The sequence below is a fragment of the Malus sylvestris genome, chromosome 5, assembly GCF_916048215.2.
Source record: "Malus sylvestris chromosome 5, drMalSylv7.2, whole genome shotgun sequence".
Classification (NCBI taxonomy): Eukaryota; Viridiplantae; Streptophyta; class Magnoliopsida; order Rosales; family Rosaceae; genus Malus; species Malus sylvestris.
This window is the reverse complement of record NC_062264.1, coordinates 34,123,024-34,395,080: the sequence shown is the minus strand read 5'-3', so window position 1 is coordinate 34,395,080 and position 272,057 is coordinate 34,123,024. Positions and strand designations below refer to the sequence as shown.

Genomic DNA, 272,057 nt, shown 5'->3' with positions numbered 1-272,057 from the left:
AATCTTTGCAAATAAAAATTTCTAATAATAAGAACATACGAAAAATACAAGTGGACTAGAAAATAGAGAAAATAGAGAAAAAAACCTTTTTGCGTGAGAGTCTCCTACGAGTATGATTCTCAACTCTTAATGAAAGCACCAATTTGTGGATGCAAATTTCTTACTCCTTGATCTTGAACAAAATTGCACCTACAAAACAATTAACACCTTAGGGTCAAGGTCAAGAGCCTCACGCGCCCACGAAGAAAAGGGGGGCTTTGGCCGAAGAACCTCCGATGTCAAAGTTAAAAAGTTAGAGAGAAAAGTGTTTGGAGAGTATTGGGAATTTTACAAGTGTGTTGGAATGATCTTTTGGTGAAAATGGGAGCCTATTTATAGGGATAGGGTGTAACTTAGGGTTTAATGTGTGATTTAATGGATTAATTAGGTAATTAATCCATTAATTGGTTACTCAACACATTTTTGGAATAAATATTTTGGGGGTTATGTAATTTATATGGGATGTTTTGAAAGTTATGAAATAATTACCTTGTGGAAAATATAGGATGAGGATGAATGAAATAATTTTGAATTTGTTACCTATTTTGGGCAATTTTGATTTGGTTGAAGGATGATTGCCCGCTGCTCGCGCGTAGGAATCCTGTTGTACCTCAAGGGTATTTTTGTCCTCTTTTGTCCAAAAATCTATGTGTCGCCTTGTGATTATTTTTGGCTCCACAATAACTGTATCAAACAATGAATGCATGTAAAGTGAAGAGAGGGAGATTGGTAGTATTACTTCCTACTTTTGATCTTTATGTAAGGGAAAGAATTGGCACAAATTGTTTACTCATATATATGTAGATAGAAAGATAGGGTAATCGTTACACTACGAAGGTCCCTTTATATAGGGAAACCTTACATCTGTAGGAAACAATAACACTAGTGAAAAGTCATAATTCATGTTTACAATTTCATCTCTTAAGACATTTTTTTCACCGAAAGTGTGACAACCACTCCTTAATTTTACGCTTTTATAAATTTTAAAAGTGTGAGTTGACCAAAATGCCCTTAGAACAGAGATTGTTGACTTTCTTTGACCGTCTTTTCGTGATGCATATGAGCTATTATTTCACTGTATTCTTAAAGTATTCGACGGTACGAACGCATAGGCACAAACGGAACTGAATTTAGAGTTACGACAAAGAGTTAACAAACTACAAAGCGTGATGGGCGTTTTGGTAAAATCACGTTACGGTAGATATTTTTCTGTTTCTTCATTTGTGACTTTGAGCTGTGTGCCAAGTGGGGTCCACACCACTCCTCCCCTCACTCCCATGTCTCTTCTCAGTTTCCCTCCTAACTATCTATTTTCACTTTTTCTCACTCAAACTCTTTTTTTTTTCTCTGCACACACCGAGAGACTGTGCACAACACAACACACTTGCCACCTCTTCGGTGAACTCCACCTGAACCACCAACCACCATCTCACTATTGGACGAGTTCCATGAGATCCAAAAACGAGGGAAAAACCCCCAGGCCTTTTCATCCCTTTATTTTTTACAAACCGTGACCACCATTACCATTCTCGTGATTGGAAAAACCACACGATCACCACCATTCTGCTGCGGTGGAGCACCATCTCCTCTCTACTACCGTTTTACTCAGGATACCCTCGCTTGAGGTTTTTTTCCCATTCATTGAGAACCACCACTGCTCAACGTTTTCTCTGACGACTTCCGGTGTGGATCTCATCAATCTTAGTGATGGTGAGTTTGAAAACACATTAAATGAAATCCTCTCATGTTTAGAATCACCTCTAGGCGTGATATATGATTTTTGGGCTTGTTTGTAACATAAAACACCTCGAGGAGACTCCCCAAATTGAGCTCGTTTGGAGCTCTGAAAGTTGGGCTTGCAACCTGCAAAAACTGCAAGTTTCGTGAAGAAGGCACGTGGGAAGCTAGTGCAGCCATCTTGTGGTGGCACATGCAGCATCACATGGAGAAACTCGAGGTCCTTCCTTAGGTCTCTCAACGTGCCAAATTTGAATCAGCCCTCCATTTTCCAAAATTCGACCATTTTAAAAGAGTTTTTTATTAGCCGTACTTTGTACGAAAATACTTTTATACGTTAGTACGTTATATATTTACATAAATTGTCTCATTTCTGGGTGAAATGCATCGCAAGGATCTTCGATGCCCATGAGGCGAGTTCGACTTAACGACATGATTTGTGAGTGGGTCTTTTTTTGTTATATATACATATATTTGTTTAGTTTCCATATATACATCTAATAATGAATTTTCTATGTGACTGCCGTAATTAAATTAACGTTTATAGGAAATGACGTAACGATGAAAATTAGTAAATCATTATAAATCGTATGAGATGCCTTAATTAGATTTACGACTATGAATAATATTATGTTGAATACATCTATCAAATCACTATGGTATGACTATATTTATGTTATCTACTCATCGTTTGCTGCATCAGTATTAGTACTTGCCCGAGCTAGGGCCAGTCTTTCACGTGTGTGTTCACATTGCACTATACACCCACTTTGGATCCATTGTAAGTGCCAGTCATGTCCTAGATTGCTATAGGCAATTAGGACTCGTATGTGATGCGCCTAGCGCCAGTCTTCATGTGATTGTAGTACTAGAGCGTAAATCATTATTACACCTAGTATGGTTCATGTTAGAATACCTCTACATGAACTCGTGTGTCAGCATATGTCGATGAGCACTCGATGTGATATATTTATTTTTGCGAGATATTGTGATTATTGGAAGTTATATGCCTATTTATGAATTTTGTGACATATTGAATTCTTGAGATATTGCAGGCTATGGTAAGTGTTTTCATACTATACCTGGTATGTATATTTTGAAAACTATACTTGTTTTATGGTGAGGGGTTATAATGTTTTCAAAAAAGTTTTTATATAACTTTATATTTAGGCCCACTCACCCTTGTTTTTCATCACTCCAGGTTTTAGTGCTGAGCTTTCGTGTCGACGAGGATTCTTGGAAAATTTGATATAAGTGATTACCTCGATGGTATAATTCTTATCCTACTTTACTGTACTTTACTTATGCTCTGACATCACGTGTGAAATGGGTTCATTCCCACTCACAAGCGCACTCTTATATTTAAACACTTTTAGGTTTAAATTTATTCCCACATCACTACACTTTATGGCTTAGTCACCTTCTTGGTGTTGGCCATCACAACTTGATTCGGAGTCTAAGTGGACATTCCGGGTCGGGTTGTGTCAAAAAGCTTTAATTGTTGTCACGAAAATCCATTTTGGTTTGCTTTCTTATACATCATATGTGTGGCATTCACACTATATTTCACAACACGATATTTTCAACTAGAGAACGATATTAAACAGTGATGCATGAAGTTGTACCCCTTTTTCTGATTAGTGATGAAATAAAGCTTTAGGTAAAAATATCATGAAGCTGTACCCCTTTTAAATTATATTTCACAACACGAGATTTCAATATATCATCAAGAACTGGTAAGCAGCTAAAGCAAGTCCTGCATATCGTCAATCTTCATATAAATCACGGGTTAATTAAGTTACGATATGTCGTTCTTAATACATTTCTCAACAGTTAAAGTAGCAATGGTGTCAAAGTTGATTATTTAGACACATAAAACTGATTAATTGTTTAGTGTTGACACTATTTAATGCAGGTGAAATAAAGAAAAAGGCTTTTCATTCTCATTCAACTGAATTATAATTACACTGTTGCCTCACCCCCCTCATCTGCAATTTCTAACAACGAAATGAGAAGTAGAGAAGTTGCAAAGTATTGGAAGCAACTTTGTGTCAATCAACCTTGTGTCAACTTTGTGTCAATCACAACTTTGTGTTAATCAACTTTGTGTCAACTCCTTAATTCAAGGAACTTGTCTTCCCTAAACCATTTTGTCGGTTGTCTTCCCTAAGCCACCTTTGTGGTGTAAATCAAGGAGTCAATCATCTTATATATTGTTGTACAATTGTACTGATATCATGATGAAAATACAAAACATACTTTGAAAATCAACATGGTATCAGAGCAGGAAATCTAACCTGCTTCTATTGTACTACTATCCGAGCGTGTTCAATCTTCAAAATGACTGAAGATAATTCGTTAGGATCAGAAGCTGAAAGTTCACATGTGATTTCCTCCATGAATGTGCATGAGGTGGATGTCATCCCAAATCAAAGATTAAGCTCAGTCGTGTTGAATGAGTTTAATTACTTACCTTGGTCGAAAGCAGTGTTTCTGGCTCTAGGTGGAAGGTCCAAGTTAGGGTTCATAAATGGAAGCATCAAAGACCTGATGCTTCCTCACCAACCTATGAATCCTGGCTTAGCAATGATCAACTAGTTATGTCGTGGCTCCTGAATTCCATGGAACGAAAATTAGCTGAAATATTCAGTTACTCTGAATCTTCATACCAGTTATGGGAGGCGGTCAACAAAATGTATGGCAGCCAGAACAATGGTGCACGGGTTTTCCAATTAAAGAAGGACATCTCCGATTTGCAACAAGACGGCAAGCCATTTGTGCAACTCCTAGAAAGCATGAAAAGCATGTGGAATGAGTTGGAAATTTATCGCCCTCATACAACCGACGCAACTGCTACAAAAGAGAGCACAAGAAGACAAGATATTTCAACTCTTGTCCAATCTCGATTCAACGTATGAAGATCTACGATGTCACATACTCATGAACACTAAACTTCCTTCCTTCACTAGTGTATGTGCAACAATCCAACGTGAAGAAGTAAGGAGGAAAGTCATGAACATAGGTATAATGGCCAGTGTACCTGAGGCTATGGCCTATCTAACCAACGAGAGAAAGTACAAAGGAAAGCATCCGAACTTGAAGTGTCAACACTGCAACAATATAGGTCATGTTAAAGACACATGCTGGATTTTACACCCAGAATTAAAGCCTGACTTCATGAAGGACAACAAGGGTTTACAAAGGGTGACTCGTACTACACATCGAGCAAATCATGCGTCTGCCTCCAACTCTAATAAGTCTGATCCATTCAAGAACTTCACAACAAATCTATTTGAACTCATGAATGAGTTTATGTCATACGTTCAAGGAAAGAAATGAGGGGCTGGAATTGACCGTGCAGATAACATAGGAGAAGGGAACACGACGGAATTGCTCGGCCAGTTTGCGGGTTTCTTGGCAGACACGAAACCTGTACCCCAAGAGAACATGCAAGGTATCATGAAAGCCTTTAAAACTGCTATTAAAATAAATATGTTGCATGATTTTTGGGTTGTAGATTCGGGTGCCATAGATTATATGACTAACCATGTGTCTAAGTCTCCAAAGCTTGAAAAATTCACTAATCTTTCCCAAGTTTCAATTGCAAATGGTGAGAGTGTAAAGGTTTAAGGAAAGGAAAAAATAAAAATAATGTCAAATGAAATTGAATCAATGGCTTTGTATGTACCTTCCTTCCCATTTCAACTTCTATCTTTGGGAAAGATCACAAATACCTTGAATTGCTTAGCTATATTTTCTCCTCACAATGTCATCTTTCAGGACTGTGCCACCAAGAAGATGATTGGTGAAGGGTTTTATTTAGAAGGTCTCTATTACATATCAAAAAGCAATCCCAGAGGGTTCCAAGCCAAGTTCAATCCCATTCAAGATAATTAATTGTGGCATCAACGTTTAGCTCACCCTTCTCCACCCATTTTGTCAACTTTATTTCCAAACTTAGGGAAGGATGCTATTTCATGTGAAACATGCCACTTGTCTAAGGCCACTAGATTATCTTTTAACTCTTCCTTGTCCAGGGCTAGTAAGTGTTTTGAACTAGTTCATTCAAATGTATGGGGACCAACTAGTGAATCTTTTGATGGTTATAAGTATTTTGTGATCGTTGTTGATGATTGCTCTCGAGTCACATGGTTGTATCTTCTAAAGTCTAAGAATGAAGTTATGGAAGTATTTAAGGACTTTCATAACCTTGTTAAAAACCATTTCTCCTCTCAAATTAAAACCTTAAGGTCTGACAATGGCACCGAATATATGTCCCATATCATGAAACAATATTTAAGCACTCATGGCATCATGCGTCAAACAAGTTGTGTTGGCACACCTCAACAAAATGGTGTAGCCGAACGCAAAAACCGTGATTTACTTGAAAAAACAAGAGCACTAATGCTACAAATGAATGTACCAAAGAAATTTTGGTCTCAAGGGGTTATGGTAGCTGCTTATATCATCAATAGATTACCCAACCGAGTCTTGGATTCAAGTCTCCCCTAGGGGTCATGAAAGGAAATAAAATTGATCTCTCACACCTTCAAGTTTTTTGCTGCATCCGTTTTGTGCATATTCAATCTCATCACCGAGATAAATTAGATCCTAGAGCTGTTAAATGTATATTTCTTGGTTATTCATCTACACAAAAGGGATATAAGTGTTATAATCATCAACTAAGAAGATTAATTGTGTCCAAAGATGTTCGATTTCATGAAACTAATCCTTTTTTCAGCAAGTCACATGAAATCACAAGTCAAGAGGATAACATCTTGGATGTGTTCCCACTACCAAGAATTGAACTTGAGGCTCCTTAACAACAAGATCCCAGTCATGTCAACATTGATGCATCTCTCAATGAAGTAGCAATGAAGGGTCTCACTCTAATGCTACATGGCATGAAGATGGTGATAATCAAGATGACCCTCACAATATGGTCCAAAATGTGAACGAGTGTGAGACAACTCTTCATGTTCCTCGACGCAATCCAATGTGTGTTAGGAAAACTCCTACAAGACTTTAAGACTTTGTCATCTACAAACCCACACATCCCATCTCCCTATGTGTGTCGTACAAGAGAGTGACACTAGCCCATGTTGCATTTCTAAGCACCATATCAAGTTACAAGGAGCCTCAGAATTTCCATGAGGCCAACAACTAAAAGGTTTGGAAGGAAGCAATGCAAGAAGAACTTAAAGCTCTAGATCAACACAACACCTGGAGTATCACCAAACTTCCCATAGGCAAGAAATCCGTGGGTTGCAAATGGATTTATAAACTCAAATTCAAGTCAGATGGATCAATTGAGAGGCATAAAGCAAAATTGGTAGCTCGGGGATTCACTCAAACATGCGAGGTGGATTATAAAGAAACGTTTGCACTTGTTGCCAAAATGAACACTGTGAAAGTGCTATTGTCCGTGGCAGTAAACAAGGGGTGGTCCACGTACCAAATGGATGTGAAGAATGCATTCTTGCATGAACATCTCAAAGAAGAGGTCTATATGAAATTGCCACCAGGGCATCCTCAAAGCAATGAACCGAATTTGGTGTGCAAATTGCACAAATCCATTTATGGCCTGAAAAAGTCTCCACGAGCTTGGTATGCTAAACTAAGCTCAGTTCTCACTAGTGTTGGTTTCATAAACAGCAATGCTGATTCATCACTATTTGTTCGCACATGAGCTTTGGGCAAATTGGTTGTGCTGATCTATGTTGATGATCTGATAATTACGGGTGATAATGTTGACGAGATCTTCAACCTCAAACAGTCCATCAGACAAAGGTTTGCAATTAACGACATTGGGATATTGAAGTACTTCCTTGGTATATAAGTGGCAACCTCGCACAAGGGGCTGTTTCTTAACCAAAGAAAGTATGCCTTGGATTTGCTCAAGGAAACCAACATGAGCGATACTAAACCGGCCATTACTCCTCTCGACAGCAAGCGCAAACCTAGCTTGAAGGGCACGCCACTCACGGATATCAGCCATTATCAGCGATTGGTGGGTAAGTTAATCTACCTAACAATCACTAGACCCGACATCACATATTCTGTAAGTCTTGTGAGCCAATTCATGCACGCCCCGACTCTTGAGCATTTGACCCTTGTTAAAAGGATCTTACGCTACTTAAAAGGATCAGTGGGTCGTGGAATCCTCATGCAAAAGAATGACAACACACAAATCATGGGATATTACGATACTGATTGGGCGGGGAATGCCATCGATCGCAAGTCCACAATTGGCTACTGTACCTTTGTCGGTGAAAACTTGGTCACATGGAAAAGTAAGAAGCAAACTGTTATTGACAGGTCAAGTGTCGAAGCTGAGTATCGTGCCATGGCTTCAACTGCGTGTGAGTTAATTTGGCTCAAGGGGCTTCTGTGCGATTTAGGTGTTCCTACAACTATTCCTATGTCCTTATTTTGTGACAATCAGGCAGCCATGCATATAGCATCAAACCCAGTGTTTCACGAGCAGATGAAACACATTGAAGTTGACTGTCATTATGTTCGGGAACAGATGCAGTCGCAGGTGATTCAGACACACTATACAAGAAACTTTGACCAACTGGCCGACATCTTCACAAAGCCTTTGGCTTCTCATCAGTTTCAGCGACTTCTGTCCAAGCTTGGATCCATAAACCTCCTGGATCTAGCTTGAGGGTGCGTATTGGAAGCAACTTTGTGTCAATCACAACTTTGTGTCAATCAACTTTGTGTCAACTCCTTAATTCAAGGAGCTTGTCTTCCCTAAACCATTTTGTCGGTTGTCTTCCCTAAGCCACCTTTGTGGCGTAAATCAAGGAGTCAATCTCCTTATATATTGTTGTACAATTGTAATGATATCATGATGAAAATACAAAACATACTTTGAAAATCAACACAGAGGTTGTGGGAATGTTCTGCTGCTCGTTGAGATTTGTCGGACGAGCGGGGGTTCTTAATTCTTATGACCAATTTCTTAGTGCTCTAGTGGAAATCTGGTAAAATTCAAAGTTGTGATTCTCTAGTTGAAAGATTTGAAAGGACGTATGTCATTTGATTGTGGCCAGAAGTGGGTTGAAATGTTTTAATTAATGTCTATTCAATTTTATTATTATTTTAATCATGAATTTGCTCTTCAATGTTTAAAATCTTGAATAAACGCAATACTTGATTCAATTATACATTTTGAATTTTAAAACCTTGCTAAAGAACAAAAGCAAAACTCAAATCAATGAATATATACGGACACTTAGCATGCATCGTCAATTGATACCTTCTCAATAAATAAGCAAATTCTATCCGCATTACAAGATGCAAGTATCAAAACCTACCCATGTAGATTACTTAAAATAATGTTATTGGATAGTCCGGTAAACTGAACAAATTACTTGAATTTATTTTTTTATAAAACTGATATATTTATCATGGAACTCTTAAGTTAAGATGATTCTCAAAGCTGACTAACTGTTAATTTACACTAAAGATCCTCTTGTGGATATATGTTTCTTTACTGCCCAACGGTAACATATGGATTATCGATTCACAGGATATTGGACATTGGACATTATAATAAACTAAACTAAATTACTTGAATTTTCCTTGATTGTATAGGATGTATCGACGTGGGAAAAGCTGTGTGTCTTTATATTAAACTGAGATTTGAAACTCTCAAGTGAGAAACATTATGGGTTCTGAGATAAAGGTTGAAGTCCTTCACAGGGAAACAATTAGACCATCCTCTCCAACTCCTGATCATCTTAAAACTATCCGCCTCTCGGTTTTCGATCAGCTTTCTCCAGATGTTTACGTGCCACTACTTTTGTTCTATCCCAACATTGATATTAGTATCCATGATGAGGTCAAGAGGAACGATCGGTGCCATTCTTTGGTTTCGGAAAGATCCAAGCATTTGAAAACATCTTTATCTGAAACCCTCACTCACTTCTATCCCTTTGCAGGAAAATTTCAATATAATGATTCAATCTGGTGCAATGACAATGGGGCTGCCTTTCTTGTGGCCCTAGTCAACTGTCCAATGTCAAATATTTTGGACAAACCAGATGCTGGGATGGGAAAACAGTTGCTTCCAACTGATGTAGATTCCACACAAGCAGACATGGGCTATCTTCTCCTAGTCCAGGCCAACTTCTTTCAATGTGGGGGTGTTCGCTCCCTAAATCCGTCATGGTGCCTTGCGGGCAAGCCGGGGATTTACTTCACATACGAGATTGGTGGGTGCGAGCGTGCCACTACTAGATGCCGCTAGTAGACGGGATTTGAATGATTGAGGTTGCGCCTTTTGACTTCAAATCAAGGGATTGTGCCATTTGAGTGGGAGTTGCTCAAATTAAGGTTCTTTGTTTGCCTTAAAAATAAGGACTTTACTTATATGAAGAGATAGAACAATATGTAAATGACAAGGTTGCTTGGAAATGTAACTGACAGAGGAAAGTGACTAATATTGCAGATTGCTTGTAATTTATATGACTGGAAATGAGTACATAAAAGCTACAAATGAAATCGATACTACAAGTGAGTAGCAGAGCTAATAAACTAGAGAAAATAAGGCTTTTTGGTGAAGGTTGATCCCGAAAGGGATGAAGGCTTGGTGCTGACTACAGCTTCGTTTGAAGGCAAATCTGGCTTGAGCAGAGTTTTGGCTTTTGTTTGTTTGTTTGAGTGTCCATAATCCTTGTGCTTCTGCTCCTTTTTATAGAGGTCTGGAGGAAACCCTCCTGCTGAGGTTTTGTACTTGCCCGAAAGAAGCTTGGGCAACTTGTATTGTGAAATGTTTAGAATAAGCAAGTTTGAATCTCCACCACATATCTCCACCACTTGTAATAAATTAATAATAAAAAGAAGCAAGCTGTCTTCTTCACATGCCTCCTGCAAGAATGTCTGAATGCTTTTCCAATCTACTTGAAGGCATACACATCTCCACCACCCAAACGAATTGGAGAAACAATATTATAATGTCCAACCCTTCCACTTGCATCTAAATATCCTTCCCAGTTAGCTTTCTTGCATATTAATCCTCCAAATGCCATATTTTACCCAAATTGCCCAAATAAGTAAAAATGGGTATATTTTGAGTGCAAACAGGGGGACTGGCAATTGGAGTCAGCGTTTCACATAAGGTGTCGGATGCGTCTACACTCAGCGCATTCATTAAAAGTTGGGCATCAATTGCTCTTGGCTCTGCCAGCACATATCATGTAGTGCTCCCCGCAGAATTTGGGGCTGCGGCATCTCTCTTCCCACCATTAGATTTCCTCAACGCACCACAGCCCGCTGTTGAGTTCCCTAAAGAAAAGTGTAAAACTAGGAGATTTGTGTTCAATGTCTCAAAGATTGCTGCTCTTAAGTCCAAAGCTGCCAGTGTCACCGTTCCAAATCCTACACGGGTTCAAGTAGTGTCGGCGCTCATTTGGAAGTGTGGCATGGAAGCATCAAGGTCAAACTTGGGTTGTGTGAGGCCATCTGAGTGGTTTGTACTGGTTAACATGCGAAAAATATTGGTGCAACCCTCGGCAGACAACGTATTGGGAAATTTTATTGGTGTCTTTGCGACAAAGACTGAAGCAAGTAAGTTTGTAGATAATGTTGAAAGCTTGGTTACTAAGCTTAGGGAAGAAATTGAGGGATTTAAAGTAAAATATGGTATTGGTATTAACGGGAATGATGTATGGGAATTTTCCAAGGATTATTGGAAACTCTTGATAAGGAATGATGTAGAAACATATAGCTGCAGCAGTTGGTGCAGGTTTCCTTTCTATGAAAACGATTTTGGATGGGGAAAGCCATCATGGGTGACTCAGGGCATGGAGTTCAAGAATCTACTTGTGTTGATGGATACACGAGACGGAGATGGCATAGAAGTATTCTTGACTCTCAAGGAAGAAGACATGGCCATATTTGAAAGCAATAAGAAGCTGCTTGAGTATGCATCTTTAAATCCAACTGTAATTTAGTTTAATACTGCTGAACCTTTTCTGATCTTTCATTGTTTTGATGCTTGTACTTGCACTCATTTTGTACCAAAAATAAATCCAACACTAGTTCTTTCGTTGATTACATTGTACTATAATAAGAAATGTTATATAGGATCTGTTGAATATGTGGCTCATTTCTATTGGGCTCTTCAATATTGTTAGCTAGCAGCCCATTTGTTTGGCCTTTTCGGTTTCCCATTTGTATGCCACATGAGTGGCTTTAGAGCAAGTTCACTCTTAAAAATATGTTAGCATTCAGCCCATTAAATCTATTCAAATGAATAATGGTTAATTCTAATGAATAGTAATTGGCAAAATACATCTCTACCCCTAAAAAATGCGCTGGCACAAAGTCTAGTCAATTCATATTAAAATATTATTAATTTTTTTTTATAAAATAATAAATAAAAAAACAGTTTTAATTTTGGATATGATTTTTAACCAATCTTGTCACGTCATGTGTCATTATCCAAAAGTGTTGAAAATATTGAAATGTGGTGTAAGGTGGAAGATGATGGTTAGGTGTTTATAGAAAAAAATAATAAAATTTTGTTTTATTTTTTCTGTATTTTTAAACAAATTTTAATAATTTTTTATTAAGTTAATTAATTTGGACCGTTGGATTTGAGAAAGATTGAAATCCAACAGCCCAAATTTGGACACGTGGCCAACGATCATAATTCTGACTGTTTTTTTTATAATGTTTTTTGGTCGAAAATCGTGGATCGTTGATCTAGGAATCGGATGGCCTAGAAAGCGCCATGTCACTTGCCGTTGGTTTTGAATTTCAAATTTTTTTGACCATTGGAAATCCAACGGTTCAGAAAACTAGAAATTGGAAATCCAACAGCCGAAGATGCACCATGTAACGACCTGCCCCCAAATATTACAATTTTTATAATTTTAAAATATGAAATTATGAAAATGGCCTTCGAGGTAAAGGCATTGACTTTTGTTGACCGCCTTGTTGTGTCACGTAAGATCTATTTTCTTGATGTATCATCGTAGTACTCATCACTATGAATGCGTGGGCGCAAATGGATTCGAATTCGAAGCTAAAATAAAGCTTCTTCAGAATTTTAAACGCAAGGGTATTTTGGTAATTTCACAAGTGGAGATTTTTTATCCCACCCTTGGACCACTCACAGGCTGCCACGTGGCAGATTTCTCCCCCATTTTCTGGAGGTTTCTTTGGTTGGCCCGTCACTTCCCCTCCTTCTATTATTTACCCCCATTTTCTGTCATTCAAACACAAACACACACAGACATCACATTTTCCCCCCTTTTAGCTGACAGCACCTCACCCTCTATCTCCCTCATCATCTTCTTCTCTGCCGTGACCATCCCCTCACCCCAGCTCTCATTCCTCTTTCTCTGTGTAGCCAAAACAAACACATAAAACCACCCTCTTAACTCTCATTTCTCTCTCCCTGTGCAACCTTTAACCACCACCACAACCACCTTATCACTCCGGCGAGCACACCCTCAAGCAACCATCATTCTAGGTCCTAAAATAAGCAAGGAAAACTTTTCTTCTCCTTCACATAGCATGGCGCAATTAATGTGCATCCAATTCAGACGATGTATCGCCGTCTTCGGCGAAGGTGAGCTTCAAAACTTCTTTGATCTTCTTCCCCCGTAGGCTAGATCACTTTATTGATGATTAAAAGTGACTATGGTGAAGGTTTTAACACGAAAATCAACTCGGGGAGCATAAATTTAAAACCATGACTGTTTGGCCATATTCTAGACGTTTTTTGGGCCAACCTCGTATTCCCTCGAGCCATCCAAGAGTATGAATCTCTTCTCCACATTCCTAACTACATCTAGGCTTTTGAATCACTTGATTTGGGCTTGTATCGAGCTCAAAATGAGCTCTCAAAGTTGGACGAAAAATATGGAAAAATTCCAGAAAATTCGAAGTGGTGAGTACGACCGTACTCGTGCGCATGAGTGCTCGTGGAGTGTATGCGCATTCGTCGGAGGCACTATGCTCCGTCGTCGTCCATGGCGGCGATTGGTGGCGTCGACAACCCATCCCGGTGCGTGGGGTGGCACGTGGTGACTAGGGCCGCCGCCTCGTGGCGGCTTATATGGTGGTGAGTGGGGGAAACCCGAGGTCCCTTCTTAGGTTTTTCAACGTGCCGGATCTGAATTCGCCGTCTGTTTTCCCAAATTCTATTGTTTAGGTATAGTTTTACTAAACGGTTCCTAATTGTGTTTATGCATGTTGGCGGGAAGCGACGTCATCCTCGCTAGCTCGAGTGGTTCCCGGGCAACAAAATTTCTGTGAGTGGACCCCTTCTTAACTTATATATTTTTATAAAATATTAGCCTAGCATGCATTGCATATTTTATGAACGGAGCATGATTTATAATATGTTTTACGGATTTTCTTACTTATAGTTTACGAAATAGTTTGATTTATCGAAACTATGTTTTATTAAAGGTATTGAATTATTGGATTTGCATATATGGATTTCTTTGGTTTTTGAATAAGATTTATATTACGATTTTACGAACATGAATTATTTTATGGATTTCATGAATACGATTTATCTTGGATTTATGAGATGAGACTTCAAGATTTTGAGCTCCGGGATTGATATGAGATTTCTAAGGTATGTTTTTGGTACTTACCTAGTAGGTTATCATATGGCACATCCGCACACCATGGGTATAGATGTCTATGGCCATAGGACACAGATGATGGAGGAGTGAGATATGATATATTATATACCCCCAGCTTCACTACCGAAAGCGGTGTGGACAACTTCACTAGCCATAGCTAGTGTCGGTGTGGATGTATGCTATTTTATTCAGCTTCACCTTCAGGTGATGGACAGGTAATTCAGCTTCACCTTCGGATAATGAACAGGTACTACCTTCGGGCGACTATGATACCCTTAGTTGAGTACTTCACAGATACGATTTATAGATGTTTTACAAATGTTTTACACGACATGCTAGGGTTTTTATAAAACTTATATGTAGTATTATATATGTTTTCAAAACAAGGGGTTATTATGTTCGGAAATAAAATGTTTTCTTATTATTAGTATTATTATTATAAACTTTGGTCCACTCACCTTTGGTTTTGCGCCCCCTCAAGAGTTAGGATTGAGACACATGATCTCGGCATTAGAGCACTTCGGCGTAGTTATCCTTGAGTATTCTCAGTATAGGTATCTTTTCCTGGTTCATATCTTTTTATAGTCATTCTCTCATATTATTCTTAGTTAGTTGTATGCTCTGAATACATTTCTGCTTTGGTATAATCGTTCTAATTGTATATATTTTATTTGTATGCATGTTTAAATGGCTTCGTCACCCTCGGGTGTTGGCCAACACGTGCCTACCTTGGTATGTGGGGATATCGGGGTTGGGGCGTGTCACCCACGTGGCTTCTCCCAGCTCCCGATTATTGAGCCTGCAACGGCAAGCCCCACGCCCTTTATCTGTCGGGAATGCGCCGGACGCAAAAAAAATGAGTGGGCCTCGCTAACGTCATGCTGACGCTAGTGTGACGTCAGATATGTCGGGACATTGCTCATCACGTTTTGGGTCGGCCTATAAGCTGGCTTGGGCTGTGGGTTAGTCTATTTGGATTGACTTGAGGGTTTTTTAGGGAAGTCAGCATATTTTTAAGACTTTGTGCCAGCCTACCTCATTAGGGTGGAGTTTCTCTTAGGGTTTAAGGCAGCAACTCCACTTTATAAAGGCATTCTGCCTTTTTTGGTTTTGGGGAGAAGAAGTAGCAGATGAAAGAAAAATGAGCTGTTAGTAGTGAGAAAAAGAGTTGATGCTCCCCCTTTGTTAGCAATCACTCGATCAAAGATATTGGTGTTACATTTTGTGGTTTTTTGGAGAGAAGGGATTTGGTATGTGTGTCCATCTTCTTCATTTGTTCTTTGTATGAGTGAGAGCTATTGGGTGTATGTGGGTTTTGAAATTTGAGAGTTAAACTTAATTTGTAATCTCCATTTTGTTTATTAGTGGAATTTTCTTGACGTCTCTGAACTGGACATAGGCTTATGCCGAACGAGTATAAATCCTTGTGTCTTTTGGATTATTTGTCTTGTCATATTTTGTCATATTAGTTTATTGATTTCATATTTGACGTTTCCGCACAACAGGATCAATTTTTTCTATATTGAATATGAAAACATAATTCTTAACGCAAACCAATAATTTGGAACAATTAATTGTTGGTAGCGAGAGGTATCCGGGAGACTATATCACTGTGAATCTTACTCTGTAGATCAAAATAATGAAGAACACTACAAAATTGTCAAGGTGGCTACATATAGATCCACTATAGTGAAAAATGTTTACGATTAAAGAAAAACTAATGAAAAATGCTTGAAAATTTTGAGTTTTAATGATAAAGACAAAATAAAGGGTAAGTGCATAATACTAGAATTGATTTTTTAGTATAAAAATATGGTTTTTTGTTAAAGTGAAAAGTACCGGGAGCTTTTCGTTAAAGTTCCTTAAAATTAATCCTCATATCTGGAGAATGAGAGACCTTGCAAATGTGCTTATAAGTAGTTATTCCTCATATTGTCATTTTAATTTCCTGGTTGAAATATCACATCCACGTCACCCTATTTGTGTTGTCCACGTGTTAAGATTGAAAATTTGACACACGTGTACGTGTGGATGAGGGGACGTCAATGGGTGACTCAGACTATGGAAAGGATATGTTTGTGTTGACTGATGCAAGAGATGGGGGTGGCAGAGAAGCGTCCTTGACTTTCAATGAAGAAGAAATGGCCATATTTTAAATCAATGAGGAACTGCTTGCCTATGCTTCTCTGAATCCGAGTGTCATCTAATTAGTACTGAAAAAATAAAAATTACAATGCCACTTGTGATTCCTAGGTTTTTATTCTCCTGGATGTTGATGATATTTCATTGTTTTCTTACTTGTTCATTTTAGAATTACAAATAAAATGTAAATTCGGGTTTTTTCATTACATAGTTGTTTTCTTTTGTTGGACTAATGCGGTAAATCCTACCCAGTCTAAAATAATAGTCATTCCTCGTCCGACAGTCCAAACACGGACAGGCCAAAAAGGAAAAGGCCTGCATACTATAACACAACACTTAAGACTTATACAGTAATTAGTGATGCTGGTTTAAGTAGTAATAATAAATAAATAAATAAAACTCTTAACCATAGCCTGACAGAGAGGGAATACAAGAAAAATGATTCCTTTTTTTGTTGATTAAATAGAGATCTAACAAAGAATAAAAGGAAAAAGTAAACCAATAGATTCCATTTTTTAGTGAAGATATTCCTTTGGGCATAAAACAAAGTGCTTATGCATGATCCTATTTCATATGTTTCTTTAAGGCCGTATTCTATTGTACGAATTGGACAATGACAAACAGAACAAAGTAGTCGAATTAATTCCATTGCGCTGGATCTCCCGATGTACGGCGACTCCGTGTGTCTTTATATGAAGCTGGGAGGTGTTTGCTATGAAACTCTAGTGTGGAGAGAAAAGATGGGTTCAGAGATGAAGATACAAGTCATTTACAAGGACACAATTAAACCATCATTGCCAACTCCTCACCACCTTAGAAATTTAAGCCTTTCTGTTTTCGATCAGCTTTTTCCGGATATTTATGTCCCACTACTTCTCTTTTATCCCAACGACAATAATAAGTATTTTGAGGGCAAACATTCTTTGGTTGCCGAGAGATCCAAGCTTCTAAAGAAATCATTATCTGAAGCCCTCACTCGCTTCTATCCATATGCCGGAAATTTCCAGCACAACGCTTCAATTTGTTGCAACGACCATGGAGCTGCCTATGTTGAAGCCCGAGTGAACTGTCCCATGTCGAAGATATTGAACAAGCCCGAACTTGTGATCCTAAAACAATTGCTTCCAACTGTTTTAGACTCCTCACAAGCAGACACAGGCTATCTTCTACTCGTGAAGGCCAACTTCTTTGAATGTGGTGGACTTGCGATTGGGGTTGGCAGCTCACATAAGGTAGCCGATGCTTATACGCTAAGCAAATTCACTAGTTGCTGGGCAGCAATTGCCCGTGGTTCTAATACTATTACTGATCACATAGAGCTTCCTGATAAATTTGGTGTTGCAGCTTCTCTTTTCCCACAAGTAGATTTCTTGAATTCGCTTCAACCTGCCCTGGAATTTCCCCAAGAGAAGTGTATAACTAAGAGATTTGTTTTTGATGCCTCAAAGATTGCCGCTCTTAAGTCCAAAGCTGGTAGTGCCACCGTGGAAAACCCAACTCGCGTTGAAGTGGTATCAACGTTGATTTGGAAGTGTGCCATGGAAGCATCGAGATCAAACTTAGGTATTGTAAGGCCATCCGAGTTGTCTCAATTTGTGAACATTCGGAAAATATTGGTGTCGCCTTTGGCAGAAAACTTGTTGGGGAATCTTGTGGGGCTCTGTGTAGCAAAGACCGAAGCAAGTGAAGTAGACGATGTTCAAAGCTTGGTGACTAAATTCAGGAAAGAGATGGAGGAATTTAAAGTAAGATATGGAAACGGAATTAGCGGGGAGGAAGCGTGTGAGTTCTACAAAGAGTATGGACACCTTATGAAAAGGGATGTGGACCACTACAACTGCAGCAGTTGGTGCAGATTTCCTTTTTATGAAGCTGATTTCGGATGGGGAAAGCCGTTATGGGTGCCTCACATTGGAGGACTGAAGAATCTAATTCTATTGATGGACACAAGAGATGGCGAAGGCATAGAAGCATCCTTGACTCTCAAGGAAGAAGATATGGCTAAATTTGAAAGCAATAAGGAGCTTCTTTCGTATGCATCTGTGAATCCGGCTGTCATTTAATTAGTACCAGGCAAAATACATTTTCATCTTCTTCAATGAATAAAGGGTTTGTGTTGAGATTAAGGTCTAAACTGATTTAAAATAAATTTAATTTTGCTCGGCGTGGCCTTAGTTTGTTACAGATAAATGGCTGAGATTAGATGCTTGGTTATTAGGCTCAGATGTGAGCAAGTATCCTCTCTCAATTATATACTATTTGTGGATTACCTTAGAATAGGTTTGGACAATAAACGGGATCAAGTAAACACGTGGTAAAAACTGAGACTTTTTAACATATTCAGATTCCTAACGGGCAGACTGCTCGTGATGAATTGCAATCTACCATGAGCATCGACCATGGTAGAAGGCTTTTGACGAGATGTTTTGATTCCCCAAGATTCCCCACTTCTTTGTTTTGTTTATAGCATGGGGCAAAGCGTCATGTGTTCCCTAAGGGTGCGTTTGGTACGTGGGACGGGACGGGACGGAACGGGACGAGGCGTTTCGTCCCGCGTTTGGTGCGCCAAAAATGGGTGGAACGGGCTGTTCCACGGGACAGATTTTTGGTGTTTTTGCGTTCCACCTCCCCCCTGGAACGGGTTTGTTCCACGTCTGTGGAACACAATGTTTTACCATTTTAAGACAAATATACCCCATGTCTTTTTCAAAAATTACACCTTCGTTCCGTCCCGTCCCGTCCCGTCCCGTCTGCGTACCAAACGCACCCTAAGGTACCGTTTGGTACGTAGACGGGACGAGACGGAACGGAACGGAGGTTCCGTGTATGTTTGGTACGCGCAGGACGGTTGTTCCGCGCCTGCAAAAAACTAATGAAAAATGTTTACAATTAAAGAAAAACTAATGAAATCATTATCTGAAGCCCTCACTCACTTCCTAAACGGGATCAAGTAAACACGTGGTAAAAACTAAGACTTTTTAACATATTCAGATTCCTAACGGGCAGACTGCTCGTGATGAATAGCAATCTACCACGGGCATCGACCGTGGTAGAAGGCTTTTGATGATATGTTTTGATTCCCCAATATTCCCCAAGATTCCCCACTTCTTTGTTTTGTTTGTAGCATGGGGCAAAGCGTCATGTGTTCCCTAAGAGCATCCCCGATGAGAGCTCTATCCTTCATGAAGCAACTGCATTTGAAGCCATAACGAGAAATTTCATTCCCAATGAGCCGGAAAATGGGGCTAGATCCATCACTTGGGCTAACAACTTCCTTGATTGGGTGCAAAAAATTAAGCAACATCTAGCCCCAAAAAACAGTAGGTCCCACGAAAAAGTAACCCACGTGAGCCAAATTTTGCCACTCTCACCTACTTGCGAATACATTTATACTCCCATTTTTTTCATTTTTTAATTCTTTTTCTTTACATATTTTTGTTTCAAAGGTTCTCCTCCATTTTATTTGTATGTTTAATGCTTAAGACATAAAATGATATAATATGTTATACTAAAAGTGCTTACTTTTACTAATTTCTAAATAAAAACACAATAAATATTAAATTGAGATTAGAAGTTTAGAGACCTAAACTGAAAATATAAACAGACAACATACCTAAATTGCAAGGGCATTACTATTTAGTTATGAGATGAATCTTATCTTGTCTGATTTCAGAGAAACAAACCAACACAAAAGATTGAGATAAGAGAATCTAATCCAACGGTTTATAAGTCACTACTACAAAAGTGGCTTATTGTGTCGGTGGTTGGTGTTGGTTTTATATAATATACTGGCGGATAAGACATTTCCAACAGCCTTTTTACATGTTGTTGGAATTACTGTCAGTTATAACCGACATAAACTGTCTATGTCGCTTATAATCAACATAGACTCTTAATGTCGCTTATAACCGGCATAGTTTTTAATCTTTTTAAATGGTGGTGTCATATAAAAAGAGAATCGTGTCGCTTTCAACCGACATAAAGTTAATGTCGGTTAAAAAGAGAATCGTGTCGCTTCTACCCGACAATAGTAATTATTTTTAAATATTTTAATTCTTCTTGTCAAATGAAATAAATTGATTTTTAACAGTTTATCCAAGGGCAATGGGCGGGAAATTTCATGCATGCTAAATTTTGGGCGGGCCATTCTTTGCACAGAAAATAGTGATGTCGGTTATATCCGACGATGTAACCGACACTATTATGAAATGGTGTCATTAAAACCGATACAGAGAGATTCGGTGAGGGATTTTAGTGGAAATTATAGAGAGATAAATAGAAGGGGAAGGATTGGGGGATTAGAGGGATGGTCATAGAGAGAGAAAAAGTGAGGGAGGGAGGGATGGGGGTTGATTTTTGGGTTCTTCCTTCCAGATTTGTTCCGTAAAACCTCTTGGGTGCAATTCAATAGCCTCCCCCTTTCCCCTGAACGAAAAATTTGAAGCCCACAACTCAAAACTCACTCATATGTTGCCCCTCCTTGGCTTGCCATTCTACTCATCTCCCAATTGTTCTTTCTCTCCGTTCAATTCGACTTCAATGAGTTCTTTGTTGTCCTCATGATTTCCCAGTGGGATTGAAATTTGGGACTTTGTGGTACTCTCTCTCCCTCTCTCTCTCTCTCTCTCTCCGATATGTATGAATTGAGTTCTGAAGTGCATGTGCAAGCGAGCGCATTCTCTAACCAAGCTTTCAAGGGGAACTCATCAACGAGTTGCTTGCTAAGGGATTACAGAGACTACCAAAATAAGTGAGAACTATATCTACTTGAGCAATCCTTCCTTTTAGAATAGTCTCAAAAATTCATCATATATCAATAATGTCTAAGCTTTACGAATTCACTTGTAGAAATGGAGCTGATATTATTGAACTAAACATGGTAAATACCAATATTAAACTAAACATGGTAAATACCAAAAATATATGATAATATTTGGGAATTTCTTGTATATTCATTAATCTCCAAAGTGGAGTATATATAGGAGTTACAATTGGTATTACATATGTACTTCACCAATGTGGGAAAATAAACTACTATTTACATTTTAACTAATGTATAACTCGCAACACTCCCCCTCAAGTTGGTGCAAAGATGTCACGCATGCCCAACTTGTCAAGCGAGTCGGAAAACGCACTATTAGACACAGCCTTAGTAAGAGCATCAGCCAGTTGATCTTCAGATCTCACAAACGGAAACATAATAATTCCAGCATCCAATTTTTCCTTAATGAAATGTCAATCAATCTCCACATGTTTTGTTCGATCATGTTGCACTGGATTATGAGCAATCTCAATAGCAGCCTTGTTATCACAATGAAGTTTCATAGCACCTTTGTGTTTAAACCCAAGATCTCTCAATAATTTTTCCAACCACAACAACTCACATACACCATGAGACATACCACGAAACTCAGCTTCTGCACTTGACCTAGCCACCACTTTTTGTTTCTTGCTTCTCCAAGTAACTAAATTACCACCCACAAACATAAAGTATCCAGATGTAGATCGCCGATCAGTGATAGAACCAGCCCAATCTGCATCTGTATACCCTTCGACATTCAAATGATCATTCTTGGAGAAAAACAGGCCTCTGCCAGGAGCCATCTTCAAGTACCTCAAAATACGAGTTACTGCATCCATATGAGCTTCACTAGGTGAGTGCATAAACTGACTTACCACACTAACTGCATAAGCAATGTCAGGGCGAGTGTGAGACAAATAAATTAATCTCCCCACAAGCCTCTGATACCGTTCCTTATGAGTTGGAACTTGATCTGGAAATAAGCCCAGACGATGATTCTGCTCAATCGGAGTATCAACAGGTTTGCAATCTAACATTCCTGTTTCAGCTAACAAATCAAGAACATACTTCCTTTGAGATAGAAAAATACCATGCTTGGATCGTGCAACCTCGATTCCAAGAAAATACTTCAATTCACCCAATTCTTTCATCTCAAACTCAGTAGCTAGGTACTTTTGAAGGTGTTGTATCTCCTTTTGATCATCACCAGTCACTATCATGTCATCAACATAAATAATCAATGCAGTTAGCTTACCATTTTGTCGCTTTAGAAACAAAGTATGATCTGAATGACTCTGGATATACCCAAACTTCTTCATTGAACTTGTAAACCTCCCAAACCATGCTCTAGGAGATTGTTTCAAACCATACAAGGCCTTTCGTAACCTGCATACAATACCTTTTCCAGGAGATGTTCCAATACCAGGTGGGAGATCCATATACACTTCCTCCTTAAGATCACCATGAAGGAAAGCATTCTTAACATCAAACTGCAACAGAGGCCAATCCTGGTTTGATGCCAAGGACAGAAGAACACGCACAGTATTAAGTTTGGCAACAGGAGCAAAGGTCTCCTGATAGTCCACCCCATAGGTTTGAGTATAACCCTTAGCAACTAATCTGGCTTTATACCGATCAATAGAACCATCTGCTTTGTGCTTAATAGTAAACACCCATCTACATCCAACGGCTTTCTTCCCGTTTGGTAACGGAACCAAATCCCAAGTAGAATTCTTTTCCAAAGCTTCCATCTCAACTTTCATAGCATTAACCCACTTAGGGTCAGACAAAGCATCTTGCAATTTTGTTGGAATTGATACACTAGATAGCTGACATATGTAAGATGCATATGATTGGGACAAACGATGAGAAGACACATAATTGTTGATAGGATATTTGGCTTTGGCATGCATATCAGGCTCATATTGTACTTTAGGTTTTCCACGATTAGCTCGTGGAGGCAACTGATAAGTAGAAGAATCGTCAGAATTTACCTCATGTATGCCACCATCTTGTACCAAACAGTTAGAACAATCATCACTGGACGAACCATCATCAGGCAACTCGTTAGACATATCAGCAGCAGGCAACCGATCATCAGAAGGTAATTCATCATAAGGTAATTCATCAGATATATCAGCAGCAGGCAATCGATCATCATCTGTGGTCGACTGATTAGTATCACGTAAAATAATAGGTTCTGTTCCCAACTCTGTCTGTAACACATTATCCATATCATCTCTTCGAATATGCACTTCACTCCCCCTCTCCCCCTGAAGTGGAGAGTCGGAAGAGGGCTTCACAAAATACGAAACTTCCTCATGGAAGGTGACATCCATGGTAATATAAGTTTTTTTGAGTTGGAGGATGATAACACTTATAGCCTTTTTGATTGTTAGCATACCCAATAAAGACACACCGGAGAGCACATGCATCAAGTTTACTCCGCTGATGAGAGTAGACATGCACATACGCAATACACCCAAACACTTTCGGAGGAAGCTTTGAGATAGAAACAAGAGAAACATGTTTTTGTAGCACATCAAACGGTGTCTGAAAATCAAGAACCCGACTTGGAACACGATTGATCAAATACACAGCAGCCAAAACAGCATGACCCCATAAATGATTAGGAACACATTTATCTAACATCAAGGAGCGAGCAACCTCCATTATTTGACGATTCTTCCGTTCGGACACACCATTTTGTTGGGGTGTAAACGGAGTAGTCGTCTGGTGAATAATACCATGATCACGAAAAAAACATGCCAAAGTGTGATTCACATATTCTCCTCCGTTATCAGACCTGAAGACCTTAACTGTGGTCTGAAACTGAGGAGATACCATTGTACAAAATTCTTGAAGAAGTAACGGAACATCACTCTTATTTTTCATCAAGAACACCCAAGTTACCCGAGTACAATCATCAATAAAAGTAACAAACCAACGGAATCCATTAGAAGTAACTTTTGCAGGACCCCACACATCAGAATGTATCAAATCAAATGGTAAAGTAGCTTTAGAATCACTTACAGGAAAGGAAGCACGATGACTCTTAGCCATGACACATGTTTCACACTTGAACTCTGAATCACTACAAGTGCGAAACAAAGAAGGAAATAGATGCTTCATATAACTGAATGATGGATGTCCCAATTGTCGATGCCACAACCAAATTTGATGTCTATTATCCACTTTAGCACTTAAAACTTGATGATTATTTGAACCGGAAACAACAGTATCCTCCATAGTCAAGATGTACAAACCCCCTATCCTTTTACCATAACCAATTATCTTCTGAGTTTGAATATCTTGAAAATAACAATACGTAGGATAGAAGTGAGCAGAACAATATAAAGTATCAAGAAATTTTCCTACCGACAAAAGATTGCACTTAACATCAGGAACAAGTAAAGCACGGACCAGTGATAAGGTTGGAGTCAAAGAGATAGTGCCTTCACCCTTCACAGGGGAAAGTGCTCCATTTGCACTAGTAATATACGGATCACGAACATAATCACATAACTCATCAAACACTCTAGGGTCACTCGTCACATGATCAGTGGCCCCAGTATCAATTATCCATTTATTTGTTCCACCAAGATGCATAACAACACTACGATTATATTGAGTCATTGAACAAAATCACGAACAATAAAGGCACAAAAGATACGCAGCGGAATGAAAACAATTTACCAGAGACTGGAGCAATCACTGTTCACGTCACTGTAGCAAATACTATTCACGGCGCTGTAGCAATCACTGTTCACGCAATGTTGAAGGCCACTGTTCACGGCACTGTAGCACGATACTTTTTTTTTTTTTTTTTTTTTTTTTCACACAGAGGAAATCACGAAAAATGTGGGCACAAAATTTAAAGCACACAGGGTCACCAAGAGCGAACTGCTCTGATGCCATATTGAACTAAACATGGTAAATACCAATATTAAACTAAACATGGTAAATACCAAAAATATATGATAATATTTGGGAATTTCTTGTATATTCATTAATCTCCAAAGTGGAGTATATATAGGAGTTACAATTGGTATTACATATGTACTTCACCAATGTGGGACAATAAACTACTATTTACATTTTAACTAATGTATAACTCGCAACAGATATCATGCCTTGACAATTTGGAAGATGACGCCCAAAATTTAGCACGTGGGAATGGGTAAAATATGAAGACCTCAGAAATGGGTGAAATTTGCTTTTGAACTCTTATGAATGTATATTGGCAGATAATTATTAGTTTTGTTCATTTTTATTTATTCAAAAATTGAAATTGTCGTTTATATATATATATATTTTAATTATTAACATATTTTTTGTCGGTTGTGAACGGCAAAATGTATCTTTATCCGATGGGAAGAAAGTGTTAGGTTTGTTTATTTTTATTTATTAATGGTTAGTGGTGTCGGTTAGGAGCGACACAAACCTGTTTTATCTGAAGGTCTGTTCCAGTATTTAATGTCGCCTGTAACTGACACTATTGTCCTTTTTTTATTTTAAAACGCTTTGCGTTTTCTTGGCAGTTTAAAGGGACTAACCGACAGCAAAAGCCTTTTCGTGATGCAAGCAATAATGTCGGTTCTTTTATCCTCCAATAGATGATTTTATGTTGGATTTTTGCTAATATCTGACAGTAATAGGCTTTTCGTGTCGTTTTTTCAAATGATACTAATGGGTACATTTGTAGTAGTGAGTGAAGAAATCTAACTTTGTAAGAATTTTAAATTTTTTAGGTTGAAATGTTCATAAATTTTTTGAGATAACATGTCAAAAAATCAACTTAAGAAAACTTAACACAAAAAAGGTTTATCCCGTAATCAAATCACTACATAAATAAATATGTATAGCCCCATATAGAGCCCAAAAGTAAATGGCCCCTTATTGGGAGAGATTTTTTTATGAAGCTTTAAAAATTCCTCGGAGCTCTAAAATAAGTTATATCCACCACTTTTCAAGCCTCCATTACAACGTAGCTGGCGATTTTCTAACAACTTAAGTTGTTGAGGCTATATGCTATGCAATTGGTTTTCATAATTGACTATTAGGTTTCATATGTTTCTTTGATGCCATATGGTAACAATAATATGATATATTAATTAGTATAATAAAATAAAGTGAAAAATTCAAAGGAATCTCACATTGTACTAGAGCTGTTGTCATGTGCGGAATGTGAATATTTATATTGATGGTGTTTGTTATGAAACTCAAGTGTTGAGCAAAAAATGGGTATCGAGGTGAAGGTCGAAGTCATTCACAAAGAAACAATTAAATCCTCTCCAACTCCTCCCCATCTTCAAACTACCAAGCTTTCTGTTTTCGGTCAGCTTTTTCCTGATATATATGTCCCTCTACTTCTCTTCTATTCTAAAAAAGGTAGTGCTGCTGAGGTCAATATTAATACCGATCACCATTCTTTGGCAATCGAAAGATCCAAGATCCTCAGAAGATCATTGTCTGAAACCCTCTTCTATCCCTTTGTAGGAACTTTCCACTATAATGATTCAATTGATTGCAATGACCATGGGGCATCCTTTCTTGGAGCCCAAGTCAACTGTTCCCTATCAAAGCTTTCGGAAAAAGCAGATCTTAGAATGCTAAACAAGTTGCTTCCAATTGATGGGGAATAGCAGTCACAGGCTATCTGCTTCTAGTCTGGGAATTTTTTTTTCAAATGTGGTGGAATGGCATTGGAGTCAGCGTTGCACATAAGGTAGGTGATGCGTCCACAATCAGCACATTCATCAAATCCTGGGCTGCAATTACGTTTGGCTCCGATAATCATGCAGTGCTTCCAGGAGAATTTGGTGTTGCAGCGTCTCTTTTCCCACCACAAGATTTTTTCAACACACCCCAACCTACTTTGGATTGAACCCGCTCTGATACCAAGTTGAATATCAGAGTGCTCAACGAACAATACTACAAAATAATAGGAATATTATTAAACAAACGAGAATGCCGGAACAGCTACAAAACTCTAAGAGACTACATTGTGAATGACTTCATTCTCAACTGAATAACAAGCATGCTATTTATAATAAACTAACCCTGATCCTAAAAAGTAAGAAACCGAAACCCTAATGCTAACGGGTTAAGCCAAGAAAACCAAACATTCAAATAAACCAAAATACAAATATTTTCCAACATCCCTGTCAAACTCATGCCGGTACACGTTATGAGTTTGCCAACAAGCATATGTGGATGCAAGCTTCCAAATTCCAATGTCAATGCCGATGCCGATACCAATACCAACTTCCAAACAAACAATAAAAAAAAAACAAATTTTTTCTTTGCCCGTATGGGCCCCAAACAAGCAACCAATTTTATCTTTTTTTTTTTTTTTTTCTTATTCCTTTTTTATTTTCTCCCTTTCCTTCTCCTAAATCCAATGATCTCAAACTCACAGATGTCGTCGCTGATAAATCCTTCATCTTCGTCAAGTATCCTCTTCCTGTTCCCACTCCTGACGGTACACACGCCATCTGCAATTGCTTTTCCAAAAAGAACGATCGATCCAAGTCTCCGCTCTTCTTCTCTTCTCTTCAAGAGACTTCCCCACATCAGACTCTTTCCTTGCAAACAATCAATACCAACTAACAAATCTAAAACGATAACACAAACAGTGGAAGATGACGGAAATAAAACTGATACAAACAAATTGATACCAATGAGAACGGATTGAACCCACTCTGATACCAAGTTGAATATCAGAGTGCTCAACGAACAATACTACAAATAATAGGAATATTTTCCAACAGAAGATACGTGTTTGATGCCTCAAAGATTGCTGCTCTAAAGTGCAAAGCTGCCAGTACCACAGTCCCAAAGCCTACCCGCGTTGAATTAGTATCTGCTCTCGTTGGAAGTGCACCATGGAAGCATCAAAATCAAATTTTGGTTTCATAAGGCCATCCGCGTGGTGTCAAGCGGTGAACATACGGAATAGACAATTTCTCGCAGTAAAGGCCACAGAAAGTGAAGTAGATCACGATCTTCAAAGCTTAGTTGCTAAACTAAGGAAAGGCATTGACGAATTTAAAGTGAAATACACTAACACTGTTAGTGCGGATGATGCATGTGAAATCTTCAAAGTGTATATGAATCTGTTAGCAAGGGATGATATCGAAACCTATAGTGACAGCAGTTGGTGCGGGTTTTCTTTCTATGCCACGAATTTTGGATGGGGAAAGCCATCATGGGTTTATCAGAGAGTGGAATCAAGAATATGGTTGCGCTGATGGATGTAAGCGGCGGCGATGGTATAGAAGCGTCGTTAACTTTCAATGAAGAAGACGACCATATTCAGAAGCTCTGTTGCATATGCTTCTCCGGATCGGTGTTTCAGGTAGTACAAAAAGAAAAACTTCTGTAAGAACATGATTCTTTTGGTACTAAAAGAACATGATTCTTTTGATGCTTGCAGTCATTGTACCAAAAGTGAAATAAAAAATGGGCTCTTTCCTTGCTACATTGTTTTTTGATAAACTTTTTAGGCGCACCATCCCACTGCCAACATCAATAATATTGTTCCTAACTTAACTATTTATTATTAAGCGCAAGATTTTTTCATAGATAATGTAATAATATTAAAAGTGAACCTTCCACTCATAAACTATTATTTATTTTGTTATTTCTATGTAGACATCGAATTTCGGTGAAATAAATATTTCCAACACATGAAAGTTTCGAAATGCCAAGGCATACGTGACATGCACCATGTGTCTCACAATTTGTACACATGGATGTGACTCATCAAAATCGGACGAGTCAACACTTGGCAGAAAAGAATTATTTGATTTTAATTTAATTAAATCAAAAATTAATTGATGGAGTCAAATCACGAACCGTCCCACAAATTGAGTCATGGTTCTTTCATCAATTAATCAAGCCCAATCAAGGACAAATCTTTCGTCTATATATATGAGGCTCCAAGACAAAGAAAAGGGGCCGGAAAATCATTCACACTCAGACGTTGAAGCTTTGAAACTCTGAAGCTCTCAAGCACTCAAACCCCCAAACACTCAAACACTCAAGAAGACTTGGAAAACCCGCTGCGTTCTTCGTCAAACCTGTGAAGACCACCAAACACCTATACACGTGCCGGTTCCTCCATTGCCAAGAGCCAAAACCTTGCAACATCCGTTCATTCAAGATCAAGTCATCACAACCCTTGGATCAACAACACTACACACCTTACATTACAGAGATCAAATAAGAGGATCAAGTTGTAAAGAGATTGCAACCCTACAATTACATTAATAAAATTATTACTTAGTACACGTGTTCTTATTTCATTTGTCACATGATTTTCGTGTTTAATTACACTCTCCTTCATCTGACTTTATTCTCCAACGATTTTTGTTCTCTCTCCGACATGAGACACTATACTCCAACAGTTTTCAATAATTGATACTTCGTTTTTCCAACGTATATATGTAGGATTTTCTTTCTCATATATTCGAACAAGTTACAATTATGAGCGCAACCTAGTGAAATTGTTTAGGATTCCTTACGTTCATGGAATACTCTGAGGGGGTGTTTGTTTTCCTTCACTAAAGTTCACTGGACTAGACTGGACTAAGACTTAGTCCAGTCTCGTGTTTGTTCCCCATGGGGCTTAGAGTTAATGAGACTAGCTCTCACTCGCCCCGACTAAAACAGGGCCTAGCTAGTCTTAGCAAAGCCCCCCAAAAACCATGGGATTGCTAATCCCGTCTCCAAACTTGCATAGAACGATCGCATGCAGCAAGGCTTGTGAACTGCAAATCTGCAAAAATGCTTCTGGGCGACTCTGTTTGCCAACCCATGTCCAGATCTGAAACCCAGCCTCACCCACCGCCTAAATCTCAACACCAAAATTCAAAAACATATATGCAAAATGATGATAAACAACAATCCCAATAGCAAAATTCTTCCTTATTCCCGAAAATTCCTAGAAAATTTCGGAAATAATGGATAGAGAAGGGGAGAGAGTAGCTTTGGGACAAAGAGATATGGAGAGATAGAGAGGGAGGGGAGAGTAGCATGGGGACGATTTGCAAGAAGAATCATTTGAAGGGTGTTGTGTTGTAGGAAAAAAGATGGAGAAAAGAAGTGACGGGGACGAATTAAAGAGGAAGAAAAGGAAGAACTCTCTAGAGAGAGAAATAAAAAGGAAAAAGCTTGATTTAGTAATAAAATATTATTGAATTAATAATAAAATATTATTAGATGTGTATTATATAATATAATATTATAGTTATTAGTTATTCTGTTTTTTAGTCCGACACTGCACCAAACGCATCACTAAATCAATCCAACTTAATCTAGTCTAAGCCAGTCTAACTTATTCCCTAAGGTTAGTCCAATCCGAGATAATTCGGTACAACAAACGCACCCTGAAGGTCTTCCCACAAACTATTGTCAGGTGACATGTACATACCCACTGATGTTGTGTTATGTGATCAAAGGGACATTTCTTTTTTGCAATTAAGATAGTATAAGTGGAATCATTCGTCTAATAAATGCTTGCCGAGCATTTAAAAACTGAATCATTCCTCTAATAAACACTAATCACGTGATGAATTGATTACAAGCGAGATTGTCTCTCATGTTCTTGGGGGTGTATCATTTTATTTAAATGCATACCTAATCAAAATGCATGCCTAATCAAATAAAACAAAAGAACTGCAAAAGGTGAGGGAGATCTAATCGTATATTTAAATATAATAGCTTTTAAAGGGAAGGGACTAGACAATACAAAGCGTGGTACAACTATATCCCTACACGAATGTAACACAATATATAAATGCACGGTGGGTACTTACCAGCTAGGGATCCAGCAAAAAACACATGGAAGAAAGCACATTCTTGCTTGATCGAGAGATTATTTGCTTAAATTATATTTGTTAGCCCGGTGATGTAACAGGTTGATGGTTGGATTTCTTCTATATATATTAAGCATATAATCTCTCTATCAAGCAAGAATGTGCTCTCTTCCATGTGTTTTTTCCTGAATCCCTAGCTGGTAAGTACCCACTATGTGTTTGTATATTGCAACGGTCAATATAAATATAGTACCTTTAAATTTATTAGGAATCCAACCATCAACCAAGCAAGAATGTGCTCTCTTCCATGTGTTTTTTGCTGAATCCCTAGCTGGTAAGTATCCACTATGCATTTGTATATTGCAACAGTCAATATAAATATAGTACCTTTAAATTACATCATGTAATTTACAAAATATTGTTTAAAAGCATGGTCTCCTTGCATTTCTTTTTAAGCAGACACTTAACTAATATATGATGGACCTTTGAAATGCCAAAAACTCTCTTTTTGGATGCTTTCAAATGATCTTTTCTTTCCGCGAGTCTCGTGAGTTACACATGTTTTTTTGGTATACCAATGAGACAAATATATATTATACAGGGGAACAAATTGTTGACTACAATTACAAATGTGGTACTCATTGAAGATCTCTCATCTCATTAATGTGGGACTCATTCTCAATATATAACCAATTGACAATATGAATAGTACCCCAACTAACGTATAAGTTTATGCAAAATCCCTCATATCATTAATGTGAGACTCATTCTCAACATATATATTGAAGGTCCTGCTATGATTATGAAACTCAAATTTTGTTAAGCATTGAACAAAAGATGGTTTCAGAGATGAAGGTTCAAGTCCTTAACAAGGAAACAATTAAACCATCCTCTGCAACTCCTCCCGACCTTAGAAATCTTCGATTCTCTATTTTTGACCAGTTCGAACCTGAAATTTTTATCCCTCTACTTCTCTTCTACTGCAACAAACCTTGTGCTGCTGTTGCTGATGATCAGGAAAGATCCAACTTTCTAAAAACATCATTATCTGAAGCCCTCACTCACTTCTACCCCTTTGCAGGAGAATTTCAAAGAAATGATTCAATCTGTTGCAATGATCATGGGGTTGCATTTCTTCAAGCCCAAGTCAACTGTTACATGTCGATGGTTTTTGACAAACCAGATGATGGGATCCTAGAACAATTGGTTCCAACTGATAAAGAATCCACACTTTCAAACACAGACTATCTTCTACTAATCCAGGCCAACTTCTTTGAATGTGGTGGATTGGCGATTGGGGTCAGCTTTGCCCATAAGGTTTCCGATGCCTTTACAATATGCAAATTCATTGAAAGATGGGCTGCAATTGCCCTTGGCTCGGCCAGCACTACTACTGATCATCACGCCGTGCTTCCCGGAGAATTTGGTGTTTCAGCTTCTTTGTTCCCACCCCTGGATATCTTCAACTCACCTGACTTTGCAGTGACATTGTCTACTGAAGGGTCTATAACTAGGAGATTTGTCTTCGATGCCTCAAAGATTGCTACCCTCAAATCGAAAGCTGCCAGTACCACTCCCAACCCAACACGCGTTGAAGTAGTGTCAGCGCTCATTTGGAAATGTGCAATACAAGCATCAAGATCAAAATTGGGTATTATAAAGCCATCCATGTTGTGTCCGATTGTGAACATGCGGAAGAGATCGAGGCAGGCCTTGGCAGAAAACATACTGGGGAATTGTGTGTGGTCCTTTGCAGCAATGACAGTGGAAGGTGAGATAGAACATGAAAGCTTGGTTGCTAAACTGAGGAAAGGCATTGAGGAACATACAGAAAAGTATCCTAATGGAGTTAGTGGTAACGATATAATCGAAGCAGCCAAAGAGTCTGGCGGCAGTAAACTCCTGGAGAGCGATGATATAGATATCTATACTTGCAGTAGCTGGTGCAGGTTTTCCTTCTATGAAGCAGATTTCGGATGGGGGAAGCCGTCATGGGTGAGCGTTCGTAGTCTATACAAGAATACCATTCTGTTGATGGATATGAGAGATGGCGATGGCATAGAAGCATCCTTGACTCTCAAAGAAGATGACATGGCCCTATTTGAAAATAGTGAGGAGCTGTTTGCATATGCTTCTCCGAATCCAACTGTCATTTTGTGAGATCTCGCAATCCTTTTGATGCTTGTACTTTATCTGTGATTTCATTTCATTTTTCCTTATTTGTATACATAATTATTTAACAAAATTGGTGCGATGCTTCAATTATATAAATAAGAGCAAATACGAATGTGACTGATATACGAGGAATGCTTGGCTACTAAAGGATGAGGAGGTTCCTTCTCAAAACAGTTTGTGGTTGATTCAAACATGTGAACTTTCTCTTTTCAGACAATGTTTATTTCGGAGATACGGAGTTCCAGCATTTTTTTGAATTTGCAGTATTTTTATTTCAGAAATTGGGTTTATTTTGGATGTTATAAAGGTTGAAATTAACGAATCGGAATCGGTATTTTCAATCCAAATTGCACTCAAACTTTGAGTGATAAGTTTTCTAACCAATAATCACTGTTGTAGAAAAAGAATTGCAAGAGGTCTTTGTCATGAAATTAAAGTTTGGACAGCGGAGCAAAAGATCGGTTGAAGTAAATTAGCAGCAAATTATCGGATCTGCGGCACCGTTATATATGGAGGGTCTTCGTTGAGGAACAACTGAACCTCTCTGTTGTTTTTTTTTAATTTTTTTTTATAACAGTTTCAACCTGAAGTTTTTAGAGAAATTTTATTTGAACCCATATAACCTTACTCTACACCCAACTTAAATTTAAAATGTGAATGGTCAATTTTACCCTATTGTATAATTACCAAATACAAGATGAAATCAGAAATCAAACTAAAATTTATCAATAAACCCACTAATCAATATACCCACCTCCGGTTCCAATGACAACTGAGGGCCTAAGTTAATTATTATTACTAGTGTATGTGTATGTATAAAATGATTTTGAGTCCTATAATTCATGCAGATTTGAATTACTGTGGCTAAAACCCAAGTGATGCCTAAGAATATGGATTACAACTCCACCACCCAATACACCTAATCTTAAAACCAAGGTAAAAACTTGATATTAAAGCATTTGAAAAACGCTACTGCATTTGTTTATGAAGCGGCGATGGGATAAAAACAACGGGAATGCAATTCAGATAAAGCACACAAAGATTAAAACCAACTCGATTTCTATTGTAAGAGAAATAAGCATATTGGTTTAACATTTCAATCTCAAATAAGCACAAAAACATCGTAATATATGAGTTAATTACTTCATCTAATCTTGTCTACTCACATAACTTCCCGATTCCAGATTGCTTGTTTGACCAATTCATCAAACACGACTCCATATATGTATGGACATTACACTCTCAATCAACGAGTTGTGGAAAACAAGTTGTAGAACACTGATTTTGGATTTTTATTTTAAAATGGGTGAAAAGATAAATTTGCATATTATATTAGGTTTGTGAGGGTAGTTTAGGTAGTAAAATTGGGTTTAAAGAGATATTGATAATTTAATTAAAAACTATATGGGTGTAAAGAATAAGTTGGGTGTAGAAAGATGTTATATGGGTTCAAATAAAATTTCCCAAGTTTTTATCCCACTAATCTTCAATCCCAAGAATAAAGGTCTCTAACCGGTCAGGATCATGTCGAATTTATGCAAATATATGTATATTGGTCATACAAGTGTTTATTGATAGGAAAATGAAGGGTGTGTTTAGTATTATTTTTTTATCTAATTTTTTGTTTTAAAAAAAATGATAAATGTAGCTAAATTACTTAATATTCATTATTTCTCATGTTTTATGAGGAATAAAGTTTATGTCCCCCTCTTCCGGACGAGGTATAAACTATTTTTTCTGATTAATTTCCCTCGTACCGTCAATGTTTCAAAAAAGAAAAAGGGAGATTATATTCACACACCTCAAATTACTTTTCTCACTCTTTTTATTTTTTAATATTTTTCTATCAAATGTTAGTAGCGTGTAGAAAATATTAAAAAATTAAAAGGTGTGGGAGAAATAATTTGAGGTATGTGAATATAATCTCTCTCAAAAAAAAAAAAAATACCAAACAACCCCTAAGATTTCATTTCTGAGATATAAATGATTGAGAGGCAAACAATTTACCCGGTTGCAAGAAAGCACATGGCTAGAAGAAAATGTCACGCCGCCCAAATTTAGTTACTAACTAGCCTTCATGCAAGCGCTCAAGCTTGTGCATAAGGCATTTTTTGAATCATGGCGTGCTACTCGCGACTTACACGTTTTGAACGTATTTATATGCGTGAATTGACAAAAGAAAAGTCAAATATTTGAAGTAAATAAATAATCTTAGATCATGCTAGAAAAAACCCCTCACAAACCAATCAAAGCAGCTGAATTCACATAATAAAATCAGTCTTTCAATTTCCATCTACACTCTATTAAATTTACATTAAGAATAGAGAAAATAATATTTAATAAACAACTAATTGAATCACATTATTGCTAGCCCATTGTGAGGCTAAGCCCACCCCCTCCCCTTTAGTGTAAATAATATCGTTTGGTAAAAAAAAAATCATTTGACAACTAATTTAATCACATTATTATGCGCATATGAAAGATCTTTTTTATAATCGGCATTACACGTCTCTTAAGATGTTTTGAACATGTTTAAAAATAGAGAAAATAATATTTAATGAACAATTGATTGAATCACATTATTGCTAGCTTATTGTGAGGTACTAATTAAAAAAAACTATACAAAAAGAATTAATTATTCAAAAAATACTGTTAAAATGATGAAAATACCCATGCTGTTGTAAACATTCCTAGTTTAAGTATGATTGTGTAAATCCTAGATAAGATTTGATTCTAGTTATCCTTTCCTATTACAACTTGTATTACTTGGAGAAGAAGGAATATCTTCTCTCCCTTTACTACTATAAATAAAGGCACAATGTAGGAGGGATAACAACACACACATTCCCCTACAATTCTACAAACACACATCTCTCTCCTCTCTCTCTCTGCCGCCGGCCCTAGTCCCTCTGTCAGATAAAATAGACCACAACACGTTATCAGCACGCTCCTACCGCTGCGCTTAGGAATCTGACGTTGGAGATTTTTTCTGCATCAAACCAGTTCATCCATATCATCACGCAATCAGGTTCTTTCCAAACAACGGCTTTTAACTCGATATTTTGCAAGCCCTGATAGCATGAACATTCACCATGATGCATGACCCAACTTTACGTTTAACGTATTTTAGATTTTACATAAATTGTGTATGCTTCATAATCAAAATTGCTACAATTATGTGAATTTGATATTTGTCATGAATTGAATCCTACATATGTACATGCATTGAAACTATTATTTGCATATGCATCAACGTAAATATGTGATTCATTAAAATTATACATGCATATAATATAATTGAATACAAAAAAAAAAAAAAAAAAAAAAAACGAAAAAAAAAAAAATATTTTAGGGCTGCACACAGCAGCCCATTCCCCTCTTCTCACCCCGTGGGCCTGTAATCCCACCCGAGGGTTCTTGGCCTATATTTTTAGGCCCCGAGATTTTATTATTTAATTTTTTAAAAAATAATATGGGTTTTTATATTTTCACCCACACTTTAATTTGGCCCCGAAGACCAAAAATAAATTAATTCACTTATCATTATACAATATTTCTGCATATATTCTTTGCATATTTGTTTGCATATATATTTGTGTTTGCCTGCAGGAATATATGAACCTGAAGTTCATAATTACTTTGAAACCCGAAGTTTCTTCTAAACATGCCTTGTTTGAAAACCCGAAGTTTTCACTTAAATATATCACCCATGAAAACCCGAAGTTTTTCATGCAAAATTAAACCAATACATGTCTATTAGAACCTGTATGTTCTACTCCTATGTGAATGGATTGATTTTTCTCCATTACACTAACCACATCTTGTTCATCCATTTTGTGATAGGAACATGTCGAATTTGAACAAACTCGACTTCACCGCTTTGGAGGTTTATGGAAGGAACTACCTCAAGTGGGTTCAAGATGTGAAGCTCCACCTCACTGCAAAGAACTTGCGTCCTGCTATTGAAGAAGCAACAGATAAACCTGTTGGCGAGGCTGAAAAAGCCACTGCTATGATCTTCATTCGAAGACATATCCATGACGCTCTACAAACTGAGTACCTTGCTAAGGAGGATCCACGTGCATTATGGGTCGCTTTGGCTGATCGTTTCGATCACCAAAAGGACATATTCTTGCCTGAAGTAAGACACGACTGGCAGCACTTGCGCTTCCAAGACTTTAAGTCTGTGAATGAATATAATTCTGAAGTTTGTCGAATCCGATCACTTCTCAAGTTTTGCAATGAAACTTTGACTGAAGAGGATCTCCTGGAGAAGACCTACTCGACCTTCTCTGCTTCTAATATTGTCCTGCAGCAACAATATAGAGCTCAGAAGTTCACTAAGTTCTCGGATTTGATCTCTGTTTTACTTCTTGCTGAAAAGCAGAACCAGCTGTTGATGAAGAATCATCAAGCTCGACCTACTGGGGCTACTGCTGTGCCTGAAGCACATTATAGCACTAATCAGCACCCAAAACGCCAAAAGAGGCGTGGTAAGGGCGGCCAGAAGCCATCCCACCAAGGTCAACAGAGCCAAGGCCCATCCAAGGGAGGAAACAAAGCCCAGAAGCGCCCAAACCTCGCTCCCAAGGCCCCGAACTTCAAGAATAAAGGCAAAGCACCTACCACAATGAATGACGATATGTGCTATCGTTGTGGTTCCAAGGACCATTGGTCCCGTATTTGCCGTGCTCCCAAGAAGGTTGTGGATGCATATCATTCTCGTCGTACGAAGTTTGAATCAAACTTCCTGCAAGTGGACGAACCGGAGACTACAAAGATGGAGGTTTCTGATTTTCAGGAGGATACCACTCCTATGGAAGATTAGAATCTTAGACATAGACTTATTTTTCAGTTAAAATAAGACAATTGGGGCCGAATTCCACCTTGTGGCCGAACCCCACCTTGTTTTTTGGTTGATTTTGAACAATTTTCCTTTATGTTTTGGATTATTAGTTGGCGATTTATTTTGGATATTAAGTTTTTTCCTTGAATAAATGAAATTATTTTGAATTGATACTTGTTTTTATAAACTTTTATGCATGTGACCGATTCAAATTAATTTTTCATTCTAGGTATGACTAGTGGGAAAGTTAGTTGTCTGGCAGATAGTGCAACCACGCATACTGTTTTGCGTGAACGCATCTATTTCACTAACTTCGTACCTAAGAATGCACCTCTGACAACCCTCTCAGGCCCATCCAACCTGATCGAAGGATACGGTAAGACACGTATAATGTTGTCCAATGGTACAATCTTGACCATTGCTGAGGCACTCTATTCTCCACGTTCCGGAAGAACGTTACTAAGTTTCAAGGACATTAGAGATAACAATTACCACGCTGAAACCCACGTAGAAAACGGAGTTGAATTTCTGTGCGTAACTTCCTACGAATATGGCCAGAAGCGTATTCTAGAGAAGATGGAGCGTAACCCGAGTGGTCTGTATACTACGACCATACGCCCCATAGAATGCCACTATGTGGCCGGCCCTACCATAGGGACCGCGCACGAAATTACACTTTGGCATGATCGTTTGGGACATCCTGGACGAATAGCGATGCGCCGTATCCTCAAAACTTCACACGGGCATCCACTAACCCGAAGCTTAGGTTCGATCCATGAAATTGCATGTCAAACATGTTCTATGGGAAAGCTTATTACTAAGCCTTCTTATGACAAGATTCGTTCGAATCCTCCCATTTTTCTACAACGGATTCAGGGGGACATTTGTGGACCGATTCAACCTCCCTGCGGACCATTTAGATATTTTATGGTTTTGGTTGACGCTTCTACATGTTGGTCACACGTGTGCTTGTTGTCCACAAGGAACGCTGCATTCTCCAAACTGTTGGCTCAGGTTATCAAGCTCAGGGCTCACCACCCTGATTATCCGATCAAATCTATTCGATTGGATAATGCTGGAGAATTCACATCTAAAACTTTTGATGACTATTGCATGTCGGTTGGGGTTGAAGTTGAACATCCTGTACCCCATGTTCACACTCAGAACGGCCTGGCAGAGGCTTTCATTAAGCGTTTACAAATGATTGCTCGATCGTTGGTCATACGTACCAAGCTCCCGATCGCTGCTTGGGGCCATGCAATATTGCACGCAGCAAAATTGGTCCGCCTGAGGCCTGTTGCGACACAACCATTTAGTGCCCTTCAGTTGGTCACCGGATGCGAACCCGACATATCGCATCTGCGCGTTTTTGGTTATGCGGTCTATGTGCCGATCTCGCCGCCCTTACGTACAAAAATGGGGCCTCAGCGAAGGATGGGAATCTATGTCGGATATGATTCTCCTTCGATTATTCGTTACTTAGAACCTTTGACAGGCGATCTGTTTACCGCTTGTTTCGCGGATTGTCACTTCTATGAGACAGTCTTCCCGTCGTTAGGGGGAGATAAGAACGTCAACGTTCCTAATGAACGACGCGAATTATCGTGGACGACTCCCACTTTGTCTCATTTAGATCCCCGCACCGCTCAGTCTGAAGCTGAAGTGCAGCGCATATTAGATCTCCAGAGCATAGCTCAGAGCATGCCAGATGCTTTCACCGATCTAGCGCGCGTGACAAGATCACATATTCCAGCTGCGAATACGCCTGCAAAGATGGATGTACCAAATGTACGACGGACTACCCTCCTGGAAGCCCGGGACGCCAATTCTGGTGATCCACGTACATTAGCGGCTAGCCAATCATCTGCCCCTACACAAAAGCGTGGCAGACCCTTTGGTTCAAAGGATTCACACCCCCGGAAGAGGAAAACCACGGCACAAGGTCCTGAAGAGCCTACCGTGAATCCGACTATCGCTTACTCATTTTACCCAACTCATGAGGAAATTCTAGATTATGGAAGCGTCCTTGAAGAGACGAATCCTCCTCCCGAGAATCGTGAGATTTCGGTCTATTATGCTAGCTTAGATGATGTGTGGCGTAGAAATGAGATGATTGTCGACGATGCATTAGCATTTGCAGTAGCTACTGAGATCATGTTGAGCGATGACATTGAACCGCGTTCCGTTGATGAATGTCGACGTAGAGCTGATTGGTCAAACTGGAAACAAGCAATCCAAGTCGAACTTGATTCACTTGTGAAACGTAAGGTGTTTGGACCTGTAGTTCCTACTCCTCCACATGTGAAGCCCGTTGGCTACAAGTGGGTTTTCGTTCGGAAGCGTAATGAAAAGAACGAAATTGTGCGTTACAAAGCTCGTCTTGTAGCACAAGGTTTCTCACAACGCCCCGGGATTGACTATGACGAAACTTACTCACCCGTTATGGATGTGATTACTTTTCGATACCTTATCAGTTTGGTAGTTTCCGAAAAACTGGATATGCAGCTGATGGACGTAGTAACCGCGTATCTCTATGGGGATCTTGATACGGAAATTTATATGAAAGTTCCCGAAGGACTTACATTGACTGGTTCAAATATTTCCAAACCCCGGAACACGCTCTCAATTCGGCTGAGGCGTTCACTATACGGTTTGAAACAATCCGGAAGAATGTGGTATAACCGTTTAAGTGAGTATTTGACTAGTCAGGGATATGTGAATAACGAACTATGCCCTTGTGTGTTCATTAAGAAGTCACATTCCGGATTTGCGATTGTTGCAGTATATGTCGATGACATGAATCTCATCGGAACTCCTGAAGAGCTCGCGAGAACTGCTTCGCACCTGAAGTCGGAATTTGAGATGAAAGATCTAGGTAAGACTCGATACTGTCTCGGTCTCGAGATAGAGCATTGTTCGGATGGAATCCTAGTACATCAATCGAACTACACCCAGAAGGTGTTGCGCCGTTTTAATGAGGATAAAGCGAAGCCTTCGAGTACTCCTATGGTCGTTCGTACGCTAGATGCAAAGCGAGATCCCTTCCGTCCGAAGGAGGATGATGAAGAGATTTTGGAGCCTGAAGTTCCTTATCTAAGTGCGATAGGCGCTTTATTGTACTTAGCTCAATGCACTAGACCCGACATCTCCTTCGCTGTTAATCTTTTGGCAAGATACAGCAATGCACCAACACGCAGACATTGGAATGGCGTAAAAGACATCTTCCGTTACCTTAAGGGTACTACGAATTTGGGCTTATTCTATCCCTACGAATCCTCGAGTGATGCCGCACCCTATGCTCATCGGGTTGATTCTCGCCTTGTTGGTTATGCCGACGCTGGATACTTATCTGATCCGCACAAGGCGCGTTCTCAAACGGGTTATGTCTTTACCGTTGGAGGCACCGTAATATCTTGGAGGTCAACTAAACAGACTTTAGTTGCCACTTCGTCTAACCATGCTGAAATTCTCGCCTTACATGAAGCAACTCGGGAATGCTTTTGGTTGAGAGCAGTAGTGGGCCATATTCGAAGCTCCTGTGATCTTCATCCCGCCGTTAATGCCCCGACGACGATTTTTGAAGACAACGCAGCTTGCATCGAACAGCTCAAGAAGGGTTACATCAAAGGAGACAACACCAAGCATATTGCGCCGAAGTTCTTCTTTACACATCAACAACAAGAGCATCAGAAGATTGAAGTCACGCAAATCCGATCACAAGACAATCTGGCCGACCTCTTCACCAAATCACTACCGAAGGCGACGTTTCAGAAGCTTGTTCATGGAATTGGTATGCGTAAACTTTCTGAGTTGTAACTTTACTATTTCTCTTTGGAATTATGTCAAACTCAGGGGGAGTATCTTCTAGATACTTGCTTGATCTTAATGTACTCTTTTTCCCTACGATTAGGAGCATTTTTCCCACTGGGTTTTTTTTTTGCTACCTAACTAGGTTTTAACGAGGCACCCACCTTGGGCTGGTCATATCCCTGATGACGTCCTGTAGACGTTTCTTTTGACTTTGCATTTCTCACGCATTTTTCCTTAGACTATGGATTTTGTCCCTACTTGGGTTTTTGCCATAGCCTTAGGGTTTTTTAGTGAGACTTACTACTTATGCAAGTTCCTACCTTATTGAGAATAAGCGTTGTTCCTTGGAATCAATGCCGACGAGTCGACTTCCTCAACTTCTGCATGATGCTGAATCTACCTTGAGTATTTACCCACTCAAGGGGGAGTGTTGTAAACATTCCTAGTTTAAGTATGATTGTGTAAATCCTAGATAAGATTTGATTCTAGTTATCCTTTCCTATTACAACTTGTATTACTTGGAGAAGAAGGAATATCTTCTCTCCCTTTACTACTATAAATAAAGGCACAATGTAGGAGGGATAACAACACACACATTCCCCTACAATTCTACAAACACACATCTCTCTCCTCTCTCTCTCTGCCGCCGGCCCTAGTCCCTCTGTCAGATAAAATAGACCACAACACATGCATTATTTTGGGCTGCTTTTTAAATTTTTGTTTTGGGGGCATTTTTGTCCAAATATTTTTTGGTGAAGCTTGCGACCCCAAAAGAGGTTGTTGGCTTTATATATAAAGATTACACAAATACAGTATAGGAAAGAAGAAGATTTCCATTAATCCATTGTGTTCACCCTGCCTCTTTTATATAGAGAGTGAGGTGGATCTGGAAAGCTTGGTTGCAAATTTCAGGAAAGGCATTAAGGAATATAAAGAAAAGTATCCTAACGGTGTTAGTTGTGAGGAAGTACTTCAAAGCGTCAAGGAGTCCGGGAACATCCTGATAAATGATAGTATAGTGACTTATAGTGTAGCAGTCGGTGCAAGTTTCCCTTCTATGAAGCAAATTTTGGATGGGAGCAGCTGTCATGGGTGAGAATTCGTAGTAGTCATGAATTCAAGAATGCGATTATATATATGGACACAAGTGACGGTGTTGGCGTGGAAGCGTCATTGATTTTCACAGAAAGAATAAATGGCCATAATTGAAAGACATGAAGACCGGTTTGCATATGCTTCTGTGAATCCGCCTGTCATTTTATTAACATCCCCTTGCTTTTCTTAGATGGATGCGATTGTAGATGTTTGAATTGTTGTTTCGATGCTTCTACTGTCTGTGATTTCATTACTTTTTCCTCCTTATTGGTTAAACAAAATTGATATGTTTTTAAGCCTTATATTAGAAAGTAATGAATGAAGGAGATGTGTTTCACCCTCCGTGTATTTAAATTATTATCTAACATGACCGTGACCTATATATGAAGAGGGTAATTGCATACCAGCACAGTTGACTTCAAAAAAAGAAGCCTGGCCATACTAAAAGCAATCATGCGCCGCTTGCTTGCAGATGCTTCTCTATTTAACTCTGTAATTAATTAGCATGATCTTGCCACCTTCAATTGTTGTTGTGATGTTGTTCTCTATGTGGATTGATTAACATGTGTTGCTTTTAATCATTGACTTATCTTAATAAAAAAAAACCGGATTTGTGTTTCAATTATTATGCATACCATAGTAGAGTTTGGCACTATGCATAGCATCACTATATATACATAATGTATAGCTCTGTATACACTAACTTGTTAGCAAGACATCACCTACCTAGAGTAAGGTAAGATGGCCACAGAAATCAAGGTAGAAATTATTGAGAGGCAAACAATTAAACCATCCACCTCAACTCCTCATCACTTGAGAAGTTATGAGCTCTCTTTTCTCGATCAGATGGCTATCGTAATTTACACCCCACTCCTTCTCTTCTATCCTATTACCAGTACTACTAGTAAGGTTAGTACTCGCCACCATGCTATGAGCATAGATGAAAAATGCCGGCATCTAATAGAATCATTAGCTAAAACTCTCACGTACTTCTACCCTTTAGCAGGAAGGATTGTGAAAGGTAACATAGTCGAGTGCACCGATGATGGAGCTGCATTTATAACAGCACGAATCAGCTGTTGCTTGTCGGATATTTTGGAAAACCCAGATGGCCAGATATTGAAACGATTCCTTCCAATTGAAATTGAATCCAAAGAAGCGGGCACAGGCTGGTTGCTGCTTGTACAAGTTAACTTATTTGAGTGTGGTGGAATGGCAATTGGGTTGAGCATTTCACATAGGATTGCTGATGCATCAACACTATGCACATTCATCAACTGTTGGGCCACAATAGCCCTTGGGTCAAGTGACAGTGATCAGGTACTAAACCTTCCAGAATTTGGTGCTGCATCTGTTTTTAAACCAATAGAATTTTCTAGCCCATCTCAGCCACCAGCAAGAGAAGTCGTCAAAGAAAAATGCATAACACAGAGGTATGTTTTTGATGCCCCAAAGATTTCCACTCTCCAATCTGAAGTAGCCAGTTCAGTTGTGGCCAAACCTACACGAGTAGAAGCGGTTTCAGCACTCATTTGGAAGTGTGCAACCGAAGCATCGAGATCAAACTTGAGGAAGCAAGGGCCTTCATTTTTCCGTCAAGATGTGAACTTGCGTAAAAGGGTTGTGCTTCCCTTGCCAGAAAACTTGGCTGGGAATGTTGTGGGTTCCTTTACATCAAGGGTTGATGAAGAGAGTAGTCTGATAAATCTAAAAGACTTGGTTGCTAAATTGAGGGAAGGCATTGAAGGACTGAAAGAAAAATATGCTGCAAAACTTGTCTTTGATTCTGATGAGGCATGGCAAGAAATCAAAGATAAGCAGAATAAGCCGAAAACTCATGACAACATGGAGATTTATAGCTGCACAAGTTGGTGTAGGTTTCCTTTGTACGAAGCCGATTTCGGATGGGGAAGACCATCATGGGTGAGCGTAGCTAGTATTGCAATTAAGAACATAATTGTTTTGATGGACAAAAGAGATTGCAGCGGAATTGAAGCATGGGTGACTATGAGTGAAGAAAGAAAGGCCTTATTTGAAAGCAATGTGGAACTGCTTGGGTATGCTTCTGTAAATCCAAGTGTGATTGACACCTAGCTATTAAGAGCCTACTCCTCCATTTCTTTTGGGACTTAAAAATAAATTGATTGTTGCAGTTCTAAATTAGTTGGAAATGTAATTGTATAAATTTCAGTAGATTACGGGTAGGATTCTATAATATATTTTAAATAATTTCTTAGTTGTAATGTAATATTTTACTACTATAAATAAAGGTACAATAGAATAAGAAACTACATTACAGAATAACGAAACTCTCTCTTCTCTATCTCCTTGCCGTCAGCCCCCTCTCTGTATAATCTCTGATTAAGAAGTATATAGCTTCTTCTTGGTGATACTATGTTCTCAATTACTTAGCCCGACGGCTTCGTCAAATGACATAAACTAAGATGGAGAAGTTTTCAATTTGTCAATATTTTACTTAATTTTCTTAAAAAAATAGACGCCAATTTTTACTCATCATGCCCAAGCATAAAACAAACCACTTCTTTTTCATTTATCTTCGTATTACAAGTCAAGCTGATGTTGTGGTTACATCATGATTATTTGATTTCTTTGATACTTCTTTTCTGCTTTTGACAACGACTTTATTATAAACTTTATTTGTGGGTTTTGGCATATTTCTCTTTTATCCACGTGCACTCAAATTAAATACTCTATTATCCTTTCAAAATTCACAAAAGATAACAGATGGCGGAAAAGAGGTGTGAAAAGTCTTCCCACCGACAAGGATCCTATCCGGATCCTAGAATCTAGATATCAATCAGTCGTGTCCGTTTATCGTATATTGTATTGTAAGTTTTCATTAGGTATTATTTGTATTTAATTTTAAATTTTAAATTTTAAATAATTTTAACCGTACGATATATGATTAACGAATACGATTGATTATCCCCTGAATACTCACAAAGAAGATCTGAAGAAAATCCTACTCCTATTCCCACAATCCGTTGTTGAAAAGTTGTGTTCCAACCATGGAAGAAAATGCCGATAATATCGGCGAAATATCGCCGATATTATCGGTTTTTCGGGGTATGGATATTCTAAGTGGTATCCGAGTGGTTTTCGGCCAAATATCGCGATAATATCGCTAATATCGATAATATCGCGATATTAGCGATATTATCGCGATATTAGCCATAATATCGTCGAGGATCCTCCGTCGTCGTCGTCGCAACGACAGCCGAAGAAGAAATGGGGGGGGGGAGAACCGAAGAAGAAACAAGGAGAAGTCGGCTTCCGGAGGCAGAACGTCGACGAGGGCTTTCGGAGGCAGAACGTCGGCTTCAGATTCTTGAGGCGGCTGTACAGATCGTCCTCATCGGAGGCCTGGATCTGTTCGGTGTAGCCCTGGAGGTCGGATCTGATGGAGGGGATCGATGCCGGTGGCTCCGGCGAGGGCTTCGTGTCTTCGTGTGTGTGTGTGGTCTGTGTGGTCTGCGTGTGTCGTCGGAGAGGGAGAGGGTATGGATGTTGCTCACGGGTAGAGAGGGAGAGGGTGAGGGCGACTTGAGGGAGAGAGAGCTCGGGGAGCTTCGAAGAGCAGAAGAGGGAGTGAAGGGAGAAAGGAAGAGAGATGAGAGAGGGAGTACGGGAGAAAGGGGGCGTGGGTCCTTAGGCTCAAGAATTAAGACCCAAAAACTATTTTTAATTAGGAGTGGGGTGTGACATCACGTGTAGACTTGTTTTTATTAATACATTATGAACGTTGTAACTTGTTTGTATTAATACATTACGAACGACACTTAAATTTTTTACTATATAAAAGGATTTTGTTGTCTACATATTGTATTAATTCATTATATATAAATGATTATGGTGTGTTTAAATTTCTTTTATTAATTACTACATATTTTCTACACTCACAATGTTTGCCAGCTCGCTATATAATCAACTTGATAATGTTAAATCCATCATGCAATGCATTTCCTTTCAATTTTTTGTGATAAACTAATAGATAATTGACTAAATAAACATCCTGTAAAGTTTCAATAAAAATTTCCAAGTTTTTCTTACAATTTCCGTAGTTTCCATGTAATTTTTATCGATATCGATATTATCCCGATATTTCCATCGATATTTCCGTGATTTCGGACTACCGATATTTCCGATATTACCGATATTTAATACCTTGGTTCCAACTCGTATTTGTGAAAGATTTCGATAAATTACAGTAAAAGTTTCTGAATAAATTATACCACAAGTAATTATTTTTTCCAATCTTTAAATGATGCTTTTTGTTGCAATTGTAGTCTTTTAGCTTATGCCATCAAAATTTCTATTAAGTTGAACGATAAAATAGAAATTTCATCAAAAAAATTTGTATGAAGTAAAAGCAATTCAGTTCAATTTTCCCTTTGATTGAATTTTTAATTCTACAAGGGAGCGTTTGTTTGCCCGTCTTAGCTCTCATTGGACTAGACTAGATTGAATATTAGTCTAGTCCAGTATTTGTTTCCCCGTGGGACCAGTGTTAATGAGATTAACTATGACTCACTTTCACTAGAGACGTCGCTAACCGGTCTTCACGAGTCCCCCAAAAAACCATGGGATTAGCTAAGAACTTCGCTTCGTTCTACTTGATTCACCTCCTCAACCACGATTGCGACGGCACATCACGTTGTCCTGCTCGATTCACCTCCTTGACCTTGATTTCGATGGCAAAGGACGACTTCATCTCAGACACGGAACTCGTCAACTGCTTCATCTCCGACAATTACCTCGTCGTTTGCGTCATCTGGGTCGGCCGGATTTGGGTCCTGGGAAGCCTAAAAAGGCTATGACGGGGGGGGGGTGAGCTGATGAGGATCCAAAAATTGTTTTGTTTTATTTTTAGTGGGTAATGTTTAATTTTTTATAGTTCTGATGATATGATGATTGTTTAGCTTAAATTTGAGAGTGGTTTGGTCAATTTTGGATTGCAAAATTGTTTCTTTGCTAAATTCGCCATTGATGTGTGTAGAGCTTTCGTTAATACTGAACCAGAGAGAAAAGGAAGAAGCTGAAATTCTCTCTCTGACTCTCATTTGCAATTCTTTTGTTTTTGGGGTTTATATATATGAGCGTGTGTTATTTCCAGTTCCAGATGAAAACTGTCAGAGTTGAAATATATTTTGATGAAATTGAAATGGTTTATATCTTTGGCTTTTTTCTAGATAAAAAAGAAACAGAATCTACAAATTTCAGAAAGAGAGAGGTGCAGGGCAGGGCAATGGAACTCGATTATAGAAAGATAATTTTTAGGATTTTGATTTTTGTGTTTTGGTTTTGAATATTTATAATTGGTTTTATTAGAGAGATGTTTTGATTTTGAATATTTAGAATTGGATTTTACTAGAGAGACAAGCTCACAACTATGATTTTTTCACATTCAGTGTTTTATTTGATTCTGGGTTTGAGTTGGACTTTTGGGTTCTATGCTCGACATTCTACAAAAAGAAGGTGTGATAAATGGTGAGGGAGAGAAAAGATTGGTATAAAAAATATCAAATTCCAAAAATATTTTATTCCGCTTGCTAGTCCGACACTGCATCAAACATTTCACTATTCTTATACTGTTTAGTCCATGATAAGCTAGTCCAACTTAATCTTTGAAGCTAGTCCAATCCGAGATAGTTTGGTGCAACAAACGTATCCTAAATGACTACTTAATTTGCTTTTTTTTTTTTTTGATGAAATATCTACTTTACTCCTTAATTTAATGAAAAGTTAACGCAGTTAATGAAAACACCACAAGTACAACATGGGATGTAGGGATATATTTTGAGGGCAAGAGCAACTATAGTAAAGTTCAGAAACCAAAATTAAATTCATAGTATAATTTAGAGACATTGGCTACAATTTAGTCTAAAAAATAATTTTTTTTTATCGAAAGTCTAAAAAAAATAATTACCAAAAAGAAAATTGATTTTCACAAAGAATTCAAATTGAATATTATTTCTTAATTTGCATCATGATGAATATTCTTTCCATGCCTAGAGAAAAAGGATACCTTTGTGCATGGCGGCTTTCCTTGAGGTATGCCTCAAATAAAGTCTTGGTCTTCGGTCGACCTCAAATAAGATTTTTAAAAGGGTATATATGTGATTCAGCCTTTATTGTAGTTAATGTTTTTAATGTCTATTGTTTGGAAGTGTATCCTTTGCGAGATTCTATGTCCCATATATCCACTCCACTTGACCCTTGTGTTTATATAAAAAGTCAAGCTAGGCAGCTTGTGGATACATTAACATCTTAAATCAGAATACGATGCTTAAAATAAAAATAAAAAATAAAAATAAAAAATAAAAAAAATTGTTGACAAACGATAATATTAGTAGATTAAATTGTGAGTTGTTATGGGAGAGAGAAATCAGCGGGGTTCAAATTCACATTAGAATGCATAGACATCTTTGTTTTTTACCATTGTAATAAAACTTCATCTGTCATACAATAATCTTATTTATTCACAAGGTTAATGACAAATATATATAGAACGTGGTTTGATCTATCGTTATCCAGAAGCACGAGTTCGTCTAAAATTTACACGGTCAGTTATATGAGGATTACTATTCATAACTCAAAAGATTCATACAATGCTTCAAACTCAATATGTTCTTATATGAGGCCTCGTCGTCAATTGTTTTGTTGACAACAAACGCTGATTAAATTCTCAATTTTCTTGTAGTCATTGGCACAAAGAAAATAATCTCAAAACAAGAATACAAAAAAGTAACGTGGTTTAGTATAAAGTCTAGGTAAAGTACGACGATGAATTTCACTAAAAAATGGAGATTACAAAAGAATTTTTGGTACCTCATCATCCAAATTCCACAAATTACAAACCTTAAATCAAACGAGCAGAGAACCAAAAAAACAATTAGAGGAGATTATCCTAAATTGTTCTCTAACTGTCAAACTCACAAATTGACTCTCACAAATTTTGTGACATCTCACATCGTCCAGATGAGTGGATTCTATAAACCTTATATGTATATTTTCATCTTTACCTAGCACGAGGCCTTTTGGGAACTCACTGGCTTCGGGTTCCATCGAAATCCGAAGTTAAGCGAGTTCGGGCGAGAGCATTCCCAGGATGGGTGACCCACTGGGAAGTTCTCGTCTGAGTTTTCAGAAACAAAACTGTGACGGAGTGGTCGGGGCCCGAAGCGGACAATATCGTGCTACGATGGAGTTAAGCCCAGGATGTGGAGGGGGCTCGGGCCGGAATGTGTCAATTTAGTATCAGAGCCAATCCATAGTTGGAAGTGTGCCGACGAGGACATCGGAACCCTAAGACCAATTCCAATGGTGGGCTAAAAGCCAAATTACCTACCAAAATTCTCCCCCAAACCCAATCCAACCCAAGGGAAAAATTTGGGTTAAATGCTAAATGCTAAACCAATACCAGATTTCCCCCAAAATTTAGCCCAGAAATCGGAATTTAAATTTTTCAATATTTATCGGAATTTAAATTTTTTTAGATTAAAATGTTCATAAAATTAATTTACGATAGTCTACATATTTATTTATATATTTATTTATTTAATTTATCCACAAAAATAGCCTAAGTTCATTATTTAATAATCCCAGGCTAAAATTTTAGGCTAGAACGGTTGGAGCAGAAAAGCTGTTTTTGGGTTAAAAGCTAAATTTTCTGGACTAAAATATTTGGCTTTTAGCCCAACCATTGGAGATGGTCTAAGGGGGTGGATTGTGACATCTCACATCACCCAGGAGAGTGGATCATGTAAGTCTTATATGTATATTCTCATCTCTATCTAGCATGAGGCTTTTTGGAAAATCACTGGCTTCGGGTTCCATTGAAACTCCGAAGTTAAGCGAGATCACAGCGAGAGCAATCTCAGGATGGGTGACCCACTGAGAAGTTCTTATGTGAGTTATCAGAAACAAAACCGTGAAGGCGTGGTCGAGACCCAAAACAAACAATATCGTGCTACGGTGAAGTCGAGTCCGGAATGTAATGGGGGCCCGGGCCGGGACGTGACAAATTTGCCACTAAAAAAAGTCCCAATAAACAAACCCAAGACCCTATTTGTGGAGTATTGGACTTATAAATGAGAATCCTAATGGAAAGTAAATTTAAAACGTAATAGGCAAGGAAATCAAATCCTTATCCTAATCAAATAAGTGCATTACCAAAATTTGTCCACAAAACAAAGAATTCAAACCAAAAATGCAAAACTCAACTCAAATAAGACACAAAACCAAATAGGAAACGCGAGAGGACACCAACAATTTTTTCTGCCCATCTCTGACCAGTCGGTTACCACCTCCAACCGGTCGCTCGCTGCTTCTCTGATTCTCCCAATCGTTTCACTTTCAAATTTGTAATCGACACAAAAATTTTGAACCGTAAATCACATTAGGGGCATGTTTTCATTTATAACTGTCTAAGTGAAACTAAGGACGTGAAAGGGATCCTCAAAATTGTCTAGAAACTATTTTTTTTTTTTAAATGGTTTAGTATTTGTCTGGAGGAAGGAAAATTATGATATTGGTTAATTTGTTTCGAAGAGAAATGTTCCTTGTATATAGGGGAACATATAATTTTCTGAATTAGGTACTTGTTCATTGTTCAAATAATTTTAATGAACAGGTACTTGTTCATTTTAGTCACGCCTCCAAGTTTTAATGAAGCGAACTATGTTTCTAAACCTTATGTGTGTGTATATGTCCGCAGATTAAATTTAAATGCAGGGCTGGCCATGAGAATTTAGAATTCTAAGCGAGCCTTCGAAGTGGGGTCATAGAGTTCTCTGACCCCCACCTTCCAATCATTTGTAAATTGATATGTATAAAAAACTAAATATATGAAAATGTTCATTTCTACATAAAATATCATTAAAAATTAATATCAAAAGAAGAAAAATATACAAACATCACTTAAATATTACACGTCGTGCATTTTTAGACCAAATGTACTAATTAAGTTTTCATAATTTAATTTTTCAACCAATTCTTTATCAGTTGACTAGGATTTTTTTTTTTGATAATTTTATTGAATTTGAATTGTAAAATTTATATGTACGTATATGTCTGTATCATATATATATATATATATATATATATATATATATTGGAGGCCCCTCCAAAGTGGGGTTCTAGGCGGCTGCCTACTTCGGCTACCCTCAGGGCCGGCCTTGTTTAAATGGATTGGAGCCTAATAATGACTTCGGTTTCGGTTCAAATTTAATACAAAATCGTCTGGTGCCATTTAGTACTATGATTTAGTGTTATTATTTCTTTACTTGTAAGTGAGAGGTTTTAGATTCAATTCTTGCCAAATGCGAATTTGAACTACATTATTACTAATACCTTATAAGGCCTAGCCCACTCCCTACCCCTTTAGTATAGATAATATTATTTGTTAAAAAAATTTTAAAAAAAAATTCGTCTAGTACAGAATATAGTTCTTCCAATCTTTTTGAGATTTTGATCGATTTGGGCTTGCAACCCTTCATATTTTGTAGAGAGAAATGCTAAAGAGACTTTTAAAGTGGGATTTTTTTTTTGAACAAACAATATTATCTACACTAAGGGGAAATGAGAAGGGGGTGGGCTTAACCTCACAATGAGACTTTTTATAAATTTTTTGTCACCTCACAGTTTAATGTCAATTTTTATGCCAAAATTATAAAACATTGTGTCAAACATAAGGTGACAGAGAGTTCCACTTTTGAGACTCTTCTTAGCATTTCTTATTTTCTAAATAGGTATTTTAAGAGTGCTCATTTATTTAGAGAACTGTTATTAGCATTCAAAAAATCTCATTCTACACTCCTCACTAGTGTATTTTTTTTTCTTTTAATTATAGAGAGTTTGGAGTGCAAAATAAGATTTTTGAAGTGCTAATAACAATTTCATTTATTTAAATTAAAGTTTATAAAGTTGTATGACATGTGTGTTGATAATTAGATTATTATTAAATTTGTTAAACGTGTTTATTTATTATGGAGAATGATTATCTCCCCTTCTAATCTTTCCCCTTTCCCTCCTTTCCTATTTGAACGGTTACGGTTTAGCTACGTCAACATCTTATATTAATTTTTTTATAGAGACAATAAGACAAAAAATAATATATGAGAAAAGAAGAGGAAAGGTGATAAAAATAGAAAGAGAGAGAATCTTACTCTATTTAGTATACGTGACATACCACATAGTTTTGTAAGTATAATCTGAACATGATCTAAATCATTCTTACAGATGTCAAGCCAACTGGTAATGAAAACTACATAATTTTGTCGTTTTGTCCATTTCGTGAACCATAGAAAATATATAGAAAAACGCCAAACTTCGGATTACTATAAAATAAAATAAAAAGTATTATTTCAAACTTGGTTTCGTTTTCTTCAATTAAATATTGTCCTCTGACAACTCATAAAATCCTAATTTTGTAAGATTATATGGCTGTTTATTTTTAAAATAATATTAAGAAGATTAAATTTTTAAACTAAAATTTTAAATTAAATTTATAAATCAAATGATATGCCAATAGCATCGATAGAAAATAAGCATCTTATTCAACATTTGAGTAATAATTTAATTATCAACGATCACTTAATTTAGTTTGCAAAGTTTAATTTAAAATTTTGGTTTCCTTAGTATTACTCCTATTTGTATAAGAGTTTTATTAACATCCCACATTTTATTAACCACACCCAACATGCTGAAAGCACCTCATATTTACTTTTTAAATTAAAAATTATCTTAATCCACCCACGTAATTTCCTTCTCTACCCTTACACCCCCCAAGGAAATAATAAAGGTTGTTGCTGCTTTGTTGGGAGATTTATCCAGTGTTAGAAAGAATTGCTTCTGTTTGTCGAATTCCAGGAAATAAAATGTGCCTAGCTTCTAGTGTATTGATATCTGTATAATTTAGCTGTTTTTGTTTGGTTCTTGCTCTAATCTAACTTGACCTCTTACATTTTTATCCTATTTTGCTATGAGATTTCAAACTTCAGCTAGCTTTTTTCTTCTTGAAGTCTCTCAAAAAATGAGAAATGAAACTCTCTTTTCCAGACATTCTTAACTGCTAAATGGAATCAGTTTCTGATTCCTAATTAATGATTATGCATGTATCAACATCAATATATTTCCCTTACGAAAAATCTCATGGGTTTCTTGTAGCATTTGCAATTGTGATCGCGATTACACCCCCAACTTATGAAAATTATCTTTAAAAAAGTGATATCGGAATTTGCAGAAAATGTTTTCAAATTTGAACTCTTAGACTGCAACTCGAAAATAAGAAAAATCGATCTCAACATGTTCTTGAATTATTATTAGATTTTGCTGTTAAAAGAACTTACAGAGTGTACTATTTAAGGCTTAAAAAGTCGTTTTATATCAAGATATATGAGTTATTTATTATTAAATTTTATATAAGATGTGGTCAACAAAAATATGGGGTATTAATAAAAAACCCTTTACACACCTACCTTCGTCCCTTCTAGGATGAGTTTTTGACTTTCTGCGCCACCTCTGGCCCAACGGCCGCCAGTTGAATTATTTGAACCCAGTTGCCTCACCGGAGTCTATTATAACAGCTCTTCGTGCCACCCACTTTGTAGTTTTCTTTTCATTTCGTGGTAAAATTGACGAGTAATTCTCCTATTTAACAATTATTTATGTCTGAGAAAAATGCATGTCATTTCCACCCAATTCCAAAGTCTAGTTTGTAGTGATTCTTGTGAATTCTGATCCACAAATACTCTACGGAGATCATGGAGTTTGAGATGATCAAGAGAGAAACCCTAAAACCATCCTCCCCAACCCCTCAATATCTTAGAAACTTCAAGCTTTCCCTTTTGAATCAACTTAGTCCTGCTGCTTATGAATCCTTGGTCCTCTTCTACCCCAGAAATGACAGTACAACCCCCCAAATCTCCCTCCGGATCCTCAAGAAATCGCTGTCGGAAACCCTAGTTCGCTTCTACCCGCTTGCCGGAAGAATGAAAGATAACATCTCCGTTGATTGCAATGATTATGGAGTTGACTATGTTGAAGCCAAAGTCAATGGTCTGCTCTCTACGTTCCTATCACAACCTGATGCTGGGACATTGAGACATCTCCTTCCAGTAGCGACCGAGTCCCCTGAAGCTGGCAAGGGAGCTCTGCTTCTAGTTCAGGCCAACGTTTTCGGTTGCGGTGGATTGGCAATTGGTATTTGTATGTCACATAAGTTGGCTGATGCAGCCTCATTGAGCACATTCATTATGTCCTGGTCAGCAACTGCTCTTGGATTCAGTCAAGCTCTCCTTCCAGATTTCACTGCATCATTTCGATTTCCACCAATCGATTATTCCTCATCATTCCACCAGTCCTCACCAGTAGATGCAAAGAGAGAGAATTGTGTCACAAAGAGGTTTGTGTTCAATGCATCGAAGATTTCTGCTCTTAGGACTAAAGCAGCCAGTACGATCGTGGATCAACCTACGCAGGCCGAAGCTGTCACAGCCCTCATTTGGAGATGTGCAGTTGCTGCGTCAAGATCATCAAACTCGCTGCAGCCGCCTCCTAAGCTATCTGTGTTGTCACAATCCGTGGACATTCGAAAAAGTGTCGTGCCGCCCCTGTCAGATGACTCCATAGGAAACCTCATGGGGTACTTCGCGGCACAGACAGACGAGAATGAGTTGGAGCTGCAAGGCTTGGTAGCTCAGCTAAGGAGAGGAATCAAAGAATTGAGCAACAATTACGCTAAAAGACCTGGAAAGGATCAGGCGATTCGCGAGTCTGTCAAAGAGGTACATAATAATTTTGTCAAAAGAGATGATACTACAAGTTTCTATGTGGGAACAGATTTGGGTAATTATAAGTTACTGTATGAGGTAAATTTTGGGTGGGGAAAGCCAATCTGGCTGAGTAATGTCCCTGCTGCTTCAAGCACTAATGTTGCCTATTTGGTGAGCACAAGAAAGGATGATGGCATAGAGGCTTGGGTGACTTTGAGTGAGGAAGACATGGCTGCTTTTGAAAGCAATCAGGAGCTTCTTGCTTTTGCATTACTGAATCCAAGTGTATTATTACAACATAATAACTTAGCACTCAAGTCTGCTCTTTAAAAATTTCCATCAGTAAAGTGTTGTTTGTTTTTAAGAATACTTTCCCACAACTTTCTGAGGCTATGTTCATAGTTTTGAGTTATTATCGGAAAAGAATGGAATTATGTGGATGGACTATGAATTTAAATCAAAATATATTTGGATGAAATTGTAAAACCTAATGGTGAGGTTCCACCTCTGATTTCACAATCATACTCTTATGGATCATACTGTCGAGTTTCAAAAAGACGAGCCAACACTGATATGCTGTTCAATAGTTCAATGTTGATACTGATTCCAACCTAACCATTTGCTAGCCCAATAGGAGTGAGGTTTGATCTTAAAAGGTCTTAATGTAATTAGAAACATAACCATGTAATTATAAGTTGTAAATTGTTTTGTCAAACTCTTCTTCATTTTGTCTCCAACTTAAGCACTTGCTAGCCCAGCAAGAGTGGGAGAGTGGAAGCCTCGGTATAATTAAGAATGCAACCATGTAATTCTAAATTCTAAATTGTGTTGTCAAACTCCCAATATAGGTTTTCTTACGCATGCAATTTAGCAAGTTCATCTCCTAATGGAATTTTTTTTTTCTAGTTGAAATTTAGTTAAGACAAGCTCTTCAATTAAAATGCATTTTCTGTTAATACTGAAAAATGGCGCAATGAATTTAGCGAGGAAATTAATCAAAACATACAGATTCCTTGCTTGGTGTATTCTCTCCATTGACATTTGACCACGTTTATGGAAGATTCAAAGTTATACTGTTGAACATATTTATCGAGATATGGCTGCATCCGTGTGCATTTGCGAATCTATGATATTTTTGCATAATTTCTATATGTAATTGTTAAAATAAATTTTGATATGTATGGTAGTACCGTAGCAGAATTCATAGAAGATCCTCATTTATATAATATTCCTTCCAATTTTTTTCCTGATTGAACAACATATTTACTGCACCAATTTAGACATTTTTTATGGATAAATCTCATATGGATGAAATGATGAACCTTGTATGAGCTTACAAGTGAATTGGATTACTTGACAATTGGTTTTATAGTGCAACCTCAACTTCCTTCATGGTATTAGAGCAAATTATCCCATGTATCAAGTCTAACAGTTGCATGTACTATTCATCACCTAATATAGGTTATCCACGTTCGACAGACTGCAATGACGAGGGTATACCCTACCTTCGAAGCTCAAGTAACCAACTGACGACTTTGTGATTTTCTCCAAAATCCAAAGCCTGGTGAACTTTATAAAGTCGTCCCATTTGAACTACATGGTCATGAAAGTTATGAATTCTCCCTGGGCTTCCAGCTCAATGTATATGACCGTGGAGGCTTTGCCATTGGTCTATGTTCACCAAAACCTGGGCCGCCATTTGCCGGGGAGAAAAATATGAAGCCCAAATAGACAGCCCGGATTTTGTTTCCGCCACTCTTCCCACTCGCCAACGATGTCAGTCGCTTTGATATGCGCAGTTTTTTCACAACATAGTGAGAAAAATCATTGCTCTGTTGTAAAATCGACAACGTGTGCCGTAGAATAAATAAACAAGATATAAAATTTACGAGGTTCCTCTACAGTCAGTGTGACTAGAGTACGTCCTCGGGGCAGCAGCGGTGCTTTCATTATAATCTGAAATAATAAGAGTACAAATATAACTCTCTCTATTATCTCCTTTCATCTTCCTTTCTTTTCTCTCTTCCTTCCTTCCTTCCTATCTCTCCCATGAACCTCTCAATTCCATCTTTTTTTTTTTTTGTTTTTTTTTTGTGTTTCATAAGAATTGCTTTTATAGAAGCAAATCACAAGCAGAGTGAAAGGCTTACTATATGCATGTGAGTATTTACTATACACATGTGGTACTTTACTATACACATCACTATACACATGTGGTACTTTACTATACACATTACTATACACATGTGGGTAAACATACCCACTATTTACAACACTCCCCCTTGGATGCCCACATAAGTCTTCAAATGACTTGTTAAGATCTTGATCTGTTTTGGATGCTCCCCTTGATGAGTATCTCCCTTTGATTTCAAATCATTTAGGTTGATCGTTGATCATTCTGCTTCAGTCTCTTAGTAAGAAGAGTTGTCGAAAGAGGTGTTTTACTCATTGTTAACTTTCCACAAGCTTGTTCTTGAACTGGGTTGTAAGACCTTCTGCTAGACCTACCCCAAAGGTCTGAATTTACTCCTTTTATCTGGAGCAGAATTTGATTCAAGGGTGGTGGACACTTGATCTTGAATTAGACTTGTGATATCTTCAAGGACCTTCGAGGCTTGGTCTTGAATGAAATTGGACCATGAGGAGCTTCACGTGGCAAGTGATCTTCGGTTTTGTCAGGGATGAATCAACACGTGTTTGTTGCGCTTGTCTCCACATGCTTCAATGTATCATTTTCACTTGCCTTACTTGCTCCTCTTGCTTAAGTAGTATTTTCCCTGGTTTTCCCCCATGCATGTGTGGCATATTCTCCTGCAGTATTTGCCCTCTGATGCAGAAGTGGAATGCAACCATTGCATTTGGATGGTTCATCACTTCTTGGTGATTGGAGACCCAGCTCCAACAACAGTTGAAGATGGCTACTCGAGAGCAATACTAGGTAAGCAATCAAGAAATGTTTCAGGCAGTCGGTTCCTTACCAGAAGTTTGAGTGGAGGTTCCGACATATTGCTTTCTTTATCCTTGTCTTTGCAGGTAAAAACAAGGACAAAGGAAATGATAGGGAGATTGCATGATATGAGATACTCTTGCTCTCGTCCTTAAAGATATAAGATACTCTTGCTCTGGTGTGACTTGTTTGAAGAGGTATTCTTGGAGATGAAGAAAACTGAGTATTTCGAGATGCTTTGTTGAAGATGCATTCTCGGAAATGAGGAAGAGTTGGACATTCTTGCAGGTCTGCCTTGTTATAGAGAACGGAGGTCGACATATATAGAGCTTTCCCAATAAAAGGAAGTGGTGACGTGCCTTTACTCTTGTCAGCAACTGTGGTGTAATTAGAACAGTAAGATTTATGCGTTTTCAACTTTGTCAGAGATCTTTGACAAAGTTGCACGCGATATCCAAAAAAGCTGAGATTGCGTCTGAAAAATGCCAACGAACTTTATTTAGGAAAATTTGGCTTTTGAAATTAGGAGAGCGGTGCCTCTTCGATCTCTGAACAAGTGGCTATGTTGCCTCTTCTTTTATAGAGAATCAATTGTGTTTAAGAGTATGCTCAGAAAGTTGCTGCCTGTAGAAATTTCCCCCATCTTGCACTTTTGAAATTTTATTTGACCTCATTTTTTTTCTTCATCATTTTTGAAAATGACTTGCCCATCTAACATTTGCTTAGATTTGAGTCTTAGGAGTGATACAGAAGAGCAACGTCAGGATAATATATGGTGCCCGTCCTTCTTATCTTCTAATGGTCATCTTACGGTTGGGGACTCTATGATGAAGAATAACATAACTGCTACTGTGGTAGCTAGGAATCTTCTCACTCCAAAGGATAACAGGATCCTTTCAAAACGGTCTGATGAGTTGGCCGTTCAAGACTCATTAGCTCTCAGTGTTCAATGTGCGAGCTTTGTATCCAATATGGGTCAACCCCTACTTGCTCAAACTCGTCAAGTTGAATAATTAATGGCTGAGGTGGCAAGTCTTAAACAAGAGATCATAGGGCTCAAGCACGAGAATAGAGTGTTACACGTGCTTGCGAATAATTACTCTACGAGCATAACAAGAAAGCTCGACTAGCTGCAGGAATCCGAAAGTTGGATTCAAAGTGATCACCAGAGGTTCGTTGCTAGATTCTGAAAGCAACTGATGCCTTCCCCTTCTGGTGTTTTGCTAAGTACTGGGGTGCCACATGATCAATCTCCAGTGCCTCCCCCTTCTAGGGTACTTCCGAGTACTGAGGCTTCACATGAGCAACCTTTGTGAAGGCTTCATCCTGTTTGATTGTTTTAACTCATGTGTATATACATATCTGTAATTTCTTGGAGATATTAATAGATAAGCTTTATTTCATTCAATGTATTATGCCAAATACAATAAAGCATATACTTCACTAAGATGTGGTACTTATGAACCAAATATTAATTTATCTTTACCCTCACGAAAATAAATGATTATTCTTAATGTCTACATCATTTGAGTATTCAACTCATAATCTTCAATTTATATGGTTCTTTTAATATCATAAATATCATGGATAAGATTCGTGTTGGTAGATTGTTCGATCTGCAGCTCGAGACATTAATTCTTTCAACACTTTATAATCTTTCTTGACTTTTCAGGAGTCTCAATTTAATATCATCAACTCTTCAGGAATTCTAATTTAATGTCATGGACTCTTGCAAGAGATTTTAGTATGTTGCAACAATATCATAATGATAGTACTCACTAAGGCAATTTATTCCATCCATTGGTATTAAGTACATATTTTATGCTTTACCCTTCGGGGCTTACTTCAAGCAATTTGAATCATTCAGGAATTTTCTACACTTCATGACACATTTTCCTTTGGAATTTATATAGAGCAATTTGCTCCCATGTATACTTGAGGGATTTACTTATGGAGATATGATGTGAGCGACTCACAACCCTTCGTATATAATTCTCCATTCATATGAACTTGTTTACAAGAGTATAATTTTAGGTTTCAATACCTTGTGTCATATCATGTGAGTGTATTTCACTGTATTACAAATGCCCAATGTAACCTTTTTGGTTCAACATCTTTTGGCTATTTGTATTATATTCAAGTATATAGGTCCATTTTTCCACGTTCTTACAAAATTGTAATGGAATTGTCTTTCTTCATTTTTGCCAATAATTTTGTTGACGAAAAAGAACGGATTCAATATCAACACATCTCCTCCTTTCAGATCCTACACACGATCAAATGCGATGATTAAATAGTAGAATAAACTTTAAAAAATAACCCATAAATTAATTTAATTGACGGAAATGCTTAGGGTGATAAAAGGGTCGATGATTTCTCCAGTAGCAGGAATGATGATTCTCATCCGCAAGGAATTCACCAAATTAACACCCAATAAATTAATAAGATGTCAACCAATCTTATTTGCACGACACAAAGAAATTCATCAAATTCAATAACAAAACCCTAATTTAAAACCCAATAAACAAACCATTTATTTATTTAATTTTATACCTCAACAAATTTATCCAACCTCGAAGGTGTGGTCGGAGATGTTGATGCTCGAAGATCTGGTGAAGATGAGATGAGGGAGGATGAGCAACGGAGAAAATGAGGGAGAGGAGAGAGTGAATGTATGAGAGATTATAAATAAAAAAATTATAAAAGAAAAAAAATTATTATAACATTTAATATTATACCATTTTTAGTCATTTAACATTTATCCAACAGTTCTATATAAAAGTTACCAAATATTTGAATACTATTTTTTTTTTGTTAAAGCACTTTTAAAAAAAAAAAAGTTTACCAAACACATAACTGTTTTATTTTACAGCTATTTATTCTCACAACACAGCAAAAATAGTTTTTTTTTAAAGTACATCAATACTAAACTAGCCTTATAACAAAACAAACTTATTGTAGAACAAGATGCTGTGGTGGGACTGGGACGCTTAATCATGAGCTTTGGAATTAATCATACAACTGGCCCTCTTTCATCTAAAACTAATGTTACTCTATGAAAATATTCCTTAATTTACTATCCATAATTGTAACGACGATTTCATAAAACCATATATTACTCTCCATCAATTATGGCCCATCCATTAGATTAAAACTTATACCAACGGTAAAGATGGCCTGAAAATGCATTACAATGTTTTAATATGGGGAAAAAGAGTAAAGTGATATTGTGGTAGAATAGAAAGTTTGTGCTAAGCCATAAACGGTTGCAAAGGTCGTAGCCCAACTGACATACCGCATTTATTTTTATACTGAAGTCTGAAATTCAATTATCCTCTCCCTTAATATCCTTTTTATTACTACATTCTAGTAGTAGTATTTTTCTTCACTTAAAAGTGAGTGAGAGGTTTTAGATACGAATTTCATGGATAGTGAATTTGATACTAAATTAGGCTGCTCATTATGTGGCTTTGCCGAACTCTCATCCCCTTAGTGGTATCTTACCATAGGTCTTAGATTTGATTCCCATGAATTGCAAGTTTGATATAAAAAATTATTGTTGGTTCGGTTCTCCAATGTGTGATTTGCCCGTTTGTGATTTTCATTACCTTATTACTTCTGAATCTTTTGTTTATTATTCATTTAAGTAATTGAAAAATTGTATACAGGGGTGTAATCAGTTGGACTAACGCCTAAGTAGGTCCTGAAGAAGAGCACATTGTTAATGCTCAAAATTTACAGGTTAATAAATTGAAATAATTAGCCCTTGGGTTTGGAATTGAAACTAAAATGAATGGACTCATGATTTAAGTGGTTTATCCTAAAAAATGGGCTACATTTACTGTATTTCTCGGGTTATATTAATCTCAAAGGTTACAAATAGCGCTCGACTATAAACTAGAATTTTATCTCCTTCAGTCGTCTGATCCCCTTACAACAGGTTCTCACCTCTTTAGAGCAACTCCACCCTTGGAGCCCTCTCCCCTGGAAATCCACTATTCAATCCACCTAGTGAACAGTAACTGCCCTTAATAAACAGTAATTGTCATTTGCATCTCCACCCTTGGAACCCTCCCCTGGCAATTGGTAATAAAATATTAATATTTTTTTTCACCCAATCCATAACATATTATTATTTTATTTATTTCTCTCTCTCTCTCTCTCTCTCTCTCTCTCTCTCTCTCTCTCTCTCTCTCTCTCTCTCTCTCTCTCTCTCTCTCTCTCCCTCCCTTTTCTCTTCACCGTGGCTCCTCTTCTTCTTCACCTTCTTCACCCTCACCTCATCAGCACCACCATCCCCCAAACTCTCCCTGCCTCCTCCCTCACCCCCACCTTCATACTCCCCATCCCGCCCGCCGTCCTGGACGCACCTCCGTACTCCCCATCCCGCCCGCCTCACGCCTCACCCGCCTCCTCCCTCACCCTCACCTCCGTACTCCCCATCTCGCCCGCCGTCCTGGACGCACCTTCGTACTCCTTATCCCACCCGCCTCACGCCCTCACCCGCCTCACCGCCGTCCTAGACGCACCTGCAAAACCTGACAGAAAAAAAAATTAAAAAAGGCGTCTGACGTCAGATCCACCTCAGGCGCTCGGGCTGGCACAAATCCATCAGCCTGGCACTCGGGCCTGTTCGGGCTCCCTCGCCAGCCAACGCTGGACTTCCTCCCATTGGCCCTCGGGCCCTTTCCTGGAGCCTGTCCCTCGAGCAACCACCAACGGTGGACTTGCTCTTATATAAATCCTTCATGAACCCTGAAAGCCTTGGGCTCATCTAATCTTACCTTTTTAGCATTTAATGCACCACCTGCATCAACCAACGTGCTAACAATTTTTTTAACCATCAGTCGATATTTGGCTTTGAAGTGAGGTTTGCTCAGTCAGAATTAAATGTGTTTTTAGATCAATGTTTATCAAGCAACCTGCTCGGCCTTAATTAATCATCAATGTCACTCCCGAGCAAGGGCCCGACCACCTTTATGTCTCGTCCTAAACTTCTGCTTTTAATTGGTGATTGACATGTAACCTGATTGGTGTTTGAGTAGGCATGCTCGTATAGCCTTGTGTCATAAGGTTGTCAGTCTTCCCACATGTCCTTGGTGGTCGGAAAGTAATTTGTGTTGCTCAGATCGGACATGGCTGGTGAGTGGTCCGCTTTAGCGATCGGACGTGCTTCCTTTTGATTCCATTGGGCCTTAAACTTCCTATTCTTCTTTGGAGCCTTGACTTTTAATAGGCCTTTCGTGGTCTTTTCCCTTGCTTGTACTATGTTGAGGTCGAAAAGGACCATGCGTTAACATACACAGACATTAAAATTTTTTAAAATAGTGGGAGGTAAAATGAGGTGACCATCTTTTTAGATCATATTTTGTAGACTACATGATGTGGCGATTGATGGTTTAAATCACTAAAAATAAAAAAATCAACTATCAACTGCCATATCACGTGATTTACAAATATATGGTCTGAAAAATTGTCACCTTAGCGTTTTCCCTATTTATTGGATAATTTACGTTTTACCACCTCGACTTTGAATCGCATAACAAACTCATACCTGATCTTTTAAGCATTGCAATGTCATACATCAACTTACAAATTTGTTGCAATGTAAGATTTCTATTAAAAAAAATCATCAATTTGACAATTACATAATGATGTAGCTCTAATCAAGCTGAAAATTTTAACACCCGAATCCAACCAAGTGTTATAGAGAAATCATTCCCTACTAAACAAATGAAACTCAGGTCAGGTTCGGTTTTATTTGGTTTAGTTCGAAAGCTTTTGAACAAATAGAAGGCTTTGCAATCATAAAGTTGCAAGGGCTTGTAACTCAAGTGGTCAATCAAACATTTACGCATGCACAAGAAACACCAATCCGTTGCAGCTCCCTTATTCTTCATGATCCTATCATCCTAGTGGTGTGGGATTCTTCTCTAGCTGGTGTTGGATTCTTCTTTTTGTTATGTTTGTGCTCCGGATTCTTTCTCTTGATTTTTTGTTTTCAATTGGGATTGTGAGATATTTTAATTCTTTTAATGAATCTAGGGGTACGACCTTTAATGAATCTAGGGGTATTCAATCAGGATTTTAAGTGATTCTCTAAAATTCAAGATATATTCAATTAGAATTTTAAAATTGTTTATTAAAATCCTTAGAAATCTGGGTGTATTCAATTAGGATTTTAAAGAAGTTTATAACATTCCAGGTGTATTCAATTAGAAATTGATTTTAAAGAATTTGAGAAAGTTGAGGAATTAGAGGGAATTGAAGAGATTTCGTAGTGTATTTTAAGCATCCACAAATCTCATCTCTCCCCATGAGATTTCGAGGGAATTGAATCAAAATTTTATATGGAATCTCTACAAATCAATTAAACTCTGTAAAAATCCATGAATTTATAAATCCTTTAAAGTCTCTCAAATTCTCAATTGAATACACCATCCTAAATGAAAGGAGATGAAAATATGAGTTAAAAGTCTAAGGTAGACAAATCGTATCACCTTTAAAAAAAAAAAAATAAAGCAAAAGAAGACATCACATACCTCTTTGATTCCGCACAATTCCAGCTCTTCGAACAAAATTGATTGGAACCCAGATTGAACTTTCGGCTGCAGATTTGGGAGGAAACAAAAATGTCTTTATCAGTTTGGAAAAATTAAAAAAAAAATGTCCTTATCAGTCTTTTTGCAAATAGACAAATTTGTAATTGAAAAATTCATTAAAACGTGGGTGAAAAGATAAAACATTAGGGTGGGAATAACATCACTCAAGGATAATGGTGACAACAGTAACAATAAAACTTTATCCCATTAAATGGGGTTGGCCGTATACATACTAGAGCGCCACTATACTTGATTTTGTGCCAAGTAAAAATTTATAAGCAGAAAGATAATATTGAATTCAAATAAAAAATTTATGAGTAGTATTTTTTTTGTAGGATTTCTTAGCAGTATTGATCTCTTAAAATGTATACTAGCAATCCAAAATGCACATGCATAGCATGTGCTGAAAAATATGAAAGAGGGAAGTTGGAGATGTGGAATAATTTAAATTTATTTTGCATCTTAAATTTGTATCTTCATATTGAAGATACTCTTGTTAACAATCAACTCTATTTGTGTGATGTAATCAATGTAAACGGACTTTAATGATAAAAGGCAAAATAAGACACAAGTTGAGCTTTAAAAAGTTATGTGATAGAATTTGAGTTTCAAAGAGTTAAGTGAGTTTCGAGTTGAATTTAATTTGGGAAGATGACGCCACTTAGTACTACGGTCTAATGGTATTCCTCTTCACTTGTAAGTAAGAGATCTTAGGTTTGATTTTCGCTAAAAGCGAATTTGAACTACATTATTGCTAACTTATTGTAGCCCACCTCCCTCTCTCTTTTATTTAGATAATATAGTTTGTTTAAAAAGAATAAAAAAAATTGGGAAGATGGCACATTGATTGACACATCAGAAATTTGGTGTTAAGTCCGGCGATTTCCAAAATGCAATATGTACATCGCCTTAAAAAAATTTCACACATGCTCAAGTCAAACTACCAAACACATTTTAGGATGACGGCCAGATCAGAAGCATCAATAAGCGCAAGAATGATATGATCTACCGAGGTTCTATCAAGGTAATGCTGACATCATTCTCTGAACATGGACGCTTGCTTGATGGTGATTCAGAGACACTTCGTTCAGTGTAAAAACCAGGCTGCTTTGGAGAAGGCAAGGCAACATCACTGCTCAACATCAGAACCACAGATGACATGCTTGGTCTATCCTCAGGTACTCTTTGCACACATAACAGCCCCACATGAAGACACCTTACCACTTCATATATATTGCACGAATCAGAAAGAGTCTTATCGATCAATTCCAGTTGTTTATCTTGCATCCATAGCATCCATGCCTTTAAAAAAAGTTGAACACATATGATGTGTTAGTAGAATTGCATGGGATTGGAGCATTGCTGCTTACCGTCTATACTGTTATACGGCATCTCATTAGACGAGATGTTATTTTAAAGTTAAATATGAGCACCACGTTCGTTATACTTACATGTCCAAGAAGGTTAAGGTGGTGATCCGGATGACAAAAACCCCTGTTCTTCTTCCTACACAACATCTCTAGCACTATAACTCCAAAGCTGAAGACATCCGATTTCATTGAGAAAATTCCATCTACAGCATATTCGGGAGACATATAACCACTGCCAGATCAAATTGCAGTGACCAGTGAGAAAGAATTTCAGGAGAACAACACAATGTAAAACATAAATCATATAACAAGTTTGATCATACTTACTAGGTTCCCACCACTCTATTTGTACTGGCTTGACTTTGATCACTGTCGAATATTTTAGCCAAGCCAAAGTCTGCAATCTTTGGGTTCAAATTATTATCAAGCAGAATATTGCTAGCTTTCAGATCTCGATGGATAACCCTTAATCTAGAGTCATGGTGAAGATAAACAAGTCCCCGAGCAATTCCACCAATAATGTGGAAGCACTTAGGCCAGTTGAGCAATTTTCGTCCCTCTTCATCTGAAGAAACTTTAAGCATGTTAATTAGTGTCACATTGAATCCTGGTAAAATAAGTTTAAAAGGTGAAGGATGGTATGATCTAAAAGCCACATGTTTGGTTTTGGAGGGAATCATACCAAAAACAAAGAAGTCTAAGCTTCTATTAGGCATGAATTCATATATTAGAATCTTTTCATCTTCTTGAGTGCAACAGCCCAGAAGTTTTACTAGATTCCGATGCTGAAGTCTGGCTATCATTTTTACTTCATTTTTGAACTCCCTCATTCCTTGTCCAGAATCCTTCGATAGTCTCTTAACTGCAACTTCTTTCCCTCCCATCAATGTGCCCTATGGATTACCGTTTCGAAAAGTCTTAAATTACGTATAGCAAAGTAGCTCATCTTAGTTGCTTGAATTTATGTTACCTTGTACACAGGTCCAAAACCACCTTCTCCCAACTTGTTGCTGCTTGAAAAGTTATCAGTTGCTTTGGCTATGGTGGTCAAGTCAAATAGTGGTAACTCCCTGTCTTCTCCAAGATACTCTTTTCTGAAATCATTTCTTCTGACTCCTGAAACAGTAGGAGATTTCTTCAGTACGGGTAAAAATGATGTGAGCAATTAGTTACACTTTAGAAATAAAGTACGAACACCTTATCTACTGCATTTTTCATTGTCAATGTCATGATACTCTGAATTATATTTTTGTTCCTGAATTTTATAATCATATATACAGAAATAAAATAAAAGTCGGAGTCCTTGTCTGAGATTTTTACCTTCATTTCTGAGTTTCTTCTTCCGTATGTACAATATCAATCCAACTATAATCGTTCCCAGGAGTAAAACTGCGAAGCTGATGAGAATTGGTAGTTTTTTCTTGTTGAACTTGCTCTCTTTCACAAAGTGATCTGAAATATCCCAATCAAAACAAATTTTTTGTGTGATTTGGTGAGCAATCTCTCATGTTGCAGTAATTTTGATGTTATGAGCTGCATTTAGCCATGCTGCTTCTCACTTAATTTTCAGGTGGATGAACATGTAGTTCTGCCTTTTATTATGGACCTAAATCTACGAAAACCTTGGTGATTTTCACCATGCTGATTCTAACTGCTGGCTTATCGAACCCCCTCGGGGAGGAAAAAAAAAAAAAACATAAACTGTGGACAAAACCCCATTCCATTTTAATGTCAAAATATATGGTGATTTTTCTATGCACCTTTAGAAACAAAAATAAAGTCTAGGAGCTACCTAGTTCTGAAGCTGCCATCCGTATATAGAGGTCCTGAACGTCACTTATAGCGAATTCTCTTATGTCAATGAGGTTGCCAAACCAAAGCAAGCAGCCACTTCCTCCCACCCTGATATCAAGATTTGCATACGCCGTACATGAGCAGTTTTCCAAACATAACCACTTGCATTCCTTGAGGCTCATGCTTTTATTAAACCATGAGGTAGATGTGTCTGGCAATTTAATCCCATTATACTTTAGGAAGCCGTCTCCATGGCTGCAGGCCAACGGAGTCTTTCGAACGCACCCACCAGACCAGTATCCCGAGTTCCAATCTTTTGGAGATTTTGGTGCAAATCCCTTCAAGCATGCACATATTGGAGCGTTGTTGATATTGCAAGTAGCATATGCACCACACAAGGCATAATTTTCACACTGATCTGCTTGGAATGTAAAGGAAAGTTCCCAACTCTGTGTTTGATACACCCATGTGAACCGTTGTGTGATGCCTAACGGGTTCAATACGTATCTCGAGAACTCCGACCTGTTTAGGAGCCTGTACTCATAGTAGACCTCATTCTTGTTCAACCGAAATTCAACCCCAGGTAATGGATTGGAGTTTCTTATTCCACTAGATCCATATCCTGTAAAATGAACACCATTCCATGACCCTCCTCTAGCCTGTATCTTAGCTCCTTTCATAGTAACAAGTTGTGGTAAGCCCCAACGACTTATCCGTAGTGAAAAATCTCCTGGAGCAGGATTTTCTGTGCTCTTCCAAGACGAGACATACCTCTCTAAACCGCTAGCTAAGTCCCAACCAAGCTTCATTTCCGGTAGGAATGTGTCACAAGGGTAATCAAAACTCTGCCACGAGAAGTTATCCGAGTTCGTTTCATTTCCGTCTTTCACAATAAGATTTCCAGTATCCAAGAGTTGTGATACTGGATTCCCCACGGTTCTTGATGAATTCGATGACCATACAATGTTGTCTGAGCTATTAAGGAGGACTAGTACTCCTTGCTCGCTGAGCTTCAAAAACCCGGACGAATCACCGAGTGGTGTTTCTCTGTTGGCTACCCAAACAACTGTATCAGCAGAAACTGTGTACCATATCCCCAAGTACCGGCCCTTCGAGTTACCAGGGCTGAAAAATCCCAGTTCAAAGCCTCCACCTGCTGAAACCAGAGTTTCGCCATCTCTAATATATTGACTACGAGTGATAGTGCCTAGTGTAGCTGCAGATGAGATCCTTAGGAAGGATAATAAGAACAAACACACAAAAATGCTTCTCAAGGACTGCATTGTCATATTTCTGAAACTGTACATTTCTGCAGAGGAGTTGGAAGAAGAAAAAATTAACTGTCTTTCAAGTGTCTTTTTCCTTCACCATCTTTTTTGCATTTTTGTTAAGACTTCGGGTTCCTTGGTTTGAAAAGTTGTTCTCAGTGAAAGGATAAACTAAGTTGACCGGCAGCTGATAAATCCGAACACTTCACCGATGGATAGAAACTTGTGCCACACTTTAGTGTGACATTTGTATGTGGAGGAAGACAGCCACGGGGTCCACATACCTGCCCTGAAGTTTTTCCACCAATAGTGGTATCATGAAGCAATTATTCACTTTTGTTTTGTTGGAAATTTTAGGTAGAAATTTTATTGTCTCATGTTGGTCACTTCCAAAAGATTTCTTCATTTTATAAGGTTTTGTCTCTTATAGATAATGATTGAAGTGATGGACCATAGAGAATAAAATTGAGCTCAACCTTGAGGTTAGACTTTGGTGTGTACTAATTAATTGATAATTAATTAATAATTAATATATATAATTAATTATCAAAAGATGGGTCTTGAGATGAAATCTGAAGTCAATGAAAAAACACAAGCATAATCCCACTATATATACATTCATTTGCATGACATTTAGAACATAGAAAATCAACATTCTTCTTCTACAATCACACAAAAAATCAACATTCTTCTTATACAATCACAAATAACCTTTTTGAGAGAACCACACAAAAATTCGCTAGAAGTCAAGTTTTCCGATGCTGGAATTCTGACTTGATCATTGAATCACATTCTTCTTCTACAATCATAAATAAGTTTTCCGGTGCTGGAATTCTAACTTGATCATTGAATCCTAATAAAGCAAACATCCGTAGAACTACAAGCACTAAGTAGAGATGAAATTTCTATTTCAAGGACATTACAGTACGCAAGCCTCGATCTTCAATATTTCTATTTAATATTATTTCATTGTTCATACACTGTTAATTAGTTGTTTGCATTTATTATTTGTTAGCTTATATAATTTTATCATAAATGGTTGCTATTTATCCAACATGTTTCATAAGTTACATCTTTTGGTCAAGTCTAACTACCAAACGTCCCGAACCAAACTCGAGTGTTAATTCTAACAATTTTCAAAGAGAAAATTTGAAATAGATCCAATTTTATAGACCTACTTTTGAAATAGATCCAATTTTTAGTGACTTTTGATTTTTGAAATAAGTCCAATTTTTAGTTACCTTGAACCCATATCAAAATATCCCTTTGGTTCAATCAAATACCCAAACCAGAACTAAGTGCATGGACCGTGCTAATATCAGCGCTCATGCGACATGAGTTCTTCAAGGAATCAATAAAGCTTTACGTTTTGGTGATCTTAGCCAAATATGGCATTCCTTCAGAGGAGTTTATAGTGTTGTTGGAGCAAGGCTCGTCTTGCTTCTCCAACTTCCTATGTACATATGCATGATCTACTTTCCTACTCAATGAAATTATCTAATTAAGAAATAATAAACTCAACTTTAACTATAACGTAAATTTTCTTCAACCACCTAACAACCCCAAATCCTTTCTCTATTGTGCTCTAGGAACTACTAAACTAAATCATAAATACTTTTCTCTCAAAGTTATTATCGCATGTCTCATTGTTTCCCAGCCAAGACTATAAGCTTCATGTCAAACTTCCGAATGCGTGTTGTGATGGTAGATTGAAGGACTAACAAGCACTGCAATGATGATCTATCGAGGTTCTATCAACTTAGTGCTGAAAGTATTGTTTGAACATAAAAACGTCCTTAATGGTGTATCAAGGACACTTCGTTCAGTGTAAAAACCAGGCTGCTTTGGAGGAGACAAGGCAACATCACTGCTCAACATCAAAACCACATATGACATGCTTGGTCTATCCTCAGGTACTCTTTGCACACATAACATCCCAACTTGAAGACACCTTAACACTTCAGATATGTTCCACGAATCACAAATCGTCTTATCGATCAATTATAGTGGTATATCTTGAATCCATAGTATCCATGCCTTAAAACAAATTGAAATATGTATGATATGTTAGTGGCCTAATATGTTAAAGGGTGCAGACCTTCAACACTGTTAAATGGCATGTCATTACAAGAAGTGCTTCGAAGAGCACCATCTAATTCACTATTCTTTTTACTGTAAAATATCATCACCTCATTGGTTAAACTTACATGTCCAAGAAGGTTGTGGTAGTGATCTTGATGAGAAATCCCCTGATCTTCTTCCTACTCAACATCTCGAGCAGTATGACTCCAAAGCTAAACACATAAACTTCATTGAGAAAATTCCATTTGCTGCATATCCCGAAGACATATAACCAATGCCAAATCAATATGCAATGACCAATGAGAGAATTTCAAAAGTAGAACAATGTAAATTATAAACCACAAAACAAGTCTAAGCATGCTTACAAGGTTCCAACCACTCTGTTTGTATTGGCCTGACTTTGATCACCGCCGAATGTTTTAGCCAAGCCAAAGTCTGAAATCTTCAAGTTCATATTGTCATCTAGCAGAATATTGCTAGGTTTCAGATCTCGATGTATAATCCTTAGTCTAAAGTCCTGATGAAGATAAAGAAGCCCTCGAGCAACTCAACCGATAATGTGGAAGCACTTAGGCTAGTCGAGCAATTTTTGTCCCTCCTGATTTGAAGAAACTTTAAGCCTATTATTTCGATGCCACATTGAATCATAGTATAATAAGATTGAAAATTAAGGATCGTACCAAAAATATAGAAGTCCAAGCTTTTGTTGGGCACAAATTCATATATTATAATCTTTTCGCATTTTTTGAATGCAACAACCGAGAAGCTTAACAAGATTGCGATGCTGAAGTCTGGCTATGAGTATAACTTCAGTTTTGAACTCTCTCATTGATTGTCCGGAATTCTTTGAAAGCCTCTTTACTGCAATATCTTTTCCTCCTATCAGTGTACCCTATGGACCATCATTTCAAAAAGACATAAATTTTGTATAGCAATATAGCTAATTTTCATTGCATGAATTTATGTTACCTTGTACACAGGTCCAAAGCCACCTTCTCCCTGTAGACTCTTAAATGTACCAGCGGAGAAAGAAATAGGTAACACAAAGACAAAGACAAAGAAAAGGAAAAACCAATATGTTGATTACAAATTTACAATGTAGTAAGGCATAATGCAATAAGTAACCCACGCACAGATGCCAAAGCTCCTAAACTGAATCCACAATTCAACTAGAGCTAAAACGTTTATTCTGCACACATCCTGCAATGATCAAGTTCCATGAAATGGCATCACGATTAGGTAGCAGGTTGAACACCCGCAGGGAATCTTGCACTCAAGTACAATTGGCATACATGTCAATTAAGCTACTCCCAATGAATACATCTGCATCAAGCCCACGTCTTATAGCATACCCATGAATCTCCTTTCCCTTGATAACATCTACATATTCTGCAAAAACTGGAAGGACACTAGACAAAATAAAAGCATCGGGCTTCAAGTCAGCATTCCCCATATGAAATGCTTTGGAAGGATACTAGACAAAGTTCAAAGTAATTAAAATTCAGAAAGTGGATTAATCATTCCCAAACCCAGCATGGCCACTTTGTCAGCAAAGCTAAGTAACAAATTTCAACTATAGCCAATTTGTCAGCAAAGCCACATAAATATTGCCAACATGGGTCTCATAACTTAGGCAGTTATAATAGCCTTCACGGGGAGACACAGCACAAAACATTAAGATTATCAAGAGTTCTAAGTAGATCAACCAAAAGAATATAACTTAGACAACTGCTGACCTGCACCAAAATCTAAATTAGCAAGAAAGTAGATTCCAGGTGCAGATACAAACATCACGATACATCACATAAACCTAAGATGAAGCTAAACTCAATAAAAAAACATGCCCACTGACTTGCCAGAAACCAGCCAGTCTAGTTTTAGGAAAATTCACCCTTTTAATCCAGTCCTTAACTACGTATTTTTAGGAATCTTGAGAAAATGCATATCATAGACGATTAAAGTTGGATCGACAATCACAAACGATAATGTTTCATCTTCACAGTCAATTCCTCCAATATATCATATATCCCATCACCATGCGGATGGTTTTGGTCCCTAGATGCGAAACAGTTCAAAGAACCGCTAATTGAAATTGAAATCTGATACACAAACTAAAATTGAAATCTGGACCAAATAAAACCCTAATTTTAGAACTAATATTTTCACAGAAACTTAAATTACACTTAAAATAACAACAAATTCCTAACCTGTTTTTCTAGAAGAATGAACCTAGCACCAAATAAAACCCTAATTTTGTAAGAGAGTCGTTGAAGGCCTTGTTGAAGGCCTCGAGTGAAGGTAAAGAGGCGATGATGGCCTCAAGGAAGCAACACGATCTTCCAGGGAAGAGAAACGAGGGGCAGCGGTTTGGCGGGTGTGCACAGGAGTGGGAGAGAAGAGCGAGACGGAGTGAGAGAGAGGGCAGAGACGGAAGAGACGGAGTGGGAGAGAGGAGCGAGAGGGAAGAGAGAGACCGAGTGAGATGGAGGGAAGAGAGACCTATTTTGTATAAATTTGGGAACATTTAAAAAAAAAAACCGCCTATTTTTTACAATTGCACCGCCATAATTCGGGTGTTTTTGCGCAACAAGTCTATTATGGTGTCACCCAAGTTATATTTAAAAATATATATTATAAAATTTACCGAAAATTTGACTTTATTTTTTTCAAATTCAATTTTTTTTTCTTCATAAAACCCACAATAATATATTTTTCTAACAAAAATCTGATCCGAACTACAATAATAAATTTAAAGCTACTTAATAAATATATATAACATTCAATTTATTAAGTGTTATACGTACAAAATAAATCAATTTAAAACTACTTAATTAATATATATATATCATTCAACTTGATGGGATACGCATTTTATGAAACTAGTTTTAAAGATATAACCGTAAAACTTGTTTGTACATCCTTCCAGACTGCATATGCCAAAAATTGCAAAAAAACAAACATTCAAATATCAAGTAACAGAACAAAACTTTTCGACGGTTATAAACGAAAAATCACGATTTAACGGTTATTTTAATTCTGATTTTAATAATTTTTTATAACTACACTCCTTGACCCTATATGAATACAATAAATGAACTTGATATTCAATTTAAAATATTTACACTAATAGATACCACAAATTTTATGTTATACTTAATGAAAGTACAAATAAACTCTTAAGTGTTATTGTTTTGATGAGATACACATTCTACGAAATTAGTTTCAACGATCCAACCGTCAAACATGTTTGTATATGCTTCGAGATCGCATACGTCAAAAATCGCAAAAAACAAACATTCAGAGATAAAGTAACAGGACAAAATTTTTCGACGGTTATAAACTAAAAATCACGATTTAACGGTAGTTTTAACTCCGATTTTGATGATTTTTTTACACTACACTCCTTGACCCTATATGAATACAATGAGTGAATTCTATCTTCAATGTAAAATATTTACACAAATGAATACCACAAAATCTTATGTTATATCACAAGTCGTTGACCTTGTGCGATTGCGCGATGCAGGTGTGCATTCGTTGCGCAAAATAGCTTTGTGCAACGCAGGTGTACCTTCGTCGCATAAAGCAGTTTTGTGCGACGGCAATCTTCGTCGCGCAAAGATACTTTGCGCAACAATGCACACCTACGTCTCACAAAGGACAATTGGGCGACGAGGCCTTTGCGTCACGCAAGCTTTTGGCGCCAAACCAAGACTTTTACCGCCTTTTTTCCCAACTTCACGCGACGAAGGTGCTCTTTCATCGCACGAAGCTGTTTTGTGCGATGTCAGTCTTCGTCGCGCAAAGTTCCGTTGTACAAAATACATTTGCCTGACGTTTTGTTGTCACCGTTGCGCAAACATACTTTGCGCGATGCAATTTGCTCCGTCGCGCAAGTATGTTTTTGTACTAGTGGGTCGATATGTTTGGAAAATGTAGATATGTTGATGGGGGCGGGATTGGTTTTCGATGGCATGGTGGTGAAAGATGTGGTGTCTTGGACCCCTTTGTGTTCTTGTTACGTTAACTGCGGGATGCCTAGACAAGGTTCGGAGGCATTTCGCGAGATGGGGTTGAATGGAGACAAGAGTGAGACCCAGTGTAGTAACAGTTTCTTCAATCCTACCTGCTTGCTCGGAGTTGAAAGATTTGAATTTGGGAAGAGTGATTCATGGGTTTTTGGTCAGACATGGAATGGAAGAGAATGTTTTCGTTAGCAGCGCTCTTGTAAATATGTGCGAAACATATGCAGGTTGTTTTGCTTTTAGATTTTATAACATCCTAGGGTTCTTATTTATTCATTAAATGACATGAATGCTTACGTGGATTTTACTAATATTAAAGATAAAAATAAAATTGAAAAAACATAAAATCTGGAAAATTCAAAACAAAATTAAAAAGGAAGAAACCCTAGCTGTAATCTGAAAACAAATAATCAGATTTTGAACCCAAATAACAAAAAAACATGAAATCTCTTCTTTGCCTATGAGGTCTGCAATGCTCTGGATGAAATCTATTTTTTCATGATGTAAAATACAACCCTAATAGTCACACAAAAAAAAAAAAAAAAAATTCTTCTTTGCATGATTCTCCCTAAATATTACTAATTCGCTATAGGCGGACGACTCAATAATGAGTGGCGGATTGGAGTTTGCACATGAAATTTGTAGAACTTGTTTTGCTCAAGAATTGGAACAGACTAACCAAATTCACTAGCTAACAAAAATACTAGGGCACAATATGGGGCCCAAGGGATTAGCTAACCGAGCATAATGGATTGAGATAGTTGTTTGTTTGATTTGAAAAACTAAAAGAGTAGAAAAATCATCAAAAACATTAACTGACAAAAAACTAAAAGAGTAGAAAAATCATCAAAAACATTAACTGACAAAACTAAAAGATTTTGCAAACCCTACATATATGAACAATAATATAGAATTTAGTGTTTAGCTTACTTCACGAAGATTCAACAAACTAATAACTTGACTTGTTGTAGCGTTTTGTTTTGCTTACTTCATGAAGATTCAAGAGACTAATAACTTGACTCGTTGTAGAAGGCATCATAATTTTGTATCAATCCTGGGCATAGAAGTTGCAGACCTCATCGACAAAGGGGGGAGATGGAGGTTGCGTACCTCCTTTCTTGTTTTCACGATTACAACTAGGGTTTTTTCCTTTTTCTAATTTTTCATAGTTATGTTTTTTCAATTTTATTTTTATCTTTAATATTTGTTAAAATCTAGGTTTTGTTATCAGAAATGATCAAGGGAACCCTCTTCTGGCTGGAGCTTTAAATTTGAGATCGAGTACCATCAATGTGTCTGAGGCTTCGGCGCTTCGGGAAGCTATCACTTGGGCTAGAAGGAAAAATTTTAGTTGTATTATTGTTGAGGGTGATTCCAAGCTTATCATTGATATGGTCCAAGGGAAGTGCGAGATTCCATAGAATTTAAGATCCATTTTAGAAGATATCAAGTTGTATGCCTCTTCGTTCCAGGAAGTTGGATAAAACTATGTGTTAGCAAACTTTGTGGCGGATGCCTTAACTTTGGTTGGTATTAAGATGGATAACCTTCATATTTGGGATGCTTGTATCCCTGTGGAAGCATCTAATGCTCTTGTGTTTGATGCTTCTATAACTGGTTGTACTTGAGGTTCTTCTGTTTAATTGATTTTCTTTTCTAGCAAAAAAAAAAAATGTTAAAATCCACATAAGCATCATTTCAGTTAATGAATAAATAAGAATCCTCAGATGTTATAAATAAGTGTAAAAATATTCTTGATCCTATCCCTATCATACACTTAATAATTCGAATTTGAATCTCAAAAACACCATAATCGGAAAGTTATTTTCTTTTCGAAGTAAACGTCCGAATAGGATTTGTATAAACTCCCCTAAATTTCTGAAATCTCACAACTCATTTCATAAACAATTGAGTGGTACGTGATGTAATTTGTGTGAAAATCAAGGATAGGTAAGGGCTTGTTTGATATCTTATTTGAAAATTTTTATAATTTTTTAAAACATTTCTTAAGAATTTTTCTTGAAAACAATTTTTTTTAAGACTCAAAAACTTGTTTGGTATGCGATTTAAAAATTTTAAATCTTACAACTTAAATTGGACAAAAATATCCATAAAAAGGGGGTCAAGAGAGAAAGAGGAGAGAGGAGGAAAGAAAGTAAGAGATAATTGGAGGAAAGATAAAGAAGTGAGAAGATCGGAGGAGATAGAGAGGAAGAGGAGTGAGAGAAAGAACCGAGAGAATGAAGAGAGCGGATTGGAGGAGAGACGAAAAAAGGAAAAAAAAAAGAAAAGAAGGGGGAGAGAGAAAGAAGAAAAGAGAGATAGATTTGGAGTGAGAGAGGAGGAGGGATAGAAAAAAAAAGTGAGTTTGAGTTTAAAAACTCTAAAAACTCATTTTTTGTGTTTTTAGATAATAGACTATATTTTTGAGTTAGTCTTGAGTTCAGTTTTTGAAAATAGTTCTACCAAACAAGTTTTTAAGGCCTAAAACTTGAAAATTGTTTTTGAGTTTAAAAAGTTGGATTCAAGTAGAGTACTAAACAGACTCTAAATATCTGACGTGGAGATGTGGTCTAATTACTGACCCTGTTTATAAGGCGTAATACTGGTAATTTCCATTCAAAATATGCGTAGAAATTTAGACCGGCCCATATCAAAAGACCCCATGAAAAAAAAAAGGAATTTCCCACTTACTAATTAAGTTTGGGACTACAGACAGAATAGTCAAAAGGGTAAAAAGATGGCCAATTGTCTTCCAAGCAAACCTCTGCACGATGAAGGAAAGAAAGGAATTTAAAGCTAAAAAGAAGCCTTTTTACTGAACATTTGACAATTTCTAGCAAAAAGTCTAAGTCTATAATATTTTAAACTAATCATGTTGTCAGTTCTACTTATTTTAGTTTAAGTTTATCTCACATGCTATTAATTATAAGAATATAAATCATTTTAAAGACATTACTCAAGTAAATTTGACATGCATATGTGTCACAGCCCGTCCCAAGATTTTTATCAGAATATGTGAAAATACGAGTTTGCCCTCGGACGTTAATGGATGTGTGTGAGTTATCATTGAGTTAAATTGTTTTAGATTGGTGACCTAATTAGAACTAAGATTTTCCTTAGTTTTATTGGTGATTTTTGGACCACACACATACCCATCTTCTCTCTCTCTCTCCCTTCTACGTACGGACGTCAACCAAAACCTTTGCAAACGCAACGGATCGAAGTGGAAAATGACACCATTGTATTCGTGAAACTCAGACGAACACATCCATACCATTTACAGGTAAGAACTACTTTGAAATCACGTGAAAACCCTAACCCCGAATGAGGTACTATTCATGCAAAAATTTATGGATTGTTTTTATGGAATTTGAAGCTTATAGGAAGCTTTGTGAGGTCCCTAGGAGGCTAGGGATAGTTCGTTTGAGGATTTTGGACGTCGGAAAGTGGAGATCGACAAGTTTTAAATTTGGCCGGAAATTCGAGGTAATTTCAGACGTGTTCTCATGAATTTCAAGGACCCAAATTGTTATATCGTGATTATACTTGTCTTTAGCTTCATTTTGGTTTAAATTTCTTAAGATTTGGTGAAGAAATGAGCGAGATTGAGCTATTAGAAGTTTCCCGGTTTTTCGGTGACCAGAGACTCGCCGGAGTCTAGAGGTTGAAGACGACGGAATATTCTGTCAAATCTGACGAAATATTCTAACGTCGTCAGTTAGTTTTAACAGTTACTGTTGGGTTTAACGGAATATTCCTAACGCCGTTTGTAGAATCCGTCAGGATTCCCTGCGTGTGGCGGCGCGTATTGCCGTGCCTTGGCCGGCGCGTGACGGCGCATGTGGGGTCAAAAAATTATTTTAAAATTATGGGGATGATCCTGAGATTGTGTAGGTCACTGTGGTATATTCATATACCCAATTTGAGTTTTATATGAGAAGTTATTTCCAAGGTTTCGTTTATGTGCTTAAATAACGTTATTTCAGTACTTCTCCTATAGGCGAGACCTATCCGGAGGACGAGCGTAGCCAAACTAGGCATGGAGGTTACGACCCAGTTGCATATCTGTGAGTGTGCAGTTATTTCAATATATATATATACACACACACACACACACTTAACGTTTTTCCCAAAAAACGTATTTAAAGGAAATGTGATTTAAATGCCATAAATGCCATGCATATAAGTCTTTAATTCGTATATAAATTGGTATGTGATGCTTTGTATATTTAAATGTGGTGCTGTGGACGCTCAGATAAGCTCAGGTAAGTTGTGTTTGGTTATATGAATCATCGATGTTGTGATATGTGATTGAATAATGTTGAGCTCATAAAACTGCACCTAGAGTGATTGTGATTTAGCCAGAGATATGAAGTACAAGCCTGTTTATTATGTCACCTCCCGCACTATATGCTCATATTGGATCCAATTTAAGTGCACAGTCTTGTTGTATATACCTTATTTAGGGTTCCGACTTGTAGGTGACTAGCGATTTATCACCCGGCTATTATGTGATAGTAGTATTGAGCATGCTTATATTACACTCATTATTGTCGTACATACCTTTTCATTTGGTTTCGACTCTTGTGCAGTATATTGCCGTATAGGTCATTGTAGTGACTCCGGCTAAATTGACTTTTGAGCTATCAATTCAGCCGTATAGATTACCACAGGGGTTCCGGCTATCATGTTATACTTCTATGAAATTATTCTTATCTGAATTGCTTACTCTGTTATATTTTGGCATGACATATATATGATTATGATTATGTAAAGCATGATTTGAAGTGATATATTTATATACATATTTATGTATTCTATTTTCTGCGAAAGTAACCATATACTTGTTTTACGGCGAGAGATTAGTATATTCAAAGGAAAATAAGGTTTTCTTGTAAATGTGTTTTACTGACCCACTCAACTTTGTTTTTTGCCCTTCCAGGTCTTAGGTAGCAGAGTTTGGTGGCCACGAGGACTCCAACGATGTTCTGACAGAATCCGAAAAAGTAGGATTCACCTTCGGGTGTTGTATTTAGTAATTGTCCTACTTGACTGCAACTAGACTTTCCTATTGCTCTGAAAATGTATTTATACACTTAAACTCTCACTAGCATCCTTTCTAGATTATGGATTGTTAGTTGCTTGTTTTAAATCGTTAGTATTTCTCTTACTCTTTATCGCTTCCGCTTTGCGCTCATGGCTACGTCACTCTTACGTGACGGCTAACACGTCTCGACTCCGGTCGGGGTGTGTCAATATGTATTCATATAGTAAGTCTGTGTTAAATTGACCGTATAGTTTTGGACTTTGCACGTTAATTAGGTTGATACTTTAATTAAGATTCTATTTATCTTAATTAAAATCCCATGTCTTTTTAATTAGCCGTAGACCCCTAGCCTACCGGTTGATCTGTACATTTACTGTTGTGCTTGCTTTATTAGTTTTGCACCTTTAGCATATTGATAAAATATTCCAAATGTTTTTTTTTTGGAAAAAAAAAATCCAAATGTTTTGTTTTTATTTTTATTATCTATTTAGAGGTTTAAGTCGTGTTGAAGTCTCCTACTGCAGCTTATATATAGACGAGATTACATTAGGGTTTTGCTTGATGTTGCCACAAGTTATTCATATAGGGGTCGATGTTAAAAAGGAGTTGTGGTTGCTACCATTGTGTTTTCGTGAAAGTGAAAAGGATGCTGCAGCGTGTATCAGAATGAGTTTTTTGAGTATTGGATTGCTGCTGCATTTTCATTGTTTAAGTCATATATATATAATAGCCTACAACAACTACATGCATTATATATAGATCCATTACCTTGCTACATGTTTTAAAATTCATATATATTCTTATATATTGTTGTATGCTCTGAAGGTATATATTGTATTTTGCATTTGAGGCAGCACCATGCACAAAAAGCTGAAGAAAATTGAGGTTTTATCATAAAATTAATTGGTAATATGGGGAATAGTCCAACTACTTATAAACACACGCAAGATCTCTCCTCCCATCAATGTGGGACTTATTCTAAACATGCCCGTGCAGCAAGTTTTTAAGCATAGAATATAAACCACACAAACAGGTGACGTGGAGCGCCTATAACTATTGGGCTTCACACGTGAGACAATCCGCTCTGATAAGCACATGCAAGGTCACTCCTCCCATTAATATGAGATTCATTCTCAACAAAAGCATCGTCATTCATATAACAACAGAAAGTTTGTGTTTTTCATGTCAGTCAGCTGCATGTGTTTTCTCAAGAGAAATTTTTATTTTTCGTGAGGTTTATGGTAGAAAAATCAGTTTGTATCCAGGTATTTTTTAAAGAGAAATTTAGTTTTGTTCACTGATTTTCATTGCACTTTAATTAAAATCAATTATGAAAATATGCTTTGTCGTAATTAGTTGATTTCAAAAATAATTTTAATTCATACATTGTGCATGATTGAGTTAGTATCTTGCAATGTTTGAGGAGACAGTGATTGACGGTTATGTTAGTGTCGTGCAATTTCTACTTGAAGGTTGAAGAGAGATCAAGTAGTAAAGTGCGGAGACAAAACTAACTAGTAGTATGCGTTTCTAGTTATTGAGTTTTGTAAGTCTTTATGTACTTCTTTCTCTTAGTATTTGTCCTAACGTGGGAGCTCAAGGATTTTCCCAGTAGTGGGTTTTGTCTCATTAAATTCTACATTCTATGTGCACATTTTATTTATCGTTTTAATTGCATATGTGTAGAATAATTTAGTATGTAACTGAATGCGAAAATTAAATTTGACATTGATTTTTCAAGTTAGAACCTATTCACTCCATCTAGACTAAAACTAGAGCCCATCCTAACTTTTTTTTTTGGTCGAAGTACCCATCCTAACTTTCAATTCAAGGCTAGTAAACAGGTCTTTTGCACAATAGAAACAGCCCAGGCTTTGTGTATTCAAGAGGATGACAGTGAGATGTCTAAGTCAAGGTAAAAGAAAAAGGGTAATGCTAGGTAAATTAAATTTGTAGATTAAATTCGTAAATTAAATATTGTGTCACCAATAAGAAATAATCACATTAATCAACACTTAAGTGGTGATCCAATCATCAACTTTCAAACCATTTAATTTATAAAATTCACTCTCCTTAGCATTACCCAAAGAAAAATAATTGTAGCCACAGAAGTCAATGAAAAGATTCAGAAAGGGTAATTCTAGATAGATTGAATTTAGTAACAAAATAATATATCACCAATAAGATATAAGCATATTAATCAATATTTATATAATAATCTAATCATCGACTTTCCAGCAAATCGTCATGATTTGATCAGTGTTCAGTGTACCTGTTGAAGACCTATTATTTAATTTACATATTTAATCTTCCTTGCATTACACATTTAAAAATCTAGTTAGGCCTACCTTTGGTGCGGACGAAAGAAGGCCATGGACGCACGTGGTACGACTTCGAGGCCAAATTTCACAAAAGCACACAGAAAATCAAATTAAGGAAGACCAAGAAAAATCAAAAGCGCATAAACCTAAGTCCAAGCTGCAATCAAGGTGCAAATTTCTCAAAAGTCCAAGGGGTGGTTTGGGAGTGAGGTGCTTAAAAAAAAAGCACCTATGAAAAAAAGCTATGAGGGTTTTAGGTGTTTGGTAAACTGAAAAAAAAAGGCTTATTTTGGAAGCTGCTGTGAGAATAAGCTGAAATCAAAGGAAAAAGTTAAAGCTGCTATTTGCAGCTTTGGAAAACTGGTTTTTTTTCAAAGCACACGGAGCTATAGTGCTCCTTTAATGAAAATATCCACTATTAGACTTTTTTTTTTTTTTTTCCAAAAGCACTTTTACAAAAAAGTTTACCAAACACTCTTCTGATTTATTTCATAACCGCTTATTCTCACAGCAGTTTTTTTTCAAAACACAGCAATACCAAACCAGCCCCAAATCTCCTCATTCACCGCCAGCCACGGACGCAAGGAAAAGTCCAAAGGGACCAAAATTCAAAGAGAATGGAGTCACAAACAAAAAATAGAAAAAAAACAGCATCTGTTGTCAGTTACAGAACAAGAAATTTCTTCTAGTAGGGGCAATCCGAAAAACAATTAAGAAAATCGTATATAGTATGGCTTATATACAATATGATAATGAGGATGATTTCAAATGACGATGTACCACAATTCCAATGTTACAAAAAATTTAATATAGCAGTTGAAAGTGGCAAATTGATGAGAAAAACATCAACACATTAGAAGCAGGATAGAGTTTTTTGGTTTGAATGATAGAACAAGAGCACGTTTGCTCATATAGTATTTGATATGGAGTAGTAGTATGGAGATATGCTTGATATTAGATACATATTATTTGAGTGGGGGCATCTGCCGCCAATGGGCCTTCATTGGCTCCATCCATGTCTGTTGGTCTCCAAATCATGAGGCTAATTGACAAATCCAAGTATAACAATTACCTGATAATTGGTATAAAATTCAAGCAAAGTTCAATGGACATTTTCTTCAAATTAGCTTTGTGAGGCTAAGCCCACTCTCTACCCCACAATATCGTTTGTTCAAAAAAAATAAAAAATAAAAAATTGTCCACCTAGAGTTGTATCAATTCGAAAATAATTGATACAAGAATATCGTTTTGTAGTCTTCTCTTGACACCCATAATACCCATCAAACTCCAAATTCCAAATTCGCAAATGACACAAACCACACAAATCAAATTCCAAATTCTTATGTGAACTACACCGGTTTGATTTTTACAACAATGAATAGCTTTTAAACAATTTTATTTATTTATTTTATTAATTTTTAAAGGGGGACAACTGGTGGTAAATCACAGTCATCCATCATTTTCGGGGGTCGAGAAGACTCACATAGACTTTTCAGCCTTCCTTGGTCACAGTCAAGCAGATTCACCAGCTTGAAACTTCGCACCCAGTATACAATTCTATTTATCGTCTCAGTATTTATATGTAGAATTTCAGTACATATATTAAGTGGTACAAGACTTAAACACACTTGACATAATGTAGAAACCATAAATAATAGAACGGAGCTTGGCTGCTGAAAAATCAGCAGTAGCTCATACAGCTAGCGAATCACAAGTGGACACGTGTCCAAGTAATTGATTTTTTAATCACAACTTGGACACGTATCCATCAGTGATTTGCTAGTAGCAGGAGCTACTGCTAATTTTTTTCAGCAGCCAAGCTTTCTCCTAAATAATACTAGCAATTGCTCACATCCTATACATGTGTTGAGCAGTTGAGGAGAGTTTTCAAACGAAAAAAAGGGAACTTTAACGAAAATCTTCCGGTATTGTTCACTGTAACGAAAAATCACATTTTTACACTAAAAAGTCAATCATGGTACTATTTACTTTATCCTTTATTTTGTTCTTATCGTTAACACTTAAAGTTTTCAAGCCATTTTCATTAGTTTTCCTAGGAAAAAAAAAGGTGTGGAGAAAATGGGGTTGTGATAATTTGACAAAAATAACCCTAATTATTAAATAGTTTTATTTAGTAAAATAAGGACAGAATTGGAAAATTAACATTAAATATGAAGATAATAGTCTACCGTCTAATCGACGCTGGTGTGAATTCAAGACCCTTAATTCCAAGTCTCCGTCGGCATAACGGAATTCACAACAAATGGCATTTGGTGTGACCAAACCATTACCAGTTGTGTTGACTATAATTAATTCAGAGTCATTAATTACTTATGAGGGAGATTTTGGGTGTGAACGCACTTGTTTCTTTTGTCCCCAGTTAGGATTCAGGAAGTGTTTCATTCACCACAAAAATAAAAATAAATAATGTTATAAATATATCAAAGTTGGAGGTATAACCTTTTTGATAGGTGCGAAGTAGATGTAAAATATCACACTAAAACTATAGCTCAAGTGTATGGCAAATAAAAGATGGAGAATAGATTTCTTTCTTCTGTTCTTCTGTATGTCTTTTCGTATCTTTTGATTGCATTCGAGTGCTCTATTTATAGAGCAACTCGTATTATTACAATTTGACATTTACAACACCCAATGTAGAAAAACGATCTCCTGCATCCAAAGTCAATTTCCATTTTTATGGGTATTGAAACCTAATGCCAAAGTTGAAAACCCATTATGTGTGAGAATTGGAAAGTCTTCCAAGGTACTGTGGGCATTCACTACCCAGCAGTAATTTCAACACTCCCTCTTGGATGCCCACATATCAACATCAGTTGCCTCGTTAAAATCTTGCTTGGAAAAACCCAGTGGGAAAAAACCATAGCGAAGGAAAAAGAGTACAACTTTACCTGGTTTGTTGATATAGGGTTAAGTATGCTTATGTTGCCTCGTTAAAACCTTGATAGGAAAAACCCAGTGGAAAAAATCATAATCGAAGGAAAAAGAGTACAACAAGCATGTATCATGGATGCTCCCCCTGATATGTATCTCCCCCTGATTCCGCATTTTCCAAATTTAGCTGTTTGGTAAGTCGACGTAATCTGATACGTTGCACTAACTTCTGAAACGTGCATTTTGGTAGAGACTTGGTGAACAAGTATGCCAGATTTTCATTAGAACGGATTTGTCTGACTTCAATAACTTTAGCCTTCTGAAGTTCATGTGCACTGAAAAACTTTGGAGATATGTGTTTAGTCTTATCGCCCTTGATGAATCCTTCCTTCATTTAGGCAACACAGACTGCATTATCTTCATGAATGACAGTAGGATTATCTGTCTTCGAAGTTAGATCACATGAATTCCGAATATGATGGATCATTGATCTTAACCAAGAACATTCACGACCTGCTTCATGTAAAGCAAGTATTTCTGAATGATTTGAAAATGTAGCAACTAAGGTTTGCTTTGTTAAGCGCCATGAGATTGCTGTATCTCCATTCTTGAACACATATCCATTTTGTGAGCGGGCTTTATGCGGATCAGAGAGGAAACCAGCATCTGCATATCCAACAAGGACCTGGTCATTTGTGGAGTTCTTTGAGTATAAGAGACCCATGTCTGTTGTCCCACGAAGGTATCGCAGTACATCTTTGACACCCTTCCAATGACGGATTGTTGGAGCAGAGCTATACCTGGCTAACAAGTTGACTGAAAAAACTATATCTGGTCTAGTACATTGTGCTAAATACAACAAAGCACCTACTGCACTCAGATATGGTACTTTTGGACCAAGGACCATTTCATCATCTTCTTTTGGACGGAATGGATCTTTCTTAATGTCCAGAGAACGAACGACCATTGGCGTGCTGAGTGGATAAGCCTTGTCCATACCAAATTACTTCAAGATTTTTTCCATGTAGGCTGATTGGTGGACTAAAATTCCATTAGCACAATGCTCGATCTGCAGGCCGAGACAATATTTTGTTTTTCCAAGGTCTTTCATTTCAAATTCGCTTTTCAGATATTTAGCAGTTTTATGGAGCTCTTCAGGAGTCCCAACTAGGTTCATATCATCAACATATACTGCCACTATAGCAAATCCAGAGTTGAATTTCTTAATGAACACACAAGGGCAAATGACATTGTTGATATATCCTTCTTTGATCAAATACTCACTGAGACGATTATACCACATTCGTCCAGATTGTTTTAGCCATACAATGATCGCCTTAATTTGATCGAGAGCATACCTCGTGGTTTGTTACTTGTTTCAGGCAACTTAAGTCCTTCTGGGACTTTCATGTATATGTCAGTATCTAATTCTCCATATAGATACGAAGTGATGACATCCATAAGTCGCATGTCAAGCTTTTTTGAAACCACTAAACTTATTAAGTAACGGAACGTAATTGCGTCCATTACAGAAGAGTATGTCTCCTCATAATTAATTCTAGATCTTTATGAAAAACCTTGTGCAACGAGTCGTGCTTTATATTTAGCAATCTCATTTTTCTCATTGCGTTTCCTTGTGAATACCCATTTGTAACCCACGGGGTTTACATCAGGCGGGGTTTGGACTACTGGTCCAAAAACACTACGCCTTTCCAAGGAATTTAATTCTACCTGGATTGCATCTTTCCACTTAGGCCAATCTTGTCTCTGTTTGCACTCATCAACAGAGCGGGGCTCAATATCATCACTTAATATGATTTCAGTGACTACTGCGAATGCAAACATATTGTCAATGATTATTTCATTCCGATCCCACAATTCATTTGTACATGCATAATTTATGGAGATTTCTTTGCTTTCATGTACTTCTGTCTCTTCAGGGACATATGTCTCATCAAGGACATTTTCTTTTTCTGGAAATCCAGAATCATGAATTATGGATTTGTCATTCATTATCTCTTTCTGAATGATTTCATTTGGATTTAGTTGTGCCCTCGTCTTTCTCTTTCGAGGTGCTGAATCTTTTGAACCTGGTGGTCTACCACGCTTCAGGTGTGCACCAGATGAATCATTCGTTGCCACTTTATTTTGTCTAACAGGGACATCAATTCTTGCAGGTGTATTTGCAGCTGGTATATGTGATTTTGTCACTTTCATAGCATCATTAAATGCATATGGCATTTGATTGGCAATGCTTTGAAGATGAACGATCCTTTTTACTTCATTTTCACATTGAATGCTTCGAGGATCAAAATGAGACAAGGTGGGAACAACCCATGTCAGCTCTTTCCGTTCTTCTGGAACGGTCTTTTCTCCCCTTAACGACGGGAAGACTGTCTCATTAAAGTGACAATCAGCAAAACATGCTGTAAACATATCACCTGTCAGGGGTTCCAAATATCTAATGATAGATGGTGAATCAAAACCCACATAAATTCCCAGTCTACGCTGAGGTCCCATTTTAGTGCGTTGTGGGGGTGCAATAGGCACATAAACAGCACAACCAAAAACTCGTAAATGTGAAATGTTTGGCTGATGGCCAAACACGAGTTGTATTGAAGAGTATTGATGGTTGGCTATAGGTCTCAATCGAACCAATGATGCAGCATGTAGGATGGCATGTCCCCATGCAGAAACTGGCAATTTGGTTTTCATAAGCAGAGTGCGGGCTATTATCTGAAGCTGCTTGATCAATGCTTCTGCTAAACCATTTTGAGTATGGACATGAGGAACATGGTGTTCAACATCAATGCGCAATGTCATGCAGTAATCATCAAAAGTTTGAGACGTAAATTCACCAGCGTTATCAAGTCGGATTGACTTAATGGGATAATCTAGGAACTGTGCTCGTAACTTAGTTATCTGAGCAAGAAGTCTCACAAAAGCTACATTCCGAGTAGACAAGAGACAAACATGTGACCATTGGTGGATGTATTAAACAAAACCATAAAATATCGAAATGGTCCACTAGATGGTTGAATAGGTCCACAAATATCCCCTTGAATTCTTTGCAGAAATGATGGGGATTCAGCATCAACCTTTAGTTGTGATGGTCTAATTACCAACTTCCCTTGAGAACAAGCCTTGCAAGGGTTATCATTTGAGATAGCAATGTCTCTGCTCAATAATGGATGTCCATTAGAGTTGGTAATGATCCTACGCATCATGGTGGATCTTGGATGACCTAGACGGTCATGCCAAAGCATGTAAACTTTTGAATCAATGAACTTTTGGTTCATGACAGTATGTGATTCAATTGTCCTTATGTATGTATAATATAATCCACTCGAAAAACCACGCAACTTCTCCAATATACGCTTCTGGGTATCATTGGAGGTAATGCATAGATACTCCACATTTTCTGCACTTTTCGTTTGAATGTGATATCGATTTAGACGTATGTCTTCGATCACGAAGTATTGTATGTGTGGTTGCACTGTCTGCAAGACAAATATCTCCACCATTTCTCATGTTTTGAGAATAACCACAGTTTTTATCCATGCTTTTTGAGTAAATGGAATCACAGTTAACAAACAATTTATAACTAGAAATTTACATGCCACTTTTATTGAATATGAACAACTAGTTTTAGACAACAAGTTCAGCATAATAAAAGTACATTAAACATAAACGATTTAGTCGGACCGGTATACTTCATTCCCTCTTTCCATAATGAAGTCTGAAACATCTAGGTGAGTTGTGTCCAATTGCCCTGATTAATCAAACACTGGATCAGGTATATCCATTGGTTTAGCCTGGTCGAGAAAATTGGTCTCGACACCCTTCTCCTTGAGGGAGGCTTGATACAACTCCACCAGATGTTTTGGGGTACGACAAGTGCGCGCCTAATGCCCATTACCACCACACCTATAGTAGGCTCCTTCAGAGTTCCTGAGAGGATTGCTCATGTAAGCTTTGCCTTTATGGCGATTCACATTCTTAAAGCTCTGGCCAGAATTATGCCTCGGAACCTGGTTGTGAAACTAAACACCATAGTTCTTGCCTTTCCTGTTCCATCGACCTCGTTTGTGGCCACATCCTCGTTTATGATAATCGCCACCAGAGGATGTGGCGTTCACTTCGAGGGAAGCAGCATTCACTTCTGGGAATGGTGCAGATCCAGTAGGTTGGGAATTATGGTTTCTCATCAAAAGCTCATTGTTCTGTTCAACTACCAAGAGCACAATCAAATTATGAGGAAGTGGTTAAAGCAAAATAAAAAAGATCTGTTTCAACCTCAGCAACATTGGCTTCAGAACTTTCTTTTCCTTTGGTCTTCAACTTTGGACAATCTTTCTTCCAATGGCCCTTATTATGACAAAAGGCATATTCATCCATTTCCAAGGTTTTTCTACCTTTAGAGTTTCCTCTAGGTCGAGAGTGTGATTTTTTCCTACTAGTAGAGGACCTCATCTCCGATGATCTACCTCTAACAAATAAAGCTTTAGAGGTACTATCATGATTTTTATCTCTATGCCTTATTTCATAATTCATCAAGGCATTTGACACATCTTCAAATTTCACAGTTTCTTTACCATGCATAATAGTGGTAACAAAATGCTCATAAGAGTCCGGCAAGGAATTCAACAATATTAAGGCCTTATCTTCATCCTTAATATCCTCATCTAAATTTAACAAGTCGGCAATCAACTTATTAAAAGCATCAAGGTGTCTAATCATTTTTGTACCTTCTTTGTATTGGAAGCGGTAGAGCTTTTTCTTCAAGTGTAGCCGGTTCTCTGCACTCTTCGTCATATACTTGTCTTCTAATTTTTGCCACAACACACTTGCTAATGTCTCCCGCATCACAAAATACTTCTGAGTTTTTGCAAGGCACAACCGAATTGAAGAGCAAGCCCACAAATTTAATTTCTCCCATTCCGGCTTCGACATAGCTTCCGGCTTCTCTCCTAAAGCAGCAAGTAGATCTTGTTGAGCCAACACATCTTTGACATCACATTGCCACATCCCGAAGTTGTTTGTGCCATCAAACTTTTCCACTTCGAACTTTGCATTTTGCACCGTAGTTCTTGCAAACCCGGAGCTGCTTCCAAAAGGATTTTCATCTTGCCCGTCTGACATCTTTGGCAACTAGACAGTACCCAAGAGCAACCAGTGCTCTAATACCAATTGTTGTGCTAGGATAGCACCAAACCTTTGGAACCAACTCTTGATAACCCACAGAAAATATATCAAATGAAATGCAAGAACAAAATATTAAAGACAGCAAGATTTTAACGAGGTTCCTCAACAGTCAGTGTAACTGGAGTACGTCCTCGGAGCAGTAGGAGCTCACCCAATAATCCACTATCAACCAAATGGGAGTTTACAAAGTGTTGGCAATCTCACAACCCAAATAACCCAATACACCCAATAGCTCACACACACCAAAGAAACAAATAGAGGAAGAAATATAATGAATAATTTCTTCTCTATACATATAGCTTAAAACGATTATAACAACTACTTTGGTGGATGATTACTAACTAATAAAGCAGCAGCTGCTTCTTTCTTTTTGGGCTCTTTGCAACTCTTCTTGCTCTCGGTAGCTCTCACTTCTCTCTTCAGAAAATGAGCCCTCTTATACAACTTTTTTTCTTCTGCCCGAAACAAATAATTATGGCTTTGAAAAAGCCACAAAACAAGCCACAAAACACAACCACAAAACAAGCCACAAAACAAGGAAACATAATCATGATGCCTCCTCATCATGATGTTCCCTCATCAATTTTTCTTTCATTCTTTTGTTTTGTTTCCTAGCCTAATTTGGCCACTATGCAACAATCTCCACCTTGGCCAAATTCCGAAATCACCATGATAAGCCAACCAACACAAAAACACTTCCAAACACTAGCAAGAGAACAACTCATGCCGAGCCAAATGCTCCAAAACTCCTACTGCTCAACGCCTTCTTTATATAGGCAAAATGTGAGCTAAGTTCAAGCAATGAACAAACTTGGCTACACCAACAACCTTAGTCAACATATCAGCGGGGTTGTCTTTAGTTGGAATCTTCTGGAGAATGATTTCCCCTTCACCAACAATTTCACGAACAAAGTGATAACGCACATCTATGTGCTTGGTCCTCGCATGATGAACCTGATACTTAGCCAAATAAATGGCACTCTGACTATCACAATGTACCTCCACCTACTTCTGATCAACCCCTAAATCTCTAATCAGCCCATGTATCCAAATGGCCTCATTTATAGCTTCAGCAACTGCCATATATTCAGCCTCTGTAGTAGACAAGGCAACAGACGACTGCAAAATGGACCTCCAACAAACTGGCCCTTTAGCCATAGTAAACACACAGCCTGTAGTAGACTTCCTTCCATCCAGATCACCTGCATAATCTGAATCAACATAACCAACTGCAAAATGACCAATACCAGAGTCATCTCTCTCAAAGCATAAACCAACGTCTCGAGTACCATGGAGATACCTCAATATCCACTGAGCTGCTTGCCAATGCTCTTTACCTGGATTATGCATATATCGACTCACCATGCCAACTGCATGAGCAATATCCGGTCTAGAGCATACCATTGCATACATCAAACTACCAACCAAATTTGCATATGGTATATTTTTCATTTGCAGCTTCTCTTTATCAGTTTTAGGACATTGTAGAGAACTAAATATAAAATGAGGAGCCAAAGGGGTACTAACCGGTTTGGTTGAATCATGAACTCCAAACTTCCGAATCAACTTCTCAAGGTATTGTCTTTGATTCAAACTGACCAAACCCTTCTCTCTATCTCTAGTGATCTCCATGCCAAGGATCTTCTTCGCTTCACCAAGATCCTTCATCTCAAACTCATTCTTCATTTGCTTATTCAATTTCTTAATCTCTTCAACATTCTTTGAGGTAATCAACATATCATCAACATATATCAACAAATAAATGAAAGACCCATCTTGCAACTTCTTGAAGTACACACAATGATCATATTGACTTCTAGAATAATTTTGGCCTCTCATAAATTTATCAAACCTCAAATACCATTGCCTTGGAGATTGCTTCAAGCCATAAAGTGATTTCTTCAATTTGCAAAACAAATTCTCCTTCCCTTTCACTGTATACCCATCCGGTTGACACATATAGATCTCTTCATTCAAACCACCATGTAGGAAAGCCGTCTTCACATCAAGTTGCACAAGCTCAAGATCATACTGTGCAACAAGAGTTAACATAATGCGAATTGATGAGTGCTTCACAACTGGAGAAAAGATTTCATTGTAGTCAATGCCCTCCTTTTGTGCATACCCTTTAGAAACTAATCTTGCTTTAAATCTCACATTGCTTTTTTCATCAGCATCTTCCTTCTTGGCATACACCCATTTGCAACCGATAGCTTTCTTGCCCTTAGGCAATTTAGCTAACTCCCAAGTCTTGTTCTTCAAGAGAGAATTCATCTCATCACCCATGGCATTGCACCACCTCTTCTTCTCCTCACTCTCAATGGCTTCCTCGAAATTGGATGGAATATCATCAATGATAATAGGAAGAGCAAAAGCAACATAGTCACTATACCGAGCTGGCTTGGTAATTTGTCTCTTTCCTCTGTTCTTGCAATAGACTATTGAGGTGAAACTTGCTCTTCAACTTGAATAGAATCTTCAAGTTCAACTTCTTCAACATCCTCATGGTCTCCAACTTCTTCACTTGTAGTGGCTTCGACATCAGCGGAAATAGGATTTGAAGTACCAGAGGCAACTTTCTCAAGCTCCACCTGTTGGACATCTTTCACATTCTTCTCAGAGTCTTTGTACATACTTTCTTCATCAAATGTCACATCTTTGCTGATTACAAGTTTTTTTATCTCTAGGCACCACAACCTGTAACCTTTGACACCTCTACTAAAACCAAGAAAGATAGCCTTTTTGGCTCTAGGATCAAGTTTATTTCCAGTCACATGAAAATAAGTAGGTGAACCAAAAATACGGATATAGTCATAATCAGAAGAAGGTTTTCCAGTCCATACCTCCATTGGTGTCTTACCCTGAACAGCAGCTGAGGGTAACCGGTTGATGATGTGACATGCATAATTAACTGCCTCTGCCCAAAATGACTTGTTTAAACCCGACTGAGACAACATACATCTAACCTTCTCAAGCAAGGTTCGATTCAATCTTTCTGCAACTCCATTTTGTTGTGGAGTTCCCCGGACACTAAAATGTCTCACAATCCCTTCCTCTTTGCAAACTTTAAAGAAAGGGTCGGATGTGTATTCACTACCATTATCCGATCTCAAAATCTTAATCTTTCTCCCAGTCTGGTTATCAACCATTTTCTTCCAACCCAAGAAAATGCTTAATACCTCACTCTTGTGCTTCATAGTGTAGACCCAAGACCTTCTTGAATAATCATCAACAAAGGTCACGAACCAATGTCTACCACTCAAAGAAGGAGTCTTTGTAGGACCCCAAACATCCGAATGCACATAATCAAGAATGCCATTCGTCTGATGTACAGCAGTACCAAACTTCACTCTAGTTTCTTTCCCAAGACATAATGCTCGCATAAATCAAGCTTACAAGTTATGGCACATTTTAGAAGACCTTGTTTCACAAGCCCTTGTAGAGCTTTCTCACCGGCATGGCCTAATCTCATATGCCACAGTCTAGTAGTATCAGAATCGGATGTGCCCATATTTTCTGAGACTACAGATGCTTCCCTGCAATAAATACAGATGGCCATATCAAGGAGCTTTCATCACAACAAGTGCACCATAAGTAACTTTCAATGTCTGCCCATCTAAATGAAACCCGAAGCCCTTGGATTCTAAAGTGCCCAAAGAAATAAGATTTTTCTTCAAATTCGGTACATACCGAACACCTGTCAACTCTTTAACCATGCCATTATGCAACTTCAAACGAACTATACCAATCCCTTTTGTTGTACAAGGATTGTCATCTCCCATGAACACAACACCACCATCAAACTCTTTCAAGCTTGAAAACCAATCCTTGTGAGGAGTCATATGATGAGTACAACTCGTATCCAACACCCATTTAGTAGCACAATCAAATGATGAGGAAGTGGTTAAAGCAAAATCAAAAAGATCTGTTTCAACCTCAGCAACATTGGCTTTAGAACTTTCTTTTCCTTTGGTCTTCAACTTTGGACAATCTTTCTTCCAATGGCCCTTATTATGACAAAAGGCACATTCATCCCTTTCCAAGGTTTTTCTACCTTTAGAGTTTCCTCTAGGTCGAGAGTGTGATTTTTTCCTACTAGTAGAGGACCTCATCTCCGATGATCTACCTCTAACAAATAAAGCTTTAGAGGTACTATCATGATTTTTATCTCTATGCCTCATTTCATAATTCATCAAGGCATTTGACACATCTTCAAATTTCACAGTTTCTTTACCATGCATAATAGTGGTAACAAAATGCTCCAGGAATTCAACAATATTAAGGCCTTATCTTCATCCTTAATATCCTCATCTAAATTTAACAAGTCGGCAATCAACTTATTAAAAGCATCAAGGTGTCTAATCATTTTTGTACCTTCTTTGTATTGGAAGCGGTAGAGCTTTTTCTTCAAGTGTAGTCGGTTCTCTGCACTCTTCGTCATATACTTGTCTTCTAATTTTTGTCACAACCCACTTGCTAATGTCTCCCGCATCACAAAATACTTCTGAGTTTTTGCAAGGCACAACCGAATTGAAGAGCAAGCCCACAAATTTAATTTCTCCCATTCCGGCTTCGACATAGCTTCCGGCTTCTCTCCCAAAGCGGCAAGTAGATCTTGTTGAGCCAACACATCTTTGACCTCACATTGCCACATCCCGAAGTTGTTTGTGCCATCAAACTTTTCCACTTCGAACTTTGCATTTTGCACCGTAGTTCTTGCAAACCCGGAGCTGCTTCCAAAAGGATTTTCATCTTGCCCGTCTGACATCTTTGACAACTAGACAGTACCCAAGAGCAACCAGTGCTCTGATACCAATTGTTGTGCTAGGATAGCACCAGACCTTTGGAACCAACTCTTGATAACCCACAGAAAATATATCAAATGAAATGCAAGAACAAAATATTAAAGACACCAAGATTTTAACGAGGTTCCTCAACCGTCAGTGTAACTAAAGTACGTCCTCGGAGCAGTAGGAGCTCACCCAATAATCCACTATCAACCAAATGAGAGTTTACAAAGTGTTGGCAATCTCACAACCCAAATAACCCAATACACCCAATAGCTCTCACACACCAAAGAAACAAATAAAGAAAGAAATATAATGAATAATTTCTTCTCTATACATATAACTCAAAACTATTACAACAACAACTACTTTGGTGGATGATTACTAACCAATAAAGCAGCAACTTCTTCTTTCTTTTTGGGATCTCTGCAACTCTCCTTGCTCTCGGTAGCTCTCACTTCTCTCTTCAGAAAATGAGCCCTCTTCTACTACTTTTTTTCTTCTGCCCGAAACAAATAATTATGGCTTTGAAAAAGCCACAAAACACAGCCACAAAGCAAGCCACAAAACAAGGAAACATAATCATGATGCCTCCTCATCATGATGTTCCCTCATCAATTTTTCTTTCATTCTTCTGTTTTGTTTCCTAGCCTATTTTGGCCACTATGCAACAGTTATGACACGTGGCTTGAATACCAGATATTTTGGCAAAATTTCTCCAATACATTATACATTGTTCTCATACCTGATTTATCCAATGGATACCTTGCATGCAGAAAGCTTTTTATTCAAGCCTATTTACCTCAATGTTTCCCTCTGTTTTCACCTTTTGTTTATGGCATCCTTTTATCTACCCGCTGCTATACTCTGCTCCGGTGATATCGGAACTCCGACCCCTGGTGTTGTGAAATCATTATGCATTGAGGAAGAACGCAGAGCGCTTGTGAGCTTTAAAAACGAGCGTGTTGATCATTCGGGTAGGCTTTCTTCTTGGGTGGGTCGTGATTGCTGTCGATGGGAAGGAATTTCATGCAACAACAGCACTGGTCGTGTCGTCAAGATGAACCTCCGCAATCCATATCCGTATCCATTTTCATATTCTGATGAACGGTGGGACGAGTCGGCTCATGAACAGTCTTGCTTGGGAGGTAAGATAAATGCTTCTTTGTTAACCTTGAAATATTTGAATTACCTTGACCTGAGCATGAATAATTTCCACGGCATTATTCCCATTCCAAACTTCTTTGGGCAGCTTAACAGTTTGCAATATCTCAATCTTTCCTCTTCATTGTTCGGGGGAGAGATTCCCTATTCTCTTGGTAACCCGTCAAGCCTGAATTTTCTTGATCTCGGGTTTAATTACAATTTATCTTCCAGCAACTTGAGTTGGGTTTCTCACCTCTCTTCCCTAAAATACCTTAATCTCGAAGGCATTGACCTTAGCAGCACAAGAGTCAGTTGGGCGTATGATATTAACACGCTTCCTTCATTGTTAGAGTTACACTTGTCGTCGTGCCAAATCAAAAGCATTCCACTCTCACTGCAAAAGATTAATTTCACATCCCTTTTGATCCTTGATTTGTCAGATAATAAGATTAATTCTGCATTTCCTAGTTGGCTTTTTAATTTTACTAGCCTCAAAGAGCTTAATCTAGCCAGAAACAATTTAACCAGTCCTTTTCCGAGTGAATTTGCAAACTTGAAATCTCTGGAAAGCCTTGATTTATCTGCAACAGGCCTAAAAGGTCAAATTCCTAAAGTCATTGGAAATTTGTGCAAGCTAAAGTTCTTAAGTCTTCGCGCCAACAATTTTGATGGAGGGGGGATTGAAGAGTTTTGGAGGAGTTTCTCTAATTGTTCAAATAATTCACTAGAGTCACTAGACTTGTCATTTTGCGGGCTGCAAAGCCAACTCCCGGCCTCCTTAGGAATGTTAAAAAGTTTGCAAAATCTCGACTTTTGTGGAAACCATTTGTGGGGGTCGATTCCAGATTCCATTGGAAACTTGTCCTCCTTGAAAACATTGGACCTCTCTTATAATTATATGAATGGCTCCATTCCAGAAAGCATCGGACAACTCACTGAGCTGGTTTCCCTACATCTGTACCTCAATATATGGGAAGGCATTCTAACTGAATCCCACTTCATAAATCTTACCAGTTTACAAGATTTTCAAGTAGGAGATACACAAAGACCAATGTCCCTCAGTTTTAAAGTAGCTTATGATTGGGTCCCTCCTTTCAAGCTCCACACAATTAAGATCATAAACTGTCGGGTAGGTCCTGATTTTGGGGTATGGCTTCGATCTCAAACTGAACTAGTGAACGTTAATCTTCACGGTAATGAAATCTCAAAAAATTCCATACCAGAGGAATGGTTGTCAAAGATATCTACCCAAGTCGTCTATCTAATTTTAGCTCACAACCAATTCTCCGGAAACCTTCCAACCCATTTAAAATTTCCAAATTCAATGGTTATTGATTTGAGTCGTAATAATTTGGTGGGCCCACTTCCACTTTGGTCCACTAATGTCTCTCTCCTATATCTTCAAAGCAATTCATTTTCCGGACCAATTCCCTTGAATATTGATCAGCTAATGCCCAATTTGGAAGGTCTGTATCTCTTTGAGAATCATTTGAATGGCATTATTCCTAACTCTATTTGCAACATCCAAAGCTTGGAAGTTCTGGCCCTAAAAAACAATCAGTTTTCTGTGCATGGCTTGCGGGGAGCAATCTATTGTTTTTAGACGCGAGTCACAACAATCTCTTTGGTAATATTCCCACTTCATTGGGAGTATTAAGTTTATTGGAGATTTTAAAGCTCAACAACAACAGTTTTGACGGTAAAATTCCTGATTCCTTGCAAAATTGTTCTAGTTTAAGGAGCATTGATCTTGGAGACAACATATTATTGGGGACAATACCATTATGGATAGGTGGATCAAACGTAGCCATGTTGTATATGCTACAGTTGTGATCCAACCTATTTACTGGACATATTCCTCATAACTTGTGCAATCTTAGCCATCTTCACATCCTCGACCTCAGTCATAACAACTTTTCGGGAATGATCCCCAACTGTGTGAATAATTTGGCTTCTCTGGTTCGTGAGGATAATTTAGAAGGTCTCCATTATGTTTTTAGTGAGCAAGCCACATTATACGTATACTAAAACCCAAACTCGGGTGGCACTGTTTTTCACTGTTCGTGAACAGTGCAAGGACAATTATGCCCTCCGCTTTTCTTGGCTTTTGCCGTGCTTCTTCATATGTGCGCAGTGAATTTCCGATTCTACCCATCCAGCCCACGCGTCCTGCATCCTTTCTTTCTCTCATTCGATTCATCCGTTTCACTTTACCTTTTGGCTCTTCATTTTCTGGTTTCCTCATCTGGGTTTTCCTCCGCCTTCATCGTTGTGCGCCCTGTTTTCTATCAATTTCTTCCTTTTGGTTTCACAAAATTACCTCCGGGCAGACACGATCTTTGATTTTTGGAATAGTTGTTGGCTGTTCTTCTCTGTTTTTGGGTGCGAACCGTATCGATTTCGTCTTTTTCGTCGTTTTGTTAACTGGTACGTATTAAGGTGACTGATTTCTAAATTTTTTAGTTTTGCTTTGCAGTTTAATTTCATTTTTGGTTGTCTTGCTCATAGATTTGTTTTTTGGTTGTCTAACTGTTATTACAATTGGATTGATTTTGTTCCCAGATTTTCGCTAAATTTTGGGTGATCTTTGTATTCAAGTGATCGTCAGACAAATCGTATTCAGTTTGGGTATGTTTTGGCTGAGCTATATATTAGTTTTTATTTTTAATTTCTGTAGGTTGTAATGAACTGGCTATTCTGTTGAGCCAATTGATTTCAATCAATTCCGCCAAAAAGAAAAAGGGGGAGTAGTAATATTGTACCAGAAGAAAACATTTCTAAGATAGAATTAGCCTCGGAGTTCAAGAAATAGATCACTGAGATTAAAAGAATCTTAGAATAGGATAGGATGAGCATTAAAAGATGGATCCTAGCTATAAGAAACCATTATGCTTCAGAATTAGGAGACATAAGATAAGAACTTTATAGGATCATTGAAAGACTTGATGAGTCTAACCCAAATGCCCAGATCAATAAGAAACTAGATACCCTTTAGGATCAAATAAAAACAATCCTAGACTCCGTGATCCATATTACTATGAGTCAATGAGTTTGACCATTTTATCTACTTTCGTAGATAATTGTTTAAGCAGTTCGCCTTGATCTGCTTGATTTGTTGACGAGGATGCTTCATCAGTGTTCTTAGTTGTAACTGGGCTCGGTGAACATATTTAGAATGTGTAAAGAATTAATTTTTTCATAGTTGAATGTGTTTATCAGCTTATGATTAGTTTTTTTGTGGATTGGCTGATGTGTGTGCAAAGAAGTAGATTATTATGGTTACTTTGCTTTTTAGATTTATCACCTTAATGGTTTTGTATTTTTACAATGAATTACCCACTTTTGGTGTGGTTTTGATGGATGAATGTTTATATTCTAATGTGAAATGAAACAAGAAGGAAAAACTGTATAACTCTAATCAGATATCCATTAAAAAGATAACAAATCGCATTACAGATTAACGCATGTTAAAATTGTGGTCAAACAAAAATATGAATACAATGTTTCTGATAGAGATGACCCATGATAACAAGATGGTCTAGCAAAGTCATTTAATGGTTGTCAAGGTTGACAGTTTGTCTTAGTGTATAAGAGTACATCCTATATGAGGGAAGAACACAAACATGCCATGTGCTATCAATGTCATATGACAGCAAAAATAAGAACTTTAGAAGGCACTTCTATTTTTATTTTTTCCATGTTTCAGTTTGAAAACATATGGATTGCTTCGCATCGATACAGAGTGACACACCCCGACCGAGATCAAGGCATGTTGGCCATCACGTGAGAGTGACGTAGTCAAGTGCACAGTGTAGAAGCGATGAAGATAACAATTATACGAATAATTAAAAAAACTGAATTACTCAAGTGCACTACTAAACAGGGAGTGATAGGAGTTAGTTACAACAGTAAACACTCCTAGTCAGAGCATAAGAAGTCTAGGTGCAGTCCAGTAGGACAAGTACTAGTTATACAGTACCAGGTATGTCCTACTATTATTTGGATATGTCAGAACTGCCGACGACCTCGAGCCACCAACAGTGAGCTTACTTAAAACCTGGAGGGGCGCAAAACAGAAAACGTGAGTGGGCAAAAACAAATGTTTTACAAAATCATTTCATTTATCAACATAACTAACCTCTCGCTGTAAAACATGTAAAGTTTCCCCAGAATCAAGATATAAGCATATATATATATATATATATATATATATATTTCTGAATCATAACAATTCAATTCATGCTTCACATAATCATATTCATATGTATGCAATGCTAAAATATAACAAAGTAAACAATCCAGGTAAGAATGATTTTATGGAAATATGATATGTTAGCCGGAACCCCTGTGATAGTCTGTATGGCTGAATTTATAGCTCATAAAATCAATCTAGCCGGAGTCACTACTATGACCTATACGACAATATACTGCACATAAGTCAGAACCACTAAAAAGGTCTGTTCGACTAGATTGGGTGAAATATAATTATGCTCAATTCTATCCTCTCATAATAGCCGAGCGATAAATCGCTGGTCACCTACGAGTTGGAACCCTAAATAAGGTCTGTACGACAAGACTGTGCACTTAAGCTGGATCCCATGTGAGCATATAGTGTGGGGGTGACATAATAAACAGGTCTGTATCATATTTCTGGCTAAATTAATCACCCTAGGTGCAGTTTTATGAGCTCAACGTTATTCAATTACATATCACATCATTGATGATTCACATAACCAAACGTAACTTACCTGAACCTACCTGTGCCTCCACAACACCACATTTATACATATATGCAACTATGAAATGCATATTCAGAATATAAAAGCATTTGGCATATTATTTCAAAGCATACTTTCTTAAAAATGCATTTCTGGGAAATATATCAAGTATATACATATATACTGAAAACAAAAGCCCACTCACTGATAAGTCGACGGGTCATAACCCCCGAGTCGCCCGTGGATACACTCGTCCTCGGGATACGTCTCACTTATATGTGAATTAACTATAAAAACGTTATTTTAAGGCGCATAGAAAAAATTAGCTAATAACTTCTCATACATTGCTCAATTTTGGTATTTGAATGTACCAACGTGATCTACATAACTCCACGAACATCCCCATATTTTTAGAATTATTTTTGGACCTCCCACTCGCCGGCCAAGGCACGGCAAAACGCGCCGGCCACGTGCCTAGCACGTGCAACGGCATCAGGAATATTCCGTTAAATCCTAACGGTAACCGTTAATCTTAACTGACAACGTGAGAATATTCCGTCATATTTGACGGAATATTCCTTCACCTTTAACCTCCAGCTTCGGCGACCGTCGCCGACGTCGGAAACTGGGCAAAACTTCAAACTCACTATTCTCATTCGTTTCTTCACCATTTTTCATGCAATTGGTACCAAAATGAAGCTAATGACATGTAGATTCATGTTATACTACTTTTAAGCCTTGAATTCCACTAGAATCTACCTGAGGAAGCTCGATAATCCGGTCACTTTGAAAACCTTCGATCTCGGCCCTCCGACGTCCAAAACCTTTAAACGAAGCACTCCTAGCTTCCTTGGGACCTCACTAAGCTTCCTATGAGCTTAGATTTCCTTAAAAATCAACATTTTACGTGAGTATGAACAGTGCATGAAAATGGGGTTACGGGTTCACGAGTTTTTCGAAGGATTCCTTACCTGAAATGGGTACCAATCAACTCGTAGCACCACGAGGAACACAATGGTGCATTCAAAACCTTCGATCTGTGAAGTTTGGGGGTGGTCTTGAAGCTTGTCCGTACGAAGGAGGGAAGAGAGAGGGTGAAACTGAGAGAGTGAGGGCACATGAGTGAGAAAGAGAAAGGAGGAGTGATGTGTGGTGTGTGTGTGTGGTCCACGTGGTCACAATTCTCCAACCACACAATAAGCTCAAAATCTCAATATGTCACACATACCCACTACAATCTCCCGTCCAAGGGTAAACCTGTCATTTTACATCGTCAAAGAATATATATTTGGGACGGGCTGTGACACAGAGTTATTACCCCATATCCATTCTATATTCTCTCCCTGATTCCCATACCCATTCTATGTTCTCTCCCTGATTCCCATACCCATTCTATATTCTTTCCCTGATTGATTATAGTTCGCACAATTGAAATAATCTATGCAGTTATCAATGTATTTTCTTTGTACTAACGTGTGTTTTTTTATTTTTATTAGTATACGAACATAAAAAAAAATCCAAACTTTCAAAGAAAGCAGCAAGATCTTTAAAAAAAAAAAATACAAGAGAGAAACTCTGCACATGTCATTGGTGTATTTTCTTTAAATTAAAATAATTTTTGAATTTATCCTTTTACCTACTTGATGTACTTTTCCTTATTTAGTGGAGATATTAGTGATTAAACAGCCTAAATAAGTCAGGTGGGGCAAATTATCCATTATTTAAAAGAAAAACAAACAAAAGAGAAAAATATGAAATGAGAGAGAAGACTCACTCTCAGTTTGAAAATCACTGTGAGTGGAGTCATTCACCTGCTTGGGCTCCTTTCCTCCTTTGACAAAACATCCAGGTATTATTCCACGTTTTACCCATCTCAGATTTATTCTTTGAGATTTTTTTAATTTTTAAGCTTTGAATTTTATGTGGGGTTGAGCATTTGGAATCAATTTAAGTTTTTTGGTTAGTCTGGAATTTGATGTAAAATTTCTAAGCTTTAAAATTATTTTTATCAGGCCTCATACAATTCTGTGAACTCATGGTATGCAGTTTTTTTTTTTTTTCTTTTTTTCTACAGAAGTTAAGGGAATTCTCATTTATAACCCTTTTGTGTTGTTTTTGGCCTTGAGGACGTTCTGTGTTACAGGTAAGTAATTTAAACTTCTTATGTATTTCGATTCAAAGTTTCATTATATAGTTTTGTTTACTTTTTTCTCATCCAAGTCAACCTTTGTATTGTGTTTATGTTTATTGAGATGAAACTTTTGTTTTAAGGTTTTGTTTAGATTTTTGTATTGTAATAGGACAAGAACTTATCAATGTGATTAGTGCGTACGCACCTCAAGTAGGGTTGGATACGAGTTCGAAGGAGAAATTTTGGGAAGACCTTGGAGACTTGGTGCAAGGAATTGCTCAGACAGAGAAGTTATTTATAGGAGGAGATTTAAATGGACACGTGGGCAGGGAGACAGGCAACTATGGAGGTTTTCATGGTGGCCATGGTTTTGGGGAGAGAAACGAGGATGGGGAAGCTATCTTGGATTTTGCAATGGCATATGATCTCTTCTTAGCCAACACCTTCTTTAAGAAGAGAGAAGAACATGTGATCACCTACAAGAGTGGGTCGTCAAAAACACAAATAGATTTTCTTCTAATGAGGAAAGGGGATCGTATAACTTGTAAGGATTGCAAAGTTATACCAGGAGAGAGCGTGGCTAATCAACATCGCTTGTTGGTGATGGATGTACATATCAAAAGAGTGAGAAAAAAGAACAAGACTTGGAAGTGCCCAAGGACTAGATGGTGGAATCTAAAAGAAGAAAAACAAGCCATTTTCAAAGAGAAAGTAATCACCCAGTGTGTGTGGGATAGAGAGGGGGAAGCTAACCAAATGTGGGATTCCATGGCTAGTTGTATCCGAAAAGTAGCAAAAGAGGTATTAGGAGAGTCCAAGGGCTTTGCCCCACACCAAAAGGAATCTTGGTGGTGGAATGAGGAGGTACAAGCAAAGGTGAAGGCTAAGAAGGAATGTTGTAAAGCCTTATACAAGGATATGACCGATGAAAATGGTGAAAGGTATAGAAAAGCGAAGCAAGAGGCGAAGAAAGCTGTGAGAGAAGCTAAGTTAGCGGCTTATGACGATATGTATAAGCGACTAGATACCAAAGAAGGAGAGTTGGATATCTATAAACTAGCTAGAGCAAGGGAAAATAAGACAAGGGACCTAAACCAAGTGAGGTGCATCAAGGATGAGGATGGAAAGGTTCTTGCTACAGAGAACGCGGTTAAAGACAGATGGAAAGGTTATTTTCATAATCTTTTCAATGAAGGACATGAAAGGAGTGCTTCTTTAGGGGAGTTGAATAACTCAGAAGAGTGTAGAAACTACTCTTTTTATCGTAGAATCCAGAAGGAAGAAGTGGTTGTAGCTTTGAAGAAGATGAAGCATAGAAAAGCAGTAGGCCCAGACGATATACCAATCGAAGTGTGGAAAGTTTTGGGAGAGACAGGTATAACATGGCTCACTGACCTTTTCAATAGGATTTTGAAAACGAAGAAGATGCCGAATGAGTGGCGAATGAGCACTTTGGTGCCTATCTACAAGAATAAGGGCGATGTACAAAATTGCATGAACTATAGGGGTATTAAGCTAATGAGTCATACAATGAAGCTTTGAGAGAGAGTCATTGAGCATAGATTGAGGCAAGAGACACGGGTTTCGGACAACCAATTCGGGTTCATGCCAGGGCGCTCAACCATGGAGGCAATCTATCTCTTACGAAGATTGATGGAAAGATATAGAGATGGGAAAAAGGATTTACACATGGTCTTTATAGATTTGGAAAAAGCGTATGATAGGGTTCCAAGAGACATTCTTTGGAGGATTTTAGAGAAGAAAGGAGTACGAGTAGCATATATCCAAGCTATACAGGATATGTATGAAGGAGCAAAGACTGCCGTAAGAACTCATGAAGGACAAACCGAAAGCTTTCCCATAACTGTAGGATTACATCAAGGCTCATCCTTAAGTCCTTACCTTTTTGCGTTGGTAATGGATGAGTTAACAGGACATATTCAAGGTGATATTCCTTGGTGTATGCTTTTCGCAGACGATATAATGTTGATAGATGAAACTCAGGAAGGGGTAAATGCAAAGCTTAACCTTTGGAGAGAAGTGTTGGAATCTAAAGGTCTTCGCCTAAGCCGATCAAAGACAGAATATATGGAGTGCAAGTTCAGTGCAAATGGAGGCCAAAACGAGTTAGGGGTGAGGATTGGAGATCAAGAAATACCAAAGAGCGACCGTTTTCGTTACCTAGGATCTATCTTGCAAAAGAACGGAGAATTAGATGGAGATCTCAACCATAGAATACAAGCTGGATGGATGAAGTGGAAGAGTGCATCCGGCGTGTTGTGTGACCGCCGTATGCCACTGAAGCTCAAGGGAAAATTTTATAGGATGGCAATAAGGCCGGCGATGCTGTATGGCATAGAATGTTGGGCGGTGAAGCATCAACACGTACACAAAATGGGTGTAGCGGAGATGAGGATGCTTCGTTGGATGTGTGGGCACACGAGAAAGGATAAGATTAGGAATGAGGATATCCGGGGTAAAGTAGGAGTAGCCGAAATTGAAGGAAAGATGAGAGAAAATCGGTTACGGTGGTTTGGACATGTGCAAAGAAGGCCTACTGACGCTCCGATTAGAAGATGCGACTATGGGACAGAGGTTCAGGGCCGAAGGGGTAGAGGAAGACCTAGGAAAACTTTGGAGGAGACCCTAAGAAAAGACTTAGAGTACTTGGATCTAACGGAGGACATGACACAGGATAGAACACAATGGCGTTCTAAGATTCATATAGCCGATCCCACTTAGTGACTTGGATTTTCCAAGTCTCCAACCGAGAAGTTTTCCTCACTCGGGAAATTAAGGGAACACTACCTCAACCTATATGCTCCACTCACAAAGCTTCAACATACAAGCTTCAACAAAAGAAAATTCAAAGAACTTAGCGAAGAAGGCTTTGGTGTATTTAACACAATACGTTGAAATGAAGGAAAGCTTATTTATTGATATCCCCGATAAGTTACAAATATGTACATATACTTGAGTCAAAATAAACAAACAAGAGGGAGCCTTCACAAAGGTTGCTTAGGAGAAGTCTCAGCAGTCGGTAGAGCCCCAGAAAGAGAAGGCACCGGAGGGGGATCATTCGGAGCCTCAGTACTGGACAAAACCCTAGAAGAAGGAGGCATCAGAGGTTGATCATTTGGAGCTTCATTACGCGGTACAGCCCCAGAAGACGAAGGCAATAAATGCCTTTGGAACAAACCCACAAATCTCTGATGATCAAGTAAAACCTAACCATCAGATTCCTTCATCTGGTCAAGCTTCCTCTTCATGTTTGTAGCATAGTCATGTGCGAGCCGATGCAACTGTTTATTCTCATGCTTGAGCCCTCTAATCTCCTGTTTGAGATTCATCACTTCAGCCGCCAATGATTCAACTTGGCGGGTTCGAGCAAATAGGCGTTGGGCCATATTAGACACAGAACCTGCACACTGAACACTGAGAGCCAGAGAATCCTTAACAGCCAACTCATCAGACCGTTTGGAAAGTAGTCTGTTATCTTTGGGAGTGAGAAGGTTCATGGCCACTACCGCAGCGGTCATATCATTCTTCATCACGGAATCCCCAACGGTAAGATGACCAGTAGGGGAGACGAAGGATGGGCGCCATATGTTGTCTGGAGAAGGCGGGGCTGCCTCTTCAACAAGGTTCAAGTCAAAACGACGGTCGGAGGGGCCATACATTTTCAAAGGTGTTGAAGAGAGAAGAGGTCGGACAAATCAAGATCTTAGAAGTGCAAGAATGGAGCTTCTACTAGTGGATATTCAAGTGTGCTTTGGAACTTAATGTCAGCCCCTATAAAAATCTGCACTCGACGAAGCTTCAGAAATCGAAGAGGCGCCTGCTCAGAAATCGAAGAGGCGTTTGCTTTCTCAAAAGCTGGGTTGCTCAGAGACCACGAGGGTCGATCTCAGAAATCGAAGAAGCGTTTGCTTTCTCAAAAGCTGGGCTGCTCAAAGACCACGAAGGCCGATCTCAGAAATCGAAGAGGCTTGCTTTCTCAAAAGCTGGGCTGCTCAGAGACCACGAGGGCCGATCTCAGAAATCGAAGAGGCACCTACTTTTCCAGCCTTGTCAGCACCTGTCACACGCACACTCAGCTTTGCGGAAATTATGGGCATTCTGTCGAAGATTTCTGGCGAAGTAGAAAGCACATGAATCGTACTGTTCAATCACCCACTTCCCACACGCAACAGTAGCTCATGGGTACCACAGATAACTTTGCCAAAGTTCTCTGACAAAGTTGAGACACGTGAAGCTTGCAGCTCCCACTACATCGCTCTGACCAAGAAGGGTAAAAGAATTGCAAAGAAACAACACTAACAAAGTTTAGACATATAAATTTTGAAGGTCTAGCTACCATATTATTACCCACAAGGGTAAATGAATAGTACCACTGCTGGATAATTGGAAAGTCCCGTGTGTCAACCTCTGTGCTTCGTGGCAAGGTAGACTAGCAAACATGCCCAACCTTTACTCACATTCGAGAAAACACTCCCAACAAGATTGCTTGCTCCAAAATCGAAGAGGCACCGCCCTCCGAATCTCGAGAGCCAGACTCCCAACATGATTACTTTCTCAAAAATCGAAGAGAGGGTAAAGGAACAGTACCACTGTTGGATAATTGGAAAGTTCCTGTGTGTCAACCTTTGTGCTTCGTGGCAAGGTAGACTAGCAAACATGCCCAACCTTTACTCACATTCGAGAAAACACTCCCAACAAGATTGCTTGCTCCAAAATTGAAGAGGCACCGCCCTCCGAATCTCGAGAGCCAGACTCCCAACATGATTACTTTCTCAAAAATCGAAGAGAGGGTAAAAGAACAGTACCACTGCTGGATAATTGGAAAGTCCCTGTGTGTCAACCTCTGTGCTTCGTGGCAAGGTAGACTAGCAAACATGCCCAACCTTTACTCACATTCGAGAAAACACTCCCAACAAGATTGCTTGCTCCAAAATCGAAGAGGCACCGCCCTCCGAATCTCGAGAGCCAGACTCCAAACATGATTACTTTCTCAAAAATCGAAGAGACACCGCTCTCCGAATCTCGAGAGCCAGACCCCCAGCAGGATTGCTTTCTCAAAAATCGAAGAGGCATCGTTCTCCGAATCTCGAGAGCCAGATCCCCGACAGGATTGCTTGTTCGAAAACCGAAGAGGCACCACTTTCCCAACTTACAGAGCTGGATCTCCTTGGATAAAGCTTGTCTGTAATCTTCACACGCAACATCAACTTTCTAGATACCACAGACCACTTTTTCAAAGTGCTCTGACAGAGTTAAAACATGTGAAGCTGGCAGCTCCTACTACCGTGCTATGACCAAACAGGGTAAAGGAATAGCATTATTACTTGATGTTAGGGAGACTCCTATATATGTCGACATCCATCCCTAACAGACAGGCATACCTGCAAAAATGCTCAACCCTTTCTCTTATCTGAGAGGGCACTCCCAACGAAGCATTTCGAAATATTCAGCTTTCTTTCCCCCCGATAATACCTCTGTAAACAAGCTATACTAGAGCAAGAATATCTCATATCATCAGGGTTAAAAGCAAGAGTATCCCATATCATGCTTTTTCCCTGTCTTTTCCTTTGGCCTTGTTCTTACCTGCAAGACAAGGAGAAAGAGAGCAATCAGTCAGCACTTGGAATCAAGCTTCCAGCCAGGAACTGACTGCCTGGAACCCCTTACCTGATTACTTACCTGGCATTGCTCTCGAGTACTCATCTTCAACATCTTATGCTTCCAGGGAAGATACCGCATCTGCCTGAGGAACAGATAGGGCAAGTGAGAAGGATACAAGGAAGCATGCGGAGACAAGTGTAACAGCACACGTGCCGATACATCCACTACTCTGTCAAAAGCAAAAGTATCCCATATCAGCAGGGTCGAACGTACTCTAGATTTGATGGACTTGTTTTGACCCTCAAATTCTTCAGTCGGCCTTATACTCTGGAGGAAACCAGAAAACCCTCCAGCCTAGTTCAAGAATAAGCCTGTGGAAAGTTACTTCTTCAAAAGCAAAAGTATCCCATATCATCTCTTCTCATTTTTCTTCTCTTTATCCTTCATGCTGCCTGTAAGATAGGGAGAATGTGAACAATCAGCCGGAGCTCTGATTGCTTACCTTGTCTGTCACCTTTTTCAGCAGATCCCCTAGCTCGGCGACTTGGGGGACTCTTACTACATGGTTTGTATCGCGTTTGACCAAGCATGAAACTACAAGTAAGCTTCAAGTGAAATTGATACATTACCTTGTGCATCTCCACCAGTTACAGATACCACCCCTGGATGGAGAAAGAGTACTTCCAGAGAAGATGCCACATCTACCTATGAGACAGATAAGGCAAGTCAAGACGATACCACACTCCGGTACTTAGAAGTTTCGTGGCTACGAGATCATTCTCCCACAATATTTCCTAATGTCATTTGTACTAAATCATTCACTTGTACTCACTAAAGGAGAGCTTGAACCTATGTACTTGTGTAAACCCTTCACAATTAATGAGAACTCCTCTATTCCATGGACGTAGCCAATCTGGGTGAACCACGTACATCTTGTGTTTGCTTTCCTATCTCTATCCATTTATATACTTATCCAACTAATGACCGGAGCAATCTAGCGAAGATCACAAAAAGTGACCGTTTTCGCTACCTAGGATCTATCTTGCAAGAGAACGGAGAATTAGATGGAGATCTCAACCATAGAATACAAGCTGGATGGATAAAGTGTAAGAGTGCATCCGGCGTGTTGTGTGACCGTCGTAGGCCACTGAAGCTCAAGGGAAAATTTTATAGGACGGCAAGAAGGCCAGCGATGTTGTATGGCACAAAATGTTGGGCGGTGAAGCATCAACACGTACATAAAATGGGTGTAGCGGAGATGAGGATGCTTCGTGGGATGTATGGACACACGAGAAAGGATAAGATTGGGAATGAGGATATCCGAGGTAAAGTAGGAGTAGCCAAAATTGAAGGAAATATGAGAGAAAATCGGTTTCGGTGGTTTGGACATGTGCAAAGAAGGCCTACTGACGCTCCGATTCGAAAATGTGACTACGGGACAGAGGTTCAGGGCCGAAGGGGTAGAGGAAGGCCTAGGAAAACTTTGGAAGAGACCTTAAGAAAAGACTTGAGTACTTGGATCTAACGGAGGACATGACACAAAACCGAGCGCAATGGCGTTCTAGGATTTATATAGCCGACCCCACTTAGTGGGAAAAGGCTTTGTTGTTGTTGTTGTTGTTTAGTATATGTGTTATATCCTTATTAGTTTTTTTTTTTTTTTGAATTGTGTTTTGCAGCAATTTGTTTTTGAATTGGCTGTAAAAATTTATATGCATCATGTCTAAAAGATCTTTAAATATTGGAATAAATGATGGTCTACAACAAGAAGAAAACATTGTGAATAGTGGATGTAATCTTTTCCTTGAGCATAACCAGCAACCAAAAAAATTGTGTAGAACCACTTACATGCAAAATTCTGAACACACCTCTTTTTGTGAAACTGATGCGCTAGTTTCTCAATATTCACGGGGCGAATATCAGTGTAGTACAAGCAGATCTTTTGCTAATGATTCTGTTGTTGAGCATTCTGATAATGAATTGTGTGGAACCACTTATATGCAAAATACTGAAAACACCTCTTTTTATGAAACTGATACATTTCTTTGTCAATATTCACGAGGTGAATATCAATGTGTTACAAGCAGTTCTTTTACTGATGATTTTGTTGTTCAACATTCTGATAATAGTGACATATTAGATATGACTACGCTTGAAACAAACTTAGGTAGTTGTGATAAAAAAGGGAAAAAAATTGTTACAGTCTCCAACGATGTTGGAAGCATAGTTGAAAAAACTTTTGGTAATCGTAATCACAATCTTATGAATAAAGGACAAGCTTTTTTTCAAAACAAAAGAAGAGGTATGTTGTTAATTTCTTATAATAATTTTTTATTTTTCTTTTTAATTTTACTGTTTACTCAATGGCGTATAACGCTACTATCCTATTCTTTGCTTTTGGATGTATTTTTTGTAGGTGTTGTCAAGGATTATATAGATTTGGGTGATAAGAGTTATATGTGTGTTTATTGCGGTGCTTATTTTTGGTTAAATGAGTCCTTAAACAAAGCTTAAAAAAAAAGAACCCATTTTTACTCTATGCTGTCAAGAAGGAAAAATTAAGCTTCCAACTCCAAAGCCAACACCACCTTATTTAGATTCGTTGGTTGATCCAAATGGAGGTCAAAAAAGTTTATCATTTCGAGAAAATATTAGAGCTTACAATTCTATGTCTTCATTTACTTCAATGGGAGCCAAAGTTGATCACTCGATTAACAATGGAACAAGTCCTTACATTTTCAAAATCAGTGGTCAAGTTTGTCATTTGATGGGATCTTTTTTACCTCCTGATAATGAATCTCCAAAATTTGCCCAATTATATGTTTATGATACATATAATGAAGTACACAATCGTCTTAGAGCTTTTAACAATGATGGAACAAATGAAAGACTCGATTCAAAAATTGTAGAAGGTTTGATTAAAATGTTTGATTCATGCAATGCCTTGGTTAAACTTTTTCGAACAATAAGAGATAAATTTGAAACTAATGGTGTCATTTCTTTAAAAATGACATTGTTGGGGTGGCAACCAAATGATAGTAAACAATATGATCAACCAACAAGTGATGAAGTAGGTGGATTAATAGTTGGTGATATAGGTTTGTCAGATTCTAATAGAGATATTATTATAGACTGCAAGAGTGAAAGGTTAAAACGTGTTACAAAATTGAATCCAAAATTTATGGTTCTTCATTACCCTATTCTTTTTCCATATGGTGAAGATGGTTACATGCCGGATTTAAAATGGAATGAAAATTATAACGGTCCAAAAACAAAAAGACAAAGAATACCTATGAGAGCTTATATAGCTTATCAAATTCAAGGAAGAAATCCATACTTCACTACGTTGTTAAAAGGAGGTAAACTTTTTCAACAATATTTAGTAGATTCTTATGCAACACTTGAAGAAGATAGGTTGGACTACATAAGACAAAATAAAAAAAATTTAAGAAGTGAGATTTACAAAGGAATTTATGATGATGTGTTAAGAGGTGACAACGATACAAATAGTTTGGGACAAAAAATTGTTTTACCAGCATCATACACCGGAAGTCCTAGATATATAATTAATAATTATCAAGATGCTATGACTATTTGTAGAGAATATGAACATCCTGATTTGTTTATAACATTTACCTGTAATGTGAAATGGCTAGAAATTATAAGAGAATTTGAAAAAAAACCAAGCTACAAACTTGAGGACAGACCTGATATAATTTCTAGAATATTTAAAATGAAACTTGATGATATGCTTGATTTCATCAAATCTGGAGAGCCATTCGGTCAAATTGAAGCAAGTGAGTTCTAAAATATTTTTACTTTGCTTATCTTGGTTTGGTTTTTTTTTCTTTCCTTCAACAAGCTAACTTTTTTTTTTTGGGTTTTGTTTGTCTCAATTGATTTTCCAAACAGATGTTTGTACAATTGAATATCAAAAAAGAGGTTTGCCTCATTCTCATATGTTAATATGGTTGAAATCAAATTTCAAATGCTATATGCCATCAGATATAGATTCCGTTATTTGTGCAGAATTGCCAGACAAATTTGTTGAGCCTCGACTTTATGAGATTGTTAATCAATTTATGATTCATGGTCCATGTGGGCATGTTAATAAAAATTCTCCTTGCATGCGGGAAAATAAGTGCTCCAAAAACTTTCCTAAGCCTTATAAAAATGAAACAATTTTTGAACAAAATGGTTTTCCAATTTATAGGCGTCGGGATGATGATAAAAAGTTTGTTATAAAAAATGGAATCAAAATTGATAACAGTTTTGTTGTTCCTTATAATCCTGAACTACTTTTGAGATATAATGCTCATATAAATGTTGAATCATGTTGTCAATCCATGCTTATAAAATATTTGTTCAAATATGTAAACAAAGGTTCAGATAGAGCACGATTGGCTCTCCAACAGGATCCAAATGATGAAATATTAACATATTTAAATTGTAGATACATATCGCCTTATGAAGCTGTTTGGAGATTGTTTCAATATTCTATACACCATAGGGAACCTTCTGTAGAGCGATTACCAGTGCATTTACCGTTTGAATAGAATATTGTTTTCAGTGGTGATTAATCACTCCATTCAATTATCAAACAAAAAGCCTCTAACCATAGAATGTTAACAAGTTGGTTTGAAACTAACAAAATTTATAGTGAAGCGCGCTCACTCACTTATGCACAATTTCCTTCAAAATTGTTATATGACACACGGGAAAAAATGTGGAAACCTAGAAAACAAAAAGGTTCAATAGGTAGAATAGCGTATGTGCATCCTGCATCTGGTGAATTATATTATTTATGAATGCTTTTGAACTTGAAAAAAGGTGCATTAAACTTTGATGATCTCAAAACTGTTAATGGTATTGTACATCCTTCATATCATGCTGCATGTCAATCATTGGGATTGTTAGGAGATGATAAATAATGGATTAAGGCTTTGTCAAGTGCTGTAAATGTAGCGTCATCTCCTCAGTTGAGACAATTATTTGTTACAATCATTTTATATTGTGATGTGGTAGAACCTGAAACTCCTTTTGATACTCACTGGCAAAACATGTATGTTGACATTTTGTACAACTTGCGAAAAACTTTTGCAATTCCTGATATGATCATACCACAAGATGAATTAAAGAATTATGTGTTGTTTGAATTAGAATTGCTTTTTAACAATGCATCGAGTTCTTTAGCCAAGTATCATTTACCAATACATGATGCAAGAAAAATGTAAAAAATTAAAAATAAGCTTCTAAGAGAAGAATTAAACTATGATTCTGAACAATTGTAAAAAAAACACGCAAATTTAAAATTGCAACTTAATCAAGATCAAAAACTTATCTACGATTGTGTTATAGATGCCGTGGAAAGAAAAAAAGGTGGTTTGTTTTTTGTTTATGGTCATGGAGGCACTGGAAAAACTTTCTTATGGGATGTTATCATAAGTAAGCTTAGATCTGATAAAAAATTTGTTTTAGCTGTGGCATCATCAGGGATAGCTTCGTTGTTATTACCAGCTGGTAGAACAACACATTCCAGATTTAAATTTCCCTTGGTTGTTACTGATTCTTCAATTTGTGCAATAAAAAAGAAAACTCATCTTGCAACATTAATTGAAAAAACAGATTTGATTATATGGGATGAAGCACCGATGAATCACAAACATTGTTTTGAAGCATTAGATAAATCGCTTTATGATATTATGTCCCATTTAAATGATTCACAAGGCAATACTCCATTTGGTGGTAAAACTCTTTTATTAGGTGGTGATTTTCGATAAATATTACCTGTTATACCTGGAGGAAGCAAAGAGGACATAATAAATGCTTCTTTAAATAGTTCTTATTTATGGTCACATTTTAAAATATTTTATTTAAAAGAAAACATGAGATTATCAAAAAATGGGTTAGACATTGATGAAAAGAGAACAATCAGTGATTTTGCAAATTGGATTTTACAAATAGGTGATGGAAAAATCGGTGAAAACAATTCAAATGATAAAGATACATCTCTGATTGAAATACCTAAAGATTTAATAGTTAATTCTTCTTGCAACCCAATTTTATCAATTTTTCTTGCAACTTATCCCAATTTTGAACATTCTTATCAAGATTTTGCCTACTTGAGAGAACGTGCTATTATAACACCTCGAAACACAACTGTTACAGATATAAACAATTATATAACCCATTTGTTACCTGGAGATTAACATGTGTTTCTAAGCTATGATTCTTTGTGTTCTTCAAATGGAAATAATGAAAATTTAGAAATATTGTATCCTATTAAATTTTTGAATAAGCTCGATTTCAATGGTTTACCTACACATAACCTAATTTTGAAAATAGGAATGCCAATTATGCTGTAACGAAATTTAAATCAGTCTTTGGGTTTGTGTAATGGAACTAGATTAGTAGTTACTCAATTATTCAACCAAATTATTGAAGCTAAAATACTTGCTGGAAACAATATTGGTCACAAAGTATTCATTCTGAGAATCACTTTGACAGCAACGGAAAATAAGTGACCTTTTATTTTTAAAAGACGCCAATTTCCTGCTAGACCATGTTATGCAATGACCATCAACAAAAGTCAAGGTCAATCTTTGAAACAAGTTGGTTTATATCTTCCTGAACCTGTTTTTACCCATGGTCAATTATATGTAGCATTATCTAGAGTTACATCAAAAGAAGGTTTGAAGATTTTGATTCCAGATGGAGACAATAATGTAAACAACTATACTGCAAACATAGTGTTTAAAGATGTATTGCAAAATTTATGAGCAGACTGTTTATTTTACTAACCTATGTCTAAACGTTTACATTTTTTATTCAATGTGATTAAAATAGTAGTATAATAATGTTGGTACCATACTCAACTGCTTGGGCCAAATTTTTCTTACATCTAATTACAAATGTTGTTTCAGTTTGGGATTTTGATTAGGATAAAATGCTTTGACAAAAAAACTTAGTATTTTTTACTACATTCTACCTTATTTTCCCACTTTTGTCCATTCACATTTTACATTTTTTTCACTTATCATTAACTTTCTTCCATTGCTTTCTTTCTTTTGCAGATGCCGTATGAACACTTAAGAAGACATATCATCTTCGCACTCTCCAAAACAATTGAGGTTGCGATCAAACAGGTGAAATATTGGTTTAAAAAGTTATGCTGCAATGTTGCTTTCCTTTTTTCTAAAACCAATCTCAAACTATATTTACTTATTCTTTCCTTCTTCTTTTTTCTTTCTTTTGCATGTTTTGTCTACATTTGGTTTATAGCATGTTACACGCATGCTTTAGATGTTTACATAAATTTAACACCTTTAATTTACAGCTTAATAAATACTTATACAACACGTTTTATATATACTTTTTCTGCTATGGATTACAATTTGCACTACATTCTTTCTGCTCTGTACACACTAAACAATATCTTCTTCTCTCTACCTATCCTGTTTTTTAATATATTACAAAAAAAATTAGACATTTATCCATTTCAAATTTTTGGCAAAAAATTAAAATTTAAGCATTTTCAAAAAGATTAAAGATGTTCTAATAAACAAAATTTTTATAATTGCTTTTTAGATATGGAGTGAGATGTTAACATCCTACCCTAACGATATCTAAATCCTCAACCACAATGGAACAATTTAATGGTATGTTTTCTTAACTCTCTTTTCTTGGTTGTCTTGCGTTTAAATTCAATGTTTACTAACCCTTCTCTTCAAGGGAATTGGCTGCTACCAATATATATACAAACTATCTTCTTTTTACCTGCTCTGAATACATGCTTAATTCCTTATTTGTCCACTGATGAGTTAAATTGAACATGTGTAAGAGTATCTTCAATGGGAACATCTAGATTTATACTTTTGCATGTCCAACTCAAACCCCTCATTGAACAACCAGAAAATTAGCCATGTGTTTACAACAGGTCAAAATGAGAAAGCCTCTGTATATAAATTGGTAGCAACTCATTCCTCTGAAGAGAAAAGATGGAAATGATGATTATTTCTCCAAATAATGGAGGCTGAAATAACTCAGCAAACTATATCTCTGTACTACACAAAGACACCAAACTAACTATGTCTGATCCATCTTTTTACACCATTTTAATCAATCTGTTTAATTGAATTCTATCCTTTACACTAAAATATGTAAACAATGATCTCAAAATTTGAAACCAAATAATGACATTACTATGCTTCCAATTTGATTCAGTCATGCAATCTATTAACTTCTTTTGCAATTACCTTTATTTCAACATATTCCACTTTTTTACAATCCTCCAATACTGTTCCTTGCATCACCAACCAGTCATAGATCAATATATCCAATATGTTTTCTCAATCACACTCTTCCACAATAAATCAGTTATACATAACTATTTACATAATTTCTAATTATAGAACATCACACTCCAAAAAAATGTTGGTTCAAATATCATTTTGACATATATTCTCAGCTTTTTAACACCTTTTCAATGGTGGCCTTCCATTTGTTACAATTGAAGTCATCGAATTTGATTACTCTCCTCCCTCAATCATCTTCATTTTGTCGTAAGTCGCTCACAATTACTCAATCATTTTAATCTATATCAAATACAATTTCTACTTTTTAACATATTTTTCTAATCTTTGGACACTGCTTGATTTGGTTTGTCAAATGGTGCATAAAATTTCATACCAACGGACTTCTTTGGTTCGAAACCCTTGGGTGGCTACAGGTTTTTTCTGTTTTCGATTTCATTGAAATTCATTTTTTTCCTCGCGTGATCTAGCATTTTTTGGCAAGTTTTAGGTCTTTTTCAATGTTGCCTAATTTACTTTCTTTTTTGTCGTTTTCGATTTGCGGGTAGATTTTGTGTTTGAATTTTTTCCTGTGATTTTGAGGGTTTTAGAGCCTTGAATTATGCATCCTAAACTGATACTACATATTCATTGGAAGGTAGGGTTCAATGTTGGAAGAATAATGCAAGTGGAAATAATGCAGATGGAAGTAGGGTTCAATGTTGGAAGAATAATGCAACCCTTTGTTTAAGTTTTTGATGGATAACAGCTCAGCTTAGTGCTAGTGTTAGCTGGTTGTTATTCATCATCATTGTAAAGCTAATTAGTAGTTTAAGTTAGTGAGAGTGGAGGTCACAATGATGCTTGCTTAGCTGCCATTATTCTCCACCTTTCTATCTCCACTCTCCTTCCCGTTTCTTATCCTATATATGTTGGATCTTGTAGCTGTTTGAACCATGAAATATACATAAAAAATTCAATATGGTATCAGAGCAGGAAAAATAACCTGCTGCTGCATTCCTACAATCTCCGATATGGCGGAAGAAAATTCTTCTTCATCTGAAGCTGAAAATTCCCAGATATTTTCCTCCTCAACCTTGTCTGAGGTGGATGTCAACCCAAATCAAAGATTAAGCTCGGCCTTGTTAAATGAGTTTAATTACTTGCCGTGGTCGAGAGCAGTGAGTCTTGCCCTAGGTGGAAGGTCCAAGCTAGGGTTCATAAATGGAAGCATCGAAGTTCCTGATGCGCCCTCACCAACATATGAATCCTGGCTTTGCAAAGATCAGTTAGTTATGTCGTGGCTCCTAAATTCCATGGAACGTAAACTAGTTGAAATATTCAGTTATTCTGAATCATCATTCAAGCTATGGAAACAGTCAAGGAGATGTATGGTAGTCAGAACAATGCTGCACGTGTGTTTCAATTGAAGAAGGACATTTCCAACCTACAACAAGAAGGAAAGCCCTTTGTTCAACTTCTAGGCAGCATGAAGAGCATTTTGCAACTATTGCAACTATACTGGTCACGTTAAGGAGACATGCTGGATCTTACATCCATAATTAAAGCTGGAGTTCATGAAGGATAACAAGGGCTCACAAAGCCTAAATCGTGCACCACACAAAGCCTACAAAGCATCTGCCTCAACATCACATGGGTTTGATGCACTCAAGAGCTTCACAGCAAATCTGGCTGCACTCATAAATGATTTTGCAGCATATCTTCAAAGCAAAAAAAAAGGGATTAAGAGTGATCAAACGGTTGGTTTCGAAGATGGAAACTCAACAGCTTTGCTAGGCAAGTTCACTGGTTTCTTAACAGACACACAACACATGCCCCGAGATGGCATGTTAGGTATCATGGCTGCTTTCAAAACTGCTCTTAATATAAATATGATGCATGATTTTTGGATTGTTGATTCGGGTGCCACAGATCATATGACCAACCATGTTTCTAAGTTTCACAAGTTTGAAAAATTTTCACAACCTTCTCAAGTCTCAACTGCCAATGGTGAGAGTTCTAAGGTTTTAGGCAAGGGAAATATCAACTTAATGTCGGACAAAATTGAGTCAGTAGCCTTATATGTTCCTTCTTTTCCATTTCAACTTCTATCTGTGGGAAAAATCACCAACACCTTAAATTGTTTAACCATCTTCTCTCCTCACAATATCATTTTTCAGGATTGTCTCACCAAGAAGACGATTGGTGAAGGGTTTTACCTAGATGATCTCTATTACATATCAAAGAGCAATCCCAGAGGATTTCAAGCCAAGTCCAATTCATCCCAGGATAGTCAATTGTGGCATCAACGTTTAGCTCATCCTTCCCAACCTGTTCTGTCATCTTTGTTTCCAAACTTAGGGAATGATTTAATTCAATGTGAAACATGTCATCTGTCTAAGGCCACTAGATTGCCTTTTAACTCATCCTTATCTAGGACTAGTAAAGTTTTCGAACTAGTTCACTCAGATGTATGGGGACCAACGTTTGAATCTTTTGATGGTTATAAGTATTATGTAATCATTGTTGATGATTTCTCTAGAGCCACATGGTTGTACCTTTTAAAGTCTAAGAGTGAAGTGATAGAAGTTTTTAAGGATTTTCACAACCTTGTTAAGAACCATTTTCCTCTCAAATTCAAACCTTAAGATCTGACAATGGCACCGAATATATGCCCCATATCATGTCACAATATTTGAGCAAGCATGGTATCATGCATCAAACAAGTTGTGTTGGCACACCTCAACAAAATGGTGTAGTCGAAAGAAAAAATCGTGACATACTGGAAAAAACAAGAGCATTAATGTTACAAATGAATGTACCAAAGAGATTTTGGTCCCAAGGAGTCATGGCGGCTGTGTACATCATCAATAGACTTCCTAGCTGAGTCTTGGAGTTTAAATCTCCCCTTGAAGTTATGAAAGGAAGAAAAATCGACCTTTCACATCTTAGAGTCTTTGGTTGTGTCTGTTTTGTTCATGTTCAGCCACACCATCGAGCATCTAAATTGGACCCTAGAGCTCTCAAATGTGTTTTTCTTGGTTATTCATCAACACAAAAAAGATATAAGTGCTATGATCCTCAACTGAGGAAAATAATTGTATCCAAAGATGTTCGATTCCATGAAGCTAACCCTTTTTTCAGCAAATCACATGAAGCCACAAGTCAGGGGGAGTGTATCCTAGGCCTGCTTCCTCTACCAAGAATCAGCACTCCAGATGTTATAAATGACATAGTTTATAACCATGACAACACCAATGAATCTCCTACACCTCTCACTGAAGTCAACAATGAAGGCACTCATCCTGATGGTTCTGTGCATGATGATGACAACGGCAATCAAGGAAATCTTCAAAGTGTGGCTGATAACTTGAACGAGGATGAGACAACTCCCCCAGTACCTCGACGCAATCCTCGGCGTTATAGACAACCTCCCACAAGGTTTCAAGATTTTGTCACATATAAACCTAGGCATCCAATCTCCAATTGCGTGTCGTATCAAAAGGTAACTCCATCTTATGCTGCCTTTCTTAACACCATTTCAAGTCACAGTGAGCCTCAAAACTTTCATGAGGCTAATAACCAAGCTGTGTGGAAAGAAGCAATGCGAGATGAACTCAAAGCACTAGACCAACACAACACCTGGAGCATCACCAAACTTCCAAAAGGAAAAAGGGCAGTGGGCTGCAAATGGATCTATAAGATCAAGTTTAATTCTGATGGTTCAATTGAGAGGCATAAAGCTAGGCTGGTGGCTCGAGGATTCACTCAAACATTTGAGGTGGATTACAAAGAAACATTTGCTTCTATTGCAAAAATGAACTCAGTTAGGGTTCTATTGTCTGTTGCTGTCAATAAGGGTTGGTCCATGTACCAAATGGATGTGAAGAACGCCTTTCTACATGGTGATCTTGAAGAAGAGGTCTATATGAGATTGCCACCAGGACACTCTCAAAGCCAGGAACCTGATTTGGTGTGTAAATTGCATAAGTCGATTTATGGATTGAAGCAATCGCCTCGTGCTTGGTATGAAAAACTAAGTTCCGTTCTTCATAGTGTTGGTTTTAAAAGGAGTAATGCAGATTCATCATTATTTGTTCGCACGGGAGCTTTGAGCAAATTAGTTGTGTTGATATACGTGGATGACTTAATAATCACAGGTGATAATGTTGCAGAAATCTCCACACTCAAACAGTCACTTCAACAAAGATTTGTTGTTAAAGATCTTAGGGTGTTGAAGTATTTTCTTGGAATCGAAATGGCATCTTCACACAAGGGACTATTTCTTAATCAACGAAAATACATCATGGACCTACTCAAGGAAGCTAATATGAGTGAGGCTAAGCCTGCACTTACCCCTCTCGATAGCAAGCTCAAACTTGACTTGGGAGGCACGCCACTCTCGGATATCAGCTTCTATCAGAGGCTTGTCAGCAAGCTGATCTACCTAACAATCACCAGACCGGACATCTCATATTCAGTAAGTATCGCCAGTCAGTTCATGCACTCCCCCGCCATTGAGCATCTAAACCTTGTAAAAAGGATCTTACGTTACTTAAAAGGGTCCGTTGGTCGTGGCATCCTCATGGCGAAGAATGACAACACTCAAATAATGGGGTACTGCGATGCAGATTGGGCAGGAAACGCCATCGATCGCAAGTCCACCACTGGTTATTGTACCTTTGTTGGTGGAAATTTGGTCAAGTGGAAGAGCAAAAAACAAACTGTCATCGCAAGATCAAGTGCCGAAGCTGAATATCGTGCAATGGCCTCAACCGCGTGTGAGCTGATATGGCTAAAAGAACTTTTATGTGACTTAGGTGTGTTCACGGCTCAATCAATGACCTTATTATGTGACAACCAGGCTGCCATGCACATAACATCAAACCCTGTCTTTCACGAGAGGACGAAGCATATTGAAGTCGACTGCCACTATGTCCGTGAACAAGTACAGTCGCAGGTGATCCAGACGCATTATGTAAAAAGCTCCGATCAACTGGTTGATATATTCACCAAACCTATGGCTTCTCATCAGTTTCAAAGGCTCATCTCCAAGCTTGGATCCATCAACCTTCTGGATCCAGCTTGAGGGGGAGTATTGGAAGGTAGGGTTCATTGTTGGAAGAATAATGCAAGTGGAAATAATGCAGGTGGAAGTAGGGTTCAATGTTGGAAGAATAATGCAACCCTTTGTTTAAGTTTTTGATGGATAACAGCTCAGCTTAGTGCTAGTGTTAGCTGGTTGTTATTCATCATCATTGTAAAGCTAATTAGTAGTTTAAGTTAGTGAGAGTGGAGGTCACAATGATGCTTGCTTAGCTGCCATTATTCTCCACCTTTCTATCTCCACTCTCCTTCCCGTTTCTTATCCTATATATGTTGGATCTTGAACCATGAAATATACATAAAACATTCAATAATATTGAATTGTTTACATTGTACTGAATATTTTGTTTTTTAAATATCAGGTTTGGGTGCCCCTCTCAATTTAGCAACACGAAAAATTATCTTCAATCGCTATTTATTGGCATCACTGTAAGTTTATTGATACCAAATTCTTTAGTCTAATAAATTGCATTTATCTTTTTTTTTTTTTGTATTTGTACTGATACATGCATGATCAAGGCTACTAAAGTTACAAGAATTTCTGGGGCACCACGTAGTATGGGGGTGAAGTCAATGGACTTGAATCCCAAGAGATTTGACAAAGGTATTTATAATTTATTTTTTTTCTGTTTTGTTATTGTGTTATTCGGTTGCTCTTAATCTTAACGATGAATTTTGTTTTGTAATGATATGTGAATTCTTGAGATATTTTTCAAATTGATTAGATCACGCCTTTTAGTTTTATTTCGGTACGCCAAAAAACGAAAAATTTCGGAATTCCCAGAGGTTTTGGGATCCTTTGTGGGTTTTGTCCATTGCCTTGCTTGCTTATGAAGTTTCTAATTTTTTTTTATTATACTTGAACTGGTAAATTCAATTTACGTTGATGGGTTTGCAATTGCATAATGTTATGATCTTCAATAATTTATTATTGTTTTCAAGATAATTTTGTTCTGCTTCAATTGTTTTTTTTTCCTTTGAATGTAATCGAAAAGTTGCTTTTTAGTTTGTCTTCTCCTCATCATAAAAGTTAATTTAATTGCAGCCCGTTCTGGGATTTCTTCTTTATCCGAATCGTTGTTTTCGCATTGGAATTGATTCTTAGGAATTGTTTGATAATTCGGATGTTAATTCAGATGCTAACTGATTTTAGTTACTGATTTATTCCATAATCTGTTTTTTATTTTGTTTCCTATACGATTAATATCTTGCCAATGCGTTTAACTGTACTTCATAATGTGATAGCAAAGTAATTACATTGTTGTATTTTGTATTTAATAAGTGGATTAAGATCACATAAAGTTTTAAATTCAACAAATATCTGATGCTCCAGTCTTTAAACCTTCAGAAATTGCGAAATCAACTTCAATAACTATTTTTATATTTATTGTTGTATAGATTACTGTTTATTTCACTGATTATAATCAACAAATGTAGAATTTGACTCTGTAAATCCGTAATATTTTATACTTTCACCTGGTTAACACTTTGGTAATAAATGCAGTGTGTTCTTTAATGAGATTTGTTATGATCCCTTCATTGTTAATATCGTTTTGGTATCTTGCAGATAGAAGCAAAGTGAAAAGTTTTGATTGTGGATTCCATGAGCATTTTGAAAGTTGTGTGCTTTTCCATATGTGGTTTTTCTCTGATCATGTTCAATTGATCATTGCAGTTGAAAGATTTGACGGCAAAGTTACTAACAAGGCAAAGACTGAGCCATGGTGAGACACAAGCTTTCGGCACACCCTGCAGACTGGTGGTAAGATTTGAAAATTAATATAGTATTCCTATATTTTTGTTTCTTTTTCATTTCAGTTATTATCCTAGCTGATTTCAGTAGAGTTTGATTACTGGTTGGAGCTATAAGTTCTTTGTGCTGTTTTACCAACTAAAATTTGGGACTTTAAGGACATGTTCCAAGTCATGGTTTAACCAAGGATTAGAGATAGTCTCGACATATGCTTAATTGAAGTGATGTACTTTTAAGCTTTAAGAAGATGTTCCAAGTCATCGTCTAATTTAACCATGCATGCTTAGCATCATCCAATATAACTGATTGAAGGATTAAAATGTTCTGATTTGGTGTAGGTAGTCTTGGTTTAGCAATTGGCAGCAAGATTACACTCCTCACTATGTTGTAAATTCGACTGACTTATTCTATAAGAATTGTTTCAGTTAGTGTTTACGGTTTCCATTCAATGTAATCCCTCTTCTCAGTTTCTTTTCAGAATTGATTTCTATTCCAATTTCGCAATGTTTATATTTTTCACCATGTTGGAAGTTTTAGGGTCTATGATTTTCATTTTTATGAATCTTCTTCCTTATAGGTAATAGATCATCTATTATATATAATATGAACTGAATTTGTTTCCTTCATAAACAATTTATGAAATTCTTTTTCTATTTCTCTCCTAATTTCAGTCAACTATCCTAAGCAAAATGAAAACAAGCCCATCAGATTAACAAAGTCCAATCCTACTCATTGTTCCTTATTGTATATAGTGTTGTAAGTACATTTTCCACATGTATGTAAATAGTATGGCATATCATATATACATTTAAAACTTTCTACATGTTTTGTACAGTTTGAAAACCCGCAGCACCGTGCGGGCACTCTTGCTAGTGGACACTAAAAGGGGGTCAATATTTGTATAACAAGACTCTCATATTGGTAAAGAGCATTGATCTTTCATCGAATGTGTTAGAAGGTGAGATTCCTGAAGAGATATGTAGCCTTGTTTTATTGGGTACGTTGAACTTGTTCATGAATCAATTGATCAGAAAGATACCCTCCAAGATCGGAAAAATGCATTTGATCGAAACTCTTGATCTCTCCCACAATCACCTTTCGGGACAGATGCCTCAAAGCTTGTCATCTTTAAACTTTTTAAGCCACTTGAACTTGTCTTACAACAACTTGTCCGGAAGAATTCTTTCAGGAAACCAACTTCAAACGTTGAATGATTTATCCATTTACATGAATAATCCATTGCTATGTGGCGTTCCTCTTTCAACTCAGTGCCCTGGAGATGGCTTGAAGGTTGCAAAAGACAAGAATGAAGATGGAAATGATAAGTTGTGGTTCTATGTCAGCGTGGTACTTGGCTTTATCGTAGGCTTTTGGGGTGTTTACGGTACATTGGTCTTAAAAACACCGTGGAGGTATGCCTATTTTCGATTCTTTGATGACATCAAAGATAAGGTGATGGGGTAGCAATTTCTTGTATCTTTGTTGATTTTGTTTCTAGAAGGGTAAGGTATATGTCCCCCCTTGTTTTCATGTATTTTTTATCCTTTTTTCTTGTATTATGAGGGGTTAAGTTTATATCCTCCATGACTAGGTGTACCTTATATATATATATTAATAAAAATTCCCCTCATACTTTCGAGATTTTCTTAATTTTTTTTTTTAAAAGAACAGGTGATGGTGTAGCAATTGCATTGAAAGTGGCATGTTTTCAAAAGGATATTTTATGATGTTCGATGGTACTATATTTATGTGATGTTTTTACCTTTCTATTTTGTATTATGGTGCTTGCACTCTATGACATAAAGAAATAAAAATAATTGGGTAAATTACAAAAAACTACATCAACTATTGGGGTCACGACAGTTTCATACCTCATCTTTTAAAATTGATAATATCATACCGCATCTTACGAATTTGTGACAATGTCATACCTCCGTCAATTTTTTTGTTAGTTTTTCTGTTAAGTGCTGACGTGGCTTGATTCAGAGCCCACTTTCTATTAAAAAATTAATAAAATATTATTAAAAACTAAAAAAAGTATTTAATATTTTTTAAATATTAAAATAATAAATAAAAGTTATAAAAAAAAAAGTCGTCCCTTCCCCCCTCTCTCTCTTCCCATCTTCATCTTCTTCCCTGCTTAATCTTTAACACACAAAAAAAAATAAAAAATTTGAAAACCCAACCCCCCAACCCCACCGCCCCTCCGCCCCCCCCTCCCAGGAGAAGGAGAAAGAACCGAAGAAGAAGAAGGAAGAATGAGGAGGAAGAATGAGGAGGAAGAAGAAGAGGAGGAAAAAAAAATGGAAACTGCAACCCAGAAAAAAAAAAACCCAGAAGAAGGAAGAAGAAGGAGGAAGAGGAAGAAGAAAACCCATCAACTCAACCCCCCCTCCCGGCCCGCCCGTGAAAGAAGAAGAAGGAAGCGAAGAGGAAGAAGAGGAGGAGGAGGAGAAAAAAAAAGCCAAACTACAACCCAGAAAAAGAAGGAAGAAGGAAGAAGGAAGAGGAAGAAGAAAAAATTAAAACACCCCTTCCTACGGAGGAAGAAGAAGGAGAAAAGAAAAAAAAAAAAAAAACCCAACCCAACCCAGTTCTTCCCCCCCCCCCAACCCAACACACACTCATCTCTCCTCCCTTATCTTCATCTTCTTCCCCTTTTCCCTCTACCTGCAACCCAGAAACAAAAAAATAAAAAAATAAAATTTCGAACCCAGTTTCGGCCCAAGAAGAAGAAGAACCCTCTCTGTCTCCTCCCCATCTTCATCTTTGTCCCCTTTTCCCTCTACTTGCAACCCAGAAACAAAAACAAAAAAAAAACCAAAAAAAAAAACAAAAAAAAAATTCATACCCAGTTTCGGCCCAAGAAGAACGAAAAAAAAAAGTGACAAATCCAGTTTCGGCCCAGGAGAAGAAGAAGATGAAGATAAAGAAGAAGAAGGAGGAGAGAGAAGAACATAAAAAATTGAAATTGGTGCGGGTAAAGGGAAGGGGATGTCGTGCCGCACCCCTAGGAATTTTTGTTTTTGTTTTTTTATTCTTAATTTTTTAATATTTAATTATTAAAAATATATTTAATTATTTTTTAATCCAGCTGGATTAGTGAGTGGTCCCCGTCTCTTGTCACGTCAGCACTTAACAGAAAAACTAACAGAAAAATTGACAGAGGTATGACATTTTCAATTTTAAAAGATGAGGTATGAAACTGTCGTGACCCTAATAGTTGAGGTAGTTTTGTGTAATTTTTCCATCTTTCAACAGATGTTCTTACGGGCAAATCATGTATTCTGTTTTTCTCGATGTAAACTTGAAATATACGTGACGGTAATCCATTCAATGTTGCACTTTATCAAAATAACAATTTAGGGGTGGGTTCAAAAAATCGAAAATCGAAAAAAACAGAGAACCAAACCAGACCTAGGCCGAAAAAAACCAAACCGAAAATTGTCAAACCGAATCGAACCGAATATGGCTGGTTCAGTTTCGGTTTTTGAGGTTCAGAAATTGAACCAAACCGATATATATATATTTAATTATTTTTTTTGTAATATTTTAATTATAAAAATTAAAAAAATCACTAAAATCTTGGAAAGAGAGTTCGAACCCATGTGCTCCAGGTTGAAAAGTTTCACTGAAACCAACTTGGCAATAGGTTTTACTTTGTTTTGATTGTATGAATAAACTATTTATAAACATTTAAATTTATAGTCTTTTGTGGAATTAGAAATTAACAAAACCCTAGCCACTAGTAGTAGCAGCCATACCTTTTCTATTTGTCTTCTCTCTCTTGTCCCCTGCGCCTCCAGACTCCCTCCTTGTCCATACCTCAAATTTCTCCATTCTTCTCCATTTTCTCCCTCCGTTTCTCGATCTTCTCACTCCAGGGTAAGATCTCCAATCTCTCTTATTTATTTTGTCGATTTATGGGTTTTTTTAGAGTAAATTCCATGGAGGGAATCTGAAATTTTGGTGTAAATTTATGGGTTTTTGTTTTGTTTCGTATTGCCGATTTGTTTGATTTTTGTGTTGTGAGAGTCTCACCCATTTCTTTCCCTTTTTTTTTCTCCCCTGATATCATTATTTGCTTCTCCTCTTTTAGGGCAGCGGCAGCACCACCACCACAATCAGTTGCAACAACTGCAACAACACCACTTCCACTAGCTGTGGTGGTCTTACCGCCCAACACAGCCAACAAGTATGCAGCGACCACCTTCATCTCTGCTTAAGATGGCTCTGGATCTGCGGAGTGTGGAGAGAAAGGGTAAATTTGCAGCCGAATGCGGAAAAAAGAAATGTGCTTCAAGCTCCAGGTATTAAAAAAAAAATTCATGAAAAAATCGAAACCGAACTGAAAATTTTGATTTGGTTTCGATTTTGACAAAAAACCGAACCGTTTTGAATCGAACCCAGCCCTATAACACTTGTTCATAATGTAGATAAGTGCACCTTTACATTCTTCTCTTTTAAACTTGTACTAGAGAAACCAAATACAACCACTTGTACTTGCATCAAACAACGGTTCTCTATGCATCTTCGAGCAATTATTTGACCGACATTCATTCACCGGTGGTACGATAGGAGCGCGTGCCTGTTACTATCTGGTTATACTATCTGGTTACCACGCCTTGTGTTAGCTTGAATTGGTCCTCACTTCCGTAAGTCTCTACATCCGATACATTTAGAAAAATAAGACTTCCAGCAAGAGCAAGAATATGCTTAGTCCATTACGGTTTCCAAAAAACGTCACTAACTTCTGAAAGTGCTTTTTCCATGAAACATCCCAACACTACTTTTATTTAAAAGTTTTTTTAAGACCTTAATTGGTGAGCTCGTGGGGCCCACCTTGTTTTATTTTTGTGTTTTTCGGTCTCTCATCTCTCAATTCTCTCTTTTCCCTCACCTCTCCCGTAACTCTCTTTCTCTACACTTTCCAGTCTCTCAAAACCCTATCCTTCACTCTCTGCATCGTGACCTGCCAAGCATCCTGCATGCAACTCTATTTAGACCATCTTCATCATCATGTCCCTTGCACCGTGTCTCTCCCTCTCCGTCGCAGTGATGTCGAGGAACTCAGAGAAGGGACCTCCGACGGATTTCTCCATTTCTTCCGACTAGGTAAGTTCAATTACCTTTTTAATTTACCATGTTGGTTTCTAGACGTTGTATGATGAAAACCATGTTGTTCTTCCAAGGTTTGAGGACGGGAACAGCACGGGGGAAACTCACCCATATTGTTCGACGAACCCGTGACTTTCGAGGATTCTTTCCGAGCTCTCATGGCCGTACACGGTGAAGCTAGGGTAAGAAATATACGCTACTCTCTTCCCTCTTCATTTTAGTACTTGGTTTGCGTAGTGGTGTAATCGTTTGCCGTCGACCGGAGCTACACAGCTCCGGTGTTCTTCCCCGATCTGAACCCAAAGCCACCAAGCCACCCGGCCTTCTCAATCAACCTCGGGCCTTAGCCCTTACTGGAACTAGCCCATCTCCCTTTTTGATTAATTGGCCTGCGGGCCGTGTTTGTGTGGAGTGTGTGTGTGATTGGGTCGTGTCCTGCATGGCCCATGTATGTGTGTGTGTGGGTTGTGTGGTGTGTGTGTTATGTAGTGCGTGTGTGTGTGTGTGTGTACCATGAGTGTGTGCGCATGTCGTGCATGCATATGCATGTTGTGCATGTGTGTATGTTTGTGTGGTGTGTGTGCGTGTGTTGTGTACGTGTGGGTGTGTATGTATGTGTTGTGCAGGTGTGTGTATGTGGGTTGGCGTGTGTGTGAGTGTGGGTTTGGGTTTAAGCCCAAACCACTCTTCTTTTCCCTAAACCCTTTTAACCTTACAACCTTAGGATTCTAAAAACCCATTAGACCTTAACCCATTCAACCTAAATCCTTTATTTATTTTAATTCAAGCCCAAATCCTTTGGAAACCCTTTTATTCATTTATTACATTTTTGTGTTTAGGTGAAGTTGCTAGTGAAGAAATTCTTAATCCTTATCCGCACAACTCTACTGCTAAGGAGTACTTGTGAGTGGATCCCTTCTAAAATTACATGATTTTATAGTTTAATTGCATAAATGATTAGCATGCTTACGAGTTTATGATTTGATTTATGTGAAGCCTGTTTATTAAATATATTGATTTTCGTCTCGTGTTTTTGGTGAGGAATCAATTGTTGGCCTATATTGAGCTATATTTTGATATATCGTATTTTCTATAAAAACCATAAACTGGTAGACTGTTTGATAGATGACGATAGGATGCTAGAACATGTTTTTGAAACCCCTCTTTATAGTATAGACGATGGACGACATTTATACTATGAAGTGGTTATTTATGAGAGGTGTAACTATTTGTGCGTACCTAGTGGACACTATGCCGCCTGGGGTGAGAATCTGGTGTTGGCATTGAGGCCGAGAGAAATAATCCCTAGCTATGGGTTGAGGGACATGAAGAGGCATTGGGCCGGGAGTTGGTAATCTCTGGCTACGAGCGCAGAGACCACAGAGCAGGCATTGGGCCGGGAGTGATATTTATTCAGTGATCTTACTAGCAGCACACCGCGCTTACGAGACGATCTACGAGATGATTTACGCGATGATTTATATGATGTTTTTCTGCGTTATACCTCTTGAGATGTTTTATGGCATGCTAGAGTTTCAGAAAAACCTATCACTTTTTATGCTAGTAGTTTTCATTATATTTAAACTGTGGGGATTAGTATCTTGATAACTGTTTTATTATTATTGTATATATGAACTTGGTCCACTCACCTTTGTTTTACACTCCCATTCAGGACTTAGGATCAAGACACCTAATCCAGGCGACAAGGCACTTCCGCAGCAGCATCTTTGAATCCTCTCGATGTAGGACCCACTTCTTTATTCATTCAATTTCATCTTAATTCTTCTTAGTGATTAGGTTTAGTTGTATGTTCTGAGCATGTTCCTAAAATTTTTAATTCATTGTATTTTAAATTTCTAACCCTTATTTATTTCTTATTCTTAGCTTTTGTATCAATTAATGGTTTTCGTCACCCTCGGGTGTCGGCCAACATGTGTCCATCCTGGTATTCAAGGAATATCAGGGTCGGGGCGTGTCATGCTATTTATGATATACATTCTCACAGAGATGTCCGATGGGCATATGTTCCTCCAAAAGGGCATCTATCTACATTAATGTAGTTTTACTGAATTAATTCCTTGCTTTCAAAAAGTGCATTTTGCTACTAATATTAAACATTTCACGCAGCCGAGTAGATTGGCAAACGTTCCTCCCAAAAGAGCATATAATTCAGTTTTGAGTCCTAAACCAAAAGATAATATATTATTTTGCCACTGAATTTGTTTGTCCAATCCACAAGTTTGAAAAGGAAATGGACAATGAATTTACCAGCCCACTGAATTTGTTTGTCTAAGGCAGCAGATAACAGATGAATGGAGCCTAGTATCAGCAACGCTAGCTCAAAATCTATGAGGAAAAATTGAAATATTAGGATGGAGGTCTGATCAAGACACATCAACCAAAAAGTCAGATTCAGAGAAACAAAAACCCTCAAAAGGAACCAAATCAAAGTAATTAAAATATTAGATCAACCATGGAAACCGATTAAAATTAAACTCGAAAATTGAACTCAGATAAAGCTGTAACTCAAACCACGGGTGGGCTGTGTTTGAATGAATGAGAAAATAGAGAAAAGGAAGGTACCTTAAAAGATATCTCTTTCCCTCTTCCAGAAAATGCTTAATTGTTCTTCTGAATCCTGAACTTTCATCTCCCACATAGATCACCTTATTCTATTTTATTTTACACAGAAACCCCCCACAGACGTCGACACAAGTGAACATGGCCGTGCTCATTTCTCAGAGGTTGTATATATAGCTTCTCCATTATCATGAGATTATATATGAGAAGCTTATCATATTTTCTATGTGCAGGATACTAGGTTAAATTGAAATTATAAATAACTAAAACATTTAAACCGAGCAAACCATTACATGAACCCAAACATTTTGAGGCAGCACAATTTCAAGTAACCAAAGGCAACCATGAACCAAGGGATCAAAATAGAAAAAGCAACACGAACAGAGGCAACAAGTGTTGTGCTAGGATAGCACCAAATCTTATGGAACCAACTCAAGCTAACCTACAGGAAATTTATCAAATGAAAATGCAAGAACAAAATATAAAAGACACCAAGATTTTAAAGAGGTTCCTCAACAGTCAGTGTAACTGGAGTACGTCCTCGGAGCAGTAGGAGCTCACCCAATAATCCACTATCAACCAAATTGAAGTTTACAAAGTGTTGGCAATCTCACAACCCAAATAACCCAATACAACCAATAGCTTTCACATACCAAAGAAACAAATAGAGAAAGAAATATAGTGATTAATTTTTTCTCTATACAAAGCTCAAAGCTATTACAACAACAACTACCTTGGTGGGTGATTACTAACCAAAAAGAAGAGCACCTTCTTCTTCTTTTCTGCTCTCAGTTTTCTACTCTCTGCAGCTCTCTTTGCTCTCTCAAAGATGGGCTACTAAAACAGAAAATGGTGCACCCTTCACTACCTCTCTCACATTCGGATGATAACTTCATCAATACAAAAGCACCCAATAAAAAATTCAAAAACATCATTATGACCTTCATTTTTTCTTTTCAACAAACATAATCATGATGCCTCCTCATCATGATGTTCCCTCATCATTTTTTCTTTCACCTTTTTTTTTCTTTTTATTTGTTTAATAGTCAAAAGGTAATGGCCAGTTGGCCACCATTCAACAATCTCCACCTTGGCCAAGTTCCGAAAACGTCATGATAAGCCAACCAACACAATTGACCCAAAAAATCACTCCCAAACACTAGCAAGAGAACAACTCATGCCGAGCTAAATGCTCCAAAACTCCTACTACTCAACGCCTTCTTTATATAGGCATAATGTGAGCCAAGTTCAAACAGTGAACAAACTTGGCTACACCAACAACCTTAGTCAACATATCAGCGGGGTTGTCTTTAGTTGGAATCTTCTGGAGAATGATTTCCCCTTCACCAACAATTTCACGAACAAAGTGATAACGCACATCTATGTGCTTGGTCCTCGCATGATGAACCTGATACTTAGCCAAATAAATGGCACTCTGACTATCACAATGTACCTCCACCTGCTTCTGATCAACCCCCAAATCTCTAATCAGCCCATGTATCCAAATGGCCTCATTTATAGCTTTAGCAACTGCCATATATTCAGCCTCTGTAGTAGACAAGACAACAGACGACTGCAAAATGGACCTCCAACAAACTGGCCCTTTAGCCATAGTAAACACATAGCCTGTAGTAGACTTCCTTCCATCTAGATCACCTGCATAATCTGAATCAACATAACCAACTGCAAAATGACCAATACCAAAGTCATCTCTCTTAAAGCATAAACCAACGTCTCGAGTACCATGGAGATACCTCAATATCCACTTAGTTGCTTGCCAATACTCTTTACCTGGATTATGCATATATCGACTCACCATGCCAACTGCACTAGCAATATCCGGTCTAAAGCATACCATTGCATACCTCAAACTACCAACCAAATTTGCATATGGTATATTTTTCATTTGCAGCTTCTCTTTATCAGTTTTAGGACATTGTAGAGAACTCAATTTAAAATGAGGAGCCAAAGGGGTACTAACCGGTTTGGTTGAATCATGAACTCCAAACTTCCGAATCAACTTCTCAAGGTATTGTCTTTGATTCAAATTGACCAAACCCTTCTCTCTATCTCTAGTGATCTCCATGCCAAGGATCTTCTTCGCTTCACCAAGATCCTTCATCTCAAACTCATTCTTCATTTGCTTCTTCAATTTCTCAATCTCTTCGACATTCTTTGAGGCAATCAACATATCATCAACATATATCAACAAATAAATGAAAGACCCATCTTGCAACTTCTTGAAGTACACACAATGATCATATTGACTTCTAGAATAATTTTGGCCTCTTATAAATTTATCAAACCTCAAATACCATTGCCTTGGAGATTGCTTCAAGCCATAAAGTGATTTCTTCAATTTGCAAAACAAATTCCCTTTCCCTTTCACTGTATACCCATCCGGTTGACACATATAGATCTCTTCATTCAAATCACCATGTAGGAAAGCCGTCTTCACATCAAGTTGCACAAGCTCAAGATCATACTGTGCAACAAGAGCTAACATAATGCGAATTGAGGAGTGCTTCGCAACTGGAGAAAAGATTTCATTATAGTCAATGCCCTCCTTTTGTGCATACCCTTGAGCAACTAATCTTGCTTTAAATCTCACATTGCTTTTCTCATCAGCATCTTCCTTCTTGGCATACACCCATTTGCAACCGATAGCTTTCTTGCCCTTAGGCAATTTATCTAACTCCGTAGTCTTGTTCTTCAAGAGAGAATTCGTCTCATCACCCATGGCATTGCACCACCTCTTTTTCTCCTCACTCTCAATGGCTTCCTCGAAATTGGATGGAATATCATCAATGATAATAGGAAGAGCAAAAGCAACATAGTCACTATACCGAGCTATCTTGGTAATTTGTCTCTTTCCTCTGTTCTTTGCAATAGACTCTTGAGGTGAAACTTGCTCTTCAACTTGAATAGAATCTTCAAGTTCAACTTCTTCAACATCCTCATGGTCTCCAACTTCTTCACTTGTAGTGGCTTCGGCATCAGTGGAAATAGGATTTGAAGTACCAGAGGCAACTTTCTCAAGCTCCACCTGTTAGACATCTTTCACATTCTTCTCAGAGTCTTTGTACATACTTTCTTCATCAAATATCACATCTCTGCTGATTATAAGTTTTTTCATCTCTGGGTACCACAACCTGTAACCTTTGACACCACTACTAAAACCAAGAAAGATAGCCTTTTTAGCTCTAAGATCAAGTTTATTTTCAGTCACATGAAAATAAGCAGGTGAACCAAAAATACGGATATAGTCATAATCAGAAGAAGGTTTTCCAGTCCATACCTTCATTGGTGTCTTACCCTGAACAGCAGCTGAGGGTAACCGGTTGATGATGTGACATGCATAATTAACTACCTCTGCCCAAAATGACTTGCTTAAACCCAACTGAGACAACATACATCTAACCTTCTCAAGCAAGGTTCGATTCAATCTTTCTGCAACTCCATTTTGTTGTGGAGTTCCCCGGACACTAAAATGTCTCACAATCCCTTCCTCTTTGCAAACTTTAAAGAAAGGGTTGGATGTGTATTCACCACCATTATTCGATCTCAAAATCTTAATCTTTCTCCCAGTCTGGTTCTCAACCATTTTCTTCCAACCCAAGAAAATGCTTAATACCTCACTCTTGTGCTTCATAGTGTAGACCCAAGACCTTCTTGAATAATCATCAACAAAGGTCACGAACCAATGTCTACCACTCAAAGAGGGAGTCTTTGTAGGACCCCAAACATTCGAATGCACATAATCAAGAATGCCCTTCGTCTGATGTACAACAGTACCAAACTTCACTCTAGTTTGCTTCCCCAAGACACAATGCTCGCAGAAATCAAGCTTACAAGTTATGGCACCTTTTAGAAGACCTTGTTTCACAAGCCCTTGTAGAGATTTCTCACCGGTATGGCCTAATCTCATATGCCACAGTCTAGTAGTATCAGAACCGGATGTGCCCATATTTTCTGAGATTGCAGATGCTTCACCTGTCACAGTGCTTCCCTGCAATAAATACAAATGAACATATCGATGAGCTTTCATCACAATAAGTGCACCATAAGTAACTTTCAATGTCTGCCCATCTGAATGAAACCTGAAGCCCTTGGATTCTAAAGTGCCCAAAGAAATAAGATTTTTCTTCAAATTCGGTACATACCGAACACCTGTCAACTCTTTAATCATGCCATCATGCAACTTCAAATGAACTGTACCAATCCCTTTTGTTGTACAAGGATTGTCAACTCCCATGAACACAACACCACCATCAAACTCTTTCAAGCTCGAAAACCAATCCTTGTAAGGAGTCATATGATGAGTACAACCCGTATCCAACACCCATTTAGTAGCACAATCAAATGATGAGGAAGTGGTTAAAGCAAAATCAAAAAGATCTGTTTCAACCTCAGCAACATTAGCTTCAGAACTTTCTTTTCCTTTGGTCTTCAACTTAGGACAATCTTTCTTCCAATGGCCTTTATTATGACAAAAGGCACATTCATCCCTTTCCAAGGTTTTTCTACCTTTAGAGTTTCCTCTAAGTCGAGAATGTGATTTTTTCCTACTAGTAGAGGACCCCCTCTCCGATGATCTACCTCTAACAAATAAAGCTTCAGAGGTACTATATGATTTTTATCTATATGCCTCATTTCATAATTCATCCAGGCATTTGACACATCTTCAAATTTCACAGTTTCTTTACCATGCATAATAGTGGTAACAAAATGCTCATAAGAATCCGGCAAGGAATTCAACAATATTAAGGCCTTATCTTCATCCTTAATATCCTCATCTAAATTTAACAAGTCGGCAATCAACTTATTAAAAGAATCAAGATGTCCAATCATTTTTGTACCTTCTTTGTATTGGAAGCGGTAGAGCTTTTTCTTCAAGTGTAGCCGGTTCTCTGCACTCTTCGTCATATACTTGTCTTCTAATTTTTGCCACAACACACTTGCTAATGTCTCCCGCATCACAAAATACTTCTGAGTTTTTGTAAGGCACAACCGAATTGAAGAGCAAGCCCACAAATTTAATTTCTCTCATTCTGGCTTCGACATAGCTTCCGGCTTCTCTCCCAAAGCGGCAAGTAGATCTTGTTGAGCCAACACATCTTTGACCTCACATTGCCACATCCCGAAGTTGTTTGTGCCATCAAACTTTTCCACTTCGAACTTTGCATTTTGCACCGTAGTTCTTGCAAACCCGGAGCTGCTTCCAAAAGGATTCTCATCTTGCCCGTCTGACATCTTTGGCAACTAGACAGTACCCAAGAGCAACCAGTGCTCTGATACCAATTGTTGTGCTAGGATAGCACCAAATCTTATGGAACCAACTCAAGCTTACCCACAGGAAATTTATCAAATGAAAATGCAAGAACAAAATATAAAAGACACCAAGATTTTAACGAGGTTCCTCAACAGTCAGTGTAACTGGAGTACGTCCTCGGAGCAGTAGGAGCTCACCCAATAATCCACTATCAACCAAATGGAAGTTTACAAAGTGTTGGCAATCTCACAACCCAAATAACCAAATACAACCAATAGCTTTCACACACCAAAGAAACAAATAGAGAAAGAAATATAGTGATTAATTTCTTCTCTATACAAAGCTCAAAGCTATTACATCAACAACTACTTTGGTGAGTGATTACTAACAAAAAAGAAGAGCACCTTCTTCTTCTTTTCTGCTCTCTGCAGCTCTCTTTGCTCTCTCAAAGATGGGCTACTAAAACAGAAAATGGTGCACCCTTCAGTACCTCTCTCACATTCGGATGATAACTTCATCAATACAAAAGCACCCAATAAAAAATTCAAAAACATCATCATAATATTCATTTTTTCTTTTCAATAAACATAATCATGATGCCTCCTCATCATGATGTTCCCTCATCATTTTTTCTTTCACTTTTTTTTTATTTGTTTAATAGCCAAAAGGTAATGGCCACTTGGCCACCATTCAACAACAAGAACATGGGCAACCATGAATAGAAAAATAAGAAATGAAAACATCTGTAAATAAATGCCTCAAAATAATCAAGGAAACAATTACGAAGGCAGCCATCTATCAACGCATTAAGATCTGTCATGATTCAAGGCAGTGATCACCCATATATCCACCGATACATCCTTCTTTTCAAGACACTCATACGAATAATGGGGACTATAGAGCCAAGCAATTTTTTCCCCGCACCGCAAAAACAAGAGACAGCTACTTGAGACAGCTACAAAATGACAGTTGCGCTTTTTGGTTTGGAGAACCTCCATATTTCATTGTTGTTGTATAAATGTTCGTCTTGCTTCTCCAACCTCCTATACTTGTTGTTTAAGCATGAACTACTTTCCTTCTCCATTACTTTCGTTCTCCATTATATATTTTATCTTACATTATTCACAATTCAAACATTTTCTTGTTAATTGTATCCTTGATTGTGATTCGAGGACACTTTGTTCAGTGTAGGACTGCAGATGACATGCTCGGTCTATCCTCATGTACTCCTTGCACACATAACAGCCCCACATGCAGACACCTTACAGCTTCAGATATGTTTGCACGAATCAGAAAGCGTCTTATCGATCAGTTCAAGCTATTTATCCTGAATCCATAGTGTCCATGCCATAAAAATAATTGAAAAAAATACTGTGTGTTAATTGAAGATTTTGTAAGACATATTCTAAAATCACAATAACAAAGACATTAGGATCACAGATTTAATAAACCAATAATTCAATAAACGAATTACAATTAACTTATATGTAGAGAGGAATCGGCGCATGTATAAGAATGTCTTCTACTCTCTCCAAACTATATGTTCTTTAGTACATAAAAGAATGATTATTGTAAAAGCAGAGACAATCTTTATATAGTTGCTAGGATATCTCTCAATCAACCCTATTATCATATGAGAAATACTCATTACCACAATTATATATTTCATGTCCCACCATAATAAGTCTTACTAAATGGTGATTACGTAATTGGTCAATCAAACTTAAGACTCTATTATTCTAGCTATATTGAGGTCGCAAGATTAGTCGAATATCAAGTCACTTAAATAATAAGTTACTAGAAAATCAAGTGAAATTGTACATCATTTCTGCACAGGAGTTAGAAGAAGAATATTAACTCTCTTTCAAGGGTCTTTTTCCTTTACTTTTTTTTTTTTTTTTGGTTAGACTTTGGGTCCCATGGTTTGAAAAGTTGGTCTCAAGGATAAACTAAGCTGAAAGCTAGCCGATAAACTTAACCACTTCTCGGATGGAGAGAAACTTCGGTACAACTGCCTCACTTATTTGTGTTTGTAGGAAGACGGCCACGTGGTCCAAATGCATGTAATTAATTTTTTCTACCAATAGAGGATTGCCAAAGAAGCTTAAATGACAAACACCTCTCTCCCCAGTATCATGAAGCAATTACTCACTTTTGTTTCACAAATTACATCTTTTGATCAATCTAACCATCAAACGTCTCGAACCAGACTTGAGTGTGAATTCCAGCGATTTACAAATCGCCTGCTTGGTTCAGTCAAATACCCGAACTAGACCTAAGTGCATGGACCGCGACCCATAAAGCTTTACATTTTGTGATCTTAGCCAAATATGGCAATTCCTTTCGAGGAGTTTATAGTGTTGTTGGAGGAAGGCTCGTCTCCAACTTCCCGTGTACTTATGCGTGATCTACTTCTCAATGAAATTTTTATATTCTTATGAAATAATAAAATAAAATATATAAATAATAAACACAACTTTAGCTATAACTTAATTTTCTTCAACCTAACAACCCCAAATCGTTTCTTTGTTTTGCTTCTGGAACTCCTAAAGTTGTAATCATAAATATGTTTCTTGCAGAGTTATAATCACACGTCTCATTGTTTGCCAGCTAAGGTTAAAAGCTTCATGTCAACCTTCCAAACACGTTTTGTGATGGTAGATTGAAGGACTCACAAGCACTGCAATGATGATCTACCGAGGTTCTATCAACGTAGTGCTGAAAGTATTCTTTGAACAAAGAAGCGTCCTTGATGATGATTCAGGGACGCTTTTTTCAGTGTAAAAACCGGGCTGCTTTGGAGGCGGCAAGGCAACATCACTGCTCAACATCAGAACCACAGATGACATGCTTGGTCTATCCTCAGGTACTCTTTGCACACATAGCAGCCCCACATGAAGACACCTTACCACTTCAGATATGTTGCACGAATCACAAAATGTCTTATGGATGAGTTCTAGTGGTTTATCTTGAATCCATCGTATCCATGCCTTAAAACAAATTGAAACATGTATGATATGTTAGTGGGCTAATATGTAAAAGGGGCTTTGTTGCGGACCTTCTATACTGTCAAATGCATGTCATTAGAAGACGTGCTTCGAAGAGCACCGTCTAATTCACTATTCTTTTTAAAGTAAAATATCATCACCTCGTTGGTTAAACTTACATGTCCAAGAAGGTTGTGGTCGTGATCTGGATGAAGAAATCCCCTGTTCTTCTTCCTACTCAACATCTCGAGCAGTATGACTCCAAAGCTAAACACATCAGATTTCATCGAAAAAATTCCATCTGCTGCATATTCCGGAGACATATAACCACTGCCAGATCAATATGTAGCGACTAGTGAGAAAGAATTTCAAAAGTAGAACAATGAAAATTATAAACCACACAACAAGTCTAAGCATGCTTACTAGGTTCCAACCACTCTGTTTGTGTTGGCATGACTTTGTTCACCGCCGAATGTTTTAGCCAGGCCGAAGTCTGAAATCTTCGGGTTCATATTATCATCTAGCAGAATATTGCTAGGTTTCAGATCTCGATGTATAATCCTTAATCTAGAGTCTTGGTGAAGATAAAGAAGCCCTCGGGCAACTCCACCGATAATGTGGAAGCACTTAGGCCAATCAAGCAATTTTTGTCCCTCCTGATCTGAAGAAACTTTAAGCCTGTTATTTCGATGCCACATTGAATCCTAGTATAATAAGGTTGAAAATGAAGATCATACCAAAAATATAGAAGTCCAAGCTTTTGTTGGGCATGAATTCATATATTAGAATTTTTTCGTCTTTTTGAATGCAACAACCGAGAAGCTTAACAAGATTACGATGCTGAAGTCTGGCTATGAGTATAACTTCAGTTTTGAACTCTCTCGTTCCTTGTCCGGAATTCTTTGAAAGCCTCTTTACTGCAATTTCTTTTCCTCCTATCAGTGTACCCTGTGGACCATCATTTCAAAAAGACTTAATTTTTTTTTATAGCAATATAGCTAATTTTCGTTGCATGAATTCATGTTACCTTGTACACAGGTCCAAAGCCACCTTCTCCCAACTTGTTGCAGCTTGAAAAGTTGTTAGTGGCTTTAGCTATGGTGGTCAAATCGAACAGTGGTAACTCCATCTCTTCCATGTCTTCTCCAACGTATTCTTGTCTGCAATCCTTTCTTCTGAGTCCTGAAATAGTAGAAGATTCTTCAGCATGGATAAAAAGATGTGAACAGTTAGCTACACTATCGGAATTAAATACTACCTTATCAAATGCATTTTTAATGTATTGGGTGATCTAATAATGGCTGCTCTTTTCCTTGGAATGGTCAGTGCTTTTGATTTTTAACTTATCCGTGGGTAGAGAATTTTAAAGAATTTATATGTTCTCCTCTGCTTTTCAGTGTTTTTAGGTGATTAGAGTTGAACATGGAAAAGTTTTTGCGGCTTTTAGATATGTTGGACCTCTCAAGGTTGATGTGGTAAGTAATTTATGGAGTTATATGTGCAGTGGTCAAATTGTTTTTTTGTATGTCGATTTCAATTTACTGGTTCTGCTATGACTTACTACTGTTCATTTTTACTCTAAGTAGGATTTTTTCAAAGACAAACTGCAAGAAGATTTGCTTGGCCACTTTGATCAATTAAGGTGATTAGGAATTAGGACCTTGGTTATATCCAACAGTTTACCACCTAAATACAGAATTCATATAGAAAATGCAATCTAGAAAATTCATTCAGGTATAGTGTATAACTTGAAATGCAATCTAGAAGGGTAAATCGAGTGATTCCTTCTTTGTTTGAAGTATTGACAGATGCTATTGAGTAATTGTTCACAAAAGAATTAATACAAAGTACTTTAAAAAGAAAGAACCATGTTATATTAAGAATAGTGTAAACTAAAATCACCAGGGAAATGTATACATTGCTGAATTTGATGATGAAATTGGTTAGGTACTGTGTTTCCTGTAGATAATGCAAATACTAAAATGAATGGATAGTAAATTTTTGCTAAAAAACTATAGGATACACAAATGTTTTTACCCAAATTAACACCATTTTGATACCAGATTAAGAATATAGTTTATCTCTTAATACACAAATGTTGATAATAGTTTTTGTAACGTGCTAGAATGGATTTCAAAATTGTGCTAAAGTGGAAATGTATACATTAGTATTGAAGAGATACGAACATAACCCTAATTTGTGCTATAATGGATGTCAAATCTGCAAAATGGTTTTTCATCATAGTGTATGTGTGATAAAGATTTTGTGTGCAAAGTAATACACATGGATTGTATGTGGGAATGTGTGAGTGTGTAAGCGTATGCAGTGTGGTTTATCATGACGGTGTATGTGTGAATTGTGTGTGTGTACGTATGACACAGTATGTGCGGGTGTGCGTGTGAGTGTATATGTGACTGTGTGTGTGAATGTTGTGCTTTGTGTCTATAATCAGTTTGTGTGTGTATGCAGTGTGTGTAAGTACAGTGTGTGTGAATATTTAATTAGCTCGCAAAGTTTGTTTGTTCAATCCTTTGTTTGTTCCTGTGAATTTTGATTGTACTAAGCATGTCAAATTGCTAATGGCTTTGCTGTGTTTGTGAATTTCAGAAATTTGGATCGTTGGAGGGAGCAATTGGGCCGTTGGCTTTTTGAGGTATATTCAGTTACAATAATTTTGTTAATGTATTGTTGAATTTTTATTGCCAGAGAATTGTGATTTTGTTACCCTTATTTTTGGTTTTTCTCCTCTGTGAAATAGAGAATTAGGCCTCAAATTTTGGGGCATTCTCTAATTTTTGTGATATTTGTTGTGGATTTTGGTGCATGCTCTAATTTTTGTGATGTGAGATCCATGTAAGCGCCTCTAAACATTGATCATTTGTTCAGTTGATTAGTCCCACGCCAAGACCTTATCCTAAGTTAGGCATCACAACATCTAGAATTCTTTAATTCATTTATGAGAGCATTTTTGTATGTTGTGCTGTCGCTATTGTTTAATACGTATACTGCTTAATTCGAATTTTGATATAAGTTTTCATTAGAATTTAGAATCTTTGTTATGATCAATAATGTATTGTTTTTTGAGATGAAATGATGTATTGTTTTGGTCGAAGATATATTGTTATGATCATTAGAATTTCGTATACACCTATGATTTAAATACTGCTGAATATTTAATATGCATTTGCAATTATTTTGGTAAAGAAATTGAAAAGGAATGTAAAGGCCTATTCCTTTCGAGCTGGGTTGCCTGCCCCTCGTTATCATTTCCAGTGCCACATGATTTGGTGTTTTCTAAATTAGTTTTGATTTTGGTTTTTTTCTTAGGTCAATGTTATGTCACACACTCATAAGGCCACCCATTCGAAAATTGATCAATTTCTCCAAATAAATTTCAATAAGGCTATCTGATTAGGATAGTTTTAAATGAGATGAGATTAGTGTGGGGTTTTATGAGAGCAAAATACAGGAATATTTTTTGTGTTTTGAGAAAATTGGAGCAATGGTCTACTGGTTTTGATTTTGGTTTATGAGGTTTACTTAGATCAATGTTATGTCACACTCACAAGCCCACCCATTTATGTGTGTGTACATCAGTCAATGGTTTACTAGTGCGATACTATTTTAAATTTGATACTGCGTCTGGAAACCGTCAATTCTATGTTGTGGGGAGGGTCAAATATCTTTAAGGTTGTTGGATTTCTGATTATTCTTAAGATTTAGAGCTGAGAGTAGTTGTTAAATTTATTAGCTTGAGTCATGAGTTATACTGAAAGATAATGCTTTAGTGCTAATAGGGATTTAAACTTAGATTATTCTAACTTGCATAGTTACTGGATCACCCAATACGTCAAAACCATCTTTCAATATCACGTGGTGGTTAACACTTTGTGGATAGCTTCTTCTCTCTATATGCTCAACTTGGAATCAACATTTTTGGTATGTAGTATTCTGAAATGCATTCCTTAAACCCCATTGTTTGTTTGGAAGATTATCATGTCACTGTCTCTCTGCATGTTATGATCTTTAAAATTGGTAGTGTTGTATTGCAAGATTTCTCATATTATTGTGCTGCAACTTCAGGTACAAAAAGGTCCTCATGATGTGGATGCAGAGACTATTAAAATGAGCATGTTTAGCTGCCAAAATCCAAAAAGACAATGACAGGGATTATGAAGGGAGAGGAAGAGGAGGGAGAGGAAGAGGAAGGAGAGGATGAGTAAGTAGTTGTTTTGGAATAAGTGGCAGTTGTAGAACTTAGAAATGAATTTGCAAACCGCATGTATATTTATACCAATGTTTTAAAAAACTAGCCTCAAGGCGTGCCTAGGGTGCCTTTGAGGCTGTGCGCGAAGGCTAACGCCACTGTTTTGCTGGAGTGGGCGGAAGGCGTCGTCGGAGCTGCCTAGGCACGCCTTAGGTGATTTTTTTTTTTTTTTTTTTAACTCCCAAACCCATAACTGCCTCATATCTCTTACTTGCATTATCGCCTCTCTGCCTTTTTTTTCTGATTTTTATTTTTTTATATAATGGATGTGTGTGATGTCTACGTGCATTGTTATATGTGTGTTCATTGTGTTTTTCATCCTCTATTACATATATATATATATATATATATATATATATAATATGTATATATATGTGTGTACTCAGTGTGATTATTGATTAATAATCTTTTTTTAATATAATATATGTGTACACTCAGTGTATATATTAAAAAATTTAGGTCCCGTGAGGCTTTGCCTCACTCCTCACGCCTAGGCTAGGCTAGGCTATCCCTCGGAAGCCTCGCCCACGCCTCACGCTTTTAATACATTGATTTATACTTAAGTGTAGTTTTTTACTTTCATTTTTTCAGTTTGTTTTGTTAATGGTTAAGAAGACATGAATCACATGCATAAATATTGCATATCGTATATATACGTGGAACTTTTGATATGTTTTATATGGTTTAAAAACTCGCAGCATCGTGCGGCACCATCGCTAGTTAAATACTAACTACCTTATCTAATGCATTTTTAATGTGTCCGAAAATAGTTACCTTCATTTCTGAGTTTCTTCTTCTGTACGTACAATATCATTCCAACAAGCAATCCCATGAGAAAAACTGCAGAGCTGAGGAGAATTGCTAGTAGCCGTCTCTTGTTGAAATTGCTCTTTTTCTTAGCATGATCTGAAATCTCTGTTTTAAAGCAAACTTTTCATGTGATCTCGTAGTGTTGCAGTAACTGTGATTTTAACACTAACTTATTTAAACCCTACTTTGCATACTGCAGATAAAGGTCGAAGACGTACCTAGTTCTGAAGCTGCCACCCGTATATAGAGGTCTTGACCACCGTTGGGAGTGAATTCTTTTATGTCGGTGAGGTTATCAAACCAAAGCACGCAGCCACTTCCTCCCTCCCTGATGTCCAGATTTGCACACGCAGTACATGAGCAGTTTCCCAAACATAATCCCTTGCATTCCTTAAGGCTCGTGCTTTTATCAAACCACGAGGTTGATGTGTCTGGCAATTTCATCGCACTGTACTTTATGAAGCCATCTCCATCGCTGCAGGCCAACGGAGTCCTTCGAACACATCCATCAGACCAATATCCCGAATTCCAATCTTTCAAAGATTTTGGTACAAATCCCTTAAAGCATTCACATATCGGAGTGTTAAAGTTATTGATACTGCAACTAGAAAATGGACCACACAAGGCATAACTTTGACACCGATCTGCTAGGAATGTAACGGGAAGATCCCAACTCTGTTTTTGGTGCACCCATGTGAACTGCTCTACGACCCCTGATGGGCTCAATACAGTTCTCGAGAACACTGACGTGCTTCGGAGGCTGTACTGAAAATAGACCTCGTCCTTGTTCAACACAAATTCAAAAGCAGATATTGGATTTGGTTCTCTAAAACGATATCCTAATCCTGTCAAATAAAGGCCATTCCATGACCCTGGTCTAGCCAGTATCTTAGCTCCTTTCATAAGAAGAAGTTGTGGTAAGCCACGATAATCCATTCGTATCAAAAACTCTCCTGGAGCAGGATCTTCTGTGCTCTTCCAAGACGAGAGAGATCTATCTAAACCAGTAACCAAGTCCCAACCAATCTTCATTTTCGGTAGGTGTGTGTCACAAGGATAATCAAAACTCTGCCACAAGAAGTCATCCGGGTTAGTTTCGTTTGCATCTTGCACCACAAGATTTCCAGAATCCAAGAGTTGCGACACTGGATTCCCCGCGATTCTTGAAGAATTCGATGACCACACAATGCTGTTTGAGCTATTGAGGAGGACCAGAACTCCTTGCTTGGTGAGCTTCAGAAGTCCCGAATAATCACCAAGTGGTGTTTCTCTGTTGGCTACCCACACAATTGCATCAGTAGAAAAATTGTACCATATTCCCAAGTACCGGCTTTTTGATTTACCAGGGCTGAAGAATCCCAGTTCATAGCTTCCACCTACTGAAACCAGAGTTTCACCATCTCTTATATATTGACTCGGAGTGATTGTGCCCAGTGCAGTTGCAGCTGAGATTCTTAGAAGGGAGAATAAGAAGAACAAGCACATAAAAAAGCTTCTCAAGGCTTTGCATGATTGCATGGTTGTTCTGAGATTGTACACTTTGTCCAAAGAAATTAATACAAAAATTATGCAGAGAAGATGGACCATTGACCCAAAGAAAAATCAAAGGACTTGGGTATCTTAATTAACCCAAGACCCAACTAAATTGACAGCTGATAATAATAGTGATCACTTGTCCAATGGTGGATTGCCAAAGAAATTCATATGATAAATGCCTCTCTCCCAGCTGTCATGAAACAATAATTCACTTGATATCAGTTAGCGAAAATTATAGAATGAATTGGCTCATAAAATTGCATGACCGTTAAATTTTTAGTCCTTGAATTTTAAAGGAGACAAAAGAAGCAAAACTTTCATCTTCAAAAGAAACAAAATACCCATCAAGCATGTCAAATCTTATATGGAATTCAAGCATTAGCTAATAAAACCTACCTCAAATATGATGGCAAGTATTAGCGAGAAAATCAAATCATTGGGTGAAGGGAACCAACTTTTTGTACCAAGTTTATTCATTAAATGTGTTTGTAATTGAATGAAAAAAAATGTGTCTGTATTTGAGAAAATAAATAAATAATATATTTGTACACATGTCAAACTTTTACGTGTCATAAGTAAATGACCATCCATAGGGTTATGCAAATCATTATTTGATTGCATCTTGTTTTCATTTTATTTGGGAGGTTACGCGTTCAAATCTCAAAGAGAAACGTGTTCAAATTTTTAAAAATGAATGCTGGCAATCTTTGTATTTGAATTTTTATTCTATATTAGTCACTCTTTTTTCATCCTGCAATGTTGCACAATGATTTTTTAAGTCACTTTTTAATTCTCATGCCAATATTATATAACATTGTCTAAAAAATATGAGGTTTTTCAAGTCATTTTCATTAGTTTTCTTTAAATTCTATAAAGAGTTCCACTTTTAAAAGTATTTTTGGCATTTCTCATCTGCTAAAACTCAACAAACTCTAAGATCGTTTAGTCATTTAACAATTATCTAATAAATAAACGAACTATAATATTTATTATACACTGAAATTTTAACAAGGTAAACGAAAAAGCAAACTATTTTTTATTTGGCTATTACAAAGTCTTACAAAAAAGGAAAAGAACAAACAAATCAATATAAAATGCAATCGGATGGAATATCGTTCCCTGCCTGAAATAAAGCTAATAAACACACGGAGCATGTCGTTTCATGCCTACAGAGAGTCATTGTCGCTTATTACCTGTCCTGGCACGAAGAAACGGTACTTCTCAACTGCTTTTCAAAATCACTTGCTAACTAGAAGCTTCTCCACTACAAAAAAGTATGGGCACTGCACACAATAAATTATATGTGCCATTTAAGACCAAAGAGCACCAACAATTGTGCCCATAGACCAATAGCAACAGTGCAGCTACTATATTTAAGTATGTGCCCTCTATGGGCGTCACCATTGATTAGAGGGCACGATAAGGCTATGTGTGCTCAAAGAGTTGAGCACAAATAAGGTTTTTATTGTGCCCTGTTCTGACACTTGTGTCAGATGCCATTTCAGATTCATGTTACCACAATTTTTGTAATTGTGCCCTATCAATTAAATTAAAAAAAAAATAAAAAAAAAATAACAAATTCGAAATACCCTACAATCTGAAACAAACATTTGAAAATGTATATTCATCCTTGAAAGGCAGTCATCCTTCCAGTGGAGGTGCCTGTGCTCCACGCGCCATCCACAACAGTACCACAAGCAGCAACAATGCGACCTGCAACCACGCCAGGGGTTTCAAAGTCTATTTTGGTCCAAAACACAACCATTTTCAACAATTCAAAAGCTAAAACAAAGCTACAAAGGTAAGTATTCAAAATTTACCTTCTTCAGGGCCATTGGGTGGCCGGTGATAGCCTAAAATCAGCCTGAAAATCATAGCCCTCACTGGAAATCTGGGGAATTTGTCCCTTGAGTTGAAACTGCTTCCAAACTTAACCAAATCAGGCATGCAGTGCACAAAAACGTCTCTAAACAACTTAAAGAACCTAACTAAGGTGTTTTCGAGACTCACCCATACTGGATTCGACAGAAAATCTCGCCGAGGAGTCAAGCCACAATGGAGCTTGTCATTTCGTCGCATCGATTTCGATTTCCAGAAAGCAAAAGGTAATGGGGAGTCTCCAGTGAGGAGAGGAAGGTGATGCTGGTGGTTGCCTCACAGGAGATTGCCAACTCCATTGTCGTCATTGCTTATGTGCTTCTCTGTGTCAAGGAAGAAGCCGAGAGGGAGAGATAGAAAGATTGTGAGAGAGCAAGGGTGGCAGTGTAGTGTTTGGGTGGTGGCAAGGTTCATCGGAGTGGCTAGTTAGATGGTGATGGATGCTGCAGTTTTTTGTGTAGTGAGCACACAGAGATGGTGAGGGAGATGACAGAGAAAAGTCTGAAGAAGTCGAGAGAGAAAGAGAGAGATGATTGCGTGAACGAGTGAGACGGAAAGAGTGATGGCGTGCAGAGAGGAGTAGAAGCACCGGGAAGGGTGAAGACGCACGTGGGTGGGTCCCATGGGACACAAAAACCCATTAGAAAATTAATAAAATAATTATATACATAACCATGAGGGAGACGAAAAGACTGTTGGATTAATACTCAACAAATAATTATATATACATGGGAAGGGTGAAGACCCACGTGGGTGGTGCATCTGCCTGCTGGGAAAGTAAAATGGGAGAAGCCTTTGGCTTCTAAAATACTCTCAGTCCCAAAATTACCATTTTGCCTTCTAACTTTAAAAATTCGTAACTTATCGTTTTAACTTCGAATTCATATCCATTTGTGACAACGCGTTCATTACGATAAGCTACAACATAATAGTTCATCTACCACGACAATTTTACCACGGACTTTATGAGCGTGTTATAAAAAGTACAAATTTACCACGGGCATAACAAGCACATAGTAATAACAATTTTTTTATCACAGACAAATCTTAGCTCGTTGTAAAATAACAGTAAATGACCACGCGCAAAATTGAACGTTATAAATATACTAAAATCATCATGGACAATGCTTGTGGTTAATATTATTAACATCCACATCGTCTTTTTGTTATCTATCACGGACATAATATGTGATGGAATCACACACACTTAACTAAAAAATCTAGAGGAGGTGGGACAAGAATTTTGTAAAATTTCAAACATCTTTTAAATTTGAAAATTTCACAACACTCCCGCATGCTTTTCAAAATATAAAGGAGGTTCAAATTTCATTTATTGGTTTATCTCATCCCATCAGCTAGTAACTGCAAAACTCCCCCTCCTCAAATCGTGAGAAATTAAACCGACCTTTGTCACTCTCCTCTCTCTCTCTCTCTCTCTTAACATTTCACCAACAACAACCATTTTTCAGTTTTCTTCCTCGTCCACTTTGAGTCCTCAGGAGATCTGTATCTCTCTCTCTTAACATTTCACCAACGACAACCATTTTTCAGTTTTCTTCCTCGTCCACTTTGAGTCCTCAGGTATCTCCGCCACTCTCTCTCTCTCTCTCTCTCTCTCTCTCTCTCTCTCTGTTTGGCTGCCGACAAATTCCCAATTCACCACTATTCCATTTCCCAGGTAACCAAATAGAGAACCCATTTTGTGAAGCTCCCAACTTTCTCCTTCAATTGGATTAAGATTTGTTAATTTTTTTGTCAAATTTGTTGACTTGCAACTTTGTGGTTCAGTATGTGAAGGGAATTTATGGAAATTGACATTGATGAGCTTCTGGGTCGCAACCGGCCGGTGAGCATTCCGATGAAGATGGCGATTTACGTGTGGGGATATTGCAAGTTCGAGCAGACCGGTCGGAATGGGAAGGAGCAGCGGTAGAGGATCCCGAAGCAGTTCTCTGGAGCTTTTTGGGTGCACGGCGAGGACTAATTGGCGGTGGCTGGACATTGCTTGCGACCAGGAGCACACCGCCTCTGCTGCATCAAATGGGTTGCTTTTCACTTGGGGTAATTAAGCTTCATTTTTTTTATTTTATTGTTTTAATGTTTATAAATTTCAATTCTTCCATTTTTTTAATTTAATCAAGTAATTATATATTGTGTTTGGTCTATGTGCATTAGATAACCTGAATGTGTAAGCGATTGATCATGAGCTAGTGACTTCGGTCAATTGGGAGATGGAACGGAGCAATGAAGAAATGCTAGCTTTAGAGGTGGAGCGGATAGGAAGAATATCTTAGAAATTTGATGATTGTAATTTAAGTTCTTGGCTACATTTGATCCATTCTCTGTAATGCAATGCTAATTTTGCACCTACATAATCTTGTTGAGGTTAGTTCTGTATAAATGTTCAAGTTTTTATTGATTAATTTTTTGGCGTCATGTGTGGACCATTAGAGATTCGTCTATTTAAATTTTTACTTGTTAATTTAGCTTCAAGTTTTGTTTATCTATTCACTATTTTCATCCATATGCTTATGTCTATACAGATGGATAGAGAGAGGCACCAATTTCTGAAGCTCAAGCATTAGAGGCAGTATTTCACTCTCAAGTCTTTTGTTCGAAAGTGTTCAAAGAAATGTGTAGTCTTCAATTAACAATGTCTTTGTTATTAGAGGTCTATTTGGCACTTAGTATAACTCATTGGTTTTGTTGTTAGTTTTAGTGTACAGCTTGTAATATTTATATTTTGAATATGTGGTTTTTTACGTAATCATTATATTGCAGTAAATATGCAATTTGTATATAAATATTATATATTTATAATTTTTATTGAATAATTTTTTTTTTTAATTTTTGGGAATTGTTTTATAACGGGCATTGTTTGTGGTCACATGGTGTTAGATTTCAATCTATCATGGGCACAATCCGTGGTTGCATCATATTAGACAACGGCCATAGCTCGTGGTTGAAACTGTGACAGTGTATTTAAATAAAATATAATATTTACCACCAAGTGTCTTGAACTCGAAAGCCCCACAAAAGACGAAATTACCCACCATCTTATTTGTTTTCCAACGAGTTCCACATAATCATACAAAAATGAATAACCAAATCATACATCTATAAAAATATATATAGGGTGGTTGGACTTAATCTGGGGAAGCAGAGATGAAAGAGAGAGATAAGGAAAGTAAAAGAGAAGGAAAGATGGGAGACAGGAAAAGAGAAATGAGAGAGACGGAGAGAGAGATGAGACAGTAAAGTCAAAGAAAGGGGGTGTATGGTGGGTTTTGATCAATAAAAATATATTAAAATAAGATTTTGTCTTCAGATTGTTGAAGTAAGACAAGATACTTATGTGTATAAAATTAAATAATTTAAATATACTAAATCAAAGGGCACAAAAATTATTTATGTGTGTACGTAAATTAATAAAAAAATTATGATTACTGATATTTATAAACAGTGACACAAATTTTGGTGCAAACATTTTAATGGGCACAAATGCAGGACACCAACCAATGTGCCCTTTGTTTAGAGGGCACATTTGAGATGGTTTTGGTGCTCACTGATATTTAAAAAGCACATATACGTATTTGTGCTCAATGATAATGAAAAGGGCACAAATGAATTGTGTTCTTAGCCCATTTTTCTTGTAGTGCTCCCTGCAGATTACAAGATGCAAAAGCCATTAAAACAATAATATCACATGCTTTCAAAGCTACCCACCAACTTCCCGCCTCACCTGACCCTTACTACTAGGGCATTTGCTGTAATTCCCTTACTACTAGGGCATTTGCTGTGGTCAACAACATTAATTGGACAACCAAACTATTTTTTATTTAATTAATTTTTTATAAACATGATTTTCAAATAAATAAACTAAAAAATAAATTATTCGAATCATGATGCAAAATATTGCAGGACGAAAAGGAAAGCATCCCAATCTCAAGTTCATTAAGCTTTAGCCATTACAAAGTCTTACAAAATAGAAAAAGAACAAAAATAAAATGCAACGAGGTGGAATGTTCCATGCCTAAAATAAAGCTAATAAACATACGGGGCATGTCGTTTCAAGCCTAGACACATCGTCCGCTATTACATGCCCTGGCGCCAAGAAACGGTACTTCTCAACTGCTTTTCAAAAGCACTTGCAAAACTTGAAGCTTGTCCCTGCATATTACAAGATGCAAAAGCCATTTAAACAATATACTAGCCTCTCCGCATGCACCAACTTATTTGTTTTCCAACGAGTTCCACATAATCATACAAAAATGAATAACCAAATCATACATCTATAAAAATATATATAGGGTGGTTGGACTTAATCTGGGGAAGCGGAGATGAAAGAGAGAGATAAGTAAAAGAGAAGGAAAGATGGGAGACAGGAAAAGAGAAATGAGAGAGACGGAGAGAGAGATGAGACAGTAAAGTCAAAGAAAGGGGGTGTATGGTGGGTTTTGATCAATAAAAATATATTAGAATAAGATTTTGTCTTCAGATTGTTGAAGTAAGACAAGATACTTATGTGTATAAAATTAAATAATTTAAATATACTAAATCAATGGGCACAAAAATTATTTATGTGTGTACGTAAATTAATAAAAAAATTATGATTACTGATATTTATAAACAGTGACACAAATTTTGGTGCAAACATTTTAATGGGCACAAATGCAGGACACCAACCAATGTGCCCTTTGTTTAGAGGGCACATTTGAGATGGTTTTGGTGCTCATTGATATTTAAAAAGCACATATACGTATTTGTGCTCAATGATAATGAAAAGGGCACAATTGAATTGTGTTCTTAGCCCATTTTTCTTGTAGTGCTCCCTGCAGATTACAAGATGCAAAAGCCATTAAAACAATAATATCACATGCTTTCAAAGCTACCCACCAACTTCCCGCCTCACCTGACCCTTACTACTAGGGCATTTGCTGTAATTCCCTTACTACTAGGGCATTTGCTGTGGTCAACAACATTAATTGGACAACCAAACTATTTTTTATTTAATTAATTTTTTATAAACATGATTTTCAAATAAATAAACTAAAAAATAAATTATTCGAATCATGATGCAAATATTGCAGGACGAAAAGGAAAGCATCCCAATCTCAAGTTCATTAAGCTTTAGCCATTACAAAGTCTTACAAAATAGAAAAAGAACAAAAATAAAATGCAACGAGGTGGAATGTTCCATGCCTAAAATAAAGCTAATAAACATACGGGGCATGTCGTTTCAAGCCTAGACACATCGTCCGCTATTACATGCCCTGGCGCCAAGAAACGGTACTTCTCAACTGCTTTTCAAAAGCACTTGCAAAACTCGAAGCTTGTCCCTGCATATTACAAGATGCAAAAGCCATTTAAACAATATACTAGCCTCTCCGCATGCACTAATGTGCATGCGAGAGGCATTTTTGCATCACGGGCCCTACGCGGCCCTAAAAATGTATTGTGTTATTCTTTTTCATTGTAATTGTCAAGATATATTTTAATTGTATTGTGCAAAGATGAACTTTTTCCTTATCAGGCATGTCCTAAAATGTTGTCAAGTTTTTGGTTTTCACTTTGCGTAAAGTAATGATTTAAATGTTATTCATGCAATTGTCAAACAACATGAGATATTTGGATGCAAGTTCCTATCTAAAGTTCATGAACAATGGTAAGTAGATGTAAATAAAAAAAGAGTAGATAAAAACATTAAGTAGCTCTTCTCTGTATTGATATTAATATGCAAGTTACTGTTATTGCATATATTTTTTCCCCATGTTATCTTTTCTTTTGTCAAAAAAAAAAAATATTGCGTTCTCTTTCTTTTTTGGGTTTGTGTAGGAATACGAAGAAAAAAAAATAAAGTGGATTTCATCAAATCAAGAATGGACACAACTGATAGGAGCAATAATTTAGTTTTACATAATGAATATCTAGTTAATGCTTGACTTCATGAATAAAGACATTCTTGATTTCACGAATATTGAATATCTAGTTGTCAAGTTTTTCGTCCTTCCGCCATGCTTGCCATCCGTTTGCTTGCACTTGATGCTTTAGATTTTCATGGTTAATCTGCAAGCAATGATGATAAATTAAGAAGTCTAATTGATTAAGATGTGAATAATGCATTATAATGCACAATCCCAAATATAAAGATTGTAAGCAATTTAACCTAAATACCTTTAACTTCGATAATTTTCCCATAGCAATACTTTTACTCCAGTTACTTTTAGAATACTGAAAGATAAATAAATTGTCAAGTTTGAAGTAACTAATTGTAATCATGTTTACAAAATTAAATAGTAAGAAATGTTACCTTAATCTTGTACTTCAACCTTGTACTTTGAGACGGGTGTGATGCTTGTAAAACTGATAGAAAAATGCAATTTTATTTCTATTTGAAAATTGAATGCAATTTGAATTGATAGTATACATTCATATGAAAATAAGAGAAGAGTTACCATATTTAGAAAAGTTGTTTGATCACTATTAATCTTTTTCCTACACCCATAAATTGTTTTTTAATTTTTTTTTTAAATTTGATAATTAATTTGTAGAATGATATGGAGAATGCAATTAAACGTAAATAGGTAAGAAATGGTGTTGTACCTAATTTTTTGGACTTTATTCCAAATGCGTATGATGTGAGGAGTTGTTGAAGGTTTTAATTCTTCTACCGCCTTTATTCCAAATGCGTATGATGTGAGGAGTTGTTGAAGAAAACAAAAGGGCTTTCTTGGTATTTTTGAATGTTTCACCAAACTGGCCCTGGCCCTCTCCCTTTATATATATAGATGACATGCTTTCAAAACTACCCACCAACGTCCCGCCTCACCTGAGCCCGAGCCTTAGCTTCTTGAAAATCTACTGTGATTCCAGCGATTTGCAATGTGTACGCCGCCTGTTCGATCAAATTCCCGAACCAGACCTGCGTGCGTGGACCATGCTCATATCAGGCTACACGCGACATGGGTTCCTCAAGGAATCCATAAATCTTTACGCTTCGCTCAGAGTTCGGCCCGTTGTGCCCGATAATCTTCTGCTTTTGTCAGTTGCTAAGGCGTGTGCTGCTCTTGGTGATATTTGAAATGCTAAACAGCTTCACGATGATGCAATTGGATTTGGGTTTCATTTGGATGTCTCTTTGGGCAATGCAATGGTCGATATGTTTGGAAAATGTAAATATGTTGATCTGGCGAGACTGGTTTTCGATGCCATGGCGGTGAAAGATGTGGTATCTTGGACCTCTTTTTTTTTTCTTGTTATGTTAACTGTGGGATGCCTAGACAAGGTTTGGAGGCATTTCACGAGATGGGGTTGAATGGAGTGAGACCCAATGTGGTAACAGTTTCTTCAATCCTACCTGCTTGCTCGGAGTTGAAAGATTTGAATTTGGGAAGTCTGATTCATGGGTTTGTGGTCAGACATGGAATGGAAGAGAATGTTTTCGTTAGCAGCGCCCTTGTAAATATCTATGCTAGTTGTCTGAGCATTAAACAAGCTCAGTTGGTATTTGATATGATGTCTAAACGAGATTTCGTGTCCTGGAATGTACTTCTAACTGCGTATTTTTCGAACAGAGATACCAAAAAAGGGTGTAACTTTTGCTGGCTATGTCTATGGGTCAGCTATGTCCATGGGTCAGCGATATCTTAAAGCCAATTGTAAGGGTTTAAATAGAAATACTGAAGATATTTCCACGATTATTCAATGGCACCCTCCGGATCAGAGTTATGTTGTGAAATCTCGTTCCTGGATTTCATTGGTATAATCTACGTATTTGTACTATTGAGATTTTATATTATTTCTCGAGAATTTATTTTAAATCGTTTGGATTTAGATTTTAATTAAACTAGTTACGAAGAGTGAAGTTTGGAAAATAATTATTTAAAATTCGTTGACCTTTTGAGGTCACAAGTAATGTTTTCGAATAAGTCTCGAAGCCACGAGCCCATAGGCGAAGGGCGTTTGCGAGTCCGAGTTATAACGGTATAGTTACGGACGTTTGAAATTGTGAAACTATAAATTGTGGGAATTATTTTAATTTCAACTTATGGCTAAAAGGCCCAACATTTATTGGGATTAAAGGGACCGGATATTATAAGTGGAATTGGGCAAAAAAAAATTAGAGAGAGAAGGGGGAAGACTCTAGAGCACCCTCTCCTCCCTCTGTATCTCATTTTTTTTAGAAGGGGGTTGGAGAGGGAAGGAGGTCGTCACTTCCCACCACCTCTTCCAAATTCATCTCACGATTGATCACCATGACATCTTGCTTTCCTCTATCTATGAACCCCATCTCCCTATGGTATAAACCAACTCTACCACCCCAGCTTAAATCCAATTGTATAAGTGGAGACACAGGACAACAAGAACTGAAAGGAAGGAGAGAGGGTAACAGAGAAGGCAGGGATGAGAAAAGAAAGAAGAGGGTCGCAAAAGGTGGGTTTGAATCATGAAATAAACATGATTTCATTTGTGTTATCCAATGGGTGGAAAGCTTTGGTAATTATTCTCTGATACTCTAAATTTCTTTTATGGTCATTATTGGATGCTATTATGGGAAATTAGTTTTATATGCAGTTGTTGTATGTGCAAGTTTTTTATATGATATATGATACAAAGCTAGTTTTATACACAAATGCCTAAACCCTATTTTGGTATAATACCCGAAAGGGATATTTGTATAACATAATTAATTGGGTGGAGTCAATTGCATGTCATATATTAGCCACGTTTTTTTTTCAAGACTAGTATTATGCAGATACTTGCTTTTATCTATTATATACACAAAAGCTAAAGGGGCTGCTTTGGTATAAAAGTTGAAATGACTATGCCATTTATAGTTCCTTTTGAATCAAAGTGATAATCTGTTCATAACATACACTTGATTTAAATGGTTTGAGAATTATGATTCACTCATGGATTTCTAATTTCCCAATAGGCCAATACTACTTGCACAGATTAGGTTAATATGTTCAAAGAAGGGAATTGGTTTTAAGAGAAAGTATATATGATCCCGCTTGGTATATCCGCGATTGGGGACCTTACGCATTCTGGGGGTGATAAGGATTAGTTGTACTTGGTACATTCGATAGGCGATTATATTTTGAGTGGATATCACTTGATTATATAATGTGAATCTATTGAAATGTGATTAGTCATTGATCTATGTTTATTAGTCGTGATTTGACTTGTGTATGGATGATATCTGTGAAATGTGATTTGAAGTGCTTGATGAATTGTTCGATGGAAAGTAATTTGATGTGCATATTTGAAATGAGATTTGATTTGCATGATTGGCCTGATGTGATGAAATGTGAGGGTTAGGAGTGGACTATGAACCCATTGTCATGGGGTTTGTTACTTCGAGACTTATTTCACATATCATATCATTATTTCATTTCTTGTTTCTTTGAGCTTTTGTATTTTGAGTACTTGTTTCATGTTTTCTTCTTTGAGCATTGCTATATTTGTTGGACTTATGCTCGGTTTAGTTGAGTGGTCCGGAACCCCTTCTACTTCGCGATTCCGTTGAGAGATGGTCTAGGATCGTGTTCACCTTGGGGTTATAAATTTTGGATTGAGATAGCTTCGGAGATGTAGACTTCGACTAAACTGTGTCACCCTAACCCTACTTTTCATTGTGTTGTATGAGATTATGATTGTGAGCTGTTGTGATTTGTTTCAGACGAACCGTTGGATGTTTGGGTGACTCATTCGGAGTTGCAAAGGCTTGGTATTGATTCTTTATGAATGATTTATATTAAAGAGATGTAAACTGTTATTAATGGTTGGCTTTATCATTATTATCACATCCTTGTATTATTGTCACTCACCCGATCTTTGTAGCTTATCTGAATTCTTGATGCCAATGCACCATTCCCATGTTGTAGGCACTGATTGTACAGATGTCAAGTCTGAAGAGATTACAAGAGGTCGCTTAGTATTTTGGTTGGATTCTGTTGAGTGGTATAGAATCCGTACTCTTGCTCATTTCCGTAAAGGTAGTCTGACCTTAGAGTCGAGTGAATATGAATTGTTCACAATAGACATTGTGTATAGATTAGACTTATCATGTTAGTACTTGAAATCCAGGTGGGGAATTATGTAGGGATCCTTTATTAAAATTTGTGAATTGATATGGGACCTTATTGATTGAATAGCACAGTAATTGTAGATATCATGCATCTATGATTTTAGGATTGATTAAGTAGAACGATTGCGGAATGATGTGGGATATGATTGTTATTATTATGATTAGTCTCGTTACTCGAAATGGCTTGAGAATAATATTGTGCTTTGTTGGTTCTTGGATACATTACATGTGGTGGATTAAGGTTTCATGTTGAAACATAGTGACTTATATGATGGGTGGAATGCAAACCTTGATTGTCATATTGGATTGTTATGTAGCCTTGAATCTAGTACTTCCATACTTGTCAAGTTCTAATGATTGATTGAGGAATGTTATATCTTTCGGCTGGAATGTACATTGGTAAATGTAGATGGGTAGTGATTGATGAACTACGAATGGTTTGATCTCTGATTAGGGTACGTAGGCAGTCTAACGAGGAGGTTAGATGCAGCCATAAAGCTTACGAAAAAAAATTATTACGCAGTTGGATCTTGAGTTATGCCTTGTAAATATATCGAAGGTGGGATTTGTTAGATATACGGATGCTGGATAACGTCACGTGTCGATCCTGGACGTATGTTGGGTTCGGGGCGTGACATATGTTAAGCTAAATTTTGACGGCTCAGTGGCCGGGGACAAGGCTGCAGCGGGATTTGTCTTAAGGAATCATATTGGGCAGCTTATTGGCGGTGGAGCTTTAAATATTGATGGTACCACTATTTCTAAAGTGGAGGCTAGGGCTCTCAAAGAGGGCCTTCTTTATGCTCAAAGGAAGGGCTATACAAAGATTATGGTAGAACGAGACTCTAAGTTGGTCATTCAGTCAGTGTTGGACCGGGGTGCGACGCTGTGGAATCTGGTTCCTATTATTGAAGATATCAAGTGGATGGCGACCAAATTTGCTTGCATTGATTGGAAACATATTTTTAGAGAGGCTAACTTTGTGGTGGATGTCTTCGCTCACCAAGGCCTTCTTATTACTGATTGTCATATTTGGGATCACCCCGTATTCCTTCATTTGCTCTTCATGCTCTTCAGTTGTTCTCGGGGGTTTTCCTTTTAATACATTTTTTGCTTGCTTCAAAAGATAAAAAAAAAAAAAAAAGGTGTAACTTTAATTTGTAGGATGAGAAGGATAGATGTTAAATTGGATGGTGCTTCATGGAATGCTGTTATTGGTGGGTGCTTGAATAATGGGCAGACCGAACAGGCGTTGACAATGCTCAAATAGACGGTGGAGAAAAACTTCAGTACGGCTGCCTCATTTTAGTGTGATGTTTGTGTTTGCGGGAAGATGGTCACGTGGTCCAAATGCCTGCACTGAAGTTTTTCTACCAATAGAGGATTGCCAAAGAAACTTAAATGACAAGCACCTATCTCGAACCAGGCTTAGAGTGTTAATTCCGGCGACTTGATCAAATACCCGAACCAGACCTAAGTGCAGGATCTATTTTCCTTCTCAATAAATTTTATCTTATCATGAAATAATAAAATAAAATAAAAAAATAATAAACACAACTATAGCTATAACTTAAATTTTCTTCAACCACCTAACAACCCCAAGTCCTTTCTTTGTTCTGATTTAGGAACTGATAAACTGGTAATCATAAATATTTTTCTTGCAGAGTTACAGTCGCAGGTCTCATTGTTTCCCAGCCAAGGCTATAAGCTTCACGTCAACCTACCAAAAACATTTTGTGATGGTAGATTGAAGGAATAACAAGCACCGCAATGATGATCTACCGAGGTTCTATCAACGTAGTGCTGAAAGTATTCTCTGAACATAGAAGCGTCCTTGATGGTGATTCAGGGACACTTCGTTCAGTGTAGAAACCATGCTGCTTTGGAGGCGGCAAGGCAACATCACTGCTCAACATCAGAACCACAGATGACATGCTTGGTCTATCCTCAGGTACTCTTTGCACACATAACAGCCGCACATGAAGACACCTTATCACTTCAGATATGTTGCACGAATCACAAAACGTCTTATCGATCAGTTCTAGTGGTTTATCTTGAATCCATAGTATCCATGCCTTAAAACAAATTGAAATATGTATGAAATGTTAGTGGCCTAATATGTAAAAGTGTAACCAGGAATAAACTTAGGGCAACTATTATTCAAGAAATAAAAAAAAACCGAGACAAACATGTATCAAAACATCAAATAACTGTCGAAAGTTTGAGTGATGAGAACTATATATTGAGCCAACAGTTAACCAATACGACAATACACCAGCACACTGAGAGTTCAAGACAACCATGAAGAGTCATCAAATATCAGTGGCAAAAATTTATACGAAGTCGACTATGGGTAACAATGCGTCCAATGATTATGACAGTATGAGTCGGGATATCCAAACAACAAGGAAAAAGAGGCAATGCATAAGATAACTGTGAGGCAATCATGAACCAAGGTAACAACACACTTGAAAATTTGAGGCAACAATAAACCAATGAAACAATACTATTCAAGAATAAAGTGAGGCAACAATTAACTGAAGCAATAATGATGAGGCATCAATACAGCCGAGGCAACAATAACCAAAACCAACAATAAACCGAGTCAACCATAACTGAAACCAACAATGCATCGAGGCTGAAGAAGTTGAGGTTCCACCATAAAACCAATTGGTAATATAGGGAGTAGCCCAACCTTTTAGAAACCTTTACAAGGTGTCTTCTCCCATCAATGTGAGATTCATTTACAACATGCCCCCTCATGTGTGGTGAATTTTCAAACCTAACACATGGACAATACAACAGGGTGACGTGGAGCGCATGTGCGAGTGTGGGCATTTGACTTCACACATGTGACAACCTGCTCTGATACCATGAAGAAGTTAAGGTTCTACCATAAAACAAATTGGCATTATAAGGAGTAACCCAACCTCTTATAAGTCTTTGCAAAGTTTCTCCCCCTATCAATGTGAGATTCATTCTCACCAGAGGCAACAACTAATCGAGGCATCAATACAACTGAGGCAATCATAACTGAAGCCAACAATAAACCAAAACAACCACTAATCGAGGCATCAATACAACCGAGACAACCATAACCGAAACCAACAATAAACCAATGCAACCACTAATCAAGGCATCGATACAACCAAGGCAACCATAACCGAAACAAATAATAAAACAAGGCAACCACTAATCGAGGCATCGATACAACTAGCCAACCATAACTGAAACCAACAAAAAACTGAGGCAACCATAACCAAAACCAACAATAAACTGAGGCAATCACTACTTGTCACACCCCAAATTCGAAAATAAGAATGATAATCGAATTAGGACGTGAATAGAATTTAAAAAAAAATATTTAAATATTACAACGAAAGTATGATAGAACCAAAACCATCTAAAGGTTCACTTAGACTTGTAAATATAAGAGAATGAATAATGTGCCTTTAAGGAACATGTTCAGAGCATACAACTAACTATAATATTAAAAGAAATAATATAAAATTGAATGAAACAAAGGATGGATCCTACACCGAGAGGACTTGAAGATGCCGATGCGGAAATGCCTGGACGTCGGGATTGTATACCTCGATTTTAAATCCTGAAGGGGACGCAAAACAAACATGAGTGGACCAAGTTGATATATATATATATATATATATATATATATATATATATATATATATAAAATAAAACAGTTATCAACATACTAACCCCTAGGTTTTATAAAAACACATATATATCATGATAGACATAAGTTTTCCGAAACCTAGCATGCCGTGAAAGTCTCAAACCATAACTTGTATATATAATAATCACTAGTGAATTGTCCGATAACTCTCAGGCTCCATGCCGGCTCCCCGTATCTGAGTAGACAGTCAGAGGAAAATACACTTCAGGCCCCATGCTGGCTCCCCGTCCCTGTGCTAAATAGCCAGAGCAAACACACTCCAGGTCATATGCCAACACCAAACCGTCACTCAGGACGGACCTGAATCTATCCCTTCGTCCTGTAGCGGAAAGGACCACTAGGTAAATACAAAACCATTGAACATATATATATTGAAAACCAACTTCATAGTATAAAGTCATCCATCATCTATACCATAAAGAGGTGTTCGAAACATGTTCTAAATATCATATCGTCATCCATCGAATATTCTATAAGAACATGGGTTATACGAAAAATAGTAATAATTCAAACTAACTTCAATAAACATGTTATCTCACAAAACGTTTCATAAAACGTAATCATCAAATCATGCTTTTCATGTATGCATTTCTATAATTAAAACATGCATTTTTAGAAGGGGTCCACTCACAGTACTTCGCCGCCGAAGAGCCACGCAACTAGCGAAGACAGAAATGCCACTATAATTGCCCCTAAGCACATAAAGGGCCAAATTAATAAAACTTTATAATAGAAATTGAATTTGGGAAAACGGACATTGGAAACGGATTTAGAACGTCGAATTACCCTAAGAAGGGTCTTGGATAAATTTCGTGAAATGTCAACAAAATATCCTTAGAATATTCCAAAGAATATTCCACATAAAAGGTTTGGGTTTAGCTAATTAGGTGGGCTAGGTTTAGAGGAGAGGGCTTAGGGCCCTGGTTCAAAAGGCCCGAAGGCCTTAGGCCTAAAGGTTTTGGGTTTCGAGATAAAAAGGTTTAGGGCCTTAGCTAATTTGGCCCCAAGGCCTTTAACTTAAAACAATTAATAAAATAAATAATAAAACTGAAATGGGTTTTGGGTTGGGCTCGGCAAGAAAGGCCCAAAGGGCCTGGGTTTGGTGGGTCACCGGACCCAAGGATGAAGAAGGCCAAAATTCGGCCAGAAATCCACACCAACTTTAAACGACCATAACTTTATCAAAACTCAACGAAATTGAGTGATTCAAAAACAAAAGTTGTAGTTCTCAAAGAGACGAAGAGAATGGTACCTCACATGACGTCTAACTCACCGTGGTTTGGCCAGAAACCTCCTCAAAACCACTGAGGTCGCCGAAAATTGGGTAAGATTCAAATGGATATAACGTCTTCAATACTCAACGAAATTGGGTGAAACAAAAAGGAAAGTTGTAGTACTCAGTGAGACGAAGAGATTGATACCTTTTACGCTGGCCAACTCACCGTGGTTTGGCCGGAAAGTGCCTCGAAAGTGACGGATTCCTCCCAGGAATCCGGGGAAGTCTCCCCGATGTGTTTCTTCCTAGTTTCGACGACCAAAACACATAGATACAATCAGAAATGAATTATGAGGATAAAAAAGGGGAGGTTTAGAGTGTTATCGGAGCTTACCCATATCAAACTCGCCGGAGTTTGTTTAGGGACGAAGATGCACAGTGGCACTGCCACTGTTGGAGTATCACTCCTTCAGGTCCTGATTTCAACGTCACCACGCTCAGGTGGTACGGGTTGTGGTTGGTGACTGAGTGTGTGTGCGTGTTCGACGGGAAGAGGAGAGAATAGAGAGAGAGAGCCTCGAGGGAAAAAGAGGAAAAAGGAAGAGAGAGTGAGGGAGGGAAAGAGAGACCGAGAGAGAGAGATGAAGGGCTTGGACCCGGGGGGACAACAAACAAAGGTGGGCCCCTTGGCACACCTATTAAGACCCAAAAACAATCTTAAAAATAAGATAAACTCAAACTTAGTGAAAATACAATCTAAATTAAGGGTGGGTATAACATCAACTCTTACAACATAGTCTTCAGATACTAGGACGCTTTATTTTAAGCACAACTAGGAAACCAGCACACATATGATATGACTATTCATTTAGAGACAGGTCATCCTCATGTTCTTCCATAACGGTACCTGCAATAGCTAATAGGTCACCCTATTAGGGTGTGAGCATTTCATGCCCAGTAGGAACCATATGTCCTTCAAGCTCATTTGTCATAGTTAATCAAAGTACCACGCATCAAATAATCCGGTAAAATACAAATGATATGACAAAGAAGTACACATGAACTCACTCCCTTCTAATCCCGCTAAGTTATATTTATGGCATCCAAACCTGCACGTCCCATACCATGCTTATACCACTTGGTTCCGAATACCATAAAATATAAATTAACTCCCATTCCTCCCTTAACCCCGAATTTTATTAGTAGTTTCAGTTTCATTAACATGGGCCTTTCTCCCGACGCCCAACTATACGTTCAAGCCCTTCACCCTACGCTTGAACATATACAAGTTTTCAACAATTTGCTTAACCAAGTTTACACAACCCAACACTTAACTCTATAACATATAATGCAACCTGAGCATTTCAATTTAACAAACACAATTGTAAACCTCAACATAGTCAATCCAACAATTTTATATAACTCAACCATTCATCAAAACATAACAACATTTAACATAGTCAATATATATAATACACCGAAAAAAGAAACCATCAACCCTAACACAACCAAGACAATCAATTGATTCAATTTCACCCAAGCATTTCATTACTACTGTATTAGATATAATTACTAATATCACAAAGATTAACCATGATATAGATCTATCATCGGGAAATAGAGCCCCTACCTCTTGTCCAGCTAACTATAATACCTCTCTAAGCCTCTGAAGTGTCCGTAGTCACTCCCAGACCTAACATCACATAAATAATAGTAAAAGTTAGCATAAAACTGGAATGAAAATTCTATTTCAGCCTAACAAAAGATTTACCCAAATATACCCATCACAACCCCGTGAAAAACCAAGCTTAAGTCCCCATATTGTGACCCTATTTTCATCCCTCAAAAATCCATGTAAAAGGATGAAATTACTTGGATTTTAAAGCTTAACAAACCTAGTTTCTAATCTACAAGAGTTTCTCAAAATGGATTTAAGAGAAGAAAATAATCAAGTTCCAAAGTTGAGTTCACAACCAGTTTTTCTGCAGAAAATCTGAAGATTTCCAGATTTTTTTCACATTTTCAAATCATATTTTTCCATAGAAGATCTCAACCAAAAACGATGAAATAAATTGGGCTTTGATCCTTGTCATATCTAATTTCAAATATATAAGAAGACTCTATAAGAAGATGAAATGGATTGAGAAGAAACAAGAGCCAAAGTGAGGTTCACGAAACTGCTGTTTTCTAGAAATCAAGGTTGCAGAGGTAAGAAAATAGAAATTTAACAAATTTAAGCTAACCTTTTGTACCAATTGAAGAACACACCAGCACCCTCTGAGCTTCCCTCTTCCGATTTCCTACTTTTCCCTTTCCAAAACCTCTCACTCTCCTCTAATTCTTCAGTGAGAGTTGGAAATACTCCCTCTAAGCCTATCATTGCCTCTCCTGATTTAGAATGCTTACTCACACCCCCTAGACTACCCACATCACCCCAAACATTTATGGACAGAATCTGATTCCTTGGCTCACCCACCGTGTGATGGTTGGGAAGAAGAAGAAAAATGGGGGATGGCTACACGTTAGCTCATCCTTATTTGTTTCTTTTTTTTTTTTTTTAACTAAAATAATCTTACTCCTATAATTTATATATAAATATATATATATATATATATATATATATATATATCCAAGTGTTACACTAATCGAAGCACTGAGGCAACTATAATAGAAATCAACAATAAATCGAGGCATCAATACAACTGAGGAAACCATAACTGAAACCAACAATAAACAGAGACAAGCACTATTTGAGGCATCTATACAACCGAGGCAACCATGGATGAGGCATCAAAATACTTGAGGCAACTATTGACTTCCACAAAAATATACCAAGGCAACAATGACTCAATGTATCAAGATAACCCAAGAAAACCATAAACTGTAGCAACAATATACTGAGATAACCCTAAATCCCGGTATCAGGATAACTGAGCAACAAATTGGGGAAAATTGCGAAAAAAAACAAAGGCAACAATGTATTGAGGCAGCAAGTAACCAAGAAAAGCATTAGAGGTTAATAGTACACCGAGGTACCATGAATTAAGGCAACTAGCAACCATAATTATGAACTGAGGCAACCAAAAACAAAGCCAGCATATATCAGTCCAAATTCCACACCTACAAATTGTATACCTAAACAAAACAAACAGAGGATACACATAACGGTACTCAACTTGTGAAAATTAGGTCAAAATAAAATACGAGAGGCATTTTCCCACAACCATGATAAATTAAGATGCATTTTCCCACACAACCATGGTACAACACATATTATAATACAAGTGGACAATAAATTTGATATGTTCCATTTAAGGTATATTTTTCAATGTCGATGTTTCAGGTACAAGAAAAATATCTCGTTCAGGTTGATATGTTCCACTTCGGCCATATTTTAATAATTATAACAATTTAAGAACTTTATTAGTTTTGTCAACTTTTTTATTTAGATTAAGTATAAAATTTAAGTTCATCAATTACTCAAACAGTTGAAGTGTAAAAATTTAGCAGTGTTTGTGTTACTCTTTTACTTTTAGATCGTCTTAGCTCTACGTCATTTGGGTTCTTATTCATCTTTCTATGGACGCATCAATGGGTTCTTATTTGTCTTACCTCGACGTCATTTGGGATCACTGGAGAAGATTTTATCCATATCTGTTGCCAAAAGCCAACGAAGTTGCTCACCGGCTTGCATGCTTTGGGTTACAAAATGACAGGTTTGGTGAACCTCCATATTTCATTGCTGTTGGATAAATGTTCGTCTTGCTTCTCCAACCTCCTATACATGTTGTTTAAGCATGAACTACTTTCCTTCTCCATTATATATTTTATCTTACATTATTCACAATTCAAACATTTTCTTGTTAATTGTATCCTTGATTGTGATTTGGGGACACTTCGTTCAGGTACTCTTTGCACACATAACAGCCCCACATGCAGACACCTTACAGCTTCAGATTTGTTTGCACGAATCTGAAAGCGTCTTATCGATCAGTTCAAGCTATTTATCTTGAATCCATAATGTCCATGCCTTAAAAATAATTAAAACAAATATTGTGTGTTAATTGAAGATTGTGTAAGATATATTCTGAAATCACAATAACTAAGACATTAGGATCACAGATTTAATAAACCAATAATTCAATAAACGAATTACAATTAACTTGAAATGCAATCTGTTGTGCTAGGATAGCACCAAACCTCATGGAACCAACTCAAGCTAACCCATAGGAAATTTATCAAATGAAAATGCAAGAACAAAATATAAAAGACACCAAGATTTTAACGAGGTTCCTCAACAGTCAGTGTAACTGGAGTACGTCCTCGAAGCAGTAAGAGCTCACCCAATAATCCACTATCAACCAAATGGAAGTTTACAAAGTGTTGGCAATCTCACAACCCAAATAACCCAATACAACCAATAGATTTCACACACCAAATAAACAAATAGAGAAAGAAATATAGTGATTAATTTCTTCTCTATATAAAGCTCAAAGCTATTACAACAACAACTACCTTGGTGGGTGATTACTAACCAAAAAGAAGAGCACCTTTTTCTTCTTTTCTGCTCTCAGTTTTCTGCTTTCTGTAGCTCTCAGTTTTCTGCTTTCTGTAGCTCTCTTTGCTCTCTCAAAGATGGGCTACTAAAACAGAAAATGGTGCACACTTCACTACCTCTCTTACATTCGGATGATAACTTCATCAATACAAAAGCACCCAATAAAAAATTCAAAAACATCATCATAACCTTCATTTTTTCTTTTCAACAAACATAATCATAATGCCTCCTCATCATGATGTTCCATCATCATTTTTTCTTTCACTTTTTTTTTCTTTTTATTTGTTTAATAGACAAAAGGTAATGGTCATTTGACCACCATTCAACAATCTCCACCTTGGCCAAGTTCCGAAAACGCCATGATAAGCCAACCAACACAATTGACCCAAAAAATCACTCCCAAACACTAGCAAGAGAACAACTCATGCCGAGCCAAATGCTCCAAAACTCCTACTGCTCAACGCCTTCTTTATATAGGCATAATGTGAGCCAAGTTCAAACAGTGAACAAACTTGGCTACACCAACAACCTTAGTCAACATATTAGCGGGGTTGTCTTTAGTTGGAATCTTCTGGAGAATGATTTCCCCTTCACCAACAATTTCACGAACAAAGTGATAACGCACATCTATGTGCTTGGTCCTTGCATGATGAACCTGATACTTAGCCAAATAAATGGCACTCTGACTATCACAATGTACCTCCACCTGCTTCTGATCAACCCTCAAATCTATCTCTAGTGATCTCTATGCCAAGGATTTTCTTCGCTTCACCAAGATCCTTCATCTCAAACTCATTCTTCATTTGCTTCTTCAATTTCTCAATCTCTTCGACATTCTTTGAGGCAATCAACATATCATCAACATATATCAACAAATAAATGAAAGACCCATCTTGCAACTTCTTGAAGTACACACAATGATCATATTGACTTCTAGAATAATTTTGGTCTCTCATAAATTTATCAAACCTCAAATACCATTGCCTTAGAGATTGCTTCAAGCCATAAAGTGATTTATTCAATTTGCAAAACAAATTCTCATTCCCTTTCACTGTATACCCATCCGGTTCACACATATAGATCTCTTCATTCAAATCACCATATAGGAAAGCCATCTTCACATCAAGTTGCACAAGCTCAAGATCATACTGTGCAACAAGAGCTAACATAATGCGAATTGAGGAGTGCTTCACAACTGGAGAAAATATTTCATTGTAGTCAATGCCCTCCTTTTGTGCATACCCTTTAGCAACTAATCTTGCTTTAAATCTCACATTGCTTTTCTCATCAGCATCTTCCTTCTTGGCATACACTCATTTCCAACCGATAGCTTTCTTGCCCTTAGGCAATTTAGCTAACTCCCAAGTCTTGTTCTTCAAGAGAGAATTCATCTCATCACCCATGGCATTGCACCACCTCTTCTTCTCCTCACTCTCAATGGCTTCCTCGAAATTGGATGGAATATCATCAATGATAATAGGAAGAGCAAAAGCAACATAGTCACTATACCGAGCTGGCTTGGTAATTTGTCTATTTCCTCTGTTCTTTGCAATAGACTCTTGAGGTGAAACTTGCTCTTCAACTTGAATAGAATCTTCAAGTTCAACTTCTTCAACATCCTCATGGTCTCCAACTTCTTCACTTGTAGTGCCTTCGACATCAGCGGAAATAGGATTTGAAGTACCAGAGGCAACTTTCTCAAGCTCCACCTGTTGGACATCTTTCACATTCTTCTCAAAGTCTTTGTACATACTTTCTTCATCAAATGTCACATCTCTGCTGATTACAAGTTTTTTCATCTTTGGGCACCACAACCTGTAACATTTGACACCACTACTAAAACCAAGAAAGATAGCCTTTTTGGCTCTATGATCAAGTTTATTTTCAGTCACATGAAAATAAGCAGGTGAACCAAAAATACGGATATAGTCATAATCAGAATAAGGTTTTCCAGTCCATACCTCCAATGGTGTCTTACCCTGAACAGCAGCTGAGGGTAACCGGTTAATGATGTGACATGCATAATTAACTGCCTCTGCCCAAAATGACTTGCTTAAACCCGACTGAGACAACATACATCTAACCTTCTCAAGCAAGGTTCGATTCAATCTTTCTGCAACTCCATTTTGTTGTGGAGTTCCCCGGACACTAAAATGTCTCACAATCCCTTCCTCTTTGCAAACTTTAAAGAAAGGGTCGGATGTGTATTCACCACCATTATCCGATCTCAAAATCTTAATCTTTCTCCCAGTTTGGTTCTCAACCATTTTCTTCCAACCCAAGAAAATGTTTAATACCTCACTCTTGTGCTTCATAGTGTAGACCCAAGACCTTCTTGAATAATCATCAACAAAGGTCATGAACCAATGTCTACCACTCAAAGAGTGAGTCTTTGTAGGACCCCAAACATCCGAATGCACATAATCAAGAATGCCCTTCGTCTGATGTACAGCAGTACCAAACTTCACTCTAGTTTGCTTCCCTAAGACACAATGCTCACATAAATCAAGCTTACAAGTTGTGGCACCTTTTAGAAGACCTTGTTTCACAAGCCCTTGTAGAGCTTTCTCACCGACATGGCCTAATCTCATATGCCACAGTCTAGTAGTATCAGAATCGGATGTGCCCATATTTTCTGAGACTATAGATACTTCACCTGTCACAGTGCTTCCCTGCAATAAATACAAATGGCCATATCTAGGAACTTCACAACAAGTGCACCATAAGTAACTTTCAATGTCTGCCCATCTGAATGAAACCTGAAGCCCTTGGATTCTAAAGTGCCCAAAGAAATAAGATTTTTCTTCAAATTCGGTACATATCGAACACCTGTCAACTCTTTAACCATGCCATCATGCAACTTCAAACGAACTGTACCAATCCCTTTTGTTGTACAAGGATTGTCACCTCCCATGAACACAACACCACCATCAAACTCTTTCAAGCTTGAAAACCAATCCTTGTGAGGAGTCATATGATGAGTACAACTCGTATCCAACACCCATTTAGTAGCACAATCAAATGATGAGGAAGTGGTTAAAGCAAAATCAAAAAGATCTGTTTCAACCTCAGCAACATTGGCTTCAGAACTTTCTTTTCCTTTGGTCTTCAACTTAGGAGAATCTTTCTTCCAATGGCCCTTATTATGACAAAAGGCACATTCATCCATTTCCAAGGTTTTTCTACCTTTAGAGTTTCCTCTAGGTCGAGAGTGTGATTTTTTCCTACTAGTAGAGGACCTCCTCTTCGATGATCTACCTCTAACAAATAAAGCTTCAGAGGTACTATAATGATTTTTTTCTCTATGCCTCATTTCATAATTCATCAAGGCATTTGACACATCTTCAAATTTCACAGTTTCTTTACCATGCATAATAGTGGTAACAAAATGCTCATAAAAGTCTGGCAAGGAATTCAACAATATTAAGGCCTTATCTTCATCCTTAATATCCTCATCTAAATTTAACAAGTCGGCAATCAACTTATTAAAAGCATCAAGGTGTCTAATCATTTTTGTACCTTCTTTGTATTGGAAGCGGTAGAGCTTTTTCTTCAAGTGTAGCCGGTTCTCTGCACTTTTTGTCATATACTTGTCTTCTAATTGTTGCCACAACACACTTGCTAATGTCTCCCGCATCACAAAATACTTCTGAGTTTTTGCAAGGCACAACCGAATTGAAGAGCAAGCCCACAAATTTAATTTCTCCCATTCCAGCTTCAACATAGCTTCCGGCTTCTCTCCCAAAGCGGCAAGTAGATCTTGTTGAGCCAACACATCTTTGACCTCACATTGCCCCATCCCGAAGTTGTTTTTGCCATCAAACTTTTCCACTTCAAACTTTGCATTTTGCACCGTAGTTCTTGCAACCCCGGAGCTGCTTCCAAAAGGATTCTCATCTTGCCCGTCTGACATCTTTGGCAACTAGACAGTACCCAAGAGCAACCAGTGCTCTGATACCAATTGTTGTGCTAGGATAGCACCAAACCTTATGGAACCAACTCAAGCTAACCCACAAGAAATTTATCAAATGAAAATGCAAGAACAAAATATAAAAGACACAAAGATTTTAACGAGGTTCCTCAACAGTCAATGTAACTGGAGTACGTCCTCGGAGCAGTAAGAGCTCACCTAATAATCCACTATCAACCAAATTGAAGTTTACAAAGTGTTGGCAATCTCACAACCCAAATAACCCAATACAATCAATAGCTTTCACACACCAAAGAAACAAATAGAGAAAGAAATATAGTGATTAATTTCTTCTCTATACAAAGCTCAAAGCTATTACAACAACTACCTTGGTGGGTGATTACTAACCAAAAAGAAGAGCACCTTCTTCTTCTTTTCTGCTCTCAGTTTTCTGCTCTCTGCAGCTCTCTTTGCTCTCTCAAAGATGGGCTACTAAAACAAAAAATGGTGCACCCTTCACTACCTCTCTCACATTCGGATGATAACTTCATCAATACAAAAACACCCAATAAAAATTTCAAAAACATCATCATGACCTTCATTTTTTCTTTTCAACAAACATAATCATGATGCCTCTTCATCATGATGTTCCCTTATCATTTTGTCTTTCACCTTCTTTTTTTTGTCTTTTTATTTGTTTAATAGCCAAAAGGTAATGGCCACTTGGCCACCATTCAACACAATCTAGAAGGGTAAATCAAGTGATTCCTTCTTTGTTTAAAGTATTGACAGATGCTATTGAGTAATTGTTCACAAAAGAATTAATACAAAGTACTTTAAAAAGAAAGAACCATGTTATATTAAGAGTAGTGTAAACTAAAATCACCAGGGAAATGTATACATTGCTGAATTTGATTATGAAATTGGTTAGGTATAGTGTTTCCTGTAGATAATACAAATACTAAAATGAATGGATAGTTAATTTTTGCTAAAAAAAACTATACGATACACAAATATTTTTGCCCAAATTAACACCATTTTGATACCAGATTAAGAATATAGTTTATCTCTTAATACACAAATGTTGATAATAGTTTTTGTAACGTGCTAGAATGGATGTCAAAATTGTGCTAAAGTGGAAATGTATACATTATTATTGAAGAGATACGAACATAACCTAATTTGTGCTATAATGGATGTCAAATCTGCAAAATGGTTTTTCATGATAGTGTATGTGTGATAAAGATTTTGTGTGCAAAGTAATACACGTGGATTGTATGTGGGAATGTGTGAGTGTGTAAGTGTATGCAGTGTGGTTTATCATGTCGGTGTATGCAGTGGCGGATCCACAGTGGGGTCGTCGGGGTCGCACGACCCCTTGGAAACCATGGAAACAACCTTGAAGCTCCCATATGCGACCTCTTGGAGCTGGGGTCGTCGGGGTCGTCGGGGTCGGACTCGCACGCCAACTGTTCGACAAAAAGCCTAAACGAAGACTCGGCAGGAAGAGGAAGAAGAAGCAGCGCTCGCGCGCGCTTCTTTTTTTTCAAAACAGACGGGCAAAACGGCGTCGTTTTGGCCCAGGAAATTTTTTTAAATGACCTGGCCAAAACGGCGTCATTTTGGGCCAGGCCGAACAAAAAAAAAAAAAAAATTCCCACCATGTCCCCCCCAGTCCCAGCCTTCCTACCCGACTCCTATACAATCAAAAGCCCCAATTTCTTTTGTTTTCTCATCCTCCAACCCTAACTCAATCCCCTCAAACCCTCAACTCCTCTCCTCCCTTGCTGCTGCTGCCCCCAAACCCTCAACTCCATCTCCTCCCTTGCTGCTCCCCTGCTGGCAGCTCCAACTCCATCTCCTCCCTTTGTTTATATTGTGAGTATTTATTTTGAATATTTTGTATATGTAGAATATATTTAATTAATTGAAATTCAATTCATATTTATTTTGTGAGTTTTTATTGTGAGTTTTTATTGATGGTTTGTTTATATTGTGAGTTTTTATTGGTTTGTTTTTATTGATGGTTTGTTTATATTGATGGTTTGTTTATATTGTGATTTTTTATTTTCATTATTTTGTATATGTAGAATGCAAGATGAGATATTTAATTTAATTGAAATCCAATTCATATTTATTTTGATTATGTTTATGGTTTGTTTATATTGTGAGTATTTATTTTGAATATTTTGTATATGTAGAATATATTTAATTTAATTGAAATTCAATTCATATTTATTTTGATTATATTGATGGTTTGTTTATATTGTGAGTTTTTATTTTCATTATTTTGTATATGTAGAATGCAAGATGAGATATATAATTTAATTGAAATCCAATTCATATTTATTTTGATTATGTTTATGGTTTGTTTATATTGTGAGTATTTATTTTGAATATTTTGTATATGTAGCATTATTATGGAACGGTTTTTTAAGAGAAAGTCATCATCGGGTTCGGGTAGTTCGAATAATGTTGATAGTTCAAATACTGTTGGTAGTTCAAGAACTCCAAGTTCAAGACAAAGTCAGTTAGATGATGTTTTGGGTAATCTTCAAGTGGATCCTGGATTAAGAACTCGAATAATAGATTATGACGCTAATATGAGAGATGAGGTCCGAAGATTATATCTACAAAAAGGACCTTGTCAACCTAGAGGTCATAATTTCCCAATAACTAATATGTCGGGAATTAATCGACGCTTCATTCCCCAATGGTTTGATGAGTTTGATTGGTTGGAGTATAGTGTATCTAAAGATGCGGCATTTTGTCTCTATTGCTATCTCTTTAAAACCAATTTTGAACAAGTGGGTAGTGAAGCTTTCACTGGAGATGGATTTAAGAATTGGAAGAAAGGGAGAGAAAGATTTAAGATGCATGTTGGACCGGTTGGGAGTGTTCATAATAAGGCTAGAGAAGCTGCTACAAATTTGATGAATCAAGCTACACATATTGAAACGGCAGTGAGCAAACACTCTGACCAAGCTCGTAAGGCTTATCGCACATGCTTGATTGCTTCAATCAAGTGCACTAAGTTTTTATTGCGACAAGCTCTTCTTTTTCGTGGCCATGATGAAAGTGCCACTTCAAGCAATAGGGGAAATTACTTGGAGTTATTGCAATTCCTTGCAGATAATAATGATAAAGTTAGAGAAGTTGTGATGGAAAATGCTCCGGGGAATCTCAAATTACTAGCTCCTTCCATTCAAAAAGAAATTGTGAATTCATGTGCCCTTGAAACACTTGATGCTATCATGGATGGTCTAAAAGATAGATTCTTTTCAATATTGGTGGATGAAGCACGTGATGTGTCTGTGAAAGAGCAAATGGCTATGGTGTTGCGTTATGTGGATGACAACGGGCATGTAATTGAAAGATTTGTGGGTATCCAACATGTTACCGACACTACTTCAAGTTTACTAAAGGATGCTATTGACACATTGTTTTCTCGCAACGGTTTGAGCATTTCCAAGCTACGAGGACAAGGTTATGATGGTGCTAGCAATATGAGAGGTGAGTTGAATGGCCTTAAAACAAAGATATTGAGAGAACAACCTTGTGCATATTATGTTCATTGCTTTGCTCATCAACTTTAACTTCAACTTCAACTAGCTCTTGTTGCCGTAGCAAAGAAGAATATAGACATTGCCTCTTTTTTTGCAACGGCTAATAGTGTGGTTAATCATGTTGGAGCATCTTGTAAGCGGCGTGATTCACTTAGAGGGAAACTTCAAGAAGAGCTTGTGATAGCTTTTGAAAATGATTGTCTTATAACGGGACGAGGCTTAAATCAAGAAACAAGTCTCAAACGTGCCGGTGACACACGATGGAACTCACACTATGGTACCTTGATTAGCATCATTTCTATGTTTTCATCCGTGGTTCATGTGCTTCAAATGGTTATTGATGATAATCCCAATGAAAGTGCGGGTGAAGCAAATAAGTTAATGAGAGTGATACTTACTTTTGAGTTTGTGTTTCACCTTTTCTTGATGAAAGTCATATTGGGACTCACAAATGATTTGTCACAAGCATTGCAAAGGAAAGATCAAGAAATTGTGAATGCAATGGCTTTAGTGAAATCATGCAAGGAAAAGCTATATTGGATGAGGAATAATGGGTTCGATGTATTGGTTGATGAAGTATCTTCTTTTTGTGAAAAATATCATATTGATGTTCCTAACATGGAAGAGGCATTTATACTTCCAGGGAGGTCAATGCGTTATGCTCCAATAAAGACAAATCGTCATCATTATCGTGTGGAGCTCTTTATTTATGTCATTGATGAGCAAATTACGGAGTTAGAGGATCGCTTTAATGAGGTAAATACCGAGTTGCTTATTTGTATGGCATGTTTGAGTCCGAAAGATTCATTTGTAGCTTTTGATAAACCAAAGTTACTTCGTCTTGCTCAATTTTATCCTCAAGACTTTTCGGATGAAGATCGTTTGGCACTTGAAGATCAACTTGAGATTTATATTCATTATGTGTGTTCCAGTAGTGATTTCTCTCAATTGGAAGGGATTGGTGATCTTGCAAAAAAAATGGTGGAGACAAGGATGCATCAAGTATTCAATTATGTATATTTGCTCATTACATTGTCTTTAGTTTTACCAGTTGCAACTGCTTCAGTGGAGAGAGCATTTTCTGTCATGAATATTGTTAAGGGTCCACTTAGGAACAAAATGGGAGATCAATGGTTGAGTGATAGCTTGCTTGTTTATATTGAGAGAGATATTTTTGCTTATATTGAAAATGAAGCTATAATGCTTCGTTTTCAAAATATGAAACCTCGTCGTGAACAATTATAGTTTGTAATATTGTTTCCATTATGAATTATGAATGAAAGTACTATGATTTCATTTTCAATATGTTTTTCCATCCTAAATTTTTATTTGAACTTTTACACTGCGACCCCTTGGGGTAAGATTCCTGGATCCGCCACTGGGTGTATGTGTGAATTGTGTGTGTGTACGTATGACACAGTATGTGCGGGTGTGCGTGTGAGTGTATATGTGACTGTGTGTGTGAATGTTGTGCATTGTGTCTTAATCAGTGTGTGTGAGTGCAGTGTGTGTGAATATTTAATTAGCTCGCAAAGTTTGTTTGTTCCTATGAATTTTGATTGTACTAATCATGTCAAATTGCTAATGGATTTGCTGTGTTTGTGAATTTCAGAAATTTGGATCGTTGGAGGGAGCAATTGGGCCATTGGCTTTTTGAGGTATATTCAGTTACAGTAATTTTGTTAATGTATTGTTGAATTTTTATTACCAGAGAATTGTGATTTTGTTACCCTTATTTTTGGTTTTTCTCCTCTGTGAAATAGAGAATTGGGCCTCAAATTTTGGGGCATTCTCTAATTTTTGTGATATTTGTTGTGGATTTTGGTGCATGCTCTAAATTTTGTGATGTGAGATCCATGTAAGCTCCTCTAAACATTGATCATTTATTTTGTTGATTAGTCCCACTCCAAGACCTTATCCTAAGTTAGGCATCACAACATCTAGAATTCTTTAATTCATTTATGAGAGCATTTGTGTACTGTTGTGCTGTCGTTATTGTTTAATGCACTGCTTGAATCGAATTTTGATATAAGTTTTTATTAGAATTTAAAACCTTTGTTATGACCAATAATGTATTGTTTTTTGAGACGAAATGATGTATTGTTTTGGTCGAAGATATATTGTTATGATCATTAGAATTTCGTATACACCTGTGATTTAAATACCACTGAATATTTAATATGCATTTGCAATTATTTAGCTAAAGAAATTGAAAAGGAATGTAAAGGCCTATTCCTTTTGAGCTGGGTTGCCTGCCCCTCATTATCATTTCCAGTTCCACATTATTTGGTGTTTTCTAAATTAGTTTTGATTTTCTTAGATCAATGTTATGTCACACACTCATAAGGCCACCCATTCGAAATTGATCAATTTCTCCAAATAAATTTCAACAAGGCTATCTGCTTAGGATAGTTTTAAATGAGATTGAGATTAGTGTGGGGTTTTATGAGAGCAAAATACAGGAATATTTGTTGTGTTTTGAGAAAATTGGAGCAATGGTTTACTGGTTTTGATTTTGGTTTATGAGGTTTACTTAGATCAATGTTATGTCACACTCACAAGCACACCCATTTATGTTGTGTGTACATCAGTCAATGGTTTACTGGTGCAATACTATTTTAAATTTGATACTGCGTCTGGAAACCATCAATTCTATGTTGTGGGGAGGGTCAAATATCTTTAAGGTTGTTGGATTTCTGATTATTCTTAAGATTTAGAGCTGAGAGTAGTTGTTAAATTTATTAGCTTGAGTCATGAGTTATGTTGAAAGATAATGCTTTAGTGCTGATAGGGATTTAAACTTAGATTCTAACTTGCATTAGTTACTGGATCACCCAATACGTCAAAACCATCTTCCAATATCACGTGGTGGTTAACATTTTGTGGATAGCTTCTTCTCACTATATGCTCAACTTGGAATCAACATTTTTGGTATGTAGTATTCTAAAATGCATTCCTTAAACCCCATTGTTGTTTGGAAGATTATCATGTCACTGTCTCTCTGCATGTTATGATCTTTAAAATTGGTATGATCTTTAAAATTGGTAGTGTTGTATGGCAAGATTTCTCATATTATTGTGCTGCAACTGTTGGAAATTCAAATCAAAACAGGTTGTAAATGGCAGCTGTTAGCTGTTAGTTTCTTTACAGGTTGTATTCACACTTGCTACAACTACAAAGACTAAAGTTTCCTCCATGTGCTAGCTGAAAGTGTGTTGAAAGACAGCAGAGATGTGAGCTGCTGTGTGCTAGCCGAAAGGTTGTGATTCCAACCTGGAATAATGCAATGCATGTGTGTGCCAACTATCCAAAGTTGCTGCATGTGTTTGAAAGGGTGTAAAGATGGTAAACACCATCATTCATTGCATGTTGTTGTATTGTTTATCAATTTATGTTTTGTATAAATAGGCCTTCTTGCTAGGCTTTAGAACATCAATCCAATTCCCATTCTCATTTTCAGCTTGTAAGCTTTAAGAGTTGTAAACTCTTCTAATATTTCATAGTGTTTGTTATCACCAAGCTTGTTACTTCTTTCCCTTTCGTTTGTCTAATTTTATTGAGAGTGCAAAGTGAGAGGTGTGATAGAGTTTGTAAACTTATTACCCACATATTTTGGTATTGAGTTAGTAAACTCTTGTGAATACCAACAATTGGTATCAGAGCTAGAATACCATTCTGGCAAGTGCAGCAGTTATGGCGTCCAACTTAGTGCAGCTCCAGGTTCCCACATTGAAGAAAGAAAATTATGAAAGATGGTGCATCCAATTCAAAGCATTGTTTGGATCACAAGAGCTATGGGAAATAGTCAGTAGTGGGTATGTTGTACCCACTACCGAGCAAGAAGCCGCATATACTGCAGAACAAAGGAACACTCTCAAGGACTTACGAAAGAATGACCAGAAGGCGCTGTATCTTCTATACCAGGTTCTGGAAGATTCAACGTTCCAGAAAGTTGCAGAAGCAACAACAAGCAAGCAAGTATGGGACACACTCAGTACAATCTACAAAGGAGTAGATCGAGTCAAAAAAGTGAGGTTACAATTACTTCGAGCAGATTTTGAAACTGCTCATATGAATGAAGGGGAGAGCATCTCCGACTATCACTCAAGGCTCATTGTGATAGTAAATCAAATGAGGAGAAATGGCGAGAGACTCGATGAAGTACAAGTTGTGGAGAAGATACTCCGATCACTCACATCTAAGTTTGAGCATATGGTGACTGCCATTGATGAATCCAAGGATTTGGAGGCGATGAGCGTAGAGGAGCTACTAGGATCCCTCATAGTTCACGAGCAACGCATTCAGAAGAATGCAAGCCCCACAACGCTAGAGCAAGCTTTGGAGTCAAAGTTGAATATTGACAAACCAAATGGAGGTCGTGGGCAATGGAACTCACGTCGTGGGAGTTCATCTAACCGTAGCCAAGGATGAGCCCGAGGAAGAGGTTGAGGCTATGCACAAAACCGAGGTCAATCTCAAGAATGGATATCTACTCGAGGAAAAGCGCATATCCAGTGTCACAGTTGCAAGCAATATAGACATTATGCCAATGAATGTTCATATAAAAATGGTGAGCATGTCAACATTGCAGAATCAAGTGGAAATGCTGGTGAGGAATTTACAGTCTTACTAGAACACCATGGTATCAGTAGCCAACAAGATGTTTGGTATTTGGACTCTGATGCAAGCAACCACATGTGTGGAAAGAAAGAGTTTTTTGCCAAACTCAAAGATGGGCATTATGGATCTGTGAGTCTTGGTGACTCCTCAAAGTTGCCAGTTGAAGGCAAAGGGAAGATCAAGATCATCCAGAATGATGGTAGAGAAGAATACATCTCTGATACCTACTACATACCAGGTATGAAGAACAACATTTTGAGCATTGGTCAACTGCTCCAGAAAGGGTATATTATACATATGGAGGATATGTTTCTCACTCTCAGAAATGCAAGGAGAAAACTTATTGCACGTGTTCAAATGTCAAAGAACCGAATGTTCCCGTTGAAGTTGAACACAAAGATTGGGAGTTGCAACATCGGTGTAATGGAAGATGAGTCATGGAAATGGCATCTTTGATTTGGCCATCTTCATTTCAATGGCCTAAAGTTGTTGTCAAGTGGAGGAATGGTTCGTGGTCTACCCCAGATTGAAGCCACAAGCCAAGTATGTGAAGGTTGTGTGCTTGGCAAGCAAGCACGACTATCGTTCCTTATTGGTGATACATGGAGAGCAAAGGCACCACTGCAGTTGGTGCATACAGATATATGTGGTCCATTGGATCCCATGTCTTATAGAGGTAATAGGTATTTTATTACTTTCATTGATGATTTTAGTAGGAAGACTTGGGTTTATTTTCTCAAAGAGAAGTCGGCTGCCCTAAAAATCTTTAAGGAGTTCAAGGCACTCACAAAGGCTGAAAGCAACCACAAGTGTGTGGCTGTGAGATCAGATAGAGGTGGAGAGTACACCTCCAATGCTTTCCAAGCATACTGCAATAAGCAAGGAATTAGGCATCAACTAACTGCTGCCTATACTCCACAGCAAAATGGGATAGCCGAAAGAAAGAATTGAACCATCCTTGACATGACAAGGTCCATGCTTAAAGAGAAGACTTTGCCAAAAGAATTGTGGGCAGAAGCTGTAGCTTGTTCGATTTATTTGTTGAATCGATGTCCAACAAAGAGTGTTAAGAGGATGACACCACAAGAGACTTGGAGTGGATACAAGCCGAATGTTGCACACCTAAGAGTTTTTGGGTGTGTTGCATATGCTCAAGTTCCAGAAGCCAAGAGAAGGAAACTCGATGATTGAAGTGAGAAGTGTGTGTTTGTGGGCATACAAGCTCTACAACCCACTAACTGGCAAACTAGTGTGGGCATACAAGCTCTATAACCCACTAACTGGCAAACTAGTGGTTAGTAGAGATGTCATCTTCAGTGAGGAAGAGGCATGGAAGTGGAACAACAAAGAAGTCAGTAAAGAGAAGATCGTCTCCACTGATTTTGAAGAACCAGAAGTTGTACCACCTGTTGAGCAAGAGCCTGCTCAAACAAACACAACAACTCCATTGCACAGAACTGCAATGAGTGGTCCTACATCCAGTGAAGAAAGCAGCTCCTCAACTCTAGTGAGGCTAAGAAGTCTCACCGAGATATATGGACAAGAAGAAAAAAAAACCAACTTTTTCTGCTTGTATGCAAACCATGAGCCTCTCTCATTCAATGAAGCTGTGGAAGAAGATTGTTGGAAGAAAGCCATGGAAGAAGAGATCCATGCCATCGAGAAAAATGACACTTGGGAGTTGACAAAGCTCTCACCAAATCAAAAGGCTATTGGTGTCAAGTGGGTGTACAAGATCAAACGCACTGCAGATGGGAGTGTGGATCGGTACAAATCAAGGCTTGTAGCAAAGGGCTACAAACAGAAGTATGGAGTGGACTATGATGAAGTCTATGCTCCAGTTGCAAGACTTGACACGGTAAGATTACTAATCTCTCTTGCCGTTTAGCATAAATGGAAAATTTATCAATTAGATGTCAAGTCAGCCTTCCTTAATGGAGTTCTTGAGGAAGAAGTGTACATGGAACAACCGGAAGGCTTCCAAGTACAAGGAGAAGAAGATAAGGTGTATCGTTTGAAGAAGGCTTTGTATGGCCTCAAGCAAGCACCACGAGCTCGGAACTCAAGGATTGATAACTACCTTCACCAAAATGGATTTCAGAAATGTCCATACGAGCATTCAGTTTACATGAAGAATGGTGAAAAATGGGAGTTCTTAATTATTTGTCTCTATGTAGATGACTTGTTGTTTACAGGAAACAATGAAGCAATGTTCTGTGAGTTCAAGCAATCCATGTTCAGTGAATTCGAGATGACTGACAATGGATTAATGTCATACTTTCTTGGCATAGAGGTGAAGCAAGAAAGTGACGGTATCTACATCTCTCAACAAAAGTACATGAGAGATATATTGGAGAAATTCAATATGGACAAGTGCAATATTGTCAACACTCCAGTTGCAACTGGATTGAAGCTGTCCAAGGAAGGAGAAGGTGAGTTTGTAAACTCAACCGTGTACAAAAGCTTGGTTAGAAGCCTAAGGTACCTTACAATCACAAGACCTGATATAGTTTATGGTGTTGGACTCGTGAGTCGATACATGGAAACACCAAGGGAGTCTCATTGGCTGGCCGCCAAGAGAATTTTGAGGTACATAAGAGGTACTCTAAACTATGGTCTATTTTATAATTTTGGTGAAGATGCAAAATTATTTGGTTATTCAGATAGTGATTAGGGAGGTGACAAAGATGAAAGGAAAAGCATAACTGGCTATGTGTTTTTTCTAGGATCAACAGCTTTCTCATGGACTTCAAAGAAGCAATCAATTGTTGCTTTGTCATCGTGTGAAGTCGAATACGTTGCTGTAGCCTCAACTGTGTGTGAGGCAATTTGGTTAAGAAATCTGTTGAAGTCAATATGTCATCCACAAGTGGAATCGACTGTGATTCATGTGGATAACATCTCAGCTATCAAGCTTGCTAGGAATCTAGTCCAACATGGAAGGAGCAAGCATATTGATACCGGGTTCCATTTTTTGAGGGACCATGTGAAGCAAAAGACAATCGAACTTATCTATTGTCACACCAAGGAACAAGTGGCTGACATCTTCACAAAGCCCCCGCCAGTTGAGCCATTCAAGTTGCTACGTGAAATGCTAGGCATGAAGGCGTTTTGATTTGAGGAGGTGTGTTGGAAATTCAAATCAAAATAGGTTGTAAATGGCAGCTGTTAGCTGTTAGTTGGTGTGAAATATATAAGCACACAAATTAAACCCTCTTTTTGTCAATTGTAGTAAAGAATGTATGTAGGGATCGTTCTAGGCCGGGGATTAGGAGGGATTGCTAAATCACTTGGAAACTGACTTGAAAACGTAAAAACAAAGTTTAAAACACTAAACTAGACTCAAAGAATGCAAAACTATACTTTAAAACACTAAAACAAACCAAAAGACTCAAAACAGCACCTAAACACTCAAAACTGCCTTAAAAACACAATCTGGGCAGTTTTGAACACTAAGGAAGAATTTGAACGAAAATATGTTATAACTTGACTCAAGACACTTAAAAACACAAACTAAATTGATTTCTAACTAATATGACTCAACAAAATAAAGGGGGATTGATTTTAGACGAATTTGAAAACAAAACAAGAACTTTGTAAAACAAAATAGGTTTTAAAACGAGATTGATTAAATTGAAAGGATGAGAAGCTAGCTAAGAGGTTCTTCTCCACACATGTCACACTTGCATACAAAATGATTTCCAATTGCTTTTCGATAAACTATGAATACTCAACGCCCCAAATTAACCGTGAATTGCACTAATTAACCCTCAGTTTTTCCACAAGTTATTAGGTTGGATGATTGCATACGACAACCCAAAACATTCCCTACAAGTTCCCTACATGAATTGCATAATAGAGATACAAGCAAGAATCATTAAGTTCTATGAAAAACATAAGCATTGACGAGGCACTCGTTACTATGATTTGCATGAAACTTATGCCAAGAATTTACTTAACGTGATTGTGACTAGCAACCTTCACTACTTGTGAATATAAGTTCATAACGATTAGGTGAAACTCCCTTATATTCTAGCGTCAAATTCATGCATGAAAATTAAGCGTGCACTCTCAACCAACATACACAAATCAGTTTTTATATGAACGGATAAGTAAATTGAATTCACAACTTATGAATCACAACTGGATGTAATCAAATAATATTGCAAGCATGAACATTGTTTCGAATCACCCCCTAACTAAGAGGGGTTTAGTTCCTCATACTTACAAAGCAAAGATGCATAAATTTAGACATTAAAAACAAAGATAGAAAACACCTAGAAACGCTCCAACACTCCCAAGGCTTGAGCATAGGCACGGCACAAGATGTTCCTTCTCTTTCCTTCCTTGCAAGCAGCGGCACTAGAGGTTTTGGATGGTTTTAGGTGGTTTTTATGGTGTAGAATGGATGGGGAATGGTATGGAAAGGTTTAGGATTGATGGGTGGTGTGGCTAGGGGTGGTTTTTGGCTGAAATTAGAGAGAATGGTGGTGGGAAGTTTCAGCCAAAGCAAGGAGAAAATCTGTTTTGTTGATGAATATGGGAGGTGGTATTTATAGGCTTGAGAGAGGACCACTCCATTTCCTTTGCATGTGCAGCTTGTGTGGGTGTGTGTTGTCATGTTTCCCCTTTACATTTACACACACATGCTTCATCATTTCAACCACCAAACACAAACATTTTCTGCCATGTTTTCCTTTACATTTACACACACATGCTTCATCATTTCAACCACAAAACACACACAATTCCTACCCATGTGTGTGTTTCCTTTGCCCATGTGTGTGTTTTTTTCCTTTGCATTTGCATACACATGTTCTTCATTATTTCAGCCAACAATCCACCCATTTTCTGCCCATGTGTGTGTGTTTCCTTTGCCCATGAGTTGTCTTTCTCTTTTTATTAGCCAAATCTGCTTAGCCCTTTTCTGACCTTTCAGTGTTACAATGCCCATAACTTCTTCTAGAAAAATGAGATTAACAATCCGTAAATTGCTCCAGAAAATAGACATCTGTAGCTTTCCACGCATATAAGGCTCATTCTCTCATTCATTCTGAACTGTTTGTAACATGCTTCCAAAGTCAGATAATCTGCACAGGCAGTTTTGACGAATTTGTTACTTAATAATTCACTTGTGCTACTTTTCTTTTCTTTGCTTGATAAATCACACAAAACACAAAAACATAGTAAATAGCTCAAAAATATAAGGAACTAACTAAGAAAAAACAAGTGAATTTTATGTAAAATATTTCATTAGTTTCTTTACAGGTTGTATTCACACTTGCTGCAACTACAAAGACTAAAGTTTCATCCATGTGCTAGCTGAAAGTGTGTTGAAAGACAGTAGAGATGTGAGCTAGGGGTGGGTTCAAAAAACCGAAAACCTAAAAAAATCGAGAACCAAACCGAACCGAGACCGAATAAAACCGAACCGAAAAAAAACCAAACCGAACCAAATATATATTTAATTATTTTTTTATAATATTTTAATTATAAAAATTAAAAAAATCTCTAAAGTCCTGGAGGCATGTGGGTTTGAACCCGTGCGCTCCAGTTGAAAGGTTTCAACAAAACCAACATGGCAACTGGTTTTGTTTTGTTATAGTTGTATAACTAAACTATTTATAAAGATATAAATCTATAGCCATTTGTGCAATTAGAAATCAACAAAACCCTAGCCACTAGTAGTAGCAGCCATACCTTTTCTTTTTTCATTCCCCTCTTCTCTCTCTCTCGTCCCTGCGCCTCCAGACTCCCTCCTTGTCCATGCCTCCAATTTCTCCATTCTTCTCCATTCTTCTCTCTCCGTTTCTCGATCTTCTCACTCCAGGGTAAGATCTTCAATCTCTCTTATTTATTTTGTCGATTTATGGGTTTTTTTAGAGTAAATTCCATGGGGGGAATCTGAAATTTTGGTGTAAATTTATGGGTTGTTGTTTTGTTTTGTATTGTAGATTTGTTTGATTTTTGTGTTGTGAGAGTCTCACCCATTTCTTTCCCTTTCTTTTTTTCTCCCCTGATATCATTATTTGCTTATCCTCTTTCTTTGCCTCAGCGGCAGCACCACCACCACAACCAGTTGCAGCAACTGCAACAGCACCACCTCCACCAGCTGTGGTGGTCTTGCTGCCCAACACAGCCAACAACTATGCAGCGACCACCTTCATCTATGCTTGAGAGGGCTCCGGATCTGCGGAGTGTGGAGAGAAAGGGTAAATTTGCAGCCGAATGAGGAAAAAAAATGTGCTTCAAGCTCCAGATATTAAAAAAAAAAACCGAAACCGAACCGAAAAAAATCAAAACCGAAAAAAATCGAACCGAAAAAAAATCGGACCGAACCGAATCGTTTCAAACCGAACCCAGCCCTATTGTGAGCTGCTGTGTGCTAGCCGAAAGGTTGTGATTCCAACCTAGAATAATGCAATGCATGTGTGTGCCAACTATCTAAAGTTGCTGCCTGTGTTTGAAAGGGTGTAAAGATGGTAAACACCATCATTCATTGCATGTTGTTGTATTGTTTATCAATTTCTGTTTTGTATAAATAGGCCTTCTTGCTAGGTTTTAGAACATCAATCCAATTCCCATTCTCATTTTCAGCTTGTAAGCTTTAAGAGTTGTAAACTCTTCTAATATTTCATAGTGTTTGTTATCACCAAGCTTATACTTCTTTCCTTTTCGTTTGTCCAACTTTATTGAGAGTGCAAAGTGAGAGGTGTGATAGAGTTTGTAAACTTATCACCCACATATTTTGGTATTGAGTTAGTAAAACTCTTGTGAATACCAACAGCAACTTCAGGTACAAAAAGTTCCTCATGATGTGGATGCAGAGAATATTAAAATGAGCATGTTTAGCTGCCAAAATCTAAAAAGACAACGAACGGGATTATGAAGGGAGATGACGAGTAAGTAGTTGTTTTGGAATAAGTGGCAGTTGTAGAACTTAGAAACGAGTTTGCAGACCGCATGTATATTTATACTTAAGTGTAGTTTTTGACTTTCATATTTTCAATTTGTTCTGTTAATGGTTAAGAAGACATGAATCACATGCATAAATATTGCATATCGTATATATACATGGAACTTTTGATATGTTTTATATGGTTTAAAAACCCGCAGCATCGTGCGGGCACCATCACTAGTTAAATACTAACTACCTTATCTAATGCATTTTTAATGTGTCCAAAAATAGTTACCTTCATTTCTGAGTTTCTTCTTCCGTATACACAAAATCATTCCAACTAGCAATCCCATGAGAAAAACTGCAGAGCTGAGTAGAATTGCTAGTAGCTGTCTCTTGTTGAAATTGCTCTTTTTCTTAGCGTGATCTGAAATATCTGTATTAAAACAAACTTTTCGTGTGATCTCGTAGTGTTGCAGTAACTGTGATTTTAACACTTCACTTATTTAAACCCTACTTTGCATACTGCAGAGAAAGGTCGAAGACGTACCTCGTTCTGAAGCTGCCACCCGTATATAGAGGTCTTGACCACCGCCGGGAGTGAATTCTCTTATGTCAGTGAGGTTATCAAACCAAAGCACGCAGCCACTTCTTCCCTCCCTGATGTCCAGATTTGCACACGCAGTACATGAGCAGTTTCCCAAACATAATCCCTTGCATTCCTTAAGGCTCGTGCTTTTATCAAACCACGAGGTTGATGTGTCTGGCAATTTCATCCCACTGTACTTTATGAAGCCATCTCCATCGCTGCAGGCCAACGGAGTCCTTCGAACACATCCATCAGATCAATATCCCAAATTCCAATCTTTTGAAGATTTTGGTACAAATCCCTTCAAGCATGCACATATCGGAGAGTTATTATTGATACTGCAACTAGAAAATGGACCACAAAAGGCATAGGTTTCACACCGATCTGCTAGGAGTGTAGCGGGAAGTTCCCAACTGTGTTTTTGGTACACCCATGTGAACTGCTCGGAGACCCCGAAGGGGTTCAATACAATTCTCGAGAACACTGACATGTTTCGGAGGCTGTACTCAAAATAGACCTTGTCCTTGTTCAACACAAATTAGTCCCAGATACTGGATTTGGTTCTCTGACACCATATCCTTGTCCTGTCAAATAAAGGCCATTCCTTGACCCTGTTCTCTCCTATATCTTAGCTCATTTCATAAGAAGAACTTGTGGTAAGCCACGATAATCCATTCGTGCCAAAAATTCTCCTGGAGTAGGATCTTCTGTGCTCTTCCATGACGAGAGATACCTATCTAAACCGGTAACCAAGTCCCCACAAATCTTCGTTTCCGGTAGGAATGTGTCACAAGGATAATCAAAACTCTGCCACAAGAAGTTATTCGGGTTAGTTTCGTTCCCATCTTGCACCACAAGATTTCCAGAATCCAAGAGTTGCGACACCGGATTCCCTGCGATTCTTAAAGAATTCGATGACCACACAATGTTGTTTGAGCTATTGAGAAGGACCAGAACTCCTTGCTCGGTGAGCTTCAGAAGTCCCAAAGAATCACCAAGTGGTGTTTCTCTGTTGGCTACCCACACAACTGCATCAGTAGAAACAGTGTACCATATTCCCAAGTACCGGCTTTTCGATTTACCAGGGCTGAAGAATCCCAGTTCATAGCTTCTACCTACTGAAACCAGAGTTTTGCCATCTCTTATATATCGACTCGGAGTGATTGTGCCCAGTGCAGTTGCAGCTGAGATTCTTAGAAGGGAGAATAAGAAGAGCAAGCACATAAAAAAGCTTCGCAAGGCTTTGCATGATTGCATGGTTGTTCTGAGATTGTACACTTTGTCCAAAGAAATTAATACAAAAATTATGCAGAGAAGATGGACGGTTTGCCCAAAGAAAAATCAAATAAATTAAAGTACTTGGGTTTCTTAATTGACCCAACTTTGGTTTGGAGAGAAAGTTATGCTCTATTGACAATTCAGACCCAACTAAGTTGACAGCTGATAATAACAGTGATCACTTGTCCAATGGTGGATAGCCAAAGAAATTCATATGACAAATGCCTCTCTCCCAGCTGTCATGAAACAATAATTCCCTTGTTATCAGTTAGCGGAAATTATAGAATGAATCAGCTCATAATATCGCATGACCGTTAAATTTTTAGTTGTTGAATTTTAAAAGAGACAAACAGAAGCAAAACTTTCATCTTCAAAAGAAACAAAATACCCATCAAGCATGTCAAATCTTATATGGAATTCAAGCATTAGCTAATAAAACCTACCTCAAATATGATGGCAAGTATTAGCGAGAAAATCAAATCATTGGGTGAAGGGAACCAACTTTTTGTACCAAGTTTATTCATTAAATGTGTTTGTAATTGAATGAAAAAAATGTGTCTGTATTTCAGAAAATAAATAAATAATATATGTGTACACATGTCAAACTCTTACGCGTCACAAGTAAATGTCAAACATATATAATATATGTTTATTAGCTTTATTAGTTGTCATAAGTAACGAATACAAACTTTTACTTATGACCAAATAAATAATACAGACACATAAATATCTATGCTAGTTGTCTGAGCATTAAACAAGCTCAGTTGGTATTTGATATGATGTCTAAACGAGATGTCGTGTCCTGGAATGTACTTCTAACTGCGTATTTTTCGAACAGAGATTGCGAAAGGGGTGTAACTTTATTTTATAGGATGAGAAGGTAAGTTGTTAAGTTGGATGGTGCTTCATGGAATGCTGTTATTGGTGGGTACTTGAATAATGGGCAGACGGAACAGGCGCTGAAAATGCTCGGACAAATGCAAGAATCAGGAATTAAGCCCAATCAGATCACAATTACTAGTTTGTTACCAGCTTGCGAAGATTTGGTAAGCTTGAGGGCAGGCAAAGAGGTGCACAGTTACATCTTTAGGAATTGTTTAATGGAGGACTTGGCTACCACAACAGCTTTGGTTTTCATGCACGCGAAATGTGGTGAGTTGGAACTTTCTCAGAGGGTCTTTGATATGATGCCAAGAAGGGATACAGTTGCTTGGAATACGATGATCATTGCAAACTCGATGTATGGGAATGGAGAAGAAGCCTTGTTACCCTTCAGAAAAATGTTAGACTCTGGGCTGAAGCCTAATTCTGTTACTTTCACTGGTGTTTTGAGCGGTTGTAGCCATTCTCGGCTGGTTGGTGAAGGCATCATGGTTTTTGATTCAATGAGGAGGGATCACTCAATAGAACCCGATGCAGATCATTATGTAAACACGAAATTTTCCTGAAACAAAAGAGACAAGAACAACGTGCACAAAATAATATTTTGTATTTGATGATTTTTTAGGGTTACAATCTCTAATTTGATCCTCTAATTCGATCTCCGTAAGGTGTGTGTTTGTGGATGTGTGATTGATCCAAAGGGCCGTTGGGCTTGATTTAAGGATGAATGTTCTTCAAGGGCCGTGGGCTTGATCTTGAAGGTGGATTTGAGCGGATCTTCAAGGAGCCGTTGGGGCTTGATCTTGAGGATGAGCGTTTCTTCAAGGGCTATTGAGGCTTGATCTTGAATAACGGTGATGAACGGATCTTCAAGGGCTTTTGGGCTTGATCTTGAAGAACAGTGATGAACAGATCTTCAAGGGCTTTTGGGCTTGATCTTGAAGATGGATGATTGTTGATCCAAGGGCCGTCGGGGTTTGATCTTGGAAGAACGATGAACGAAGAACGCTTTCTTCAAGGGTCGTCGGGGCTTGATCTTGAAGGTGGATGATTGTTGATCCAATGGCCGTCGGGGCTTGATCTTGGAAGAACGATGAACGAAGAACGCTTTCTTCAAGGGCCGTTGGGGCTTGATCTTGAAGAACGATGAACGAAGAACGAAGAAGGCTTTCTTGATTCTTCGGGAACTTGGACACTTGAGAGCTTCGGAGTTTCAGAGCTTCAGAGCTTCAAGGTGTAATATGAAGATTGGTCCCTCCAAATGAATGAAATTGGCTTCTATTTATAGAATTTTCCGAGGCCTAATTTTGAATATAATATTCCAGATGAAATAAGTCATTTCTGCCAGGTGTTGACGCGTGTCCTATTTGATGACTTTTCCAACTATTTCGATTTTTTGTTTAGACATAAGCTACGTGTAAAATTTATGTAATACATGAGCGTCGAAACTTTGATTTATCGGTCAACATTTATTTACTGAAATTTCGATGTCTATAAATGCCCCCACTTCAAGGCGTGTCGTATACATGTGCTTGTCACATGTAGGAGATGCGTTTTGAAGTCCCTTACTGTAGATGTCGATCCAAGGGCCATCAAGGCTTGATCTTGAATTGGGTTGGAGATTTCTTCAAGGGCCATTGAGGCTTGATCTTGAATTGGGCTTAAGATTTCTTCAAGAGCCGTCGAGGCTTGATCTTGAAGGTTGAAATTGGACCACAAGGAGCTTCATGTGGTAGATGATCTTTGTAGTGAATGAATTGGCACGTATTTGTTTTTTGCGCTTGTTGACTTTCCACAGCTTATTCTTGAACTGGATTTGATTCAAGGGTGGTGGACACTTGATCTTGAATCGAACTTGTGATTTCTTCCAAGGCCATCGAGGCTTGATTTTGAATTTGGCTGGAAGCTTCTTCAAGGGCCGTTGAGGCTTGATTCTTGAAGGTTGACTCAAACACATGGCAAGCAGGCACGAGGGGAAGGTGATGACTTGTTGCTTTGTTCAATCTTTCTAATTCACACCTGAGCAGTTTGGTCAACGGTATGATCTTCAAGATTGATGGGCTCTTCTTCCAGTTGGTGACTTGATCTTTAAGGATTTGATTCAAGGGTGGTGAATCGGCACGTGCAGCCCACAACGCCTAGTAAGTCGACCCAAGAATTTGAGGGTCAAAACGAGCCTTCCACCCATAGTGATTGCAACCCTGATGATATGAGATACTTTTGATTTTTTAAGAAGTAGCGGATGAATCGGCACGTGCTTTGTTTTTCGCTTGTCTCCACATGCTTCAATGTATCATTTTCCCTTGCCTTATTTATTCTTCTGGCATAATGTGGCATCTTCTCGAGTTCCTCAGTTCAGACTCCTTTTGCTGAGTTGACTGTGCAGGCTGCATTCTTCTCTGCTTGTTTCTTCAGGCAGATGTGGTAGTTTCTTGAGTTCCTCAACTCGGACTCCTTCTGCTGAGTTGACTGTGCAGACCGCATTCTTCTCTGCTTGTTCCTTCTGCACGTTGTCTCCACATGCCGCAAGGTATCATTTTCACTTGTCTTATCTGTTCTCCAGGCAGATGTGGCAACTTCTTTGGAAGTACAGTAGCAGTGAAAGACGAGTACTCGAGAGTAATACCATGTAAGCAACCAGGCAAAGGTTCCAGGTAATCGATTCCTTACCCGAGTTTGAGTGGAGGTTCCGATATATTGTTTTCTTTATCCTTGTCTTTGCAGGTAAGAACAAGGACAAAGGAAAGGACGGGGAGAAAGCATGATATGAGATACTCTTGCTTTCTACCCTGGTGATATGAGATACTTTTGCTTTGGGTCATTTGTTTGCAAAGGTACCCCAAGGAATAAGAAACACTGAGTGACTCGAGAGGCTTAGTTGGGAAGGCATTCTCGAAGATGAAGAAAGGTTCTCGGAGATGAAGAAAGGTTCTCGGAGATGAAGAAAGGTTATGTATGTCTACCTTGCTATGGAGGGTGAAGGTGGATAGTTATAGGAAATTCTTTAGTACCTGTAGAGGTACTATTCTTTCACTCGTGTCGGCAACCAATGCGTGATTGATCAGTATGGCATCACGTGCTTTCTTTTTTATCAGAAATCTTCGACAAATTGTCCGTAATTTCCGCCTAGCTGAGTGTGCATGTGACAGGTGTTGACGAGGCTGAAAAAGACTGGCGTCTCTTCGATATCTGGGATCGGCGCTTCGACAAATTGCCCGTGATTTCGGCAAAGCTGAGTTTGTGTGTGACGGGTGCTGATGTGTCTGGAAAAGCAAAATGCTTCTCCGATTTTTGAGCTTGCCTCTTCGATTTTTGAATTGGCCTCTTTGAATTCTGAGCTCGCCTCTTCGATCTCTGAAATCCCGTCGAGTACTGATTTTTATAGAGGCATGCAGTTCGTTTTGAATTTTCGCTTATAGAAACTCCCTTCTTGCACTTCTAAAATCTTGATTTGTCTGACCTCTTCTTTCTTCAACACCTTTGAAAATGTCTGGACCCTCCAACCGTTGTTTTGATTTGAACCTTGGTGAAGAGGCAGTCCCGCCTTCTCCAGACAACATATGGCGCCCATCCTTCATATCCCCTACTGGTCCTCTTACCGTTGGGGATTCGATGATGAAGAATGATATGACCGCTGCGGTAGTGGCCCGGAACCTTGTCACTCCCAAAGATAACAAACTACTTTCCAAACGGTCTGATAAGTTGGCTGTTAAGGATTCTCTGGCTCTTAGTGTGCAGTGTGCAGGTTCTGTGTCTAATATGGCCCAACGCCTATTTGCTCGAATCCGTCAAGTTGAATCATTGGCGGCTGAAGTGATGAGTCTCAAACAGGAGATTAGAAGGCTCAAGCATGAGAATAAACAGTTGCACATGCTTGCACATAACTATGCTACAAACATGAAGATGAAGATTGGCCAGATGCAGGAATCTAACGGTCAGATTTTACTTGATCATCAGAGGTTTGTGGGTTTGTTCCAACAGCATTTGCCTTTGTCTTCTGGGGATGTACCACGTAATGAAGCTCCAAATGATCAACCTTCGGTGCCTCCTCCTTCTGGGGTTCCGCCAAGTGATGATGCTCTGAACAATCACCCTCTGGTGCCTCTCCGATCTGGGGCTCCGCCGAGTACTGAGGCGCCATCTGATCAACCTTGAAGATCCCCTCTTGTAAATTTGATTTGTCTCTTTTTTTTTTTTTATGATATGTGGAATGCGAATTCATGTAAATTTTTTTAGAGAAATAAATAAAAGATGGACTTTACTAAATGCATTATATATATATACACACACACACACACACACATATATATATATATATATATATATATATATATTTCATATGTTTCTCATGGTGCCAGATGCTCCACCAATTTTTTTTTAATTTAATTTAATTTAATTTTTTTTTTTTTTAATGGTGCCAGATGCACCACCACCTTTATTTCCCTTTTTTTTTCATATGGTGCAATCCGCACCATCCCACCCATTTTTTTTATTTATTATTTTTTTTTCATATGGTGCAATCCGCACCATTCCTGAAACCCCTTTTTTATTATTTTATATATATATATATATATATATATTTTAATTTTAAATCATGCGCCACCCACTATTATTATTATTTTATATATATATATATATATATATATTTGTCTTTTCAGATGGTGCAATCCACACCATATATTTTTTATTTTTTTTATTTTTTGTATAAATTTGGAGGACGGGTTTGAGGAATTTGCAGGGATGGAATCTTGACGGAGCAACAGCTAGCTTGACGAAATGGTGATGTGCTAGCTTGACTGTTATGGCGGCGCCATCCTTCAATTTGCTGAGAGACTGCGCTCTTTTTCTGCGACCCACCACCTCCATGCCTTTGAAGAAGTTCGGCTTGCTCAAGCAGTCCAGATCCGACGTAAATCGAGTAGCTCCGATTACCCAAATTGACGTCCACCACGACAGGAGCCACATGACCTGTTTTTTTCTCGACGGCTGATCCACTACTTGTGCTGAGCTCACCATAATCCTCGTCCTTGATCTCACGGTGCTCGACTTTAACACCGAGTTCCCGTCCTGAGTTAACTCAATCGTCTTATTGGAAATGAACGAAGCCGGCAGAGAAGCAGCATTAGGGCTCTTGAACACGGAGAGAAACCTTGACCTGGTTGCTGGGTTTAAAGAGTGAGGGATCGAAGACTGGACCTGCAGGCATTAGATTGAGAAGATGATGAGCACATTGAAGGTACCTTGCACGACGGGCAACACCAGCTCGGCCTGGGGGTCGGTGGGGAAGCTCGTGCGGGATTTGACGCATTTCCGGCGGAAGCCGTGGTTTTTGTTGCTGTGCCATCTCGCCTTCTTCCATGCTCTTAGTATCGGACGCCTCTTCTTCTCTGCTCAAGTCGTCAGATTCGTCGGCATCCATTGTAGAAATCAGAAGGAAACCCAATAAGGAAGAAGCAAAACGTTGAACAAAGGCAGCTGGCAAAGTGTTGAACAAAGCGTCAGCAGCCATTCTCTCAGGTCCCTCATGGCCTGGATCTCGCCCATGCTCGCTCTTTCTCTCTCTCTTCTTGCGTGGAAGACGTTGAGGATGACATAATGCCAAACCCACGAAGCAACGATGCATTGGTTGCTGCTGCGCCCATTTGAGCAGCTTTCTGAAGCAGTGCTGTCGCAGACATAGATGGTTGTGGTGGAGGCGCATATTGCCTACGCTCCTGTCCTGCAGACTCAAAAATTGAGGATCCATGGCTGGTTGAGAGGCCAAGAGAAATGGGCTTCATTGAAGAAGATGGAGCTAGGTTGGTTGATTGATCTGGATGCCCCATGGCTCGAATTAAGTCAGTAAATGCAGGCTGTTGAGGAGGTTGCAAGCTTGCCGATGTTGTTAAGGAAGCGAATAAACTTGCAAACACACCACTGCTTGTACTGCCATTGCTGCTTGAGATGTTGTTGTTGCTGCTGCTGCTACAATTCCCCTTTCTACCTGCCACAGCTGGCACTGCTTCCACAACTTGCGTGGGATTTTCTGGCAACTCTCTCACTGGACTTTGTGTAGGCGGGGGAGATGACGGATTGGGCTTGGAGGCTGCCACTTGGGCCTGGATGGCCTCCTTTTGAGAGGCTTGCTGCTGATGGATATACATACATATATATATATATATATATGTATTTGTATGTATATGTATGTAAAAGAAATCTCTTTTTTTTTCCTTTTTTTTTTGTAAACAAGTAATAATGTATGTATTCTCTTTTTTTTTATTAAATACATAAAACATATGTATTTTTTTTATTTGATGTGATGTTAGGAATCTTTAATTTTGGAGAAGGCAGCGCATGATGTTGGAACCCTCATGAAGCTTTCAGAGACGTGGTATTTGGAGTGAGCAAGATGTGGGCATATTTGTACTTTCTGCTGCCTAGGGTTTGTGCAAGAGACTGCAACGGGATTTCGCTGTGTAGTGCCTTTTGATCACAGTTTTCCCTCAGTGGTGCGCTACCGTGTGGTGCTATGCAAGAGACTGCAGTGGGGCTTCGCTGTGTAATGCCTTTTGGTCACAGTTTTCCCTTGGAGGTGACGTCGACATGCGGTGTAAGAAACTGCTTGCGTAATCGCTGCGGGGTTGCGTAGTGCGATTGCGTGGCATTTTGGTTTCTTTGCTACTGTAGCGTGCTTTGAAAGACCGTCTTATAGCTGCCCTCTTTGCCGATGCTGCTTGGAGCTTATTCTAGTGTGTCACATTTGCCATGTGGGGTTGTGCAAAAGGCTACAATAAGTTTATGTTATGTAGTGCCATTTTGGTTACAACTTTCCTCGATGGGGGACATTGCTGTGTATATTGACCTTGCTGCTTGCCATGGGCTCTTTGCCGCTGCTGCTTGGAGCTTGTTCCAGTGCGTCACCTTTACCTTGTGGGGTTGTGCAAAAGACTGCAGCGAGTTTATGATGTGTAGTGCCTTTTGGTCACAACTTTCCTCGGTAGGGGACTTTGCCGTGCACATTGACCTTGCTGCTTGCCATGGGCTCTTTGCCGCTGCTGCTTAGAGCTTGTTCCAGTGCGTCACCTTTACCTTGTGGGGTTGTGCAAAAGACTGCAGCGAGTTTATATTGTGTAATGCCTTTTGGTCACAACTTTCCTCGGTGGGGGACGTTGTCGTGCATATTGAGTTTGCTGCTTGCCATAGGCTCTTTGCCGCTGCTGCTTGGAGCTTGTTCCAGTGCGTCACCTTTACCTTGTGAGGTTATGCAAAAGACTGCATCGAGTTTATGCTGTGTAGTGCCTTTTGGTCACAACTTTCCTCGGTGGTGACGTTCACGTAATGCCCACCTTTGTAATACGGCTTTGTAACCAAATCATTCCTTTAAAGAAATAAAGTATTCATATTTTGAATTTGTGTTTTATTCTTCAAAGTGTTTGTGTTTTTTATGATGATGTGACTGTACTTGAAGTTTTGAAGTTTCAAGTTGCCTATGTACTTTTCCAAATAAGAGATCAAGTCATAACGTAGTTCAAATGAGTGATGAATTTAACAGTGATTTTGATGATGATTTTGCCGTACACAGTTTATGCTTTTGCGGGCCAGGAGCTTTGGTTCGTGCAGTTTAGGCTCGTGCGAACAATGAGTGTTGGTATCGCTTTTTATGCTCATGCGGATCAGGAGCGTTAATGTCGCATTTTATGCTCATGCGGACCAGGAGCGTTGTGTCATGCAGTTTAGACTCGTGTAGGCGAGGAGCCTCGTGTCCTACAGTTTAGGCTCGTGCGGACAAGGAGCTTTGGTTCGTGCAATTTAGGCTCGTGCGAACAAGGAGCATTTGTGGTTCGTCAAGCGATCCGGGAGAGTTATTCCTTGCAATCTTCATAGCAAGAAGCCTTGACTGAGTAGTTGAAGAAGTCTTCTAGGAAGATGTCACACATCGTGATGGGGATAGATGATCTTTGTGTCAAAGTTTCATTATCTCCAACACTTTCACATTGTTCTGGAGGTTGGCAAAAGCTACTTTGCCCCTTTTCTGATTGGTGCACTTGTGGAGAAGACATATGCTTCTTGTGCAGTTTCTTCGGAGTGACATGAATCCATCCTTCAACTTCGCTTGGCTTGACTGGCATGGCTTTGGAGCATGCCTCAAGCGATTGAGGTGAAGATTTTAAGTTGACGGAGCCGGAAGTGATGTCTTCTTCCGGGATTTCGTCTTCTTTGTCTTCTTGGGCCTCTTCTTCAGTGCGGTCTTCTTAGGTTTGTTGGCGTGAAGATTGGCCGGTGTAGATGATGGTGCGCCTCCTTACCTTCAGTGGTCCTTTTGTGTCGACTTCCAAAGTTGCTTGGCGCTTCATCCTTGAAGGAATCAAGCTTTGAACATCGTCTTTTCCTGCTAGACTGTCGAGCTTTTCTCCCTTTGGCGTTATCTTCCTATTTCTAGAAGGCTTCTTAGTTTCTTCAAGTCTGTCCGCAGCCGACTGTTGCGGGGGAGATCTAGCTGTGCCGCTTTGTTTCTTGGGTTTTGATAACCTTTCAAAGACAGATCTTTGCGGTGTTGGCGTCTTAAGCCTTTTGAAGACGGAAGTTCGATCTCGACCACTGATGCAATCAAGTGCCGAAATTCTAGGTTTTGAATGATTCAGCCTGTCGAAGACTAAAGTTCGAGGGGCGGGTTTAGGCTCCTCTTTTGGCCTTGTGGCTTGTGGTCTTGGCTTCCTTGTTTTTTTGTAGGTCGCCGATGTCCACATTTCCTTATTACCGGTAGATGCATCTTGGTTGCTTGCCCCCGATGATGGTTGTGTAGGAAGTGATGTGTGACTTGAACATTGACGGGAATGGTCATGCATGCTTCAGAAAGGCACATGATCGAGTGATCCAAACACGATAGTAGTAGTGTGTGCCGCAACCGTGTTTTCGAGGTCAAGCTCAATTTTCCCTTGTTGTGCTAGCTTCAGGATGAGATCTTTCAGTACGAAGCATTTTTTCGTTTGATGACTGATGAAGCAGTGGAATTTACAGTACCTTGGACTGTCGGTGCGATTCATCTCTTCTGGCCGTCTGCACTCAGGCAAACCGATCACCTTCTTTTCCAGCAAGTCTTCTAACATGGCAACCACATCAGAGTCGGGGAATGGATAAGTCTTCTCCTCAAGCTCCTTCAAAGTGCGTCTACGCATCTTTTGATCATGAAAAGCTTCGGCTTGAATCGCCTTACCTCGTGTAGGGATTTTGACAGGAGCTGTGTTGACCGTCATTGCTTCCTTGGTGGATTTCCACGCAGCCTTCTCCACATTTGTCTCAAGAACTTTGTCGTTCTTGTAGTCGGCGATCGGTTCCTTCTTCCCATAATGGGCGATGCTCAACTCCATGTCATGGGCGCGGGTGGCTAGCTCTTCGAAGGTCCGTGGTTTGATGCCTTGAAGGATATATTGCAAACCCCATTACATGCCTTGGACGCACATCTCGATTGAAGAGGTCTCCAAGAGCCTATCTTTGCAGTCGAGGTTTAGAGTGCGCCATCTGTTGATGTAGTCAATGACCGGTTTATCTTTCCATTGCTTCGTACTTGTGAGCTCCAGCATGCTTACAGTGCGGCGGGTGCTGTAGAAGCGGTTAAGGAATTCTCTTTCCAATTGCTCCCAATTGTTGATGGACTCAGGCTCTAGGTCCGTGTACCACTCAAAGGCGTTTCCTTTCAGCGAGTGTACAAACTGCTTGGCGAGGTAGTCTCCCTTTGTCCCCACGTTGTTGCAAGTTTCGACGAAATGTGCAACGTGCTACTTTGGGTTTCCTTTTCCATCAAACTGTATGAACTTTGGTGGTTGATATCCCATCGGCATCTTCAGGGCATCAATCTTCTTTGAATAAGGCTTTGAATACAACCCGGAGGTATTTGAGCTCCCTTCGTACTGTGCCTTGACGATGTTGGCAATCATCTTTTGCAACTGCTGGATAGAAAGAGATCCCATGAGTGCCGCTGCTTGGTCTGGCTCCAACTTCATATCGATTTTCTCCACCTGAGGCTCTTCTTCTTCGCCATCTCCTCTCTTTAGTGGATCATCCTCTGGGTCGGGGTTCTCACCGTTCTGTGGCTCCAGTCGGTTGACGAGTGCAGCGATTTGCAAGTCTTTTTCTTCAACAATCCGTGTTAGCCTTGCGATTGTTTCATTCATTTGAGCCAGTTGTTCTTCGATGGAGGTAACGTCGATGGTCATGACTTGTGCAACCAATAGACGTGACTTTCCTTTAGACATCCAGAATGCTGACGAAGAATGTCGTTGGCTGTTTTGGGATGTCATCTTATGTGCCTCAGCAGCATGCTTCGGTGCCCCCAGCGAGGTCAGGTTGATGACAGACTCGCACCTTTGATGCTCCCCTTGCTCTTTTAACGGCACCAATTTTGAAGTGGCATGTTGAGGAGCGGTTGTGGCGCCAATGGATTGTCTGTTTGCGGCAGAAGTGCTTAGGATCGTTCCCTCAGTGGTTGCGAGAACGGCTTGTCCCTTGCTTGATGCCATTGACTTTGAGGTGTGTTTGAATTTCTTGAACGGAGAAAGAGATGAGAGGTAGAGATTGTCCCACTGGGTGTGCCAAATTTGTAAACACGAAATTTTCCTGATACGAAAGAGACAAGAACAACATGCACAAAATAATATTTTGTATTTAATGATTTTTTAGGGTTACAATCTCTAATTTCATCCTCTGATTCGATCTCCGTAAGGTGTGTATTTGTGGATGTGCGATTGATCCAAATGGCTGTTGGGCTTGATCTAAGGATGAACGTTCTTCAAGGGCCGTGGGCTTGATCTTGAAGGTGAATTTGAGCGGATCTTCAAGGAGCCGTTGGGGCTTGATCTTGAGGATGAGCGTTTCTTCAAGGGCTGTTGAGGCTTGATCTTGAATAACGGTGATGAACGGATCTTCTAGGGCTTTTGGGCTTGATCTTGAAGAACAGTGATGAACAGATCTTCAAGGGCTTTTGGGCTTGATCTTGAAGATGGATGATTGTTGATCCAAAGGCCGTCGAGGCTTGATCTTGGAAGAACGATGAACGAAGAACGTTTTCTTCAAGGGCCGTCGGGGCTTGATCTTGAAGGTGGATGATTGTTGATCCCAGGGCCGTCAGGGCTTGATCTTGGAAGAACGATGAACGAAGAACGCTTTCTTCAAGGGCCGTCGGGGCTTGATCTTGAAGGTGGATGATTGTTAATCCAAGGGTCGTCGGGGCTTAATCTTGGAAGAACTATGAACGAAGAACGCTTTCTTCAAGGGCCGTTGGGGCTTGATCTTGAAGAACGATGAACGAAGAACGAAGAAGGCTTTCTTGATTCTTCGGGAACTTGGACGCTTGAGAGCTTCAGAGTTTCAGAGCTTCAGAGCTTCAAGGTGTAATATGAAAATTGGTCCCTCCAAATGAATGAAATTGGCTTCTATTTATAGAATTTTCCAAGGCCTAATTTTGAATATAATATTCCAGATGAAATAAGTCATTTCTGCCAGGTGTTGACACATGTCCTATTTGATGACTTTTTCAACTTATTTCGATTTTTTGTTTAGACATACGCTACGTGTAAAATTTATGTAATACATGAGCGTCGAAACTTTGATTTATCTGTCAACATTTATTTACTAAAATTTCGATGTCTACACATTACTCATGCATGGTTGATGTGCTTAGCCGTGCTGGTCGCCTAGTAGAGGCATATTAGTTCGTACAAAGAATGCCAATGGAACCTACTCCCGGTGCTTGAGGAGCATTGCTTGGCGCGTGCAGAGTTCATAAAAATGTAGACTTAGCAAAAATTGCAGCTAACAAGCTCTTCGAGATTGAACCAGATAACCGTGGCAACTATGTGCTGTTGTCCAACATTTTAGTCACCGCCAAGCGATGGGAAGAAGCTTCAGAAACTAGGAAGTTAATGAGAGACGGAGGAATCACAAAAACACCGGGTTGTTCTTGGGTTCAGCTGAAGAATAGAGTCTACTCTTTTGTTACCGGTGATAGGAGTAACGAGCGAAGCGCGGAGATATACAAGTTTCTGATTGACATGGGTGAGAAGATGAGATTGGCAGGGCATGTCCCCAACACTGATTTTGTTCTGCAAGATGTGGATCGAGAGGAGAAAGTGGGGATCCCTTGCAACCAGAGTGAGAAAATTGCTGTTGCGTTTGGGATACTCAATTTGAATGGCGAATCGACGATTCGGGTATTTAAGAATTTAAGGATACTTGGGGACTGCCGTAATGCCATCAAGTTCATGGCCAAGATTGTTGGTTTGCAGATTATTGTTAGAGATTCCTTGAGGTTTCACCATTTCAAAAATGGAGATTGTTCTTGTAGAAATTTTGGTGATTTTCGGTATCCAAGTTATTGAATGATGTGGCAAGATGCTTGGAACTGAAGTGGCTAAGTGTATTTACTCAAGCCCTCAAGCACATATCAAGGGGTCTCGCGATGGTTAGAGCATTGCTCGAGAGGCCTCAAACATTGCTCGAGGGAGTTTGGAGAGACTATATTTCTAAATCTTGAATAAAACGAGAGTTTCTAAATTTGTGAAAGTACACCCAAATCACATTTATAGCTATAATTAGAAGTACAAATTCATTAAAACCACACACTTGATCAAGCTCGAGAGCAACTTCGTAAAATAAGTAACCACTATTATAGCGTCTAATGACAACGATACAACATAATGTAATTAAACATACTATATAATTATAGGGAAAACTTGATATAAGTCCAATTTTTTTAGCCAATAGTAGGAATAGTCCAATTTATTAAAATAAGTCCAATTTCTTAAATTTAATTATTTAATTATCAATAATTATCTATCAATGATAAGATTTATTATAAAAATCAAATTTCTTCCTAATTATCTCTTTGATTATTTCTTTTTATTTTTAATTTTTGTTATTTATTGTTCTTCCTCCTGTTTTAAACCCCATTTATAGATTTTATTTTTAATTTTTATAATCAACCTATATCACAGGTTAATTATTTTTATGTATCTATATGACAGATTCTTTTTTATAATCAACGTGTCACAAATTAATGTGTTTTGTTTGTAGGTATATTATGTTTTTTCCTACCTTTTAGTTAGGTTTCATATCTCGCTTACAGGTATAATATATATTCATAAATTTGTTACTTGAGTTAAGGTAGAATGTTTTGTAGATAATTTATGTTAGTATATTAGTTTTTTTTTTTTTTTGTAAGATATTAATTAGATTTTTTTGAGTTGAAAAATGCATAATATTAAAAGATTTTAATTGATTTTTAATATTTTAAAAATATAAAATGAGTATAAAAGAAATAAAAAATGTAATTAGATAACTGAACTCATTCTTACAAATTATCTATATTTTTTTATCTAGATCTAAAAGCCCCATAATTATATAAAACAACACGACGATTTATCTGCCATATAAAGTCCTTCTCCTTGAGCCGAAAACTCCGGACCAAGCAAACGGAGCCCATAAACTCCGGACCATGCAAGCGTAGCCCATCCATGAATACGACAGTGCGTGCTTCACAAGCTGGTCAGAATGCGTGTGGATGTAAACCACCCCACCCCCAACGTATTGGATAACAAAGTGTGGTAGTGGTCCTCACACTGGGCAGTGATAGTATTAGTAGTAACGTTAACGAGTTTATCGTTATTGTGACGTTTTAATTTGTTGTACCAGTTACCATCTATATTTTAGGGTCTGATTTTACAAGTTACCAGATTAGAAATGGAAAAGCGGAAATTCATTTTGTTTAGCACTTAGCAGTGGGATGGCAAATGGACCAACCAATCATTCCTGAAAAAAACCCAGCAGCTGAAGATATCGAGTGTGTGCCTGTTGGTTCTTTCCTCTCTCTCTCTCTCTCTCTCCGTTTCTAGTTCGTCTCTCGTTTTTTGATTGATTCGTGTTAAAATTATCCGGTCCATCTTATCCGTGTTCATCCTGATAAAACACTCTGTTATCCATTTGTTTATCTTCATTTGATGAGAATTTAGCCAACCCAGAATTTTGATTCTTGTTATCTGTGGCAGAAAGTTTCAAACTTTGTAGCATATTTTTAGCTCTGTCAATGGCGGTTCTTGGAAATTATGTGTCTCCAATTGCACACCCATTGCCAGAAACCACCAGAAAAACTTGTGGGTTCTTCTCCCACATCAGGAATCTCCAACCCCTTTCCCTTAGCAAGGGATTTTCCAGAGTTTTGGCTGCTTCCCAGATCACGATTTCTCCGAAAGACACCGTTTTCGCCTTGCCTAACTGGAGGCATGCCAAGAATGACAGAAGAAGTAAGGAGCTCAGACTCATTGATGCCTTTGTGCATTTGGAGTCTATGGTGGGGAAGGACCAGAAGCCTGATGTGGCTCAGGCAACTCAGCTCTTGTATGACCTCTGCAAAGCGAATAAGATACGAAAGGCGGTCAGAGTCATCGAAATGATGGTTGTTTCCGGCATTATACCTGATGCAGCTTCTTATACTTTCTTGGTGAATTACTTGTGTAAAAGAGGGAACATTGGGTATGCAATGCAGCTGGTAGAGAAGATGGAGGAGTACGGATATCCGACGAATACTGTGACCTACAATTCGCTCGTCAGAGGGCTTTGCGTTCGTGGAAACTTGAATCAGAGCTTGCAGCTTTTGGATAGACTGATACAGAAGGGTCTGGTTCCGAATGTTTATACGTACTCTTTCTTACTTGAAGCTGCTTATAAGGAAAGAGGGGTCAATGAAGCCATGAAGCTCCTGCAGGAGATAATTGCTAAAGGTGGAAAGCCTAATGTGGTCAGTTACAATGTCTTGTTAACTGGTTTGTGCAAGGAAGGTAGGACTGATGAGGCATTTCGGCTCTTTAGGAGTTTGCCTTCGATGGGGTTCGATCCAAATGTTGTGAGCTATAACATCGTACTAAGGAGTTTGTGTCACGAGGGTAGGTGGGAAGAGGCAAATGTGCTTTTGTCTGAGATGGAAGGAGAGGATCGAGCCCCTTCCATAGTTACGTATAACATCTTAATTGGTTCACTTGCACTTCATGGTAGAACTGAACATGCTCTTCAAGTTTTGGACGAAATGCAGAGAGGTCGGTTCAAGCCTACCGCTGCCAGCTACAATCCGATCATTGCTCATCTCTGCAAAGAGGGGAAAGTGGATGGTGCGGTCAAGTGTCTAGACCAAATGGTTCATCGGCGGTGTAATCCTAATGAGGGAACATTCAATGCCATTGCTGTGCTATGTGAGGAAGGTTTGGTGCCAGAGGCATTCTCTATCATTCAAAGCCTCTGCAATAAACAAAAGTGCTCCAGCTACGAGTTGTACAAAAACGTAATCACAAGCTTATGTCGGAAAGGGAACACGTTTCCAGCGTTTCAGATATTGTACGAAATGACCAAGCACGGTTTCACTCCAGATTCTTATACGTATTCATCTCTGATCAGAGGATTGTGTTTGGAGGGTATGCTGGATGAGGCCATGGAGATTTTCAAGGTAATGGAAGAAAACAGCCTTAGGCCTGATACGGACAATTTCAATGCCCTTATACTCGGTTTCTGCAAGTCTCGAAGAACAGACTTGTCCTTCCAGGTTTTTGAGATGATGATAGAGAAAGGGCGTATGCCTAACGAAATGACCTACACCATTCTTGTGGAAGGGATTGCGCACGAAGGAGAACTGGAACTGGCAGCCAGAGTCTTAAAAGAGTTGCACCTGAGACATGTAGTGAGTCCGAATACAGTGGAAAGACTGGTTATGCAGTACGACTTTGAGGATTTACCGGGATAGAAACGAAGGAAAACAAAACGGAAATACTGTGACAGGAGAGAAAAGCAAGCAAGATTATGGCCAAGTCGTCTCTAGGGCCAAGAAGTTTTGGAAACTCAATTCCGGCAGGCTGTTCAATCGTATGGTGTAGATCGATCGATGAGGGAAGAAAGGAAACAATAGGAGATGCATTCCTTATGACCATTGACATATATATTCAGGCTTTGGAACTGGGCAGCATTGAACAAGTTCAAGACAAAGAAGTTTTGCTCTAGACTCTTACTTTATTTACTTGAAGCTAATTATTTTATGAGAGGCTTTAACTCTGGAGAGAACTTGCATTCTTCAGTTTTGTTCCGTAAATTAAGTCTAACAGCTGTTCTGAGATGTGTTTCAAACTACATGTTGGTACCACTTGAAGAACAAAACTCAGAGATCCGTTTCAAACTTTTACTCGTTTAATTTCTTTGCCTCGTAAATAAGCATGATGATGTTTTTTCTGAAGATAGGGTATCGGGTTTTCAAAGGCCTAGGAGACGAGGCGTACGAACGTAAGCACTGCTGCACTGGAGGTGTCAAACAAGTCCCTGTTCATGTCTGTCCAGCATATAATTCAGACTATTAAGTATAAAACCATGTCACAATATCGCCCAAGCAGTCGATCTTCTTGACAAATTTGACCTAAGTTTTGAGATCAACTCAGATCAATCAGATACATGACCAACCTCAACCCTTCCCTCTAAACTGATATCTACAACTTGTAAGCAACCAAACTGAACTAGGTTTTCACAAATCTACAATTTCGGAAAAATCCCTGGCGGCCTTGTCAATAGAACGTATGCGGGATAAAGAAAGCCATCGATTTCTGCTGTGAAAAGCCATTTAAACAATAAATAATGTATTTGTACACGTGTCAAAGTTTTACGTGTCAAAAGTAAACATCCACGGTGAATTGTTGAAATTCAAACCATAAGATTATGCTAGAGATCATTTGATAGCATCTTGTTTTTAGTTTATTTGGAGAGGTCACGTGTTCAAATTTTAAAGAGAGAATGCTTGCAATTTTCTTGTTTGAAATTTTTTATTTACATTTCGTCTCTCTTATTCATCTTGTAATGGGACATAATGGTTTGAACCGTAAATTTTTTAAGTCACTATTTAAATGTCAAATCTACTAAAAATCAACTAACACGGAATTCATTTCGTCATTTAACACTCATCTAATAAATAGATGAACTATATACTTAATACACCCCACATTTGCCTTTTCAATTAAAAATTATCTTAATGCACCCCAGATTTGCTTTTTCAATTAAAAATTATCTTAATACACCCCACATACTTCCCCATAATACCCTTACACTCCACATTCTCAATATACACCTTACATTTTCTACATGTACCCCATATTTTCCATACACCCAACATTTCTCAAATCTGATAAAGCTTTTAATTTGGATAAAAAATGCCGACTAGAATTTTGACAAAAGATGCCGCCTGAGATTTAAAGCATATATAGGTTGTTTTCAATTCCACCATTAAAACCCATATCGTCTGTTTTAATTTTTTATGGTAATTTTAGGTGTTTAATTCTTCATGTAATCCCTGAAAGATGAATACGAACATAGAAGCTTGAATAATGCAACAAAAGCAAGAATAAATAATTATTGATGTTGTCAAAATCACTAAAACAAAAAAAAATGAAGTCTTACCTCATGTGAAGCTTCGGAAATACTGATTTTGTGTTTCATTTGTCAAAAATAATTTTTCTCAATCAACATGTTTGTAGTTTCATTGGTTAGGGTTTTGTTCAACAATAGAGGGTCGGAGGGGTTTTGATAGTTGAAGAAGATAAATAATACATTAAAAGTGATTTGGGGTGTATATAGAAATTATTTATTTATTTTTTAAACCTAATAAGGTCAAAATTGTCATTGCATAGTAGGGTAAATAAGTTATTTAATATTAAATCTCAATCAACATGTCTAAACGAGATGTCGCGTCCTGGAATGTACTTCTAACTGCGTATTTTTCGAACAGAGATAACATAAAGGGTGTAAACTTTACTGGCTATATTTATGGGTGAGCGATATCTTAAAGCCAATTGTAAGGGTTTAAGTAGAAATACTGATGATATTTCCATGATTATTAAATGGCACCCTCCAGATCAGAGTTATGTTAAGCTAAATTTTTTATGGCTCAGTGGCTGGGGACAAGGTTCCCGGGGGGGGGGGGGGGATTTGTCTTAAAGAATCATATTGGGCAACTCATCGGCGGTGGAGCTTTAAATCTTGATGGTGCCACTATTTCTAAATCTTGATAGGGCTCTCAGAGAGGGCCTTCTTTATGCTCAAGGGAAGGGCTATACAAAGATTATGGTAGAAGGAGACTCTAAGTTGGTCATTCAGTCAGTGTTGGACCAGGATATGACACCGTGGAATCTGGTTCCTATTATTGAAGATATCAAGTGGATGGCAACCAAATTTGATTGCATTGATTGGAAACATATTTTTAGAGAGGCTAACTTTGTGGCGGATGCCTTTGATCACCAAGGCCTTCTTATTACTAATTGTCATATTTGGGATCATCCCATATTCCTTCATTTGCTCTTCATGCTCTTCCGTTTGATTATATAGGGAACGGTTGTTCTTGGGGGTTTACCTTTTAATATATATTTTTTCTTGCTTCAAAACAAAAAGGTGTAACTTTAATTTGTAGGATGAGAAGGGTAGATGTTAAATTGGATGGTGCTTCATGGAATGCTGTTATTGGTGGGTGCTTGAATAATGGGCAGACCGAACAGGCGCTGAAAATGCTTGAATAGACGGTGGAGAGAAACTTCAGTACGGCTGCCTCACTTTAGCGTGATGTTTGTGTTTGCGGGACGATGGTCACGCGGTCCAAATGCCTGCACTGAAGTTTTTCTACCAATAGAGGATTGCCAAAGAAACTTAAATGACAAACACCTATCTCGAACCAGGCTTAGAGTGTTAATTCCGGTGACTTGATCAAATATCCGAACCAGGATCTACTTTCCTTCTCAATAAATTTTATCTTATCATGAAATAATAAAATAAAATCAATAAATAATAAACACAACTTTAGCTATAACTTAATTTTTCTTCAATCATCTAACAACCCCAAGTGCTTTCTTTGTTCTGATTTAGGAACTGATAAACTTGTAATCATAAATATTTTTCTTGCAGAGTTACAATCGCAGGTCTCATTGTTTCCCAGCTAAGGCTATAAGCTTCATGTCAACCTTCCGAACACGTTTTGTGATGGTTGATTGAAGGACTAACAAGCACCGCAATGATGATCTACCGAGGTTCTATCCATGTAGTGCTGAAAGTATTTTCTGAACATAGAAGTGTCTTTGATGGTGATTCATTGACGCTTCGTTCAGTGTAGAAACCAGGCTGCTTTGGAGGTGGCAAGGCAACATCACTGCTCAACATCAGAACCACAGATGACATGCTTGGTCTATTCTCAGGTACTCTTTGCACACATAACAGCCCCACATGAAGACACCTTACCACTTCAGATATGTTGCATGAATCACAAAACGTTTTGTCGATCAGTTCTAGTGGTTTATCTTGAATCCATCGTATCCATGCCTTAAAACAAATTGAAACATGTATGATATGTTAGTGGGCTAATATGTAAAAGGGGCTTTGCTGCAGACCTTCTATACTGTTAAATACATGTCATTAGAAGACGTTCTTTGAAGAGCACCGTCTAATTTGCTATTCTTTTTAAAGTAAATATAATCACCTCGCCGGTTAAACTTACATGTCCAAGAAGGTTGTGGTCGTGATCCGGATGACGAAATCCCCTGTTCTTCTTCCTACTCAACATCTCGAGCAATATGACTCCGAAGCTAAACACATCAGATTTCATCGAGAAGATTCCATCTGCTGCATATTCCGAAGACATATAACCACTGCCAGATCAATATGCAGTGACCAGTCAGAAAGAATTTCAAAAGCAGAAAAATGAAAATTATAAACCTCAAAACAAGTCTAAGCATGCTTACTAGGTTCCAACCACTCTGTTTGTGTTGGCCTGACTTTGATCGCCGCCGAATGTTTTAGCCAGGCCAAAGTCTGAAATCTTCGGGTTCATATTATTATCTAGCAGAATATTGCTAGGTTTCAGATCTCGATGAATAATCCTTAATCTAGAGTCTTGGTGAAGATAAAGAAGCCCTCGGGCAACTCCAACGATAATGTGGAAGCACTTAGGCCAGTTGAGCAATTTTTGTCCCTCCTGATCTGAAGAAACTTTAAGCCTGTTATTTCAATGCCACATTGAATCCTAGTATAATAAGGTCGAAAATGAAGGATCGTACCAAAAATATAGAAGTCCAAGCTTTTGTTGGGCATGAATTCATATATTAGAATCTTTTCGTCTTTTTGAATGCAACAACCGAGAAGCTTAACAAGATTGCGATGCTGAAGTCTGGCTATAAGTATAACTTCAGTTTTGAACTCTCTCGTCCCTTGTCCGGAATTCTTTGAAAGCCTCTTTACTGCAATTTCTTTTCCTCCTATCAGTGTACCCTATGGACCATCATTTTGAAAAGACTTGAGTTTTGTATAGCAATGTAGCTAATTTTCGTTGCACGAATTTATGTTACCTTGTACACAGGTCCAAAGCCACCTTCTCCCAGCTTGTTGCAGTTTGAAAAGCCGTTGGTGGCTTTAGCTATGGTGGTCAAGTCAAACAGTGGTAACTCCATGTCTTCCCCGTCTTCTCCAGGTACTCTTCTCCGCAATCCTTTGTTCTGAGTCCTGAAATAGTAGAATATTGTCAGCATGGATAAAAAGATGTGAACAGTTAGCTACACTATCGAAATTAAATACTACCTTATCAAATGCATTTTTAATGTGTCCAAAAATGCTTACCTTCATTTTTGAGTTTCTTCTTCCGGATGTACAATATTATTCCAACTATTAGCATTCCCATGAGAAAAACTGCAGAGCTGAGGAGAATTGCAAGTAGCTGTCTCTTGTTGAAATTGCTCTTTTTCTTAACATGATCTGAAATATCTGTATTGAAACAAACCTTTCATGGGATCTCGTATTGTTGCAGTAACTGTGATTCTAACACTAACTTATTTAAACCCTACTTTGCATAGCTGCTGCAGATAAAGGTATAAGATGCACTACTACCCTGTAACCCTTTAAACCTCCCCCCACCAAAATTGGAAAAAAAACTCAGTTTCCATTAACCTCAAGAGTCATAATGTTATTTGCTATAGAAAGGAAAACATAACAAGTCTGGGGGATACCTAGTTCTGATGCTGCCATCCGTATATAGAGATCCTGACCGAGAGTGAATTCTCTTATGTCAATGACGTTATCAAACCAAAGCAAGCAGCCAGTTCCTCCCTCCCTGACATCTAGATTTGTATACGCCGTACATGAGCAGTTTCCCAGACATAATCCCTTGCATTGCTCGAGGCTCATGCTTTTATCATACCAAGACGAAGATGTGTCTGGCAATTTAACCCCACTGTACGTTAGGAAGCCATCACCATGGCTGCAGGCCAATGGAGTCATACGAACACACCCATCAGACCAATTTCCCGAATTCCAATCTTGTGGAGATTTTGGTACAAATCCCTTCAGGCATACACATATGGGAGAGTTATTGATTTTGCAAATAGTATATGCACCACACAAGGCGTAACTTTCACACCGATCTTCTTGGAGTGTAGAGGCAAATTCCCAACTATGTGTTTGATACTCCCATGTGAACAGCAGCGAAACGCCTAATGGGCTCAATACTAATCTCTGGAACACCGACCTGTTTAGGAGCCTAAACTGACAGTAGACTTCATCCTTGTTCCACACAAATTCAATCCTAGATATTGGGTTTGGTTGTCCAGATGAAAATCCTGTTAAATGAAGACCATTCCATGACCCTCCTCTACCAACTTTCTTAGCTCTTTTCATAACAAAAAGTTGTGGTAAGCCACGATAATCAATTCGTGCCGAAAACTCTCCTGGAGCAGGATCTTCTGTGCTCTTCCAAGACGAGAGATACCTCTCTAAACCGGTAACCAAGTCCCAACCAAGCTTCATTTCCGGTAGGTATGTGTCACAAGGATAATCAAAACTCTGCCACAAGAAGTTATCCGGGTTAGTTTCGTTCCCATCTTGCACCACAAGATTTCCAGAATCCAAGAGTTGCGATACTGGATTCCCGGCGATTCTTGATGAATTCGATGACCACACAATCTTGTTTGAGCTATTGACAAGGAGGACTAGAACTCCTTGCTCGGTGAGCATCAAAAGTCCTGAAGAATCACCAAGTGGTGTTTCTCTGTTGGCTACCCACACAACTGCATCAGTAGAATCAGTGTACCATATTCCCACGTACCGGCTTTTCGATTTACCAGGGCTGAAGAATCCCAGTTCATAGCTTCCACCTACTGAAACCAGAGTTTCGCCATCTCTTATATATCCACTCGGAGTGATTGTTGTGCCCAGTGCAGTTGCAGCTGAGATTCGTAGGAGGGAGAATAAGAAGAACAAGCACATATAAAAGCTTCTCAAGGCTTGCATCGTTGTTCTGAGACTGTATACTTTATCCAAAGAAATTAATATAAAAATTATGCAGAGAAGATGGACTGTTCGCCCAAAGAAAAATCAAAGTAAATTGAAAGACTTGGTTTTCTTAATTGAGCCAACAACTTAGACTCAACTAAGTTGACTACTAACTGTAAAATTGACTGCTAACTGTAAAATTGACTGCATCTCCAATGGTGGATTGCCAAATAAATTCATATGACAAATACCTCTCTCCCAGCTGTCATGAAACAATAATTCACTTAGCTAAATTACAAAAAAACCTACATAACTTATGGATCGAAGTCGAACTATAATCTTATACCTTATGTTTTAAATATTACAATTTATAAATCCGTTGCAATGTTAGATATCCGTTAAATTTTCTATTAATTTGGCTGTTAAATAATAACGTAGCATGAGCAGGATCACTTATCTCCAACAAGAATAAAAAATTAATATATTTTTTATTTTTATTTAACAATTAAATTAATTATAAAAATATCATTATTTATTAATAAATTATTTATTTTTTATTTAACAATTAAATTAATTCTAAAAAAATCATTGATTAAACTCTCTTCTTCCTCACTCACGCATTCTCTGCTGGAGACTGACGCTGCATGAGGAGGCGGATATTAAATTAATAAAAAAAATTAACGAATGTTTGACATTGCAAAGAATTCATAAGTTGAGGTATGAGATTGTAATGTTTAAAACATAAGGTATGAGATTGTGGTTTCGACCCTAAGGTAGTTTTTTGTAATTTACGCATTTACTTATTATCAATTAGCGGATATTATAGAATGAATCGGCTCATAAAATCTCATGACTGTTATATTCTTAGTCGTCTAATTTTAAAGGAAAAATACCGGGAAATAGGACAATTTCTTAAACGTGGGATAGAAATAGAACATTTCGAATATGTACAAAGCATGCACAACATGGAGCTCCTGCAGGAGATAAATGCTAAAGATGGAAAGCCTAATTTGGTCAGTTACAATGTCTTGTTAACTGGTTTGTGCAAGGAAGGTAGGACTGATGAGGCATTTCGGTTCTTTAGGAGTTTGCCTTCGATGGGGTTCGATCCAAATGTTGTGAGCTATAACATCGTATTGAGGAGTTTATGTCACGAGGGTAGGTGGGAAGAGGCAAATGTGCTTCCGTCTGAGACGGAAGGTGAGGATCGAGCCCCTTCCATAGTTACGTTTAACATCTTAATTGGTTCACTTGCACTTCATGGTAGAACTTAACATGATCGTCAAGTTTTGGACGAAATGCAGAGAGGTCGGTTCAAGCCTACCGCTGCCAGCTACAATCCGATCATTGCTCATCTCTGCAAAGAGGGGAAAGTGGATGGTGCGGTTAAGTGTCTAGACCAAATGGTTCATCGGCGGTGTAATCCTAATGAAGGAACATTCAGTGCCATTGCTGTGCTCTGCGAGGAAGGTTTGGTGCCAGAGGCATTCTCTATCATTCAAAGCCTCTGCAATAAACAAAAATGCTCCCGCTACGAGTCGTTCCAGGTTTTTGAGATGATGATCGAGAAAGGGCGTATGCCTAACGAAATGACCTACACCATTCTTGTGGAAGGGATTGCGCACGAAGGAGAACTGGAACTGGCAGCCAGAGTCTTAAAAGAGTTGCACCTGAGACACGTAGTGAGTCCGAATACAGTGGAAAGACTGGTTATGCAGTATGACTTTGAGGATTTACCGGGATAGGAGCGAGGGAAAACAAAACGGAAATACTGTGACAGGCGAGAAAAGCAAGCAAGATTATGGCCAAGTCGTTTCTAGGGCCAAGTTTGGGAAACTCAGTTCCGGCAGGCTGTTCAATCGTTTGGTGTAGATCGATCTGTTCAATCATTTGGTGTAGATCGATCGATGAGGGAAGAAAGGAAAACGATAGGAGATGCATTCCTTATGACCATTGACATATATATTCAGGCTTTGGAACTGGGCAGCATTGAACAAGTTCAAGACAAAGAAGTTTTGCTCTAGACTCTTACTTTATTTACTTTCACTCTGGAGAGAACTTGCATTCTTCAGTTTTGTTCTGTAAATTAAGTCTAACAGCTGTTCTGAGATCCGTTTCAATCTCCATGTTGGTACCACTTGAAGAACAAAACTCAGACATCTGTTTCAAACTTTTACTCGTTTAATTTCTTTGCGTCGTAAATAAGCATGATTATGTTTTTTCCGAAGATAGGGCGGGTTTTCATTTGTTGAAACTCAGTGCGGTCGAAATATCGACCAAGCGGTCGATATTCTTGACCTAAGTTCGAGATCAACTCGGATCAATCAGACACATGACCAACCCTAACCTGATACCTACAACTTGTAGAGTAGGTAACCAAACTGAACTAGGTTTTCACAAATCTACAATTTCGGAAAAATCCCTGGCGGGCTTGTCAATAGAATGTATGCCGGATAAAGAAAACCATCGATTTCTGCGGTGAAAAGTTGGACAAGTAAGGAGCAGACAACGAAATGGTGATAGCGGTGAATCGTAACAAAAGAAATCCTCTGTGAGACAAAGATACTAATAGCTAAGACTTCCTATGCAGCATGACACTAGAAACCATAAACACCCGATACAGTGAAGAAACCAGGATCAAGAAATCTGCAGATGGTAGACACGTACATGTTCTGGTTCCGCGGGTTGGCCAATGAATCAAAGCTTCCGATGGATCTTGCTTATGTGGTCTAGACACTAAACTAGCACATTTGCCTGGTTAGTCAAAAACCTAAGGCCTAATGTGGTGCCACGAAGTGCACCAGATGCCTAAAAGCTCTAAACTTTGACATCTATCACGATCCGAGATCCCCATTGCATCATAACAACACAATCAAATTAAAGAAAACATCACAACAAGGAGAATCCATAGTAATTTAACCAAATCCATACTTAATTATGTGATTAGGAGCAGAATAAACTCTGTCATAAAGCATTTAATTTAACATCCAAATAGTTATAACCCCAAAACTACGAAAACCGAAATACAGAGAAATAAACCCTCACGAGCAGCCACCAGTCTGCAAAACCTCACATGGGCAGCTCAGGCCATGAGAAGGGGGCGATGCGGACGCCGGAGCAAAAGCTGCCTACTTGGATCTCTGCCTCATCTTTCGGCGCTTCCTCTTCAGCCTCCTCATGCGCTTCTTCTTCCACTGCATACAACGACGTCACAAAAAGCGACACAGGTTTAATCACAACCACCGCACACAATTTATTCAACCATCAGCAGCAGATTCGAAACAGTTTTTCGATTCGATCCCGTGTTGGTCAAACCTTTTGAAAACTGTAAACTTAAGCTTGCTGCTAAAGAGATGGCTAAGAAGCTCTGAATTTCATTAACTTTAAATGAGAAAGATTACAACTTAAATAGGCAAACATCCCTACTGCTGCAAGTAATACAACGCTACTTTGCAGATTTTGTGGAGTTACCTCCCACGACTCCAGCATGCAAAAACAAACCCTAACCATGACTCCTACAACTTAGGGATCCTCCTGTAGACTAGGTAAACAATCCTAACTACAAGCAACCACTTTATTTAAAAACAAATAACTTAAAGATAAATCTTAACACCCTCCCTTAAACTGATTTCTGCAGAAAACAGTTTAAAACCGATCTTTAGCTTCACTTTTCTTTAGCGTGAGTCCCTCCCTTGAACAAACTCCAAGCATACTTCTGAGCTTCTCGAACACTGGCTGTTTGAGAGGTTTTGTCATGAGATCAGCCACCTGATCTTCACTCTTGCAGTAATGCAGCTCAATCACACCTTCTTTGCATAGATCACGTAAGAAATGATATCTAACATCGATATGTTTGCTTCTTCCATGCATGACTGGATTCTTGGATAGCTTGATCGCTGAAACATTATCACAATAAATTAATGTTGAGTCTTGTTGCTGATTACCAAGAACTTCTAGCATTCTTCTCAGCCAAATGGCTTGACAGGAACATGAAGCAGCTGCCACGAACTCAGCTTCAGTTGTGGATAATGTCACGATTTGTTGTTTCTTCGAGGACCATGAAACTGCACCTGAACTCATTAAAAACACATTTCCAGAAGTGCTTTTACGATCATCAATGTCTCCTGCATAATCACTGTCAGTAAAGCCAAAAAAATGCGACTTTCCCCCCTTCTTATAGAAAATCCCAAAATCTGTTGTGCCTTTTAAGTAACGAAAAATTCTCTTGGCTGCCCTAAGATGCATCTCAGTGGGATTCTCCATGTAACGACTTATCACACTTACAGAATGCATGATATCAGGCCTTGTGGAAGTTAGATACATCAGACTCCCTACTATCTGTTTGAAATAAGTGCTGTCAACCATTTCCCCTTCAGGATCTTTACTCAGCTTGAACCCTACCTCTGCAGGTGTTCCGACGGGATTGCTGTTCAACATCTGAAACCTTTCCAATATTTCCAGTATGTATTTCTTTTGGCAAACAAAAATGCCAGTTTCTGATTGTGCTACTTCTATGCCAAGAAAGTAATGCATCAATCCCAAGTCACTCATATCAAACTCTTCCATCATAGATTTTTTAAAACCATCAAACATATCAACTCCACTTCCAGTAAAAATCAGATCATCAACATAAAGGCATATAATGAGCATTTTACCTTCATCTCCTACCTTAACGTACAAGGTATGCTCATATGGACACTTTTGGAAGCCTTGTTTGACAAAGTATGCATCTATGCGACTGTACCAAGCTCGTGGTGCTTGTTTCAGTCCATAGAGTGCCTTCTTCAACCTCAAAACCTTCTTCTCTTTTCCTTGCTGCACATAGCCTGTAGGCTGATCAACAAACACTTGTTCTTGCAGTTCACCATGTAAAAAGGCGGATTTTACATCTAGTTGATAGATAGGCCATGAGTTTTGAGCAGCAAGAGAGATTACCAAGCGAATTGTGTCTTGCCTTGCAACCGGAGCAAACACCTCTTTGTAATCGACGCCATACTTTTGCTTGTATCCCTTTGCTACCAAACGGGCTTTATGCTTGTCCACCTCACCTTTTTCATTCAATTTGGTTTTGAAGATCCACTTCAACCCAATAGTCTTCTGACCTCTCGGCAAATCTGTAAGCTCCCACGTATCATTTTTCTCAATGGACCTAATTTCTGCATCCATTGCCTTTTGCCATTTCGAGTCTTCAACTGCTTCCTCAAAGGTGAGAGGAGTGGAATCTGCAAACAAGGCAAAGTATGCAGTAGTGTCATCATCAGAGAGTTCATCTCCACTTACATAATCAATCATCCACGATGGTCTTTTCCTCGGTCGTTGAGTTTGAGGTGGCTGGTCATCCGTGGGTTGAGCATTTTCTGGTGGGATTTCGTCAGGCTCAGGAGACTGCTCAGCCCTAACTTCTGTTGCTTCAAAGTTAGCCGGTATTTGCTGCTGCTGCTTGCTCTTTCCAGCCCAATCCCACGTCTTTTCTTCATCAAAAAACACATCTCGACTGGTAATCATCTTCTCCGTTGTTGGATTGTACAACTTATAAGCTTTGGAGTGTTCACTGACTCCAAGGAAAATACACTTTGCGCCCTTGTCATCGAGCTTCTTTCTTTTCTCGTCTGGAATGTGTGCATATGCTATGCAGCCAAATATTTTAAAATGATCTACTGAGGGTTTCCGCCCACTCCAAGCTTCCTCTGGTGTCATGTTCTTAACAGAAAAAGTAGGGCACCTGTTTAAAACATGAATGGACCACAGTACAGTTTCAGGCCAAAAACTTTTAGGAACACCTCCCTTCACTAGCAAGCTTCTGACCATGTTGAGAATGGTTCGGTTTTTCCTCTCGGATACACCGTTTTGCTGGGGTGTGTATGAGGCAGTGAGCTGCCTTCGAATCCCTTGCTCATCACAGAAAGCTTCAAACTCCTTTGAACAATATTCACCACCACGATCAGTTCGAAGGGTTTTGATCTTTCTGCCACTTTCAGTCTCAACCAGTGCCTTAAAGCTTTTAAATGCATTAAAAGCTTCTGATTTTTCCTGCAAAAAATACACCCAAGCCTTTCTACTGAAGTCATCAATAAAAGAAATAAAGTATTTCTTTTTACCATTCGACATGGGACTGATTGGACCACAAATGTCCGAATGCACTAGCTCCAATAGGTTTTGAGCTCTCCACGCCTTTCCCTTTGGAAATTGATCACGGTGCTGTTTGCTAATGACACATGCTTCACAGACTTCAGATGGAGGTGTGATCATGGGAAGGCCAGTCACCATTTGCTTCTGATGCAGTGTCCTCAGACCGCTAAAATTCAGATGGCCAAAACGTAGGTGCCACAGCCACGATGAGTCGTCTTCCTTAGCCATCAAACTAGTTTGAACAGTTTTGATCTTCAGCGGAAACAATCTGTTTTGGCTCATTTGAACAACAGCAATGGCACCTCTTATTGGATCATATATCTCACATGCATCTTTCTGAAGAGTTATTATATAACCCTTTTCTTGTAGCTGTCCAGCACTCAACAAATTTGTTTTCAAACTAGGCACATAAAATACATTCGAAATCGTTTCAACAAAATCATTCTTAGTCCTAATTTGAATATCACCCTTTCCAATTACATTGACACGTGACCAATCCCCAAAGCTCACAGTAGTTTGAAAGTTTTCATCCAAAAATGAGAAAGATGACTTACTGCCAGTCATATGATTGCTGCAACCTGTGTCCACATACCATACTTCGGAATCAATCTCCTCCTTGACGTGGAATGCCATCAACAGTGTCTCATCATCCTTCTTTTCAACAAAGTTGGACTTCTCTCCCTTCTCTTTGTCTTTTGGCAGCTTCGTGTAGCATTCATTGCGATAATGCCCAAGATTTCCACACCTATAGCACTCGATGTTGGATTTGTCAACTTGTCCTTTGCCTCTATTCTGAGAGTGATCATCATGTCTCTTGGAACTTTGGTGTTGTCTGTCTCCATCTCGGTTGCCTCGACCACCTCGACCTCTTCCTCTACCTCTACCTCGGCCTCTTCCTCTTGAGCTTGAGGATTCAAAAAAGGTAGAAGCTTTCAGAGCTTGTTCTTCTAAGTTGACACGTTCTGTGATCCCACGGTTCAGCTGCTGCTCATGGACCAACAATGAGCTTTGAAGCTCATCAATCGACATTTCTGCAGTGTCATTTGACTCTTCAATAGAGCAAACGATGTAGTTGAACTTTGGAGCCATAGATCTCAGGATCTTCTCTACAATGGAGCCATCATCAAGCTTGTCACCATGGATTCGCATTTTGTTTGCAATCCCCATGGTCCTTGCAAAATACTCGGTGACAGACTCTCCATTCTTCATTTGGAGAGTCTCAAAGTCTCGTCTCAGGGCCTGAAGCTGTGCACGCTTCACTCTTGCTGACCCTTGGTACTTTCTCTTCATGGAGTCCCAAATGTGCTTGGAAGTATCCTTCTGGAGAATAGTCTCCAAAATAGCACGATCAATTGATTGGAATAGGTAATTCTTTACCTTCAGATCCTTCAGCTTCAGTTCTTCAAGCTTACGTTGTTGCGCAGTCGTAAGCATACTTTCTTCGGGTACAGTATATCCCGTTTCCACAAGATCCCAGTACTCTTTGGACCTTAGAAAATTCTCCATCAACATGCTCCAATGATCGTAGTGACCGTCGAAGCGAGGAATGGCTGGTTGAACGAAATTCTCTGCTGGCTTGTCAGACGCCATGGATGCTTGCTACTGCAAGAATGAAAAAAGCTGCTGCTTCTATGAGAGATTCTCGACACAGGCCCAGTGGGGGCTCTGGTACCAAATGTTGGTCAAACCTTTTGAAAACTGTAAACTTAAGCTTGCTGCTAAAGAGATGGCTAAGAAGCTCTGAATTTCATTAACTTTAAATGAGAAAGATTACAACTTAAATAGGCAAACATCCCTACTGCTGCAAGTAATACAACGCTACTTTGCAGATTTTGTGGAGTTACCTCCCACGACTCCAGCATGCAAAAACAAACCCTAACCATGACTCCTACAACTTAGGGATCCTCCTGTAGACTAGGTAAACAATCCTAACTACAAGCAACCACTTTATTTAAAAACAAATAACTTAAAGATAAATCTTAACATCCCGCTGACTTTAAAGTTTAAAGCACGGAGATTTAAGAAGAGGGTTTTGAAGAATTACCTTGGCCCTCATGTCGGATGGGAAAGGCTGCTACTGCGTTACCAGAACGATGGCCGCGACGTCTCCAGAAGAATACCGCAGGGTTTTTGACGACTCTGAACCCTAATATCTCTGCTGCTTCTTCTATATATGCACATGGGCCTGCCAGAAAATGCTTGAAGTAGTGTTTAATCTTAGGCCCAAAATGGAAAAAGCCCGGTAACCAAATAACCCCAATTTTTTTATTTAATTTTCTGTTTGGTTGCCGAGAAAACTAATAGGAAAGTGAGCGAGAAAACCAATCAGTCAATTTTCAGTGGTGAGTCTGAGAAAATGGAAAGCCAGAAAACCGAGCTGGAGTCATCAGAGGAGAAGAGTGTCACTGTCGACCAGAACGAGAACGCGAAGAACAGATTACAGTCGACGGAGGCGCTGGCAAAGGCGCTTTCGTCGACGCTCACCACCGTCATCAAAGACTTCGATTCCAAAGCTCAGCAGACCTTCGCCAGCCAGGACCACCTCTCTCAGTCGCTCGATCGCCTCACCCGCGGTAAAGAAAAAGTTAAAAAAAAAATTCCTCTTTGTTCTTTTGAAATTTTGAATTTTGCTTGTAATTTTGATATTTAGTGTTGTTTTGGTTTTGTGGGCAGAGCTGGATAAGTTGTTGGACGATGCTCCGTTTCTGTTCATCATGCAACACGCGGCGAAGATTTCCGCCGTTAGGAAGAGAGTTTCGTCGTTGAATTCGGTTCTCAAGTCCGTACAGCGCCGGCTTGATAACATTGACAGAATGCTGTTTGTTGGCGTCCGAATCCAGCATCAGCAGCAACAACAACATGGTATTTACTAAAACTAAGGTTCTTTTTATGTTGTTTTTGCCACTTTTCGAGACATTTCGATTTCGTTATGATGAGATAATCGAGTGGTAATGAAAGTGGAAAGAGTGACTTGTGTGATCAAGCTACTGTAAGATAGATTTCCATGGATAGTTAGATGAGAAAAAGTTGATTGCTTTTAATCCTGGTTCACATTACGATTAGTACACCTCCGAAGATGCGAAGATTTATGTGGAACCCCAACTTCTAAACATATCGAAGCTAATTGATTTTGACATAGGTCATGGAAGTTACTAGTCAAGAAGAACGAAAGAAACATAGGTCGTACGAGTCTATGCTTCTCTCAATTTATTGTTCGTCAATTAACGGTGATTGAGATAAATGTGCTGTTTTCTGTTTAGCTATTTGCAAGACATGGGAGCTTATCTTGTTAGAACAAAAAATTTAAATTCTTGTTTTCTTGCTTTCAAGTCTTAATATGTCTACCTAGTGTTCTGTAAAGGCCAAGCGCCTAACAACGCTCTCACCTTTACATTACCCATTTTTTTGTAAACTTGTGGTTTAAGTAGTTATGTGTTTGGATGAGTGTTTGCAGAACTCTTTTGTTTGCCCTTATGGATATTTGGTTTTTGAACGGATAAGTTTGTATGAAACTATCAGTTTGAATATCTAATGGTATATATATGTAGTGATATCCACACACCCATTTTTATCTCTCACAGACCCCTCTCAAGAATATCTAATGTTATATATAGGTGGTGATATCCACACACCCATTTTTATCTTTCACACACCCCTCTCAATTTCCTGCGGTCAGATCGAATGAATTGAAAAAGATCAATAGACAAAATTTAACAAGGGTGTCGGGTTGTGAATAGCACTACCTATATATAACTTTTGAACTATTAATGAGTAAATATTTGTTTTCTGTGTATACTTGCTCTATATATGGTTGTGTCTGAAAATTTTGAATTTAATGTGCAGATAAGACGGCCACAGAACATTCAGGACTGCAGTAATATAGTTGTGTGTCTCGAAAGGTACTACACATTTTTTCTCTCTTTTTTGTAAAAGGATAACTATAACTTCTTTGATTGCATACCACGATTCATCAATATGTTATTGGTAAACATTGGAATGGAGTAACATTGACAAATATATTGCATTGACTGCTGGGATGGTAGGCTCAAACTAAAACGGTGTAATGCCGGATTCATTTATTCTTCGATTCATGCACATAAAGTTGACCATTTTAGTTATTTTGAAGTTCATTAGACCCAACGGAGTACAATTCTTATTGTCTTGCTGTTTTTAGATGACTTTATGTAGTTCTTATACTTGAACTTCAAAGTAATAATCTGCAAATCCGCAACAGTAAATCTTAATCTTTTACCAGCTAAAAAAAACGAGAACACACAAGGCAGTTGCACGATGGAAAATGAATAAGTCATTCATGTAATTTAGTTAAAGATTAGTTTGCTGTTGTTTTTGTAGGCTTGTTGACTTATAAAGAAAGCAGTGCACACACATTGTAATTGTTATCTCACTCAGTATATGAAGTACTGACTGTTTTATGGTTTTTTCTTGTTATCTGCGGAAAGATAAAGCTTAATAATGGGACTGCACGGGACAACCTTAAGAGTTTTGCCTCCGCTGACTACTCACTGATAATTTCACCATCTTGGGAGGAAGCTGGATGAGGTGAGTCTCAGTAGCCACATGGATGTTCTATCATTCGCGGAACATACACGGTACCTGAAAGTGAAGATTGAGATTGGAACTGCGGTATGAAGGTGATTATTTTGATTATGGGCTGTGACTAGGTTTCAATAGGTTGAATGGTGGTTGTTTGGATACGTAGTAATGGAAACTAAGTTGACTCCGTCCCCTCTATTTTGATTTCGATTTAGAGATGGGATGTGTTTTCTTCATTTGTTGAATCCTAGCTCCAAAAAGAAAAAAATTTCGTGGTTGTGTTTGAGTTCTTTGATCCAAACTTTTCCACTTACAATTTTTGTTATGCTTGCCGGTATTTTTTAATACAGTTGATCGTTTACGGAGAGAACGACATTACTACGTACAAGCAACGCCAAAAGAAATCACGTAAGGTAAAACATATATAGCATCCTTTTTAATTGAAAACGCACAAGAACATTGCCAATTAACTAGCCATCGTATATTTGATTCGGAGACGCATATGCAAGCAGCTCCTGGTTGGTTTCAATAAGGCCATGTCTTCTTTCGATACCAAGTGTGCATCAATGCCAATGCCGGCACTCGCATCCGTCAATATGACCATGTTTTTAATCCCTCCAAGTCCTGGGAGACGTATGCAGGACGGCATTCCCCATCCAAAATCGACTGAGTAGAACGGAAACCTGCACAATGTGCATTTAAGTATACATGAATGAATGAATACCCCAAAATTTCTAACACTTTTGAAAGATTTAAGAGAGCGGCATGTTTAAAATGTTTTAAGAATGATTGAAGGTGTTTTTTTGATGATTTTTTTTTTGGTTCTAAAAGCACTTCAAGTATTATTTTTTTTAGGATTGAGTTGCATTTTTACGAATGATTGGTTCCAAAAGTATTTTCATCCAAAGCATTTTTAGTCATTTACTCCATCTGAATTTTGAGCGAATTCTTCAAAATCTTAAGAGGGAAATGAATGATTGTTTTTTTTTTTTTTAAGCTCAAATGGAAAGGAAAGATTACATATCACAAAAAAAGAGTCATTTACCCCATCTATATCTGCAACTAGCAACTGACTACAAGAAAGAGGAGCTTGCTTAAAAAAGACTGGACCTAAACTGCATGACAACCCCAAACAAGTCAAATCATCAGCAACAAAATTCCTTTCATTGAAATATGTCGAATTTCATAAGACCAACTTTGGTGCATAAGAGCACGACAATTCAATACCAAACTTTCCAAAGTGTGATTAATACTTTTGCATTTAAAATCAATTGTATTGCAAGTGCAAAATATGTTTCCACCATAATCTTCTTAATTTCATTATTCCACGCAAGTTGCAATCCAATAAAAACACCCTAAACTTCAATACATAAAATATCACCTCAACTAAAATTAGCACAAAAATCAGAGACTCATACCCCTGAAGAGTTTGTAAGGACACCACCAACACCAATGAAATTGGCCACACCCTTGCAACACCTATCAACATTAAGCTTTACCCAACCTTTAGAAGGAGGTTCCCAATGAAGAAAAGCATGTGTTCGAAGGGGCTTTATGGAGGAAATCATAGGCGATTCGCCTACGTATTCGCCTAAAGTCAATCTTTCAAGTAGGCAATAATAACTAATTTGGGATCATTAGACCTACTTCAACCCTTGGAATAAAACTCAAATTTTAGGTTTTAAACTTACCCTAACTTGCTCCAACCTTTGGGACAAATATGAGTTTTAACCTTTAGGACAAATTTAGCCCAGAATTCCCCCTGAATTAGTGGGGCTGGTAAAATCTTGATCAAAAAATACTTTTGTTTTTCCAATGACACAAGAGCCAGCAAGTTATACAAAAAATAAGTCTCCATTTCAAATAGTCCGAGAATAGTATTTTGGAAGAGAAATTATTTTGGAAAACCAATCATTAGTACATCATATATGTATCAATTAAAAATTGATTAGGAACAGGGAAACTTCTCCAAACCTTAGCAGCAAAGAAACAATCTCTAAAGACATGAATAATTGATTTAAACGCACCACCACACATTAGGCCTGGCAATTCCTGACACGACCCGATAACCCGACACGACACGACACGAAATTAACAGGTGTTTGGGTCGACACGATAACGAAACGGGTCGTTATCGGGTAACCCGATAAGCACCTGTTAAGATAACGGGTTTGTTCGGGTATACACGTGGGTAACACGATACACGATAAGCAGAATATTAATTTAATAATTTATAACCCTAAAAAATACTATAATAATTATATATATATTAATTTAACAATTTTATACCCCTAAAAACTATAATAATTATATATATATATTAAATTAACTATAATAATTATAATAATTATAATAATTATATATACTATAATAATTATACCCAAAATATTAACTATAATAATTATATATATATATATTAAATTTTATACCCCTAAAAACTATAATAATTATACATACAAAATAAATAGATTTAAATCTACTTAATAAATAAATATATATATATATACACACACACACCATTGAACTTCATGGGATACGAATTATACGAAACTAATTTCAACGATCCAACCGTCAAACATGTTTGTATATACTTCGAGATCGCATACGCCAAAAATTGCAAAAAACAAACATTCAGAGAGCAAGTAACGGGACAAAACTTTTCGACGGTTATAAACAAAAAATCACGATTTAACTGTCATTTTAACTCCGATTTTGATGATTTTTTGCAACCACACTCCTTGACCCTATATGAATACAATGATTGAATTCGATCTTCAATTTAAAATATTTACACTAGTGGATATCACAAAATCTTATGTTATACTTAATAAAAGTATGAATAAACTCGTAAGTATTAGTGAATCTATTGTTTTAATGGGATACTCATTCTACGAAACTAGTTTCAATGATCCAACCGTCAAACATGTTTATATATACTTCGAGATCGCATACGCCAAAAAATTGCAAAAAACAAACATTCAGAGATCAAGTAATGGGACAAAAGTTTTCGACGGTTATAACTTATAAACGAAAAATCACGATTTAACGGTTATTTTTAACTCCGATTTTGATGATTTTTTACAACTACACTCCTTGACCCTATATGAATACTAGTAATGAATTCGATCTTTAATTTAAAACATTTACACTAGTGGATACCACAAAATCTTATGTTATACTTAATAGAAGTATGAATAAACTATTAAGTATTAGTGAATTTATTGTTTTGATGGGATACTCATTCTACGAAACTAGTTTCAAAGATCCAACCGTCAAACATGTTTGTATATACTTCGAGATCGCATACGTCAAAAATTACAAAAAACAAACATTCAGAAATTCAATTAACGGGACAAAACTTTTCGACGGTTATAAAAAGAAAAATCACGATTTAACGGTCATTTTAACTCTGATTTTGATGATTTTTTGCAGCTACACTCCTTGACCTTATATGAATACAATGATTGAATTCGATCTTCAATTTAAAATATTTACACTAGTGGATACCACAAAATCTTATGTTATACTTAATAAAAGTATGAATAAACTATTAAGTATTAGTGAATCTATTGTTTTGATGAGATGCTCATTCTACGAAACTAGTTTCAAAGATCCAACCGTCAAACATGTTTGTATATACTTCGAGATCGCATACGTCAAAAATTACAAAAAACAAACATTCAGAGATCAATTAACAGGAAAAAACTTTTCGACGGTTATAAAAAGAAAAATCACGATTTAACGGTCATTTTAACTCTGATTTTGATGATTTTTTGCAGCTACACTCCTTGACCTTATATGAATACAATGATTGAATTCGATCTTCAATTTAAAATATTACACTAGTGGATACCACAAAATCTTATATTATACTTAATAAAAGTATGAATAAACTATTAAGTATTAGTAAATCTATTGTTTTGATGGGATACTCATTCTACGAAACTAGTTTCAAAGATCCAACCGTCAAACATGTTTGTATATACTTCGAGATCGCATACGTCAAAAATTAAAAAAAACAAACATTCAGAGATCAAGTAACGGGACAAAACTTTTTGACGGTTATAAACGAAAAATCACGACTTAACGGTCATTTTAACTCCGATTTTGATGTTTTTTTACAACCACACTCCTTGACCCTATATGAATACAATGATCAAATTTGATCTTCAATTTAAAATATTTACACTAGTGGATACCACAAAATCTTATATTATACTTAATAAAAGTATAAATAAACTATTAAGTATTAGTGAATCTATTGTTTTGATGGGATACTCATTCTACGAAACTAGTTTCAAGGATCCAACTGTCAAACATGTTTATATATACTTCGAGATTACGTACGCCAAAAATTGCAAAAAACAAACATTCAGAGATCAAGTAACGAGACAAAACATTTCGACGGTTATAAACGAAAAATCACGATTTAACGGTCATTTTAACTCCGATTTTGATGATTTTTTATAACTACACTCCTTGACCCTATATGAATACAATGATTGAATTCGATCTTCAATTTAAAATATTTACACTAATGGAAACCACAAAATCTTATGTTATACTTAATAAAAGAATGAATAAACTCTTAAGTATTATTGAATCTATTGTTTTGATGGGATACTCATTCTACGAAACTAGTTTCAAGGATCCAACCGTCAAACATGTTTGTATATATTTCAAGATCGCATACGCCAAAAATTGCAAAAAACAAGCATTCAGAGAGCACGTAATGGGACAAAACTTTTTGACGGTTATAAACGAAAAATCACAATTTAACGGTTAATTTAACTCCGATTTTGATGATTTTTTACAACTACACTCCTTGACCTTATATGAATACAATGATTGAATTCGATCTTCAATTTCAAATATTTACACTAGTGGATACCACAAAATCTTATGTTTATACTTAATAAAAGTATGGTATAGTACTATTGTTTTATTTTTTTTCATAATTATTTTGGTAAACTTCTCATAATTTGAATGATTTTTAATGTTTGGTTTTTCTATGCTTGGTTTATGCAGAAGATAGTTATGACGTGGAAAACCTTACTGAAAACATCATCAACATAACTCTTGAAGGCAATAGATCAAGCCAAAAATCTAATGCAATTTCATGATGATCGATGTAAATCGAGGATTTTGTAAATTGAGGTTTAAAATTTTGAGAAAGATTTCACAACCTTGAAAACAAAAACTGTTTCATTTTGCATATCCTTGCACATTTAAAAGTTGTAATAGATTAGTAGTGTATGTATTATTTTTTATTAGGCTCTTATTTTCGAGTGTAGATGTAGTACTTAAACGACAAATGTGTTTTAATGTTTTGAAGTAATATTTATGTGGCAATGTGTGGTATGTGCAAATTTAAGAAAAAAAATATATTTTTCTTAACGGGTCATAACAGGTCATAACGGGTCATAACGGGTCGGGTCACTTTACCCGTTGGGTAAAGTGACACGACCTGTTAAGGACCCGTTAAGATAACGGGTGTGACACGACACGACCCGTTAAGATAACAGGTGTTACACGAAAACGACACGAACACGACTGACACGACCCGTTTGCCAGGCCTACCACACATGTTGCATGAAGAACCCGTAGCCAACCCCCGTCTAGCTCGTTTATTGTCGATAATTTGTCTAGCAACAAAAGCCAAAGAAAAGAGAGTACTTTAGGAGGAATATACAACTCCCAGATAAAGCTTCATCACCACTTAATGTCCATATTTGCACCTAGGTCCAACACATAGGCAGACTTCATAGTAAAGTTACCGTCAGTAGTTGGTCAGCCGCCAATACTATCCACACAAATTTTGATAAAACAAAATACCATCCACAAAAAGATTAACAATTTTATCCACAATTAATTTAGGAAGAAAATGGATCAAACGTTTTATATTCTAATTTCCACCTTAGCAAAAATCAACCATAGACGACATAAGCATAGTTCGCGAAGGTCGTTGAAGAGAAAATTTTAGAAGAAGCCCACAATTTGACCAATAATCAATCCAAACTTTAATATTCATACCATATTCGATACCCTAAACTAAACCTTTCTTCAGCAATTGAGCACCATCGATGAATGATTTGTTAAAACTTAAAATGTACTATGAAATCCTTCTAAAAAGTGTAAGCTTTCGCATATAATAATATATAGATGAGAGACATAGTTAATTTTTCTCACATAAATACACGTGTTATAATTTATTTACTTTTTTTTTAAAAAGAAATACGTGTTATAATTTAAATAAAGAAACTTTAACGAAAAGCTCTCAGTACTGTTCACTTTAACGAAAAACCACATTTTTACACTAAAAAGTCAATCCTGATACTATTCACTTTACCCTTTATTTTGTCATTATCATTAAAACTCAAAGTTTTCAAGTCATGATAAAGGAAAACTAATGAAAATGGCTTGAAAACTTTGAGTTTTAATGATAAGGACAAAATAAAGGGTAAAGTAAATAGTACCAGGATTGAATTTTTAGTGTAAAAATATGATTTTTCGTTAAAATGAACAGTACCGGGTGCTTTTCGTTAAAATTCTCTTTAAATAAATGTGTAAAGGTTTTTTTTCGTAGTCTAAAAAATTGCTTTGAAAATAGGTTCTCTCCCAAGATACAAGCCTGCACGTGAAATTCGGTTGGGCCTTAAATATAAGAAGCCCGCGCTGGAAAAAAGAACAATTAAATTGACAAAAATGCAAAACCCTAATCTGAGAGCCTATAAAAGCACGGCCTCTTGCTACGCTTCTCCATCTTCTCCTCTGTATTTTTTGTGAGTTTTTCTTTGTTTTCGATTAGGTTGAATGATAGAACAATTACAATAGCATATCAGATAAATTAGGGTTGATTAAGAAATAGTGAGGAAAGTGATGAGAAGCTTTGTCGCCCCAGTCTTACCCGCATCAACATATTTGATGCTTCCTGGTGATTGACTCTCTTTCTGATTCCTCCTCCATTTCGTTTCTTTTTAATATTTTTTGGTGCAATAAGTCTGGAAGAGGCAAATTGGGGGAGGTGTGATGATGATTATCCATTGAATCATCCTGAATAATCATATTCTGATGACTAATTATCAATCAAAATTACATGCACTACCATCTGATCTCTCCCTAAATCCTCCACCTTCAAATTCCACCATAAATTTTTTTTTTTTTTTTTTTATATTAACTCATGTTTTTGTTTAAATAATTGTTATGTAATTTTGCCCATTGGTATCTGATGTGCAGACTAAAAAATGTGGCTGGGCATTTCGTAAGAACTTGGGCAAAATCGATTTCCAAAAACAGGTCTTGCGACACAGCTTGCTTGCTTAAAAATATAAGCATTCTGTTACTTAATCCCTGCTTACAATTATTTGCTTTTAATTAATTTTATAGTTTTGTATGCCTTGCAATGTCTTGGATTCAAGAATCTGTTTTGCAAAAATTTAATTTATTGATAAGATATATGGCCGGGACATTTTAATTGTTAAAACCAAAAATACTGAAAAGCCTTGGACGAAATCAGAGATGAGCGGAAGCATTCTCAAATAATAAAGTCACAATTAAAAATCTCAAGAATTTATTGAACAAAACACTAATATATTAAGGGGTGTGCTATCCACACATCCCATTTTATTTCTCACACCCCTTGATAATTTTTGTCCATTGATCTTCTTTAATTCATCTGATCCAATGGTTGAAAATTAAAAAGGTGTGTGAGAAGTAAAATGGGGTGTATGGATATCACATCTCTATATTAATCCATAAAGTTTTTCATACAACATATTACAATATTTCTCGAATCGTTTTCATGTTTTGAAAGCGTTGCATAACAATATCATTACCAATACCGTTAAATATCTCTTTATATAAAAATAATCATTTTATCATATCTCTTAATTGAAAGCTAAATTCTAAATTGAATGCCAAAAACAAATTAATGAAGTAAAGTTGTATAAAATAGTGGAGTAAAATTCTTGTGTTGAATTTTGATAATTGATTACTTGAACTCCAACTGTTTATATCACTCCAAATTCAATTGAGTTTTGGTTGAATGAAAGGGGAGGAAAAATCTGGAGAAGTTGAGGACTTTAATTGCTTTGTATGGTGGAATGAGTTTTGTGTGTATTAACGATCTAGGGTTAGAAAAACGGGGAGGCACAATTAAATTGTCATCAGGTAGGGCATTTGGGATCCAAAATGGAAGACTAGTTTAGAGCTAATTATTGAAAATTGAAATGCAACCATTTTTTTAAAAAATGAGTGGGGGCATCTGCCCCTAGGCCTATACTAGCTCATTCCTTGCGAATAGCCAAGTTGGCTAGAATAGGTACATATTTGTGGCAATTGAGATGTTTAACCTAGAACCTATGTCGGAATGTAGTCAAATACGTACATGTCAAAAGACGCTCCCTTGACCTATTTACCACAAATTCAGTTCAGTCTTCTAAATTTCCTTAGATCAAAGACCAAGATATAATATGTCGTGTTATGTCATATAATGTGGCATAGAAAGTGAGTGCGAATAACATTTTTTCATTGGATCCCATGATTAACTTGCAGAATCTATGACACAATCTCGAACCAAATGCGTAAAATTCATACCAGAATCTGCTAAGAACATGCAATTTATGCATTATGGAGGTGGAAGAAAATAAGATCGTTTCTCCTCACCCTTGCATGGACATATAAAACGAGCTGCAGCGTCAGAAACAACCTATAAGGACGAGAGAATTATCGTCCCTAGAATCCTTAACACATAAATACAGGAATGGTTGTTACTCGACTTGTAATCCGGTAGCTGTGTTTTAGACTGCATTGTTTCAGAAGGGAGATAAACATTAATCCCTAAACCCAAAAACCGCATCATTTGCCCAGAAACACAGTATCAATGCAGAAAATACACATACACACACATACCATTTGTAGATTCTGTACTCCGCTCTCTCTCCACCTCCGGCATAGACACGGCATTCTCACGAATAGGACGCTAATAGTCGATGATATATAAAATCGCCATGAACCCGTTCGATTAATCCACATTGTCTTGAAACTGTGGCTTGTATAGCATGTGAAGTTGTAAAATTTGAACATGTAGAAACAACAGGGCAGTTCCAAATGACTAGTCGAGGATTACACTTCATGTCACCAGTACATATACATTTCAAGTGTAAAAGTGTTTTGAGTCATTTTAAATGCACTTGCAAATGAATAGTGGTACAAACATTGGGCTCTTTTTAACTCTATTACCACTTCCATCCTCTTGCATTGTTTGATGGAGATCTCTGTAAAGTTTGGGAAGTTGTAGAGCATCCTAATCTTGAATAAGCAGACCAAATTCTAAGAGTCAGAGATATGGGTAATCTTTACGTGCTTCAATCGGAGTGCAACATGCGCATCATCATCGCATTCTTCTGGCTCTATAAACCCCTCCATCTTTCCAGAGGTGTCTTCTGGGACAAACACTATGCTGTTTTCAGGTAACTTTCTTTGCAAGAATCGCCGACACAGAATTTGAATTTGGTAAGACGATGATGCTTTGAACTAACATATCTGTCCAAGGCTTCTGCATTTAGGAAGTTGATATGGAGAATGGTTAAATGCCGAAGTGCTCCAAGCTCTTTTATGCTTGCTAGTTGCTATTGATCCCCACAAAGAACCTGAGTCATTAGTTATCATTAACAGTTGCTCCAGATGGATTAACGCGCGCACTAGTACGGCATGAAGTTGTCCAAACGAGACGGGTTTAGGAGAATTGAGGTTGGCCAATTCCCTTATCCCATCAGGCAATTCAGCTATGGGGGTATCCGAAAGGTCCATAACGAGAACTTTCTTTTGCGTTTGATACAGAAGGCAGAGATGTTAAGTTGCGACAATTGCGCAAAAGGAGTGCTTAGTTTTGTCAAGTGAAAAATTGACGAGTATGGAAGGGTTTTGATAGCAGTATTAAGTGCCGTAAACTAATTTCCCATAATGAGGTTCTCTCCACTTTAGACAAGTACTCGTTGTGGATACAAATTTCCGCCTTCTCCTTTTTGGACGAAAATGCACATGCAAACAATTAACATCTAAGGTCAAGGCTAAGAGCCTCACGCACCCATGATGAATGGGGAGGGGGGGCTTTGGCTGAAGAACCTCATATGCCAAAGTTAAAATTTAAGTGAGAAAGTGTTTAGGGAATTTTAGGAGTAGAAAGAACTTAGGTTTTTTGGAGATATGAGGGCTATTTATAGAGGTGTGGCCGATCATATCTGGGGAAAATGGGGACCGGCCACTTATGGTGGTTTTCAGCTTTAATTGCAAGATATTATGTCAAAATAATATCTTCCAATCAATTAGGAAATTAATTAGAAATTTAATCAAGTAATTAGAAAATTAATCAACAAATTTTTGTAATCAATCCTAATTTGAAAGAATAATTGAGGGTCACCTTGTGGGGAGGATTTGATGAGGATTGATGAAATAGGTTTTGAATAAATACCTATTTTGATCACCTTTGACCTTAATTGGGAAGATATTGTCTGCTGTTTGTGTGTGAGAATCTCGGTGTGCCTCGAGGGTAATTTTTTCCTTTTTACCCAAAAGTCCACATGTTGCCTCCATAATTTTCTTGATTATTTTTGGCTCCACAAATGCCCCCAAACCTGCTAGGCTGCTTGCAGGAAAGGGCAACAGGTGTACAAATCTCCAACTTTGATGCAAATTCCCACCTGGACTTGGAATTAGATTCTTCTAAGAAAGGGAAATAAATCATTTCTAAAACCTATTTAAGCCTACCTTAAGTAGGGGGTTAAATCAACTTTGGAGGGTAATTATTTATCCGTACAAGAAAGAGAGAAAACTAGAGGATATTTGTTCCCCCTCCCTTAGCACTCTTTTTTGCTTGCCCGTGCAAAAAACCGTCTTCCATTGATTTCTTTGTCTTCTCTGCGCCGTGCCGATGTAAGAAAAACTGAATTTTTCTTGCCTCTTTCTTAGGTGGTGCTGCCATGGGGCAGCCATGGAGGTGGTGCGGCAGTTGGCTGGCAGGGGCCAGGAGTCAGCTTAGCATAAGCCAAGGAGGTGGTATGGCAATGGCCACTGCTTGTATTGCTCAGCTTAACTGAAACCAAGGGCTGGGTCGGCATAGGTAACGGTTTGGGCTGCCATGTCTGGGCTACTTGCCAAAAATGATGAAACTGCTTGAGCTTGATTTCTTAGTTGTTGTATATGGAGCAACCAAGGATGGAGCTGCCAAGATTGGAGCTGCTGAAGATGAAGTGTCAGATGATCAAACTATTGAGTGCTAAGTAGCTACTACTCATTGACCATTTGATGCTTAGCTAGTATTCAAGTATTCGATCTTTTGAGCTGTGTGGCCTTCTCGCACTGGAGAGCTTACCCAAATGGATGTCGGGAAATTGGTTTATCATCTTGCGCTGGAGTACTTACCCAGATGAGTATAAAGGAATTAGTTTACCCTCTTGCACTAGAGAGCAATTAATTTACCTTCTCACACTAAAGAGCAATTAGTTTAACCTCTCGCATTGGAAAGCAAACCCATATGGGTGTCAGGGAATTGGTTTACCTTCTCGCACTGGAAAGCAGACCCATATGGGTGTTGGGGAATTGGTTTACCGTCTTGCACTACAGAACAATTAGTTTATCCTCTCGTACTGGATAGCATACCCATATGGGTATCGGGGAATTAGTTTACCATCTCACACTAGAGAGCAATTAGTTATCCTCTTGCACTAGAGAGCAGACCCGGATGGGTGTCAGAGAATTAGTTTACCCTCTCGCACTAGAGAGTAATTAGTTTATCTTCTCGCGCTGAAGAGCAGACCTAGATGGGTGTCGGGGAATTAGTTTACCCTCTCGCACTAGAGAGCAATTAGTTTACCTTCTCGCACTGGAGAGCTTACCCAGATGGGTGTTGGGGGATTGGTTTACCCTCTCGCACTGGAGAGCATAGAAGTCGTTGTCGTGAGTGCATTTGAGAAAAGTTGGACTACTGGATAACTAAAATAATTCTCAGCCTGCGAGGTCTCTTTTGGTGATCTGCTTGAGACTTCGAACTTCTTGTAGAACCTGCGTAAGGGTGTAAGCGCATTGAGCTGCTCCTAGAATTATTGCGCCATTATTATATGTTTCGTTGTATGCCCTTTTAAGGCTTGGTTGGTGCGAGCCACATGGTAAGATCGGCACGGCTGGAAACCATGGTGCAAGATTGGCACATTTATGAGCCATGGTGATAGATCAATGGTTGTTGGGAGCAGTGGAGCAGGTAGGCTGTGAGAGAAAAGTTGGGGCTGGCTTGAACCAAGTTGTGCGCAGCAGGAGAAATTGGACCATTCAGTATATGATGCTCAGCTACCGATGATGTGCTACTTTAGTATTGAATCGTTGGGAATGTTGAGAATGAGGCTTGCCCCCGGTTCATGGCAGTTGGGCTGGTGTGTCCTTTTGGTACTCGTCTGCCCCCGGCACGCCATTAGGCTGAGCTGCTGCATTTGTCAAAACATAAGTAATCTTTGTATTCGACAATCTATATGGGATAGTCCCGTCTGCTCGATCTTGTCAATGAAAAATGACCTGCTTATGTTGGTCATGTCTCCTTGGAACGCCTCGTCAGTAGCTTCGTTGTGCTTGAAATCACGCTATTGTTTAGTTGGGAGTTTCCAACTTCTTCTTGAATTTTCCTTTAGTGGGGCATCAGAGCTTTCGACTGCCCCCAGTCGTGACCTGTTGGTCTAGGCTTCTTTTTCATTTGATCGACTCGTCTATGTCGCAGCTGCGGTGCATGTGGTACGTTCCTAGCAGGTAAGCAAATTTATCGTGGGCTGCCAGTTGAACTTGAGCCAGATTGAGTGACTACTTCTTTCTGTCCGTCGTGCTGCCTATTCCGATGTGAGGTAGAGGATGCTCCTTGCGGGTTTAGCTGTGAATGAACACTTCGCCTGGAAGGTTGCTCACGTTCATTATCGAAGTATAGTCCCAACCGTGAGTGTATGTTCGTTCGTGGGCCTAACCAAGAATGTACGCTCCTCCATGCGCTAAGACGAGAATATACGCTATCTCGGGGACCTAGTCGAGAGTGTACACTACCAAAACGCTCAGTTCGTGACTGGTGGAGTGGCTATTTACCGAGATGCTGCTGGAGAGGTTCTTCGTCTACCCTTGTCCTTTTTCGGGACACCTTGTCTAAGGCACGCTGCATCTTGGTACGCTACAAGAGTTGATTCACCAAGGTCGTTTGCTGGGCGAATGTGTTTGTTAACTCTATGACTTGTCAGGACAAGTGTTGTTCGCCATACGAGATGGAAGGGCTTGGATGGTAGGTTTCTCCATACGTGGTAGAAGTATAGTGGACTCCGAGCGCGAGATTTGAGTTAGGAAATGTCAAATTTGTGAAGAAGTAAGGTCAAATTTGGGAAAGGTCAAATTTGCCCCTAGTTCAATCGTCAGTCAAGAAATCTGAAGCTGGGATGGTTAAACCAGTCTTGGACTAGTTGAGATTGCTTAGAGAGCCATGGGAGTGGGCGGGATCTCGGATTGGACCGTGGGAGCGGATCGGGTCGGGCTGCTGGCGTGGACTGGGCCACGTGTATGGGCTGCTCCTCGTGCAGTGCACTTGGGCATTGGGCCTGGGCTCCGCTCAGGAGCACGCTGGGTCATGGCTAGGGCCAGCTCATCTTGGGCTTGGGCCATTAAGGGCTGAAGTGATGTAGCTTGGTTCCGCTGGTCTTGGGCTTGGCCTTGGAGCGCATTAGGCTCACGCTGGCCTTAGGCCTACTAGGTCTAGGCTACTCCAATTGCCACAGCTACTTGGGCTTCAGCTACCATTACAACACAGTGGGCTTGAATGTAAGCTACCTTGTGCTGGGCCTGTTGCTGCAAGGTGTTCTGCTCACCGTGGGCAGTGGGTTCGCCGAGGGTCGCTGTCGTGGTTGCTACCATGGTGGCTGCCACAGTGGTGCGTTGTAGGGATGGTGTCGTTCCACTCGTCGTCGCGTTGAGTCTCATGGATCGTCATGGTCCAAATCCTTGAACGTTGGAAGTTTCGTTCGTCGTGGGTTTCGAATTTCTAGTCATCATACTTTTCTTTTCCGTCTTCTCCTTCTTGGACGAAAATGCACCTGCAAAATAATTAACACTTAAGGTCAAAGTCAAGAGTCTCACGCGCCCATGATGAATGGGGGGGTTTTTGGCCAAAGAACCTCCGATACCAAAGTTAGAATTTGATAGAGAAAGTGTTTAGGGAATTTTAGGAGAAGAATGAACTTAGGTTTTTTTAAGAAATGAGGGCTATTTCTAGGGGTGTGGCCAGCCCTATATGGAGAAAATGGGGACCAGCCACTTATGGTGGTTTTTGGCTCTAATTGCAAGATATTATGTCAAAATAATATCTTGCAATCAATTAGGAAATTAATTAAAAAATTAATCAATTAATTTTGGTAATGAATCCTAATTTGAAAGAATAATTGAGGGTTACTTGTTGATCACCTTTGACCTTAATTGGGCTGATATTGTCCGCTGCTTCCGTGTGAGAATCCCGGTGTGCCTCGAGGGTAATTTTATCATTTTTACCCAAAAATTCACGTATCGCTTCCATAATTTTCTTGATTATGTTTTTGCTCCACACTTGCCTTGCAACTGCTTGCAGCCATTTTCCTCCGTTGGCCTTGGAATTTCGATTGCCATCTCTGGACGCAGTAATACTTCTGCAGTACTCTCTCAATAAGTTATTGACTTTCGATACCAGTATTGTCATTGCCGAAAACCAACAATTCCATAAACACGTATCATCACTATTCATCCGAAAACGATAGTAGGAGCCCAACTTTCGCCCCAAGCCTATTTAATTAAAATTCATTTTGGTCTCACAGATGCATTTCCAAGGCCAACGGCTCTAATTTGGTCCAATTGTACGATGCTACTTCATGTGATTCCGAAGCTACATTGACAGAGAAATTAGTATGTCATTAATGTATGGCGAGATAGCTTCTATATTAAAAAAAAAATATATCTGAGCAAAAACAAGAAGTGATGAAAATACTAAACATAAATATCAGACTCGAATTTGTCTCTATTTGGAGCAAGAAGGAGCCAAAGAAATATGTTCAAATACCATTGCATGTGCACATCTTACCGTATATTCCAAGACAGTAAGCCTTTGATACACCGACATCAAAAAATTTATTCTTACTATCTATTTATACTATCATTTGTATTATGTCTCTAGTAGATATGAAACTCACATGTGTTGGTAGATCATACCTCTATTACAAAGATGATACAAATATATGTTAAGTGTACTCGTCAAACATTATATAATAGTAAAAACAAATGTTCCATTTTTCTTTTTATAGAAAACTTCATTTTAATCCTTAAAAAAGATGAATTTTAAACTATAACCTTGTGTAAGATTAAAATCTCATTTTAGTCCATAGTACATTTAATCATCTCATTTATTAGTTATATTTTAATGTTTTATTTATCTTTTTATTCGTATTTTAATGTATTAATTACATTTAAATTTAATTTTCATTTAATTTATCATAATATATTTTAATATCTACATTTAGGCAACTAATTTATTTTATAATATATAGTCCGATAACAATTTTTTATGTTCTTCATTTAGGTACATTTACATTTATTTTGGAATATCCATCAATACAAACATATACATGCATTTTGGTACGTACATTTTTGTACACACATTTGAGTTTTTTTTTTAGTACAATGATATATTTTACACTAAGGCGAGGGGGGTTCGTCTAAACCACACAATAAACAACTTAATTTGGTATCGAATTCGCCATCCACGAGATTCGAACCTAATACCTCTCAATTGAGTATTGACTTTTAGGTACATTGATTCAATATACTTTATTTCGGTACATACATTTCGGTGCGTACATTTTGGTACATACATTTCGATATTGACATTTAGGTACATAAATTCAATATAATACATTTCGATACATACATTTAGGTTCATTATAATGTATTTCGATACAATCATGTAGGTACAAATATTTTGGTACAAAAAAATCAATTTTATATGCACAGATATTTCTGTACACTTATGTATTTATATATTTTTTCTATCACAAATTTCTTTTAATATTTTCTCATTTATGTTCATTTATAATTAAAGAACTAGATATGTGCATTTAATAAACTTAAAATTTAATATGGAGAGATTAAATAAAAATACACATTAAATAACAAAAATTGAATATAAATTTTGATAAAAGTACACTTCAAAGGATTAAATTAAATATGTAATATTAATCTTTTGCAAGACTAATGTTCAAAAACCATTTTTTTACCACTCAAAATCTCTTTAGCCCTTCGACCAAAAAAAACCCTTCAAATAAAGTTTAAATCTCTTACCAAAGTAGGACCGGAGTTTGCCTTATATGGCAAAAGAATAACTTGTTCCCCAATTTTTAGTTGAGAACAAAAATGAAGGGTGTGAGAGGGAGGGAGAGATTCAATCATGCAATGCAATGGTAAGGGAATCACGTGATAACTCAGAGGAAAACGACAACATCAAACAGTGAAAATACAGTGGGCTGAGCTGACGATCGATGTTCTCTCTCTCTCTCTCTCTCTCTCAACAGTTACAGTCTCACCATAACCAGACTGGAAAAAAAAGGGATTTCAAATCAATCTTCTCTCAGGAAGCCGCAAGAGGCCCTACCTTTACCTGGAGGCATCTGTGAGGCCAGAAACCCCTGAGTTTTAAGCCCCACCCTCTCTCTCCCTCTCTCTCTCCTGTGTGTTATTGTTCTCAATCTTTCCCCCCAATACAGTCAAAACAGCTACTGCAGCTTTCCCTACTCATTTGTCCAGATTACAAAAACAGAAGAATCCAACATACATAACGAAATGGAATGCAACAATGCCATCAGATCATTACCCATTACTCTCCAGTCCCCCCCCCCCCCCCCCCCTCTTCTTTTTCCTCATGCATAGCAACTACATACGCTTTAGGGGAATTCCTAGTGTGATATTAGGGTTTAATCAAAAGATTGAAATCATACGATTCATCATTTCCCAATATCGCTCGTATCAAATATTAAATTAGTCTTTAAAAAGTTAGATGATTTTTAGCGTAATTAGACAGTTTTTGATATCGTCATTAAACCACATCGCATGATGAAAACAAAACGCACGAAAACATAATTGCTAATTGCGTATAGAGGTCAATGAGGTGAGCTTCAATACTAAACAGTGCACCCCCTGATTTGTCGGTGCCCTAGGAAAAAATTTCAGTTGTTTAGAGTCAGCAGCAAAGCACAAACCGTCGAACGAGAGATTTTTCGATATGACGGGAACACGGAATGGTGCATCATTATGTCATTATATAAATAGTGGGATATATATGTGTTGACTCTAAAAACTACCAAACCTACGTGGTACGCATGCCGAGTAATTAATAAGCTAACTACGTCATTCAGTTGTGTGCAGGCGTGCCAACTCGACGGCCGAGCCCAGCCAGTGAGTAAAATGAGTTGATGTTACGTTGGGCACGCTGTTGGCTTCTGAATCTCGCGACTGCGGCCGAGGAAGGAACACGTCTCGGCCTTCGAGTTCTAGAGCTTGAAGACAAGGCTGCTAGGCTCTCAGGGTGCCAAATGTAGTAACCTGGTAACACCTCACTTCGCCGAGAAGGCTGATGAGATGACCTCTGCCAATAAGGATTTGAAAATCCTTCTCGACCAAGACTTGGATAGATAACCAGTCGACCTCGTCTCAGTGCTGTTTATCCAAACTGAAGGTGTTTCACGGTCGGCTGATTCTACAGCAACAGTGTTGTTTATCCAAATTGAAGGTGTTCGCCGGTTGCCTTCACAATGCTGTTTATCTAAACTGAAGATGCATTTGCGAAAGAGAAAATAAAAATCTCAAGGTTGTTGAGAGGTTTCGCGTAGAGCGAGAGTTTGTGCAGGGCAGTTTGTGTGTTGAGTTTGAGAGAGCTTTCAATGTGCCACTGCCTCTGTATTTATAGGGACGAAGTACTTGCTTGGCGCGGCCTAGACGATAAGTAGAGCATTCCAATTGCACCCAAAGACTTCGTAATGGAATATTTTGATGACCACATGCAAATCCAAACGACAAATAGGGACTCTACATGCTAACCCTATTTTATTCCAACTTTGACTTATCTTTATCCCATCATAAGCCTTCTTATCACATCATAGCCTAGCCAAAAAGTAATCATTATCCTCCGTCACAATTAAACTCATCCATGCATGCATCCTGATAGTCTAGATGAATTTCAAGTTCAATTTTGACTAATTATCCCCATATTTTAAATGGACAATAATCAGTTTGCAGCATACCACTTGAATCCATCAATCGACCAAACCGATCCCATCCACACCTTCACACGCTAATCGTGCCGTTATGTTTCCAGCTTGGAGATATATATCTCATCTTTCATAATAAATTATTATTAAAAGATAATTATGATAAAAATCATAACTTTAAAAACCATAACATTATCTTTTAATAATAACAAAATGACTTTTATTTCTTGATCCGACAGTTGGGAGCTGTGCTCACTCAACGGCCTCGATTACATGGGCCGATAATGTAAATTTGGGTCCAAACATAGCCCCCCAGTTTCCTTGAGCTTCGGCTTGTAGGCCGAATGGTTAAGGAAATTTATGCTTGTATTTGAACTTTTGCAGCTGCCAAATAACTCCACCGAATACATACTGATTCGGCAAAAAGCATACTTGATCTCTCATGAATCAAAATCTATGGTGGAGTATCCCAAACCTTTGGTCGAAGCCTTCAAACCAAATGCAATATTTGATGTTATTGGTGACATTTGGATAAACCATGTCTTTTACAAAATATCCCCACCAAGCTAGCATGGGTGAAACAGTGCCAAGGTCATCGAACATGATCCAGTGTCGGTTGAAGTGATTTGTCGGAGTGGCATGCTTCACGGCTATGCGTACTTGCCAACCTGGTGCCTTCTATCTCACAAGCATTATTTTATTTCAACACCATCGAAACTAAGTTGTAACCACTGAGAACCAACAAAACAAACTGCTTGAAGTGTCTCCACAACCAGTCGAAGTCATATCAATAACTCCACTGAATACACCAACCGAGTGGCTATACACCAGCCAAATACGCTAATCGAAGGGCAAGTGAAAACTCAGCGTTCGATGGTGTAATTTTGGTCCACTTCATGCACTGTCCATCGAATGTACTGCAACATCTTGCCAAGTGGGCCGTCTGCTGAGGAAGAAAAGTGGCAATAAACTTAAGAAAATAATTCTGCTCTTCCTTATGGTCATGCACCGAAGACTATGACCACTGGGCTCGGCCTAAAGAACACCCCATGTTCCCTGCCATAGCCTGATAGCTCTTGAAATAATCCTTGAATCATTTTATGACATGACTTGACTTGAAAGCAAATCATGACTCCTCACTAGCCTGGTAACAAATCGTGATTCCTCACACCTCATGTCTATAGGCTGGCTTACTACCTATTTATGTACGTGTTTTTATATACATATTCCCCACTTAAATCATCATCAGCATCATTCTTTATTTCACAAGCAATGGCTGAATGAGTCACATCAAATTTCTTTGCTTACCTACCCTAAGAAAGGATGCAGCATGGCGCTGAATGGCCATCAAAAAGTGGCCTACCTTTTAGATATTATAAAAGGGAACTTTAACGAAAAACCCCTGGTACTGTTCACTTTAACGAAAAATTACATTTTTACACTAAAAAGTCAATCCTAGTACTATTTACTTTATCCTTTATTTTGTCATTATCGTTAAAACTCAAAGTTTTCAAGCTCTTTTCATTAGTTTTCCTATTATAAAATAAAGAGCAGAAAGCTGAGAAAATTGAGGGCCGAGACAAACCATTCTTGGCAACTCGGCCCATCACCAATCAAAGTTAACGATACAGCCGAGACAAACCATTCTTGACAGCTCGGCCTGTCATCAATCAATGTCAGCAATGCAACAATCATGGAAGTACACAGTACACAAATACTTTTTCATGTAAGCTATATAAATATATATATATATATTTCCTGTGGGCCGAATGATCTTATGGTAACCTGTGCCAGGCACCAGCTTATGCAAGCCGAGCTTAGCAAACAGTTGGCTATATATACCCACCAGGCAAATAGTTAGGTAGCATATACTCTTATCCACCAAGCTACGTGCATGCATTGAATAGTTCGGCATAATATATCTTTTGGCCGAGACCAATTTGCATGCCATGATACAACTCCTGCTTTAACATCGCAATTGCAAAAAATGTTGGTCATGTTATGCATGTCTATTTTTTTCTTTTTCCCCAAGTTCCTCCACCATATAATGATACAGCTGCTATGCACATAGGTTTGAGCATCATTTGCATTGGTTCGTCACCGAGGGGTCATATGCGCCAACAGATGACTTCCAAGCCTGGTTAAATAATCTCTCGGTAATACCTTAATTCATTGCCAACTCATGGCCTGGCAAATGAAGCCCACATTTTCCTCCTGATCTAACCGACTTCTTCTTGACTCATGGCCTAAGCATCACATCTTCGCAGTAGAACACAATGAAATACATGCTAATATATCTCATGTCTTCTTAGCAAATCTAGGCTTGTCTGCCCCCTATTTTCTTTACATCGGCTTTGCATAGCCGAATGTTTAAGAAAATAATTTATTCTTATTGTTATTATTATTTTTATTATTATTATTATATTTTTTTTAGCAAACGGAAATAAAAGTGGCCAAACCATGAGGAGGAGGCCAACGATGCTTTATTCCGAGCGAAGATCTTTTTGTATTGAGCCGAATAAGAAATGATCTCCAAATGTTTTCAACTTGGCGAAATATTCGGTATCTTCGTCTGCCAACTGCATTGGATAATTATTAAGCCCCCCAAGCATCATAATTTTGCTTTTAACTCGAATAACTTAGCTAAATGGGATTTCTCCATATCAGCTTTATCGCCAATAATCATATCAACTATCATGGTTTCGACGTCTAAGACCATGTCTTGGCCTTGTTAGTCATCGGAGTACTCATTTGACGAATCATTTTCTAAGTCGATTTTTGGCTCATAAACTTGACCTTTTTCTTTTAGGCCAACCAAACTTTCAGTCTCGACCCAAAAAATAGGTGGCCTATGTTTTTCTTCATCCGTCTTGACAATTTTCCTAGGCCAAATTTTGATTGTGGCTAGAATGGAAAATTGCTCCTATCTTCTAGACAACTTCTCAAGGAGTTTTGCTTTCTTCTTGTAGCAATTCTTTACTTGGTGCCAAATCTTGTCCAATGGAACCTGATTGAGATCTTGATCTATCATGTGAACTTCGTAGTTTTAGCATTGTGTCCCATCGAGCATGCCAAAATATTGACCCTAAAAACTACCAAACCTACGTGGTGCGCAGGCTGAGTAATTAATAAGCTAACTACGTCTTTCGGTTGTGTACGGGGCGTGCCAACTCGATGGTCGAGCCTGGCCGATGAGTAAAATGAGTTGATGTTACGTTGGGCGTGCTGTTGACTTCTGAATCTCGAGACTGCGACCGAGGAAGGAACACGTCTCGGTATTCGGGTTCTAGAGTATAAAGACAAGGGTGCTAGTTCTGCGAAGTTCAATATCAAATTTGGCTCCCAAGGTGCCGAATGTAGTAACCTGGTAACACCTCACTTCGTCGAAAAAGCTAATGAGATGACCTTTGCCAATAAAAATTTGAAAATCCTTCTCGACCGAGACTTGGATATATAACCATTTGTCGCAGTACTGTTTATCCAAACTGAAGATATTCGCCAGTTGCCTTCATAATGTTGTTTATCCAAACTGAAGATGTGTTGGTGAAAGAGAAAATAAAAATCTCAAGGTTGTTGAGAGGTTTCGCGTAGAGCGAGAGTTTGCGCAGGGTAGTTTGTGTGTTGAGTTGGAGAGAGCTTTTAATGTGCCACTGCCTCTATATTTATAGGGACGATGTACTTGCTTAGCGCAGCCTGGACGATAAGCAGAGCATTCCAATTGCACCCAAAGACTTCGTAATGGAATATTTTGATTACCACATGCAAATCCGAACGCCAAATAGGGACTCTGCATGCTAACCCTATTTTATTCCAACTTTGACCTATCTTTATCCCATCAAAAGCCTTCCGATCTCATCATAGCTTAGCCAAAAAGTAATCATTATCCTCCATCATAATTAAACTCATCCATGCATGCATCCTGATTGCTGTCTAGATGAATTTCACAATTTTGACTAATTATCCCCATATTTTAAATGGACAATAATAAGTTTGCAGCCCGTGTAATCGAGGTCGTTGAGGGAGCATAGCTCCCAACTGTCGGATCAAGAAAGAAAGGTCATTTTGTTATATTAAAAGATAATGTTATGATTTTTATCATAATTATCTTTTAATAATTATTTATTATGAAAGATGAGCCAAACAATATGTTAAAAAGTTAATAACTTAAAAAATATTTTTTTTCACCACTTATATAAAAACACGTAATGTACCACTCATGTTTGAATCACAATGAAAATTTTCTCTTGTCTAACCCAAGGCCATGATGTGTCATGCAAGCGCGACCAACCATGAGGCTAGGGAGAGGGTCGGTGAAAAAAAAAATTCATTGTATATCAAGTGTCATAATATAAGTAGTTGAATATTTAACAAAAAGAAACTCAATTACATGTACTATGACACTTGGTGTACCAGACTATATTCTCAGTACATTGATACTCTAACTTTAGATCTAGTCTCCGCAAGTGACCCTCTATCACAATAGTGGAGGGGAATGATGCTCTTGTATCATGGTGTGAATGTAAATTGTGTCGCCTCTCTAATCTAACAAATCTAACATATCTATCGTATGACCAAAAAAATAAAATAAAATAAACTTAGATCTAGTCCTGCAGGCTTTGGAATTGCTACAAATTTTTGGGCATTAGTAAATGAATTGCCCTAAATAATGGAATAGAATTCTCTTCTCTCTCATTACCATTTTTTTCTATCCCCTACTCTCACATTCTTCTTTTTGTCTTATTCTTTATATAAAAAATTCAAAACAAGATGTAGACGTGGCATAATCGCAACCGTTTAAATAGGAGGGAATGAAAGGAGAGAGAGATTAGGAGGGGATCCTACTCCCTAAGGCTCATTCCAACCTTGACCTAAAACCTAAAATTCCCTTCCCCCCCCCCCCCCCCCGGCCCCAAAACCCAACCCAACTCAACCCATGGCCTAAAACTAACCTTAAACCTAAAACTTCTCCAGGGGCCAAATACCGGCCCAAGTTTAGGCCACAAATTGGAGTGGACCCCACAAGGTGAGACTGAAACCGGGGTTGTGAAGCCCACACCCCAAAACCCAGTCGCCCACGCGCTGCACGTGGGGTTATCCCTCCGAGTGTCAGCCATTTATGTAGCCCAACGGCTACTTTTTTCGATCCAACGACTAGATTTAAATGGGCCGTTGGTTAATCCAACGGTCCAGGTTCAAATTATTATTTTTTAGTTTTATATTTATATATTTATTGAATCTAACGGCTTATATCGAATATAATCAAATCTAACGGTTCAAAATTAAATCCAACAGCTAAAATAATTTTAAAAAATTATTTAACTCAAAATTCACACAAAAACTCTATAGATACCTATGTATTTATTCAAACATCCACACAAAACTCACTTTTCTCCTACAATTCTTCCAATTTTTCTTTCTACCATTTCTTCTCATTTCCAAATTTTTCAAGATGGCAAAAGAGCATGTTAATCGTAATTGGACATTTGACGAAGATATTGCTTTATATTTGGCATGGTTTATTAAATGTCGTTTGTATTAATAAGTTTATGTGGTTTATCATGATTTTCCTGTATTGATTTAGTAATTTTTCAAAATTTATCAGAATTTAAATATTTTTAGGTTAAAATGTTCATAAAATTAATTTAGGATAGTCTACATATTTTTTTTTTAAAGTTAATTTAAAAAAAAAACCGAAATTCATTCTTTAATAATCTGGGGCTAAAATTTTAAGCTAGAAGAGATAAAACAGAAAAACTGTTTATGAGTTAAATATATGTATGTTTTAGGCCAAGGTTGAGATGGTTTAAATAATACAATGGGACCTTTTTTTTGTCCGAAAATAATTGAGGACTGTGCGCCCCTAAACCCTAAAGTTTTGATCCTCTTCCCGTCTTCCCCCAACAGTGTAGCACATTCATAGGGTGGACAGATCATGCTCTAAAAATGGAGGTCATTATTATCTTCTTTGTTTTTCAGAAAAATTTATGGGACTGCCGCAATTGAGGGCTTCTTCCAAGACATGATAAACTAAAATATTAAAAAGTTCTCCATAATCCATGATGAACTTTGATCAGGAAATCTAAAAACTCTGAAATCTCAGCCTTCAGAGGCATCATGCCAGGAAAAGAACCCATAGCCCTCTGTTTTGAAGAAAACTTATATTCGACAGGACGTCAGGTATCTTCACCATTATGGCGTGCGAGCAAATTAAAACACATAACGTTTAGTAGTAGCTTAATATACCGCAATTTTAAACTACTCGTAAGTTTCTCATCCCGCTTTGGTCCTTTTAATAGCTTTTGCAATGTCTCAACAGCAACTTAACTACAAGGGTGATCTCTGAGTTCGCCCGCTCCTCCTCCTCCACCTCTCTCTCTCTCTCTCTCTCTCTCTCTCTCTCTCTACCCTATTCACTTTATCTGCACAGCACTCTGACTTCACCAAAGGTTCCTCATCTGAACCCATTTTTAATACCAGAGAAAATAAAAACCAACAACAACAACAATAACAACAAAGCCTTTTCCCACTAAGTGGGGTCGGCTATATGAATCCTAGAACGCCATTGCGTTCGGTTTTGTGTCATGTCCTCCGTTAGATCCAAGTACTCAAGTCTTTTCTTAGGGTCTCTTCCAAAGTTTTCCTAGGTCTTCCTCTACCCCTTCAGCCCTGAACATCTGTCCCGTAGTCACATTTTCGAACCGGAGCGTCAGTAGGCCTTCTTTGCACATGTCCAAACCACCGAAACCGATTTTCTCTCATATTTCCTTCAATTTTGGCCACTCCTACTTTACCTCGGATATCATCATTCCCAATCTTATCCTTTCTCGTGTGCCCATACATCCCACGAAGCATCCTCATCTCCGCTACACCCATTTTGTGTACGTGTTGATGCTTCACCGCCCAACATTCTGTGCCATACAACATCGCTGGCCTTATTGCCGTCTTATAAAATTTTACCTTGAGCTTCAGTGGCTTACGACGGTCACACAACACGCCGGATGCACTCTTACACTTCATCCATCCAGCTTGTATTCTATGGTTGAGATCTCCATCTAATTCTCCGTTCTCTTGCAAGATAGATCCTAGGTAGCGAAAATGGTCACTTTTTGTGATCTTCGCTAGATTGCTCCGGTCATTAGTTGGATAAGTATATAAATGGATAGAGATAGGAAAGCAAACACAAGATGTACGTGGTTCACCCAGATTGACTACGTCCACGGAATAGAGGAGTTCTCATTAATTGTGAAGGGTTTAAAAAGTACATAGGTTCAAGCTCTCCTTTAGTGAGTACAAGTGAATGATTTAGTACAAATGACATTAGGAAATATTGTGGGAGAATGATCTCGTAGCCACGAAACTTTTAAGTACCGGAGTGTGGTATCGTCTTGACTTGCCTTATCTGTCTCATAGGTAGATGTGGCATCTTCTTTGGAAGTACTCTTCCTCCATCCAGGGGTGGTATCTGTAACTGGTGGAGATGCACAAGGTAATGTATCAATTTCACTTGAAGCTTACTTGTAGTTTCATGCTTGGTCAAGCGCGATACAAACCATGTAGTAGGAGTCCCCCAAGTCGCCGAGCTAGGGGATCTGCTGAAAGAGGTGACAGACAAGGTAAGCAATCAGAGCTCCGGCTGATTGTTCACATTCTCCCTATCTTGCAGGCAGCATGAAGGATAAAGAGAAGAAAAATGAGAAGAGATGATATGGGATACTTTTGCTTTTGAAGAAGTAACTTTCCACAGGCTTATTCTTGAACTAGGCTGGAGGGTTTTCTGGTTTCCTCCAGAGTATAAGGTCGACTGAAGAATTTGAGGGTCAAAACAAGTCCATCAAATCTAGAGTACGTTCGACCCTGCTGATATGGGATACTTTTGCTTTTGACAGAGTAGTGGATGTATTGGCACGTGTGCTGTTACGCTTGTCTCCACATGCTTCATTGTATCCTTCTCACTTGCCCTATCTGTTCCTCAGGCAGATGCGGTATCTTCCCTGGAAGCATAAGATGTTGAAGATGAGTACTCGAGAGCAATGCCAGGTAAGTAATCAGGTAAGGGGTTCCAGGCAGTCAGTTCCTGGCTGGAAGCTTGATTCCAAGTGCTGACTGATTGCTCTCTTTCTCCTTGTCTTGCAGGTAAGAACAAGGCCAAAGGAAAAGACAGGGAAAAAGCATGATATGGGATACTCTTGCTTTTAACCCTGATGATATGAGATATTCTTGCTCTAGTATAACTTGTTTACAGAGGTATTATCGGGGGGAAAGAAAGCTGAATATTTCGAAAGGCTTCGTTGGGAGTGCCCTCTCAGATAAGAGAAAGGGTTGAGCATTTTTGCTGGTCTGCCTGTCCATTAGGGATGGAGGTCGACATATATAGGAGTCTCCCTAACATCAAGTAATAATGTTATTCTTTTACCCTGTTTGGTCATAGCACGGTAGTGGGAGCTGCCAGCTTCACATGTTTTAACTCTGTCAGAGCACTTTGAAAAAGTGGTCTGTGGTATCTGGAAAGCTGATGTTGCGTGTGAAGATTACAGACAAGCTTTATCCAAGGAGATCCAGCTCTTGAAGTTGGGAAAGTGGTGCCTCTTCGGTTTTCGAACAAGCAATCCTGTCGGGGATCTGGCTCTCGAGATTCGGAGAACGATGCATCTTCGATTTTTGAGAAAGCAATCCTGCTGGGGGTCTGGCTCTCGAGATTCGGAGAGCGGTGTCTCTTCGATTTTTGAGAAAGTAATCATGTTGGAAGTCTGGCTCTCGAGATTCGGAGGGCTGTGCCTCTTCGATTTTGGAGCAAGCAATCTTGTTGGGAGTGTTTTCTCGAATGTGAGTAAAGGTTGGGCATGTTTGCTAGTCTACCTTGCCACAAAGCACAGAGGTTGACACACAGGGACTTTCCAATTATCCAGCAGTGGTACTGTTCCTTTACCCTCTCTTCGATTTTTGAGAAAGTAATCATGTTGGGAGTCTGGCTCTCGAGATTCGGAGGGCGGTGCCTCTTCGATTTTGGAGCAAGCAATCTTGTTGGGAGTGTTTTCTCGAATGTGAGTAAAGGTTGGGCATGTTTGCTAGTCTACCTTGCCACGAAGCACAAAGGTTGACTCACAGTGACTTTCCAATTATCCAGCAGTGGTACTGTTCCTTTACCCTCTCTTCGATTTTTGAGAAAGTAATCATGTTGGGAGTCTGGCTCTCGAGATTCGGAGGGCGGTGCCTCTTCGATTTTGGAGCAAGCAATCTTGTTGGGAGTGTTTTCTCGAATGTGAGTAAAGGTTGGGTATGTTTGTTAGTCTACCTTGCCACGAAGCACAGAGGTTGACACACCGGGACATTCCAATTATCCAGCAGTGGTACTGTTCCTTTACCCTTGTGGGTAATAATATGGAAGCTAGACCTTCAAAATTTATGTGTCTAAACTTTGTTAGTGTTGTTTCTTTGCAATTCTTTTACCCTTCTTGGTCAGAGCGATGTAGTGGGAGCTGCAAACTTCACATGTCTCAACTTTGTCAGAGAACTTTGGCAAAGTTATATGTGGTACCCATGAGCTACTATTGCGTGTGGGAAGTGGGTGATTGAACAGTACGATTCATGTGCTTTCTACTTCGCCAGAAATCTTCGACAGAATGCCCATAATTTCCGCAAAGCTGAGTGTGCATGTGACAGGTGCTGACAAGGCTAGAAAAGTAGGTGCCTCTTCGATTTCTGAGATCGGCCCTCATGGTCTCTGAGCAGCCCAGCTTTTGAGAAAGCAAGCCTCTTCGATTTCTGAGATCGGCCCTCGTGGTCTCTGAGCAGCCCAGCTTTTGAGAAAGCAAACCTCTTCGATTTCTGAGATCGGCCTTCGTGGTCTTTGAGCAGCCCAGCTTTTGAGAAAGCAAACGCCTCTTCGATTTCTGAGATCGACCCTCGTGGTTTCTGAGCAGCCCAGCTTTTGAGAAAGCAAACGCCTCTTCGATTTCTGAGCAGGCGCCTCTTCGATTTTTGAAGCTTCGTCGAGTGCAAATTTTTATAGGGGCTGACATTAAGTTCCAAAGCACACTTGAAGATCCACTAGTAGAAGCTCCATTCTTGCACTTCTAAGATCTTGATTTGTCCGACCTCTTCTCTCTTCAACACCTTTGAAAATGTCTGGCCCCTCCGACCGTCGTTTTGACTTGAACCTTGTTGAAGAGGCAGCCCCGCCTTCTCCAGACAACATATGGCGCCCATCCTTCGTCTCCCCTACTGGTCCTCTTACCGTTGGGGATTCCGTGATGAAGAATGATATGACCGCTGCGGTAGTGGCCAAGAACCTTCTCACTCCCAAAGATAACAGACTACTTTCCAAACGGTCTGATGAGTTGGCTGTTAAGGATTCTCTGGCTCTCAGTGTTCAGTGTGCAGGTTCAGTGTCTAATATGGCCCAACGCCTATTTGCTCGAACCCGCCAAGTTGAATCATTGACGGCTGAAGTGATGAGTCTCAAACAGGAGATTAGAGGGCTCAAGCATGAGAATAAACAGTTGCACCGGCTCGCACATGACTATGCTACAAACATGAAGAGGAAGCTTGACCAGATGAAGGAATCTGATGGTCAGGTTTTACTTGATCATCAGAGATTTGTGGGTTTGTTCCAAAGGCATTTATTGCCTTCGTCTTCTGGGGCTGTACCGCGTAATGAAGCTTCAAATGATCAACCTCTGATGCCTCTTCCTTCTAGGGTTTTGTCCAGTACTGAGGCTCCGAATGATCCCCCTCCGGTGCCCTCTCTTTCTGGGGCTCTACCGACTGCTGAGACTTCTCCTAAGCAACCTTTGTGAAGGCTCCCTCTTGTTTGTTTATTTTGACTCAAGTATATGTACATATTTGTAACTTATCGAGGATATCAATAAATAAGCTTTCCTTCATTTCAACGTATTGTGTTAAATACACCAAAGCCTTCTTCGCTAAGTTCTTTGAATTTTCTTTTGTTGAAGCTTGTATGTTGAAGCTTTGTGAGTGGAGCATATAGGTTGAGGTAGTGTTCCCTTAATTTCCCGAGTGAGGAAAACTTCTCGGTTGGAGACTTGGAAAATCCAAGTCACTGAGTGGGATCGGCTATATGAATCTTAAAACGCCATTGTGTTCTGTCCTGTGTCATGTCCTCCGTTAGATCCAAGTACTCTAAGTCTTTTCTTAGGGTCTCTTCCAAAGTTTTCCTAGGTCTTCCTCTACCCCTTCGGCCCTGAACCTCTATCCCATAGTCGCATCTTCTAATCGGAGCGTCAGTAGGCCTTCTTTGCACATGTCCAAACCACCGTAACCGATTTTCTCTCATCTTTCCTTCAATTTCGGCTACTCCTACTTTACCCCGGATATCCTCATTCCTAATCTTATCCTTTCTCGTGTGCCCACACATCCAGCGAAGCATCCTCATCTCCGCTACACCCATTTTGTGTACGTGTTGATGCTTCACCGCCCAACATTCTGTGCCATACAGCATCGCCGGCCTTATTGCCGTCCTATAAAATTTTCCCTTGAGCTTCAGTGGCATACGGCGGTCACACAACACGCCAGATGCACTCTTCCACTTCATCCATCCAGCTTGTATTCTATGGTTGAGATCTCCATCTAATTCTCCGTTCTTTTGCAAGATAGATCCTAGGTAACGAAAACGGTCGCTCTTTGGTATTTCTTGATCTCCAATCCTTACCCCTAACTCGTTTTGGCCTCCATTTGCACTGAACTTGCACTCCATATATTCTGTCTTTGATCGGCTTAGGCGAAGACCTTTAGATTCCAACACTTCTCTCCAAAGGTTAAGCTTTGCATTTACCCCTTCCTAAGTTTCATTTATCAACACTATATCGTCTGCGAAAAGCATACACCAAGGAATATCACCTTGAATATGTCCTGTTAACTCATCCATTACCAACGCAAAAAGGTAAGGACTTAAGGATGAGCCTTGATGTAATCCTACAGTTATGGGAAAGCTTTCGGTTTGTCCTTCATGAGTTCTTACGGCAGTCTTTGCTCCTTCATACATATCATGTATAGCTTGGATATATGCTACTCGTACTCCTTTCTTCTCTAAAATCCTCCAAAGAATGTCTCTTGGGACCCTATCATACGCTTTTTCCAAATCTATAAAGACCATGTGTAAATCCTTTTTCCCATCTCTATATCTTTCCATCAATCTTCGTAAGAGATAGATTGCCTCTATGGTTGAGCGCCCTGGCATGAACCCGAATTGGTTGTCCGAAACCCGTGTCTCTTGCCTCAATCTATGCTCAATGACTCTCTCCCAGAGCTTCATTGTATGACTCATTAGCTTAATACCCCTATAGTTCATGCAATTTTGTACATCACCCTTATTCTTGTAGATAGGCACCAAAGTGCTCATTCACCACTCATTCGGCATCTTCTTCGTTTTCAAAATCCTATTGAAAAGGTCAGTGAGCCATGTTATACCTGTCTCTCCCAAAACTTTCCACACTTCGATTGGTATATCGTCTGGGCCTACTGTTTTTCTATGCTTCATCTTCTTCAAAGCTACAACCACTTCTTCCTTCCGGATTCTACGATAAAAAGAGTAGTTTCTACACTCTTCTGAGTTACTCAACTCCCCTAAAGAAGCACTCCTTTCATGTCCTTCATTGAAAAGATTATGAAAATAACCTTTCCATCTGTCTTTAACCGCGTTCTCTGTAGCAAGAACCTTTCCATCCTCATCCTTGATGCACCTCACTTGGTTTAGGTCCCTTGTCTTCTTTTCCCTTGCTCTAGCTAGTTTATAGATATCCAACTCTCCTTCTTTGGTATCTAGTCGCTTATACATATCGTCATAAACCACTAACTTAGCTTCTCTCACAGCTTTCTTCGCCTCTTGCTTCGCTTTTCTATACCTTTCACCATTTTCATCGGTCCTATCCTTGTATAAGGCTTTACAACATTCCTTCTTAACCTTCACCTTTGCTTGTACCTCCTCATTCCACCACCAAGATTCCTTTTGGTGTGGGGCAAAGCCCTTGGACTCTCCTAATACCTCTTTTGCTACTTTTCGGATACAACTAGCCATGGAATCCCACATTTGGTTAGCTTCCCCCTCTCTATCCCACACACACTGGGTGATTACTTTCTCTTTGAAAATGACTTGTTTTTCTTCTTTTAGATTCCACCATCTAGTCATTGGACACTTCCAAGTCTTGTTCTTTTTTCTCACTCTTTTGATATGTACATCCATCACCAACAAGCGATGTTGATTAGCCACGCTCTCTCCTGGTATAACTTTGCAATCCTTACAAGTTATACGATCCCCTTTCCTCATTAGAAGAAAATCTATTTGTATTTTTGACGACCCACTCTTGTAGGTGATCACATGTTCTTCTCTCTTCTTAAAGAAGGTGTTGGCTAAGAAGAGATCATATGCCATTGCAAAATCCAAGATAGCTTCCCCATCCTCGTTTCTCTCCCCAAAACCATGGCCACCATGAAAACCTTCATAGTTGCCTGTCTCCCTGCCCACGTGTCCATTTAAATCTCCTCCAATAAATAACTTCTCCGTCTGAGCAATTCCTTGCACCAAGTCTCCAAGATCTTCCCAAAATTTCTCCTTCGAACTCGTATCCAACCCTACTTGAGGTGCGTACGCACTAATCACATTGATAAGTTCTTGTCCTATTACAATCTTGATTGCCATGATTCTATCTCCTACCCTCTTGACATCTACAATATCTTGTGTCAAGGTCTTGTCCACGATGATGCCAACACCGTTTCTCGTTCTATTTGTGCTCGAATACCATAGTTTAAACCCTGAGTTTTCTAGATCATTTGCCTTACGACCAACCCACTTAGTTTCTTGTAGGCACATAATATTTATCCTTCTCCTCACCATAACTTCTACTACTTCCATAGATTTTCCCGTCAAGGTTCCTATATTCCACGTTCCTAAACGCATTTTGCTCTCTTGAACTCTACCCTTCTGTCCTAGCTTCTTCACCCTTCCCCGTCTAATAGGATCAAAGTACTTCTTTTGTGTGTCCCGTGTAAAGTTGATAAGAGCATATGCTCCCAAACAACTTTGAGTGGAGTCGTTCGAAAAGAAGTTTCTATAGCCCCCTTGCTCATTTAACACTACATCCGGGTGCCGATGGAGATACAGCGACCCTTGCTCACTTATCACTGTGCTCGGGCCACACAGCGCGCCACTTACGGGTGACGCCCTAGCTTTAGCGCGATTTCGTTCTGAATTCATTTTCATAAGGATCCGACGTGATCATGGAGTGCCGGCTGTCGACTACCTGACGCCCTTCCCACCAAAAAATAAAAAATTAATAGGGCTGCTTTTTGTTTTTGGAGAAAATAAATTATAAAACAACACTTTGAGGCACACCTTTTGTTGGAGTGTGTAAGGTTCCTGCCCCCTTTGGAGTGTGATCAGACGCACAAGTACAAATCATTACTGCAAATCATGTTTCAAGAATATGAACACCAAAAAAGTTTAATGCATAATTAATTACAAATAACAATATTTTATATATTTCTTTGTACTTTTGAATGCCGCCATCTTTATGTGAATTTTCTACACAACAAGATGAAAAGTATATTTCAGTTATAATAGAGCATGTGACATTTTTTGTGTACCAGACAAGGTTGACAGAATGGTTAACAAAGTATCGAACATACAAAGCAGAGAGCATAAATCAAGGGAGGAGTTGGTAAATGTATAAAATACATGAAAGGCAGTTAGAATTTGATTATTTCTTTCTTTTTCTTTGGTTTGTTTATGAGACCAATTAGCCGACCTATTTGAGTTTTCAATCGAGTGTTTCAACAAGTCAAAACCTCGTCAAGCACACTGGTTGGTGGCTATTTCAGCTGTGCTATGGAACAACAGAAAACAAGTTAAAGAGTGGCTCTGTTTTCAATGACCCACATCGCATTATATAGGATTTGGAAATGGTTTAGTAATTCATATGAATCAAACACAACGATGGTTCAGTCTTCAAAAATGAATTTTTTTTGAGATGATCTTTTGATGATGATGTAAATAGAAATGCTAGGAGACTCTCTTAAAGTGAAATTTTTCATAGACTTTTTGTCATCTTAGAATTTAACGTTAATTTATGTGTCAATATTATAAAACCTGATAAATGCTAAGGAGTCTTGATAGGATTTTTACTGTTTGCACAAATAAGGATAAAAATACTTAAAAATACTTGCAAGAAAATAAGGTAATTGTAGTATAAACAGTTTAAGCAAGGTTTTTCTTCACATGGATTGAATGAATAATTTGTATTGAAAACCAACTCTTACTTAATTATTTAAAACAAAGTTTGAAAAATGTTGATTTTAGAATTTAAAATAATAAAAACGAATTTAATTAAAAAATATAAGAAATCAATTTAAAGAAAATCAATTCAAAGTGGCACTATTTGTAAAAGCACTACGGTTTTACCGTCACCTTAGCAATTATACGTAATTCTTCAAATTACTTATGAATTACTCATGCATATTTTGAAGGTTAGGTTTTCCTAATATATATCCTACTTGGAACCTGCAACATAGAATATATATCTAACATGCAACATATTCGGACGTTCGGATCAAATATGAACATGAAAGACTCATTAAGTTTATGAAAACCCTTTAAAAAACAATGCAACCCTTAAAACGTAGTGTTCATTCTAAGTGAAATTACAATTATTAACCACAAGAAGCCAGCGCCAATTTCAGGAACCTTCAGACCAAAATTGCATCAAATTATTTTTCTAAATATCTTAATGGTCGCGAATCACTAAGATACTTAGATAGTTTAAAACGGTAAATTGAAAAGAAACTACATATTCTTGCTACGGCTCAAAGCTTAGCCCTAGCAAAAGAAATTAATTACGAACAATCATAAAACATAATATTATTAACAACATGGAAAAAAAACACCTTGAAAATAAACTTCAAAAGCTCTCTAAAGTAGTGCGCGTGTAATCCTCCTTTCTTTCCAAAACCCTAATGGCTAAATAACCTTATTTATACTAGTACAAAATAAAACCCTACCTAGAAAATGTCTTAGAATAAAGCTAGCAAACATAATAAAATAATAAAACAGCAAATAAAAAGTTTTCTATTTGAACTGAAATTCAGACTTCTCAGAAAATCAGACTTTTGACTGACCAAATCAACTCCGATTTGGTCCCAGAATGTCTCTTTTGAAAGCTTAACTCGTCCCCTACAAATCCTCAAAAGGAATCTTCCTCAAAATAGCCATCTTGACCTCCAAAATGTCCAAAAACATCAATCTAGAAAAGTTGCACGTTGGGCCTTTATTTCATTGCCACGGTCAAACGACTCAGTAGAAAAATCTGAAACTTTGATACAATCATCTTGAAAGACTCATGAACATCCTCCAATTAGAATTGCTCCAAAATTCGTTCGTTTGATTACTTTATGCTTAAGAGGAAGTCGAATCTCCTACATTAGATCAAAATTTACCAAAATAAACAATAAATTATAACTAAGAATAGGATCAAATACATAATATAAAATCGACTTATCAAGTCTCTCTCATAGCAGACTCTCCATGGACTCTCCGCCACCTCATCTTTTTGGCACTATGTTGTATAATGTTGGCATGAGAATTGTGCCAAAAATATGAGGTGATGGAGAGTCCCACTTTTAAGAGAGTCTCCTTAGCATTTCTCATAAAATATTGTGGTAAAAACATGAGTGGCAAAGAGTATCACTTTTAAGAGTGTTCCTTAGGATTTCTCATGATGATAAAAGGAATGAACATTTCCAATGAAAAATAAAGTTCATTTTGTAAAAGTTGACCAAACTCATTCTTCATTCGATTTATGACAATTAATAACAATTTTATTGTGATTCAACTTATAGGAGTACATTTTTTCGTTTCATGCGCACTCTAATTCCTTCATAACCCTGTTAATTGCTCACTCCAATTTCTTCTTATTTCAATTCCATGTACGTAAATCTAACAAGGATTATATATTATGAGATATAAGACAAACTTTGAACCTCATTCTCACATTAGAAAAGAAACGCCAGTACGCCACTACACCAACTCTTATTGGAATTTAAATCTGTGCTGGCTCGAAGCCTCGAACACTCAAATGACAGGACAACACTACACAACTTAACAAGGGTAATGTCGTTTTTGTTGTTTCTACATATCCTAGTGCATGAAATTAAATCGGGTCCCATGCACGTTGGATTTTAAACATTATTATACAAGTAGAACTACTCCCGAGCCAAGCCAAACCAAGCCAAACCAAGCCAAGGGCTGCAAGTGCACCGCCTGCTACTGCTAGTGCTTGCTTACCTAGGAGTTGTCCCCCAGCTGGAGGGCTATCCCAACGAAAGCAGCAGTCCTTGGTATCGTCTCAGAGCTGAAACATATATGTAGTCCTATCACTGTCGCCCGTAGTCATCAATCGGGGAAGACCTAACCTATAGATACACACCTCTGGAGAGAAATAGAGATACGTAACGGAAACCATGTGGTTCACTGAATATGTAGGCGAGGATGAGTATTAACAAATGTGTGCAAACTTTGCTATATATCCAACATCACCCAATCATTGTTCAATTTGTATGATCTCTCCACCATGTATTTAATTAGCTAGCTACGTACGTGTTTTTGGTTCCGTAAAGTTTTATTTTTTCTCAAAAGTATGTTATCATTTGAGTTCAAATCTCATGAACAATATTGTTGATTGATAAATAAAATAAGGAAAATATGCTAGATAGACCATTTTTTTTATCATATTTTGTAAACCACATGATGTGATGGTTGATAATTGAATTCTTTATATTTAACCATCAACCGTCATATCATGTAGGCTAAAAAATATGATTCAAGTAATGAAATAACACACTTTTTCTCAGTTTACTATGTTTGTACCATACTTAACCAATCCCGAAACTACCGAGCACCGGCCAACGCTATACTGTCAAGGACCCAGAAGAGTTCCCCTCCGACCAGGAGGCCAATCACTACTCGACACGTGTCAAGATTAGAAGCCAATCAGAGCGCAGCACGTGTCGACATCAAGAACCAATCACAACATGACACATGTCAATGTGACAAAGCTACAAGTTTTTCTATAAATAGGGGTCATTCCCCCACAATATTGTCTAATGCCATTTTGTGTTAAATCATTCACAAGAACTCACTAAATTGAGAGCTTGATCCTTTCTACTTGTGTAAGCCCTTCACTACTAATAAGAACTCCTCTAATCCGTGGACGTAGCCAATCTGGGTGAACCACGTACATCCTGTGTTTGCTTCTCTGTCTCTATTCATTTACGTACTTATCCTCACTAGTGACTGAAGCAACCAAGCAACCAAGCGAAGGTCACAAAACCTGACACTTTCTGTTGTACCAAAGTCTTCGCTGATTTTGTGCATCAACATTTGGCGCCGTCTGTGGGAAACGACACTTATTCCTACTCTCTTCAGCTGTGTCAAGCTGGTTTCTATCATTCGTACACTTTCTTTTGATCAGGCATCCCTCTCCAACATGGGAAGCGAAGGAAGCCACAGCACACAGAATGACACCCCCCTTGCACATAGTGCGAAACAACGAAAGAAGGAAGGAAAACGAGTTCTTCTTCAAGCTAAAGTCGATGAGTTGGAAGCTCAGAACAACAAGATAGCAATGAGGAATGAGGTCCTCCAGGAGCAATATGAGAAGCTCTTCGAGACACTCCACGAAGCTAGGCAAGCTCAGACACGCGAGCTTGTTGCCCCCGTGGAAGTCAACCATCAACTGGGTGCCCTCCAACATGGAGGGTCACATGCATTCGACATAGATATCCCTGATAGGGAACAGATTACCCCTCGACTTGATAATCAACATGAGGCTTCTCTTAACCCAGTTGCTTCGACCCGAACCATGAGAAGTGGAGGGAGACACCTCTTTGCTGAAGGGGCAGAAGGATCGAAAGCCGTCTTTCGCGATTGTCGGGATTTCCTGAAGCAACGTCGAGAGAATTCCATCCATATAAGCTCAAAGATCAATGACCCAAGGATTTCTGAGAGACTCGGTCCCCTGCCACGGCCCGAGCCGGCCACCAATTTGGGGAAGGGGCAACAAGTCCTAGAGAGACATGAGGGTACAGGGGACTCAGAGGTGTTCCGACAGACATACCCTGGAAGCCAGTACAACGAGTCCAGGGAAAAATCACATGCCCTTGATCAAACCTTCCTAATTCCAAGAGGAGATGGAGATTTACGAAAGAAAGCTCCAGTGGCACATAACTCCGCTCAAGACCCCCTTGTCCTACAACTTATTGAGGAAGTAAACAAGTTGAAGGCTGAACGTCAGGCTGAAATACCTGACTGGAACCAACCCAGGCCTGGCCCTCTTACAAGGAGGATCCTCAACACCCCCCTTCAAGCAAAGACAAAGCAAAAGCTTGGCTTGCAACTTTATACTGGAAAAGAGGACCCGATTGAGCACCTTAACCTCTTTGAGTCCACCATGGCATACCGGATGCACACCGACGAAGAGCGATGTCTTCTCTTCCCCTCCACCCTCTCTGGCGGAGCTCTAAATTGGTATTGTCGTCTTACACCTGAGACGGTAGACTCATTTGAGGAATTGAGGAAACTATTTGTTTCCCAACACATTTTCCAAACCGATCGCTTGCACTCTGCAGATGACCTGTACACTATCCGCCAGAAGCCAGACGAGTCATTACGTATGTATGCTGGTCGCTTCAGCCATGAATACTCCCGGTGTGCCGAGGCAGACGACAAGACTGCCCTCAAAGCCTTCACGGCAGGCCTACGTGATTGTTTCTTTAAATACATGATCAATGCCAATACTTGGAAGACTTACTCTGAGGTGATGGCGCAGGCTTATAACCATGCCTCCGCCGAGGCAAAGACATATCAGGAGAAACCCCCTACAACCATCCTTTATCAACAAGTGGGAGGTGGAAGCCAGACTCACCTAAATGAGAAGACCTCGACTTTCCAAACAGCAGTGGCACCTCCCCATGCCTTGCATAATGCTTCGCCGAATCAACAGACATATCAATTTCAAGGCAAGAGGAAGGATTTCCATCCTCACCACTCTCATTTCAGTAAAAAGAGTAAGGGACACTATCCCGATAACCAAGGGTATCGCCACAATAACGCTCGCCCCCAGGCAGTCAATGCAGTGGGTCAAACCCACGTCAAGATACCCCCTACCCCAAGGTATGAGACATACACGCCCTTGAATGCCACATGCGCGGCCATTTACCCCAGCATAGCTCACCTGATACCAAAGCCAAAGCCGAGGCACCCAGATTACACGCCCCCGAATAACGCGGGCACGTTTTGTTGCTACCATGAGCATAACGGCCATGATAGCGAGAAATGTATCATCCTCCGTGATCGTATTGAAGCTTTGGCACGAGAAGGAAAAATTGATCAATTCCTTCTTCACCCTCAAAGGGATAACCGTAACCAACGCCAGGTGAATGTCATATATTCCATAAGCGGCGGCACACCCATATCTGAATCTTCCAATAGGGCCATGAAAAACAGTGAACGAAGTCTGAGGCCTGGTCACCAAGTGTTTCACGTGGAAGACATCAGGGGAGGGAAGTATCAAAAGCCTAACTGGGATCCGATATGTTTCTACCCTGAGGAAGAAAGAGGCATCATCTACCCTCATAACGACCCATTGATCGTGGAGGCTCACATAGCCAACTTTGATGTTCGACGAATCCTCGTAGACACAGGGGCTTCGGTCAATATCATGTTTGCCGAAGCTTTCAGGGCACTCAGTGTAGCTGAACACTTGCTCGATCGCTCGATTTCTCCTCTGATAAGCTTCTCCGGTGATATCGTGCAACCCTTAGGGAGCATACATTTACCCTTTACTATTGGTACAGGCCCTTACACGGCTACCATTACCACTAACTTCCTAGTGGTTGACTGCCCAACGGCATACAATGTCATCTTTGGGCGCACAGGCATCAATGATCTCAAGGCTATGGTATCCACGCATATGCTGTTGATGAAATTTCCAACCCCCCATGGCAACGGCTACATCAGAGGAGATCAGCTTAGTGCACGATCATGTTACAACACTTCAGTTAAGCAACAACACTTGCCCGGACCCAAGGAAACCCTGTCTGTACATGACCAAGTCACAAAGACCAGCCTAGATGAAGCGAACTTGGATCTTCCTGATAGCAACAATCAACCCGATGATCCTCGAGATGACTCTTTCACCCAGCAAGCCCAACCTGCTGAAGAGTTGGAGAAGGTACCTATCTCAAGAGATTATCCAGATCGCATGGTGAAGATTGGCACCACATTGTCACCACCCCTTCGGTTAGCATTGATATCTTTTTTGAAAGAGAACACTGAAGTCTTCGCCTGGTCATACGAGGACATGCCAGGCATCTCTCCCGATGTCATCTGTCATCGTTTGAGTATTGACCCCAAGATCAAGCCGGTGAGACAGAAGCGAAGATCTTATGACGCTGAACGATACGAGGCAATGAAAGCAGAAGTTGAAAAACTCAAAGGCATAGGCTTTGTCCGCGAAGTCAATTACCCGACATGGGTAGCAAATGTGGTCCTTGTTAAGAAAAATCCGACCAAAGAAAGTCTTTTGCTTCAAAAGGTCTTGTGGAGAATGTGTGTTGACTACACCGACCTAAACAAAGGGTGTCCGAAAGATAGCTTCCCTCTTCCTCTTATTGACAGACTTATAGACTCTACGGCCGGGTGTGAACTCCTGAGCTTCATGGATGCTTACTCAGGATACAACCAAATCCTCATGAACCCTTCGGATCAAGAACACACAGCCTTCACTACCGACAGAGGACTATACTGCTACAAAGTCATGCCTTTCGGCCTAAAGAATGCAGGAGCGACTTATCAGAGACTAGTCAACTCAATGTTCGCCGAGCAGATTGGGAAGAGCATGGAAGTTTACGTTGATGATATGTTAGTCAAGAGCAAACATGCTGACCAACACATCACCAACCTATATGAAACTTTCATTATTTTGAAGAGGTATCGAATGAGGTTAAACCCCAACAAATGTGCCTTCGGCGTAGGCTCTGGCAAATTCTTAGGTTTCATGATTAGCCAACGAGGCATTGAAGCTAATCCCGAGAAGATCAAAGCAATCCTCGACATGAAGGAACCGGTAACTTCAAAGGACATCCAGAGCCTTACTGGCAAGGTGGCAGCCTTAACTAGGTTCATTTATAAGGCCACAGACAAATGTGCTCCCTTTTTTAAAGCACTTAAGGGAAGTAGGAAGTACATTACATGGACTGATGAATGTGCCGAGGCATTCAAAAACCTCAAGGAGTACATGAGTAAAGCCCCTCTACTCTCCAAGCCCGAGGTAGGAGACATTCTCATTATCTACCTATCGGTATCAGCTTCAGCCGTAAGTTCCGTTCTCATTCGAAAGGATGGGAATATTGAGCGACCTGTCTACTACGCTAGCAAAGCCTTACAAGATGCGGAGACACGGTACTCTAACATTGAGAAATTGGCTCTGGCATTGGTCATGTCTGCTCGAAAACTCCGCCCTTACTTCCAAGCGCACTCCATCATCGTGCTTACCAATTATCCTATTCGACAGATACTCCGAAGTCCTGACACTTCAGGGCGAATGATCAAATGGGCAATAGCGTTGGGTGAGTTTGACATCTCCTACCAACCAAAGCCAGCTGAGAAGGGCCAAGCAGTAGCAGATTTCATCGCCGACTTCACATATCCTGTTGACATTGCTTCTACACCTGAAGCAGTAGCTTCATTACCATCGGAAGCTCAGAAAGTAGAATCAACGACCTCAGCATGGAGTCTGTATGTTGATGGCTCATCCAACCAACAGGGCTGTGGAGCGGGACTAGTCTTGACTACGCCCGACAAAGTAGCAATGGAGTATGCTCTTCGTTTCAAATTCAAGGCATCAAACAATGAGGCCGAGTATGAAGCCCTTCTAGCAGGATTACGTTTGGCCAAACACCTCGGGGTTAAACAAATTGATATTTTCAGTGACTCCCAATTAGTGGTCAACCAGGTTACCAACAACTTTGATGCTAAGGACAGCTCCATGGCAGCATATCTTGCGCAAACACAACTTTTGCTCAAGCACTTCCACTACCAGATCACCCAAGTTCCTCGAGCGGCAAACAGTCATGCAGACGCCCTGGCTCGCCTCGCCTCAGCTGTGGAAGACAAGATTGGAAGAAAAATTCATGTCGAACTGTTGGCAACACCAAGCACCATGGCCGCAGAAGTATGTAACTTACAACGGGGGGATAGTTGGATCACCCCGATCTATAATTTCCTTGCTCATGGCACCCTCCCAAATGATAAAGTCCAGGCTAAGCAAATTCGATACAAGTCTACCCGCTACCTGATCATCAATGATCAACTCTATAAGCGAGGTTTTAGCCTGCCATACTTAAGGTGTCTTACGCCTGCCGAGGCGGAAATCGTCCTTCGGGAAATACATGAGGGAGTCTGTGGAGATCATGCTGGATCTCGGTCCCTAGCACACAAGACTTTTCGCCAAGGATATTACTGGCCAACACTCCACCAGGATGCCATCAAAGTATCCCGCTCATGTGACAAATGTCAACGATATGCGGCTATTCCTCATTCCCCTCCAGAGCCTCTTACTCCTATGATCAGCCCTTGGCCCTTCGCCCAGTGGGGACTTGATTTGATCGGCCCAATGCCGGCAGGGAAGGGCAAAGTCTGTTACGCAGTCGTTGCAGTGGACTACTTCACAAAGTGGGCCGAAGTAGAACCCTTGGCAACCATTACTGAGGCAAAGATAGAAGACTTCGTGTGGAAGAACATCCTTTGTAGATTCGGCATTCCCAATGCGATAGTCACTGACAATGGGCGACAGTTTGACAACAAGAAGTTCAGGTTGTTCTGCTCTAAGTTTAACATCAACTTATGCTTTGCCTCTCCAGCTCATCCCCAGTCTAATGGACAAGTTGAGGCCATCAACAAAATAATCAAGCGCACTTTGAAAACCAGCTTGGACAAAGCTAAAGGCTGTTGGCCAGAATTTGTACCCCAAGTTCTTTGGTCATATCGCACTTCATATCGGACTTCAACAGGAGAAACTCCATTCTCACTTGCCTTTGGCACAGAGGCGGTTGTCCCTGTTGAGCTCGAGCAAGCAACATTCCGAGTCCAGAACTACATTCAAAGTGAAAATGACAAACAACTCACCCTCAACTTGGATTTAGTCGAGGAACACAGAAACCAAGCTCACTTGAGGAATGTCGCCTACAAGCAGCGCATCTCCAACTATTATGACTCTAGGGTCAAGCCTCGTTCTTTCAAAATAGGAGACTGGGTCTTAAAGAAAAGATTACTCTGCGACAGAGTCCCGAGTGAAGGCACACTTAGTCCAAACTGGGATGGACCGTATGAAGTCATTGGCATCAGTCGCCCTGGCTCTTACACACTTAGAAGCTCCGATGGCAAGACCCTTGGCCATCCATGGAACGCTGATCACTTGAAGTACTACTACAAATAGACTCACGATGTACAAGTGTTGAGCTATAGCCGTTCGGCATCCTATGTAATGAAGGCCATTTGGCAATGAATTCAATAAAGAGGTAATTTAGCCAACTCAGCCCTCACTCTTTTACATTCATAGCAAGCGATGCCGGAACCCTTCTCAATCAGAAAGCAATCTGTCTTCCACAGTCACTACAAAACAAGCAAATGAAGACCGTGTCAAGCGCCAAAAAAAAAAAAAAAAAAAAAAAAAAAAAAAAAAAAAAAACAACTTCATCCAAAAAGCTTCACCCGAAAAGCTTCACCTCCAAAGCTTCACCCACAAAGCTTCACCTAAAAAGCTTCACCCAAAAAGCTTCACCATCAAAGCTTCACCTAAAAAGCTTCACCCAAAAAGCTTCACCTAAAAAGCTTCACCCAAAAAGCTTCACCATCAAAGCTTCACCTAAAAAAGCTTCACCCAAAAAGCTTCACCCGAAAAGCTTCACCTAAAAAGCTTCACCCAAAAAGCTTCACCCGAAAAGCTTCACCTAAAAAGCTTCACCCACAAAGCTTCACCTAAAAAGCTTCACCCAACAAGCTTCACCCGAAAAGCTTCACCTCCAAAGCTTCACCCACAAAGCTTCAACACCAAAGCTTCACCTACAAAGCTTCAACACAAAACCTTGCTCCAAATAAACAAATTTTGTTCACAAAACCCAAGATGCCCTTGAACTTGTACAAAAACACTTGGGGAAACATAAACATTTTTTGTTTTACACCCACAAGGGCCCAAAATTTTCCTTCTTATTTATTCACTTCTATATGTTCCCAAACATATTATAATAGATCCAACAACAAGCCAAAGTCCCAAATTTCATAATGGACAAAAGTACAAGCAATTCATCAATAATGAAGGTGCTACAAAAATTGGAATCTGCCCCAAAATAGAAATCCAACCCAAGAGACTTTTTCTCTCTCTCCTTCTTCCGCCTCCTTTCATCTATCAAATTTCTGCAACCTCTGCTCTTCTCCAATGGAGCTGAATTTTGGACACCCTATAGTTCTTGAGCATATGAACAACTTTCAAGAAGGAACCATTTCTGTTTGAGCGACGGAAATTAAAGTGTTGAAGCTCCAAACATGATAGTCGGCTTCTTGCAGATTTCGAAGCTGTTGTGATGTTTCGAAGATCTGGAAATATTTAACCGTTAGTTCATCCTGAATTTTTGATATGTTATGAAAGAGTCGATGAGGAACAACTTCAATGAAGAAAGCATACCGATCTGAACAAGAGAAAATGGAGTTTCGAAGCTCACAACAAATCTGATGGGTTGACAGACAAATAATAACCAGTCATTCATCATACCTGAATTTCTTGAGTTATACAGCTCCGAGGGATCTCAAATTTGGATATGTTGTAGTTCACAAGCTGAGGAACAACTTCAATGAAGAAAGCATACCGATCTGAACAAGAGAAAATGGAGTTTCGAAGCTCACAACAAATCTGACGGGTTGACAGAAAAATAATAACCAGTCATTCATCATACCTGAGTTTCTTGAGTTATACAGCTCCGAGGGATCTCAAATTTGGATATGTTTTAGTTCACAAGCTGAGGAACAACTTCAATGAAGAAAGCATACCGATCTGAACAAGAGAAAATGGAGTTTCGAAGCTCACAACAAATCTGACGGGTTGACAGAAAAATAATAACCAGTCATTCATCATACCTGAGTTTCTTGAGTTATACAGCTCCGAGGGATCTCAAATTTGGATATGTTGTAGTTAAGGAATTAACGAACAACTTTCATGAAGACAACTTTGTGATTCGACCTACAGATGATGGTGTTATGTTGAAAAACAATTCCGGTTGTTAGGGGAAATGAAAAACAATTCCACCAAAGAAACATCATTATGATGTTTCATCATTATGGTGTTTTCATCATTATGATGTTTCATCATTATGGTGTTTTCATCATTATGATGCTTTCATCATTGTGATGCTTCCATCATTGTGATGCTTCCATTATGATGTTAATGCACCAACGGTTACACCTTCTGCAATTCCACTTATTCGGGCCTAGCAACCTTCATCAACAAAATCTATGAAGAAAAAGTCCGGGGCTACCACTTAGAAAACAAAAGAATGAAGTTTTGGTACTTACGACATGGACTATTAGCAAGACACCTCATTCGTCAACTCCCTCGACTAGAGACTTGGGGGACTCCCACCATATGCTACTACGCCTTGGTACTCAAAAGTTCGTGACTACTCAGTGACTTGGATTTTTCAAGTCTCCAACCGAGAAGTTTTCCTCACTCGGGAAATTAAGGGAACACTACCTCAAACTACATGCTTCACTCACAAAGCTTCAACAATACAGGTTTCAACAAAAGCAAAAATTCAAAGAACTTTATGAAGAAGGCTTTGGTGTATTTAACACAATATGTTGAAATGAAGCAAAGCTTATTTATTAATATTTTCGATAAGCCACAAATATGTACATATACATGAGTCAAAATAAACAAACAAAAGGGAGCCTTCACAAAGGTTGCTTAGGGGAAGTCTCAGCAGTCGGTAGAGCCCCAGAAAGAGAAAGCACCGGAGGGTGGTTATCCGGAGCCTCAGTACTTGACAAAACCCCAGAAGGAGGAGGCATTGGAGGTTCATCATTTGAAGCTTCATTACCAGGTACAGCCCCAGAGGACGAAGGCAATAAATGCCTTTGGAACAAACCCACAAACCGCTGATGATCAAGTAAAACCTTACCATCAGATTCCTTCATCTGGTCAAGCTTCCTCTTCATGTTTGTAGCATAGTCATGGGCGAGCCGGTGCAACTGCTTATTCTCATGCTTGAGCCCTCTAATCTCCTGTTTGAGACTCATCACTTCAGCAGCCAATGATTCAACTTGGCGGGTTCTAGCAAATAGGCGTTGGGCCATATTAGACACAGAACCTGCACACTGAACACTAAGAGCCAGAGAGTCCTTAACAGCCAACTCATCAGACCGTTTGGAAAGTAGTCTGTTATCTTTGGGAGTGAGAAGGTTCCTGGCCACCACTGCAGCGGTCATATCATTCTTCATCACAGAATCCCCAACGGTAAGAGGACCAGTAGGGGATATGAAGGATGGGCGCCATATATTGTTTGGAGAAGGCGTGGCTGTCTCTTCTCCAAGGTTCAAGTCAAAACGACGGTCGGAGGGTCCAGACATTTTCAAATGTGTTGAAGAAGGAAGAGGTCAGACAAATCAAGATCTTAGAAGTGCAAGAAATGAGCTTCTACTGGTAGAGATTCAAGTGTGCTGTGGAACTTAATGCCAGCCTCTATAAAAATCTGCACTCGACGGAGCTTCAGAAATCGAAGAGGCGTTTGCTTTCTCAAAAGCTGGGCTGCTCAGAGACCACGAGGGCCGATCTCAGAAATCGAAGAGGCGAATGCTTTCTCAAAAGCTGGGCTGCTCAGAGACCACGAGGGCCGATCTCAGAAATCGAAGAAGCACCTGCTTTTTCAGCCTCGTCAGCACCTGTCACATGCACACTCAGCTTTGCGGAAATTACGGGCAATCTGTCGAAGATTTCTGGTGAAGTAGAAAGCACGTGAATCTTACTGTTCAATCACCGCTCTCCATATGCACCATCAACTCCTCGGGTACCACATATAACTTTGTCAAAGATCTCTGACAAAGTTTAGGCACGAGAATTTCGAAGTTCCAGCTACCCTACTATTACCCATAAGGGTAAAGGAACAGCACCACTGCTTGACAACTGGAAAGTCCCTATGTGTGTCGACCTCCGTGTTTTGCGGCAAGACAGGTTGGCAAGAACGTCCAACCTTTACTCACATTCGAGAAAAGACTCCCAACATAATTACTTTCTCAAAAACCGGAGTAGCACCGCTTTCCGAATCTCGAGAGTCAGATCCTCGACGGGATTGCTTGTTCGAAAACCGAAGAGGCACAACTCTCAGAACTTCGAGAGCCAGATTTCCTTAGATAAAGCTTGTCTGTAATCTTCACACGTAATATCAGCTTTCCAGATACCACATACCACTTTTTCAAAGTGCTCTGACAAAATTAAAACACGTGAAGCTGGCAGCTCCCACTACATTGCTGTGACCAAGAAGGGTAAAGGAATAGCATTACTACTTGTTATTGGGAAATCCCTATATACATTGACCTCCCTCCTCAACGGACAGGCAAACTTGCAAAAATGCTCAACCCTTTCTCGCATTCGAAAAGGCACCCTCAACATAACCTCTCGAAATACTCAGCTTTATTTCCCCCCGATAATACCTCAGCAAATAAGCCACACCAAGAACAAGAGTATCTCATATCATCAGGGTCGAAAGCAAGAGTATCCCATATCATGCTTTCTCCCTGTCTTTGTCTTTGTCCTTGTCCACACCTGCAGGACAAGGAGAAAGAGAGCAGTCAGTCGGAACCTGAAATCAAACCTCCAATTTGGAACTGACTGCCTGGAGCCTTTGCCTGGTCGCTTACTTAGCATTGCTCTCGAGTACTCATCCTCAACTGCTGTCAAGGTCACGAATTCCACCGGCAAATACCTCATGACAGTTGATCAGATATTGGCTCTTTACACTGAAGCTGCCAAGCGTGAATGAGTCACTATGAAGGAATGTTCTGAAGGACCATTTAAATGCAAAGGTTGCACACCACTTCTGCCATGCAAAAGATTGAAGCAGAAGGTTCAACGGTGGGCTGAAACAGATCACTACAGCACGACACCTTTCCATACCACATTCATTATTCCGTCAACAGCAATAGTATCCCATATCATCAAGGTCGAACGTACTCTAGATTTGATGGACTTGTTTTGACCCTCAAATTTTTGAGTCGGCCTTATACTCTGAAGGGCACCAGAAAACCCTCCAGCACAGTTCAAGAATAAGCCTGTGGAAAGTTACTTCTTCAAAAGCAAAAGTATCTCATATCATCTCTTATCCATTTGCTTCTCCTTATCCTGGCAGTTGAATGAGAGACAAGGAGAATGAGAACAATCAACCGGAAGCCGAAGTCAAACCTCTGCTCCTGGGTTGCTTACTTGGAAGTTTGACTGCTTACCTTGTCTGTCACCTCTTTCGGCAGATCTCCTAGCTCGGCGACTTGGGGGACTCCTACTATAGGGTTTGTATCGCACTTGACCAAGCCCGAAACTACAAGTAAGCTTCAAGTGAAATTGATACATTACCTTGTGCGTCAACATCAGCTAAATACACCATTCCCGGATGGAGGAAAGGTACTTCCAGAGAAGGGCAGATGAAGATCAGACCACACTTCGGTACTTAGAAGTTTCGTGATTACTCAAGGGATTGGATCTTGCAAGTCCCCAACCGAGGAGTTTCCCTCACTCGGGAACTTAGGGGAGCACTGTTTGTACCATACTTGACCAATCCCGAAACTACCGAGCACCGGCCAACGCTATACTGTCAAGGACCCAGAAGAGTTCCCCTCCGACCAGGAGGCCAATCACTACTCGACACGTGTCAAGATTAGAAGCCAATCAGAGCGCAGCACGTGTCGACATCAAGAACCAATCACAACATGACACATGTCAAT

General features: G+C 38.4%; 10 protein-coding genes, 7 long non-coding RNA genes, 3 other non-coding genes and 5 pseudogenes across 31 annotated transcripts; 17 read left to right on the top strand and 8 right to left on the bottom strand.

Moving 5' to 3' along the window:
* The first annotated feature begins 9,454 nt into the window (after positions 1-9,454).
* LOC126624297 (BAHD acyltransferase At5g47980-like) lies at positions 9,455-11,741 on the top strand. Its single transcript, XM_050293334.1, has 2 exons — positions 9,455-9,932; positions 10,873-11,741. The coding sequence occupies exons 1-2, from the start codon at positions 9,455-9,457 to the stop codon at positions 11,739-11,741; spliced, it is 1,347 nt and encodes a 448-aa protein (XP_050149291.1).
* Positions 11,742-13,998: 2,257 nt separating this feature from the next.
* On the top strand, positions 13,999-16,738 carry LOC126623913 (uncharacterized). The gene is made up of 2 exons (XR_007623934.1): positions 13,999-14,051; positions 14,410-16,738. It is a non-coding gene; the product is annotated as an uncharacterized LOC126623913 (long non-coding RNA).
* Positions 16,739-17,235: 497 nt separating this feature from the next.
* LOC126620658 (BAHD acyltransferase At5g47980-like) lies at positions 17,236-18,598 on the top strand. The gene has a single exon (XM_050288876.1). The coding sequence runs from the start codon at positions 17,276-17,278 to the stop codon at positions 18,596-18,598; it is 1,323 nt and encodes a 440-aa protein (XP_050144833.1). The 5' UTR covers positions 17,236-17,275.
* A 7,427-nt stretch (positions 18,599-26,025) lies between these two features.
* LOC126622812 (vinorine synthase-like) lies at positions 26,026-28,765 on the top strand (annotated as a pseudogene).
* A 3,208-nt stretch (positions 28,766-31,973) lies between these two features.
* Positions 31,974-33,629, top strand: LOC126624078 (BAHD acyltransferase At5g47980-like). The gene has a single exon (XM_050293087.1). The coding sequence runs from the start codon at positions 31,995-31,997 to the stop codon at positions 33,315-33,317; it is 1,323 nt and encodes a 440-aa protein (XP_050149044.1). The 5' UTR covers positions 31,974-31,994; the 3' UTR covers positions 33,318-33,629.
* A 2,384-nt stretch (positions 33,630-36,013) lies between these two features.
* Positions 36,014-43,084, top strand: LOC126622811 (uncharacterized). Its single transcript, XM_050291524.1, has 3 exons — positions 36,014-36,360; positions 37,176-37,945; positions 42,861-43,084. Exons 2-3 carry the CDS (start codon positions 37,180-37,182, stop codon positions 43,082-43,084), a joined length of 990 nt encoding a protein of 329 aa, XP_050147481.1. The 5' UTR covers positions 36,014-36,360; positions 37,176-37,179.
* A 627-nt stretch (positions 43,085-43,711) lies between these two features.
* On the top strand, positions 43,712-45,374 carry LOC126621662 (BAHD acyltransferase At5g47980-like). Its single transcript, XM_050290202.1, has one exon. It carries the CDS (start codon positions 43,825-43,827, stop codon positions 45,175-45,177), a length of 1,353 nt encoding a protein of 450 aa, XP_050146159.1. The 5' UTR covers positions 43,712-43,824; the 3' UTR covers positions 45,178-45,374.
* A 9,248-nt stretch (positions 45,375-54,622) lies between these two features.
* Positions 54,623-56,355, top strand: LOC126624732 (BAHD acyltransferase At5g47980-like). The gene has a single exon (XM_050293839.1). The coding sequence runs from the start codon at positions 54,867-54,869 to the stop codon at positions 56,205-56,207; it is 1,341 nt and encodes a 446-aa protein (XP_050149796.1). The 5' UTR covers positions 54,623-54,866; the 3' UTR covers positions 56,208-56,355.
* Positions 56,356-66,253: 9,898 nt separating this feature from the next.
* Positions 66,254-74,434, bottom strand: LOC126620620 (G-type lectin S-receptor-like serine/threonine-protein kinase At4g27290). Of its 5 annotated transcripts, XM_050288836.1 has the most exons (13): positions 74,148-74,434; positions 73,233-73,349; positions 72,910-73,140; positions 72,621-72,801; positions 72,306-72,538; positions 72,066-72,188; positions 68,589-70,147; positions 68,117-68,248; positions 67,767-67,912; positions 67,479-67,689; positions 67,124-67,370; positions 66,878-67,028; positions 66,254-66,728 (listed from the first exon to the last, which is right to left on the bottom strand). In XM_050288836.1, the coding sequence occupies exons 7-13, from the start codon at positions 69,895-69,897 to the stop codon at positions 66,432-66,434; spliced, it is 2,493 nt and encodes an 830-aa protein (XP_050144793.1). In that variant the 5' UTR covers positions 69,898-70,147; positions 72,066-72,188; positions 72,306-72,538; positions 72,621-72,801; positions 72,910-73,140; positions 73,233-73,349; positions 74,148-74,434; the 3' UTR covers positions 66,254-66,431. The 5 variants fall into 5 exon arrangements, with proteins under 5 accessions (XP_050144793.1, XP_050144791.1, XP_050144792.1 ...); XM_050288834.1 differs by having other exon boundaries at positions 73,233-74,434; XM_050288835.1 differs by having other exon boundaries at positions 72,910-73,338.
* A 22,543-nt stretch (positions 74,435-96,977) lies between these two features.
* LOC126620624 (receptor-like protein EIX2) lies at positions 96,978-156,818 on the top strand (annotated as a pseudogene).
* On the top strand, positions 117,835-117,937 carry LOC126624881 (small nucleolar RNA Z103). The gene has a single exon (XR_007624255.1). It is a non-coding gene; the product is annotated as a small nucleolar RNA Z103 (small nucleolar RNA).
* Positions 140,367-147,644, bottom strand: LOC126620619 (G-type lectin S-receptor-like serine/threonine-protein kinase At4g27290). Of its 3 annotated transcripts, none has more exons than XM_050288830.1 (8): positions 146,240-147,644; positions 145,986-146,126; positions 142,847-142,903; positions 141,972-142,126; positions 141,682-141,892; positions 141,368-141,605; positions 141,124-141,274; positions 140,367-140,947 (listed from the first exon to the last, which is right to left on the bottom strand). In XM_050288830.1, the coding sequence occupies exons 1-8, from the start codon at positions 147,606-147,608 to the stop codon at positions 140,651-140,653; spliced, it is 2,619 nt and encodes an 872-aa protein (XP_050144787.1). In that variant the 5' UTR covers positions 147,609-147,644; the 3' UTR covers positions 140,367-140,650. The 3 variants fall into 3 exon arrangements, with proteins under 3 accessions (XP_050144787.1, XP_050144788.1, XP_050144789.1); XM_050288831.1 differs by having other exon boundaries at positions 145,986-146,117; XM_050288832.1 differs by lacking the exon at positions 142,847-142,903 and having other exon boundaries at positions 146,240-147,643.
* On the bottom strand, positions 155,316-156,127 carry LOC126622810 (uncharacterized; annotated as a pseudogene).
* Positions 156,226-203,092, top strand: LOC126622809 (pentatricopeptide repeat-containing protein At1g11290, chloroplastic-like; annotated as a pseudogene).
* Positions 161,457-166,892, bottom strand: LOC126620628 (uncharacterized). 4 transcript variants are annotated; one of them, XR_007622589.1, is made up of 8 exons: positions 166,682-166,892; positions 166,069-166,131; positions 164,833-165,345; positions 164,475-164,743; positions 163,854-163,914; positions 163,332-163,541; positions 163,065-163,132; positions 161,472-161,600 (listed from the first exon to the last, which is right to left on the bottom strand). It is a non-coding gene; the product is annotated as an uncharacterized LOC126620628 (long non-coding RNA). The 4 variants fall into 4 exon arrangements; XR_007622588.1 differs by having other exon boundaries at positions 163,065-163,541; positions 164,475-164,526; positions 164,644-164,743; XR_007622586.1 differs by having other exon boundaries at positions 163,065-163,541.
* Positions 177,876-188,188, top strand: LOC126620630 (uncharacterized). The gene is made up of 3 exons (XR_007622590.1): positions 177,876-177,929; positions 177,978-178,130; positions 187,889-188,188. It is a non-coding gene; the product is annotated as an uncharacterized LOC126620630 (long non-coding RNA).
* A 1,285-nt stretch (positions 203,093-204,377) lies between the features above and the next one.
* On the top strand, positions 204,378-214,792 carry LOC126620625 (pentatricopeptide repeat-containing protein At1g79080, chloroplastic-like). 2 transcript variants are annotated; one of them, XM_050288840.1, is made up of 2 exons: positions 204,378-206,301; positions 214,580-214,792. In XM_050288840.1, exons 1-2 carry the CDS (start codon positions 204,796-204,798, stop codon positions 214,775-214,777), a joined length of 1,704 nt encoding a protein of 567 aa, XP_050144797.1. In that variant the 5' UTR covers positions 204,378-204,795; the 3' UTR covers positions 214,778-214,792. The 2 variants fall into 2 exon arrangements, with proteins under 2 accessions (XP_050144797.1, XP_050144796.1); XM_050288839.1 differs by lacking the exon at positions 214,580-214,792 and having other exon boundaries at positions 204,381-206,925.
* On the bottom strand, positions 209,579-213,164 carry LOC126620623 (G-type lectin S-receptor-like serine/threonine-protein kinase At4g27290; annotated as a pseudogene).
* Positions 214,793-215,946: 1,154 nt separating the features above from the next.
* LOC126620627 (uncharacterized) lies at positions 215,947-221,363 on the bottom strand. The gene is made up of 2 exons (XR_007622585.1): positions 221,206-221,363; positions 215,947-216,226 (listed from the first exon to the last, which is right to left on the bottom strand). It is a non-coding gene; the product is annotated as an uncharacterized LOC126620627 (long non-coding RNA).
* A 12-nt stretch (positions 221,364-221,375) lies between these two features.
* Positions 221,376-224,001, top strand: LOC126620626 (uncharacterized). Of its 2 annotated transcripts, none has more exons than XM_050288842.1 (4): positions 221,376-221,734; positions 221,835-222,023; positions 223,005-223,060; positions 223,628-224,001. In XM_050288842.1, exons 1-3 carry the CDS (start codon positions 221,518-221,520, stop codon positions 223,037-223,039), a joined length of 441 nt encoding a protein of 146 aa, XP_050144799.1. In that variant the 5' UTR covers positions 221,376-221,517; the 3' UTR covers positions 223,040-223,060; positions 223,628-224,001. The 2 variants fall into 2 exon arrangements, with proteins under 2 accessions (XP_050144799.1, XP_050144798.1); XM_050288841.1 differs by having other exon boundaries at positions 223,622-224,001.
* Positions 224,002-224,105: 104 nt separating this feature from the next.
* On the bottom strand, positions 224,106-225,452 carry LOC126620631 (uncharacterized). Its single transcript, XR_007622591.1, has 2 exons — positions 224,761-225,452; positions 224,106-224,398 (listed from the first exon to the last, which is right to left on the bottom strand). It is a non-coding gene; the product is annotated as an uncharacterized LOC126620631 (long non-coding RNA).
* Positions 225,453-230,466: 5,014 nt separating this feature from the next.
* On the top strand, positions 230,467-231,108 carry LOC126623736 (uncharacterized). The gene is made up of 2 exons (XR_007623862.1): positions 230,467-230,649; positions 230,952-231,108. It is a non-coding gene; the product is annotated as an uncharacterized LOC126623736 (long non-coding RNA).
* On the top strand, positions 230,588-230,672 carry LOC126624889 (small nucleolar RNA U31b). Its single transcript, XR_007624263.1, has one exon. It is a non-coding gene; the product is annotated as a small nucleolar RNA U31b (small nucleolar RNA).
* On the top strand, positions 230,735-230,833 carry LOC126624877 (small nucleolar RNA Z195/SNORD33/SNORD32 family). Its single transcript, XR_007624252.1, has one exon. It is a non-coding gene; the product is annotated as a small nucleolar RNA Z195/SNORD33/SNORD32 family (small nucleolar RNA).
* Positions 231,109-267,320: 36,212 nt separating the features above from the next.
* Positions 267,321-268,819, bottom strand: LOC126624405 (uncharacterized). The gene is made up of 4 exons (XR_007624100.1): positions 268,206-268,819; positions 268,025-268,122; positions 267,844-267,941; positions 267,321-267,668 (listed from the first exon to the last, which is right to left on the bottom strand). It is a non-coding gene; the product is annotated as an uncharacterized LOC126624405 (long non-coding RNA).
* Between the last annotated feature and the right edge of the window lie 3,238 nt (positions 268,820-272,057).

Bases quoted from the DNA above. Each gene is read 5' to 3' on its own strand.
- LOC126624078 (XM_050293087.1), top strand. From the start codon at position 31,995: ATGGTTTCAGAGATGAAGGTTCAAGTCCTTAACAAGGAAACAATTAAA.
- LOC126624297 (XM_050293334.1), top strand. From the start codon at position 9,455: ATGGGTTCTGAGATAAAGGTTGAAGTCCTTCACAGGGAAACAATTAGA. The intron at 9,933-10,872 runs GTGTTCGCTCCC...GAGTGCAAACAG, and splicing joins CAACTTCTTTCAATGTGGGG to GGGGACTGGCAATTGGAGTC.
- LOC126620620 (XM_050288833.1), bottom strand. From the start codon at position 69,897: ATGTACAGTTTCAGAAATATGACAATGCAGTCCTTGAGAAGCATTTTT. The intron at 67,690-67,766 runs GTAACATAAATT...GGTAATCCATAG, and splicing joins GTTTTGGACCTGTGTACAAG to GGCACATTGATGGGAGGGAA. The intron at 67,029-67,123 runs GTAAGTATGATC...TTGATCTGGCAG, and splicing joins AATAGAGTGGTGGGAACCTA to TGGTTATATGTCTCCCGAAT.
- LOC126624732 (XM_050293839.1), top strand. From the start codon at position 54,867: ATGGAGTTTGAGATGATCAAGAGAGAAACCCTAAAACCATCCTCCCCA.
- LOC126620658 (XM_050288876.1), top strand. From the start codon at position 17,276: ATGGGTTCAGAGATGAAGATACAAGTCATTTACAAGGACACAATTAAA.
- LOC126620619 (XM_050288830.1), bottom strand. From the start codon at position 147,608: ATGGTCCATCTTCTCTGCATAATTTTTGTATTAATTTCTTTGGACAAA. The intron at 142,904-145,985 runs GTAACTATTTTC...CATTATCTACAG, and splicing joins GAAGAAACTCAGAAATGAAG to GAAACACAGTACCTAACCAA. The intron at 141,606-141,681 runs GTATGATCTTCA...AAGTTTCTTCAG, and splicing joins CTTGGACTTCTATATTTTTG to ATCAGGAGGGACAAAAATTG.
- LOC126620626 (XM_050288842.1), top strand. From the start codon at position 221,518: ATGGAAAGCCAGAAAACCGAGCTGGAGTCATCAGAGGAGAAGAGTGTC. The intron at 221,735-221,834 runs GTAAAGAAAAAG...TTTTGTGGGCAG, and splicing joins GCTCGATCGCCTCACCCGCG to AGCTGGATAAGTTGTTGGAC. The intron at 222,024-223,004 runs GTATTTACTAAA...TTTAATGTGCAG, and splicing joins TCAGCAGCAACAACAACATG to ATAAGACGGCCACAGAACAT.
- LOC126620625 (XM_050288840.1), top strand. From the start codon at position 204,796: ATGGCGGTTCTTGGAAATTATGTGTCTCCAATTGCACACCCATTGCCA. The intron at 206,302-214,579 runs GTTTTTGAGATG...GAGTCGTTCCAG, and splicing joins GAACAGACTTGTCCTTCCAG to GTTTTTGAGATGATGATCGA.
- LOC126621662 (XM_050290202.1), top strand. From the start codon at position 43,825: ATGGCCACAGAAATCAAGGTAGAAATTATTGAGAGGCAAACAATTAAA.
- LOC126622811 (XM_050291524.1), top strand. From the start codon at position 37,180: ATGTCGAATTTGAACAAACTCGACTTCACCGCTTTGGAGGTTTATGGA. The intron at 37,946-42,860 runs GCAAAGCACCTA...TCTTTTATATAG, and splicing joins CCCGAACTTCAAGAATAAAG to AGAGTGAGGTGGATCTGGAA.